At 37.8% G+C, this 260,635-nt stretch overlaps 10 protein-coding genes across 20 annotated transcripts; 5 read left to right on the forward strand and 5 right to left on the reverse strand.

Moving 5' to 3' along the window:
• Window positions 1–2,153: 2,153 nt before the first annotated feature.
• On the reverse strand, window positions 2,154–49,190 carry erc2 (ELKS/RAB6-interacting/CAST family member 2; the record flags this gene model as incomplete). Its single annotated transcript, XM_081357697.1, has 17 exons — window positions 2,154–3,543; window positions 3,980–4,170; window positions 4,276–4,334; window positions 5,683–6,402; window positions 8,982–9,129; window positions 9,248–9,408; window positions 9,519–9,639; window positions 16,368–16,570; window positions 19,640–19,780; window positions 19,877–20,017; window positions 20,952–21,089; window positions 23,017–23,184; window positions 24,079–24,246; window positions 25,810–25,965; window positions 27,733–27,807; window positions 28,703–29,149; window positions 48,537–49,190. The coding sequence occupies 15 exons, from the start codon at window positions 49,188–49,190 to the stop codon at window positions 4,308–4,310; spliced, it is 3,468 nt and encodes a 1,155-aa protein (XP_081213823.1). The 3' UTR covers window positions 2,154–3,543; window positions 3,980–4,170; window positions 4,276–4,307.
• Window positions 49,191–59,086: 9,896 nt separating this feature from the next.
• On the reverse strand, window positions 59,087–143,612 carry bsnb (bassoon (presynaptic cytomatrix protein) b; the record flags this gene model as incomplete). Its single annotated transcript, XM_081357626.1, has 12 exons — window positions 59,087–59,598; window positions 61,379–61,481; window positions 61,696–61,751; window positions 63,171–63,296; window positions 63,424–63,553; window positions 63,737–64,590; window positions 64,987–67,027; window positions 68,136–74,420; window positions 74,956–75,372; window positions 111,344–112,237; window positions 129,693–130,068; window positions 143,434–143,612. The coding sequence occupies 10 exons, from the start codon at window positions 143,610–143,612 to the stop codon at window positions 61,711–61,713; spliced, it is 11,343 nt and encodes a 3,780-aa protein (XP_081213752.1). The 3' UTR covers window positions 59,087–59,598; window positions 61,379–61,481; window positions 61,696–61,710.
• An 8,054-nt stretch (window positions 143,613–151,666) lies between these two features.
• hp1bp3 (heterochromatin protein 1, binding protein 3) lies at window positions 151,667–158,380 on the forward strand. Its single transcript, XM_081357176.1, has 12 exons — window positions 151,667–151,764; window positions 152,413–152,491; window positions 152,764–153,007; window positions 153,103–153,238; window positions 153,830–153,976; window positions 154,065–154,106; window positions 154,269–154,417; window positions 154,914–155,004; window positions 155,079–155,238; window positions 155,483–155,594; window positions 156,730–156,894; window positions 157,142–158,380. The coding sequence occupies exons 2-12, from the start codon at window positions 152,422–152,424 to the stop codon at window positions 157,521–157,523; spliced, it is 1,698 nt and encodes a 565-aa protein (XP_081213302.1). The 5' UTR covers window positions 151,667–151,764; window positions 152,413–152,421; the 3' UTR covers window positions 157,524–158,380.
• Window positions 158,381–159,400: 1,020 nt separating this feature from the next.
• On the forward strand, window positions 159,401–166,084 carry sh2d5 (SH2 domain containing 5). Its single transcript, XM_081357470.1, has 10 exons — window positions 159,401–159,688; window positions 160,039–160,116; window positions 160,287–160,367; window positions 161,509–161,583; window positions 161,662–161,808; window positions 162,053–162,253; window positions 162,999–163,179; window positions 163,933–164,038; window positions 164,912–165,068; window positions 165,168–166,084. The coding sequence occupies exons 2-10, from the start codon at window positions 160,066–160,068 to the stop codon at window positions 165,357–165,359; spliced, it is 1,191 nt and encodes a 396-aa protein (XP_081213596.1). The 5' UTR covers window positions 159,401–159,688; window positions 160,039–160,065; the 3' UTR covers window positions 165,360–166,084.
• Window positions 166,085–166,777: 693 nt separating this feature from the next.
• Window positions 166,778–173,910, forward strand: kif17 (kinesin family member 17; the record flags this gene model as incomplete). Its single annotated transcript, XM_081357698.1, has 14 exons — window positions 166,778–167,008; window positions 167,562–167,708; window positions 167,934–168,035; window positions 168,118–168,307; window positions 168,393–168,845; window positions 168,930–169,018; window positions 169,301–169,457; window positions 169,544–169,635; window positions 170,268–170,386; window positions 170,887–171,115; window positions 172,109–172,367; window positions 172,743–172,822; window positions 173,489–173,615; window positions 173,723–173,910. 14 exons carry the CDS (start codon window positions 166,778–166,780, stop codon window positions 173,908–173,910), a joined length of 2,463 nt encoding a protein of 820 aa, XP_081213824.1.
• A 1,227-nt stretch (window positions 173,911–175,137) lies between these two features.
• Window positions 175,138–178,103, reverse strand: LOC308685362 (uncharacterized protein; the record flags this gene model as incomplete). Its single annotated transcript, XM_081357065.1, has 3 exons — window positions 175,138–177,298; window positions 177,381–177,582; window positions 177,999–178,103. The coding sequence occupies 3 exons, from the start codon at window positions 178,101–178,103 to the stop codon at window positions 176,148–176,150; spliced, it is 1,458 nt and encodes a 485-aa protein (XP_081213191.1). The 3' UTR covers window positions 175,138–176,147.
• A 2,750-nt stretch (window positions 178,104–180,853) lies between these two features.
• yod1 (YOD1 deubiquitinase) lies at window positions 180,854–184,767 on the reverse strand. 4 transcript variants are annotated; one of them, XM_081357424.1, is made up of 4 exons: window positions 184,353–184,767; window positions 183,777–183,832; window positions 183,472–183,696; window positions 180,854–183,381 (listed from the first exon to the last, which is right to left on the reverse strand). In XM_081357424.1, the coding sequence occupies exons 3-4, from the start codon at window positions 183,677–183,679 to the stop codon at window positions 182,684–182,686; spliced, it is 906 nt and encodes a 301-aa protein (XP_081213550.1). In that variant the 5' UTR covers window positions 183,680–183,696; window positions 183,777–183,832; window positions 184,353–184,767; the 3' UTR covers window positions 180,854–182,683. The 4 variants fall into 4 exon arrangements, with proteins under 4 accessions (XP_081213550.1, XP_081213553.1, XP_081213551.1 ...); XM_081357427.1 differs by having other exon boundaries at window positions 183,472–183,686; window positions 184,353–184,390; XM_081357425.1 differs by lacking the exon at window positions 183,777–183,832 and having other exon boundaries at window positions 184,353–184,401.
• Window positions 184,517–187,918, forward strand: snrpe (small nuclear ribonucleoprotein polypeptide E). The gene is made up of 5 exons (XM_081357428.1): window positions 184,517–185,008; window positions 185,300–185,326; window positions 185,783–185,845; window positions 187,517–187,595; window positions 187,704–187,918. Exons 1-5 carry the CDS (start codon window positions 184,955–184,957, stop codon window positions 187,757–187,759), a joined length of 279 nt encoding a protein of 92 aa, XP_081213554.1. The 5' UTR covers window positions 184,517–184,954; the 3' UTR covers window positions 187,760–187,918.
• A 13,008-nt stretch (window positions 187,919–200,926) lies between these two features.
• Window positions 200,927–231,386, forward strand: sox13 (SRY-box transcription factor 13). Of its 7 annotated transcripts, none has more exons than XM_081358022.1 (14): window positions 200,927–201,347; window positions 218,014–218,194; window positions 218,353–218,461; window positions 219,175–219,261; window positions 219,443–219,615; window positions 219,750–219,818; window positions 220,176–220,287; window positions 221,468–221,535; window positions 221,629–221,764; window positions 223,147–223,268; window positions 224,467–224,542; window positions 225,178–225,345; window positions 229,070–229,286; window positions 229,382–231,386. In XM_081358022.1, the coding sequence occupies exons 2-14, from the start codon at window positions 218,015–218,017 to the stop codon at window positions 229,626–229,628; spliced, it is 1,764 nt and encodes a 587-aa protein (XP_081214148.1). In that variant the 5' UTR covers window positions 200,927–201,347; window position 218,014; the 3' UTR covers window positions 229,629–231,386. The 7 variants fall into 7 exon arrangements, with proteins under 7 accessions (XP_081214148.1, XP_081214146.1, XP_081214149.1 ...); XM_081358020.1 differs by having other exon boundaries at window positions 201,054–201,347; window positions 220,173–220,287; window positions 229,382–231,385; XM_081358023.1 differs by lacking the exon at window positions 200,927–201,347 and adding an exon at window positions 204,939–205,032.
• Window positions 231,387–237,852: 6,466 nt separating this feature from the next.
• On the reverse strand, window positions 237,853–253,251 carry etnk2 (ethanolamine kinase 2). Of its 2 annotated transcripts, none has more exons than XM_081357193.1 (8): window positions 252,894–253,251; window positions 244,883–245,142; window positions 243,662–243,802; window positions 241,157–241,299; window positions 240,146–240,229; window positions 239,955–240,053; window positions 239,621–239,694; window positions 237,853–238,190 (listed from the first exon to the last, which is right to left on the reverse strand). In XM_081357193.1, the coding sequence occupies exons 1-7, from the start codon at window positions 253,071–253,073 to the stop codon at window positions 239,630–239,632; spliced, it is 972 nt and encodes a 323-aa protein (XP_081213319.1). In that variant the 5' UTR covers window positions 253,074–253,251; the 3' UTR covers window positions 237,853–238,190; window positions 239,621–239,629. The 2 variants fall into 2 exon arrangements, with proteins under 2 accessions (XP_081213319.1, XP_081213318.1); XM_081357192.1 differs by having other exon boundaries at window positions 239,893–240,053.
• Window positions 253,252–260,635: the final 7,384 nt, after the last annotated feature.

The raw sequence follows: 260,635 nt of genomic DNA on the forward strand, positions 1-260,635 counted from the left end.
ACACCCTGTAACAATCTTATTTGCATACACGGACACAATCATGCAAGCATATCCCACACTCTTTTAGCGTCTCAGATCTGCACCCCGAAAACATGCGAACGCTTTTGTTTTGTTGCACGGGCAATCCACTGGCAGTGGGCGGGAAGATGTGGGTGAGGACACACCATTCTCAAACACATTACACCATCATGATGCCTATGCGTCTCATCCGTGACGACTGATGCACCATGGGAAAATGAACCCCACGTTCACACGGTATCATTCAGCATGCTGACACTCACATTGGACTTGTTTGCACTGCTGTACAGAAAAAGAAAAGTAAACTAATTTCATGTACAAATCTTACAGTTCCAAACTGACATATGTAAAAAAAAAAAAAAAAAAAAAAAAAAGCATGAACCATAAAAAAAACATAACATAAATAAATATCTTAAAAAAGTAAAAACAATGTCTCTTAGATTTACTATTTCTTTTCTGGCATTTGTCACAGTGGTTTGTATTATCCAGAGGTTTGCATTTTTTGACATCATGAAATAAAAGAAACAATGCAACTGGCACACAACAAATATAAATATAGAGAGAAATCTTCATTTTTGTTCTCTTTATTTTGGACCTTTTCTCTAACCAGAGGCCCTTTGTTATATACGTCTTGAGCCTACAGGGCTGAAACTTCTTTCTTTTGATATTTATTTCTGCGTATAGAGATCTATTAGACCTGTCTTCACCACAGCCCAGAGTTGGCACATAATGTACATAATCATGCATCATCACCACATGAGTCAACATTTCTCTTTTTTACTTTGTTCTGTATAATATATCTCTTCCCAAGGCAGGAGATCACCCCCCTACTTCAAGTATTCAGTAGTAAAAGGTCCTGAAGGTGGAGGACTGCAATATGTCTCCATGAAGGTAAAGTCTGATGTCTTTTTATTTTTTGTCCTCTTGCTTTGCCTAATAGTACAATTATAGACTTGCACAACAGACAGACAGTTAGACGCACATAAATATTACAATATCAGATCAAACACTTTTCTGGTGTTTGAAACTGGACTCAGAAACATCCAAGACGGAGTAGTATTCACATGGTGGACATATTATGGATCTGTGTTCTTCAACCACAATAGTTAAATGTTCAAGAGAGCAACGTAGGAATATTCTAGAGCCAAGCGACAATGATGCGTTCACATCATGACAGAATTACCGGGAAGTTTCTGAATAGCTCATTGTGACGTGTTCATCGCGACCTCAAAAAGCTTACCATTAAACTACATATAGTTTCATGTCATTTTAAGTTGCACAATGAACTTTCTTTGTTCCTCTAGATTTGAGCATTGCCATTAAAATGAATTCCTGAGCCTAAATAATCTCAGAATATTTTAATTGCGGTAATTCCGGCAGAATGTGAACGCAGATTAAGGATGTTGTTACGGAACGTTCCAGAACAGAGACACGTAAGGATCTGGAACTAACGTGAAGGCGTCTGAAAATTGAGTATGTTAAACGCAACATGGAAACACAAACAGGTCATTTTAACAGTCAGATCTTGGCTATAATTTGGGCTTCGCCAAAGTCCTAATGTAAACTCCACAACTACAGACAATAGCAGTGAAATGACACACAAGACAATGCAAAACAACTGTTCACATATCTCAGCCATCTTAAAACAATCTTCCACTTGAATATGTTGATGTTTCTTAAAGAAAAAGTTCACCCCAAAATAAAAATTGTGTCATCATTTACTCACCCGCATGTCATTCCAAACCTGTATGACTTTCTTCCTTATCTGGAACACAAAATACATTTTGAACTTGAAGATTGTTGGTAACCAAACATTTTGGTTCCCATTGACTTCCATTATATATTTTGACCATACTGTACAATGGAAGTCAATGGGAACCGAAACTGTTCAGTTTTGTGTTCCACTGAGGAAAGTCATAGAGGTTTGGAACAACATGAGGGTGAGTAAATGATGACAGAATTTGTATTTTTGGGTGAGCTATCCCTTTAAGGTGCCTTCACACTGACAGAGATAAAATTCGCCAAATAAAAGACTGCTGTTTGCTTTCAGCATGAATGCAGCTTTACCCTCAAGTGCGCTTGAGCTGAGTTTTTTTCAAGAACTCATTGCCGTTTATTTTTTTTTTGTTCTTTTTGTGAGGTGCAACATATTCTATACAACACTTTGTCTAGCTGAAGATCAAGAAACTAGATTCGGCAAACGTTCAGCAAAAGACCTTTTTGTTGCACAGACTCCAGTGCCGAGATCTTGTAACAAGAGCAGTGCGAGGGCCAAACAGACAACGATAACACACACAACTCAAACACACCGGAAAAGAAGTTTCCTTTGATTTCTGACACAATAGTCTGACCACAGTAGACCCACTTTATTTAGCTAGTATATCTCTATCTATATATCTACTATCTATTTATAAATAGGCACTCGCCACCATGTTGAGACGTTACGTAAAATCTGCGGTAGCTCCGCCAGTACCTGGTGGGACGGTTCATTAAAGGAGGAAGGTCATTCCCTTTATGGGACACTCAGGTTGGACTGGCCTTGTCAACGGACATCTTGACAAAATTCATTTTGTGGGACAAACAACTACAACCTGTAGTAGCAGTTTCTTGGGAAACCATCTCAATTATCTTCCGAAGAACTCGTATGATGGCGCCATGGATGTAGTGTTACAGATCAGTTGATGTCCGAAATGATTGTAGCCATGGATGTCTCCATCTCTTTTGGGCCTGAGCACCAGTTAAAGCACCATAAGAAACGTTCCCTGTTGTAAGGGGTGGAGGTGCATAGGTGCATGAGAGCTAACACGCAAACCGGGCTTGGGGTTTGGAGTGGAGCACAAGCAAAAAGAAAGGGCAAATTCTGGTTAGCATGGTGTATGTTATGTGCGTTATAATTGGTGAGAGAACGAAATATGAACTCTGCATAGAGTAGACTACCTCTGAGGGTCAACTGAGGTAACTCTAAAGACGTGACAGATACCACCTCTATAAGGTCCAATATTCACTAAAGAACCAACAATGGAGGCTGAACGTGGCACAGAGAAATTACATGCATATTCAAACCTAAGTTCATATATGTATAGCACATATAATAAAACTTAAACAATTGAAGGCAGGCAACAGTTGCCCTTTTAAGATTTCAACTGCAAATGCAGATGTGATAGTAAAAAAAAAAGGTTAAAAATTAAGTTAATAAGATGGTATTATTTTACATTGGATTTTCACATAAAAAGCAGAGAAATGACTGACAAGAGTCAAGGCTTGAATGAGTGCAAGCTGACTTGTTGCCTCATTGAAGAGGTGGAGCTAGATCCGAGTGGGCGGGGCAATGTGGAGAAGGGGAGGGGCCAGCTGGATTCATGCACTGGTCGCATGTGGAAACCAGACAACAAGGAGCAGCTGCAGTGTCTCGTTTTGATTTGAGCATTGATAGTCTTCAAGGCAAATGTCTTTAGAAAAAGGGCTGCACCAGGAAGTGACTGTGTTTGTTCAGTCCAGACTTCCATTTATACTTTTTTTAATCATCTGAAATAAAAACAACAAAATGGAATAATTATCTTTAAGATAATGTCTCTTATGCTCACCAAGGATGCATTTATTTGATTAAATAATACAGTAAAAGCTAACAAAACAGTAATATTGCGAAATATTCTTATTTATTAATTCATATATTTTAAAATGTAATGTTTCCTGTGATGTAAAACTGAATTTTCAGCATCATTACTCCAGTCTTCAGTGTCACATGATCCTTCAGAAATCATTCTATAATATGCTGATTTTCTGCTCAAGAAACATTTATTATTATAAATGTTTGAAACATTTGTGCTGTCTTTTTTAATCAACTGAATGTGCCCTTGGCTGAATGGAAATATTAATTATAAAAAAAATGTATATGAAATTTGTAAATGAAATGATTTTATTTCAGACAGACACAGTTAGAAGTTCTGTTGATAGTATTTACCTGCTCAGGTGGTCTTCTCCAGCGTTGGCCCTCCCACTCACACTAATGCTCCGCCTCTTTCCTTAATGCATGGAAATAAATGGCCCCATCTAAAAGAGTGAATCTATGTGTAGATAAAGACTGGCCAAGTGAACAATGTAGAATTTCATCTGTATGGCATGGCTGTGCTCCTCCATTAGTGACTGAATTGTCTGAGAACATAAGGAGGAACATAATAAGAAAAAACATCACAAATCACTTTATCCACAAAAACTCACTTTAAACCAGAAAACTGACATCAATCATCAATATCTCACCCCCAAAAAACATCATCATAGCTTTGGTATGGTTATGCCCAAATTCCTTCTTCATCATCCTTTGAGCCCAACATATATCCAGAGGTCAGCATGAAATGAGGAGAATTAGATGAGTTAAAGGTGAAAGAGCAGGTTGTACATTTCTTGAATGTTTTACAGTGAGTGACTTGTACAGTTGATTATATAGAGATCCATCGCCTACTGAAAAGACCAACTTAATCTAGGTCTGTGATGATACTATCATATATTGTGATTTGATTTTGTTATTTTTTTATTCTCTCATTAGAGTATTAGGCTACTATTAGTCAGCTTTTGGGATTGACAACCTCATTTTACTCACAGGTGTGAGTCTCAAAAATGTCCCGTTCAAACAGCAACTTACAGTAGCGTCTCGAATACTGTCTGTACATGTATGACCGTGCAATGGGAGTCAAGCCCGTATTCTCTTATTAGTAAACAAAGCGACAATGACAAAAGTAATATCAAAGATGGCGACATCCATAAAACTAAAAAAAGTTTTATCACTTTTGTCACGACAAGAGTCCAATCGAGCCACGAGTTCATCTGTCAAATCTTCACCGTATTCTGCTACTGTGTGAACGTGGCCTTAGTAGACTGTTAGGTGTTAGGGTTAGTAAGTTGACACGTACTTGCAAAGTTACTTACAGTCAGTAAAATGTCAAAATAAAGTGTTAGCAGATATTAAGCAGACAGTCTGCTAATACTCTAATGACTGAGTTGGCATGGTAGTTGTAAAGTTACTTATAGTACAATGTCTAAAGTGAACTATGGAAGACTAGCCTAGAAATCTAGACGCACCCTAGCGGCAGCAAAATTTATTTTGCAGCCAGTGTAGTCTAGCAACTCTCCGTTGACTTTCGAGCTGGAAAAACCAAACTCTAGTCATGCCAATCAAATCGTGTATAGAGTCGGTGGGCGGGCTTTACATAATGATGACAGAGTTGTGACGGTTCCGCGTGAATTCCCTGCAACTTGAAAGCAAAGAAGCGCTGCTGCTGGCGAACAGCGGTCTTTCAAATCGGCTTTGGCCACGACTCTGGAGGACCTGGAGTTAAGCTTTTCTTTGAGAAAAGAACAAAGAACGGCACTTAAGTCATTCTTAAAACAGGAAGATGTGTTCATAGTTTAATCTATCAACTAGCTCCGCTGTTGGGAAAACGCTCTGGTTGGTTGTAGCGCTATCCTATTGCATGCAGAGCGAATTTGAAAGACAGCTGTTTATCCCGCCCCTGGGATTGAGCCCTGACAATGGTGAGTTGCCAGACCTAACATCTTGATGCTAATGGGAGACATTACCGCATAACAAAATGACCAAAACATACAACATACACTAATATTAAAATAGAAACAAAATCATTTCAATATAAAGATAGATGAGTTACCGACCTGGTCTGGGGCGGGTCGGTGTCCGGGATGAGGCGGTCCACGGCCTGGACCCCGATGGTGTGGCGGAGGGTGTCGAGGGTGTGGGCCCTGTTGGCCGGGGTGTTGGGGGTGATGGGGGTGCTGCTGTGGGTGTGGGATGGGTTGAGGGTGGGGGCCCTGCTGAGGCGGTGGTCCGTGAGGGTGCTGGGGGTGTGGATGCTGCTGCTGTGGAGGGACCCCGGGATGAGGGTGTTGAGGGTGGGGCGGTTGAGGTCTGGGCTGGTGCGGGTGTGGGCCAGGTGGTTGTGGGTGCTGGGGGTGTTGCGGGTGAGGGTATTGAGGCTGGGGGGGCTGCTGCGGGTGTTGTTGGTGGTGGGGAGGAGGCTGCGGGTGTTGGGGATGGGGCGCATGTGGGTAAGGAGGCTGGTGCGGGTGCTGGGCCTGTGGGTGCTGGGCCTGTGGATGCGGGTGCTGGGTCTGTGGGTGTGGGTGTTGGGTCTGTGGGTGCTGGGCCTGTGGGTGCGGGTGCTGGGCCTGTTGGTGCTGGGCCTGTGGGTGTGGGTGCTGGGCCTGTGGGTGCGGGTGCTGGGCCTGTGTGTGCGGGTGCTGGGCCTGTGGGTACGGAGGCTGGGGTTGGGGTTGAGGATGAAGGGGTTGAGGCTGCATGTGGGGAGGTGGAGCGTGAGGGTGGTAATGATCATCCTCGTAGTTGTCGGTAATCAGTTTCATCCTGCTCTGTGTCTAAAATGGATAGAGAAAAGAGAGTAAGACACAAACAGCATATACCCATTAACTGATCATGGAATGGAAAAAAAACATCTCTAAACAGCTTGTCCAAATGTAATCGGTTTGCTTTGACACAATTTCCAGGAGTCAATAATGCCTTCTAAGGAAGAACAGAAGATATTCTAATTATTTCTTTCATCCATTCCCAACCAGCAAAGTTGGTATGGCCACAATTAATGTTGGCAGAACATCCCTCTAAAAGTGTACATGTACATAAGTATTCACAACCTTTGCCATGACACTCAAAATTGTGACCCTGGACCACAAAACCAGTCACATGGGTCAATTTGAGATTTATACATCAATAAGCTGGGTAAAAAAGCTTTCCATTGATGCATGGTTTGTTATGATAGGATAGGATATTTGGCCAAGATACAACTATTTGAAAATCTAGAATATGAGGCTGCAAAAAAATTTAAACATTGAGAAAATCGCCTTTAAAGTTGTCCATTTATGTTCGCCAGTGCTGAATTCACTCACAAAAATAAATGTTTTATATATTTACGGTAGGAAATTTTCAAAATATCTTCATGGAACATGATCTTTACTTAATATCCTAATGATTTTTAAAAGAAAAATCGATAATTTTGTCCCATACAATGTATTGTTGGCTATTGCCACAAATATACCAGTGCTACTTGTGACTGACTGGTTTTATGATCCAGGGTCACAATTGAGCTCAGGTGCATCCTGTTTCCACTGATCATCCTGTTTCTACAACTTGATTGGAGTCCACCTGTGGTAAATTCAGTGGTCACTCTGACTCTGGGATGGTCACTCTGACAGAGCTCCAGCGTTTCTCTGTGGAGAGAGGAGAAACTTCCAGAAGAACAACCATCTCTGCAGCACTCCACCAATCAGGCCTGTATGGTAGAGTGGCCAGACGGAAGCCACCCCTCAATAAAAGGCACATGACACGCCGCCTGGAGTTTGCCAAAAGGCACCTGAAGGACTCTCAGACTATGAGAAACAAAATTCTCTGGTCTGATGAAACAAAGATTGAACTATTTGGCCTGAATGGCAAGCGTCATGTCTGGAGGAAACTAGGCACTGCTCATCACCTGGCCAATACCATCCCTACAGTGAAGCCTGGTGGTGGCAGCATCATGCCGTGGGGATGTTTTTCAGCAGCAGGAACTGGGAGACTAGTCAGGATCGAGGGAAAGTTTAATCATCCTTGATGAAAACTTGATCCAGAGCACTCTGGACCTCAGACTGGGGCGACGGTTCATCTTCCAAAAGGACAACAACCCTAAGCACACAGCCAAGATAACAAAGGAGAGGCTACGGGACAACTCTGTGAATGTCCTTGAGTGGCCCAGCCAGAGCCCAGACTTGAACCCGATTGAACATCTCTGGAGAGATCTGAAAATGACTGCGCACCGACACTCCCCATCCAACCTGATGGAGTTTGAGAGGTTCTGCAAAGAAGAATGGGAGAAACTGCCACGAAATAGATGTGCCAAGCTTGTGGCGTCATACTCAAAAGACTTGAGGCTGTAATTGGTGCCGAAGTATTGACTTAATTTTGAGTGTCATGGCAAAGGCTGTGAATACTTATGTACATGTGATATTTTCGTCTTTTATTTTTAATAAATTGGCAAAGATTTTGAACAACTTCTTTCACATTGTCATTATGGGGTATTGTTTGTAGAATTGAGGAAAATGAATTTAATCCATTTTGGAATAAGGCTGTAACATAACAATGTGGGAAAAGTGAAGCGCTGTGAATACTTTCTGATGCACTGTATATTATATGTTAAAGCTGCATAATATTGGGTTAAAAAACCTGACATTGTGATATTTTGTTTTTCTGCAATATATATTGTAATATAAAAAAATACAGGAACGTCAGGGCATATATTTATTTAATTGGTAACACTTTACAATAAGGTCTCATTTGTTAACATTAACCTATGAACTAACAATGAGCAATACATTTGTTACTGTATTTATTAATTTATGTTAGTTAATTAAAAATACAGATGTTCACTGTTTGTTCATGTTAGTTCACAGTGCATTAATCTGTTGACAAATACAACTTTTGATTTTAATGTTTTAGTAAATGTTGAAATTAACATTAACTAAGATTAATAAATAGAGTAAATTATTGTTCATTCATATTTCATGTTAGTTAACTAATGTCAACAAATGAAACCTTATTGTAAAGTGTTACCATTTAATTAAATCACAATCCTTGCAATATGCATTAATCTTGATATCTCAATATATTGTAGAAGATTTCAAAATGAATATTCATTTCCCATACAATACAATTTAATGGTGTGATGCCTAAATTCACTTGTAACATGCACAATATTAATTTTTATTGGGTAAAAACAAACACAGTACATTATAGTTCTATAATATCACCCATTTAACATTTATTGGCCATAAAATGAAAATAATTATCCACTTGTCAGCATCAGACAGGATTTCAATATCCGTGCAGCTCTATGATAAATTGATGATCTCCAAACTGTCTTAATACTATGTGTTATTAAAAGGGCATTTGCGTGCATAAATTCACTGACCTGTTGTTTGAGCTGATGCATCAGTCTGTCCTTCTCTCTTTTCAGGGCCAGCACTTCCTCTTGTGTCTTCTTCTTATTGGAGGAGGACAGCTCCAGCAAAGCAATGTTAGCATCCTTCTCACTGATAGCAGCGAGCAAAGCCTGTTGTCTGAGAGGAACAGACAGTCTGAGATATGTATGCATGTACACTAAAGGACATTTTAGGCATCAAATATTTAAGATCTTGTTGTTAGAAGAAACAAGAGTCTGATCGCAAGGATTCCTACTTCATCTCCAAGATCTCCTCGAGCTGTTTTCTGCGCTCCTGTCGGAGGTTGGTCAGATGGCCGTCTCTCTCAGAAAGAGACTGTTGGGTGGAGGACAGACGCTGCTTGGTGGCATCCAACTCCTGCCTCGTCTTCTCCAAAACATTCATCAGCTCCTCCATCTGTGAAATGAAGAAAAAACGTGAGCAGGAAAATGATGAGAAAACCTTTTGTTTTTCTAAGGAAATATAAAGGCATCATCCATTCACACAGGTATAAATCTCACACACACCTTTGGGTTGTCCATTGGATTATCCTTGCGCTGGTCTTGCAAGATGTTACCAGGGCCTTTCTTGTCCATCTGAGGGCCAAGCTTGATGCCTGGGCCTTTTTTATTTTGATCCTTGGTTTGCCTTAAAAAGCATACAGTGTGTCACCTGAATAGTTTAATTTTATAGCAATCACAAATCACCATTTAACCAATAAAGATACAATGATCTCAATGAATTATCATATTGAGAAGATGTTAACAATTCTGACACGTTGGCCTGAAAAAAGTAAAAAAATATTTTCTTACTCAGTATTTTTGTCTTGTTTTCCAGTAAAAGTCAAGATACATTTACTTGAGAAGCAAAATAACTTAAGAAATTAAAGGGATAGTTCACCCAAAAATAAAAATTCTGTCAATATTTACTCACCCTCATGTCCTTCCAAACCTGTATTTCTTTTGCAGAATACAAAAAAAAAAGAAAAAAGAAGAAGAAAAAAATAAAGATATTTTGAAGAATGTTGGTAACCAAACAGTTTCGGTAGCCATTGAATTATTTTTTTTTTATACTGAAACTGTTTGGTTACCAACATTCTTCAAAATATTGTTCTTTTGTGTTCCACAGAAGAAAGTCTTACAGGTTTGGAATGACATGAAGATGAGTAAATGATGACAGAAGAATTTTTATTTTTTAGACTTAATTTTTTATTAGAAAAAAATAGCTGCAAGTGGTGTAATAAAAAAATTAAGTCTCTTAATTTTAATTTTGTAATTAATAAAAAATTAATAAACTTAATTTTGATACTTTTTTCAGATAAATGTATTTATTACTTATGTCATTTTGCTTCTCAAGTAATGAATCTTGATTTAAGAATGTTTTCATATTTATATTGGGGGGAAAAAGAGAGCTCTACTTGAGCTCCGCTTAACAGTCATTACTTTTTTGCAAATGCCATTTGGTTTGATACTTAATTATGTAACATTCAGACTTTTTAAAGTGCGTCTTAAGTGTCTAAACACATAATCATGACAACAACACACTATATGCAACTGCGAGAAACACGATTCAGTTATTATCACATGAACGAAACACGCTTGGTTATTGCTCAGAAGGGAGGGTGGACACCTGAGGAACACCCAACTTACCTGGGAGCAAGACTGGTGGTGGAGGAAGAAGAGGGAGGAAGGATGCAGGAAGGGCAGGAACAGGAAGGAAGAGAAGCCACAACACAGCAAACAGGAAGGAAAGGATAAATACAACTTTAGAATTCTATGAAACGAAGCAGAAAACAGCTGGAAAGAGTCAAGTGAGAAACTAAGGGTGGTTTAAAAGGGCTCCTATAAGATCAACAAGACAGGATGCAAGACACTATCATCTCAAACCATCACTGTCAGTGGTTAACCACTGAGTCCAGATCTGCAGGGGCCCGTGAGAGTGCCAACATGCAGCAGCTCAACCAGCCGAGCCGCAGTGAGGGATCGCGGGGGGGGGGGGCAAACGGGGCAAGAGCGCTCAGGCATGAGGGTGCAAACCTACTTGAGGAACACCAGACCCTACCTAAGGTACCCAGCTCATTCACAGAGCACAACAGGGCCTGCAATGCCGGCCAACGTCTCATGCAGGACAGTGAGACGGCCGGTTTGGGGGGAATTTGGCAGGCTGAGGAGGGTGGATCATTCAGAAGAGTGAGAGCGAAGGGAGGAGAGATGATGTTAGGAAGCAGAAAGAGGAGAAGGGATGCAGATCAGCGTGTGAAATGGGGGTTCAAGGGTCAGGAAACGGGGCTCCGCTCCTTGCCAAAGCCCTCGTATGCCAGCAACACCAAGCAGCAAGCACAGAGATCACAGAAGCGTGTGTGTGCAAAATAGAGTAACAAATGCAGAACATATTAACATGTCACATAAGCAGGGTGGAATAAAATACACCAAGATAAAAGATAAAACACTTTTGAAGTCTAATTTCAAGAATAGTTAACCTACAAATAAAAAAAATACTGTCATTTACTCACTTTCATGTACAATTTCATGTACTTTTCGTGTACAATATAGCTTCATCATTAATTTTCAGTAAATAATGACTCAAATTGAATTTATTTCTTACACAAATCCACTTCAAAAGACCCCCCCCCCCCCTTTTGTCACTGTAAAGTTGCTTTTAAACAATATTGTATAAAGCGCTATATAAATAAAGGTGACTTGACTTGACTTGATATGTGTAAACAACTTCTCCTTCAGCTTGATGACATGAGGGTGAGTAAATTTTTTTATAATTTTTTTAGGTGAACCATCCCTTTAATCTTGGTGCATTTTCAAAGTATGACTACACATTAACTTGTTGCCATGCCAACATCAACACCACAGATATATCAAGTGTGCAGTTATCACACATCTGACACAATGTGAAAAAAAAAAAGTTTTGTGCTGCTGAAACAGAGGAACCATTTTGATTAAAACTGTGAGATATTGCAAATTCTATATCCACTGCACAAAAACACATTATAGAACAGATATAATGATAAAAAGGAAAACGTGCACTCTGGTTGATGTACACATAAGCTCTGTTCCAAAGCCGAGTGAGATGCCTACCTAGGCAACATATTTTAGGCAGTATAGGTGTGCTCATAACATGTTCCAAAAAAACTGTAGACAGCAATATATATATATATATATATATATATATATATATATATATATATATATATATATATATATATATATATATATATATATATATATATATATATATATATATATATATATATATATGTAATAAGGTATGTCATTTTGGCCAAAATCTAAGGAAGCATTAAATGTATCCTTTATTCAAAAGTTTGGGGTTGGTAAGATTTTTTGGAAAAGTCTCTTACGCTCACCAAGACTAAATTTATTTGATAAAAAATACAGTAAAAACTGTAATATTATGAAATATTATTACTATTTAAAATAATTGTTTTCTATGTTAATATTTTTTTAAATATAATTTATTCCTGTGATGCAAAGCTGAATTTTCAGCATCATTACTGCAGTCTTCTGTGTCACATGATGCTTCAGAAATCGTTCTATGCTGATTTGCTGCTCAAGAAACATTTCTTATTTTCACTGCTGAAAACAATTGTGCTACTTAACATTTTTGTGGAAACCATGATCCATTTTTTTTCAGGATTCTATGATGAATAAAGTTTAAAAGAACAGAATTGATTTGAAAAATAAATCTTTTGTTACACAATCAAATGTCTTTACTGTCATTTTGATCAATGTAATGGGTCCTTGCTGAATAAAAACGATGAATTTCTTTAAAAAAAAAAAAAAAAAATCTTACTGACCACAAACTTTTGACCAGTCCCAGAATACACTGTGACGAGATCAAGATGGCAATTGTGAGCAACTTACTTAGGATGCTGCCTACGTATACAGTGAGGCATCTCACTAGAGTTTAGAAGAGAGCCCAATACATGCACAAGAAATGGCATACACAACCACAAAACACATTATACACACATCTTATTTTCGGAGCTGTCTCAGTCCACTGATTTTTACATCAATGCAATCTGGCACATATTTACAACATTATAAGGAATAAAACCATCCTTTCCTTTGATAGAAAAACCAGTGAATGAGAGACAGCTGTGCAACAGGGACATCAAGGTGTCAAACAGCCACACAGATAAATGCAGCCGAGCCGTGGTGCCAGGACAGAGCACTCACTTTCCCAGGAAGTCCCACATCATGCCCCCAATCTGCTGGGGGGCAGCGGACACAGAGGGGGGAGGCTCAGAGGGGGCTCTGCCACCAGGGCGGGGCGAGGGGCGGGCAGCGGGGGGAGGGGGGCTGGGCCAGAGTCAAGGACGTATGAGTTATGAGGTTATGGATGGAGGTAACATGAATGAAGAAGGAAGAATGATAGAACGACAGACAGACGGACGGACAGATAGATAGATAGAACGACAGACAGACGGACAGATAGATAGATAGATAGATAGATAGATAGATAGATAGATAGATAGATAGATAGATAGATAGATAGATAGATAGATAGATAGATAGATAGATAGATAGATAGATAGATAGATAGATAGATAGATGACAAGAAATGAGTGTTTTATGACAGAAGACGAAGGATAATGGAGGAACAGGAGGAAGAGAAGGAGGTCGGAAAAAGAGAAAGACCGAAAGACAGAACAGAGAAAGAGAAAGAGTTGGCGAGACGGTAAAAAAAAAAAAAAAAAAGAAAAAAAAGAAACACACATGGTTAATCAAACCACATTAAAACTCGAGCATGAGCGTCAACTGAGAAAAAGCAACAAGACTTTGAGCCAGAGCTGAAGAACCTATGAGGAACTGAACTTACTGTCTGATGGCCAAAACTATTATAAAGGCTGTTCACACTGACAGTGATTTTTATTGCTTTTTAATAATGAAAAAAAGTTTGTATATCGATTGCAGCACTGCATAATTTATAGGCTATTGTAAACAAGATCATTAAAAGTGCATCTATATATATATATATATATATATATATATATATATATATATTCAAACATTAATTAAATATTATATTAGAAAATATGAAGTAATTTTTTGTTATTTTATATATTTTTTTATATTTTTTACATATTTTAATACATATTTCAATACATATTTTATTGTTATATATTTATGCGTAAAATATCACTTTCACTGGTAGTCAGCACATTGTATTACTGCTTGCTTATTTGCATGAAATGTAACCTTACTCAACTTTGTTGTGTCAATGATTTATGGCCATTTTCAAATTGCTGCTAGTGTGAACGGCCATTTAGGATGATGTACAACCTGAACACACAGGAGTAGCATGGACCTGATGTCTTAAATGAACTACTCAACTAAATTGAATAATTTAAAAGAAGAGATACGGAGGCAGTTGTACATGAACATGCCAAAACACACATAGATTTGTCGGGAATAGCAGTCGTCACAGCGTATGAAGAGAGGCAATTCACAACCACTAAACAAGCTCGATATCAATATTCAGAACATGTCAGAAACGCAAAGAATGCTGATGACCTCATGAATGCATGATTCCAGGAAACAGCATAAATATTTGCAATCATCATCATATTTCCCCTGTAGGAGCTGCATTATTGACGGCAGCTCTGAGAGTACAGCGCGGTTTGTACCGCATCAGTAACAAAACAGCCTTTGACATCAGCATTTTGATGTCATATCCCTGCAGAATTGTATATTTAGCAGCATCAACTGATGCTGTCAAGGCCCGAGATAACGGCAAAACGAGAGATCAGTCCTGATGCTGCTTTATGAAACTTGTGCAAACTTCATAAATATGTTTCAGCGTGTTAAATCTTATATTTACATTACCAGGGAAACGTTAAAACACATTTATTCATTGTTTATTTTTTACTACTTTCAACATTTTAGAATAAGAGTAAAATCATTAAAGGCAGGGTAGGTGATTTGTTGCAGAATTTTTTTCACATCCTGCTAGCAATCACTAAGCTAAGTAGTCTAAATTTATTGTCTGTGGAATGTTAAAGGACCAAAAAATGTTCATCCAATCATTGCATTTGGTCCGAATGCAATGATACATTGTTCTACCTGCCTGACAGTGTACGTATTTTCATATTTCCAGGCAGACATCTCACGTCATCAAAACGTCAGTTTCATACTATTAGTTTGACAGGCGTCAGTCACTGAGCACTGCAACAGTAACAGCAGCCGCCTGTTACAGTTCCTCCTGAACCAAGACAACAAGCTTATGCTGCGTTCACGCACTACTGTAATTTGGAAGAGATGGAAACCTCTGACATTATACTTGGAGTCGCAGCGGTTCATGACTCAAATTTATGCATTTCAATGGCAACACTATCAACGCTGAAATTAATCTGCAGCAGTCACGTGGTACAGGTCAGTGTTCTTTAAGTTGTTTATGTTCATTATTATAGTAATGTTATGTGCTTTGAGACGTGAGGTAGTCATGACGCTTTTGTTTGCTCCCTTGCCGTTCATGTATTTTGAAGGAGGCGTGGCTTTGTAGACGCTCTGAAATGATGGTGGGATCTTATGCTTTCAAAGCTAGCTTGCTATTGCTAGCCGCTCCGAAAATTGCCTACCCTACCTTTAAGAGTCTGAAACTATGGAAAAACACAAATTGAAGTACAGTATGTGAGTTATGTAGTGACTATTAAAGTGACCATGAAATCAAAATTGCAGATTCTTATTCGTTTTTATGGAATTTTGTAGTATTTATTATAAATTGATTTATCCGTGCACATCATTTTTTTAATTCATGTGTTCTCGTAATCTTTAATCAAAATAACGTTTCCTCCCTCTTGCAGCGACATCTCTTCTCTTATGATGTGTTTACTGCCGTGAGGGCGGGGCAACCTGTCACTCACATGAGATCCACCAATAGCAAACCACAACCATCCAATCAATTCCCAAACGACAAAATCAAGTCCAGCCCTACATTTTTTCATTCAACTGGATATACATCACATTAGGGAATAAAAGACTGTTGCAACTTTAAACAAAGCAAATATCTTATATTTCATATTATATCTCAAATTTCTTCTTTGTCTGATTTCCAGCTCTTCACGGGAGGTGCATCTTGGGATGCAGTTTAAACCGTATTGGAAGACACTTTTGTGAAAAATAAAAACTTTAATTAAAATGTTAATAGAGTTAAGAAATGCATGCATATTTTACTATCCGGTCAACTCATTTATTTTAAATATGTATAAGTATTTAGATCAAAATGTTTTTAAGATCATAAGAATGCAAAAGCAAATTCAGTCAAGTGTGTCCAAATGTTTGATGTGACTTAAATGTTCAACCTCACCCTTCCAAAAGCATTGGGAAGTAAAAAAGGGTCCTCACCTCTCCAGTTCTGCAATCTTCTTATCCTTGTCATTTTTCTCCGTCTCCACCTCTCTCAGAATCTCCAGTAACCTCTCGACCTCATTCTGGGCTTTGCCGGACTCCTCTTTGTAGTAGGACACCTCCTTCTCCAGAAGTTTGACCCGGTCCACATACTCTGGGTTCCCACGTGAGCTTTGCTGCACCTCCACCTCGTGGGCCTTCTGTATGCGGATCATGGGAAGGCATCGCCATAGAAACCAGTTAAAAAAACACAGCCTCAGCCAATCAAAATCAATGCATGAAGAAACATTCCCAATTCTGAATGCCAACACGTAAGCCAGACTAGAGGCGTCTTAGGGCTTCACAAAGCAGATACAGCCAAGCTTTAAATGCAAAAACTCCAAAGATTAAATGTGCTTATTTGGCTTGTCGCAGTCAAACTGTAGTTAAAAACTATAGAACCGACAAAGTTGCAATTATGCATAATTTCCTTTGCAATATTTAAACGCAGCCTTGCTTAGTTTGTAAAACACTACAAGCAATCTAAAACACAGTTTACATCAGCATGTTTAAAATGAAGGCACAATGGATCACATAGAGTGTTGGGTAAGTTACTCTAAAAAAAGTAATTAATTACTAGCTACTAATTACATCTTCAACAGAGTAATTAGATTACTGTACTCATTACTTTCTCTAAAAAGTATTGGATTACTTATTACTAATCACTTTCTAAATCCCATATCAACCTTGAGTTGAACAATACAGGGACAGACACGGAACTGCACTTTCGATTCTTTCAAATAAACACTATACAATTGCATCAATTATTTTAGAACTAACCAAATTGTGTAAAGGAAGAAGGTTACATTAAAAGCATAAATTTTACCATTAAATGTTGATGTTAAATCCACTATTGTTTTACATAGAATTGTTTGATACAGTATTTAATGCAATTACATCAGAAGTAACTGTTATTAAATTACAGAAAAATTAAGAGTAACACCTTACTTTATTTTTTCAAGGGAAAAGTAATTCAATTACAGTAATTAGATTAGTAATTAATTACACCCAACACTGATCGCATAAAAAACTAAATTAAAGAAAGCGACAGCATATACAGTATAATCCAAGATAATGTGGCCATAAAACCAAAAGTTGTCACAAAGGCAGTAAATCAAAGCTGACACTCCAGATTCTTAAAATGATCACATGACATGAGAGGAATTAAACACACAAGACAGAGGAACATGCAAAGCAACATGCAAATGTGGATTTTAGCTCCATGGTTCAGTGGTAAGATTCTTTGCAATGTGTTTATGCGTGTTCAAGTATCTGAGTATTAACTACAAGGAAACAGATTAGTAAATACTGGAAGCATGAGGAAACAATACAGTTTTTAAACATTCTGAACATGTTTCACAGAATGCCTTAGAATTCTGTTTCATCCCGTTGATTCGGTCTCCATATGATAAAAACACTAAATGAACATATATATATCTACATATATATATATATATCTATATGCTTAATCCTGCAGGCCTCTATTGGTACTACAACAACAAAAACCTCCAAAAATGGCTGTTTATATTATACATATTTGTTCCTGTATCACAGGATGAACCTTAAAGTTCATCAGATCATAAATTACAACTACTGCTCTCTAAGCCAGCAGGGTTGAATTCCTTCTAGACCTTTAGAAGTTAAATTTGAAGTTAAAGAAACTAAGTGTGTAGTGTCCTCATGCTTTCAACATGTCCTAGTACAGATCCAGAGAGACACTTACGGGATTGTTCATTTGACTGAACAGCTGCTCTGCTTGCTACATTGCAAAGGAGGGAATCATGGGAAATGAGGAGGAGGAGGAGTATGAAGGGACCCAGTAAAACAGCACAAGCTTTATCATTAGCTCTTCTTTCAGGTTAATGATAATGTTCTACACAGGAGAATATAAGTAACCAGAGAGCAACATAAGAACAAAAAGAAGCCAGCTGAGTCTCAAATCGGAGTGAACTGCCGACCTAGACAGCGGTTCTGATCATCAGTGACATTCTAAACATTTTAACTCTGTTAACCCAAAAATGCCATTTAGGCTTGCGGTTCGCTAGGTTTTGAGACACAGCTGCTGTCAGATAGGAGAAATCAGACAAAGACAGCAACATCTTATCAATACTTCAATAAAGTTCCCATGATGCCCTCTAAAATGAGTGACCATTAAGCTGATGCAGAAAACACATTCAATGAAACAACTGGCTAATTCATTGAACGTAATTCCAGTGGTATAGTGATTAGTGGTTGACTGATATGGATCTTTAAAAAGTAGATGCTCCTAGAGCAGGATGGAGAATATAATGCCAGAATAGAGAGACCACATTGAAAATCTAGGATTCATTTAAAATACAACTTTAGAATAAACTTCTGGGATTTCTAAAACAAATAAATGTTATCATGTCACATATTATGTTAAATTCTGGACTTTCAATAATCAAATGGAATTTTTGACATTCGTCATGTGAACTGCTGAAAATCACTTTTCAGTAAGATTGTTATACTGATTAAATATGCAGTACCGTTCAAACGTGTGAGATTGGAAAGAATTTCAAATGTTTTTGAAAGAAGTCTCTTATGCTCACCATTTGATCAAAAATACAGAAAAATAGTCATATTTTGAAATATTATTACAATATGAAATACATTTTTATATTTTAATATATTACAAAAAATGTAAATAAAGTTAAATAAAATTGTGTCACATGATCCTTCAGAAATCATTCTAATATGCTGATTCGCTGCTCAAGAAACATTTCTTGTTATTATCAATGTTGAAAACAATTGTGTTGCTTAATATTTTTATTGAAATGTGATACATTTTTTCAGGGTTCTTTAATAAAAAGAAAGTTCAAACCAGCGATTTAACAATGTAAAAGTCAGTTGGATCAAATTAATGTATCCTTGCTGAATAAAAGTATTACTTTCTTTAAAAAAAATCTACAGACCCCAAACTTTCGAAAGGTAGTAAAATATATTGTGCTAAATTTAAACACCCAAAACATATTTGTTTTCTTATTTTAAATCATATTTATTCACTTCAAATATTTGGAAACTAAAATGTGCATTATCTATTGACAAAGTTGTCGGTTGATTCTGGAGTCGACACGATTCTGGAGTCGATTCGGGAACAATCACTTTTATTGAAGTGATTAAAGGCCATCGGCAGTTAACGGCCGATGCTGACAGATAATCTTAAAATATGCAAATATCAAATTATCAAGATGTCAGAAGGAAAATCATACCTTTTGTAACTGTGTCTCCAGTTTATTGCATTCCTCTTTCTTCTGCTCGATTGCGATCTCAAGAGACTTGAGTTTGGAGTCTTTCTTAAGACCTGATGAGGCCAGCGAGGAGGCGTGTTCTTTTAAATCTATGAGACTTGACTGGAGGAAGAGGAAAGACGAGACCAGAGCTGACAGTCTGACCAAAATCTCAAAGAAACACAACACTAACAGTCATGCATGCATTCTCTGACGTACCTCTTTCTCCGTTAACTCCAGCTGTAAGGTGTTCACCTTCTCTTTCAGGTCTTTATTCTCTTTTTTATATGAGTCCACCTCGTCTAGTCTCTCTCGGTCTTCCCTCTCTCTTTGCTCTTTCAGGCGCTCAATAATTCGCTCCTGTGACAGAAACACATTGCACCTGCACTCACGGATAATTCAGCATGCTAAAACTATTTATACTACCCTAACACTCATGGTTTATCAATAAATGTCTGTATATGTCTTCATTCTTCTCAGATTAGGGGACAAATTCGCTAAAACTTGCTGTGAAGTAGGGGCTGCACAGACTAGTCGACTTTAATGCTCTGCCAAGCTTGACGTCGACTTGTCGCTGATCATGGCTTACTGTTTTGCATACACACTAACATATTTAGTTTCTTAGTAACTAAAACCCACAGCTTCACTAAAAGTAGAGAGATGCTGCCCGGCAGAATTAATTCACAGGCAATCGCTCTCTCTCACACTAATGCATTCATATAAATGTAATCTTTATTGTGCTACTTTATCTTCATCTGATTTAGAACGATCAGAAATCTGTGAGAAATATAAAGACCCACTGACAAAAGAACTGATAAAAATAAGCTGTTATGTAGGAGCGCTGTGTAATATGCAAAAGCTGTGCACAAGGCAACCCGCGTTCGAGTCTCAGCTCGAGGTTCAGGCTTATTTGTTCATTAATGACGTCATCAGCAACTAGTCGACGTCGATTCGACTTCAATCAGATAAATGTCGACAGATAAAAAAATCTGAAGTTGTTCAACCCCTACTGTAAAGTTGAAGCAATGCTGCACAGTCCCAGAAAAGTATACCAGATTGTGGCATCCTTTACAATCGAGCACTCAAATCTGACCTGAATGCGGAGGAATTGTGCTATACTAAATAGACTTTTTGACTATGTTTTTATTTTATTTTTCCTGATTTGCATAATTTGCATAATTTTGGAGAGATTTCCAAAAGGGCTCTTCAAAAAACTAAAATCAGCATACTTGAGGCAGCTCTGATTTTATGTGGTTCTGGTCTACATTTTCATTTCCAGCCGTGTTTTTGGTACCTTCTCAGACAGAGCTTCCTCTAGCGTGGCGAGGGCAGTATCAGTGTTGCTGGAGTCCGTCTGGAGAGACTTCACTCTGTCCTTTAGATTCCCGAGCTGTTTATCTTTATCCCTCAGCTGCTCCTGAAGGTTTTCAATCTAAGAGAGAGGAAGAAGATAAAACGGGTGTGGATATAGCAAACCTCTAACTGTTTATCCAGAGTTTGGAGTTCTCTTTTGATTGAACTCATGATTGATCTGAACCATCTCATGTAATGTGTGCTGGCGATCAGTTATTCACAAATAAAACATCTAGTTATTTGTAGCAGCAGTGGCACTTTTAAAACATTTTGTCAGGGGTCAACAAACATTGTCAAAACAACAACGGAAAATGTCAAATGACAACAGATTGCACTGTGACAATGAGGAACATTTATAAGCCAGCATTCCCTGACATGGATGGATGTATACTTCATATTGCTGTGTGTGGCGAGCTTCACAAAGAGTCTTATAAACTGTGCTGCCATTCAGAAACCGGGTGCACTCAAGGCCATCTTACAAAGATGGATAACCTGGTCTGATGTAACCGGAAAATTATCTGGACATCTGAGCAAGTCATATGGTCTGTTGGTTCATCTTTCACCTTGTTTTCCATTTGAACGGGTTTGTGTTAAAGGAAGCCTGAGGATAGTTCAACCCACAATGTCTATTGCTGACTGTGAAACATGGTGGTTGGTTTCTAATGGTACAGGCAGCATCTCAAGGGAATATTTATGCCTAATGATGTTCTGTATGGTCAGATAATGGGCTAGATTTCACTTCCTTCATCCTTCCCAAGAACTGGATGCTTTTCTTTTTGATGAATGGTGCAATATCCCATTACCCACAATTATGAAGCTGTATGAATGGGATTCAAGAGCAAATTAAGCTGTTTTAAGCACAAAAGGAACTACTGGGTGTTTCTTTGTGTAAATATGTAAGCAATACAGTAGGTTGTTGGTGATGTGACTTAAAATATCAGATAAAAAGAGATCGAACCAGCACAGAGAGCAAGAGATCAGAAGTTAAATATGGTTTGAAGCCTTTTTTGACACCTGAGATATTTCCTGTGTGGCTGAATAACATGAAAAAGGTTAAAGAACCCAGCAAAGCATGCGGTGAGACGGTAAAGAGAGGGCAAAGATGAAAAAGGAGTTGAAAGAAGATACAGTGGAGAAATGTGCAAATGCTCTGTGGCTCTGTTCCTTGGAGATTGTTAAATGCATTTGAGGATTGCCTTATCTATGAAGAGTGGAAGCAATTCTTCTTCCATTTTCAGTCAAAATCCAGCTCACTGGGTATTAGAAAAGAGCTTTAAGTGCATTTCTAATGCTGACTGTAACTAATGAAAAATAAATTCTCCTCTTTTCACATCTAGAAGGGAACATTCTCAGAAGGATCTCTTAAAGTTATGAACAAACGTTCGTCAAGTAACGTGAATAGAATGTTCGTTTTAAAATTTTAAATACCTATCTTTTGTGTGTCCATCAGTGGTCAACTTTGACATAGTTATGACAGTGTAATGTAATGACAAAATATAAGCAAACGTCCTTTGATTTACCACAGAATCTGAGGTCTCACACCATCAAGCAAAAAAAAAAAAACATGGCATTGGACTTACTTGAACAAAAACATTGATAGTACATTGTTCAAGGAAGGTTTTTTCTGAAATGTTTTAGTTACATTTTATAAATGTTATAACTTGTTTTAGAATGTTAAGTGAACATTCAAAAGTAACGTTTTCATAACCAAAAAAAGTTTTTTCAAATATTTAAAAAACTGGACAATATGAACACAAGCAAAACGTTCTTAAAACATATAATTGTTAGCAGTACAGTACAAACCGTTTTTAACAAATCTGACCAAAACCACTAAATAGGCAATATAAAATGCTATATAAATTTGTTACATCTCTTTTCAAACCCAGTTGCTTATATCACACTCTTCCTGAGGAACTACGGCTTGCCAACATCGACCCCAAACATTACTAAATGGCCATGAAAACAGTCTGACCTAATCTCTGACCTTTAATTCCTGAGTGATTTACCTTCTTCTGCAGGACGTTGATCTTTCGTTCTTTGACTTCCAGCATGTCTTTAATGTCTCTGATCTCCCCAGCCAGTGTTCCCTTCTCCTCAGTCAAGTCTTGCAATTGCTTCGTCTTCTTATTAAGAAACGATTCCTTCTCCTCCAGACGCAATCGGAGAGCGTCCACCTAACCAACACACGAGCATCAGAGTTCATGCAAAGCTGATGAGATATGCCTTCAAGTGCCAATATGGCAATAAGTCATAAGTCAAATATTATGTTAACAAGTGAGAACAGAACATAATTTCGTTAAAATGAAATAAGATAAAAAAAGAAAAGAAAGGCTGTCAAAAGATTAATCGCGATTAATCTCATCCAAAATAAAAGTTTGTGTTTAAATAATATATGTGTGTGTACTGTGTATAATTAAATTTGTATATATAAATACACACACATGCTTGTATATATTTAAGAAAAATGTGTAATTTATATATAAAAAAATTATATTTATATATAATATAAATTATATATAAATATATACAGTATATGTATGCAAATATTTCTTAAATATATACATGCATGTGCGTGTACTTATATATACAAGATAATTATACACAGTACACACACATATATTATGTAAACACAAACTTTTATTTTGGATGCGATTAATCGCGATTAATCTTTTGACAGCCCTAATATATATATATATATATATATATATATATATATATATATGAAGACTTCAGATGCAAAAGCCTCTAAGTGCCATCTGAAATTTTCTTCTAAAATGAGCATTTTTATCAAGCTCGTATATTTGGGTTCAGTAATTTCACTTTAATGACAATTAATAGGTCATTTTCATTGACATTAAAGTAAAATAACTGAATATAAACATACAAGCTTGATAAAAATGATCATTTTAGAAGAAAATTTCAGATGGCACTTAGAGGCTTTTGCATCTGAAGTCTTCATATATACTTATTTAAAGTAATACACAAACAATGGGAGTCTATGGAGCAGGGCTTTGCACAAGAGTAAATTTGAATATAAAAAGTAAATAAAATAAAATCATTTTTGTAACCTCTGTTTGTAGGATGGCAGCGCGTTGCTCTTTGGCAGTGAGGGACTCTTTGAGCACTTCAATATGCTGTTTGCAGTCTGAATTCTGATTATTCAGAGTTTCCAGTTTTGTTTGCAGACCTAAAAGCTCGGATTCTTTTTTCGAGAGCTCCTGCTTGAGCTGGTCAATCTAAAAGACATTGAGAAAGAAAGAAGGCATAGAGAAAGATCATTTTCTCTTATTTATGAAATTATTTAGCATATAAAATGTTACAAAACATCTAGACAAATAATTTTTAATGAGTTATGTCATAAAACATGTTAATCTTTTATAATAGAAAAGCTGAATGAGTATGGGAGTTTTCTTCTCTATTCTGTACCCTCCTCACATAAAAGATAGATTTCAGAACGCAATCCCCATTTAATATACATCAGCCATATCAATTATTGATGAAATGAGTTCTATAAATATCACAACAAAACCCCCAGCTGATTCACGAGCATGTTAGATACAGCAAAGACATCACCAGTGATAATACCCACGCACATGTGCACAAAAATCCACCTCTTCTAACCAATGACAGATAGAGAAAATCATCTTTTACAAGCCAAATTGTAAAATTGGGCGGTGTAAATCAAACAAACCAATCAGAACTCAGCAGCAGAATATCATTACATCATTGCATTAAAGGCCAATTCACACTGCACCGACAGATGGAAGTGTTTTGACAAGAAACACTGTCAGGACTGTCGTGAGAAATATTTACACAGATCCTACAGATCCTATCTGAATACTGCTGCTTCTAGCATTACTCAGCAAACCTATCATTACAATTCCACCAGACATCTGTGAGGAGTTTCTCTGCTACTTCCCGTGACACTTGAAACCCATCACTACAATTTGTGAAAAAGACACATTTCTTTATAAAAAAAACTCAAAGATATTTTTCATCTGAGGATGCACTGATAGTAGAATTTTGGCTAACAACAGTATAATAATTACAATTATTTTTAATGTTAACCGATATTATAAATTTTAACATATTTACACAGATATTGTAAATCTTTACTGCTTTATCTGCTTTTAAAGTGAACATAAAACAGTGTTCACAATCCATCTCACTTAAGTAATATGAAACAAATAAAGACAAAAATCTATGACGGGACTTTTATCCATTGAGAATTGATTGGATCGTGTCTGTCTGTATGTGGGCGATTGGAGGGGAGGGGTTGGTGATGTCAATCTGAGCAGGACAGTGGTTTCAGTGACAAAGCAAGTTTTCATATTTCGCAAGATTACAAAGACAAAACTTTCTTAACAAAAAATCTTTGGAAACATTCACTAATGAAAATCAGGTGCCAAAATATACATCTTCAGGCTGCTACCAATAACTAAACGAATAGCTCACCCACACCAAAAACTGAAAATCTTGTCAGTATTTTCTCAAATCTGATCTAAATTTCAGTTTGCTTCTCATGCAAACCGCATGGCTTCCAGAAGATTGTGTGTGGAAGTTGTGTGATTTTAATTGATAGTTGTGATCAGTGTGAACTTTTTCGTCCTACTTTTGTGTCCAACAAACTAAATAACAACATATCGGTTTACAACGACAGGAGAGTAAATAATGACAGAATTTTCATTTTTGAGCACAGAAATATTGTGCATTTCGCTTTATCAGTTACCAACATAAACTGATCCATTTTTTTGTCAATGGCTGCTTACAGTTTAAAGCTCCCTAAAGAAGTTGTTTACCTTGGACTTCATGAACTTGGAGTGGTTTTTGTACACCTCCATCTGTTTGATCTCCTCTTCGCGATCCTCCGTGTTCAGCAATCCATTCGCCTTCAACATCTGTATCTCATCCTCCAGGTCCCGAATGTTGCGTTCCAAGGATGCGATTTTTGTGTCCTGGACAAACAATTTAGTTGAAAAATTAGCGATGTTGTGATCCATCATCTTAAGCTAGTATGACAACTTTTGTGCGATTCTACGGATCGAAGCATGCCAAACCCAATTCCCAACAGACAGGCGTGATCACAACACGAGGAAGACAGGGATATGCGAAACTCTAACGTCTTGCAGCATCGCCAGTGAGTAGCTGCAGTACTGCTGCAAAGCCCAAGCAGAATCGGTCTCTCTCATGCTAATGGATCAGCATGTAATCACCATTTGGTAGTACTGAGCGCACATCCAGCCCGGGCGGAGAGACGCTCTGGGAAAGAGAGAGGCGTGCGTGTGCCTCTTTGGACTGTGAGAACGAGAGTTGCAGCGTTGCAGCTCCTTCGGCTTTTTAAATAAATAATGCAACGTCTTTGGCATTAGCTATGGTCCATCTCCCATTCAGACATAAGAGAACATTTGCCGTTCCTTCTCACAAGCTCTCTCCGGTAACCCGCCCATCTCTCTCTCTCTCTCTCTCTCTCTCTCTCTCTCTCTCTCTCTCTCTCTCTCTCTCTTGTCTTTTTGTTTTCACGGACATCAATAGGCACCATTTTCACACGAGGCCTTTGAAAACCAATATCCCATTTCCCATATACTGTACACACAGAGTCCATTCCCTAGACAAATCACAGCTAGGCTTCTCGTCAATGTTTTTAAGGCATAGCCTATTTAAATGTGCAATAGTTCTATTTGTTTTTAGCATATGGATGTAACGCTATACCTCGTGGCTCTATGAAAGATAATATCCATCTTCAGAGCATAAGCAAACAGATCACAGTGCTCTCTTTTCTGTCATCCTCTCCCACGCCTGCATTCATGCTCTCTGTGTTGTAAACAACTCCACCTGTTCCCATGGCACCAGAATCAGCATCCCGGCTCAGCCAATAGGGCGAGAGAACGCTACCGGTGATGCTAAAGGTTAAAAGAGCAATGGAAACCAGTACAGGTGGAGCAGCTTTTGCAGTTTTTGGTTGAGGGAAAATGCATAAATCGAATTAGGGAAGTTGCACTTTGAATAGGAGTGTATCATCAATGCTTACATGTCACATGGATGCAGGGGTGAACTCTGGGTAATATTTAGCTCCAATCAGAGTGGACCCGAGGGGTGTGTGCGTGCCTTGCATGAGGTCATGCTTTATTTTTAGAGCGGTATGTAATGCTTCTGTTGGCAGGAGTTGCTCTGTCTGTGAACGCACAAACTCACTTACTGTTTCATTCAGCCATTAACCACCATGCTGCAGTGGATCTGCCATCAGACATTTCTCGTCTGGTTTATTCTGTTCATATTCTGTTTGCTTTTTCAGTCTATTGTTCTTCAAGAACAGTCAGAACATGCCATATATAATGCACTTTATACTATAATGACAGTACACAAGTCTTTTATACTCACCAAGGGTACATTTATTTAATCAAAAATATATTAAAAACAGCAATATTGTAAAAAAAAAATATTTATTTATTTATATATATTTTTAAATGTAATTTATAAAGTTGTGCTGCTTAATATTCAAAACGATGATACATCATTTTCAGGATTCTTTAGTGAATAGAAAGTTCAAAAGACCAGCATTTATTTAAAATAGAAATCTTTTGTAACACTAGAAATGTCTTTCCTCTCACTTTTGATTCATTAACACCCTTTTTTATGCACCCTTGATGAATAAAAGTCTTTTTTTTTCTTACTGGACCCAAACTTCTGAAAAGCAGTGTATAAAAGCATTGGCGGATCTTTACCTTCATCTCTATGATAGTCTGAAGAGCTTTCGTTTTTCCAGGGTCTTGGTGAAGCTGGTTTCTGCGATGAAGCTCCTGAGAAAAAAACTGAACATTATATTAAATATAATTGCAAACACAAAACACAAAAATGGAAATACCAAAGCTATCACCCTTTATAAAAATAAATATAGTGTGAGGTTAAAATCCATTATTTACTGTCGCCCTAACTCTATCCCTAACCCTGACCCAACCCAATGTCAGTGTCAATGTCAATCCAGGAACATCTGATGATCACATTGTGTTATTGTCTTATTCACTTTTTCATAGTTTCATCCTATTCACACTTTTCAGTCACGTGAGTGGCGCAGAGACCTGGAGGGCAAAGCATCCATAGACCTGCATCAAAGGGATATTTCGCTATTCCATCTCAAAAAAAGAACAAAATATGTGAACAAAATGCAAGTTTAAGCAGCACCTGCTGTGGTATTTCAATCACTAAAAAACACCGGGGACATACTATGCATCATCAATAATGTGTATACTGAATTTGGTTGTTTAATATCAATGTCTTACTATAGTATTTAGTACAAACATGATTAAAATGACTGGTGGGCAATGGGGGGAAAGCCTTGTTTTGCCCTCCAGGTGGGCATTTCTATAAGCGTGTACATCATGTGAAAACTATGAATTCTCTTTGAGCACATAGTGAATGATGTGCATTATCTGTGTGGTTGCAACAGTTCTGGCATGGATCTCCTCACGTTTTTCTCTAGGGTCCAGATGACTCAAGTGACCATATGCTGTTATTGTCTAAGTTGCATCTGACTATCTCTCTGCTTATTACAATGGCAAACCACTTAACCTCAGATTGCTCCATGGAGACTGTCTCTATTGAAATATAGTCTCTGCTTAGAAAATGCTTTGAAACTGTTACATCCACTAAAATCCACTTTCAACCCCCCAAGAAAGTATGAGTAGAACCTGATACCTCTCTCAGATGGATGTTTTCCTTCTCTTTCTGGTCTAATATCACCTCTAGGTGTCCCAGCTGAGCTTCTGCTTCTGCTATACGCCTGGCTCGCTCTTGTTCCTCCTCATCTGATGCTCTTCCTGAGGCTGAGGCAAGCCCTTTACTCTGCAACATCTCCAAAAGCTTCTTTATGGACTCGTCTCTGGCTCCCAGTGTCTGCTTCTGCGTCTCGATCCTCAGCTCCATCTCTTCCAGTGTCTTCCTCAGGAGGAAGAGCTCTTTGGCCTGACGGTCGTGTTCGGCTTGGAGTCGACGGAAGTTCTCTTCGGTCAGCTCGATGGTGGTGAAGTGATCGCCCCCGCTGCCCCCGCTGCCCCGCGAGCCGCTCTCCTGCTGGAGAAGATGGTTGAGGTCGCGTTGAGTCCTCAGCTCGTCCTGCAAGGCCTGAATGGTCAACTGGAGGTGCTGGAGAAGAAAACGAAAGCAGGAATGAACTTGACATGCTTTGGGATCTTTGGGATTTAGACAATAATCAGAGGGTATCCTCAACCAGACCCATGTTTTGAGATCGAAAACATCAGGTTAGATTTTGAAATAAAGGTTATAAAGACCTCACTGTGATGTATAATCATATCACACTGCATCTTAAGGCCCGTTCACATTAAGAACGATAACTATAAAGATAACTATATTGGCGTCCACACCAATGCACAATATCAATCAGCTGCCACATTAAATGCTTGATCTCTTTAAAGCAGGATTAATTCTGATTCTGACTGTCAATGATTTTATTGTTCATCGATTAAAAAACTGGTTCTGAAAGTGATTCCAATGATATCATCCCTCTTTGTCATTATCGTTGTGGTGTAGTTAAATCTAAAACTGAAAACTATTAAACATTTAAATTAAAACTGATATGAAATATAAATGTTAACAATTAATTAAAAAATAAAAATGAGAAATGTTGCCTTGGCAAGTGAAATACATGTTTAAGTTGATGTACTAAAAGTACTAAAAATACAAATTAAAGGTATTTAGATATATTTAGAAAAACGAATAAATATGTAAAAAGTGCATGAAAAAATAAAAGCTAACTACAAATATTTATGAATACTACAATAGTATATAAAAAGTGATCAGTTCACTTCCTTAAAAAAAGTGAGGCAACCCCTTGCCTTGAAATTATTAAGTTAATAAACTTCATGTAACTTGACAGTTCCACATAACTTAATTCTTTCAATTATGCATGAAGTTTATATACTTAACAATTTTAAGGCAATGGGTTTCCTCACTTTTTCTTAAGTTAAGTCAACTGATCACTTTTTACAGTGTAAAATAAGACCTTTGGACCAATAAGATTTCTCTATGGGCGGGGCTAGAACTGATTGATGAATAATGGACCTATTGGATTGCAGCATTGTACCTGGTTTGCATACAGATTTCTTAAATTATCTGGTTAATTTTTGAATTCATAATGACTTTTTTTTTATTGCTAATCATGAATGCAGTAATGCTGATTGCTGAATAGCCAAACTGCCAAATGTATCAATATCTAGAGTATATATATATATATCAACGCTATCTCACGACCAATTTGTACGATTTGTCTAAACCCACGTGATGGGTAGGTTTAGGGGCGGGGTCAGGGGTAGGTCATTCGTATGAATTCATACGAATTGGCCAATTCGTAAAATATGTACGATTTTGCAAAAAACGTACTAATTCATACGAGTCAGGTCGTATGAATTCGTACGAATAAGCCACCTCGTAGAATTTGTACGTTTTCCCGTGAGATCGGGCTCATATATATATATATATATATCTATATATATCTAAAGGAAACCAAATGAATGATATGGCAGGAAAACCACAGTGTAGTCTATTCTAGGAGAGGAAACAGGAAAAGATTAGGTTTCTCCTGAGAAAACACTAACTAATAACTCGTTAAATAAGGTTAATGACAAAAAACTGTGCTAGAAATAGTCACAAAATAATGGGGTTCTCTAGTCTATGTGGCTCATGTGGTGCCTTCGGCAGAATAGAGAGTATATGGGCCCAGAACTGGATCAGATTGTCTCAGGAAATTTAGATCAACACACACCCTGGCTTGCACTATCACAAACAGAACACACAATTCTGACAGAAGAACCGGTTCAATCGAGTATCACAGGCATGCTTTTGGTCAGGATTTTAGGAAAGAATCAGCTATTTAAGGCCTGAGTACCCCGTCTTAGCTTATCTTGGAGGAACATGGAGGAGCAGATAAGGGAACATTTGCCTTTTTGAGGTTGTCCTTATATAAAGATCTGATCCATTTAAAGATAAAGATAATAATTAAAATGGCAATTGTGGTCTCAGATCAGCAGCTAGTAGGGATGCACTGATATACTTTTTTTTTTTTTGCTGTTGTTATGCTGAAAGTATGCTTGCCAATGTAATCTAGAATGTTTTGCCTTTTTGATTTTTTTCTAGTTAAGTTACTCTTGATTTTTTAATACATGTACATGCTTTATCACATCAAAAACATACCATAGAAAATGGTAATTGAAATTTGGCAAAATACATGAAATAAAATAAAATAAATCTGCTTCCTACAGTATATGAAAGCTTGTTTTTGCTATTTAATAAATAAAATAGGTAATTACGACTTTTTATTTCATAATCCTGACTTTTTTCCTCACGATTGCGATTACGATCTAAAAGTCAGAATTGTGAGGTATAAACTCACAACTGCAAGAGAAAAAAATCCAGAATTGTGAGTTATAAAGTCTGAATTGTGAGATATAATCCTTCAATTGCGAGTTATAAAGTCAGAATTGTGAGATATAAAAATTCCCGGTTACCTTTTTTTATTCAGTGGCGAAAATTCAGTTTTATTCAGTTCCATAGTTTCCAATATCGGCCTAATCAGACCAAAGCAATAATTAAAAATGCAAATATGGTTTATACTGATATGATCACCATTACTGTGCATCCCTAGTAGATAAGAGAACAACACTCAAAGAAACCTGTGAGATCTGAATCCAGGGATCAGGTTCAGGGTACAGTCTGGTTTTGATTAAAGATCGGGACAGGATCAGGTCCCATGTTCTGCGCACGCTAGCGGTGGCGAACATGACAACAAACCTTTGTCCTCCTGGCGTCCATCAGGTGCTGCATGATTGTGGAGTGCAACAAAACAGAAAAAAATGAAACAGCAGAGTGAGTGCAGAAGGAGATGGACTAAGCAATGATACAAGAAAAAAAAACTGATAACATTATTCAAAGGATTCAATTACAAAGAATAATGAGGCATTTTACATTCAGGACACTGTATACAAACACATTGTTAATGGAAGCATAACAGAATGGAAAATACAATTAAAGACCACATAGGAAGTCATAAAGTTAATGTGAATGATCATTCTGGAAAGAGATTAGATATTAATGGGATAAATGCACTGTGATTTATATCTCGGTGTCATGGCGTTGTAATGCCTGCCTTTGACCAGCAGAGGGAAGGGAAGAGCTGTTTCTGAGACGCACGAGTGAACTGTGAGCTGGCTTGTGCCAGCCTTTCTTAGTTCCAGATCAACGGGCACTCAGTCTTATGTAAGAAATGCCGTTTTGGGCTGGTACACTTCTGCCATTAAACATTCTCCTCATACAGAGACAGACACACACTACAAACACATAGCGGACGCATGAAAACAAACGCATGCAAACAAAAAATAAAATAAAAAAAAACACGTATTTGATATTCAAAAGCCACAATGATAATGCATAATGTCCAGGTCACATTTCACCCTAAAATCTAAATGAAAATAATGAGAATGTATATATATATATATACGTATATATATACATATATATATATATATATACAGTACGTATATATATATATATATATATATACAGTACGTATACATATATACACACACACACACACACACACACACATACACACACTCAAACATATGGCTAATAGTTTTGATTTTTTTTTTCCTCATTGTTCTCAAAGGATTTAAACATATGTACAAGTATTAAGCTATCAGCATAATGTATGATACCATAATATACTCTCTCTCTCTCTCTATATATATATATATATATATATATATATATACAGTTACACACACACACACACACACACACACACACAGAAAGAGAGAGAGAGAGTTACGGATTTCCAACAACTCAAGTCAAAACAAATACACTCGCAAGTAACACACACACATATACAGTATACAGTATACATATATATATATATATATATATATATATATATATATATATATATATATATATATATATATATATATTTTTTTTTTTTTTTTATCAAAAGGAAAATGAGAAAATATATTTTCATTACATTTTGTATGGAAAATTAGGCACAATTTGCTCCAAAATTTTCAAAAGCATAATTTTTAGTTTTGAGATTTTCCCATTATTCTCAAAGGATCCATACAATGATTTTTTTTTTTTTTTTTATCAGCGATGCGCTTTATTGATATCAAAATAATAATCTCAGTTATCTTAAAAGTAGCCCGACTGCATTTACGCTAAATAAAATTTCTTATTCCTTTATTTTAATTCAAGGGTGAGCTATGACATGTTCTTGACAGGTTTTGTGAGATTCACTCATCCTTATAATGCAACTACCAATCTAAATGACTAATTGGTCTTTTTGACTCGCTGCTGATAGTCTGCGCTCGTTCCCTCTTAAAGAATCCAATGCAGCTGTAAGGAGTCTTGTGTGTTTACCGCAGGCACATTAGCAAATTAATTCAGACTCCTTAAATAGACACACACGTTCACGACTGCAAACGCACACAGAATCAAACACGCTCTCAGTTTATCACAGATAAACGTTACGGATCCAGCTTAGATATGCACGACACACACAAAAACAGAGGAGATGGCTAATTAAATTTGTCGACCGAACAAACTCTCTATTTCTACATCTCTATTTCTGTTGTTTTCACTCTTCCCAGATTGTGTTTCCTTCAGGTTCAGGACGTTTGAGGACACAAGGCCCTTCTGTCTACCCGTCTCCTTCCCAATTCCTTATCCTCTCCTCGTCCTCTTTCCGTCTCCAATCAATAATCTGTCTTGGCTGGCAAAGAATTTGAGGAAACGGTCCAATTATTCCATTTGCATAATTACAACAGTTTGCAAGGAACCACAATCCCCTGGGTTGCAAAATGCTGGCCAGAATAAACTCCATTGGGAGATTTATGGTCTCATGCATTTAAAGGGACCATGTTCACCTTTGGAAAAGTGACAGACTTTTCATTTTTGGGTGAACCGTCCCTTTAAGAGCATGAGGTTTGAGTAGAGATAGCTGAGTCATTCGAAGTGTTCAACTTTCATGTTGTGTGTGTGTGGGCAGCTCTCAGATGCACTGAAGCATAGGCAGGCATGAATATGTATCCCATACGGCAGCGAGTGATAAAGGGAGAGCTGGCAGCCGGCAGGAATATTCCACAGCATCCCGAGGCATCCCACATCACTTCCTCTCCTTCTCATTACTCATTACCCCCCACTATTATCACATATTGTATCTCTATATACTCTGTGTTTAAAACGAGAGGAAAATGTTTTTAAAAATGTTGACTGGAGTAATGATGCTGAAAATCACTGGAGTAAATTACATTTTAAAATATGTTAAAATAAAAATATTATTTTAAATTCTAATAATATTTCACAGTATTATTGTTTTGACCATACATTTCCAAAAACATTTTCAAAAATCGTATTGGCCCCAAACTTTTGAAAAGTAGTGTAAATAAAAATATAATAAACATGTTGTGTTTTCATGTTTTATGGGGACTTTCCATTTTTTTAAACTGTATAAACTGTATATTCTATACAACCCCTTACACTAACCTACCCATCACAGAAAGCTTTCTGCATTTTTACATTTTCAAAAAACATCACTTAGTATGATTTATAAGCTGTTTACCTCATGGGGACCAAAAAATGTCCCCACAAGGACAAGGATTTCGGATATTGCCATTTTTGTGGGGTATAACCATAATGTAGGGTTTACCGGGACCACACACACACACACACTCACACACGCACGCACGCATGACAGACGCTTCATCTTTCTGCACAACATCCATCAGCTCATTCCAAATGTGTAAAAATATTTTCCTCTGGCTGTCAACCTCAAACTGAATGATTACACAGAAAGCAAAAACAACCGGAACATAAAAAATAGCATTAAAGTTATCAATTTTGTAGCATTCCAACCCCATCATTCAACATAATGGGATAAGTTGCTGAATACTGGCTATGAAAATGTGGGTGCATTGTTATCGCAACTATATTGTGACAATTAAACAACATTTTTGAATTTTAAAATGCACTAAATAATTCAGAATACGACCAGTATTGTGCATAAAGAAATTAAAATGATCCATTTTAAATTGCATGTTCATTCTAAAACTTAATTATCTAGATCAGGGGTTTTCGAAGTGGGGTCCGTGGAAATGTTTAGTGTAACGTAAAAAAAAAGAAAAAAAAAAAGAATATTATAATATGATATTTTAGACATATTTATGATATTAATTGTTCACAGAATAATTTGGGTTTTTTATACAAGAATCTAAAAGATGCCTTTGAAATCTTAGGAAGTGTGTGTGTTGGTCCTTGGCATTTAAATGACTGAAACCCTCCGATCATTTGTGACTGGACAACAATGACTAAGTTTACATGTGCATTAATAATGTGATTCTTTCCAATAATCAGAGTAAGGACTTAATCGCAGTAAGATGTTTACATGACAAGCAAACATCTTCTCTCTTGTTTACATGCAATTTTTATTGTTCTGATTATACTTTAAGAATTACTTTCACTGTCTATATTCACATAACCCATGCACAAATGTTATTGGCCAAGCTCTTCCACATATTTGCTTGCCGGTCCTTTGGTATCTGGCCTCTGTCCTTTTTCCGGAGACAAGCCTAAAATGCCTCCATTTCAATATTTTCAACCATTCAGTATATTGCACTATGTTCATGTCGCGCAACGTGAACACACATGCATTTTGGTCAGAGTTGAATGTGTGATTAAAGTGTGTAAATGACTGCTTATTGTGATTAAAATCAGCATATGCCAAGTTTTTATGAGCTTAATCTCATCAATTTGATTAAAGCATTGTGTTTACATGAGGTAAAGTTTAATTGCAATATTGCCTTAAATCTCCTTATGATTGCATTATGAGGATGCATGTTTATAAACGTAGTCATTGAAAAGAGAATGATAAAGAAAAAGAGAATATTTCATACGTGGACAGCCAAAGCCACTAAACATCTCAGGGATTATCATTGCTGCATGCTAGGACACAACAAACACTCACACACACACACACACACACGCATACACACAAGATCAATAACCACAATCTGTGCTGAGCAACTGTAGTTAATGTTCTTCTCCATCACCCACCGCACACACACATATTTATAGTCTTGTTATTCACAAAAACAGTGTCTAGAAAACGGCATTTCATCTCTCTTTCAATTCTTCACTTGTCGATCACAGAACGCTGTTTTGCTAATCTGTCTTCTAATTCCCTCCGGCCACTATTTCCCCTCGCAAATGTGCTTTTCACCCATCCATCCCAGTCGCTCTAGACTGGTAATCACGATGAATGCATGAGAAAAATCTCTGATTAAAGAATCAGTGTCTGCGCCTCGCATTTAGTTATCAGCAATTTGTTCAAACAGGGAAAGAATGCGATCGAAGATCATTACTTTGTTAGCCGTGACAGGAAATGGAGGCGTTGTTACTACCCATAATTCCCTTCTTTTGGTTAGTCATGCAAGAAACAGTGCAAGGAGACGGATTGAAAAAAGGGAGAAAATGCAAATATGCTGCTTTAGGAATGGAAGACGTGCCTTTCCGGTAAAAGAGCTAATCGCCTTGTTAATAGAGGCATCTTTTTGCATAATTTGAGATCAAATTATGACATCATTGTTTTATTGCTGGTATATGTTAATGAAACATAATTTTGATAATCAATTAATTCATCTTTCCCCATTAAAGACAGGAGCTGTACTAGCATCACCAGAAGCACTGCTAAGATGGCCTCGACTTTTGTCATTCACAAGCAGAACTGAAGATTGTGATGATGTTCCTCTGCGAATGTAGACAGAGATTGACCTATATTCACCTGTTTATGCTAGAAGAATCAGCTTTACTCTACAATTTACTGTACGTGTAGTCTGGAAGGTAAATCTCATGTTTTCCTGCATAAAAGTAACACTGTACCAACAGTGATTGAACTTTAAAAATCTGAAATTAAAACCTAAAACACTATGATTTTGGGGATTTTAAACACTACTAAACACTTACTGTTTAAAAAAAAGTCTCATTAGTGAAACTGTGAAATATTATTGCAGTTTAAAATGACTGTTCTGTTTTATTATATTTTATTTGATATTCCTGTGATGCAAAGCTGAATTTTCAGCATCATTACTCCAGTCTTCAGTGTCACATGATCCTTCAGAAATCATTATATGCTGATTTTTCTGCTCAAGAAACATTTCTGATTATTATCAATGTTGAAAACAGTTGTGCTGCTTAATATTTTTGTGAAAACTGATGCAGTTTTTTTTCCAGAAGGTTCAAAAGAACAGCATTTATTTAAAAAAGAACACTTTTGTAATAATATAAATGTCTTTACCATAACATTTGATCAATTTAATGTGGCCTTGCTGAATAAAAGTATTATTTTTTTGAAAAAAGAAGGGGAACCCCAGAAGGAATAACCCCAACATTTGGAACGGTAGTGTAGGTTACATCATTTCATAATGACAATACAATAAAACCAGATAAAAGGTCTTCTGTATCCTTACCAGAGAAACACATTTAAAAAAACAGATGTCACATGTTTTGTTAGAAACACGCTCACAAGATCAAGTAGTGAGACGGACTGAGCCACTTTGCTCTGATTTAGCTCATATGTGTTGACTGGATGGTTGAGTTTGGAAAGCTATTGCATGTTAAGCTTCCACAGACCTCTGGATCAGATGCCAAACCGGCTCGGCAAAGAGTCATGTCTCAATTACAGCACATGCCCACGCTAGCACTGGATGAAATGAGCATGCTCATTTAAATGCTAATAGTCTGGTTGTATGGCATTAGTTTACACCCTAGATGATTTAAAATACCATGAAATGCCATATTAGATTACAATTAAAACAGAACAGACTAGATTGAACAAGATACACTTCCTACCATGGTACTCTTGTTGCACAGTGATGGAAAAACATTATTATTTAAAGGGATAGTTCACCTAAAAAGTTTAATTCTGTCATTAATTACTCACCCCAGGCCCGGAGTGGGTAATCGGGAGAATCGGGCGAATTCCCGGTGGGCCGCTTCACTTTTGGGCCGGGCGAGGAATTTTTATTTTTTATTTTTATTTATTTTTTTTTTTTCACATTTCAATGTCACGTTAGTTACATAGGCTACACACGTTTCGCATTCTGACACCGCAGCTCTCCAGCGCGCAGCCTCTGCATGGGTTGTACCATGTGAGGGAGTTCTCCCCTCCCCTCCTATAGAGTTGGTTGGGTCCGTAGTCCGTCTTTTCCAAAACGTTTTCTCAGGTAGGCTACCGCGGCACCGCCGGCGCCTACCGATAGCTGGGCCGGCCCTGCAGTAACGCGTCAGGGAGGATGGATGGGAGGAAGAGGCCAGGAGGTTTGGAAGCTTCGTTTCCGCCACAGAATAAAACATTTTAAAAGATAATTGCAACTTTTTATCTCACAATTGCGAGTTTACACCTCGGAATTGTGACTATTTCTCAGAATTGCGACATATGAAGTCAAAATTGCGTGAAATAAAGTCGCAATTGCGTGTTATAAAGTCAGAATTGCGAGATATAAAGTCAGAATTGCGTGATATAAAGTCGCAATTGTGTGTTATAAAGTCAGAATTGCAAGATATAAAGTCAGAACTGCGTGAAATAAAGTCGCAATTGCTTATAAAGTCAGAACTGCAAGATATATAGTCAGAATTGTGTGAAATAAAGTCGCAATTGTGTGTTATAAAGTCAGAATTGCGAGATATAAAGTCAGAATTGTGTGAAATAAAGTCGCAATTGCTTCTTATAAAGTCAGAATTGCGAGATATAAAGTCAGAATTGTGTGAAATAAAGTCGCAATTGCTTCTTATAAAGTCAGAACTGCGTGAAATAAAGTTGCAGTTGCTTATAAAGTCACAACTGCAAGATATAAAGTCAGAATTGTGATATAAAGTCGCGTTATAAAGTCAGAATTGTGTGAAAAAGTCGCAATTGCTTCTTATAAAGTCTAAGTGAATTATTATTTAACGTTTACATTATTTGTTAACCCATGGTATTAATACAAACTACACAACAGTAAGAGCTGAACTGTTGCTTCATTTATCCAATTTAGAAAAAGTGCTAATTTGGAATTCCACCATGGAAAAAGTGGGCCGGTCTTGGGCCTGAAACTCCCGGGCTGAAAAGTGGCCCCACTCCGGCCCTGACTCACCCTCATGTCTTTACAAACCTGTAAGACTCTCGTTCATCTCCAGAACACAAATGAAGATCTTTTTGATTAAATCTGAGAGCTTTCTTTGACAGCTACGCAACTACAACTTTGACACTTCAAAAAGTTCATAAAGAGATCGTAAAACTAATCCATATGAATTGAGCGGTTTAGTCCAAACTTTCTGAAGACACTCGATCGCTTTATATGATGAACAGATTTTTTCTTAGCGTCATTTTAACTTAAGTGAAACGAGGGTGAGTAATTAATGACATCATTTTCATTTTTGGATGAACTATCCCTTTAAGCCATTTTGTTTGCGATGCTATAGCGGCAACAGAAAAGTGGTGACTGAAAAGTCAAAACAGCGAATTAATTTTAGCCATTAAATGCGCAATCGAAATCTGGCCTTTCAATTAGCTTTCTCAGTCATGCTGAAACGTGCTGTGTGGATCATTATTCTCCTTGATACCATCACGTTTAAACACAGACCATCAAATCTTGTTACTGTACAAATCAAAAACAAGTCAGCCCCCACTAATCCTTTTTGCATTGGCTTTCTTTCCGGCACCCGAGGGGCTGAGCAATTGAGAGAGCAGGAAAAAAGGAGTCAGAGAAACGGAGGAGGCGACAGAGAGAGAGAGGGAGGGAGGGAAAATGAAAAAGACCTCAAAAACAACCAACCACACTTGAGCTAAACTAGCCCACAGCGCCTGAGGACATTCTCACTCATGCGTTCACCTCACCTCTGAGTCTTGAGCTACAAAAGAGCCATTAGCACCAAGCACAACCCACCCAACAGATGCACCCCGATCATCATTCATCAAAGCCGGACTGTTAACATCAAGGGAAACCATCAATCCAAGGGGAGAGGATCGTTTTAGAAGAACTAGACTAAGATCAAGAGGTTGCACAGACTATTTAGATCAATACCACTTTTTCTCGACCCCGTGATCGAAAGGATTTACCAGACTTAACAGGAAGGTCACAAGCAACATTATTACAACCCTTTTCAGATGTATTTTATTCATGCAAAGTTCAAATTATTCCTAAAGGGAATAGACTCTTTAAAAAAGCATCAAGTGTAATAATGTGATAGCATTTCCCGCACTAACATTTCCCGTATTTATACTGCTAACTAACTTTCTATTCATTAAAGAATCGATCAAAGTTTTATTTTGGCTGGTTTAAGCTGCTTTTTCAGCAGGGTAAACTTTTTTGTAACTAGTATGTGAAACAGTACACAGTATGCAAAATAAAAGTTCCAATCATCTGCTGCACCCCACTTTGATGCATGCTTAATCTATGAAATAATTACAATTTATATCCAATTCTGTTTAAATACTGTATATTTTACATTGGAAATGAAAAAGTCAAGTACTGGGCAAAGTATACCGATACATATTTAAAAATGGCAGGTCATATGGCATTCTGAACCTCCCGAGTGATACCCTGTGACGAAGGATCTCTGATCCCCATCACTGCAGCCCTCCTCCAGACTCACAGCAGGAACATGTGGCCACGAGGAGGGGTGTGAATATAGAGAAATGCTAACAGCATGTGATGACGTGCTTCTTATACTAATCGAGTCTGGTCACCACAGCTATAAACCCAGCATGACGTGTCTCCTTCGTGGAGCCGGTATCTTCAGCACATGCACAGTACAACAAGTGTCCTTGAGGTCCAGACGTGGTGGAGGACATTTATGGGCTTCAACTAAAGCCTAGTGCTCACTATAAGACAGGATATGGTCAGCAAATACTACTAAGGGAAGGCTTGTAATGATCTTTGCACTGATTTGCACAGAATCAATAAATATATTTGATGTTTTTTGGACCACACTTCCCATTGCAATTGCACTTTCTTAAGATATTTCATCTTGCAATATCATTGGCTATTGCTCACTGCTGCTCTCTTGCTTGTCAGAAATAGGGTAGATGGATTTCAAATAAGTTTAATATTTATTGCAGCATCCAGAATGCACAAAGCATATCTCACAAGTGTACACAATACCCATACAGCAAATAAACATTTAGCATATTTTTCAAATTTAAGTGTTTTGTTTAAACCTTCAAATGCCAAAATATACTAAAATATGTACTTCAAGGGGTAAAAAACATTTCAGTTTTATGCTAAATATATGCTGAAAAAACTGTGTTGGATAAGGAAATATACCTTTCAAATTGAAAATATGTTTTGTTTAAACCGTCAAAATATATTATATACTTAAATGGGCAAGAAAATGCATTTTCAGTCTTAAAATACATTTTAGGTAAATGCATTTTTTTTAACATTTATGAAGAAAAATAAAAGTTTAAAAATATTTTAACATTTATTTTATAATATAAAATAATATGAAACTTATTTTAGTGATATCTGTCATATAGCAGGGACATTTTATTCTTACAGTTAAGCTGATGTGAGCCAACCTCCTTTTTATGGAACTTTCCAAGCACAACACCTTTTTGTTTGCATATTTTGTTCATAAAAGCCTCTATGAAAAATGTCACCATAAGTCATTTTACATTTACATGAATGCACTTGGAAGAGGCTTTTTTATATAAAACGACTTACATTATATTAAAATGCACATTTTATTAGTGATATGCACTATTTCAATTAAAACAAACAAATGCATAATAAAATGAATGTCTGGTGGTGTAACCTAAACTCCACAAAGGCTTCATAAGAAACCCCTAGCTTGTCTAATCTTGTTACTTTCTACCACAGGGCACTAACCGTGTCACGGTAGCACTGTCACTGGATAAGTACCTACAGCTCTGCTAATGTCCTTTCCCATTTTCAGGGCGCTGCACGGACACACACACATACACACACGCACGCACAGGTGTTGCTGGGAGCTGTGGTGACACCATCCTGATTTAACCTTGAAGACTCAAATGAAGGGACAGCATCACGGAAAGGAGAAATGAGACACACACTCTTTCACAGCATAAGCCTGCCTAACTTGCATATCCAATCTCATTTGTGTTTTTCAGTATCCCTGTTCCAGTCTCTCCTGTAACATCTGCGCCTCAATAGCGAGCTTGCATTAATTTTATATTTATGCAAAGTAAATGCAAGTTCATTTTCTTATTTAAAGGGGACCTTTTTTTTTGGTGGGGGGGGGGGGCTATTCTAGTAAACCCTACTAGAATAGGGTTTCATGCTAGAATGTTCAAAAACACATGATTTTGATGTATTTTACATTGTTACAGCACCTCTCTTCCTAGAGCCCTGTCCCAAATAGCACACTTCATGCGCACTTGTGGACTTACAATCGTGTGTGTGTCCGTTAAGTCCACAAGACCATAGGGCAGGGGTGTCAAACTCAGTTCCTGGAAGGTCACTGTCCAGCAGAGTTTAGCTTCAACCCTAATTTAGCACACCTGAACTAGATAATCAAGGTATTCAGGTTTCCTAGAAACTTCCAGGCGAGGGTTTTGGAGGTGTTTTGGGGCTGGTTGGAGCTACACTCTGCAGGACAGTGGCGAGCTCTATAGCAGACTTCTACCTAACTCAAAGCAGAATTACATCATGAAAGTGTAGACTCAAAGGAAGACTGAAAGGGCTTATGGTTGTATAATTCTCTGTTTAGTTGAAACCCCTCCTTCCGAAAGTTGGAATGTGCTCTGATTGGTCAGCTGGTCCAGTGTGTTGTGATTGGTCAACCCTTCTCGCGTGTTTTGGAAATATCAGGCTCCTTACAATAACCGCGAGATTTACCAAACCAGGTCTTCCCCCTTTATTTTGTGCATGCCTTGGGTGGAAATTATTTTAATGAGGGATATTGTGCCATGTTTGTTCCTAGAAGAAAACTGAAGACTACAATTAATGCATTTGCAGGGAGTTCAGAAACAGTGCTTACTGATGTAGAGAATAACTCCCTGCACGTCCTGATTTTGCCGAACATATTTTGTTGATCCTGGAACAACCTTCCTGTCTGAAAAATGAATCATAACCATATCCTTACCCCTAAATCTAACCCTAACCATGTTATCCCTAAAATCGGAGGGAAATGATAGGTGAATAACACTAGAAGGTTGTAAACCTAAACTTGACATAAACTCTAAACTCAAATCTGATTGGTTGATTGGAATGTTGTTCCAGGATCAACAAAGATGTTGAACATGTTGCACATGGTGAAATCGGGTTCTGCGAGTTTTTGCTTTCTAACTTTGCATACCTTTTTTCATGTTTAAACAGCAACACTAAAGAAAAGTGAAAATGTGAACAAAAGCATAATACAGAGCTATGAAATAATCAGAACCTCTCAATGTAGCTACTCTTGCTTATTACATTTTTTTCTTGAGAAAAACACCCTAATCTCACATTTGACTCCTCTAGAGGTTCAGAATACCAGTCTGGAGTGGACACCAGTCTAATTAGTTTCTGTTTTTAAGAGTCTTCAGTCAAACGTGAGAACTCCATTAAATCTCCTGAGCAACCAGATATATTTGCTCCAGGTCATTCAGGTTATTTGGAGTGCACTTGTTCACAGCAATTTTCAAATAAGCTATCTGACAGGACTTTTATTATACCACACCGATATTAATTTGGCCCTGTGTGTAGGAACTGACCTGTTGATAATGGACTACCTCACAAGCTTCAGTTTCTAGCCACCTCCTGCAATACAACACTGTATTTTGCATCATCCCTTCTTTCTTCACTTTTAATAAGAATCTATTTCCACCCCACGTCTGCTAATTTATGCATTTGTTTTACTTTAGATCTTTGGAATTATAACTTCTTTAGTCTTCATCTCCACAAATGCCCTTCACTTACAACCAGAATACTTCAACTGCAGGGTTTTTATCCAGAAAATGTGATAGTAATTTAAATCAAGTCATTTGCAAGGAAATGATGTCCCCGCTAGGGTCATTGTTATTTATTCAAATAAACTTCTGCAGCCCAGAAACTGAATATTTAAGCAAATGGCATATTTCAGCATTTCATTTTTGTTAAAAATCTCTTTTACAAAACAGTCACATTGCAATGTGACTGTTTTGCAATACATTATGAGACATAGGAAGGAAAGTACTGTGCCCACATAATGCAATTTATTTTATTTGCATGCATTATCTCTGTTGTTTTGGTGCATAATTCTCTAAAGGAATTATGCAAATCTGGTAAATGCACAAAACAATTGTGCATAATGCAATTTGCAAGATCCAGACACCTGAACTGGCTCTTGAAAATGCAGAATGAGCATTCGGTTGCACGGTAAATCAGGAGATGACGTTCTTCACTATTTGATGAATAACTGCCAAAATGTCTCTATTAAATAAACACACACTTTTAATTGCAGTAGGCAATTTTTTGTGTAAATACAGTGCAATCTATAGCAAGCCTATAAAAAGAGACATATTTGTGTTTAAATGAATGGCATTGACTTAATTTAAATACACATGGCACCAGATTAAACTCTACTAAGGATGGTGAATAAAACGAAGCTGAAATTCCATACAATTGTGGATTTGCCCACCAGCGCATAGTAATAAAATGTCACTTAATTCCAATGTGAAATGCAGTTCAGTCAAATTAGTGAACTGGTAAAAGGCCTGAAAGCTTTTCGAGACATGGTGTTTCCAATATACAGGATCCATATGTCATCCAAAATATGTGAGAAAATGCCATATGGTGCCTTAGAGGATGGGTGGATAGAGTAACGGAGAACAAGATGGATGGGAAGGACACAGGACGAGCAAGAGAGAGGAAGAAGCACAGAGTGAGGATGTGTGACAGGAAAGGAGCCAAAGAGAGAGCTGGTTGACAGAGAGAATGAGAATAATGGACAGCGGTAGAGTGAAATGGTGGCAGAGAAGACAAGGAATCAGATGGAGGGAAGCAAAGTCTCTCAGACAAGCATTTGTCCTTGACATTCCTTCTTCTTCTGGCCTCGTGCAGCGTGCTGACGGAGTGTGATTTAACTAGGCCAATGCTCCACTCTCAGACAGAAACACAGATAGACAGGAAGAGGTGAGACCGTGAGAAAACAAATGCCTCCAGTCCTCAACTGTTGAATACATGAAACTGATCTTGAACCATCACCCTTTTTTTTGAAGGTTTTTAATCAAAAAGGAACGAGAGGTTGTGCTACACTGTGTATACAGTCAAACTAAACACAAAAGAGCTGTACAGTATTAAGCACAAGTCCCTTTCAGGAAAGTCAGCTCACTTGGCGGCCATATTGGTAACACTCATGCAAGTAAAGTGTATGTTTACTGAAAAGACCGAAATCTCAAAAACTGGTTTTCAAGAGTATGTTCCAATAAACCAGGAATAAAATCTGATATCAGAAAGAATGCATCTAATTGATCAAACATGTCAGTAAAGACATTTACGATGTCACAAAAGATTTCTGTTTTTAATAAATGCTGTTTTGAACTTTCTACTCATCAAAGAATCCTGAAAAAACGGCACCACAGTTTCCACAAAAATATGACCCAACACAGCTGTTTTCATTGATAATAATCAGAAATGTTTCTTGAGCAGCAAATCAGCATATTCGAATAATTTCTGAAGGATCATGTGACACTGAAGACTGGAGTAATGATGCTGAAAATTCAGCTTTGCATCACAGGAATAAATTACATTTTAAAATTCAAATAGAAAACAGTTTAAATTGTAATAATATTCCTATTTTTACTGTATTTTTTATCAAAGAAATGCAGCCTTTGTAAGCAGAAAAGACGACTTTAAAGGCACACTATGTAAGATATGTACCTTAATATAACAGCTTCGAAGTCATTTCGATGGTAAACGAACTCGTAATAGGGCGAATCATCCCGATAGCAAAGCAGGGGTGGACGCCGCTGGCAAAACCACCAATGCAGGTTTGAGAGGTGGCGCCCTGCCAAATCTCGCGAGAATCACGACTTGCTTTACGGCAAGTCTGTCTGTGGCTGTTCGATGTCTGACACTTCCATCCTACTGAACAGGTACCAGTATACAGGGGGGAGGGGATCAGGCTGTGAGTGCAGAGACGGCTCTGCGTGAGTGGTATTTACGACAGTAACGTTAAATACAAGTACTCCACAGCGACTCTAGGGGTCGCTGTTTGACAAAAACAGAAACTGCATAGTATGCCTTTAAAAAACATTAAAAAATCTGACCGACTACAAGCTTTAGAACAGTAGTGTAAATATATATATATATACATTTAATTATTTTTTAAGAGGGTTTACCAGTACCGATTCTTTTTAGAGGGTCTTAAAAGAGTAATTTTTTTGTAATATAGCAGCTTGGCAGAATAAAAATAGAATTCAACTGATGTGCGTTCACAATATAAGATATTCTACAATGGCTTTGGATGTGGCTCATCTACTTAAATTTTAGAGCCAGAACCGTCTAAAATGTGTTCCAGTATTTGTGGCTTTGGCCTGTCCATTGACAGACTGCCACATCCGATTAAATTATGAAATATTAATGATTATAAGAGCCTCTTTCCAGAAGTGCCACATAAAAGACAGACAACCCAAAAAAGAAATCAGTTGTGAAGAGACTTAAAGAGCATGAGAGTGGGTGGTGAAAAAAAAAGAGTGAGGGTGTGATTACACAGTTGAATGAGACACAGAACGGAGGAGAAGAAAGGAGCACAGCCCACAGATGACACTAAAACTGGAGGCAGAAAGAGCAACCTTGGGAACACAAGAATTCACGGACAAGGCGTTTCCCTCAAGAAGGGAACTTTTACTGATAGCCAGCTAATAGACTAGTCTTAAAGGGAATCACCATGTCGTTTCAAACCTGTATGACTTTCTGTGTGCCGTGGAAAAGGAACTTTCAGTGTACACATTGCTTGTAAATTTTAAGAATACACATTTTCCGTTCTACATATTGAGCATTTTGTGTTCCACAGATGAAAGTAACACGGATTTGACCAACATGAGGGTGAGTAAAGAAATGGCAGTTTTCATTTTTGGGTTAACAATTTTTTTTTTTTTAATGCAGTAATTACCGTTCAAAAGTTTAGGGTTGGTTTGGTTTTTAAAATGTTTTTGAAATAAGTTTCTTCTGCTCACCAATGCTACTCATTTATTTGATTAAAAATACAGTAAAAACAGTATAATTGCATTACAATTTAATATAAATGTTTTCTATTTTAATGTATTTTAAAATGTATTTATTTCTGTAATGGCAAAGCTGACTTTTCAGAAATCATTCTAACATGCTGACTTGCTGATCAAGAAACATTTCTTATTATTATCAATGTTGAAAACAGTTGTGCTGCTTAATATTTTGTATTTTTTTCAGGATTCTCTGATGAATAAAAAGTTCAAAAGAACAAAATTTGAAATAGAAATATTTTATAACCTCATAAGTGTCTTTATTGTCATTTTTTGATCAATTTAATGCGTCCTTGCTGAATAAGGGGTCATTCACACAGAACATGTTTTTCCTTTTCCATTGTTTTCCATGTAAACACTCACTAGACGGACGTGTATAACCGTTGCACTCGCGCCTTGCGTCTTTTGCAGCGTCTCGCGCATGACACAGCGTTCTAAAAACGCGGCACTCACGTTAAAATCAATTTCCTTTAAGTCGGTTACGTTCAACGAACGTAGACGTCTCCGTTCCCTCCTACAGGGAATGAGGGTTGCATACGAAACCAAGACGTTCCCTTTCAGTCGTCACGCTCGACGTATGTTGACTTAAAGACGAATTGGCGCTATCCCAATTCGTCGGTATGTCCACGTACGTATACGTTCCCTCCTTCAGGGAACGAAGGTTACATACGTAACCGAGAGGTTCAACTTTTAAAGAATGCATTTCGAGACCTTGCGTTTTTTCCCTATTCCACTGCCCGAGTCTTGCGTTTTTGCTTTGCATTTGTTCTGTGTAAACGAGCCCTAAGAGTGTTTAAAAAAAAAAATACTGACCCCAAACGCTTGAACGGTAGTGTACATCAAACTCTACTTGCTAAGCTTATCAAAAGTATTGAGAAGACAATACATCTTCTATAAATGCCATAATCTATTGTTTTTACATCTTAGCAAAATTCATTGTTAAAAATAAAGGTTCCTAAAAGGGTTTTGTAGTACAACCTGACATAATTTGAGAACCTTTTTCATTTCTATGGTTCTTTAGAAAGTTCTACATATTGGTGGTACAAAGAAGAAGAAAAGGATGATATCTAGAACCGATGTACTAATTTGAAAAACATATAATGTATGTAACATCAAGAACTTTTCTCCAAAGAACTAAACATACATCTCAAGAACCCTAGAAAATGGGCCTTAATTGGAAGAAGTCCTGCAAACAACCTCTGAAGAACCTTTATTTTAAAATGAGCAAGGGTATTTTTAGAGTCTATTCATGTCAGGTAAGGTAACCATCCTTACCTGATTCTCCTCATGGGTCACCCGCATCTGTTCTTTGAGGATAGAAGTGCGCGCTGCCTCCTCTTTCCTCATTATACGTTCTTTCTTCAACTCGGGGCTCCAGAAGCTCTTGATGCTGTTGGCGGAGGAGCCCAGCTTGCTGTCCTTCAGGTCCAGCTCCCTCCGAAGGAGATCGTTTTCTCTCTGCATGTCCCGTAGCTGTGCCTGGAGCTCCAAAAGTTCCCCGCCTCCTCCCCTGACCGCCTGCCGCAGAAGAGCAGACGGCGTCCCCTGGTGGTGGAGCATCGACAGCGAGCCCAGGTCACCGTAAGACAGCAGGTCGGCGTGAGGGATTCCTGCCGTGTGGATGTTAGGGGTGCTGCCCATAGCCGTGGCCCGAGCGCCGTACATCGCTCGACTCGTGGCCCGACCCAGCGTCATGGTGCCTTTGGGGTAGGTAGCCGTGGATCCAACGGCTTCGTGGTCGCTCAGGTACATTGGGCCAGACGTGGCGTAGGCAGCATTGAGGGACTGGATGTTCTCCATGGATAAGGTCTTGCCACCCGAGCTTCCGCTGTTAGCCCGACGGTGTCCCAACCGAGGAGAGCGGGGCAGCCGCGGGGAGCGAGCGGGGCTGCCCTCCATGTGGCCGACGGCCCGCGCGCTGCCATACATCTCACAAGCTTCTGTAACACGGAGAGCCTGGCGTCCGTAAGAAAAGCCCCTCGCAGATTGACAAGGGTGTTTAGCGCATCCTAGAAAAGAGAACACACTTCAAAATGCAGTCGAAGACTTCAAAATCGCCAACTATTGTCTGGAACAAGACATTTATTGTCAGTGCATATTTAAACTGAGAAATCAGTTCAACACAAGTCAATCATTTCTACATGGATATAACACACGTTTTCTCCCACAGAACTTATCCTGATATCTAACTCAAGTCAATCACCACAAATTGAAGCAGATTATTGGCATATGTAATGCATTTAACTCATTCAACTCTAAACCAACTGGAGCTGAATAACAACACTATTATCTTCTTTAGAGCCGTTTATAGCTGATTCAAAATCATTTCATAATTGATAAACTGAATCGACTCTAAACTAACTGGAGCTGAATAACAACACTATTGTCTTCTGTAGAGCTGTTTATAGCTGATTTGAAATCATTTCATAATTGATCAACTAAAGAGCTGCTTTACAGCAGAATTTGAATTTGTCTCATATTTGAAGTGGTTCGCATCATTGTTTCTGTTACTTTCCTGTTTATCACTGTGAAGCTTCTTTGAAACAATCTGTATTGTATAAGGTGACATGACTTGACAAATGCTGAAAGTACTGAAAGTACACTTAATTAGTTTAACCTTAAAACCTTTTTCAGTGCTACTGGACAAAAATATCGCACAGACAAATATAGATTTCTAGCCAATTAATATTTTAGAGCTGTGCATATCTCTCTTTCATTCATAACAGCCTAGAGTTAAGAAAAATGCAAAGATGTAAGTTCCTGAGAAACGTTTTGTTCCTTTTCATTTTGAAGAAAACATAACTTCCTTCAATTTCGTTCAGTGTCTATTCTTCAGAAAGATGAGTCAAAATAAAAAGTGCCCTGCAGATTTTCTCAGAGGTGGGGACCACTTGCTGCTCGCTGGGGTGACGCTGATGCTGTGGAGAGGGTTGCTATGGCAACAGTGACTGAGATGATGAAGGAGAGAGCACCTGTTTTCACTCGTATGAAAAGTGGGGATGTGTGGGCATTCATGGGCGTGTGAGGGAGAGAGAGTGAGAAATGTACATTTATGCTGAAACGAAACGAAGCCGGAATGCAGATGGCCTGGTCATCTGTGCACTTCCATGCCAGAGAAAGGACATGTCCGGCCCTCATTTTTCCAGCCAGAGACCATATATAGCATGCCATACTGGACAAACGAACAAAAAAGGAAAGAAGGACTGCACCCAAATGCCAAGATTTTAAAACAATTCTGCCACTTGGCGTGCCTGTCTGTTTTCTGGGTGGTTGCTTACCACGAGTCAAAAGAACCCTTCAACAAGTCGCTCCAAAAATATCCTGTTAAATTGTCGGTAAAAAGGCAACTGCAATTGAATACGCTGACAATGTTTACAGTATTATTGGATTATATATTGGTGCCTGCATTTTTTACAACTTGAACTACCAAAATCGGCTTTTTACCTTAAACTGTACTGATAACCATAATACCGGTGGTAAAAGAGAAAGCCACATGAGGAATCAGACTCCATTGTAAGTCTCCTGTCCATAAAACAACACCAACATGACACTAACATAATGCAATAAACACTAACTAAATAACAGAAAATGAGACACAAAACATCCCAATGTTCATTTACTGATAACAAATATGAGAAGAAACAAAACTATTTATAGTCCATAAAATGTTATGTTTTTACAGTAAAATATACAGTTTTTAATTGCCTTTACTTGCGAAATTCATCAGTTTGACAGTATTTTAATGTAAAATGAGAGATAATGCCATGTTAAGTTGTGTGTTCACACTTGTAGTTCTGTTCTCTTGGTTCTTTTGGTCCAGACCAAAAAGGAAAATTATATATTTAATCCTGGTTCGCTTAGGTGTTCAGTGTTCACACTGTCATTTTTAAGTCTGAACCTAAAGATTTAAAGAATTAAAACCTAAAGAATTAAAATTATGAAGTATATTTTGCAACGTAACATACCCAACATTCAAAACAATGCTGTTTTCTGGGCTAAACGCGCTCATTGTAGGTCTGTACATCATGGTATTTTTACCAGCTTTGGAACTTGTGAACAGCTTATAAAATGTGTAACTGAGTCAAAACAGTGTTACACACAAACAAAGATCTGCTGCAAGGAGATGGCATTTCCGAGGCCTGTACTGGACTGTAATGGGCAACTTAACTCCTATGATGAGAAAAAACAGGTACGCTTGAGCATTCCGTTGTTTTTAGGGTTGTATCTTGTGACATCACGTCCCGTTTTTGGTTTGTTTGATATCTTTGGTCCGTGTTGTGTTCATATTTCATTAGAACCGCACCAGAGTTCATTTGGAAGCGGACAGAGACCCATCTTTTCAGCGTCTCGGTCCGCTTGTTTGGTGGCACCAGGGTTCAGATGTCAGAGTTCACATTGATTCAAATGAACCACACTAACTGAGAAATCGCACAAGGGTTCATTTTAATTAAAAAAAACAAACATGCCAAGTGTGAACACACCCTAAATCACCCTAAGTATCTGCCAACAGCATAATTTAGACAAGCAAATGTCACTTTTTGGTCTCAATGGACATAGGTAACAGAGACTGAGCTGGTTAATATCAACAGAGAACCCTAAACTCTCCTCAATGAGAACTGAATGACAGAAAGAGCTTTTTCTGGTCAATAATATATAGAAGCCAGCTGCTCTCCAGCATAAATGGCTTAATCAAGGTAGTAGGGTACATATCATGAACTATACTGACTCTCTCTCTGACACTTGAAACAGTGTGTTCATAGAGGCACAACGGGCAAATCATTCAGACTTCAATAACACGACATGTTAAAGGTGGAACTGGCCAATCGATATTTGTTGATGTTCAGTGTATGGCTTGAACCCACAATTTAATTCAACTCAAGTGAAAAAAAGACGATTTTTTTACCCTGGTAAAATAGGCCTATCTTATTCACTAAAAGTCTATCACCACAAATCGGAGCAGATCACTTGTTGGCAGATGTAGCCTAATAAAAGAAAAGCACATGCTGAAACTATTCCTCAAAAGTGAATTAACTTAACCTTAAAAACCTAATAAGCATTTCTCTCGTCTTTTACTAGTGAATATCAATCTGTATCTTATATTTACTGGATTTAAAACATTTTTTATCAACATATTTTAAAGCCATGTATATCTAAAAATGTATTTACTATAGAAATTCCCATAACATTTCCAGAGATTTTCAGGTATAAAACACGGTGATATGTTTCTCTTCTCAATTATATCTTAATAATAATAATGCTAAATAAAATAATTTGGAAGCAATGCTGACCGTTCACACACTATACAAAACCGTCGCTTACAGATGCCAGTAGGTCACGTTGTGGAAAAAAATATCCCATAAAGTGCCTTGTAATCAAGGGTCGCCAGAGACACTATTCAAAAACCAATAAATTATTGGATCTTTTGAAGATCAGACAGAAGTCGCACGTGAAAGCCCTCCCTCATCATTCAGCCACTGGCTGCACGGATAACATCTGCTTTCTGATTGGCTTTCAGCATTGTCAATCATCCCCCCAAATCACTCCTAGAGGCTGACAAGTCACACAAGCCCATGTTTTTTCCTAAATGAGAAGATTTATTTGAGAAAACCACAGAGTGCAATATATATTTGAAGATGTAATACACCTAAATTGACAATGAATGATAGGAGTAATCAACATTATTAAGCTTAATAAATGTCATTTCTAACATCGAATTATTCTCATTTAGACCGCACACAGAAACATCCATAGAGAATATATCAACCGTTTATTATGAAGATAGACTAGCAATAATATAATTTTTAATTTCGAGTAGGCTATATATGAATCCTAAAGCAAATGCATTTGAAACAGCATCGATCGACGCTTCATCTCGTTCATACTACAGCGGATTTAAGCCCATTTTCCATCATTCAAAATGAATATAATTAGCTCAGATCGATAAATCCATTCTAATTTCGATCATTTAATATAAACTCTCTCTAAACGGGGTGAATGAAAGCCAGTGTGTCGTTAGATCCCGTTTCGTTACCTTTTCAGTGTCGTCGCCGCTCCATCACTGTGCGGGTCCCCCAGCATCAGCATCAGCGTCCCGTGTCCTGCATCCACTCCAGCATCAACATCCCGCGCTCTGATTGGACACACGTACACAACTCGGCCCCCGAACGGATAAATGAGCTTCAGATTTAAAGGGCCAGCGCATAAAAGTGCGAGAGGAGAAGCGTCGACCACGAGGCGTTGTCATTCGTGTAGCCTATCTTGTATGGCACTGTATTACCAATTGATATGCTCAATTTGAAGTCAGTGTCGTCTATAAATACTGTTAACACAAAGGTTAAAATAAGGTTAAGCTATGACGACCAAAAGCACACATAGGACAATCCTTCAAATTAACTATAATATATAATTGTGTGTGTGTGTGTGTATATATATATATATATATATATATATATATATATATATATATATATATATATAGCCTATAATCTGTATAATCTGTATGCAGTAGGCTATATTTATTTGTATATAGCCTACAGTACATTTATTTGTGTATATTTGTACAGCCTACTAGCCTACACACACAAACAGGGCCGTACCCATCATTAAGGTCCCCGAAGTATATAATGAAAGTTGTGAAATAATTGCCTAATATTAACCCTAATTTGATTCGCACATCGCGACGATAACCGACCTCCTCATCTGAGCTGCTTCAACACTCAAACACCGCTCGTCGTCAATGTCAAAATGTTTGAAATGACCGATCAAATCACACGGTTTTTAAGTTCACAGAAGCGCGAGCCGAGCGCGAATTGAAGCTCGACGCTTCAGTTAACGGTCATACAGAGCGAGATAAGATGCAAGTAGCTAAATTAAACAGCTGTTTTACGATTTAAACGGCCGACAGAAATAATCAGTTTGCAAAGACTGTAGGCTATCAATGGGAAGGGAAGATATAGCCTACGTCAAGATAAAGAGACTGAGCGAAGAGAAGGTGATGGAGATGAGAGAGGAAGAGCAGGTATTGCATACTTTGCCCAGAATGAGATTAACATTATTACTGGATTCAACACAGGTATAGGCTACTGTATGTTATTTGGCAATGACAGTGGAAACTATAAGCTAAATTTAACAACACAAGCACCTATTGAATATATTGCCATTATTATTGTAAATATATATTTGTATAGCCTACCTCGAATGTGTTCGAATATTTCACCAGTATCAGCACTGGGAATTTTCACTGTTTGTATCACTCCGCTTGACTGTGTTTGTGCAACTTGCATCAGTTATAATTGTTATATATAATATATAACAGTTATAAACCACCAGTAGGTGGCGACAAGTGACTGTCTTTATGAGTGAACAATTGAACCATTAATACAACAGATAGGCTAGATTGATCAAAAACATTGATTAATTTAGTAAAGAAACAAGTAGCTGAAACTGATCTTGGACGCTCATACCAATTGCTCATTATGCCTCTGGACACAGAAGGATTGCATTGGCATTTGATTTTAATGTAAAACATCTATGCAAAATAATCCTTGAATCATTTCTTATTTAAGGCCATTCCCGTTTCGAATATGCTATTTGTTTATTGTCAAGAATAAGCATCAACATTCTGCATTTCCATTTTGTAGTACATGGATCATTCATTGCAACATTTAAAGTGATTCTCATGTTTAAGAGTCTGTTATCTGCTTGACAAATAAGTTGCTACTGCCTACTGACATGCTTTTAAAGCTACTGTTATCCTTTTTTTTTTTTGGCCTTCAAACACCTTAACATGCATATGTGTAGATCAGGAAAATCAAATATATGTATGCATTATTTATGTGTTTGTGTGTGCATATATATATATTTTTTTTTTTTTGAATTTTTTTTTTTAAACCAATGAAATGTGAAAAGTTAATTTAGTACTACTTACTGCTTTTCTCATTATGAATTCTGTGAAGGTCACATCTAAGAAGTTTGCATTGAAGTTGACGTGAGCTAACCACTGTCTGCGGCCATGCCAATCATATGCAGCCAAGTGTGGTCATGTGACAACTGCTGTAATTGTCTTTGATGCCTCCGGTGCTCTGTGATTGGCTGCCTGTCACACAATTCCCCTCCAGCATCTGACTCCAGACCAGATGCTTAAGGTTGGAGACAGTCAGAGGTCTGTCAGTTTCTGAAGACAACAGATACATTATAAGAAGATTGTGACCACAGATATATTGCGGTTGTTTAAGGAGTGCAAGGTAATTTTGGGCTGTTAAATTTAGCCTGCGGGAAATATTATAATAATAAGACATTAAATCAATTTAATGTTCATAATGAATAAACTGCAAGGTATGAGTAAAAACATGTTGTCTTTAGGATCTGTTGTCTTTTTTAGCAGCTTTAACTTGGTTTCTGCTTAAAATGAAATGTTGATTTCAATGTGATATGTAAGTTTACAGCAAATGACTTAATTAGCCTGTGCATGACTCAACCTTACCAACCAGTCCCTAGGTGGTGTGAATAATGTCTGATCACAGCGCTTTTACATGCTACAAGCCGCCCTTGTGCTGAGGGATTTTAGCAAATGTTGACGCTGAGCGTGTGTGACAGTGGGTGGACAAGAAAACACGTACACAGTTACACAAACACACGTCATCTGCATCAAGTTCCATTAACAGAAGGCCGGGACCTGTTTTAGTTTATCACTTTAACTCAATGTTGAACAAATGTTCCATTGACCTTTACATAAAGGCACAACTGCGATAAAGTACAGTATTTAATTGCACAGAAAACTAAGAGAGGAAAATGTTTGCAAAATCTCTGCATGTTGTTCCGACAACATCATTATTGTTCTCATCCTCTTTCACTGGGGACGCTGATTGCCAAACAAAATCAATTGTTGTCCTTGTTTGTGGCCTTTGGGAAAAGAATTTAATTATCAGAGCACAAAATATTGATTATTCAGTGAGGGAGCGTTTGCTATTTTTGATTTCATTTTGAGTTCATTTCAAAATGCAAAATGATTCCACATTTCATGTTACATAGCATAGCTCACATTGAGACGAATGGTCCTCTGATGACACCTAGAGGTCATGTCAAAAATTGCAGATTTGCATCTTCAAACAGTGAATTTGTGTGGATTTTATCAATGCATATGCAGTTCCTAAATTACATACGTTGCGATGTGGACCAGCTCTACTGATGTTGAATCAATTCTATCAAAAACATGAAGTATGATTTGATGTAGGACATGTATTCATGTGTGTCTATGTAGCACAAATGGTGCAAGATGAATTACACAACCAAACTTTGTTACTTAAGTTTAGGCATTTCAAATTGAAGTATGGGATAAGAAAGAGAGGTTGACGTACCTTTTCTCCAAAATGTCATTTTCCTGCAATGAGTGACAGACACCAATACAAGAGACCACGTCAATTTTAGATTTTTGTCTTTATTCTTCTCCAGTCTGGAAACAAATTGCAGGTTCATTATTTTCATAATCACATTACATGACATGATGCACCAAAATTTATCTTTTAACAGGAATACATTGAAAAGAACACAATATTTCACAATGAATACTGGACTCACATTTAGCCCATTGCACTTACAACAGTGAGTGAATCTTCATTCGTGAGAGAATTTTTCACTTTTTTCCTCGTGTTGTTTTACCCTATTCCCAGTTGAATTTATAATACATCTGTTTATTCACTCTGAACCCTCTTTTCTGGCACGGTCATGATGGAAGCCACTTACATATTTTTCCATTGTATTTAGATTTAACAAACACAATAGTATAGAAACCCTACACAGACCAAATGTTTTCGGATTGTTTTTTTTTTTTTTTCACTGTAGTCAACAGTCATTGAGAGCCAGCAACATATATACTATGATATTTTTTTTTTCTCATAATAATAACAATAATCATCATTATTCTTTTATACACAAAAGCACAAAAGGTTGGCAGCAAGGCCGGCGTGAAGTTGCACAAGACGGCCATCATTTTACTCATGATATTTAAACACTGTACAAAATAACCAAAGTCAGTATTTACAGCGACAGTTAGTCTATGTGTGTGTGTGTGTATGTGTTTGTGTGTTTACATGCCTGTTTGTGTAGATGTGTCCGTGTTTGCGTATTTCTATCTATCACTGTGGCCGGCTTTTGTGGTGGCAACTTTGGCTCATGCACTTGTTATTGAATATCTCCATGGTAACAGTGATGTAGAAGAGTTATTATTCTTCATCATAGAGTCTTGATTGCCTAAACAACATTCCAGTATCAAAAAGGACAAGATTCACCTCTAATCAACGCACCTCGCAAACTCAAATGGTGATGTTTGTGCTTTCAATGTGCATGCCCTGATTTTCATATGAATGGCATGGAGGTGAATTCATGCTACATACTGTACAGTGATCACGTTTACAGCTAGTCGCCTTTGAATCTTCTCCAAAGCATAGTTTTGACTGTGATGACATTATCAATTGTACGTATCCACGTGCCTTTAAGATCACGTAATTTTCTGCTATCATAATAATGGTATTTATTTTCCATCTCTCGGTGGTAATCAGATATGTATTGCACAAAGACCTGTGTGTAAATTCAGTGTGGACACGACAACATTCGCAACCGAACGTTTCCCTGTTGGAGGAGATGAAATAACGAGTGCATAAGCTGTGTGCCCGACTTGTCGCCTGATCAAACTGCAGACACGAAGAGCGAATGACAGCATTACAAAGAGCCAAAGAGAGCTGAGCAGAATCATGCTGCAAGCAACAGAGATGGTGGATGTCCAAGACCAACAGTCCACACAGTTAACCCTTTGGCAACAGATTCCCTGAAAACTAGGGAAGACGAGGGCTTTCATAAACATGCCACTAAAATAATAAGAAAGAAATCTAGTAGTTCGATATTTTCATACATACAAGGTAAATACAAACATGTCCCTAGTCATATTTGAACATATCGTAATGCAGTATCGGTGAGGGATGTCGCAGTGGGAAAAGGTTTTACATGGATTATTGCATAGAACATTTGAAATTAGTTCAAACCCTTTTTCTAGGTGGATCTACATATCAGCAAATGTGTTTTTTTGGAACATCTGGATGGGCGAGATGGTGATGGTGTAGTTTATTGGGGTTTGTAGAAACTTATTTTACCTGTCTATGTATGACAATCACATCTGCGACGAGGAACTTGAATGCAAAATTATTGTGCTCTGTACGGAATAGCATGCTATTGCTTCGGGTGGGGGGTGGGGGGACATAAAAAAACAGTTTAGATTATCAATAATGACGAGGAAAAAAAATGTAAAGGTATAAATAATAATAATAATAATAATACCAAACATTAAACAAAGAAATACCCGAAATATAAATACATAAACACACAAATAATTATCTTACAATAGCAGTGTGTTAACGAGAGATATGTACATGTTCAGCAGTATACACTTGTGCAAAATAAATCAAGTAAGGATGATATGGAACTTTAAAAAAATGTGTGAGGTATACAAGTAAAAAATATTAGTAAGGCTCTTAATTTAAAAGGAAATTAGGCGAAACTGATAAGAAGCTAACACACACAAAAAAAAGGAAATTTAGGGAATTCTGGGATAGGGTAGCGATGGCTTAATGGTTGATAAAAGAGGGACATGACTATGCTAACATTCTGATATTACTGACCTCTGCACTTGACTGATAGTTTTACGTTAAATAACCAGCTTTTTATACAAGGTGCACATGGCTTCACCCTTAGAGACTCTGAAAAGTTGTCTAGATATGGATTCATATATATATATATATATATCTCATATATGTATACATTTTTTTTTTTTTTTTGTGCGTGCATTCCATGTACACGGTTTACACATTTGCATTCATTACACACGTGACAAAAAGGTTAGGGAAGAACAAAAACATTCATAGAGAGGGTCAATCATCGCCATATTGGAATGTCAAGATCTTAGAAATCGAGCGTACATTTTTTAAACAGTTTGTTTTAAGCCTTTGTAAGGTAGTTATTCTCCTTCACTGCTACGGTCTCTTTGAGTCTGGGCAGAGAAGTCTTCATTAGGACTGCAAAAAGCTAAGAACTGCAGCTGCTTGACATCTTCATCATTTTGGAATAGGGAGGGTCACCTGAGCACAGATTATGTCATATAAGGGAAGACATAATTGGAAAAACCTCAAAAAGAACAGGCAGTTTGGCATTTTGGGAACTGTAATTGCTTCAATAGCAACTATGGAAACACTTTGGAAGAAAGATTTAGCCTCCGCTTTTGGTTGCTATGTAGATATCATTGGATAGACCGGGCCTGTGAATTTCATCCTAATGTTTTCATTGGAAACATCTGGAGAAGAGATAAAAGAAAGAAATATTAACATTTTTGGTATTTTCCCAGCATAGTCAGAGTGCAGAGTTGGTCAAATGCTCATGGAATAAATGTTATTAGAAGAATGTTTTGGGTTCAATGCAAATTAAGCTCTACTGACAGAATTTATGACAATGTCCATTACCACAGAAAAATAATAATAACTGCCTCAACGCTCAGGTTAAAAAGCAATTACAGTGGAAGTTCAAAGGTCCAGGCAAGAAATATTAAAATAACCCTAACTGTTTCTAAAGTATATGCTTTTATACATGTTGGCAGGAGATAGAATCACAAGTGAAAAACACACATTACAACACAAATGGGATTTAACAGAATAATTAATGTAAGTGATTTAACAAAAACACAAGCTTCATATGCCCAGTTTACTTTCATTTTTGACGGTTATAAAATGTAGTATTCTTCTTAAACACTAGAGGGCAGAAGAGGCTGAATTTCTCACACCAACATCTTTTTAACAGTATTAAACATTTGTGTGCACCATGTGTAAACGAGCTTAACAAAGTTGTAAACAGAGTTGACATTGTCACCACACATTTGAATAAATGGCATAAATTACAGTCAGAAAAGATGGAAAGCTTGACTTAAAATGTATGGCATGATGTTTGACAATACTACTGCATTTACATGCACTACTAGCCTTAACAAATCTTAAAAAAAAAAAAAAAATCTACGTTTTTGAGGTTGCATGAGGAGACCAGTATATTACTTTTAATGTGATTATAGTGACTAGAATGACACTCACACCTTCCACTGTGATTGCATAAGTAAACCACGCTGATGTATGGAGCAGGATTTTGATTGGATAGCCGAGAGTTGAATCGGATTAGCCGTGGTTTAAGGAGCCCCTAAACCTGTTTTATCCCAGATCCTTTCTTTGGATCTACACATGCAACTCACCCGCTGACAGTAAAATACCACAACAGTCACCATGATACAATACCAGCGACAGTATGAGGAGGAAGAGACAGATTAAGGAATGGAAGAAATATGACTACTGCAGGAAAGGCTATGTTAAGCAGAGAATGAGATGTTCAATAGGACATGAGATTTTATGGCCACATTTCACAGTACAGTTGGTGAATACAAAACTAATCCATGTACAGAACTTTAAAAAACAAAACTTTTCCCTTACCGTTTAAGTTTAATTTCTGGTACAACTCTTTGAAATGGTACACTGAGCAATTTTGATTGCGTCTTGATTAATGTGACTCATCAGAATATTGTCAGCACAAAGATGACTGAGCTTTGCACGGATGCTAATGCTAATCCAAGCCCACTGATCTGCCTGCTAATTATAGCTCACTTTGACTGACCCAATTCACCCACGCTGAATAGTGAAAGGTTAGATTTCAGTGGCCTCGGATCAGGGTCAGCTAATCTGAACTCTAACCTTCGACAGAGCAAGTGGCAGAGGACATAGTTGCACAATTGCCCTGCCTCAAGTACAGATCACAAAACAAAATCACTCTGAGAAGAAATGCTCTGTCCTTCAGCATTAAACAGCTAGTCATTACCTTTTTCACAGCCCTAGCTGCATACATGTGTAGTCAATGTATTTGCATTCTGATTTTCACACACATGGTTTATCTCCCACAATGCAACGAGACTGTACACTGACAACGAAGTTAAACGGGTAATTCGTCATAATGACATAGATTAGACAGAATTCAATTTGGCATTTAAATTGCCTGGAGTAGAATTATTCAACTTGTTCTGAGTTGCAGAATAAAATACTCACCAGTGTCCTCAGGTGTACCCCGCCCTCAGGCTAAAGATGTTAAATGGCAGCAATAAATTCATAGGTTTTTCCAGTTCTAACTCCACGTCACCCCAACTTATGCCTGAGGAACAATTGAGCAAAACAAAAAAATTCCAATGGGTTTTAAAAGCTCATATGTAGTTCATAATCAAGTAATGCAACACTACTCTTACTACTTTTTTAACTAGCTTAACCAGCATGGCTACCAATCTAGCGCTAACTACTGTAGTATAAACCACATTCAACAAAATTCATGCTGATCTTTTTCAGAAGGTTAATGCACAGTGTTTTCTCACCTTCTTATCAGCAGATCACCAAAATGAAGTAAACTTCTTCCCGAGAGCAGATACAGCTGTATAAAAGATGAGCAAAACAAAAACACATTTTAGGTGCCATATCTTAAAACATCTTGGGCCATATTAACAATGAATTTTATCTTACCACTAGGAGTCCTCCTAAGGGTTCTTAGCTAGGAGTTTTAGCTTAAAACCTATTCACAAAACTCATAAGAGAAAGTTTTACTAAGGAACTCTTAATATAAGAGCAAGGCTGGGTTGAACTCATTGCTATGGATGATGTCACCTTCTTATGAGCGCGCTCTTTTAAATCACACACAGTGGTTGGTAGAGAAGTATAGAAGGCAGACAGCTTATGGCCACTTGACCATAAGCATTGTTTGGTGGCAAGGAATAGACACCACTGAATCAAGTCTCTTGAGCTGATGTTGCTATTGGAACGGAAGGATTACTGATAACTTCATAGTTTGTGGGTAGCCTCTGTTCTAGATCAGCAAGCGAGGTGTGCCTTGGCCTTTGATGGGCAGAAAGCATGTCTGTTTGGGTTTGGAAGGACATGCTCTGTGCAGGATAAGGTAGGGTCTGCCCTGTTAAAGGTGCAGTTGGTTGAAATCCCTGGTGACTGGGCTGCTGCAAACCAAGATCAGACTCATAAGTAGGCTGACCGTAGCTATGAGTCTGGTATGGCCCTGGGGTCTGATAGGATGAAGGTTGAGGAGGATGAGGTTGGAAGGTTCCAGGCTGGGAATGTGAGGAGGTTGGGTTGAACTCATTGCTATGGATGATGTCACCTTCTTATGAGCACGCTCTTTTAAATCACACACAGGGGTTGGTAGAGAAGTATAGCAGGCAGACAGCAGGAAGTAGAAATATATAACGTGAATGTGATTTTGGTTAATATAAATAATAATCGAGCTGTAAATTTGAGGATCCTCTGGAGTTACAAGGTTTAGTCTTAGTATACAGTTCTATTCAAGTTCTTGTATAAAGTATAGGGCAAAAATAAAGAGTTTTAAAAAATAACGTTATTACCCTGGTATTTTTTTCTAATCACACTGTTTTCGTAACGGTAATGTTACAGAAGGAATGCATGAACAGAAACGTTAAAATACTGATTCTCCTCGGAGTGAACCCATTAATTTTTTATTTGTCCATTTTTAAGCCCTGATTAGGAGCAACTTTTAGCCTTAAGATTTTTTGTGAATACGGCCCCAGGGCTGCAAACAAAGGCTGTAGATTCAATCCCAAGTAGAAGTAACTACTTGGTCAGGCCTCAGCCATTTTTCACTTAAACCCAGGATACCCTTGGGTGCTATCCCTGAAATTACTGTAGTGAACGCTGTTCTGGAAGAAAAGCATCTGCTAAATGGCAACTAATTACTATCCTAAGTCAAGACATGCCACATATTCTCCATAACATCTGTCTCTATCCCTGTTGCCAAAATTTTGATTGCTTATGTTTCATAGTTCCATACCATCTCCTAATTTTCCAGCTTGCTCCGCTGCTCCTCCCTGCAGGATCTTTGTAAGAACATTATCTCCTTCTGCAGGCGGTTGTGCAGCGCTGCCTATACCCCCTGGCCGGGGTACTGCCTTTGAACCTGAAAAGACAAAAGGCACATAATCTTGTGCTTAGATCATACACCAGTAATGAAATATGTTTCCCTACCTTGTTGAAAATCTAAATTATACTAGTTACTCTGAACTAGCTGAGTTATTTCCACTTACCGATTCCTGTAGCAGGGATCTGGGGGAGTTTTGCAGCCTGAGGTACAGCTTTTGATCCAATAGCAACTGCAGGAGTTGGTGCAGGTGCAGGAGCAGGTGCAGGTGCAGGTGCAGCAGGCTCAGATTTTACCTGCACAACCAATGAGGGGCAACGTTAATGAAACCATTAACTAATTGAAAATAAATTAAATATTTGTCAATCACGCTTTCAAGGGCAAGTTCATGTATAAAACTTAAAACATGCCTCATATAACCAAATGTGAAATGTGGTTTTACAGTAAATGTATCTTAAGCAAGATTTATGGAAACTCACCATAGCAGCAGCTGGCTGGGCGGTGGGGGGTCCTCCTGGCTGTTGTCTTGCCTGTGCAGGAGCCTGACCTGGCTTAGATTGCTGCTGAGTTATACCTGTTCCCATGCCAGCAGCTGTGGTTGTGGGCTGAGTTGCTCCCATTGTGTTTGCTGGCTGTTGCCCAGGTTGCTGTGGTGGCTGCTGCTGTGTACGGGTTGTTTGTCCCAATTGGTGTTGTCCTTGCTGCCCTGTCTCAGGTGGCTGAGACCCTGTCTGCTTGGCAGATGCTTGCTGGCCAGATGTGGATCGCTGCTGTCCTTGCTGTGGTTGTGGTTGCTGCTCTCCAAGACCTTGCTGCGGCCTAGAACCTGAAGGGGGCTCCTGCCTCCTGGAAGAGCCTGGTTGCCTCTGCCCCCGTTGTCCACTTGAGCCATGGTGGTGGCCTGATGGATCACGGGAGTAGTCTCCTGAGTCTCTGTGGCCAGCAGATCGTGGATCTGAGGATCTTTTCTGTGTGGAGGATGTTGTGGCACGGCCGTCTGAGCGGGTGGAAGGATCTTTTGGATGTGATCTTGAAGAACGAGACGACCGGGGATCTTCTGAAGAATGACGGGAAGAGGAGTGTCTTCCTGAGCTGCTGCCATGGTGACGGTGTTCCCGAGATGAGGTGGAAGAAGAATGCCGTTGATGTCCATACTCGTCTTGAGGCCACAGGTCTTCCTCAGGGGGCTCATCATAATCATGGTAAGTGTGCTTAACATTGCCCCTCCTGCTAGAGGATGAGTGACTTCCACTCCCATGGTGTCTAGAGCGATCTGACCGAGCTTCACGTGGTTTTTCAAACCAGTCTGTCTCCTCCTGACCCAAATGATAGGCTTTTCGGGAAATGAAGGAAGAAAGTCAATACTTTGTGCTATAGGAAATGCCAATGGCAAAGAACAGTATCTGAACTCACTGAAGCCATGCAACGCTCAAATCCCAAAGATAACAGCCAAAGAAAAAGAAAAGGAAGCCAACAAAAACAGCCATCAACGAGAAAAACCAAAAGACAGATTGTACAGACATTTGAATCACAATCTCAAAAAGATAAAAGATTACACCATGCAGTTCATGCAAAAAAAGGCATATATGGTTTCATGCATTTATTAAAGCATTCACAATAATAGTCCAAACTTTTGTTCTCTCTGCCTTCAAGGCAAGATCATTGGCATGCAAGTTTTTAATTGTTGGATGCATTTTAACAGGCAGTTTTTAAATTCAGCACCAGTTACCTTCACTGTCTGAAACAGCACAGTGCATGTCATCTGCAAGGTAAGGGTCATCTGGCTTGTATACATGACTCTTAGGTATATCCCTTATATGGTGGTCCTGTACATCTGGTAAGGAATGGCTGGAGCCATACTGATTTCGTACATCATGAGGATCTGGCACAGAGCCACGACCAATTCCCATGGGCTTTCCAACGGGACTCAGAGGACTCTCTTCCTCAGAGTTCTGTGTACGCATAGAAGGACGGCCACTGCGACCATGGGTGCCCCTCTGTGATCGCTCCATGGCGTCCCTCTCATAAGATTTACTTCGGTAGCCACTTGAGTCTCTGGAAGAAATTTTATCCATGCCATAACCTGTGGACCTTGATCGTCCAGAGCCATAAAGACGATCATCCTCTTCTAATGCCTCTCTTGATCCATAGTACTTCTGTTGATCATAGCTCTTTTTCACGCCAGTCCTGGACACTACAGTGCAGCTACCACCTGTTGATGTTGTCATGGTGTAGGAGGCTAGATCAGACTCTACATCTCGAGCTTCTTCAATTGGAGAAAACTTGGAGATTTTTTGCTCCATACCTTGCTTCCTATGTTTGCTACGTTTGGATGAAACAGCAGGTGCCAAATTTTTGGATGAGTGTTTCTGGCTGCCCATTCCCCCACTGCTGCGTGAAGGGTGCTTATAGTCATCATAATAATAACTAGAACCACTTACAGTGGTACTTGGATGTCCATGGCTGTCTACTCCACTTTGATAGGTGTTTGAAGTTCTTCCATATAAATTCTCAGAGCCATCGCCATAAGTTGTTCCACGCGGGCCATTCTCACTTCCATAACCTACCCGTGACATGTCAGAGGACCCCATATTTTCTTTTGTGAGTTCACTGATATCATCAATCATTACATAATTTCTTGGTATATTTTGTTCTAGATTTGTGGCATAGACACCATCTGTTACATATCCTGATGATGGACTTGGAATACGTTCAGCCAAAGGTTGGTCAGAGGGACGATACTGACCATAAGCATTGTTTAGTGGCGAGGAATAGACACCACTGAATCCAGTCTCTTGAGCTGATGTTGCTATTGGAACGGAAGGATTACTGATAACTTCATAGTTTGTGGGTAGCTTCTGTTCTAAATCAGCAAGCGAGGTTTGCCTTGGCCTTTGATGGGCAGAAAGCATGTCTGCTTGGGGTTGGAAGGACATGCTCTGTGCAGGATAAGGTAGGGTCTGCCCTGGTAGAGGTGCAGCTGGTTGAAATCCCTGGTGACTGGGCTGCTGCAAACCAAGATCAGACTCATAAGTAGGTTGACCGTAGCTATGAGTCTGGTATGGCCCTGGGGTCTGATAGGATGAAGGTTGAGGAGGATGAGGTTGGAAGGTTCCAGGCTGGGGATGTGAGGAGGTTGGGTACGGTGTTGGCTGAAACCCAATCTGCTGATAGGTGGCAGTGGGTGGTTGTGTGGGTGTGGGCTGGGCCTGTGGATATTGATATGGAACATATGAGGAGGTGGGAGGGTACTGAGATGCATTCAAATCAGAAGTAAACTGGTTGAGAGGAGCTGTACTTGGGCGTGACAACATTCCATTTTCTTCATAGGTGCCTGGTGCTACCCCAGCTAAGCGCAAATTATTCAGCTCACTATCTGACATGTAGTCACGTGCATCCCCAATGCATCGCAGGTATGCCAACTCTCTCCTCTCTCTCTCTTTAACCCTGGTTTCCTTGCGCTGGGTGATGCCCATTTCCAAGTATCGTAGCTTAGCATCAATCTCCTTCTCCTCTTCCTCTAACTCAGCCTGCTGTTTACGTAATTTGGTGGATTCTTGCTCTACGGCTTTCAGTTCACTCAGCAAGCCTGCCTTCATTGCACCCTGTGAAGTACGAGGCAAAACCCTCTGGGATGCTCCAGGGGAACTGTATATATGGGGAATTGCTGGTGTTACAATCGGTACAGGGGTCTCATCTGGTGGGGGACTAGGCAGAGTTCTCTTCACCTTTCTCATCATTGCATTCTGCTGCTGCTGCAAGGCAGACATCTGGAGAGCAGAGATTTTAGAGACTGATTAATATTACAGCAGCCAAAAACAATTTTGAGAGAAACACTTTTTCCTTAATACTTAAAAAAGCACACGGATTAAACAGTTAACATGCAAAATTATATAAATATGTTAAATATTGCATATACTGTATACAGACACAGTTGTATCGCAGTGTATCATTTTGTATTTCAGTATTTATCTATTTCTAAATAAAACCATCCAAACCAAAAATTTTAAATCCAAAAACATTACAATGTATTGCAATTATACATATATAGCCATGAAACTATATTCTATCAATGGTTAGTGCTTTTAGAATCAATCAGGCAATGCATTATACATAGATGAAAATGGTTACAATCCTATTTAATTGTAATGACTTTGTGTACTTAATAGTTTAGTGTTAACAATAAATAAATACATTTTTAGTTTACAAGAAATACATAGTAAAACATAATATAATAAATAAAAACATCTGCATACCTACAGTAATGTGGAGTTAGAGAATCCATTAAAGAAATTCCGTTAAACCACACATTTGATGAAGTGACAGAAAAAATAGCCTCCTTTTAGCTGGTGTGCAGTTCTCTGAATGCACAAGCCAGAACATTCCTTCGACAGGAATTAAATGGAGAATGAAAGACTCAGACCTCTCTGACCAGCTGCTGACAAGCCGGAAGACAGCAGGGCAGACCCAGTATGCCTACTGTACACATTGAGCCACCCCCTAGCATTTCAGAGACTTTGCCAGATAAAGCAGTTTTTCTCTGTGTGTGTGTGTGTGTGTGTGTGTGTGTGTGTGTGTGTGTGTGTGTGTGTGTGTGTGTGTGTGTGTATGAGGTAAAGAGAGCGGGGAATGAATAGTAAATAAAAAAATAAACAGAGAACTACAGTAATTGAAAAAATATGATAAAATAAATTAGTTGTCCAACCCCAAATGTTTTTACCAGGAGTATTAGCCTATACTATTATTGGGCCCTACAGTGTATAAATGGTACAAATGGGGATTTAATTGTCTCCAATTACTATCTACAAGCTGTGGTTTTGTAGTCAACAACAGAAAACTGTAAAGTAAACAAATATTGGCAATGAAATGGTTCCATACCTGGCTCGCTGAGCTGGTTTGACTTTGGTATAAAGAGAATTTGGTCTTGGTTGGGTCCTCTGATGTTGGACTGAGAGGCTTAGGATCTGACATGGACCGTTGAACACTCTTTATGGGTCTCGGAATAGTCTGATGTCTCTGTGGTGATTCTGCAGTGAAGGCTTTTTGTTGGGGAGTCACATGTGCTTTATTAAGTTTCTCACTGGAAGGAAAGGTAGTCTCCAACATACGATGGGGGGACAACGGAGACACTGGAGAGTACAGCACTTGTGGAGATTTGGGTGGCTGACGGGAAGGAGATTCATTTTGCTGCTGAGCTTGTTGGTATCCAATTTCTAATGGGTCTGGCTTTCTCCTTTCAAACTTGGTTGGCATGGCACCAACTAATTGCAAACTAGTAGAATAGGGGCTAACAGTAGTGGGAACACTGAGCTGAGGAGCAACCACTCCGTGGAATTGTGCCTCTGGATCAGTTTGACAGGCTAAACTCTCTCCTTTTTGGGTCCTTTCTGGAGCAGATATGTAGTGAAGGAGTTCAACCTTTGATGTTTCAGCCATGGTAATGTGTATGGCTGGAGATATTCTACCCAACTGGTCTGACTCAGTCTGACATGAGGAGTCATTGGTGGTCTGAATGGCAATGCTGGATTTAGATGCATCACTCTTAGTCTCTGAAGTTGTTTCAGAATGTTTGGAGTATCGTGAACGCCTGCGGCGTATTGGCTGAGTGTCCCACTCACCCTGGTCTTCTTCATCAGTCTGAACGCTGCAGTCAGCTATACGTCTAGTTCTACGACGACGAGACATGAGTTTGTCCTCCGTGTCTTCGTCATCAGTTTGGACACTGCAATCTGCAATTCTCTTTACAGACTCATCCTCTGATCCATTCCTCAAACGGGGCATAGAGTTTTGTTTCTTCATAATCCGACCATCTCCATGATCTTCACTATTCTTAAGGGACATCTCTGAAGAAGAGCTAGGCAAAGGCCTAGTGGACACTACTGCCTGGACCACCTGTCCATCAGCACATGGCAAGATCTGCACACTCTGGCCTTCTTGTGGAATAATTCTACCATTTTGATCATAGATAATTGAGATGGTTTGAGGTGTAGTTCCACCAACCATCACACCTTGAACGGCACCTTGAGCTGTTGTAGCTACTGCTGCAGCAGCTGCTGAAGCAGCCGCCGCCTCTGCTGCAGCTGCTACTGCAGCTGCTTCTATGGCTGCTGTTTTCTGCCGCTTTTGTTCTTCAAGCTGCTGCTGGAGCTGCTGTTGCAGAGACTGAATGTGGTCTAGCTGCATCCTTTGTTGTGCCAGCTGCTCTCTTTGCATCACTAGCTGGGTTTCCCTTTCAGCCTGTTGCTGGTGAATAACCTGCTGCTTGATGGTCTGCAGTTCTTGAATCTCCCGCTGCATGAGAAGATGTTCTTTCTCTCTGTGCCTCTGGAGCTCTAAACGGTCCCTCTCCAACTCCTCTTGTAGACGTAGCTGACGCAATTTCTCCAACTCAACACGTTCTCGTTCCAGCTGCAAGATTTGCTCCTGTTGTTGTCGCAATCGTTCCTCTTCTTTTTCCTTCTCAATATTAGCAGATGTGGTTATAGTGGTACTTGAAGATGTATCTGGAAAGACTCGGGTAAATGCCTGGGTCTGCTTTTGTGGCACTGTTAATATTTGAGGTTGTGTCTGAGGCTGGCTTTGAGCTTGAGATTGTTCCTGACCTTTGACCAAAGACTGTGGTTGGGTTTGGGGCTGTGTTTGGAGTTGTGTTGTAGTACCTTCTACTGAAATATGAGCCAAGGGAGCCTGTTCATTTACAACTGATTGAACTGGCACTGTACTAGTATGTGCTGGTTGTACACTTTGCATACCCAAATTAGAAACAGGTTGACCAGTTTTAGGTGCTGCAGGTGTTGACATACTGCCAGGTGCTGTAGACTTTCCGAGGTAAACTGGAGCTTCCTGGGAAGTACTAGAAGGTGGGACACGTCCTGATGAAGTATCTGGAGCGCTTACTGCAAATCGATTTGGAGGAGGATATCTGTAAGGTCCCTGTGCATTAAGAGGCATTCTTGGGGTGACTTGAGGCAACCTGGTGAGGTTAGCAAGAGGTACAGCTGTTACATTGCCTGAAGGGCAAGGTCCATATACTCCTTTTAACATGGGATTAAGAACAGGGGCAGGCTGGGTGGTGATTGGCAGGGTGGAGGCAATTGGGGTGTTGATAGTAGAATATATCATGCCATCAGCTGTCCTCACAGCAGGGGGATATAAAGACCTTAGGCTAGCTTGTCTAGCATTGATTAAATTTGTAAGTGTTTGACCATGTACTGTTGGTCTGCCATCTGGACCATACAACAGGTTGGCTCTAATAGATGCTAGGCCTTGTTGAAGGTTAAGTCTGCCAGCAGGGCCTCCTCTCCCGGCACCATACTGCAGAAGCTCAGGATTACTGGTGTAACGACTACCAAACTGCTCCATGGAGTTAAGAGCAGCACACATTCTGCTAATCTCTCTAGCAGTAGTGGCACTGTACTGTGCAAGATTGGATTCTTGAAAACCACCTAGGTCACGTGAAGGATAACTATACTCTGCATTTATATTGGACAATGAGCCATACCTTCGCAAAGGTAACGGTGGAGCTGTATCACCTCCTTGATGGCGTAGATCGGTGTAAGATCCATATTGGGCACCCATTCCAAGATATCCTGCTTCATAAGCCTGCTTCATGGTGCTTAAATCCACTGCTAGGTCCCCAGGGTCAGTCCTTTGATAATATTGGAGACTTGAACCTGCTAGATTATTGTCTGACATAGATGGCTGAAGTCGTCCTGGAGGAGGCAAGGTAAAAGATTTGCGTTCATCTGCAGCCATTTGTATATTTGCTGTTTGGTAGCCATCTTTTCCAGGTTGGTTTTGCTGTCCGGGAGCTTGAGATGGCTCTGCAGATGGCTCTGATTGTGTTGTTGTACCTCTCTGAGCAAAAGGGCCTGAGCAACTACCTGCAAATGGCAACTTGTAGACAACATCACAGCAAGCTAACTGATTATCTGGTTTAATCTGTCCTGTGAGATCTAGAACCTCTACTGGAGGAGGCGGCTCCTCTCTTTTAACAAGCTGGGTCACTGTAGCCCCCTGAGTGCTATTTTCATCCAACTGCACCATCATTACCTGGGGCTTCACTGAAGAGAGATTCATCACAGCAGGCTTGTTTTTTAGCTCCAAAGCCACACCACCATATATGTCATGACCAAGTGTAGGTGTGGTAGATGTAGAGCATGATAATGGTGGTGGAGGTAGCGGAGATATCTTGGGAATGGAAGTAACTGCTGTTTGTGTGCCTCCACCAGTGTTTTGGCTTACCACCAAGTCCTTCTTTAACAATATCGGTTGCACTTGATTAGCTAAGTTGTACCGGGCAAAAGATGCATTATGTTGATGTTGCTGGAGCTGTTGCTCAAGGAGCTCTTGTTGTTGCTGAAGTTTCTGTTGCTGTTTCTGAAGTTGCTGCTGTTGAATGCCTAGATTTTCCAGACATGCATCAATTTTTGGAATGGATGGATCTGCAATTATTGGCCTGGTCTGGGTCAGACAGACTGCAGATCCAACTCCTTGACCGAAGTCGACTCTATTTTGCAAAGGATCTCCATACACGACTGGTTGCTTTGGCTGTGATATGAACATGGATGCTGCCACAGTCACACTTACTGTTGTTGGTGTAGTTGTTGTCACCTGAGGTTGTGCCTGTGCATTTAGATTCATAATAAGAGGTTGTACAGCAGTATGACGACTTGGGGGTGTTTCTGCTTCAAGAGAGTATCGTCGTGTATCAGAAGCTAGAGATGTTAGGTCCATACCCTGGTCTGTCATAATGATTGGGGCAGGCTTCATTGGTGCTCTAAGATCCACTATATTATTACCAGGGGCAATTGTGCCTTGCTCTACAACTCTTGAGGTACCAGGTACTGTGGAGATTCTACACAAGGATATGTTTCCTACAGGAAGAGATCCACTACTTTGGGAACCAGCAGAGGTGGCAGTGCTCACAGCCACACTAACTCGCTCTGATATCTGTGTCCTTTGCAAGCTATGTTGAGGTGATGGGTGAGCTGGATATTTCTGTGGTGATGTGGGTGACTTCATTGTTGTATATTGAGTTTGATAACTTGTCTGTTGGCTGTCTTTTGTTGGTGATGATAAAGGTGAGGTCGAGGAATTTACAGTCACTGGTTTGGTTTGACTGCTAGTTCCTGATCCCAATGTAATCACCATAACTGGGGAATCTTGGGAGGACTGTTGTCTTGCAAGACGTGGTGCCCCTGCTCTATGAGCGATCTGAGAGGTTTGAGTAGGTACCACTGTAGAAGTAGTACAAGGTGCAGGGGCACGCGTTGGACTGTGTGAGGGGGAAGTAGAAGGGGATGTGGAAGGGCTTGACCCTTTAAAATATGAGAACATCTTTGATGATAAGGAGGATGATCCAGGATCAGGCACTTGGCCCTGTACTGTCCCTTGTGGTCTTCCTTGAGACTGTGTGGGAGCAGGCTGCCTAACTTGAGACTGTGGAGAACCAGTAGAATGGCCTCCCTTAGCGGTTTGGCTGCTCATTCTAACTTGACTTTGTTGTGAATGACTCTGTGTAGAATGTACCCTTTGTGTCCCTCTTCCTGAAGGATCATTTCCAGAGAATGAGACTGGAGCTGAGATCTGTGTAGGACTTGTACCTGGACTCAGATTAGTTGTTCCAGAATCTAAATGGTGTTTTCTGTCTGTTTGAAGGACTCTTTCCTGGTTTTGTTGTCCTTGTCTTCCTGGTGCCCGTTGCTGCTGCTTTTGCATCATCTCTGCTTTTCGCATCATTTCCTCATAAACCTCTTCAGCGCTTTTTAAAGATTTATCTCCCGTGGAGGGAGAGACAGCAGAGGTTTTCTCTGTTGGAGAGTACAAAGACATAAATGTAGGTAGATTATATTCACTGCCAGATTTGTACAGCTTTGAACCCATTTCAAATCCTTCAGCTTCTGAATCCATGGAGGGAGAGTACTCTGAGCAGGACGATCTGTGGAGTTCTTCCATTTCTGCAGCTTGTCTGAGCTCCTCTGTTGGGGATGCATCTTCAATAGGTGAAAGGTTACTAGGAGGTGTCTTTGACCTCTCTCTGCGTCTCTGCGCCCTCAGTTCCTCTTTGTCCCTTTTAGTTTTTCTGGCTGTACTGCGAATCCTCTGCTGCTCTAAGTCTCTCATCTTCTCCTGCTCTCTCAGAAGTTCCTCTTCTTCTCGCAATTCATCTTCTTCTGAGGAGTCCTCAATGGTGGGCAGCAGTGGACCATGGGATCGATGCCTTGCTTTCCTTTGTTGCTTTGCTTCCTCAAGCCTTTGTCGTCTGCTAGGACTGCTATCACTGTCATCTTCCATTGATGACACAGAGGTTGGAGAAGTTCCAGAGGTATAACTTGGTGTGGTGGCAGGAAGGGTTGAAGAGTATTCTCCCCTTGACCTTTCTTCAGGTGACCCAGTAAGGCTTTCCATCTCAAGCTCAGGCTCCCTGAGGTCATGATCTGTGCTGAGTTCCATGTCACGATTGAAGCTATTTGTATTATTCAATTCTATAGTTTTAAATCGTCTCAGACCACCTTGTGAGGCCATCATGTCATCTGCTTCACCTGATTTGTAGTTATCAGTGCTTTTAGAGTCTTCTTCAAAACTGCTAGATTGCTGTGTTAGACGACGTCTCTCTTTTCCTAGATCTCCACTGTGTTTATGGCTTCTTTTTGTCTTTACCTGGCCCTCAACATCTGCTGTCTCTTCCTCATCTGCACTCATCTCCAGAATCTGTCTCCTCATGAACTCCTCATCTGTTAGTTCTTTCTGTGACTTCTTCTGTCGGGGTGGTAATGGAGAAAGGCCACTTTCACTGCTGTCTTCCACATAATCATGTCTTAATTTACAGCTTAGATCATCCGATGCTTCTTCATCAGACTCAAATTCCTGATCTTGTGATATAGACAGAGATCGAGGTCTCTGCTGTTCTGCGGTGTCCCTTCCATCACGATGCTGTCCTTGGTCAGTGACTGTACGTGACTCCAACAGAGGTCGCATTGAGCTTTCCAGTTTTGTTAGTTCAGATGGACTTGGGGGGCTGCGTTGTTCAGAGATCCCCCTCTCATTGAGCTTTATAGAGTCCTCTTGGATCAAGCCTGTAATCTCACTCTGGGAGCTGGATATACCATCTGAGGAGTAGCCTGTATCACTCAGGCTCTGTGTGCTAGACTTGTTGGAATCCTGTAAATACAGAGGATAATGCATTAGGTGCATTAGCTATGCATTAGATATATGTCATAAATCATTTAAATTAAACGGAAAATTTTACAATATCAACATTTAAAACATTCATAACACAGTTTATCAAATACAATTAACAAAACATGCAAATGGCACATATTAGACAAGCATGCAAAACAGAATGGATGATCATCAAAAGTGAATCTATATAGTGATGAAGTTGTAAATAATAATACTAGTTAATGATGTTGATAAAAATGGCATGCTTATATTAACAAATGATAACTTAGTGTATGTCACATTAAATTGGGCTATTTGTGACATCAGTTCTTAATGGATAATTTAAAAAAAGAGTTTACAAATGATGTTGACTCATCACTGTGTAACCATCAGGCACTGGAAATAGTAATTAGCCCCAGAGATTGTTAACTTTAAACTGGTGTTGAGAACATGGAACATTCACTTCAAAGAATGTTGAAGTGATCTGTTATGAAAGACAAATACAGTGGTGATGAGGACACAGAGGGCCACTCACGTCATCTTGTTTAGATTTCTGCATGCCACTACTTTTCTTCTCATCTTTTTTATCCGATGTTCCCTTTTTAGTCGACGTTTCTGTTTTGGACATAGCTTGTTTCTTGTTAATGCCTTGATCTTGTTTTTTTGTCTCAGCCTTAGTTGCAGGTAATTGTTGAGAGGGGCCCTTGCACTGTGGCACCCCTTGTTTTACCGGAGAGAAAGGACCACTTACTTGGGCACCAGGTGGCTTTTGCTGCTGAGGGCCGACAGGTCTCAGCGTAGCTTGCTGACTGGGCCCTCGCTGCTGTTGTTGATTGGCTGGGCCTGGTAGTCTGGGAGATCCAACGGATGGTGGCACAGGAGGAGAAATATCCCCTAAGCTCCCTGACATTGCTCTCTGGGTCTGGCATGTCAAACACAGCCATTCTTTTTTCTGAAATTGAAAGGCAAACATGAAATTAGTATCATGAAACAATTAAGATATAAAGGAGAAAAAAAACTCTAGACAAGGTCGAAGGGTCAATAGACATAATACATGTGATTTATTGCATCACTTGCCTTCACTGGCATTCTCTCTTCTCTCTCTGCCTTTGTCACACAACTATTGTAATTCAAAAGGGATTTGGTCAAGTCGAGCAAGCAAGCATAATTGGGTTCTGGCCAAGACTGCGACCTTTTCTCAAAGGCCTTGCTGACTCTTTTCAAAGCCACTATGTTTAACACACACAATTATGTAGCCTCTGGTAAGTCCAGTAAGACACACAAGCTCAGAATGATGGCTGATTCCACCCACAGCAGGAGGCTCATGTGCGTTGAAAATCACAAAGCATTTCATTAAACAAGGAGTGTAAGACTATAAACGTATGATCATCATAAAAGCATTTTACTTCAGAATGTGGATCAAGAGCTCACAAAACTTGCACACCAGATTCTCATTTCTAGCACAATGCTCAGAAATACATGTTGCAAACACTGACTGTGCAGTACATGCACAACCCTATTTAATTAACCTTTATTTAACCAGGCAAGTCACTTAAGAACAAGTTCTTATTTTCAACGACAGCCTGGCAGGAGAATTAAGATCTCCTGAAGGACATACTAACATATTACAATCCACACACACATATATACATTCATTTAAAACATTCACAAGCTGTGATAAAAACACTCCCTAATAGTTTTTTAAATGCAGAGATTGAAATAAATGACTCCAATTTCATTGACTTTTGTAGCACATTCCAATCATTTGGAGCAGCGAAAAAAAAAAAAAAAGCAGAGCAACCATAAACAGTTTTTTCTAGGGATAATCAAACGAATATGATTAGATGATTGGGTTGAATATGTACTAACATGTGGTTGCAACAGCTCTTGCAAATATTTGGGTAATAGACCTAACAGGACTTTATAAATAAAAATACACCTGTGTATTTACCATCTACCATGTAATGACGTGCAATTTAAAAGGGGATACAGTTCACAGTGATGCATTCTGTAGGGTGCATTAGTATACTATATACTATACCTATAATTGCTATACACATGAAACACCCAAAAAAGACAAACGGAATATATAAAAACTGACATCTAGGACACCTAGGAGTGATATGCAAAAAGATTATAGATCTTATCAAACAGTTAAACATTAAAATGTTTGCAGTTTTTATAGGAGAACTCACTACAGCAGTGAGGCAATTATTCCCTCTTCTGCAACATCATTGAAAATATTCAGCAGAAATATAGCAGCAAATAATACACACACAAAAAAAAACCCATCTGTACTGAATGTTATTGTCTTTAAAAACCATGGGTCTACAGATAATTATAAAATCATAAAATGTTTTATGTCCACAGTCTTAAAGAACACTAAAACCATTCAGATATACTGTAGGAGATTGCAAAAGTCCTCGCTAAGTTTAATGAGTCGCATAGGTACAGCAATAAACAGCAAAATTACTCCTAGTCCTAAATATAAAAGAGAGTGCATTTTCAAATTCCTGTGCCCCTCTGTCTTTTCTCGATTTTCTTGTCAGACTCATATACTTTCACAATACCTGGCAGAGGGCTTGCCAATATGGTAGTGTTGGAATGTTTGCTTACTGGGTTTGACGAGTGAGGTTTGTTGATTCAGGTTGATAAACAAGCAGTACACTGCATGGGGTTCTGTTCGGATCTACACTGATGCAACTGCTCGTACATCTCTGGTACACACAAGCATTCACAAACTACCATAACCTGCATCAGATATTGCTCACTAATGTACTGTAAACTTGGTTAAATAGAAGTTATCATCCAAAGACATTGTGGCTGGTTGCCAAGATTTTGCTATGCAGTTGTGATGGTGTTCTGACCGGGTATTAGCATGTTGCATGTTTAGTATGGATGGTTGCTTACTGGCAAAAGACAAAGAACCCACCACCATTTTCTATGATGTTCTGGTCCCTAAATATAACTTGGATCAATGAAAATCTATGGAATTGTACAGAGTCATATGCTGAAGTTTAATACAAAGGTTTAAAGATTTTAAAAAGAGCAATTTTAATCTAATTTAATAAAATTTAATCAATTTTAATCGAATTTAATACATCCTAAAAATGAAACTAAACTTGTGACTTCATACAAATGATCCCATGAAAATCTCCAAAACCAGGCTGTTAAGAAGAGAAAGAAGCTTTCTGCAGTAAGTAAACAGCTATTCTAGTAACAAAATTCTGACAAAATGTATGTGCACAGCTTTGCTTGACTGCTAGAGCGGGTCAGGATGAATTCTGGGGAGAGGCTGAGGAAAGGAAAGGTTTTGCCATGCGAGACAGATGCCTTTTCTTTTTGATTCTACTCCCCCCAAGTGCTCCACACTGAAGCTAAATATAAACAGGTGCAGCGTTCACTCAATACTTGTGCAAAGCTCACAAAATGCTCTGCCATCTGTGCCTTTCTGCTTTTTATATTCTGTGTTGAAGCGAGATGGACGTTGTGTGAGCGTAGACATTTGTGAGGTGTGCTTTTAGCATAATGAAGGAAGCAGAGGTAATGCAGTGTGTCTGTGAAGAAAGCCCAAGAAAAATTGTAAATTCATTCTCATTTCAAGAAAATGATCTGTGAAAGCTGCAACTCAGTTGGACAGGCCAAATTTACATGAATGCTTGATTTCTGCCAAATCTAAAACAATCTTTTTGTTATGTTTATTTTTTGCATTCAAAGCCAATTGGCTCAAAAATCTGAAGCTTAAACCAGTAGGCTATGACACCTTTGTCTGTAGAGGTTATCGGAAGTGGTCCAATAATAATCGGAAAAGCGCACAAAGTAGAACAAAATAAATAAATAATATTAACAATGTAGTATGTTGTGTTCATGTGAGTTTTGGAAAGCATGGAAACCACAGATGCAGTGTCAGCTGTTACTGGACATGGGACAATCAGACAAACTCCTACTGGCATAATGGTTGCCAAAGAACAACATTAGCATGGTTAAACTTTGAATATACCACACCAATACACCATCCAAATGTTTAGAAATAATAGAAAATTAGTGGATTAATGGGACCCAAAGCCATAACAGTTCATTTGTAAAATTATATTCAATACAGCTAGCTAACTACACTACTGTGAACAACATTAAATGTTTGCTAACATTATTTAGCTAATCCACAGGACCTGAATTAGCTAGTTGCATACCTGTGTTGCTGTCTGTGTGTTTGTGATTTTTGCTCCCATTTCGTGGTGTCTTTTGATGTTACCATCAAACAGGTGCAGACATGACTGTTTTGCATGTTGGGATAACCTTTGAATTCAACAGATTTCAAATGTGTTACATAAACCACTTTTCGAACAAATAGCTGCATGCATCTGAAAGAGCAGCAGAAGTCTCCAAAGTTTGCCAAGTCAAACCAAAAGCCTGCATGTATACACAACTGATAATGCTTTTCAGTCTGTCTACACTGGAAGCATCGAAGCAGCACGTCATTTCACAATGGTGAAAGTTATAGCATTCAAGTTATAGCACACATATGGCTTTTCTAAGTAACTCATTTTAAAACCGATGCGGAAAATAAAGCTCTGCAAGACCACATGGACACTTCCAGTGTAAATCGCTTCATTGCCTATAATGGTAACGGCTTGAAATTTCACACACCACTTGTGTTCGGTGTTGACACAGTACATACCTCTCAGATGGAAATTTCTCTGCTTCCCTATAAAAATATGTTCATGTAAATGCATATGATCACCTTTAATGATTAGCAAATAGATAAGTTCTTTTCTAAAGCATCTTTCCCTCTCTTACAAAAACATGCCAAATTCTAAGGGGTAGGCTATTTAAAAAAACAGGTTATGTGAAATACCCATGCATTCACACGGGGCGTCTGCGTCAACGCTTAATGGAGGGCACGTCTGAAGCTTGGTGCTGACGCAACAGTGATAGTGACAACAGCCAATCTTGGACAAACTTCCAGCTTGGACTGCAACGCTCTGACGATCTGCATTGGCACTTGAAAAGTTGAACATTTTTCAACTTCTTCCACAAGAACCCACAATTCAGTTCTACCAGAAAGACTCGGGAGAATAAATACTGTAACAATTATACATTTATTAACAGCCCAGCAAGCAATAAAGTTCTTTGGCGTAGGCCCCGTCCGTAGCTCGCAATCTGAGGGTCCGGACTCTGCATATCTTGCCTGAAGACAAAGGCAGGGGCGCAGCCGACCCCCTGTGATGAATGGGAAGGGACCATCCTGGTGGTGGTGGTGGGGAGGATGGAGGGAAGGAACCGTCTTGGAGGTGGTGGGGAGGATGGAGGTGAATGGAAGCGTCAGCATCTGCGAACTCAAACGTGTGTAAGTATCTTTTATAGAGAAACGTTAACGCCGATGCCCTGTGCGAATGCACCGTAAGTAAGCGGGTAACCTCAACTTTCGGTTCCAAAAACGGAGGTAACTTTCAGAGTATGTAAGTAGCCATAGCAACTTCCTCTCTTAAGAGAACCTGCTCTGGAGCACGTTCTGTTCCAGGGTTAGTTTACTTAAGAGGTGTTCAGCGCATGCATGCCCTATTTATGAGGCTCAGTGGGCGTGACATATTGTGCACAATATTATATCTATATCGATATATAAAGCACTATTAAAACAAGGTAATGTTTATTTTAATCTAAGAAAAAAATTCTAATCTCACACATCGTTGATCTGCATTCAGATTAATTTCTTTTTTTGTAACAGGATGTTTTCTATGCTATTGTTAATGTATTTCTATAATAAAAAAAGTGCAAGCACAGACTATTATTTAGTTTAATCAGTCTTTTTTTTATTATTATAATGGGTTGGCTAAACTTACTTCTGGAAAGCATTTTTGGAACCAGCATACCTTTAGTAGGCAAGGTTTGAGTTAAATAAATCGAGAGTTCAGGATATGTTTGATGGTAAGATAACCTTGCTATCCCTGGTCCCCTATTCACAAACCATTACATGCAGCTAAGCAAATAAAAAGACAGAGGTGGAAAATTGAAAACAAGAGAGATGTCAGAGTGTTAACAGATCAGTTTATAGTCATTTAAACTCTGTAGTGAAGGGCAGAGGTGCAGAGCTCTTAAAAAAATTCACTAAGAGATTGTGGGTGTGAGGCCTTAGCCTTCGAAGCGCTTTACATGAAGCTCATGCAGCTGAACGCCCAATGGGATAAACACACAGGCCACGAAATCAATCACCCTGAGATCGAGGGGGCAGGAAGAGAAAGGAGTTGTGAGAGCTTGTATGTTCAATGTGTGCAAGCAGGATTTATCACAATTAAGCAGGTTTATTAGAATTGATCATACGGATTATGAAGCAAGTATCACATTGAAGGTTTTAAATTGACTGCAGATTGATTTATATGGAGGAACATTTTAGGAATGTATGATTCACTACAAATATTAACAACAATTAAATGAGAAAAATCTCCACAGATGGTGTTGCTTGTCCCTCTGTTTTATATCGACGTCCAAGAAAAACTCACCATTTTCCTCCACACTCTGCGAGAAAATACTTTTATCCAAAGTGGCTTTACAAATAATGAATACAACATTTGTTTGAATTAGGAAATACCTCAAGGAAGTTTCAAACATTGCCTAGGATATACAGGATAGCTGTTCTGTTTAGGTAAATTAAGCTAAAAAACTGCATATTTCCCCTTTAATGAAAAAAAAAGTTTTTACACAATTCCCCTTTAATGGACACTTCTAAATGCAACTAGTCTCAAAAAGTAATGCATCAGTGAATGTTCTCATCTTAATTTTGTTAAGGGACTGCACAGGTCAAACTACTAAAGAGAAGCTAAATTTAGAGATTTTGAGATTCAAATTTTGAAGTTTGACATTTAAATATTAGAATCCCAGAGGTTTAACCTTTCATGTCTGAGCTTTTCAGTCAAATGCAGTGATTCATGCATTTATTTTAGACAAACAGAGCCATCTACAGTCCAGCAAATTAAATTAGCCCATCTCTGTGGATATAAGATTTACATAAGACAATCACTTACATAATATGATGGCTGCATTGCTTTCTGCTTTCTATATCAGAAATGTAGACAGTGGTTATGACCAGAATCCTCAAAATTACGAGAAGGCTCCAGAGTGTCTTAAAGACTGAAACAGAATTTGATCTAGTATCAGGGATTTCTATAGTACAGTACATTCAAATAAGATTACAAACTTTTTTTTATATAAGAGTCATCTGATTAAATTGCTATGAAACATGCCAGATTGCTTGAAAGAATCACAATAAATTTCATTAGTGGTCACTATTATTATTGCTTAAAAGGTTACTGTTTCATACAAATCCAATATTTACCCTTGAGTATTAAACTTAGGTGCATAACTCATCTGACATTATTTGTGGACATGAATGATACCTCAAATGGGTCCTTTTGAATTAGGCCTGTACGAAACCACCAAGCAACCACCCACAACACCCTAGCAACTGCTTAGAAACATGCCAATCATCACACAGAACACCATAGCAACTGCATAATAATCTAGCAACCAGTAACATTAGGGGTCAGTATGATGGCTCTCAAAACCTTTCTAAAAGTTGAACATGTGGTTTCCATAAAGCATATAATATATATAAACAAGTTATATGAACAATCAGAGACGTCTCTCCACAGGCTACAGGAAAGAAAAGGGTCAGCTGGATTGATCCACACAGTGAAGCTGTGACACCTGCAGTTCAGCCTGAGCTGAGCAGTGTGTTTGCGGGTTTGCACGGACATTCACAGGAACAATGGTGGTACATGTGACATGTCATATCTCTGACCGTGTCTAAACATGTGAACATTACATTTTCTGGCCAATATGAACAGTATGGTCATATCCGGTCTTGAACTTAAACTCTGCATGTCTGTGTCTTTGCTTTAGTAAAAGTTTACATAATACTGTATTTTATAATATAATGTAGTGTAATATAATATGATATATAATATATTAAAATGTAAAAATATTTGAACCTCTCATCACTTTTAGGAGACCTGACATTATGTAGGAGAGAAGCTTAAAACAGTCTTCAGTCTTGGAAAGTGAACTTATACAACATTATGAAAGGAAATTCAACCTCTGACAAGCTGTTATTCCCCGGTTCCCCCTGAGGAGGGCACCAGAGAGAGCACAAACCAACACGTTTAATCATCTCCACATTGGGGCACAGGTGCAACCACATGCTCGTACTCGCCGTCCACACACTCTCTCTGCTCTGTCAGAATTCCCATTCGCCTGTTGACAAACAGCCACATGCTTGCAACTCATGTCTCGGCAGGCCGCTATATCCCTGCTGGGCACAGGTACTCATGTTAGAAGACATGAACCCATCAGAATTCACACAAGCACAATCAGTGCTTCCATAAGCAGAATAATCAGAGACGTATCTCAACAGGCTACAGGAAAGAAAAGGGTCAGCTGGATTGATCCACACAGTGAAGCTGTGACACCTGCAGTTCAGCCTGGGCTGTGGTTGCATGACAGAGCAGGTGTATGTTTGCGGGTTTGCACAGACATTCACAGGAACAATGGCGGTACATGTGACATGTCATATCTCTGACCGTGTCTAAACATGTGAACATTACGTTTTCTGGCCGATATGAACAGTGTGGTCTTATCCGGTCTTGAACTTAAACTTAATACAAGTCTGTGTCTATGCTTTAGTTAAGGTTGACATAATATTGTATTTTATAATATAATGTAATGTAATATAATATGATATATAATGTATAAGAATATAAAAATATTTGAACCTCTCATCACTTTTAGGAGATCAGCCATTATGTAGGAGAGAACATTAAATTAAAAAGCATAAAACAGTCTTCAGTCTTGGAAAGTGAACTTTTACAACATTATAAAAGGAAATCCAACCTCTGACAAGCTGCGATTACCCGTTTCCCCTGAGGAGGGCACCAGCGAGAGCACAACACGTTTAATCCATAGACTGTAAAAAAAAAGATGGGCGACGCCCCTTCATTCTCTTCCATTGGGGAAAACTGAAGCCGCCAAAGTCCTAATATGGCGCTGACATCTTGTGCAGATTTGGGACCTGCTTCTGCGCAGTAGTGAGCGCGGGACCCGAGTCTGCGCAGTAGTGAGCAGGAAGAGCCGCGATATCAAGGTCCCGCCCTCACTATCGCAGAAACCGTTAGTAGGCTACAGTTAACTGCAGAACAGCTCATTATGTCAGTGTGAAATAAACAGTTATGGACATGTACAAATTAAAGCTGATGCTCCAATCTCCTCCCGAAAATCCCCCCAAAAAGTCAGTTGGTGCCTAAGTGACTACTTCGTTTAGAGAAGCTGTCAATCACAGCTGTCAATCATGACATCACATTCCAGTTTTTATAGCATCAAATAACTAACTTAGACCAAACTTATTTAAAAAAAAACAAAAAACACTTAAATATACATCAGCGTGAAAAAAACTACCTAAAATGACAGAAAACATTTTTGGAAAAAATTCATTTGAAGTGTAATTTGATTGTTTAGTTTCATTAGACTTCATGGGGAGGCGGGCTTTATGACCTATACTGGGACCAGCCACCGGGGGGCGATCGAGACACTTTGGCTTCACTTTTTAGGACTTGTGCGGCACGCTTTGTTTAATCACCTCCACATTAGGGCACAGGTGCAACCACATGCTCGTATTCGCCGTCCACACACTCTCTCTGCTCTGTCAGAATACCCATTCGCCTGTTGACAAACAGCCACATGCTTGCCACTCATGTCTCGGCAGGACGCTTCATCCCTGCTGACAGCACACTGGGCACAGGTACTCATGCTGGGACAGGAAATGTCAGTGCTCGTTAACAGCCAAGACACACCCACTCATCCTCACTCCATGTCACATATCTGACCCTGACTGATGGATTCCCATCAGCCTGTGTGCTGGATACCAGTCAGTTTATGCATTAAAACAAACTTTTTTTCTTCATCAATCAGCTCTGACATTTGAATTGTCTTATGTGGCATCTGTCTGAAGCTTTTGGATGGATGGATGGATGGATGGATGGATGGATGGATGGATGGATGGATGGATGGATGGATGGATGGATGGATGGATGGATGGATGGATGGATGGATGGATGGATGGATGGATAGATAGATAGATAGATAGATAGATAGATAGATAGATAGATAGATAGATAGATAGATAGATAGATAGATAGATAGATAGATAGATAGATAGATAGATAGATGACAGAATGAGAGATAGAATGAGGCAGGCAGAATGAGACAACAATACATAGAATGATCTAAAGACAGACAGATACAAAGCTATATTGTCAGACAGAACGATAGATAGAATGATAGACGGAATGATTGAATGATCAACAGACATAAAGACAGACAGATTGATAGAACGATAGAATAAAAGCAAGAGATGGCACGACAGAGTGATCGACTGACAGGCATACAGACAGAATGATAGAACACTAGATGGAATGACAGTCTGAGACATAGAACGATAGATAGAACCTGAGATAGAGTCCCCGTTTTTTAATGTGGTCTCACACATCTGTGCTGTATAAAACAGGCTTTCTCAGCAACTCCAGCAGTGATTTACCAATGTTTCTCACATGCATGTGCATTCATCTGTCATGCTGTGTGATTATGTGCGCATGCGTGTGCATGTGTGTGTCAGGGCAGTTTTACAGGACAAGTCAAGAGATATGTGGGTTAATCCTGTGGGACTCCTTCAATGGGCCACGTGGGACTGCACACACACACAGAGAGAGAGAGAGAGAAAGAGAGAGAGAGAGATCCTCCGGGCCTGCTGCCCTGAGTCTGAGCCTGCACCGGATTACTGAGAGTAGGAAATGAAAGATCATCCAGCATAAAGGCACTCAAAGAGCACCCATTCAAACTCCATCAGAGAGTGGGGGTGGGGGGGTGGGGGGGGGGGCAGAAAGAGATGGAAAAAGAGGGGACCATCTGCATGTGCACTCGCATCCACCTGAGCTAAAGCACTGTAACACATATGTTACAGTAATTTGCTCCTGTACAGCCTCACAATCCATTAATAGCACCAGTATTCATTCGCCGCAACATAACAGTGTGAGAATGGGATGGCATTCTTTGCTTGTTGCACGCAGTATGTCGTTACTGAAGCTCCTGCAGCACCTGAGGCTAAGAAAAGATTTGGAATCATTTGGGTAATTGATTTTGCTGTGTATTATTAGCAGTAGAGAGGCAGCACCAGTGTTTTTACACAACGCAAAAGAACAGAGAGGAGGAACTGAGAGAGCAGTCAGTCAGGGTGCTTTCCACAATAAGGTGAAGAGATAGTTATTCTCCCAATTACAATTAATATAATAAATATTTGATTTTACATTAAAGGAATATTTACCTAAAAATGAAAATTCTGTCAATTTACTCACTATTATGTCGACTTTTCTTTCTTCTGTGGAGCCCAAAATTTACACAGAATGACGGGTTCAGTCGTCATTCACTTTCATTGAGTATAGGGAAAAAAGATGCAATAAAAGTGAATGGTGACGAAGGCTCACAGTCTAAAATATTTTGCCTAAAATTTCCTTTTGTGTTCCACAGGTTGGAGCAATATGTACAGTAGGAGAATAAATGATGACAGATATGCCATTTCATGAATTTAGCGGTTTAGCCACATTTTCTGAAGAGACTCTATCGCTTTATATGATGAACAGATTGAATTTAGGCTTTTATTCACATATAAACATTCATCAACTCACTAATCAGTTGTGGTAAACAGAAGCTCAAGCATGATTGCTTGATGTGCGATAACCAATGAGGTTCATTCTCGTGTTACGCATCACGTTTGAGGTTCTGTAAGAACCAATGAGGTTCATTCTCGTGTTACGCATCACGTTTGATGATCTCTTTATGAACTTTTTGAAGCGTCAAAGTGGTAGTTGTGTAACTGTCAATGGAGGGACAGAATGCTATCCGATTTCTTCAAAAAGATTTTCATTTGTTTTCCGAAGATGAATGAAAGTCTTTCACAGAATCTTCATTTTTGGGCAAACTTTCCCTTTAACTAACTAGACTTTCAAACTTCTGAAGAAAATTTGAGTGGTGCTTGTTTATGTGATTGACAGGGTTGTTTCTAGTTGGTTGTTCACAGGCTCAAGTCCAGTCAACCCAGTTAAGATACATTCCAAATCCATTCAATGAACCTGATCCCGCACAAGGAATCGGAGAGACTATCGACATTAATCAAACTTCCTTTGTGGTCAGAGAGGTGCTGGAAAACACACACAAGGACACTGTAAGATGTCTGTCTGGACAGCTTTGTAATGAATGCTATCTATCTTTGTCTTGTCTTGTGTGTGCTAGAGGCTACACAGTCTTAACTGTGCATTTGTTTAGTTTTAACGACTAAAGGAATAACCTAGTGTTGTGAGAGTACAAACACTGAAATGTGTTAAGCAGTAAAGATTCTGCTATAGCATTTACAATATACCAAATAAGAGTGACAAAGAAACATGGAGTAATGTTAAATAATAATGTGAAAATACAGAGCAAATGAGATGGCGTACCATTACCACATGGTTATTTCAATATACACATGGTTATTTCAAATACAACCAAGTAAGCATTGGTAAGCATTACAATATAAGAAAATAAATACATTGTAATCTATACCATAACTGTTATATAAATGACCATTCAAAAGTTAAGGTGGGTAAGATTTTTTCATGTTTTTTAAATAAGTATCTTATAGTCAACAAGGCTCCATTAATTTTATCACAAATACAGTAAAACATAATATTGTGAACTATTAAAATGCAAGATCTTTCATATTTTAATGTATTTTAACATTTACCTAATTGGTAACACTTTACATTACGGTTCCCTTTGTAACGGGTTTATAAAGGTGTTTGTTAATGATTAACAAGTCATTTACAAATGCATTATAAATCGTTAATAAGCAGTTATAACTACATAAATAAAAAGGCCGACTTTAAAGCAATGCCTGCCAAATAGTGAGCCATTTATAACTCACATATTAATGCTTTATAAATGTATTTATTCACTTGTTTTACTCAAACCCAGATTCCTTATTTCATGATGCAGCAAAAATTGACTATCTGAAGGCTGAAGACTGTTGTATTTGTGGTTTTCTCGTTAATATCTCATGACTTGTGTCAGTTTTCTTACTATGTTGCTTACCAGACATTTTACCCATGATGATACTCTGCAAAAAGATCATGATGCCTATCCAAAAATATTTTTTTCAGGATTCTTTGATGAATAGAAAGTTCAAAAGAACAGCATCAATTTGAAATAGAAATATTTTCCAACATTATAAATGTCTTTGCTTTAACTTTAGTTACATTTAATGTGTCATTGCTGAACAAAAGTAGTAATTTCTTTCCTTCAAAAAAAAATAAAAAATCTTACTGGCCCCAAACTCTTGAATGGTAATGTAAAATGACTTATACCATGATATTCGTTCATACTGCCACCTCTACTTTAGTAACAATGTACAAAGTAAAGTAACGAAGTAACAATGAAGCCATTTCACAGACGTGAGTGGGCCAGAATACCACTCTCGTGTGTCGCTGCAGGATAACAGGCTGTCATCGGCGATTAAGCCTGCGTGAGGACGCGCTGTTAGTCCCTCTCAGGGCCGGAGCAGGGCAGGGTCATGTTTTCGCGCTCTTTATTTACGGCTTGTGTCGCTGTGCATCAGTCGCTTGAAAATGAAATCTCACAGACGCTCGGTGACAGACAGAGTGTAACGGTAATAACAACACACACACACACACACACACACACACCGTAGACCGTATCAGATGTTATCTGTAATGAAGTGCGTGCCGTGTGAAGACTGTTGCTCTGTACATCATCTTCCTGCGGCCCATGATGCTCTCTGATTACCTGAGTGGAAGGCTAGATCTCTTGACTACACCTTGGAGCATTTGACTCTCAACCCAAACATATTTTACTCCAGACAGCCAGAGAAAGTCTAATATCCAGGCGCTGATGCTGAATGGTTAGCCTATACTCATTGGGTCATTTGTCATTTAGCAGACACTTCTATCCAAAGCAAATTAAAGTACATTTTCTACAGCCACCTGTGGGTAAGTACCAGGGCATACAACAGTGAAGCTAAAACATTTAGATTACATCCCAGATGATTAACCACTACACCACCACCACTACAGGATGGTCTCTCAATGTCATACTATTAAAGTCCCAGTGAACCGGAAGTTGCAACCGACTTTACTCCAGTGTTGTGATGTATTTCCAAGTGAAATTTTGAATCGAGGGCGGGTTTTGCTTTAGCACACCTCCTCTCCATCACTCGCTCATAGCAGACTGATGGTTGGAGGGAGTGGTTAAGCATATTCAACCCAAGCGTCATCAGAGAACGAACGCCATTCCAGAGCGGAAGCAAATTTTTAGATTTTGATTAAAGATTACCACGACAGTTAACCTGCACAGATTAATTGGTCGCTATAAGATTGGCAATGTGCGCTAACAAAGTTAATAGGGTCAATTCGGATTTCATTAACCATGCAAATGAGTTTCCACAACTAACTGATTAACTCATCAAGTGAGTTTCGATATCTAGCCATGTCAATACTGTGCAAAATAAAATAAAGTAACATTTTTATAAAATTCTCAGGAAATGCATGTATACCATGAAATGCAATGTAAGTTGCTTTGGATAAAAGCATCTGCCAAATGCATTCATGTAAATAGCCTAAATGTTGCTTTCTCATCATTATGCCACGAGGCACTAAAGTTAGCATTAGCAAAAATAAATAAATCACTGAATATGTTTATTGCTAGCTACCTGAATAATAACACATCAGCACATGAAGGTATGCAAAGTCCCTTTCCAGGAAAGATTGTTCACTCAGCAGCCATCTTTGCAATAAGCTAGGCATTTAAGTCCTATATGCTTGAATGAGGAAATCCTAAAAGCTCAAAAACGGCTTGACATACTCACATTTAAATAACATTTTAATAAGCAACAACATCTGACATGAACTGTCCCATAAATGTTATTTATTATGCTCAAATAGTGTTCAGGCTGGAATAGCCAATGAACATTTGCAGCCCTAAGTCCGCGTCTCAGAACCCTGACTTTACCAATTGGCAATTTGCTCTTTTATTTAGAAGTTGGGACTTTTCCCTTTTCACTTTTTCCCATTCATAGTAATATGAGTGCACTGTCTTGGTATATCTAATCTAACTCACTAGGATACTTAAGGTTTCTTACCATCACAACACTGCATAAACACACAAAGTACAGTGTGTACAACGTGCTTTGGTGAAGCGATTACGTCTGCTTCCATAGAGCATGTTCCCTGCACAAAAAGGCAGTGGGAAATCTCCTGAGACATCCCGTCGAGGACAAGGACAGGTGTGAAAAGTGTAAGATCAGGGCCTGTGTGTATTAAGTGTCTAAGGGGAAGATTACTGTTGTAGGAGCAGTTATTCACTGTCAATTTAACTGCTTTTGTAAAGGCATAACAGGCAAAAGACTGATCCACTGGATTTTTTGTCTTGGTGTGAGATCTCTTCACCAAAAATTCACCATGGTAACCATAATTTTCATCATTCCAGTTCTCTGTGATATAAATAAATAATCAAATTAAGTTATAGGAGTTATAAATACTGGCAATTCGGTGCTGGAGTTTGTTATTTTTAAAGCCAAGTGGTCATTGCTGTTGTTATCAGTCATGGCAAGTGACAACAGTAATGTATTCACTACTGCACAGCTGACCTACAAAATCCTAGGACTGATGGCGGCAGATGGAATGAATTTGTCAAATTAAATGTCACAAGTTCATTTAAGCACTTAAATTGTTCTGCAAGAATGATTGCATCCTCAGATTACTGTATAACAAGAACTCAGTTTTATGTACACAAAGCAAATCAATGTGCTGGTGAAATAGTTATTTAAAAGACTTCTAATGCAACGCTAATTTGTACATGTCAGTTACAGCAAATATTCTGCTATAGATCTGATCTCTGGATTAATACAGCACATAGACTATAAAAACCGTAGAATAAATGAAATTATTTGTGCAATAACTAATTAATATTAATGAATTAAACCAGAACATCTGAATCCTCCTACTCATCCAAATGTTCCCTTTATAAAACAAAGTGAGGCAAATAGTAGTAACCAATAACTATGACAGATACTCTAAAATACAGATTTCCCTCAACTATTCTGGCCAAACCTGAAGAGTGCGGAGTCATGAGCTTAGATTTCTGCAGATATCCCATTTCCTCACTTGGCACATCTCATTTTCCTCTCCTCCCATTTCTTCATCCCTCACTATCATCTCATCATGTCTCAGCATCCATCTCTCATTTCTTCCTTCACTGCTCTCCAGGCCTGATGAGGAGATATGCAGGGCTGGCTGGGAGATGGGAGCCAATGTGACTGGGGGCTATTTTGAAATGACCAATCACATTCGAGTAGATTTACATCAGCCAATCAGCTCAGGCAAAACTTAATTCAGGAAGACATTATGAGTCAGAAGAGCATTAATTTGACTGTTCATCTGAATATATTGACGCAGCACTGTGTCTATGTGTGTCTCTGAGCTAAAAGTGGAGACACTTTTTAATTAATGGGTTTGGCTAGACTCCTTAATCAAGTGAAGACAAATCTTTTTGCAACACCGTACAAAGACATTCAAGAGAACAGTTTGGATTTTTTCCTCCATGATGGCAATGTCCCTGTGCCTAAAGTGAGTTCCATATTTGAACTTATACCAAGGGGCTGTTGAATGCTTGAATCTGATTGGTTGAAGAACATTCTAAGGTGTGCAATTATTTTCAAGGAAACGCACGGCTAAAGTAGTTCCAGGCAGTTCTTGACCGCATTACAGTTCCATATCCAGTTACAGTTCCACTTCACCAAATGATTTCAATTATTTCAAAGGTCCTTACAGCCTATAACAGCAAAAGAACCAAAACCCTCAATGACACTTACGAAGCAAAAATAAAAATAGTAAACAATAGGATAAAAACGACAAATTATTCGCCACAAAATTACTGTATTATTATTAAATACAAATAGAACTGTAAGTTAAAGTTGCAGTAAGCGATTTCTGAGAAACGCTGTTGAAAGTGGATCAGACCGAGCACCAAAACGCACTTGTAGCCAATCGGCAGTAAGGGTATGCACTCATTAGGGGGAAGGTGCCTGTGTTACATAGCGTGTTTGTGAATTTGGGGGTGGAGCTATCAAGATAAGGGTGTGATCCTTTTGGGTAGGGGCGTGTTTGTTTTGGTGATTTCAAATATCAACTGCGTTTCTCAGAAATCGCTTACTGCCCCTTTAATATATAGTAATAGTTAATGGCCGAAAAATAAGGGCTTTTGTGGCTCATTCACAGTGTAAAGACAGATAGGCAAGTCTAGGAGTCTAGGAAAAAAGATAAATTAACTTGGCTAGATCATAAAGTGTCCAACATTAGCTGACTTTTAAAGACGAAGTGCCCTGGCCTACATGATTAAGGCTATAAAAGAAGAACAATGCCGTCATTTAATTATGAACCTTCCTGTCCACTGAGTCACATCTTTTCTAGCACCTGTGAGAGGAGACCAATTAAATCAATCAATCAATGCAGGCCAGCCAATCAGGGCTATCGCACACAGGAAGGAGGCCGGACGAGCAGGAAATTCTGTGGTCAGATTCATCTGTGTAAAACGTATCCAGTCTGAGACAGGCATCGACCCCTTCAGAAGCATTACTCTGATGAATAGAGCCGTCTGCATAACACAATAGCAATCTAGTCCGGAGACAAATGGTTTTTGACCTCTGCCAACACTCACGGATTCAGAACTCAAAAAACCTCAGAGGCCATGTTTGCTAGTTTTAGCATATCATGCTAACGGCGTTCAAAATAAAGAGAATTTAAATAATTCCTGTGTCATTTTAGCTCAAAACTAAAACCAGGTGAACGGTGTGACTTTTACTGTGCGAGAGACAATTTGGGAATCGTAAAGATTTGGTTATACTTTACAACAAGGTTAATGTTAATTTACAAATATACTATTGTTCTGTTAACTCATGTTTTTTCATTATACATTAATGTTAATAAATTAATTAATAAATGTCTATTTTTAACTCACACTGAAAAAAAATGTAAATAATATATGCAGTTCCTATTTATTTAAACAAACATATATGTACCAAAACTGGATTTTTATTCAATCAAAAATACAGTAAAAACAGTAATAGCCTACTGTGAAATATTATTACAATAATATATATTTAAAATGTAATTTATTCCTGTGATCACAGCTGAATTTTCAGCATCATTACTCCATTCTTCCGTGTCACATGATAACATGTCTATAAAAGCTACTAAAATGTCCTATTTTAACTAAGGTCTAATCCTGGCTTAATCTAAGCACTGTCTGTGAAACCAGGCCTAAAACTTGGATTTCTAAGCTTCCAGGACTGTTTAACGCAACACTGGTGCCACAGAATTCCCAGAATAACTCAGCAGAAAGAACAAAAGGGAAGACGGTAATCTGAAGTGACACATCCCGCCTCCATTCGGGAGAAATTGGGTGACTTGATCAAGGATCTCATATCGAAAGCAGTGATAAACTCGTTAAATGTTAACGATTTAGGGACGAGCGCCGCTGAACCTCCCTATCAATATTTTATAGGCCTGCCTTGCAGAATCAAGCTCTTTAATCACAAAGCGGAGGTGGGGTTCTTTCTTGCCAAAAGCACATTCACAAATTTGCAGTCCGCAGCAAGACTCCAGCAGACACAATCACTCGGCTTGAGCTCCAAATACCATCAGTTTCAAGAACCCCTGGTTTTGCAGCGATCAAATTCCAGACTTGATTTTACGGTGACCTCAACATCTATTTTTCACTGTACAAAGTTATTGTTCCCTTTACAGTATGTCCAGTGTATATTTACTTCATTGCCTTCTGCCTTTCAGTTGGCCTCACTTATTCACATTTTGTGAAGCAGTGCTACTCCAATAAACAACCTTTAGACAGGCTGTTACTCTACCAGCCCACGAAATCACAGCGCTTCTGACAGGAGGCCTGAAATGCTTCAAATAATTGAGTCGCCACAGTGACTGAAAAGGCGAATATAGAGAAATGTAACTGCAAATGAGATTACACAGCAAAAACCCGATGGTCAGTAAGGATGCCGTCACGTGTGAATGTGCGAGTGGTGTACTTGCTAAACGAATCTCTGTGTGCCCATAAATAAATAAGGGAATCTTAGAGTTAGCATGAAATGGCATTTGCAACCAATGTTATTTTAGAAATGTGACATTTCAGATTAAAACATACGGGGAAAAAAAAATTGTAGGCTAAATCGTGCGCATGATTTACTAATTCTTTCTCTTGATTTACTAAATTGTGCGCACGATTTACTATTTTGTTCCCTAAATTTATAAATCGTGTGCATGATTTACTATTTTGTTTCCTCGATTTGCTAAATCGTGCTAACGATTTACTAATTTGTTCCATTTATAAATCATGCGCACGATATAGCAAATCAAGGGAATGAAATAGTAAATCGTGCACACGATTTATACATTTAGGGAACGAAATATATCGTGCGCACGATTTAGCCAACTATTTTTTTCCTGCATGTCATGAGTGGGGCTCCGTACAAACAGGATATTCTAACGCTATCTCACGACCAATTCGTACAAATTCGTACAATCTTTCTAAACCCCAGTGATGTGTATGGTTTAGGGGCGGGGTCAGGGGTAGGTCATTCGTACAAATTCAAACAAATAGGGCAACTCGTAAAATATGTATGATTTAGCAAAAATCTTACGAATTCGTACGGATGGGTCGTATGAATTCGTACAAATTATAGCCACCTCGTAAAATACGTACGAATTGCCGTGAGATCGGGTAGGATATTCAACTAGACGGAAAAAAATGTAGGGTGGAGATTAATTTTAACTAAGGATGTATGATCATAATTTTTCATGGACGATTCAGTTTCTCCATTTTTTACAAATGGGCCGATTCCGATACCAGTGGCCGATTTTTTTTTTTCTTTGATTAAGCAAATTTATTTGTTGTTTATTTGCCCTATTGGTACAATATTTCCTCTGCTGGCACGTCTGTACTCTGCTCTTCTCTTTATGTTCATATTCAGCGTTTCCAGTCTCTGGACTGTGTTAACGTCTTGTTTACAGACTTTGTAATATTTCCACACAAAATAAACTTTTGTAAATTATTGGAATGCAGTTTGTTGTCAAGTCTGGAAAAGAGATTGGCCAAAAACTAACAAACAAACAAACAAAAAAACGGCCGATCGCCGATCTTGTGTTTGAAGCAACACATCGAAAGCGGTCGACTGGTACAACTCTAATTTGATCAATTAATCTGAATTATTCAAAACTTTTGACCGTTAGTGTATGTGTATTTTTTTATATCCATGGCTTATATGAAAAGTTCTTGAAAAACAGCTGAAAGCATCATCACAGCAACATTCATGTTAGTGCGTGTATGTGTTGTTCTGTGGGCATTCGCGGGGGAAAGCATGGCTGCTGTGGATCTGACAGAATCGTAGTGAAGATAAACCAGGATTGCAGAGGTTTAGAAGCAGTCTTAGCACTAACCCACACATCATGCTCCTTGAATGGGAATTGGGAACAACAGAGCTTGATGAAACGTGTTAGCATGATTTGCTAACAGTGATGTAACGTAAAGATACGATAAACCAGTGCTGTCTCTAATAGACTCCCTGTTGTTTCACTGATCTACGGCTATCCTAAATCAAGCTATTTAAGCTAGTTTATAGGCCTATGTGTATGCATTTAAAAAAGTTTTCCTCTGTAACCATTTACAAATTCGGCACGTGTATGATGCCTAAAGTTGTAAAATCTGTTCAGATTTGTATAAATGTAGTAAACATTAAAAATATTTTTAAATAAAATACAAAGTAATAAAGTATAAATAAAGTCTAGTTTATAGCCAAACACAGAAAATCTTCAAGAATTTAGGCAATAGTCCTGTTGGTTCTAACAATGTTTTTTTTATTTTCTTTTATTAATACTTCTTCATACTTTTATTTAGAAAGGATGCATCAAATTGACCAAAAGTAACAGTACTGCTGAACTATCTATTCATCAATTATTGTTTCTTGAGCAGCAAATCAGCATATTAGAATGGTTTCTGAAGGATCATGTGTGACTGAAGCCTGGAGTAATGATGCTTTGCCATCACAGGAATACATTTTAATCAAATGCAAAATGGTTATTGTAATAATATTTCACAATATTACTGTTTTTACTGTATTATTTTTATCAAGAGATGTCTTTCAAACATAAAAAAAAGAAACTCACTGACCTCAAACTTTTGAACTCTAATGTAATTTCTTAATTTAAAAATAAATGGCATGCTCAAAACAATAAAGCAAAAGTGCAGAAAAGAAAGTGGAGAACGAAAATGGTTCCAATTTCATACAGGTAAAAATCCAGTGTGTAATGGCCTGAAAATTGTGTCCACTCGTCTGCTGTTGGAAGCTCTGGCAAAAAGTTAATTTTCGACCCTAGGGCGCGCACACACACACACACACACACACACACACACACACACACACACACACACACACACACACACACACACACACACACACACACACACACACACACAAAGACACACACACACACACACACACACACACACACACACACACACACACACACACACACACACACACACACACACACACACACACACACACACCAGCCGGCCATGATTAGCACTGAAAGAGCAGCCACACAGGTGCGGGGCCAGTGCAGTGCCGAAACATCATCTCGACCCGCTCTGCCAAGAGTTGTTACCAATTCAATCAACATGTCAACAAACAAGTAGCCTCCCAGTAGAAAGAGAGTGACAGAGAGAGAGCCAGACACTGGGGCAGAAGGATACTGTCAAGTAGGAAGAGTGCAGCACACAAAATGGAAAATGAAAAAACATTTTGACAGAGACGGCGAAGAGAATCTGTAGGTTAATCAGCTAAAATAATCACAAGATGCCAAAACTTGAGTCAAAATGCAAATGCCACTTTTCCAGCTATTCTGAAACCTCAACACACAATCACCCCAGTTTTACTGTGAGGCTTCCATGGTTTCTGCTCATACCTCGTTCTCATTATGCAATCGCCCACCTGACAGATGCAACATCTTGTTAGAGTCACTGAAAATTTTGATCACTCAGTATGTGGGTTTATGCATTTCCATGTTTTGGCCTTTAACAGTCATCTGTTTATTATTTTGATGAATACATCTAATCCGTTGCACTTATTTAACGGATTTGCTCACTATTAGAACATATGCCTGCATAAATGTTGATTATAATTACATTTAATTAAACTTTGCAAATGGATCCATGTCAAATCCAACAGCCAGACTTGACATATTAATCATAGATTGGGTAGCACTTCATAACTCATATATTATATAATGCTTGACTGACCAGCAGTTCTTGTGAAATCGTGACTTTTAGTTATCTCTGCATATTAAGCTGGGACAGGAAAAAATTTTATATTGAAAAGAATGACATACATCACCTAACTAATATAACGTGACTGAATTATATTGCTTGCAAGGTAGAAAAATAATAGTTTTAAAGTTTGAGGTAAAATGATAGTTAGGAAATTTATAGATGGAGAGGAAAAATGGATAGAAAGTGATAGAGAGGTCCACACAGAATCTGCAGGCTTTCTTTGAATTTTCTGCACTTTACTTTTAAGTAAGCTTGGCTGAGAGTACTACAGTATATTCATCATATTCTGGCTGAAATAAAATGAAACTAGCCAAAATATTTCAAAAGTGCTCCAATTCTGAGGAAATCTGGCCAGCTTTCTGAGTTCTGCAGAAAAAGGGATACCAAAGATCATCAATCATAATTAAATATGCAAATATATGCAAAAAAAAGAACCAATTGCAATCAAGTATGTAAATATTGTTAGCTTTGACCATCAAGCATTCTAACAATGTAAGTAAAAGGAAGATTTCTAAGCCTACGCTTATAAAGACTGAAAATAGCGTGAATGACATATTTTTGTTGGCCAAAACCTGGAAACGAGTTAGCATTTTAGCACTTCTGGTTCCATCGTCTCGAAGTCAATGGGTTTTTTGAATGGGGTTTTTGGTTAAATACCTGAAAAAGTCTGCGGTGAACACAAGCTCGAGATATTTTCACATTTTACTCTACAACATAAAATACATCAGTAATGTGATTTTATTAAAGCTTTTACTTGTCTTGAAAAAGGCAGTCGCTAACAAGTGGCTAAATGGGACTAGAGAGGCTGTCAGGGACATTAAACCTCATCAGCCGAATGGGGAAACTCATCAGAATCATGAACTTTTGTTGGTCACAGAGCTTATTTTCTGCAATAATCCGAAGCCAATGGAAAAATCCTATTGGGTTTTTGTCGAGGGAACCAGGGTGAGGCGAACTTACGGGCTGGCCTACAAAAATACATCATCACTGCAGCACTCTATATGGTTGCGTAAGAAAATTCTGAAGAAGAAAAATAAGATGAATTTATTTAAATTCCTGCATTTATGCTGCCTTCCAACCATTCTTGTTTAATCATAAAACTTATTACAAAGTGCTCCTACTGACAAAAATAAATGGAACGCAGGAAGTTATCAAGCTACCATCCAGTCAACAAGTCAAATCAATGTGAGCAGTGACACTACAAATCACCATTCTATTCAATTCTCTTCTCTTGTGTTGTACTCAGCTAATCCTATTGGATCCCCTGAGGTCACTTATCAAGTTTGCAGGCCCCGAGGGCCGATCCAATCACGCTGCGTACTTTCATCCTCTTGCTTACAAAAGGGTATCAGAAAACGGACACAAATCTCTCCGGCTACAAACAGGTGTGTATAAATATGTGCAGGTCTGTGAGTATATTTGTAATGTGTATTACGTATGTCTGGTGTTGCACCCTGTGATATTTTGCCTGGCTTACGCTTGCACAGGGGCCATCTGGTCCGAGTTGGCTCTCCTGCAATGCAACAACTGATCCATGCCAAATGGGAGCGTCATGGCTTGTAAGGACGCCATAGACCAGTATGGCACAGTACGCTGAAACATACACATACATGCATGCATTGTCCCTGAGTCTGCTATCATGCCAAAGGACAGTTTTGAGGGACCAAAAGCAACAAATTAGCAGCTACAAAAACTGTCATGTAGCTAAAAGCTATCATGCTTACAAGCATACTAAAATACCACTTGCACTACCTTTGCTCAAACTACACAGCAATACCTGAAGAGCAATTCACAGAAACAGGCCAATGCACACACAAACCTCTCCCTCATTTGTCCATATAGATGTTAACACAGGCACAACCCTGCAGGGTAAATGAAGATGTTTTTTTTAAAGCCTGGTTAAGGGGCAGACATGACGTAATGAGGCCTGTATATGTAAAACAGCAAGGGTGAGAGAGACTTCAGCTCTACGCCTCTCTACATGCATGCTGGAGTGGCAGATTTGGCCTCCGGTGTTGCAGACTCATGTTCACAGGGAGCCTTATAATATTGCTGCAATTAACTTAAAGGGCCAACCTTAGACAACATGTTTGCACCAAAGTGGTTCAAATTTAGTTTTTCATGATTATTTTCCACCCCCTCTCTTTCTCTGAACATTATGATTAAACGTACAGTTCCAAATGATGTCTGTTTTGATTGGTTAACTTTTTGCATGTGAAATGCATAATACCATCCCGGCCAAGTTGCTGAAAACTGAATATGCACAGGGTCATATTTTAATGAGCTCAGGGTTTGTGACATCCTAATCATAAAGATTTCTAATTTGCATTAAATGTGTCTCCAACATGATTAGACAGAGATCTGAGAGAACTCATCTGTTCTTATGAGCGCATTTATCTAATAAGCACATTCAGTGGAACACAAAAGATTGTATTTTCAAGACTGTTTTAACTGTTTTTATCCATAAAATGAATTTCAATGGGCTCCAAATCAGCATTGGACCATATTGACCTATTACAAAGCAAAGCAAAGCAAAGATCCCTGCTGTTTGAACGTAAACAACATCAGCTAAGTTACGACTCTCAAAGTTCAAAGCAAAGGGAGATATTTTCTTTTAAAGAAATTGCTTTTTAAGGACTACAACAAATGGCTGGTAGGGACTACACAACATTCCTCCCGGGTTAGTGACATCACGAAACCTACAATTTACATAAACCCCGCCCCCGGAACACTACTCTTGATTTATAGATTATCAAGACAGAATATGCTAATCAATGACTAGAAGATAACTACACATAAGCTACATAAATTCACCAACTAACCATTCAGAAATGTTGTCTACTGTACATGCTGTCACTTCTTCTTGAGTCTCTCCATCTTTCTGACTTCGGTTTGAACATAAAAGGCTAAAAGTTTTTGAAATTTTCAGTGCATGTGTGTTTGAGGTAAAAGGACACAAGCTGTTGAAACTCCGCCCTCTGTGACGGGAGCAGCAGCTCATTTGCATTTAAAGGGACAGGCACAAACTCACCCTCAAAAAGTGACAACTTTAACATGCTATAATATCTGTGGGGTATTTTGAGCTAAAACTTCAAATACACACTCTGGGGACATCAGAGATTTATTTTACATCTTGTGAAAAGGGCATTATACCACCCCTTTAAAAAACCTTCATGGTTATGTCACATGATGACCACATATTTACATATATTTACGTTACATAGCACTTTTTTCATCAACTTGACACAGGGAGGATTGTACACTATGGTATTATAAGAGTTTGTCCAAAGATGCCATTTAAATAAAGAATTCTTTAAGGTAAAGCAACAAAAACAGCCTGTTTAATAAGGGGCACAGAGAGATTGGAAAAAATAGTAATGTAAAATAAAAGTACAATTGTAATGAGAAAAGAGCCAGTGAAAAGAGCTAGGGAATTCCATTAAATGGCACTTTTAAAGCACAAAAGAGTTTCCCTTAGACATCTAGAAAACATTGAAATGCCTTCTTTTTTTTAAAGCAAATGATCCAGTTCAAGTGTATTTTGCTGACTGAGCACTTAAGACACTCTGGTTTTATTATCACCAGCTGTTAGATACCATTCATCTTTAGATATACTAGAGTGATCAGAATCATTTTAGATTAAAAGACCTGCCATTTTGTGTGCTTAGCTACGATACTGCAAAACGAGAGAAGCACAGCAACCAGGCGTCCTTCTTGAGAATGTTAGGCTCAAAATATCCGGGGCGTCATGAGAGTCACGATTCCCTGAGGGAGTCGACTCCATGAGGTGCAAATTGGTGTGAAATCTCTGGCGGTTATCATACGAGAGATTATGACTGCACATCTCATGATGTCACATCATTGCGGGGTTTAAATGATGGGGATTCCGCCACTCAAGTACAACAAGTCCAGTTGCTTTGGATTAGGATTAAATTCAACCAGACTCATTAATATGCGCTGCACATGACGATCTGTCTGTCAGAGTTTCACACACTAGCTAAGCTCTTCTGAGGGAGATTTACTGCGGAAACACAGCAGATGAGAGAAGAAGAAGGTTTTGGGGGATATTTTATTGATCTACACTTTATTTAAAGGTCAAGCATGTCACTTTTTGATGTTAAAATACTTTCTCAGATGAGTCCTAGCCAAGTTTATTGTACAGAGACTTACTAGCAGTCCGACATGTCAAATTCTGGCTCAACCAATGGGGGGCAGGACTGCTGTTCTGTGAATAATGGAAGACAGAAGGTTCACATCTTTAACTTAATGTTCCAAATTTGGGCTGGTAATCAAAGGTTGCAGCAGGTTTGAACTCACAAATATTGATCCATACGCTATCGGCATATATATGCGCTCAAGCAACTAAACCAGGGGATTGTCAACGTAATAAGCTGACGTAAGAAGCTTTAAATTATTTAAATGCATCTGCTAAATTACTACTTATACAATTATAATATCTTAAATCTATCTTTCTGACAGCTTCAATCTATGAATTTAGCTCTGAGTCTGGACATATTATAGAATCATATTTTTCTGGTGCAATTCTTGGTGCAATGTCGGACGAAATCTTCACTGTCTATCTGTAAAACACTCTCAGGACGACAAGCTCATATTTGCACACTGACATCTCACTTAAAGCCACTGGGAAAACATATAAATCTATTTTGCTGAATGGCTTCTTGTGCTGGATTTGTTTTTAGAAAGTATATAAAAATACATGTTGTTAGTTTTCTAAACAGCAGCCATTATTTTCTGTGAACAATGTAACCTTGATTCTTATACTGGGCCATATATCATATGCACTCCACTAATGTGACATGCTTAAAAAAAGCAACACATCTAATCTGATGACACTGGCCATGTGTTTTAAATGAAAATCCCTGACATAGGTGAAACATCATATCCCCTGGATGCAAGCACACAGACACACACACACACACACACACACACACACACACACACACACACACACACACACACACACACACACACACACACACACACACACACACACACACACACACACACACACACACACACACACACACACACACACACACACACAAGCTGACTCTCTCACAGGCCTTGTTTGACACATGGATTCAAACTTTCTCTCTGCCTCTCATATCATGCACTATTTATAATGTGCTCTCCCTTTCTGAATTATTGATAGGCCATACCTTTTTTTTTTACTCAGTAGTTCACTCACACTTTGACATATACACACACACATACATATAGAAGATGAAGGTCTTTAGGATGGTGTAATCAGATATATGAGTATACACAGTCACACAATGCAAGAGCTCAATGTTTTCTTATACAATTCTTTTTTATAAAAGCATGCCTGGGCCATATTTCTCTGCATGTCAAAGAAAAATATAGAAATTATATTTTGCATAACAAAAAACAAAAGCCATTTTGGTGCATTAAGAATTTTTGCAATTGCGTGTCATTATTTACATAACTATTAAACATTTCCCACCAAGATTTTCATTAATCCCCCCAAAATAACATACTTACGTAAGTAAGTAATTTTTGGGGGTATATATATATATATATATATATATATATATATATATATATATATATATATATATATATATATATATATATATATATATATATATATATATATATATATATGAAGAGTTCAGATGCAAAAACCTCTAAGTGCCATCTGAAATTTTCTTCTAGAATGATAATTTTTATGAAGCTCGTATATTTAAGTTCAATAATTTCACTTAAATGGCAATTAATAGGTAATTTTTAAAGCCATTTAAGTGAAATTACTGAACTTAAATATACGAGCTTCATAAAAATGATCATTCTAGGAGGAAATTTCAGATGGCATTTAGAGGTTTTTGCATCTGAACTCTTCATATATATATATATATATATATATATATATATAAAATAAATTGCTAAATACAATTTCTTCATTTTGTCAGATGAAATTTGACTCAGATATGTTTATTAATATGAAACACTTCTGAATGACAACCCTCTCAATAAAGGCTTCTAACAAAACCTGTTTAACATACACAGCATGTACAAGTCCAGCCACTCAATGTAATACAAAGATCTAAATCCAAACCTTTCATACTGTAAGCTTCTTGAGGATTTACTAAGAGAAAGAGCTTTAACTTTATGTGGATAAAGATCACATTCCTTTTGGTATTCATATGAGCATGAGGATATGCAGAAAGCTAATACTGAAATGTACATCAGGTCTATAGAAATATGAAAATACAGATAGTCACAAATGTTATTAATCTTACATTTGATGTGCTAAGATTTCAATTTTAAGACTTTTAAGACTCAAAACAAAATGATATAACCAAAACAGGTTTTATGCCAAAATATTAATATTAATATAGTGAACATTGTATATGCAAACACAATTCTTTCAGACACCATTTTCCCCACACTTCAAACACTGAGCACAGTGTAAAATAAATGATAACATCCTCCCAAAATGACATGAGCTTCACTTTCCTCCCTCCTTCATCATGAGTAAGAACTCAAACTCACAGCAAGCTGATGAATCACAACAACTAGCCATTTTTATCATTACTACTACTACTACTACAACACCCACCCACCAGCACATCTTATTTAAACTGGAAATAGACACAATCCTTCACTGCATTGTCTTTTAGAGCTACTATACCCATCATTGTTGCAGTGCAGCATCCGGAGCGCTTATATGCAGCTGTTCAGATCAGTGTCGTATGAATTTATGAGCAGCTAAAAGCTCAGACTGACTCATGGTTTCTCCGAATAATCGAGTGATCTCATACTGCCGGCACAGACGGTATCCGCAGAGCGCAGTGAAAAGCCACTTGATGTTTCAGACCACAAAATTCCTGAAGTAAAGCACTACAGGCTGGAATTGGTAATAATGGAGAGATGTTAGCGTCATGTTTGAAGGAAAGGTCTGGAATGAGAATTTCAGAACACAAGTGAAGCGAAACATGGCTATCACAATCAAAACGCTGATGAGAAACGATCTCTCTCTCACACACACACATACCCACACAAACACATTCAGCTCTAGAAGAAATAAAGGACACTGACAACAGGCTATCAAATCAACAAGAGATAGGCTAAGGGTACCAATCTTATTCTACGATATACAGAAAGAAAAAAATATATGGAAATTGAGCTTTTGGGTCACAAAAACATGTCACATTTCACTTCAGAATAAAGAAGAAAATAAATAATATTTTGCATAAAATAAGCTTCATTCTCTACATGAAGATTAAAAAAGGTCATGACATGGATTTTTTTATTTAATTTTAATATTCCTTGAGATGCACACATGCACACACATACACACACACACACACACACACACACACAAACAACAACTACAACAACAAATATATTTGGAAAACTATTATTTTCAACCTTCATTCTGACCCTCCGTCTGAAATTATCTGTTTTTAAGGGGCGGCTCCTTTAAGGCTTGTCGGTATGCGGCCATTATACATATAAAACCGCCATTTACAGACAAAGCATTATGACATCATTTACTTATGGTTTGTGTCCAATACATCTTTCAACAAAAGTTTATTTGTGAACTCCATTACACTGTGCCTCTTTTACAAAACAAAATGCTCCAAACTGGGGATGTTAACCGATGACCGTTTGACCGATGGTTGACCGTATCAACGTTAACCGATCAAAGTTGTCGGTAGTCGGTTAAAAAAAAAAAAGTGATCTCTAAATTAGGCTATTATAGACAGTGGACTAAACGCTACTACAGTTAGCCATCTCATTCCAAGATCTTTTTGTTTGAAGTGAACAAATCCCTCACACTCAATTTTTCATAACTCGACTTTTTGTACTTAATAAACCAATAAACCAACAGCGTTTGGGTTCGCGCGCTCACAAGTTTTGCGAAAAGTAAAGGCTACAGGCTAAAACACTCGAGGTTAAAGCGGTGTCTCTTCGGAGCTGTCATTTTCTTAAATGAGCTTCTAACGATAGAGAAATATCTTTATTTTCAACGCGATCACCTTGTACCCAAACCATTTCCAAATTAAGGAGCCATTTGTCCTCCGATTACATACAAGTTCCTCGGCGCCGCGTTTGCGGGACTCATGTTTCGCGCTGTAGGGGATTTTAAAAAAGTGACGAGAGTGTGTGTGTGAGAGCGCCGGGAGGCAGAGCGGCAGAGAGATGCGACGCGACAGACTTGCGAAATTGCAGGTGCGGCTCAAAATGGCTGTTATTACAAATAGCGTAGCATATTTTAAACTAATCGGTTAACCGGTTTCAACCGGCTAATGAGGCTCGGTGGTCGGTCAAGAAATCTTTTAGTTTTCGCCATCCCTACTCCAAACAAACATATAATCCTCTGACGCGATCCGGGACGCCATTAAAATAAACCATCCACTTGTTTCTGACATTCCTTCACTCTTCCATTTGTCCTGTTGTCGGCAGACTCAAGTGTGTGGAGTACGTCAGAAACTGAACACGCATCTGTATACTGTATCCAGTGTAGACAGCGTCACTGATTATAATGGGTTCTAATTGCTTTTGATGCAATGCTACACTTACATCCAGTGCAGCAAATGTCAGCTGTTGAGCGACTCAGTGCTAGTGGGCGGGGCCTATGGTGTGATGATGTGAAACTATTCGTCGATGTCTTGCTCTGGAGGCAGTCATATGCAAATATATTGGCAAGTGTGACGTCACAGATGCCACTAGGGCTGGGCGATAATTCGATCTCGATACGGGATCGCGATAATATTCTGAACGATTTCGATAATATGCTTGGGACATATTATTCGATATCATATCACATGAAAACTAAGCGCAACAGTATCTGCCGCCTGCCGGCTGCCGGTAGGACACGCCCACTTCTCAGCGAGCAGCGTGGCTACTACAGTAAACAGAAGGAGACTGAGAGAGAGGGAAAAAAGTTGTAAAAAGGATAAAAAAATTAGCGAAACTGAAGTTGAGGACAGCGAAAATAATGCCGACCGTGAAGGCGACATCACTACATAACTCGAGACCGAAGACATTGTTGAAAAAAAAGGTAACACGACGTCAATTGTGTGGACGTGGTTTGGATATGGCAGACAGCTGACAAGCTGAGCCATATCGCATTAATTATCACAGGCGATCCGTGATAATTAATGCGATATGGCTCAGCTTGCCAGTTAACTACGTCTCTGTGTTGTAAATGCCACTCCATCTGAAAGCAGGTGATGGCGATTTACTTCTAATCAAGGAACCGGCTTTACTGACGAGATGTGCCTATAAACAATGTCATGTGATATATCGCCCAGCCCTTGGTTTACTATGTTTACATATTTGTGCAATTTTGGCTCAGATTTCATTCTACTTATAAAACAATTCTAGAGATCTACCTTAATCTTTCAGGTAGTATTTGTGCCAGGGCCATGTTTACTCTTTTTGTACTTGAGATGTTCACTGTCCAGCCAAAGCAATTTGATGTTATAGTTGTCACAGCTGTTAGTTTATATACAATGTTTCAATAAGTAAAAGTTTGTATTATTGTATAAAGGGAGATGACTCATGATGTTTGCAATTACAAATGATGTGCACAACCTTTTATTTTTGCATTTTTCAATACCTCCAAATACGCTGCTCTCTTGACCAATAGAAAGATTCATACAATGTGGGAGTGTAATGTGAATCCTTTGGCTGCATGAAGACCTTAACAAAAATATTTTGTGCTCATTATTGAAAGGCATATTGTTTAATTTTTTATGTTATTAATCTTTATTCTAAAGTTTCAGTGAATATCTTGTTTCTTCAAGCTTCAGGATGTCCCTTACACTGGCAGAATCTGCAAAAACTACATATCGTGATAAGAATCGAGATCGATCAATATGGAAAAACATATCGTGATAAAAAAAAAATCCATATCGCCCAGCCCTAGATGCCACAATATCAAAACTATCTGTTTTTAGAGCTAGTTTAAATAAATGCATTGTTTGTAATGAGGAGGACATTTTAGCTATGAAATTTGCAGGATGTTTTAATTGTACAAAGACTTCTTATATGTCAGGACAAATTAGATTCCTTCATGCCATGACACATTTAAAGATTTTTTTTGCAATGTGAAATTTTCATGAACATCTTTAAAAAATTACTTTTATATGTAATATTGTTTAATATTATATTCAATATTTATAATATGTTTATCATATATTTAAAATAATTTATTTTTATATAAATATTTTATTTTTAATAATTAGCTATTTTTCCACATTACAACAATAGTGATTCGGGGAATAATATACTTAATTGTCATGAAAATAATGGTTCAGAAAAAAAAAGCCTTACAGTATTACAATTCTAAAGTATTAAATTGTATTTCTTTTGGTATTTTTGGTAAATCACCTTTTGGGAGTGAAATATGACATGTTCTTGGCAGGCTTTGTAACATTGATTCAACCTTTTATTTCTGACAGAATACAGAATGCCGCCCAAAAAAATGTACAAACTGCAGTAGAATTTCACGATTCATGGAACAAGTATATCTGCTTTCTTTCTCTTGTCTCCACATGATAGCACATCCAAACAAACAAGCATACGTGCACAGTCACACATCTTAAAACGGCATCTCAACCAAATGAATATGGAGCAGGGTCTACGGCGTGAGGATAAATTATGCATTATGAATATCTAGGTCTGTGATTTAAAAATACACAACACTTTTCCCCATGCAGTTGTTTTGCTCTGAAGATGCCTGCGAAATGGCAATCTAAGCTCAAACTCATCGGATCGCAAAAAAAATCTGCCAATTGCCACTTATGGATAAAAGAGGATTATAATATGTATCTGGCATGGAGAGCCCATAAGAGTCATTTTACCAAATACTGTAAATTTGTTCAAAAGATGATTCAATGACTCATTTGAGTAATCATTGCTGTGTTCCATGTTCTTTCTTCATACTGCAAAGTTTACACTGCATGCTTACAATTGTTTTTTTAAAGTATGTGAAAGTATGCAACACAGAACAATAAATCTTTTAAACGGTAGCTGGCTAATGTTGCCACATGAGCTCATCGTGCATGTTTAATTCAGTGAGGTGACGTCATCTCAGATATAAATTAGTAAAAATATATTTTTGGCAGTACTACACAAATCTGAATCACGGCAAAGATAATAAAAGTGCAGCAGATTTTATGCCAGTTTATTACGCTTTAAAATAAGTTATATGCCAATTATGGTGTTTTATTTAGGGTATATTTGTTGTGTTGCAGTTGCAAGTGTCTGTCACCCTAATTGTGTTTCTGCCATCTAGGCCACATGCTGTTCCTATATTATTCAGACCTAGTTTTAGCTGGCTGATATAAATAAATATGTGGCAAATATGACGAGGGTTTTGCGAGGGGCCTCTAGAGGCTTCATCACACGTGTTTGAAGAGCTATTTCAAAAATCGCTGTTTATTTGTTACTCTCTAGTCTATATACAGTACAAAAAGATCCTTAACTAGCAAAAAAAGTGGTATTTTAAACAAATGTATGCAGTCTTACTTAAAATTATTAGCTCATTAGCTCATGTTTCACCTAATATTTGTGTATTCTAACTTAAAATGAGCTTTTTATCTACATCTGCCATCTTGGATGGCATTTAAATGCCTTGGATTTCAGTATTTTTGTCCCTTTTCCAAGTACTAAACAAGTCTTATCTAATGTTGTTTTGTTTCTCAAGTCAATTGATCTTGTTTTAGGGATGTTTAGGTGTTTTTTGCTAAAGAACTAGACGAAAATATTGATTTAAACAATGATTTATTCTGTGTGCCTACTATTTGGCACAGCCTTCACATCAGAATAGATCTATCCCTTAAAATGTTTTCTGTGTAGGCAGCTCACTATGTTTCAGACTAGAGGTATTCATTTTATAAATGTAGCATCAGTCTAGATTCCATGTGTGTGTGTGTGTGTGGGGGGGGGGGGCTCTTAAACAAGCCTAATAAAAATATCTATGAACATCTAAAAATGTAAAAATCAAGATAAACGTTCTTGAGCAAAATGACAAAGATTAAGTCTTGTTTTCTGAAAAATCAATCTTCAAACAAGAATAAAACTGTCAGTGGTGTAAGAAGATTTTTTTTTTACCCATTGGCAGATATTTTTTCTTGTTTTAAGCATAAATGCACTTATTTTTTACACTTTTTATATATTTTTTAGAAAACCAGACATGTTCATTTTCATTTTCATTGTATTCTGATTAAAAAAAAAAAAAAGATATTTGTAATGTTAAACAAGACAAAAACTTTAAGTAAGAAAATTATTATTTTTTGCTGACCCTGGTCTGTTTGGGTGATTTTTGAGAAGTTTCAGGCATGTTTAAGATGGAAAACAAGCTGGTTGACCAACTAGACCACCTAAAAACAAGCTTGGCCCAGGCTAAGAGACCTGGAAAAGGCTGGTTTAAGCAGTGTTTTTCAGCATGGCAGGAATATGTTCAAAGATATAGCTCCACGATCCATGAATACAAGAACGTAGAACATAAAAGGACAGAGTAACATCAGGTAAACCTCTAATATTAGCCTTAATACGAGCATCAATGCCACAAGGGGTCAAACTAGTCAGCAGAAAAGGTCAGATGAGACACAAACTAAGACAAACAACAAGAAACTGCTGCCAACATCCTTTAACGTCAACAGTAAATCCAAACTGTAAAGTAAAATAGGTTGCACATGCCCTTTCATGTTAAATGTAACCATTTATTTCCTCTTAAAATCATGAGAAAGACAACCGATGGTATTCTCTTAAGATTATCCATTAGCAATGACTTCACAGCTGTGTCTATGTAAAGACTGAGTGAGCTCATAAAACAATGCAACACTTCCCTGAAAGCTTGTTATTACTGCCATCATTCAATCAGGCCTGATTTGCATATTTATCCTTATGCTGTCTAGGTGAAAAACACTCCCAGCTTTCCTTTCTGTCATGACAGAACTTTCCAGCACAGCTAACAGGGCAGGGTCAACTTAGCTGGCCTCTGAATTAAGTAGCCTAAAAGCGATCAATGAGAACAATTTGCATGAGGATCGTTACTTTATTGGAAGGAAATGAAACCATCTGTGCTGCTCACGGTCTGTTGACCTGAGGGGCAGTGAGCCATTTGATGGCTTTTAGCTCGACAGTAATGAACGACTTCAAAGATATCAGGACAGGTGATACAAATGTGAAAGAGTTTTCAGAAATACTGGGAGTAAGGTCGCTCCTCACAGACTGAAAGAGAAAAGAAAACAGATGAAGGTCTGGAAAGACTCTCTCAATATGATGTACTGTATATCCTCATACAGATATCAATAATGTAATGAAAAATATCTGCCTTCAATTTTCAGAGCTGCATCGCCGTTGTTGCGAACAACCTTTGCAACAATCAGCATCTGAGGAAATTATATCAGTAAACCTCAGTGGAGGCACAGCTCAAAAATATAAACTTATAATTTCATTATGTAATAAAAAAATACATTGCATATAGCTGAAATCCTTAAAATATGAATACATCATATACTCTGACCAGAATCTCTGCATTCAAATGCAAAATGCCATTTGTGATAATTTATTGATTCCCATTCAATCAAGAAGGCTTGCATAAAAAAGAAAACGTTTTTGTCTATCGACTCACTTCAACAGTTCTTTGGTAGCTTAAAGGTTAAGACATTTTTCTAAATCTGGCTACTTTTCTTTTAAAACGGCCACTAAGGCTCACTTTTCCTAAGAACAGATTACTGCTCCGAATTGACCACAAGTGAACATGTCTAACATGTCAAAGTGTCAAACATGTCTATAAAATATTATCTATAGTTAGACCTTTTTTTGTAAAAATCAATATGCAACGTTACAGATAAAAGCTACCCCTTCAAATAACATATTACCATATTAATATGACGCTATGTACAATATCATATTATGCAATCAATGATCTTTGAAAACTGAAAACCGTATCATAATACGCCTCCATATCATTTTCTAAACTAACCCTTGGCCACACAATATCTGTAAATTGATTAGTCTCAAAAAAGAAAACCCTATTATACAGCAGCAGGAACTAAAGACTAGTCTGACCCCGATAAAACCCCACAAAGCTGTCATATACACTTTCCAAAAACCATTCAACATGACAAAAAAGTTCCTACATCCCTCAGAATGTTCACTATGTGATGAAATTTAGCCTAAGGTAAAGAGTTATCTTGGTTATTCATAGTAGGAGTGTCATTGTGGACTTCAATAATACTATAACCGGTCAGACAAAAATCTGCCAAAGAACAACTCTGGACACCTATCAAACAACAATTATTGAGAAAACAAATGAAACTAAACTGATGCAACAACGTCATCAAATACTTGGATGCTGCTTTGATACCAAGGACCTAAAATTTTAAACCTTACAAAAGTACACAATCGCCCAGATAAAAAAAAAAAGCTCATCTTACCTCGGTCAGGTGAGGCGTGGGGTTGAAGCCGCACATGTTGCAGACTTGGGTGTGGCACTGGGTGCAGACGTTGTAGTTCGGGGTCTTGGCTGGATCTCCAATGTTTAGCTCAGTCTTACACAGTGGACAGGACACTTTGGGCTTTGGAGAAACTTCCTGCCGTGATGGAACTGGCTGGGCTGCAGGTTTAACACCTGCTGCAGGACCTGGACCAGGCCCAGGCCCGGGGGGTCCCGGCTGCTTCTGCGGGGGCTTGGGGGAGGAAGGTGGTTGGGCCGGCGGTGTGGTTTGCACCGGATCCACTGATATCAAACTACTGGCCTGGTTCAAAAGCGAAGCGCCGAAACCGAAGAGTTTCCCGAAGGGCTGTTCTGGTGGAGGAGGTTGGCGGGATGGGGAACTTCCGGCGCTGCGAGTTTGGTCCTGTCGCGGTGCCTGAGGCTGGAATCCGGGCCCTGACCGGGAGAGGTCAGGCTGGGATGGGGCTTTGGCCATGCCTGGTAGAGGAACAGCGCCAGGAGCAGGAGGTTTGCTTTGAGGGGTAGCTTGAGGAAAGGTCAATTTCTTAGCTTCTGAGGGAGGCTGGGACTGAGGTTGAGGTTGAGGTTGGTGTTGGGGTTGGTGTTGGGGTTGGTGTTGGGGTTGGTGTTGGGGTTGAGGTTGAGGTTGGGGTTGAGGTTGAGGTTGAGATTGAGGTTGAGGTTGGGGTTGAGGTTGAGGTTGGGGTTGGGGCTGGGTCTGTGGGGGTGCCGTGGGCTGGGATACAGGTTGGGGTAGAGGTTTGCTGGGCTGGGACGGTGAGTGGATCTGCTGCTGGCTTTTCGACCGTGGCGTCTCCATATCCATACCCAACGCCCTCTGCATTTGACAGTTCAGACACAACCACTCTTGCACCTGGGAAAGACAATGAACCAATTACTGACTATGTAATTATATCAGAAGATCTGGACATTAATTTACATAATGAAGAATGTCAAGGTGAACTAGAAGACAAGACATAACAGCAGGTTGCTTGCAATACTGAGAAGGATGTGAACAAATTACTAATTCCAAGTATTTCACTTTTGTACTTACATGTAACTTATGTTACTGCTTATAAATGAGGTGTGGTGTGCTATTACTTTTCTCAGTGATCACACTTACGATTTCAACATGTGTCCAATAAAATAGAGGAGGGGAAATCCCATAGATTTACTTTGAAGGAGTAAGATCTGGGGTGCCCAATCTTGCTCCCAGAGACCCACCTTACAGAGTCTATCTACAGTATAACCTTCTCCAATAAATCTACCTGGAAGTTTCAAGTAACCCTGAAGTCCTTGATTAGCTTGTTTAGCCTCCTGAAGAGCCACGTTTCAGAGTCTAAATCCAAAGTTCTTCAATAAACCTTACTGGATGTTTTGAGTAACCCTGAAGATATTGACTAGCTGGTTCAGGCATGTTTAATTAGAGTTGGAGTTAAAATCTCCAGGAAGGTGGACCTCCAAGGGCAGGATTTGATACTCTTGGACAAGATCTGTATCTAGTGGCCAGAATATCATAGATACTGTGATCCAAACAGCACAAGGCATGTCTTCGCCGGGCACTGGAAAGGGAAAATAATAATGATAGACATGCCTTTCAACCCTCAGGAACTCAGTAAAGTCTTTGAAAGAAACAGTGCACAGAGATGACCACTACAGAATGGAACACACCCAGGACCTTGGGGTGTGCTAATTTGAGTTAGCAACCACGTTCCAACACCACAGTAACCACATAGAAACATGCTACAAAACACTCAGAATAAGAAGTTTAGCAAAAAATACGCAAAATCGGCTTGTACTACTTAATAGGTACGTATAATACTAATACTGCAATTAGAAGTAGTAGCAGATTTTATAATATCATCAGCTCATTTGACCACTGTAACAGGAAATGAGACAGCATCAGCAGCACTAACTACCTAACTGACACAGCTAGCACAATTGCTTCATAATCTACGACAGAGATGACACGCTGCCACGGATAAATAGGATTCAGTAATAGGATCAAAAGGCGCAACTGATGTCCGGTCAGGACATTTGACTTCATGAATGGATTATAACCATATGAGGGGTTTGATGTTGAGTATATTAGCCTGTCTAGTGTCCCTCCGTTGATGCGTTATTTGGAAATGACATGTTGAGACACGACATGGCGGATTTAATATAACTGTCCGTCATATCATATCAAACTAAACTGTAACATCTGACAGCTCGACTGACACGATATGACACTGGTTACTCTGTGGGAGTTTCTGTTTAGAGCTGGTAGAGGAAACGGACAAGTGTGTGCTAAACTGCCTTCTACTGAAGATTAGACGCCAATGATTGTGATTGCTGCAGATAGAAGACTATCATATTTATGCAAAATTGTGCCACAGGTGGAGTCAAGTAATAAACAAAAGGGCAATAAAAACTCAACACTTAAGGATGTTGACACCTCAAGCTGAAAGAAATAAATTTGTTTAAGAACAAGTTTAGCGTGATTTCTGTGCAATGACAATTAGACATTTGTTAGCATGACTTAAAAGCAGGGTAGGTGATTTTTCCAGATACATCCTGGTTATCCTGGTTGAAAGTCTCTTCACATCCTAAAAGCAATCATTATGTTAAGTGGTCTAAATGTATTTATATGTATATATCTAGTCTGTGGAAAGCCTAAGAGCATAAAATGTTTGTCCAATCATTGAATTTGGTCTGAATGCAATGATACAATTTCCTACCTGCCTGACAGCGTATGTACTTTCATATCTCCACGCACCTGCTCACACAGACATCTCACGTCATCAGGACGTTTCATGCTATGAGTCAGACAGACGTAAGTCACTGAGCACCGCAACCGAAACAGCAGTCGCCTGTTCCTCCTGAACCAAAACAATGACCTTACACCATAACTACAGTAATCTGGAATTTATGCATTTCAATTGCCGAAATGAATCTTCAGTAGTCAGGTGGTACAGATCAGTGCTCTTTAAGTTGTTTATGTTCATTATTATTAGCTTTGAGACGTGAGGTTGTCATGACGCTTTTGTTTGCTCCCTGCCGTATTTGTTCATGTGTTTTGGAGGAGGCGTGGCTTTGTAGATGCTCTGAAAGGAGGGTGGGATCTTGTGCTTTCAAAGCTAACTTGATATTGTTAGCCTTTCCTAAAATTACCTACACTACCTTTAAGGCTCCAACATTGTCTAGTTCTATATTTTATGTTTAGTATATTTTATGTTTAGTAAAAGTTATGTTGAACGTGATTTTGGATCATTGAGGGTGGTGATAACCAGCACGATGCCACAAAATAGAGATCTAGAGACAGACAAAATTGACATGGTTATTTGACTTGTCATGGCTAAGTTGCAAAAAAAAAAAAACATACTGTGCATACAAAGATCTTCTATTAATTGTTGCCAAATCATGTAACCACCTAGTTAGGACTCTGAAATTCTAAATTCTAAATGTATTTTTATCTCTCTTTCTCTGGATAGTAAAAAAAAAAAAGCATCCCCCTCTGGTCAAGGTGAATGTGTGTGACAGACACACACCTCTCTCAGGTTAAGATTAGATAGCTGTCACATTGGCTCAGGTGTGATAACTGATGCCTATATCAATGTCACATCAGTGCTTATGTAACATCTACTGACATCATGACAGTGTGTGTCTCATCATTATTGACCATACTCACACCAGGCGAACATCCGTCATTTACAGCTCATCCCCACATTTTCAATAACTCATTGAAATCATCACAGTACTTTTCATTTTTTCAGCATGAATCCAATTAACAAAACTAATAACAACTACTGAAATATAAAGACTTAATGACTGTTCCAGAAATTACGTTTGTGAGTAAATGTTCTCGCTTGCATGAGCTTCTGGGTTATGAAAAAAAATAATGAGCAGATTTCTCATTGCCAGACCTGTCACAGGTGAATATTTTTCATACAGTTATTAACTGCAAACATTCTAGAGGGATTGAACTCAAACACAGTCATTCATAACCTTTAATTTAATAATGGTAAATATTTAAAAAGGCCTGAAAAATTATCTGTGACCTTTTGATGCCTGGCTCATCAATTTGTGAATTTAACCAGCTGTTTGGGTATTTAGTGATTATTTGCTGAGGTTTTGTAGTGTAAATGTCAGCAAGGGTTTGTGTGATGGTCATCAGGTCAAACTTTGAGCCTGTGTGTGTTAGTTGGTGATAATGTCTCTAGAAATGTTTGTCAATCATATTGAAGGACAGGGCAGTAGTCAGAGTCCAATTTGAGTGGCAGAGACAGAGCAGACCGTGTGTGTGTGTGTGTGTGTGTGTGTGTGTGTGTGTGTGTGTGTGTGTGTGTGTGTGTGTGTGTGTGTGTGTGTGTGTGTGTCATGTCTGCACTTGTCACTCAAACACACAGCAGATAAACACTCTATACCCATTGGGTGATGGGTAATTACAGAAAGACAACAGGATTGGGTCACCAGTGCCAATCTACGCTCTTTTTCTAACCGTCATTTCCCACTTTCTTATGCTGTCTTGCTTCATATAATCATCATCTTTGTCTCTGTGTCCTTGGTTGTTGAATTCTGTCATTATTTACTCGCCCTCATGTCATTCCGAATCTGTTTGCTGTTATTTTTTCTGCAGAGCCCTTTTCTGTACAACAGCAGCTCTTAGTGATCCCATGTCTCAGCCTCCAAAAAATTACCATAAAAATACTATTAAAGTGATTTGAATGACCACATACAATAGCTTTGTCCTCAGAGAAGACCAATGACATTTTGATGTCAAATCTGGAGTGACATATCAAGGAGCCATTTCTGAATAGATTGCGAAAAACTTTAGAGATTCTGCGGAAGGGAAGATTATCATAATATACTTGACAAAACTACACCAGTTATATTGAATACTTTTATGGTGTTTTGGGGTCATTTTTGGAGCTTGAGCGACATGGTCACATCGAGCTGTCTTTGTATGGAAAAAAGGTTCGGAACAACATGAGAGTGAAAAAACTGACTCCACCCATAATGTGTCAATAAGACTCCGCCTACCCCAAGTCCCACCCCATTCTCCATATATGGAGTCATGTTCCAATTGAAGCTGGGCCTATTGATTCAAACTGCCCTGTATAAATTCTGACCATTAGCGAACTAACTATCTGATAGCTGACCAGAAAGAACAAAATCATGACATTGGCTGTCTTTTAAAACCTAGCGAGCAACCTACATAGACAGCATTTTTGGACACCATATAGGTTCATTTTAACAGGCATGACATTTAAATATTCAAAAACTAACATTCAGTGTCTACGATGCATAAAGAATGCAGTGTAGGAAGTAATCTTCCAGGAATTGAGAAACAGCCATTCCTAAGAAATATATATGCATCATACATTATGAAACAGATTTCCATAGCATCAAACAAACATCTAAGAAGATAGATACTGATTAACATTTACACTGTTAGTCTTGCAACCTAACAATATACTGCATTCAACTGGGAATTGCGTAAGGACGTGCAGGACTTGTGCATATTTAAACAAGCAACTTTTTGCGTATGTGTGCTTATGCATGTGCGCAAAGATTTTATGTGATATATGAGAAACTAAATGTGTACAGGTTTATGCTAATATCACACACACTGATTTACACCCAAATGATGGTGCAGCACCCGAGGTATTGATTAGTCAGCTGGTGTGAGAGAGAGAATCCACAAGAAGCGGAGAATCTCTCAAAGACACTGAGCTGAATACTAACACTCACACACACGCCGCAGAACATACTGCACCCTTACAGTGCTCAGTTAATAAAATATATTTACTGTACACATCTCACGGTCACATTTAAAGGAAAAGTTCACATAGAACTGATATTGTTGGTTTACTGACGATAATGTCATTCCAAACTAGAGGTGTCGCAGTGACTTTTATATGTGATCTCTTCTCACATATAAATAACAGACTGAAATTTAGATCATTTTTCACTTGTTTAATGATAATGTTCCCATCCAACAAGTTACCTTGAGAAATTATGTGACTAAATCACTGAGACAGTGTATCGGAAAATGAATTGTTATTTTAAGTCAACAGGCAAATTCGATTCACAAACCCAACTGGATGATTTATTCAACACACTGACTCAACGATCAAGTCATAGCAGTTATTGAATTAACAGCTGACTGGAAAAATACATTACATTTCAGTCTGTTCCTCTCACATATCTATTGTATGACTTGAGAAGACTTTGAATATAGCGCACGAGTTTCACTCTTAAAAATAAAGTTTTTTATTAGCGTCTATGGTTCAATTGAGCCTTTCATTTTTACAAAATGTTGTTTATATTAATAAAATGTACTTCATAATGAGAAAAACATGATTTTCTTTTAAGAACTTTTCAATATTTTTTTTGGGGGGGGAACCCAAAAATGTTTTAGAACCTTAGAACCTTTATTTTTAAGCGTATTAAGGGTGTTATTTATTTGCCGTGATTCCTGTGAAATATCATTGTACTAAAAAAGAACAGTATTAAGATTCTTAAAGCATCTTATTTTTTTGTTTCCATTGAGGAAAGAAAGTCTTTCAGGTTTGTATGGAAGCTTGTTTCCGCCACAAAAAAAAAAAAAAAAAAAGATAATTGCGACTTTTTATCTCACAATTGCGAGTTTACATCTCGCAATTCTGACTTTATTTCTCAGAATTGCGAGATATAAAGTCAGAATTGCGTGTTTTAAAGTCGCAATTGCGTGTTATAAAGTCAGAATTCTGAGATATAAAGTCAGAATTGCGAGATATAAAGTCAGAATTGCGTGAAATAAAGTCACAATTGCGTGTTATAAAAAAAAAAGTCTCTTTTTTTTCCCCTTAGAATTGGACTTTATATCTCACAATTCTGAGAAAAGATGTCAGAATTGCGAGATATAAACTCGCAATTATGTGTTATAAAGTCGCAATTGCGAGAAAAAAAGTCAGAATTCTGACTTTATAAGACGCAATTGCGACTTTATATCTCGCAATTCTGACTTTATATCTCAGAATTCTGACTTTATATCTCAGAATTCTGACTTTATATGACGCAATTCTGACTTTATATCTCGCAATTCTGACTTTATATCTCAGAATTCTGACTTTATATCACGCAATTCTGACTTTATATCTCAGAATTCTGACTTTATTTCACGCAATTCTGACTTTATATCTCGCAATTCTGAGAAATAAAGTCAGAATTGCGAGATGTAAACTCGCAATTGTGAGATAAAAAGTCGCAATTATCTTTTATTTTTTTTATTTTGTGGCGGAAACAAGCTTCCATAGGGTTTGGAACAAAATTAAGGTGAGTACAGTAAATAATTGAGTGAATTATACATAGAGGTGAATTCAGGGTGATTGGAACACTTTTTGCCATTGAGATGGCTTAGGAAAAGTGTCCCAAACAACCTGAATTCACCCTATATCTTGCTGTCTTCTATCTGTGCATGCTGTCCTTAGTATATACTTAGTTTTGAAAAAGAATGTTTACTTGATTTAAACCCGGAACAGAACGCAGCGGGTGAGACAGACAGAACTAGAGGACACAATGATATGGATATTGAGAACAGGTGAAAGGCAAACAGACAAACAGATGGAGTCACAATCAAAGAGTCTTGTAGACAAATAGAGACACACCAGCTGTAGAGACAGTCTGTGGCATAAGAGCAGAGAGACAGATCGAGGAGGCGAACCGCTGCCTGTTTCCAGACTAAAGTGGTTGAGAGACAGACTGAATGCTGCAGTTTCCTAACAACAATCCACAGTAGCAAAGTGCAGAGCCGAAACTGGGACGAGACACATCAAAAGAGCATTCTGAGGGCCCCCAAATACTGTGAATATCTCTATAAACACCACACAAGAACACAACACAGCTTCACTCCAGTCTCCACGGGCACCAGATTCATAAACTAATTCTTCTCTGCGTGCATTAGACCAAACTGACAGCTTATCAGAGCATATGAAGCACAAATAAAGCTGATTAATGGAAATATGCCGGTGAGGAGATTTAAAGGTACAGAACCCTTTTTTTGCCGAGCACCACAGTGTACACTTGATGTGTAGCTTGTAATTGAGGTGTTTAAAGATGATTAAAAACTACATCAGTTTGCTGTAATGAATGTGACATGTTTCTGTGCGTAATAATGATCACAATAACAAAGTAATGAGAAAACTGAACTCCATTAATGAGGAAATCAAAACGCTAAGCTATAGCTGCACTTACGTCATGTCAGAGTCACCATAATTATGAGTTTGTGGCTGTGAGGTTTTTACAGCTTGGTTGGATGCGTAATTGTATGTTGGAAACATTAAATATTATGACAGCTCCAGTGTTAGGAACATATATATTATGTGGTCAAAGCAAAAGCATTTTTTTTTTACATTGTTTCAATGTAATAAAATCAGTAGTTTCATAATAATATCAATAATAATAAATAAATTGTTTATTAATCTGTACATTGTTTTAGTATAATACAATCAGTAGTTTGGTTTTACTACTTATTGTCATTATTGTTATTATGGTTATTATAAAATCATTTATGTTAGATCATTATTTAAACAAAATAATTTATGGATTGTTCACATTGCTTCAGTATAATACAATCAATAATAATAATTATTATTATTATTATTGTTGTTATTATTTAAAAAATGTTATGCATTCATTTTTATAACACTTCCATATAATATATTCAGTAGGTTGATGATAGTAATATAATAATAATAAAAGTTTTTAAACTTGATCATAGGTACTGACGGCGGCAGGTGCAACGTTAATTTATACAGTAAAAGCTGGCTCACTCTCACTCACAGATTTCAAGTAATTTCAAGTTCATTTAGATTCAGACGTGACCAAACTGATTTATTATTTCTTTAATTTCTAATTTTGCCTGTCCATTGCTTGTCTATTTTCACCAGTTTAACAAGCTGCAGCGTTAAAAGTTACAGATGGGTTGGTAGCTAACACATATTTCTGTTTGATATTTGCAGTCATTTAATAAGACTTAATAATAATAAAACAAACCATGGTTAACTGTTAGTAAAGCTAGCACAAAACAGTTGGCTAGCTACCCACGTAATGATCTCTTATTCAGTGTTACAACCATCACCATAGAAACAAATGAATTCAGAAACCAAGGATGTAAACAGCTCTGAGTAAACTCTACGAGTTGTCAACTTGTAATTATGGTAATTTACGACATGTTGCGAATGCAGAATAGACGGAATAGCCCACAATATTCCACAAGGTCCAGGTGTGACCTTCAGGTAAAAAAAACGTTAGCAAAGACATCTGCGCTATGCAAAACACAAGGTGTTTTCCTATTATAAAACTCACAGAATCTATTGGAGAATTTATTGGAGAAAACATCCTGTTTCTCAGAAACTATTTCTATTACAAAACATTTTTTCACATGAATGCATATTTTGTTTATTAGCGCCAAAAGTGGTGTGTCAGTCTCTTTAACGCATGACAGATTCTATTGTCTCGGAGAGGCAGCGAGACACTGTGCCATTTAGAAAAAGCACAGTACTCTATTGTTTGATTAATCATGTTTGCGTGGTGAGCGATGCATTCTTACTCAGCCCTCAGAGACCGGCAGCCATTTCACACATCAGTTCAATATCAACTCAAGCCCTTCTGATCCAATTTTACCATGTGCTGTTTGATATGACCGTGCTAAAAGGGGAAATAAAAGGATAGCCACAGGTGATTAAAATATACAGCCGAGATTTATCATATGTCCGCAGATAACACGTTAACACATTTAGTTCCTTTAAGTGAATTTGTGCGATGACACTCATAGTGTAAATTTATGCACAAGGCTCTTAAAGGTGCAGTAAGCGATTTCTGAGAAACACTGTTGACATTTGAAATCAACCCAAACAAACAGCTCCTCCCTTCATCGCTCCGCCCCCAAAATCTCTTTATCATAGCTGAGGTGAAGCAAAATAATGCTAAGCGAAGATGATGAACAAACCGACAAGGAAGAACAAAAAATTAACATACACAAGAGCATATACAAGCAAGAGTTGGTTGTTAGTCACCAGCAGCCCATCAGCTCCAGACAATGACACTCAAAACTGTCCTGTTACTAGAGCTAATATTACAACAACAGCATATCTTGGTGCTGTGAAACAGCAAAACCAGTATTACTCATGTATGGAGCAGAAACAATGCAACCTAGGCGTCTCTACAGCACAGGAACGCTTTTCTAATATTAACGTGGATCCTAAAGCTCTAGTCTCAGCCTCAGACGTCACGCCCACGGAACGTTGGCTAAAAGTCTGATGCATATGGTACACTTAACTGGAAACACTTCAGGAATGTCGAAGTCGTCATCTGATTGGTTGAATTTTATCGGATTTCCGGGGGGCGCGAGTGTCTCGTTTATTTTCGGTCCGCCGGGAAACAAAGCGCAGACGTGTGATTGCGGAAGAAAAACTGTTGTGTTTACATGGAGTGACTATGATTTGATCAGATGTGGTAATGCAGACGCCATTGTTGTTATACGTGCACGAACAGATCAATGACTTACTGCTTGTTTTCTTCTCCTTCTTTGATTTTCTATGCTGACTGACTTGTTGCACGCCGGTCTGTTGTTGTGGGGACATTTCCACGCTCCGAAACGTGACGCTGAACGAAACGAACTGTAATTGGTTGTTTGACATGTCGGTCAAACGGCCTTATGGGCGGGCCTTGGCCAAAGAAAGCTGCTATGAATTCCAGACCTTCAGCCGTCAGTCTGAAGGTCTGGCTACGCGAGACTACTAAAGCTCTTGCCTGATCATAGCCCTTCTTTTTCCAGGGATATTCCTCTGACCTTCTCTCTTTTGTATTGTCTGTTGGCCATCTCTCTTTCTAGTCTTTCTTCAAATCTCCATCTTGCTCACTCTCTCTCTTCCCCCATCATAAGTGGACACGCCTCCTACTTCTGATTGGCTACAAGTGTGATGTGGTGCTCAGCCCGATCTACTATCAACAGTGTTTTTCAGAAATTGGTTTCTGCACCTGTAACTCATCTCGCTCGCATCTACTTCGCTCGCATCTACTTCACCTCAAATAACAAACACAATTAGCCTTTACAAACACTACTAAATATCCATGATTTCTTTTTGGACATCTAGGGCCAGATTTACTAAACAGGGCAAATTAGCGTGAAAGCGCAATTCCAAAAAAACGCTTGCCTGGATGCCAGCCGAACTTAGCCCCGCCCACAACATTTGAGGTCGGGAAGTTCGGTCTGGACTTGATCCGTTGTGGAGCAGCTATGCTCGAACCAGAGCTGTTCGGACCAATCAAATTGTCAGGGCGGGTTTTATACGATGATGGACAGATGATCAACAGTAACGTAATCATCCACGTCACCAAAGAGCGCTTGAGTTGACGCCATCGCGTCTGTTATAGAAGATATCAACAGCGCATTAATTTTAAAAGAGAAACAGAGAAACGCGATCAAGGCATTTGTCGATCAGAAAGATGAATGAAGAACATACGTCACTTACTCCGATGCTCTGATTGGTTGTAGGTCTATCCAGTTGAGTGCAAAGGCATTTTCTTTCCTGGTTCGGTTGAAACACGCCCCATAATCACAGCCTAATGGAGCAGTATCAGAGCATGTCGTCATACTCAGATTCTAGTCAGAATATGAGTATGACGACGTCAGGCTATAAAACCGCCAATGGCAGTGTAAAGTTTCTTTAATGACCATCGCAATCTACCAACAGCAGCACAAATTAGCGTCTGGTTTAAGACATGCTTTTTTGTGTGGTAAATAATGGTGCAAACCTTAGTAAATCACCTTGCATGATTCATTTAAATACTCTCCTTCTATAAATTTTGCATCTGATGGTAAACTCCCACAAATGCATATGCAATAAGGTCAGCCGCAAAAATGACCCTGTCCATGCCTTTTCAGCACTAATTTTTCACTGCGTCTCTTTAGAAAGTCCTGACAGTAGTTTTTAACGCCAAAAGAGGGTTTGCGTTGGCACAAGCTGTTAGTAAATCTGACCTCTTTTAACATAGTAGGATGTCCTGATACTTTATACTCTATAGTAAAAGACCTGGGTGTTATATTAGACTGCAACCTGTCTTTTGAAAATCATATTTCATATGTTACAAGAACAGCCTTTTTCCACCTTAGAAACATTGCTAAGCTACGTAATATGCTATCTGTTTCTGATGCAGAAAAGTTAGTTCATGCATTCATGACCTCGAGACTAGATTACTGTAATGCTTTATTAGCTGGTTGTCCTGCATCCTCAATAAACAAGCAACAGTTAGTCCAAAATGCAGTCGCTAGAGTTCTTACTAGATCAAGAAAATATGATCATATAACACCGATTTTATCATCACTACATTGGTTACCTATAAAGTTCTGTATTAATTACAAGGTATTGCTACTGACTTATAAAGCCCTAAACGGCTTAGCTCCAGTCTATTTAACGGATCTTCTATCGCCCTATAATCCATCTCGCTCTTTAAGATCACTAAATTCGAGGCTTCTGGTCATACCTAGGATATCCAGATCCACCAAAGAAGGGAGAGCATTTTCACATTTAGCTCCAAAACTCTGGAATAGTCTTCCTGATACTGTTCGTTGCTCAGACTCGCTCTCCCAGTTTAAAACTAGATTAAAGACGCATCTCTTCAGCCAGGCATTCATATAATACTTTTAATCTTACAGTTAAATCCAACCTCAAGTTCATAAACGCTAGAGGAGAACTGGCCCCCAACTGAGCCTGGGTTCTCCCAAGGTTTTTTTTTTTCTCCATTAGGTCACCTGATGGAGTTTTTCGGTTCCTTGCCACTGTTGCCTTTGGCTTGCTCAGTTGGGGATATTTGGGGATATTTAATTTAATTAATCAATTAACAATACTATTGATCAGCATTACCAAACGTGGACGTTTTCCACTAGAAACAAACATTGATGTATTATTTTAATTTAATACTGTGAAGCTGCTTTGATACAATCTGTATTGTGAAAAGCGCTATATAAATAAACTTGACTTGACTTGACCTCTAAATGTCTAATATAACAATGTCAGAAAATTAACAATAAGACACCATTCATGCACTTGAAAATACATACGGTGTGTATATTTAGCATTACATATGGTGAGCAAATAACACACAAATGCTGCCTGCATGGGCAGATTTGTGTAATGGTGGAAAAATAGCATGGAATCTCTAGGGTCGTGGCAGTGTGTGTGTGCATGTATTCTTTGTGTTTGTGCTGGGATGTGTGTGTTGTAGCCCAGATGGCCCTACACTCAGTTTCCGCTGTCAGTCTCATGACGGATCCACTAGATAGCGTGAAAACCACAAGACAGGAGACATTCAGAGCCAGCATGCAAAACCGATCTATTAACTTTCACGTTCCCGTTAAGTCACAGATTTCGTCACGTACTTCCGAAGAACTTGTGGAGTGAGAATAATTCATGATGTTCATATTCTACCATCATTACCCCAGAGCTTTCAGAGCGAACAGTGTTTATGAGCCAAACAGGCACAACTATTTTTAGCTTAAAGTCAGCATGAAATGGAAGTTGTGATTTTTCTTCCCTATTGTGAAGTATATCCGAGCGAAACGGCTTCTCAAACAAGAAAAAATGTAGGGCGGGACTTGATTTTGTCAGGGGAATTGATTGAATGGTTGTGATTTGCTATTGGTGGATCTCATGTGAGAGACAGGTTGCCCCGCCCTCGCGCTAGTGAACACATCATCAGAGATGAGATGTCACTGGAAGGGAGGGGAAGTTATTTTGATTAAAGATTACGAGGGAATATGAATTTTTTTTTAAAGATGTGCACAGATAAATCATTTATAATAAATATTGCAATAAAAAAAATCTCAATATTGATTCCATGCTGCCTGATCAATTTGTACCCTTTCGTTTTCTGCATTTCTACACCACCATTGCTCTCTCCGTCCCATTCTCGCCTCTGATCCTCCACACTCTCTGGCATCATTGTAGAGACACAGCAGGATCTATAAATAGAGGATCAGCCAATGGCAGAGTGGGAACGCCTCCTGTATGCTGGTGGGTGACTACTGGAGTGTGTCAGCACCACTTTCTCTTTCCTTCTATCATTCCATCCCCCTTCCCCACTCTGCTATTTCTCTGTCCGTATATCCCTGGTTCCCGCATCCCACTCAGTGTTGTCACCATCATGTCATGCCTCTCTCTCTCTCTCTCTCTCTCTCTCTCTCTCTCTCTCTCTCTCTCTCTCTCTCCAGGTGTCTGTTGCATAGAGATCAGATCGCCCCTCATTTTCCTCTTCACCAGCTGTTCTTGCTTCTTGTCTCATGTTCTCAATGCTTTGTTCACAAAGAGACATTTAGAGTTCAACTTTAACATGATATCTTTACACTTCAGTGCAACACCTGGGACAAAACATCAGTACCGGAGCATTCTGACAAACACAAAATATAGTAACAACTCGATATTTCCTTCATACAGTCAGCTTCCTTCCTTCTAAGCCTTATCCTAACTGAAGTCATCAATTAATAACGCTCTATATATGCATCATACAAACGGCATGTGAAGTGCAGAGGAAATTTAGCGTACAAGGGTAGTACAGAGATTGATGTTGAAATGTTGCTAATCTATGAAAGCAAACTGTGAACAAGCATACAAATATTTCACATACATTTGGGCATTGGGTAAAATTATTAATATTGCACTATTTTTAATTGATATTATTCAGTGTTAAATGAAGATAAATTACTAGATAAATGCGCTATTAATTCTTTACCAATTCCTGAGATAATTTCCTCAGTCTGAACGCTTCTGTCTAGATGTTTGCCATATGGCTATACAGCTGATTTAATAGCCTGTTTGTTTTGCCAAAGAACTGACAGCAGTGTCAATTCCACATCACATAGAATGCACCTTATTCCTAACAAGTTCTTCCTCATCTTCTCTTTGAAAGCAAAGTGTTTGGAAAAGCCAGTTTATCATTTCAACCAGTATATCGCCCACCCCTACTCTACATACAACTGATTTAGAGTATCACGATGTATCCTGTTTCACTGAAATGTACGCTAATGCTTAGTTCATGCTGGATGCATACAAATTATAATTCAAACAAATTTGAATACAGGCCCAATATTGCTGTATTTCTATTTTGCAGAGATCTCTAGTAATTCAAACCATACGCTCATAAAACATCTGCTCTTGAACCCTGAAATTACACGCCAGATGACATATTTCCCATCATTTTGTCACATGTAGCTGAACTGACAGCAGGGCTGTTAAAAACGCTGAGTTAGTGCTGTATGCTATGTGCTGTAACGTCAATATAAATCAAGACAGTCTCAGAACCGCTTTGTAGTGTCCACTGTTCACTGCGGCTCAATTAATTCAATCCTGTCTTTATAAAGCACAGCAGGGCCCAAAAGCTTCCCCAATTGAATTTCTAAAGATGAAGCCTTCTGTGAAAAATGTAATAGTCAAAAGCTGAAACATGATATATCAGCTGTCTGATTATAATGCCTGAATGTTATTATTATGTATCATTTAGTAGAAACATTTTAGCTTTTAGAAAAACTTTCACAATTTTAATTTATTAAATGCCATATTTTACACTTAACACACAAATCCCTGAAGTCCATTTATAGCATAAGTGAAGTCACAATTTTCCACATCCCACACTTTCCGCGACGTACACTAACTTTTAAAAGTTTAGGGTTTGTAATTTTTTTTTAAGAAATGTATAAATGTATTCAGAAATGACTCAAATTGATCAATAGTTACAGTGAAAACACTGACATTGTTAAAAAAAAATACATTTCAAATAAATGCTGCTTTTGAACTTTTTATTCATAACAGGATCCTGAAAAAAAGCATCATGTTTTCCACAAAAATAATAGGAAGCATAACTGTTTTTAACATGGATAATAATAAGAAATGTTCAGCAAATCAGCATATTAGAATGAATTCTGATAGCCTGTGTTTCCCCAGGCGATTTTATTCACGCCGCTAGGCAGCCTGGATTCCATGGACCAGATTTTCGCCTCAGCGAGGGAACCAATCACAGAACGGGGAGGGAGCAGCAAGACGATGACGATGTCTCACACTGAAGTAGTTTGTTTATATCTATGGATCCAGCATGGCAGCAGACGCGAAGTTACCTTTCGATGCAGCCTTAGATAGAGTTCTAAGTAGTTTAGAACGCAAGTTTATTTCGTCTTCTTCCTCGTCGAATTTCTGTCGCTCTACATACGTCATCTGGTATAATTGAAACGATTGGCTATACGTACAGGCGCATTTGATAGACATTCGTAACGCCCAATAAACGGCTCTGGGCATTCGTAAACCACGCCTCAAATACGAGAAAATGAACATGTGGTTCCCAGACCACGTCTCAATGAGAAAGAGGTCTGACGTTAGCCAGGCTAGATTTCTGAAGGATCATGTGACAATAGATTTGCATCACAGAAACAAATTGCATTTTAAAATGCAAATATTTCACAATATTACTTTATTTCGAAACAAGTAAATGCAGCCCTGGTGAGCATAAGAGACCACAACCTTTTGAATGGTAGTGTATGTTAGCCATCTTGATGGTCTGAATTAAGACCATCCCTTCAACCACACGATCTTTCTCCAAACACCCACCTTCAAAGACATATCAGCCAACCCTAGCATGCAAAATTACCAACAGAGAGGCTCTTTTCTGATTGGCTAATGCGCATAGGCTGCATTCACATCTTTTTTTTACCACGTAAAGAGCCGAGAGCTGTCATGGAAACAAATGTCATGTGTGATTTCAGGACAGCTATTTCAGTGAAATCTGCCAGGTAGTAGAGGCATTTTAATAAGCGGTATTCCAAAAATATAAATGCTTACAGCAGCTTTTACAGCAGGCTGTTTCTGGTTTATTACCTTTAAACTAGGGCTGTCAAATCGATTAATCGCAATTAATCACACCTAGTTTGCGTTTGAATATTATATGTGTGTACATACTGTATATGTGTGTGTGTTATTATATAAACACAAACTTTTAGGTTAGATGTGAGCTTTCTATAGAGAACATTTACATGACACAGCTTTTTGTTATATGTAATTCTATGTCTGAACTGTTCTTCAACCCTTCTAAGATTTCCCTCGGCTACTGACTAGGGGACTGATTTGCATTTCCCGTCTTGATGGCTTTGCTGGAGTTCAGAGCCAAGAGACCAGATGCCTGAAAAATCACTTTAGAGCCCCTTCCACGCTGATCCTTCAGCGACCATGAGCTGTCAACATCCCCTCTTCTCCATCCTCTTGTCCATTGTCTAACTTACACTTGCAGGATTTTAAAGCACCACCAGCCATTTGCAACTTCGAGCAACATCCTCGAACATGCTGAAACAATCTCACCCTCACACGCTCAGCCGCGCGCCCTCTCGCTTTCCCACACACGCATCTCTGAACATTGGCTCGGTCTTTCCAATGCATCCTACACGCAGAAACAGAGCAAACACACGCACACATTCCCATACGCCCCGGAGGACTCTCTTCTGAGCAGTTCCAGGTTGAGTGCAGTGTGTGTCCTGGGTTCGTGCCAGATGGAGGCTGAGACCAAGCGTAGGATTCATTACCCAGAGCTTTTTGTTTAACACATCTCTCTCTCTCCTCCAGAAATCTATCGTTAACAGTAAAATTCTAATCGAAAATAATCATTTGGACTGCAATGGGTTTTTATTTGTTATATCACACAGTTGCTTTCTGATGGCGAGTATTCAAGCTCAGACTAGTCTGTAATAGTTCTCTCGGAGGACTTATGATATACCCTTCAGAAGTTTGGGGTCAGTTATATTTTTAATGCTTTTGAAAAGAAGTCTCTCGTGCTCACCAAGGCTGCATTAATGTGATCAAATTCACATTAAAACTGAGACAAACAGTTTTCTATTTAAATATATTTTAAAATGTAATTTATTCCTGTGATCAAAGCTGAATTTTCAGCATCATTCCTCCAGTCTTCAGTGTCACATGATCCTTCAGAAATCATTATATTATGCTGATTTGCTGCTCAAGAAACATTTCTGATTAATATCAATGTTGAAAACAGTTGGGCTGCTTAATGTTTTTGTGGAAACCATGAGACATTTTTTTATTTGAAATAGTAATCTTTTGTAACATTATAAATGTTTTACTGTCACTTTTGATCAGTTTTATTGAAGCTTATTCCTGCCACAGAAATTAAAAACAACAACGGCTTTTTCAGAATTGTGAGATAAATGGTCAAAATTACTTTTATTTTTTTATTCCGTGACAGAAACAAGCTTTCATAATGAAATGCATCCATACAGAAGAAGAAAAAATACATTGCATTGTGCTGCTTACCTCAGTGAGGTGAGGGTTGGGGTTGAATCCGCATTGGTTGCACACCATGGAGTGGCACTGTGTGCATTTATTGCAGTTTGGCTGGCCGTCTGTGGTGCCCGTCAGATCTGCACTCTTGCACACCGGACACAGCTTGCTGCTGGGCATGGGTGCGATCTGGGGCAAAGAATAGGGCGAGGAGGGAGCGCTGCCCCCGGGCGAGACAGGGTGCCCGCCTTTACTGCTCCCCACGTCCACCTGGAGGTTCTTCCGTGCAGCTTGACCCTGACCGGGGCCCTGAGGCTGTGTCTGGGCTCCAGGACCGGGTCCTGTACCTGGCGGACCCCCAGGTTTAGGTCCCATGCTCGGGTCTGTCTGATTTGGTTTGCCTTGGATACTGTGGGACGGGAAAAAAAAAGACATTGGTGGATGAATTAAAGCAGGGGGGTGTGGCATATGTTTGAAATCAGCGATAGCTGAACACTTTGTTGAATCCATCTGCCCACGGGATTCACAGGAGGAGATTTAAAGAGCTTTGTGCCGCAGCTTCCCGAGCAGTTTGAATGAAAATAGAAAGATAAATCAATACAGCAGGGCAAAATCTGGGGGACGGACGCAAACAGATTGACAAGGACTTTCAATGATTCTCCAAAAGAATATGAAAACGTTATTTGGGGTGACAAAAAGGTTTCCTCTTTAGTTAAGCATATTTACTTGTCTGAAATGGTCATTCTTGAACTTTGACATAGAACAGAAGCCGCTTTGTGGCAAAGTTACAAAATCACAGATTTGAGGTTAATAAAAAACAGATTATGGTTATGAATTATCATTACTGGTGCCCATTAAGGCAAGCATCACTGCTATTGCTCATACTTATGGTTAGAGATTTTCAAAGCAACCTGTAATAACAACAATAAAATCAATATGTACTGTAATTATAATCGTTATTATAATAACACAATATAATATATAATAGCACAATATATATAATATCATTTATAACACAATATAATAAACAACTATTATTATATTATTAACAATATAGAAAGAAGCTCTCAGATTTCTTCAAAAAGATCTTCATTTGTGTTCTGAAGATGAACGAAAGTCTTAAGGATTCTGAATGACATGAAGGTGGGTGAGTAATTAAAGACAAATTTCATTTTGGGGTGAACTATCCTTTTAAAATAATCTGTATTGGTATTGAATAGGTTTTTATTGTGAAATATCAGATAACAGACAGACAGAAAGTGGAAAAATTTGAAGGAGAACTCACAGGTGATTGAAAGCTTTATTCAAAGAAATCCTTTCAATGGAACCATTTTAATGGAACTGCTGTTTACTTCAAACACAAACTCACACACACATTCCAGCACAAGAATCTTAAAAATCTGCCAGTGGCCATTTTATCACATCGTCGCCGCACTACATCATGCTGTAAGTTCGTTTGTGAGCGATTTTCTCTTGACACTTTTGGAGAAGCCGGAAAGAATAAGAGCTGTGAACGTACTTAAGCATTTAATCAATATCCTCTAATGAGCTATTTAATGTCGTTTCACTCAAAATAACTGTCAATGGTGATCAATAACCATTATGGAAATCCCAGAGCTGACATAACTGAACCTATAATTCCGAAGCCTTTAGAAAACAACATTATTACCCAAGAAAGAGATGTTGAATGTGTGTCCTGTTTAAAGATGAACTGCTTTAGTACGAATGTGAGTCATGGAGTGTGTCATAAAGAAACTTTTGATCATTGCATGACTGTTTCTGTCTACTTGTATGTTTTATTCATGATCAAATTTACATGTGAATGAGGTATTGTGGTTTGTTATACTGAGCTTACTTAATATCCACATTTTCGTTCAATTACATATTTACGAGTCCTATGCTCTCTCACATTTACAGCTGCTTGCTTTCTAACTATCACTTAAGCTTTTGTTGAACCCTTTCTTGGCCTCTTTTTCTGTTTTTTTTTTGTCCCTAAGTTGCCTATAAAGGCATGAGAGGGTTAGTGCAGACTTTCTGCTACTCTGAGGTCGTTTATCACATGTCAACAGCAGTAATGATTTTCTCTTCTTCCTTCTTCCACAGGCTGGTGCTGGGATTAGTGAGCAATTAGAATGGATTCTCAGCTTTCTCTATGGTCATAACAACGTCTCCGGAGAGCCCGGCTAACACACCAGCGCACGGGTACACACAGAGAGCCTCGAATGTACACACAAGACACTTCAAAAGCTTACACTTCCTCTGTCAGATTCTGAGAAACGAGAAAAGCGTGTGAGAACTAAAATAGCAGGTTTCACAGTAACAGTGAGTCAGGCTGAGAAGTGTGTGTGTGTGTGTGTGTGTGTGTGTGTGTGTGTGTGTGTGTGTGTGTGTGTGTGTGTGTGTGTGTGTGTGTGTGTGTGTGTGTGTGTGTGTGTCTTGCTCTGTTGTCTGTCCAGGAACATTTCCAGCACCTGGTCCCTCATTATATGCTGCCCTAAAACTTCAAGTGAAACTTCAACGCCAGAAAATCAGGCCGTCTTTCCCATCCTGCTTCATCTAAAGCCATTATTACCAAGGTCTGAATCAACCGAGACGCGCCAAAGAGGGAGAAAAGCTCATTATTTCAGTGTCAGCTTTGTATTCTGCAAAGAAATTTAATCTCAGTCCAACTAGGGATCCAAAGTTCCTTCCCAACATTCAATTTAGACACTATATTGACTTCGAAACAGTTCGACTCAGAGGGAAAGGCTTACAGGTACTATTTCCAATGGTACATTAATGATCTTTCAGCATATTTCAAGGTAAAGGGCATCAATTTTAAACGTTAAAAGTCTTTCTCAACCCCAGGTCAAAATGTTGTGAAAAACAAATGTCAACTCCACCCTTACATTTCCCACTGGTGTGACTCAGTGCCAATTGCTAACACTTGACTAGCTTTGTTTCAGTCATTGCAGATCAAGCCTTGAGCCATTTAAAAAATGTAGGGCTGGAACGATACATAAATGTAATCAATTACAAAAATTGATTTGATTTAAAAAAAAAAAAAAAGATTTTGCATTTGTGTAGGATGCACTTGATCTGCGAAATGTTTAATTGTAATATTGAATTGTGTCGCTTAAAAAGCGGACATGAATTGACCTGAAAGCACTAGTTTTAATGGTAAGTAGTTATCAATTTGCTATTATTTATGGACTGCATATTGATTTACCGTTTCATATTAGGTAAAATGAAGTCCAAATATAGGCAAAATAGCCTACAGTATATAATGCCTCTGAGAAACTCTCTGCATGTCCCTGAGAGAAGCAAATGCATGCTCTTTAATATATGAGCATATGAAACAACTGTTGGCATGCAGGTTATTTGTTTTAGGAAGAATTTGATGAAAAATGTTTGTGGTCATATTGAGATTTCTGACTTCAGACTGCATACTGCAGGTATCTTGGCAAATCAGAGCACAGTTTGAGACATTCTTGAGATCTTTTCTGAAACTATACCAGGAGACCTGTGAGGCCTTTTCTCAAGAGTAAAATATGAGAAGCCTATTTAAAGTTCATTTGAGATTAAAGTTCATTTAATTTCACTGAAGTCTAGAATAATCAATGCGACAGCAGTTTTAAATAACATACAACATATACAAATGCTTTAGGATATATTCTCTGTGGCAGAAATAAACTCACTGACAAATTCATCACACTTTTCATCACATGGCTGATAGATTTCTGCTGAGGGCATTTCATAATATCTTTATTAAAATAAGAAGAACTATGCACCCAATGCACTCTGAGATATTGCTCATATCAATATGCATTGAATTTATCCTTACTGAAATCCTGGAGCCTGGGCAGGGGAGAGAAAGATTCAATAGAGAGTGAATTAACAGTAAAGAGAACAGCTAGAGGGTAAACGCACTCGATGCTAAATCAAGCTTCCTGTAATGTCCATGCTCAAAAGTCAGAACAATGACAGGACAGCTAAATAATATTTTAAAAGGTCTAACTCCTCACAACCTGAATATTAAAGAGCTCGTATTATGCCATTTTCTTGATTTTGTTTTTGGGTTCTACTAGAAAAAGGTTTTCATGCTTGAATGTTCAAAAAACACATTATTTTTCACATATTAGACATTGTTGCAGCACCTCTCTTTCCAATCTGTCAGTAACGCTCTGTTTAATTCCTGTCTCCATGAAACCTCTCCTTGTGAAAATTGGGATGTGCTCTGATTGGTTGGCTGGACAAGTGTGTTGTGATTGGCCAACCGCTTCAAGCTTGTTTGGGAAATGTCACGCCTCATTCCATTACCATGAGTTTCTGCTTCTCAGGTGTAAAAACTAACACTTGGACATGGCAAAAACACACTACTTATAACTCAACCAGGCCTCTTCCCTTTTTTTGTGTACGTCTTGGGCAAGACATTTTTAAATAAGGAAAATTGTGACGTTCGTTTCCGGAAGAAAACTCAAGACTACAATTGAATCATTTCAGAGAGTTCAGAAACAGTGCGCACTGATATAGAGAAGAAGTCCCTTTGAAATTACTTTGTGCTTTGAAGCTTTCCAAACAAAACTGACAAAGTCAAAGTCAAACAGCAAAATAAAATAAAAAAAGAAGCATAATATGCCATCTTTAAAAGTACCATCTGCAACAGGACGGCTGTTCAAGACTCAGAAAAGGTTACAGTCATTTGTGAAAAGATTTGAATTCCTGGCTGGTTTGGGGCGTCAGTTAAACACTACAAACAAAATCAAATAATCAAAAATGTGTTAAAACTTGTGTGCTTCCTTTTCGTTCGTTTGTCATCTTCACTTTATTTTTCGTGAAGCATTATTTTGCTGCTACTATGATAAAGAGACATCCACTCTTGCATTGCATGTTCGTGCATTTCGGGGGCGGAGCAATGAAGGGAGGGGCGTGTTTGTTTGGGTTGATTTCAAACATCAACAGTGTTCAACAACGATTCTCGGAAATCACATACTGCACCTTTAAGCAGCAAATTAGCATAGAATGATTTAATGATGCTGAAATTTTAGATTTGCCATCACAGGAATAAATTACCTTTCAATTGTAATAATATTTCCCAATGTTGCTGTTTTTACTGTATATTTGATCAAATACATGCAGCCTTAGTGAGCATAAGAGACTTCTCTTTCAGACCCCATGTTAGTGTATATAAAGCCTAGGACAGAGACTATACACACAGGGATGCAGTCTGTAACATTGTTTGCTGACATACCCTTGAGTCACGTCTGTCACCAGTGCTTTACAGATTTAAACTTTAAATGTTAGTGAGTAAAACAAGCAGGGCCATGGTTATTGACAGGGTGATTCGATACAACATAACTTGTATTTAATCAAGAACTTATTGTGTCTGCTATGATTGATTGTGTCATTAACTGAAGCATGTACTCCTTATAATTGTCTAGTGCTCAGGTAATTATCTACGAATGCAGAAATAATAAAAAACATAATGGATCACTGATTAACAATTTCTACTCTGTGTCTCAATGCAGGTAATCATTGTACTTTCAGTGGTCATTCTATTTAAAATGCATGGCAAATTGAGATATTATGACATTTCACTCTCAGACAACTCACAAGACCATCTATGTGCTCGAATAGAAATATAGATATAAAGAAACAATACGGACGTGTACATGCTTGACTCTCCAAATAAGGACATAGCATAGACATTTATTGTTTTTTTTTTATATAAACCTAATTATAATTACTACTATGGACTTATTATTAATAATGATATTAATTTAATAAAGAGGTTTCCTCAGGTGTGTAGAAATTTCCATCACAACGAACAATTTTGGCATTAATAAATTTTTTCAAAAGTTACCAGCTTAAGAAAACTTTTGCATTAATATAAAGATGATTTAATAAAACAAAATTGCATATGCAGAAAAAATGCACACAGTTACACAAATGTACATTATTTTCAAAAATTATTTTTGTCTTTTTTTTCCCTTTATCATTACTATTAATTTAAAGAAAGAAATATTTTTATTCTTCCTTATTTATTCTTTATTTTTTTGTTATTTATGTTTTTCAAATTGAGGACAATCCTAGAGGTTCCCAAAGGACGGTTTTATCAGATTTGGCTTAGTTCTGAGCGTAATTTTGTCCCCAAATGATAGTGTATAAGTAAATTCACGTGTTTTGCCATGTCCATTATTATATGTGTGGGCTTACGGACGGATGGTTGAATGGTTGGATGGATGGATGGATGGATGGATGGATGGATGGATGGATGGATGGATGGATGGATGGAATAATGGACGGACTGATGGATGGACGAACGGAGGATGGATGGACGGACGAATGGACAGACTTTTAATTACCTTCATATAAAAACAGAAGTCTACGGTATATTCTCATGTGGAACCTATGCACCACATGACCAGCTCACTTTGACATGTTTCCCTCTGAACGCAGCTTTACATTGATCAAATCTGTATGCAGCATGACAATACTTTAATCCTACCACTCTACATAAAACCCTAAATTGGGCACAATCGCATGTAAAAAGGGGCTTAAGTGTTTCCCCGAGCAGGCGCGAACAGTAACTGTGATTCTCTCTTCTCTCTGCAGTCCATAAAGGGGCAAACAGCAGCCTTAGACAGCCATGTCTGCTGGATCAGATTCATTTGGATCCGTAGTGCTGAGCAGTCCCCTTCACTCCTCTCTCTACTGTGTTAACACCTCTGATGAGTCACAGAGTGACAGAAGGAGAGTACAGAACCAGTGGGAGTCAGCTCCACATGAGAAGAACAGACATGGGTGAAGCCTGACAAATTCAATTCGTGTCTCCTCTCGCTCGAGATACAGTCCTACGAGGACTCGTGTGAAAAGAGCTATACTATATACTTCTGTGTGGAGTCCTATACTCCTGTAGTGCAGTACAAGACAAGTCATCGTCATTTGTGGCATAAAGCTGATTACCACACAATTAATGTCAACTTATGCCTTCTACTCTTTTAAAAAGGCAAAAATCTGGGTTACAGTGAGGCACTTACAATGGAAGTCAATGAGGCCAATACGTTACAATACTCATTCTCGTTCAATAGTGCAGAAACAAATACTGTATAAACAATGTTTTTGTAAGTGCCTCACCATAACCATGACGGGTTAAGTTGAAATGACTTTTTGTGGTAATCAACATTATGCCACATTTGCTGTCAATTGAGATGAACTTGTACTGAACCCAGAATATTCAGGGTGTATAGAACTAAACTCTTAGAGTACTTTACTCTAGTGTGGCGCACTATACTTTAGTGTGGAGCTCCTGACTGTAAAATTTAGGTAGGGCAGATTCTGGGTTTTAGAGCTAGTTTATGATGAACATTTTGTAAGCTTTATATTGTAAATCACTGAACACATGCAGACACACTTTTGGGAGAGATCTAATGTCGTTATTCAGCCTGAGGGTGGCACTCTAATTTTGATTGACAGGCTTTAAAGGTTTAGTTCACCCAAATATGAAAATTATCCCATAATTTACTCACCCTCAAGCCATCCTAGGTGTATATGACTTTCTTCTTTCAGCCAAACACAATCTTATATAAGAAACAGTTATATAAAAAAATATATCCTGGCTCTTCCCAGCTTTATAATGGGAGTGAAAGGTACCTTCGATTTTTAAGCCCAAAAAGTGCATCTATCCATCATCAAAGTAATCCATACGGCTCCAGGGAGTTAATAAATGCCTTCTGAAGCCAAGCGATGCATTTTTATAAGAAAAATATCTGTGAGGTAACGTGAAAATAAGCGGGCCGGTCTCAAATCTGCCTCAATAGACCTTATTTAGAGCAGCGCCATGACAGGTATGAAAGCGAGGCTGTGAGGGATAGACTTAAAAAAACTGTATAAAGCTCCTAGATCACTTATAACTTTCACAGCTCATGTTGTCTAGAGTTTTTTGCCTACTGAAATTTCTAGGAAAGAAATTTTGGCAGCGTTTTTATAAGCAGAACAATCCAAAACCACTCAAGAGATGTATGTCTATCCCTCACAGCCTTGCTTTCATTCCCGTTAAAGGTCCCCTGAAATATTTATATATTTTTTTAGCTTTTAGTATGAATATGTTAGCCGTAAGGTTATGAATAAGCTAGTGTGTTCCAAACCAATAACAAAATCCACATTTAGGAGATATAAGCAGTCAAAACTTACAGTCTCACACTTCGCTAAAATGGATCACGGATGTTTATGACATCACCGCAGACTTCAGCTTCTCATCACATCTTCTGTCCAATCAGATGCTCTCTAGAATCTAAAGCTCCGCCCCTATTCTATAAACACCACCTTGCAAAAGCAACCGTTGACACGTCACAGAGCAATATGGGTTGCAGATGTGTGTTCAGTTGCTTCAGTTTTATTCCGTTTTCCAACTGTACATTGGTTTAGAGTGAAATGGCTAGAATTTATTCAGATCTCTACTATTCACCGCAGATTTACATTGGACTATTGTGGGGCGCCGTAGACCAGGGGAAGACTCAGGCACCCTAGGACCCGCTTAGAATCACAATACATGCCTGCCAAAGCCATGCTCAATTTTAATATATCCCACCCACTTTATGACTTAAAATAGTCAAGAAAATCAAATAAAAATTGTTGGAGAAAGCTGAATACATTTACAATTTATAATGGATTCAGTTTACATGGAGATCTATGTTGGATGAATATTTGGGTGTTAATATTTTGGCTGGTGTGGGGAGTACTATATGCCTATACTATACTATACTATACTATACTATACTATACTATACTATACTATACTGCAATACAGACCACCATTACTATGCTGACACACAATGAAGATGTCATGCTGGTACAGTAAGGTTTGAAGGCCGGGGAACCGTGAATAACTAAAGATTAAGTGTCATTTGATGGAAGAGGTCTGAAATGGGAAGATGTGGCATTAACCTTTTTAAAATTGGCCTTTCGACATGTGGGCCGGCGTGCATCACTATATTGTATCTGTTTTCTTCCAAGGCTTAATAAATGGGGAGGTTTAAAGACTCTGAGCGGGAGCGTAAAGAGAAAGCTAAAAGAATGCCGCAGGCTCACGGAGAACATTTATTCGATTTCTGTGTCATTACACTTCAGGTCCCTTTTATGGGGGTGATGTTTGGCGGCTAAGACAGCAATGTTCCTATCCCATCTGCTGGGAAATAAAGCGTCGGATCCTCTTCTGTCTCTCCATCCATCTCCCTCATTCCTCCTGTCTTTCTCTTCGTCCGTGTTTCACTAATAGCACAAACAACACCTACACACTCCTCTTAAAAGTCCATACAAACACACTAATAGCTTCTGCTTCCTCATTTTGGCCGTCAATCAAAAGGAAACATTCTGAGTTTGTGCCATGAAAATGTTCAAACATGTCGATTTTGAAACTGACTGCTTCCCCAAGTGATTAGATTCATGCAACTGTATAGCTACATAATGCAATCTTAATGATTTATTTTAAAGCTTGAATATGATATGGAAACACAAGACTGTTTGTAATACTGGAAAGATTGCTAGGAAAGATTTGAAACTAGACTAGTAATTCAAGCAGTCAAACTATACTTTAGTAGTAAACTTCACTACAAGCTGAAAACAAAGAATAATGAATTATAGTTAATATACTCAAATTAAAACTAAATATATTACATAAAACTAAATATCACCATTATTTACTCTACTGTTTAAAAGTTTGGGAAAAGTAAAATTTGTTTGGAAAGAAATGAATACTTTTATTCAGCAATTCATTACATTGTCAAAAGTAATTAAAGCTACACTGTGTAGGATTTTCTCCCATCTAGCGGTGAAATTGTTTATGACTACCAACTGAAAATTACTTTCTAGCCCCTCCCATTCCGAGGGCGTTTTAACTCCTACGGTGGCCGTATTAATTCAAATCTGCCGGCAGTCGCGAGTAATCTCCCCTCGCATTCGTCACGGTGCCACTGAGTGTAAAAACGCGAAAGGCGAAGCTTGAATTTTCAGGTATGTCCCTCTTTGGCTAATGTATTTTCAAGATGGAGGCGCAACATGGCTGCCGCCATTCGAACGACTCGCTCGTATGTATTCTAAATGGCAGACTCTACGCTTACGAGAATACTTGATTAGTTGGTAGAAGTAATTACACATTAATGAGCACATATCATTTTGAAAGAACAAAGTGTTTTTTGCTAAGAATCAACTTAAAAAATTACACAGTGTAGCTTTAAGTAAATGTATTTATAATGTTACAAAAGATTGAAATTTAAAAATAAATGCTGTTCTTTTGAACTTTCTATACAGCAAAGAATCCTGAAAACAATCAATAGTTTCTCAAAAATATTAATGAAATCAGCATAATATAATGATTTCTGAAGGATCATGTGACACTGAAGACTGAAGTAATGATGCTGAAAATTCAGATTTGATCACAGGAATAAATTACATTTTTAAAATATAAGCAAATAGAAAACAAATTGCAATACTATTTAACAATATTAGTGTTTTTACTGTATATTTGATATAATAAATAAGGCCTTGGCAAGCATAAGAGACTTATTTCAAAAACATTTTAAAAAACAGCCTCAAACTTTTGAACAGTACTTATCCACAACATTTAACTAGATATTTATTTCACTGCAAAATTAAGTTGGGAAAAAAGTAAGACTGAGTACAACTGAGTCATTCAAGTAAATCCAGTTCATTGAAATAACCCAAATAAAATGACTCACGAAATTGATTCAGGCTTCACCAGGCAGTTCGCGAGAGCATGTGATTAGCTTGTTACTAGAAATGTACATTATACTTGAAAAAAGCTCAGTTACAGAAAAATGTAGTTATTATTATGACTTAAGTATACAGTGTTACCAAGCCGACCGCAATGCTGTGAAATTATTTTAAAGACCTGCTTCAGCAAACTTTAAAACTCGTTTTAAAAGATTTCAGAGCGAAAGAAACCCATGAGGAGATTAGCACAAGGTCTCGCCTCATCTGTAGGCATCACACACACTTTACCAGTGAATGATGAAGTGGCTTGATATGCTACATAAGACATTACATCAGTCAGAGATGCAGCCTTTCACACACTATGTGTGTGTGTATGACGGGATGACATTGTACAGAAAAATCAGGGCTTTTCAGCACATCAATAAAAACATGAGACGGACGATGCAAGAGTCTCGGAACGGCCTATGAGAAAAACAAATGTTTCCCCTGCCCGTGTTGTAATATCCTCGGTGGGTTTGTTTCTCCCTCAAACACTCACGCAAGGCTACCACTGCGACTACACACCCGTTCAGGAGTTTTAATGATGCCGGTCAGACACAGACAGACAGTCGGTACGTGCAGCAGGAACATTATGCCCTACAAATGCATCTGTACTTTTCTCACACGTCCAAACTGATTCAACTTTAGCTTTTGAACGAACCAATCAGGCCATCGAGAAACGCTGACATCAAGAATATAGTCTTACTGCGAGAGGCCTGACTATAAACAAACCGACAGCTAGGTCACCCTCCTGCAACAAAAATATTTCATTTGCATCATTGCATTGTAAATCGATGTTTCAGGTTGGCTACACGGTGTATCTTCACTTCAAAACACTTGATACGAAGTTGTGCAAGATGCAAAACATGCCTTACTTAGGACGTCTAGCATTTTATCCAGTATATAACAATGATTCTCAACCAGTGGGTTGCACTGCTGAAAGCAATTAATAAAATGCAACTAACTGTATAATTGAGAAAATTTAGAACAGGAAAATAAATAGGCTTGTCAACTTTTACAACAGAAAAGAAAATGATCCCAAATGTTTTGATGTTGAAGTCCAGGGTTGTGCATCAAATCAAACTTTACAATATTTCGGCACAAATTCATCTGTGACCAAACGCAAGTCAGATTATAATATTATCCAATTTATAACAGTGATTCTAAACCAGTGGGTTTGCAAATAACTGTTTAACTGTGCACATTTTGGGTTTTCGTAGTGATGCAATGGAAGAAGAACCATTTTAGGTTCCCCAAAGAACCTTGTGAACTGTTCTTAAAGAACATTTTACAAATCTAAAAACTTTTTTCCACTATAAAGAACCTTTTGTGCAATGGAAAGGTTCGGACGTTAAAGCTTCTTCGTGGAAACGTAGATGCCAGAAAAAATTACCTTTTTAAAGAGAGTATTTAGACACAAATCTGTTACTGTAGAGGCAAGACATATTATAATATTATCCAAATTATAACAGTGATTCTCAAACAGTGGGTTGCAGGGAAACATAATACTAAAAGCATTTAATAAGATGCAACTAAACATATAATTGTGCATATTTAGAATAGGAAAATAAATAGGCTTATCAACTTTGAAAATAGAAGGAGAACACTTATATGTTTTGTTGTTAAAGGTCATGTCTCCATACTTTTTATTATTTTGGCACAAATTCATCTGTTACTGTAAACGCAAGTCTCATGACCTGCCCTCATCCAAAAACCACAAAGAAAACTTCACAATGTAAACGCAGACAACAATAAAAATGGGTCCAACCAGTTTGTGCCAATCATAATGCGTATTGTGCTATGAATTATTGGCTGCCAAGAGCACGAAACTATTGAAATCCAAGAGATGTTTTTGTACAATAACCAATTTTGGTACTGTGCTGGGTCGCCACTTCATATCCAATGTAAAATCTGTGTCCTGAAGCAAAACCACTTGAGAACCACTGTGATACTATCGACCCTGAGAGAGCATGAATTGCAATACAAAGTTTGAATAATTCTAAATCTGCAAGGAAAATTCACACATTGCATTATTTAAAGATTGTAAAGAGAGACAAAACAGGAGATGAGAGAGGGGTGGGGAAGAATAGAGAGAGGTAGTGAAAGATGTTCGCTTGCACGTGTAACAGATGAGTCACGTGCATCCTCGTCAAAATTTGATCAATTTTTAATGCTATAATAACATTTCATCATGCTTGCACTCTCAGAACCCTCAAGTGTCTTTTACAGTGAGATTTCAGTACCAGTGCATTTTGATTTCAGCGCTGTTAGGCGTGGTTGACAAAGCAAATAATTTCACTTCATTTAACAGCCCTGACTATCATCCCAAAGCAAACTGGGGTTTATATTATTAAATAAGAGTGTGACACACCTCAAATTATCTCAGAACATGACTCGCTTCTATAGCCTACACCATCGGACACCAGATTTACACAAGTATTTATTGACTAAATACAGATGAATGCATGTGAAAATCTCTGCTTGCTTAATATGCATCTTGCAATATCATCAATCATGCATTCAGACCATTAAAGCTCAGAAACTAACATAGGTGGCTTGGTTCTGGACAGAGCAAGGCTAACAGCGCAGACTGTCTGTAATGAATGGAAATATACACTAAATAAAACATGCAAAACCAAAACATCCTCATATGGCTGCTTATGTACATATGCATGCTCATATGTAAATAGATCTATGCATCAAGTATACCAGAGATCAAATAACCCCATGAGTGCAGCATATGTTAGTTGATTGCTGATCTCATGCACATATAGAGGTTTTTAGCTGACAACTGGCTTGCTTAGTTTTAGGTAATGCATATCACTGGGTGTAAATCATCGGGTGTGATGTGCAAGGCTGTTAAAAACATAATTATCGATTCTGAATATGGCTAAAAGTAATATGGCATTTTAAATGTAAAAGCACAAGATTAGACCGCACAGACTCATATCGTGTAGCACAAAGCATTGCATTGAAATCACAAAAATATACATGTGCCGGAAGCTTTTGAAATGATTCGGGATACCTGTTCATTCCCGGGCCGTGTCCGGTGCCCATTCCCCCGGCAGGCGCTCCGTTGCTCGGCTTGTGGAGCTGTCCACTGCCCGCTGGTGCTGAAATGGAAGCCGGGGCTCCAGCCGTGGGGACAGCGCCTCCCGGTTGCCCCGGCTGGCCCTCTCCTTCGAGGCTCGCTTCATTCCCCATAGTCCCTCTGAGTGAGACGGAGGACAAAGACGAGATCTGCTGACTAGCGTCTGATAGGGGTGTATTTCAAACAACTGGGAGAAAACTCAGCGCAGCTCCTCTTCCGCCATCATCACCTACAATCCAGCATCCTGGGCGGAGCGCGCACGCGTGCGCCCAGCGGAAGGGCTCGACCGAGCACGCGCAGAGCCGGGAGCGTGCAAGAGAACAGAGGCAGGGCGGAGGAGCGGCGTGAACGCGCTTGTGTCCTAGATCTAAAGCCTTGGAGAAATGCATAGATTACTGATGTCTTGAAATAATGAAAAAAGTTACCTTTTAATGTCATTTTATTTATTTTTCAGTGGAGATCCCAACGTTTGGATTTTTAGTGTTCTAAGAATAAGCGACTCTGCATTAAATTAACCCAAATACATTAGCATTATTATTTAACATTATGTAAATATTTAATGAGCAAGCTAAAGGTGACAGTAAGGAAAAATAACATAATAATAATTATAATACAGGTTCATTTCAATTTGGGACAAAACGTTAATTTTAAGAAAGAGAAAGTGTGAGCTCAGTGAATAAAGAAAGGCAAAGTGCTCTTTCAAAGTCACCAGACCTCTTCCAGATGGCAAAATTGTAATTTCACACCCAAGCAGAGCTGCTCAAATCAATCAAATTCAATCAATACTAATTTCGACTCTATCCCAAGCTGTGCACAGACACTGCTGTGGCACTAATAGATGGCTGCTATATATCCTATAGCAAAAAATCTCATTTTCACCTGCATGAAAAATAGAATAAGGGAGAATGAAAGAGAGAAAAACACAGAGATTTGCTTGCATTGCAAACTGACTGACAGTACTTTGATGCCTTTTCCTCAAGCTCTTCTAGTTCAAGAGTTTGGAGTAAGTTTTATTCATCAAGGATGCATTTAATTGATCAAAGGTGACATTAAAGACATTTATAATGTTACATAAGTTTTGATTTTCAAAAAATGCTGAAATGTTATTCATCAAAGAATCCTGAACATAAATGTATCATGGTTTCCACAAAAATATTAAGCAGCAGAACTGTTTTCAACATTGACAATAAGAAATGTTTCATGAGCACTAAATCAGCATATTAGAATTACTTGTGAACAGTTTTGGGGAAAGTTGTAATGTGTTACAATGTTGCGATACTCGCTAACAAAGTAACTAATTGTGTTTCTTAGTTACTTTTTATGGAAAGTAATGAATTATGTTACACAATGTGATAATATTGCTTATTTGCATGGTTGAATTGGTTCATCGAGGGTCAGCAGTAAAGACATTGGTTAATAAAGTGAGATTAAATACATAAAGTACTTGTATTTAACATATACTTAAATATTATTACTATATTCCTTGTTGTATTTGTATATGTGCACTGGAAGCTTCAGTACCAAGAAAAATTCCTTGTGTATTCAAGCACACTTGGCAATAAAGCTCTTTCTGATTCTGATCTGTTTTTGAGCAAGTAAATGCATGCTCACATTTAGTCTAGAACGAAAATAACCATCATGTTCACACAGCCCACACAAATGCCTCAAATTTCTCTCAACATGACCGGTGAGGTGTCAGTCAATAAATAGGAAAACAGCCTAACTTGCGTTACTTATTTGAAAAAGTAACTCAGATATTTTGTTGTAAATTTAAAAGTAATGCATAACTTTACTCGTTACTTGAAAAAAAGAAGTAACCTGATTATGTAACTCACGTTACTCACCCCAACACCGCTTGTAAAGGATCATGTGACACTGAAGACTGGAGTAATAATGCTGAAAATTCAGCTTTGATCACAGGAATAAATTACATTTTAAAATATATTCAAATAGAAAAATTATAGGTTAGAATAGAAAAGTTATACTTTTAATCAAATAAATGCAGCCTTAGTGAGCATAAGAGACTGGTAGTATAGATGGGACTAGTGGTATCGGCATTGGTCAGGAGAGATTAAGGGTTCATGCAAGTTCTTCAAGGCAAGCCTAGTCTAAAACCCTGAATGTGGAGGTCAGGTCCTCAGAATGAATGAGTTTTAAAGGGGTGGTATAATGCCCTTTTCCCAAGATGTAAAATAAGTGTTTGATGTGTGTATGTGAAGTTTTAGCTCTAAATACCCCACAGATATTTTTATATAGCATGTTAAAATTGTCACTTTTTGAGGGTGAGCAAAAATGCACCCTTTGTGTCTGTTCCTTTAAATGCAAATGAGCTGCTGCTCCCGGCACAGAGGGCGGAGCTTCAACAGTTTGTGTCCTTTTACCTCACACACACATGCACTGAAAATTTAAAAAACTTTTCGCCTTTTATGTTCAAACCGAAGTCAGACAATGATGCATGGAGAGACTCAAGAAGAAGTGACAACATGTAGACAACATTTCTGAATGGTTAGTTGGTGAATTTATGTAGCTTATGTGTAGTTATCTTCTAGTCATTGATTAGCATATTCTGTCTTGATAATCTATAAATGGTGTTCCGGGGGCGGAGTTTATGTAAATTCTAGGGTTTGTGATGTCACTAACCCGGGAGGAATGTCGTGTAGTCCCTACCAGCCGTTTGTTGTAGTCCTTTAACAGGAATTTCTTTAAAAGCAAATATCTCCCGTTGCTTTGAACTTTGCAGATGTTGTTTATGCTCAAACAGCAACATCACACACTAACTAAAGTTAGAAAAGTGAAATCATAATCAACCACCCCTTTAAGAGAAGTAACAGCACAACTCTGCTCAACAAACCACATGAGGTATGCCAAAAATCAATACTTTAATCCATATTGTTTAACGTACAAGGAAAACGTAATAGGATGCACAGCTAATTATAGCAATTATCACATTTTTTACAATTATAAGGACTTAGTCTTGAGTTAGACCTTGGATGGTGAAGGCCTATGAGGACGCGATAATCTAACAAAGTAGTGCAGCCCACAATCGTGTTTAATCTGTGCTGGTAAAATCATCCTGAAAAGACTGAAGTGTTTACTTTAGCCTATGTTCATAGGCAAAGTGAAAGTGCGTATTTGCAGAGTTGGTCCTCCCTGGCCTGTATTAGATTAACTCATTTTGAGACCTAATTGAAACGGAGCTGACTGACTGGCACTGAGTCTTGGCATGGTGGCACACTCACTACAGCTGAGTCCTCTCGCAGGCGGCTCCTGATCACACAGCTGGTCCGCTTTTATCTCTGCTTGCATGGGACGGAGACGAGCAAATACGAGGCACGTCGGCCGCAGAGATATCAGCTGTGGTGCAACCTAAGTTCATAGCGTTTTGTATTAAGATACATTTTGCTATGAAAGTGCACGAAACTAAAGTTTTTACAACATTACGTTTTCAGAGGAAGGTCTTTAGAGTCAGAGTCAAGCACATCGCCTATAGTCATTGGTTCTGCTAAAGCTGATTGATGTAGTTAATAATTTCAAAAGTAATGACTGTTAGTCTGCCCGGTGTATGCCATCAGCCAAATCTCAGAAGTATTTGATTGAAGAAAACCACAAAGGTGACTAGCAATGCCAAACGAACAAGAAGAAAGACTTTAATCACATCTCAGCTAGAGTTGTGAAAGCTACAACAATTTGGAGGAGGTATTTAAGTTCTAATGGGACCAAAACTAAGCTTTTGAACCTCAACGAAAAGCCCTATCTTTGACGCAAACACCATTGTAACACTGATGCACGGTAAAGAACTGAAGCACAAACAAAAATCAGACAATAGGTTATTTTTGTCTGAACAGCCTTTTTGTTAGGGTGGAATTGAGGGCAGCACCATTGGGATGTTCTTCATAATGGATGATTGGTCTTGGACATCCTCTGGTATACTGGCAAGCCACCAATAACTCATTATCAATGAAGTGGAAATGAACAAAAGAAATAAGAAACTAAAGATGAACTAAACAGCAACATTGACAGACTAGGACAATATACACCCAAACTTATGACAGTTCACACTATGAATGACTCTGACTGTATCAAAACTACAGAGCTGAGTCTAACAGTCGATTGTACAGAGCCAAACAAAGGTGGCACGCTGAACAGGAGCTGTCAATATAAAGAGAGAGCAAGCCACTTCAATGGCGACATCTAGCGGTCAAGAGTGAGAGTTGGCAGACATTAGTTATTGGCTGACACTGACATACACCTCCCGACCTATGGACACTTATCTTACAATAATTCATAATTACATTTTATAAAACAGTAAAAAATAGTCAATATTTGCATATGTTTTTTATTTACATTTATGCACGTTTGCGTAAATTCTTCCATGTCTTAGCAAAAAAATCTTTACGAATATTTTCTTGCCACTGCAGCCTCTAGCTTGTTCAGTATTGTGTGTGTATGTGGGTAAATACAAAACATTTAAAATAAAAACATTTATTATATATATATATATATATATATATATATATATATATATATATATATATATATATATATATATATATATGTGTGTGTGTGTGTATAGTAATCAATTAAATTATATATAATGAACTCAAACATTATCCATCATAGTGCTAAGAAAAACCGTAATGATAGCAGCTTCTAAAAGTGAATAATGACATTAGGCCTAAAAATAAATACAAACCTAAACCCAAGTTAAACAGGATCAGTCTTCTGAATGGAGGTTTCCTCATATGTCCCAGCTGAGGAAGGATCGCTCAAATATGGGGTGAACCAGGAAGAACCAAAGAGTGCTGAAATGACAAAATTGTTGTAATTAGTGCAATTAGACTTCTGGATTTAAAATGGCAGGCAAATAAGCATTTCAGTGATTGCTGGTTTCTTCATGCTCACAATTACACAAGGAGGACTACCCTAATAACAAAACCATCTCATTATTCCTTTTGACTTTCGTTCAGTCCAGCCTTGTGGTCTTCTCTATGTAGAAACACTATGGCAGTCCTTCAACTGAGGTGTTTATCAGAGAAAGAATCTTTTTTTTTTTTAACTAGGCAAGGCCAGTTTTTCACCACGTGTTCACTTAAACCCAGTTTATTACCAGTATAAATAGCATAATGGTTATGAATATCTACTGTGTAAAAGGAATGATCAATTTAATCTTGTTAGAAAGTTTAACGTTCATTTCATTTCCATTTAAACTAAAAAAAAAGAAAAAAAAAGAAACGGGGGTAGTATCACCAAATGGTCAATAGATGCATTGCTATTCAAATCATATAGGCTAAGCAATCAAATGTATATTCATGAATGTTTGTTTACTTCTTGATTGATATACATGTTATCGTATAACAGTGTTTCAAATATTATTTACAGAAAAAAATGGTTAAGTATATTGGGTAAAACTGTTTCCCTTCCGCCATGCCTCATATTCAAATTTGGCGCATTGACGTCACTAGCAAGAACCAATGACGTTTGTGCCCCCTTCCTCAGCCCCGCCTTCTTGTCCTTCTTGGCGTCAAACGCTCTTATTACGTTTTAAAAGTCTTATATTGCGTTTTTTTTTTAATCTGTTATTACGTTTTTTAAAAATGTATATTGTTTAGTGTGAAATTAAACTTAGATTGTTTATAATATCTAATATAAAAATTATTTTTCATGAAAAGTAATATAATAAAAATACATTTTTAATTATAGAAATGTTTCTCTACTATAAACAAGCTGACTACAAGTTCTGTAATATTAGAATTATATAGAAATATATAGAATTAGTTTAGTGCTTAATTTACAACCTGTTACTTGTAACTTTGTTACTATATATTTATTTGTTAATTTATTTGAACTTTTAAAAATTGCAAACCTAAATACAAAAGAAATAAAATAACAATAACTTTAAAATAAAAAATATAAAATGGCTTATATTATTAAAAACCTAAGAATAAACAATAGTTTTGAAGGTTGAACTCCTCCTTTCAAACAACAAACTTGTAATCCAAGGCATAGATTAAATATAAATGAAAAAGCTTTTACAATATCATGATGATCATGGACAACAAATTTAGATCCTTCTCTTCTCCAATAGACTAGTTGCACGTGGCCGCCATTTTGGATTTCGTGCACGGAGTGAATTTCTTCTCCAAAGAACACCAGTATTAAATATTTTGTATTAAGTACTTCATTTCATGTTCAACTCACACATCAGTTGTGGTAAACGGAAGCTCAAGCATGTTCGCTTGACGTACGAGAACCAATGAGGTTCAATCTCATGTTATGCAGCATGTTCGAACTTTGCAAGAACCAATGAGGTTCAATCTCTTGTTACACAGCACGTCTGAGCTTCCTCAAGACCCAATGTGGTTCATTCTTGAAAAAAAGAAGAAAAAAAGGTTTACTTTGAAAGGGTTTCAGTGTTAAACCTAATGAAGCTCACACTGCTGCTCCAGAAACAATGTTGATGAAATCTCTAGTTCAGGATCCTTCTGCTTCCTTGAAAGCAACTGAAACAGATGCAACTTAGTCCAAGAAGAAAACATTGAGATATAAATGATGCCAAAAGAGCATTATTACCCCTGATGCAATTAGATCTAATACAGAAATTGTACACCAATTTCTGTGGACGTTAGTCTCCAAGGCAACAGTGGGCTATCTCTCTAAAAAAGATAAAGGTTTGGGTTGGCATGGTAACCACATAGTAATCTCACTGATTTTATGGAGCCAGGCACCAAACACAAATGCTGAAAGAAAAACAAGATTAATATATCATGCAGAGAGACCAGATGTGTTTAGAAACCCAAAAGAAAAGTCATTTAGATGGAAAAGCTTCATATCTTGCACTTTTTCAGCAGCAGGTTTTGCAGGATGATTGTGGGACGCCACATGCTGGACTTTAAAACACAGAGAGTGTGTGGGTGTTCAATACTGTGTGAAACCCCACAGGTTGTGTTCTGCACCGTCTCCTCATAGTCTCCTTTTGTGCACCAGGGAAAAAACATGTCTTTATTCTGCATTATCTTATAAACAACTGTATTTGGTGGTAGCTATAGGTATGACAGTGATAATACCATAGTATTTTTGACATATGAGTGGTTGATGTGACATTTCAAGCAGTGTCCTGCCGTTTAATATGCTAAACTCAATTTTAAATTATTTTAAATGAATGATTGTATTCTTTTATATGCAGTTTAAATGACCTAAAATATAAGCGAGAGATCTGGAACATTTTTAAAAATTCATTTGTCACACTGCAGGACTATTAAGGCTAAATTAACTACTAAAATAAAAAAGCTGATTCAAAATAGTTGTCAACCATATTAATGTAGCATGATATTTACATGAAACTTAAAGTTGCAGTTTAGCGATTTCTGAAAAATGCTGTTGCCCCTACAAACAAACATGCCCCTACAAGGATCACACCCTTATCTTGATAGCTCTTTACATCTGAACTGAATCAAGACTGAACAATGACACTGGTTTCTTTTTAGAGCTGCTGTAAAGAACTATTTCATCATTGAATTGCTTTCCTGTTATAACCGAACTGCTTTGAAACAATCTGTTTTGCATAAAGCGTTATATAAGTAAAAGTGGCTAAGGCTTGAATTGACTTGACTAAAATATCTGTTCATATTTTTTTACAGTCTATGGTTCATATCCACACCATTGTATTATCGCCCCAAAACATGGAAATAATGTCATATATTTTTTCAATATGTTTGTTTTATTGTATAAAAAGTAGTAGGCTTCTACTTTTGAGCTCTTGATAATACTTTTAAAAAGTTTCAGTCAATGCATCAGAAAATACTGCCATCTTGTGGTAAAATCTAAATGTTTTAATTTGCAAATAACAAAGAAGCCATACACGAAACAGACATTTTATTTATTAGTTTGTTTTTATATACATACATTTTTATATGACTATAAATATTACGTATATAGGCCTAAATAATACCCATTTTTGCCCATGTTACACAAAATGTGTAACCATAAAGTACATATAATTGTAAACAAGTAATTCTGTAATATCTTTCATGAAATAGAAACATAATAATGTTTAGGTTTAAATACAAAAAATAAAAATAAAGTAAGGTCACCTCGCTGCTGTAGCTCACAATCATCACAATGGACAAACGGAACTGGTATTGGCACGCGCACGCATGCGTCGACACGTACGTGCCTATGCGTACGCAAGAGGGGGAGGGTCGCGTAAACAGTGAATTCCAAAAAGGAAGGGAGTGTTTCTTTCAACTGATAAACCAGTACATCAAGGTATGCATTAAAAAGCTCATTCTGAAATTGTGCATTCTCCGTTTACAGACTAATTTACACGTTCTGCAGGCGCGTATGTTTTATTTATTCTTTTGAATCTGCAGCCTCGTGCATTTACCATTTTCAGCTCAACGCAGCGCCATTACTGTACAAGGCAAAATGGACAAAATGGCCATTTTCGATTATATTGTGTTTTACATGCAATTCAGTTCCTGTGCAGTGGTAAAATGTGTGCAGGTGTGACTACATGTACGTTATTCGCTACATATATCAATAAAGACTATAAATGGAGCAAATAAACAATGGGATTGTTGCTCCTTTGTTTTTAATTTGCTGTGCCTTAATGGCCAGAGCGTTTGTCGGGGTGCTTTTCTTTGCACGAACTTCCCTTTGCTGAGAAGAGGTCATGGACACACATCTAAGGTGTTCAAAACAGTGCATAAAATTCCTGTAATGTTGTAAATAAATCTTTGCAATCTACACAATGAAATGCATTACAACGTATTAAACAATGCAACATGTTTTTATTGAATTCCCAGTTCAGATGCATTATATATATATATATATATATATATATATATATATATATATATATATATACACACACACACACACACATATACATATTAATAAAGTATTTATTGGCAGGTTTGAATCATGCCCATTCGCCGATCAGCTGCAGCTCCACCCAAAGAGGATGCCACCCCAGCAAATGCCCCTGAGGGAGGTACGTACTGCCCCTTGCATGGTACATCAGTCATTGAGAAGAAATATTGACTGTCCACAATAGACAGAACCACATATGGAATAATTCACCCAGGAATGAAAACTTTGTTCGTATACACTGGAATAATCCTAAAAGAAGCTACTAGGCACTGAAAATCCTCCCCTCTTCATGCAAAGTTAACATATGACTTCAAACAAGTTTATAAAATAATGCACGAGTGGTATGGCTTTATAAAGCATCTTTGACTGAACATTGTGTTTTATATCCCACAGATGCTCCCGCTGAAGGGTCTGCACCTGTAGGAGAGAAGGAGAAAGAGAAGGATTCGGCGACCACTGAACCTGCAGCCACGGAGGACAAGAAAGAAGAAGGTGATGGGGAGGATGCGACGGCTGATGGTGAGAAACCTGTCAAAGATGAAGGAGAGACTCCTGATGAAGGAGAGAAAACTGAAGAAGCAGCTGCTGAACAAGGGAAGAGCAAGAAGAAAAAAGTCAAGGATGTTGTAGCCAAAATGTAAGTCTGGCTGTTGTACACAAAAAAAAAGTCTGATAAAAAAAATAAAAGTGGCTTATCAAGCATTTTATGTATTGTTTGTTCATATGTTACAGTGATAAGGAAGGAGATGACAAAGGGAAAAAGGTGAAAAAGAAGATTCCTGCTTGGGCGACCATTTCTGCCAACAAACTGGCTTCATCTTCTCTTTCCCAGCCCAAAGTTGAAGAAATCATCTTAGAAGCCATTGAGGTCTGGTTCAGAATTTAACGGGAACTGTTCAGTTACCTTCTAGAGAGTGTTTGATTGTCATTTGGCACTTTAAAGTATGTTTTACCCACTGTTTCTTTTTAGAATTACTGGATACTTGTACCAAATATTTTAGTTGTTAAAATGTGTATGGTGCTGCATGTAAGTTCGCATCACCCTGGTTCCCTCGACAAAAAGCCAATAGGATTTTTCCATTGGCTTTTGGACTCTGTCACCAACAAAAGTTTATGATTCTCACACATTTTGTTCATCATGATAATCTTCACAAATTAATACAACTTTTATGAATTTTGAAGCCTAAATACAATTGGTATTTAGGTTTTTCATTTAGAATATTTCGCAAAAGCACAATTATAAACACAGTGAGGTCGTAAAGCGGACTAGTGAGAAACAATGCAGCATTTTTTAACCATCTTTTGGTTAAAGTCTCGTTAAAGTTTGGTTAAAAAAATGCTGAATCGTTTCTAACTCGGGTTTAGGACTCATTCCTGCAGCACTATATTCTTTGGAAATCTAAGACAAAGATGAAAAAAATTGTTATCTCATATGTGCATCTTTACAATCTACCCACAGAGTTGCAAAGAACGGAGTGGTGCCTCTTCCATTACCATTATGAAATATGTCATGAAGAAGTATCCGTCTGTGGAAATGGACAAAAAGACCAAAAACCTCTACAAGAGGGCCCTGAAGCGATTGGTTGAGAAAGGCTCTGTCAAACAGGTGATTTGCAATTTAACACATACATATTTCTTGTTTTATTAATACAGTAAGTCAAAAGCCATCCTTGTCTTGTCTTCTTTACCCACAGCTGAAGGGCAAAGGCTTCTCTGGAAGTTTCGCCATTGGAAAGGTATCCAAACGCAGTTTGTTTATTGTCTTTTCATTGATGTAAGCCTGTTTTAAATGTGTTAATTAGTTGAACTTTGTTGAGATGCATGATGTTGGGTATTTTTTTGATGGTTTGTTATAATTATTAAATCGCTCATTTTGTCACTGTCATGTTGTTGTGTAGAAGTCGGCTGCGTCTGCAGGGACGAAGGAGACGCTGGGAGAGTCTCTGCCTCTGATCATCACCCGCCTCTGTGAACCCAAGGAGGCTTCCTACATCCTAATCAAGAAGTACCTGGAACAATACTTCCCTCAACTCAATGTGGAGAACAGGTCATTTTTGACTTAACATCCTATGACTAGACTGCAGTTTGAACCTGAAAGAATTTACTTAACATTTGGGAAAATTGGGAATGGAATAATAGCAATTTTTTTGTTTTTTATTTAATTTACTTTAAAATGTAATTTATTACTGTGATGCAAAGCTGCATTTTCAGCATACTGCGCAAGAAACATTTCTTATTATCAATGTTGAAAACGGTTGTGCTGCTTAATCTTTTTGTAGAAACCGTGATAAAAAAAAATCAGGATTCTTTGATGAATAAAAAGTTCAAAAGAACAGCATTTATTTGAAATAGAAAAGCTCTGTAACATTATAAATGTCTTTACTGTCACTTTTGAGTAGTTTTATGCATCACTTCTGAATAAAAGTGTTATTCCATTTCCATACACTCAGAGTATGTATACCATTAGGAGTTAATTACACATTGAAATTGTGTACATACATTTTGCCTGAAGATTTATTAAAGTTCTTCTGTAAATCTCTTAGGCCTGACGTGTTGAAGAACTGCCTGCAGAGATCTGTGGAAAAGGGCTACTTGGAGCAAATCACTGGCAAGGGAGCCTCTGGAACATTCCAGGTTAGTTACCCTTCTGAATCGCTCGACTTCTTCAACAAGCAGGTTTGATGAGAATCTGCATTTGTGTTTGACAGTTGAAGAAAGCTGGGAATAAGGTGCTCATGGGTGGCGGACTGCTGGAAGATGCTGTAGTGGCCGCCATCACGGCCATGAATGAGCCCAAGACCTGCAGCATCACCATACTGCGCAAATTCCTCATGGAGAAACAGGACCAGAAGAGCGTCTCTTTAGTTGGTAAGGTACACTCACTCCTCACTTATCGCAGCCTAAGGCACGTTTGCTCTCTGAGGACTGAATTTAGTTTGCTTTTGTTTTGGCATGCTTCTAACTTATTCTCAAAGGAGTTGTTCACAAGAACGCTATGTACAGAAATAGTTTTCTTCAGTTTAGATTACAGCCACCCTTCATATATCTCTGTATTTGCTGTAACTTAATATGTTATGCAGATTTTTATAAAAGTATTCTTTCTGATTGCCAGTTCCAAACTTGAAGAGAACTTTGCTGAAGTGTAAAATGATGGGATGGATGGAGCAGATTTCTGGTCATGGACTCAGTGGGTCGTACCAGCTAAGCTATCCATTTTACCCAAGGTAAGTTCAGCTCACCATAAACCAGTGTTGTTATTGTTTATTAAATCTAAAACTATCAAATTGGAGCTTGAGATTGAAATTAAACTGAAATAAAACAAACTATAAATATTTTGTGAAACATTTTAAACTTGCACGTAAATTAAAAATGTTTTCTTGGCAACTAACAATGAAATAATAATAAAATTACTACAAATATTAAAATGAAAATGAGTTAAAGCTGAATAAAAATAAACTAATATGCCAAAAATATAAAAATAAAAGCTAATACTATAATAGTATTTAAATGATACTTTAATACTGCTGTAGCATAGTGCACATTTTAATATTCTAAAATTTGCTTTTGGGCTTTTTACACTTGAAATCCTTAATGCAGGGGCATTTTAAAAGGTTAGTTCACCCAAAAATGAAAATTATCCCATAATTTACTCGCCCTCAAGCCATCCTATGGTATATGACTTTCTTCTTTCAGCCAAACACAATGGAGTTATATTAAAAAATATCCTGGCTCTTCCCAGTGAATGGTACCTTAGATTTTGAAGCCCAAAAAAGCACATCCATCCAGGCGGTTAATAAAGGTCACTCTTCCGCCAGAACTAGACTCGCGTATGGCTATTCCCGGAAGCCAGTTATTATAGTTTATAAAGTTATAAATATGGATTTTTTTCTTACAAAAACGCATCACTTCACTTCAGAAGGCCTTTATTAACTCCTGGAGCTGTATGGATTACTTTTATGATGGATGGATGCACTTTTTTGGGCTTCAAAATCTAAGGTACCATTCACTCCCAATATAATGCTGGGAAGAGCTAGGATATTTTTTATGTAACTCCAATTGTGTTTGGCTGAAAGAAAAAAAGTCATATACACCTAGGATTGCTTGAGGGTGAGTAAATTATTTTAATTGGATCATTTACATTTTTGGGTGAAAAACTAACCCTTTAACTGCAAATTTTAGTTCTTAGCTCTTACGATTGTTTTAGATGAAACTTGGTGAATTGACTAGGTGCAAATCAATATTTTTTTATTTTGTCATAAAAATATTAGAAAGGTGAAACTTAAGGCATTGTACAAAATGAAGATTAAATGTGATGGGACTACTTGAATTGACCAATTGTCTGTCGCTCCTCCTTTTTAGCCCAGCGGTTCTGTTTCCAGAAATGATGGAAAAACTCAAACAAAAGGAGGAACAAAAGCTCAAACGCAAGAGAAGTGACGATTCTGATGAAGAATCCGAAGAGGAGTCGGAGGAAGAATCTGGAGAGGAAGAATCGGACGAGGATGAGCCTCCCCAAAGAAAGAGGTGAAGTACATCACAATGTCCAAATATCAATTATTAGTGCCAAAGCCATTTGCTATTTTATACGTGGCTTTAGGGATTTGAACAAATCATTAACCCTGAGTAATAAACCATGTTGTGTTGTCTGGCTTCCACTTGTCGGATGATAAAATGGGCAAACAAATCCCAAATCATAGACCAGAATGTCATTGAGACATTTATCTTGGGCTGTGTCTTTGCAAGGCTAAACATGCTTTTTATTTGTCCACAGGACCCAGCGTGCAAAACGTACTCCTGCGCCTAAAGCTCGTCAAAATAAAAGGCCTAAAACAGTCAGCCGAAAACCTCCTGCCTCAAAAAGATCAGTTGCGCCTGCCAAGAAAGCCCCTCCACCAGCCAAGAAACCCGTCGCTGCGAGCAAAGCAGCGTCTAAAAAGGCGCCGGCGCCCCCGCCCGTTAAAGCCACACCAGTCAAGAAAGCCACACCAGTCAAGAAAGCCGCCCCAACCAGCAAACCTAAAACACCCATAGCCAAAAAGATGACAAGCAGGGGGTCCAAACGGCCGTCGCCCAAGGCAGCTAAGAAGGAGGCGACTGAATCTGCTGTGAAGGCTAAACCTGCCGCACGCAAGTCGCTCCGATCCCGGAAATGAATCCCACGCTTGCAGACAGCTGAAAAGATCAACTGTAGCTCTGTAGACTGCAGTGATGGCTATTTTCTCCTCTTATTTTTGTAGAAACTTCCAAGTTTTCCTTGTCTTGGGGCCTCTGATGAACATAGGACCTCTTCAAAATTATTCTGCCATTCAGATACAGGCATATTATGTTCAGTATTCTTAAATTACAGGTAAAGATGTAGAGTAGAAATGCTACTGTTTATGTTGTTTAAGACGCTTGTTCAGGTCACCATTATGAGAGTCTGAAGAAGCAGCTGTTGCTTCATCTCAGTTGTGCTTCAGCAAAAAAAAAATCAAATATTTAAAGTTCTTGTAGTCAGTCTTTCTGTAGAGGCAAGCATTTCAGTTATTCAGTCTCCCCTTTCTCATCAGTGTTCAAAAAACCTTTCTTTGTAAGTTTTATTTCAATTGTTTTTGCTCATGTTTTGTGAAGTTAGGTCTTTAGCTACTATTGTTATCAAAAAAGAGTTTTGTTGATGTTGGTTCCTTCGTGTAAGTCAAAGAAAAGAACGATTATTGATGCCTAACTTTCAGTTGAACAGTTTACCTGAATGCAAAATTGGATTTATTAAGATGCATTAAAGAAATGTTGGTATCCATATCCATGACTGTTGTTTTGTTCTGTATAGTCTATGAAGGAGAATATACATTGAAAAGATTTTCCAAGCAGATGTTTAAAACATAATATACACTATTAACGGGTCATACTCTTGTGTGTTAGTTTATCAGGGGGGTTAGATGTAATTTTATGAGCATTGCTTACTTTACCCTGCATGCATGTAACTGATATACTTTTCTGTAGTCCTTAATAAAGTGACTATATTTGTACTTCATTATTTGACCATTGTTTTATTTGGGTGGTTTGATTTGATACCCAATGATAAACCTCTATTTAGAGGTGTTTAAAAGGGGTTACCAAATGATTCAAGCTCTGAAACGCATGGTTTGTGTCATCACAGCTGTCTCTGTTGATGTAAAATTCACAGTGGCAAATTCTTCTCCTTGTTCTAACATGCACAGTATTTGGGAAGAAAAGGCATGCTTTAATTCAGTTATACTAAGCACTGACATTTATGTTTACATAAAACATATCATGCCCTGACTTGTCTTAAAGTATTAACATTCACAAACATCAAAGGGTTTTACAGACTCGGGTACTCCCTGTATATATATATATATATATATATATATATAAATTCTCCATAACTTTTTATGATGACTTGTATTAAAAATATTAACAAACATTACTACATAACATAGGCCTAACACTTAACATGTTTGTTAGAAAATTAAAAGTGTTATTTAGAAATGTTAAAAATTCAAGAGCTATATGTTATATTACAAATATGTTTTCACAGATACAGAAACAACAATTTACAGAAGGTTATCTGGTCATGTTTGATTCGCTTAGCCAAATCATTCTGCTCGGACGACCAAAGATTCTGCACTATATTCATCGTTTCCCAAAAACGAGTCGTCGCTGCAGCATATTTTCTTGAATATTTCAAACGCACTGATTGAATCAACAGTTTCGAAATGTTGAATCATTGGAAAAGATTCAGCGATTCCTTTTGGGTCACTTAAAGGGATAGTTCACCCAAAAATAAATATGGTCATACCTATTTTTTTACAGTCTATGGGTCATACTCACCCTCATGTTGTTCCAAAGCTTTGTGAATTTCTTTCTTCTGTTAAACACGAAAGAAGATATTTTTGAGGAACCAATTTATTGACTTCCATATTTATTTTCTTACAATGGAAGTCATACTGTCAGCGTCAACTGTTTGATTACCAACATTCTTCAAAATATCTTCTTTTGAGTACAAGGAAAGAAACTCATGCAGGTTTGGAACAACATGAGAGTGAGTAAATCATGACAAAATGTTTGGTTGAACTATCCCTTTAAAAGAGTCAGGATAAACCCGTCTTTAAGTGAATCAGTTTGATGAATCAGTCACCAATTACCTGTGCATCCATGCATGTGTGGTGTAGGCGGATCTTGTGAAATCATTCCCAATGGATCCAGTCTGGCTCTGAATAGGCGGGATTTAGGGAATTAAGGTGAGTCAGGAATGGATTGCAAAACCCCTGGAGGATAATAATCGACCCACCCTTCCAGGTTCAGTCGTGTGGGCTAATTTGTGAGTATCTGTCTCCTCTGGCTTTTCTTGCTTCATTACAACTAAGTTAGTTTATGGATTCCCGATACAGCAATTTCTTTCGCTTTCGTGAAAAAGTTGGCTGTGTCTCAAAACATACTTTTATTTTGACCATTATTGGCACGTTTAGTGTGTGAACCGTTCTGAATAGCTTCTGCACAAATGTGTTTATTTATCTCTGAGCAATGTCGAGGATTTACTTTCACTATTTGTGCTGTGCTGTTATTCGTGAAGTTAAACCGTTGAAGGAGTTTGTAATGCAGTTCTGACTTGTTCTGGCAAACGCTGACCTCTGTTTTGTCATTTTTATTACTTATTATTTTGAACAATAGATAAAGCCAACAACAGCAGGCTTGGATATGGGTGAGACAGCGGGCAGGGAACATGGGATTGTTACAAGATCTGCTGAGGTGATAATTATTGAAATATTTTAATGCTGTAGGTCTGTACGTCTGGTTTTGCAACTAAGTTTTGAAATTGCATCTGTGGTTTTATTGTATAGTTTCCTCCCATACATTGGGATGATTGTATCATGAACTCATAGTTTTGCTTTTACTGAGTTAACCCTCTGTTTGTCTAGTATATTGGCTCATTTCCTGTGGATGACAGTTGTTTGGATGATCAGATTCAGCAGCTGCACACTCAGCTGAAGTCTCTCAAGGTAATGTGTGTGTGCTGTGAAGTGAATCTCAAGAGTATGTTTACTTTTTTATGTGTTTTCTATGTTGAAGTTTGGACACTTGACTGAATTTGTTTTTAATGGTCTTAAAAGCCTTTTGCTCAAGGCGTATGTGCTTGTAATCAGTTTTGTACGCACATATATTATGCACATGCGTCCGTTTGGGTATTTAATCATTTTAATGACCGTTATTGTAAAATGTGGAAAATTATTCAGAACAATATTAAGAACATTACTACACTACATACAGTGTTGGGTAGATTACTTACAAATTGTAGTCTATTACTGATTCCAAATTGCATGAACAAGTTGTAGTTAGTACCGTAATCCATTACATTACACATTTAAGGTAATATACAGTAATCTGACTACGTTTAGATTACTCTTAACCTTGTTTATCTCATTGATTTGTTGAACAGTATAAGCTTGTACCATATTGGTATAAAAATACAAAGGGAAAGAAAATGTATTTAGTTCTTTATCAACAACATGAAGTGCATTAAATATTAAATTTTACGTCCGGGTTTTCCAGACTGGGGGTTTGTGACTGAACTGCAGAGGGTCTGTGAGTTTAATGAAAAGCTATTAAAAATAATTATAATAAAAAAAACAATCAAAATAAAACAATACATTTTATTAGTTTACCTGCATGTAATGTGACCATTAACCGACATCAGAAAACCATGGACTTAATTGTATCTATTATTGTTATTATTATTATTATTATTATTATTGACTTAATTTTATTATTGACCTAACTTCTAACTTTAATCTCAGGGGGTACTTCAAGTAAATATATTAGGTCAAAGATGTTCAGCTTTTCCATGACATTTCTAACTATATTGTAAATAGTTTTCTACAGACCTTTGTTGAAAATACAGATTTTGATGAACCTCATAATACAATGATTAAAGCAATTCCTGAAATATGAAACATCGATTTTTAAAGGGTTACCTAGTTATGCTTTCAATCTGTTCCTTTTAGTGATTCAGTTGAGCGGAATTGCTAAGATCAAATCTAATTAATAAAAAAAGAAATTACTTTGCTATTATTGTACAATGTGGAAAAAAGTAATACTTTTTGACTGGTTATGTAGTTTACTAATGAACATCTGTATTTGCAGAACTGCAAGAGCAAGCGAACCGTCTCATTGAAATTCTCTGTCAAAGGAGTCAAAGTTTATGATGAAGATGAAAAGGTAAGATCATCTTGGGATTTCTGACGTTTCTCTTTGCGTATGTCAGATGGTTTAACTCTTTGGTGTGTATCTCATCAGACGCTCCTCATGGCTCACGCCATGTGTCGAGTCTCGCTGTCCACCGCCTGTCCGACAGATGCCCAGTTTGCCTTCGTCTCCCATAATCCTGGAAATTCTGATGCCCAGCTCTATTGCCACCTCTTCAGAGCCAGACATGCCCGAGCTGTAAGCCTCAACACGACAAAGCATCCTATTTAATTGTTTGTAATACTGCACATCTGTTCTAGAATCAAGAATGTGGTTTTAGGTTTCTCAAGTGTGATCTTTTGAAGTGGCAAATTAAATGATGTGCTTGGACAGTAACATTGCACACTAAAGAATGTTGAAAATGTAAAAATGCACAATAGTTAGAAATAAGAATAAATGCTCAACCGCTGCAAGAATTTGAGGGTGTTTCTCCCAAATAAAGGCCCAGTTCCTGAACCTGCTGCTTTGCCGCTGTTTTCAACTGTATTTTCTGGAGAAGCACCAAGAGGAAGCTCAGGATGAGTGTTCGGGGAACAAACCAACTCAAACGCCATCACTGCTAAATCAAGGATTCCCTCTCAGTGTCAGCGCCTTGGTGTCTTTCCGCAGGGCCCCAACTCAAGGCCTGTTACCTGGGGCAAAGGTTTGTTCTCACCGTATCTAGCATAAAGAGCTTTTTGAAGTTTATTATAACCTTGATAAACTTTCAAATGAAATTTGTGCAAGTGGCTTAGAAAACATTTGATACATTTGATTATTGATTCAATATTATTGAATGAAGCCCAAAAAGAAATTGCTGAATATTTTTTGGAGATTCAGTGATTCTTTTCAGGCCTCTTAAAGTCAGCCTGTTCTCTTACTGGTTCTTTTACCATGAAAAAAATATTTTGAATTGTCCCTCTATTATTATTATTATTATTATTATTATTAATAATAATTAATTTAAAAAATAATAAAAAAAATATAAATATATAAATTTTCAACTTGTGCTTTTTTTTACGCACTTACAAAAAAGTAGTTTGTCTTAATCTAGTCTAAATCATTTGATTAATTTTATATACAATAGCCTCTATTTAAAAAAAATATATTTTATATAAATAGAATCAGGTTTGCTGTTATCTGTTACAACACTGAGGAAGTGCATTAAAAAATTTTGTATTTGCATTTGGCTTCTAAATAGTGTTTTTTGTAAGAAATCTAATATTGGGTGTTGCGAACTTCTCTTGTTGAACTTTTATTTATTTTATTTAAAAAATATATATATTGATGGCATCATGCTGTCAATGGAGCTCAAGTTGTCAACAACCCTCAATATTCCTTTAAAACTGCCTAATTCTTCAGTTTTTCCAATAATTGGAACACTGTACTATGTCGATTTCCCTGTACAGGTGTTCTCACAACAGAGCATGGAGCAAGTGAGCAGTCCTGAAGAGGGTCCCACTTCCTCTCCCACTATAGTTCGCAAAATGGCGATCCGGACCAAAGAGCTGCGCTCCGGAGCATATCGCTCTTTTACATGTACTCCCCTCAAACAGCGCCACCTGCAGGATAAACTGAGTGCACCACAAGGTGGGATAAGTGTTCATAGGACACTTTCGAGAGTGAGAGAGTTCTTTAGGTAATGCACACATCTGGTTAAAGTGGCTGGCCTAATTAAAACACAATGGGTTAATTTATTATACTGATCATTGAGTCAAAAAAGGTGGTGGGGATTTCCACATTGTTGTTTCTGCCAGTGACCACAAAATATGTAATTATTATTTTTTTTTTTATGTGTGTGGTGTGTATATTTATATATTATTTATTTATTGTGGGAAATGCCAGTGTGTTCATTTGTCTTTGCATGGTTACGCCACGTCTGTAAACTGAAGGAAGACCCGGCTATATGGTGTGTGCTGAGGATGTAGTTGCTTAGAAAAGACTTTACCTCTTGTTGGTTTCATATGGTTTACATAATCGGAGATTGAATATTTGTTTTCAATTTGAATCAGCAGATGGCACATCCCAAAAAAAATAACTCCACTAGTAACCTGCAATTATGTTTTAAACCGAGATGGCCATAGAGAGGCAAAAGATCTGTACTGCAGCTTGAAAATAATAATAATAATAATAATAATAATAATAATAATAATAAAAAGTTTATTTAGATAAAGTCAGTAAAAAATGTGTGCTACTCAGAATATTTGAACTTGTGGTCAGTCCAAACTAAGAACGCTGCAGTGTTTTCTTTTGCCAAAGAAAACAAACACGGACATAATTTGTGAAACCAATGAGAACTTGATTCCTCTGGGAATCTGAAGAATCTTTTCTTTTGTGAAACAGAAAAGGAACAGGCCAGTGCAAACGCATGCTTGTCTCGAGCTCCCAGTTTGGCCGAGACAGAAGAAGCTCTGGCTCACGCAGTGTGGTGCTGGGCTGGCGTGTCTAGGTCAGTATTGGTGCACAATGGCACTGCTGTCTGGTCTGGTAAACTTAAAGGGATAGTTTGCCCAAAAATTAAAATTGTCATCATTTACTCACCCTTAAGTTGTTCCAAACCTGTATGAGTTTCTTTCTTCTGCTGAACACAAACAGGATATTTTGAAGAATGTTGGAAATCAAACAGTTGACACTAGCCATTGACTTTCATAGTTTTTTGTTTTTCCATACTATGGAAGTCAATGGGGTCCATCAACTGTTTGATTACCCATATTCTTCAAATTATCTTCCTTTATGTTCAACAGAAGAAAGAATTTCACACAGGTTTTGAACAACACGAGCATGAGTAAATGAGATTTTTGGGTGAACTATCACCTATAAAAGTTACAATCACAAAATGCTTTTTTTTTTTTTTTTTTTTTAAGCAGTACCTCTTAATATTAATTTTGCATGTTTCCCCAGACATGCATAATTCTTGCATGCATATTTAATTGTCATTTAGGCTAAAATAGAATCTGCTGTTCTTCACTGCATTTTCTTTCTTTCTTTTTTCTGAGCTGATTTTGGGGAATTTATATCTTCACAACATAGAAAAATAAGCAAGGAAGTACATCAATGCCCGGTTTCACGGACAATGCTTAAGCCGAGTCCCAGATTAAAATGCATGTTTGAGCTGTTTAACTGAAAGCAACTTGCACTGACATCTCTTAAAATATGTCAGTGCCATTGATTTGTCTCAAGATTCACACCAGTAATGTTATTTTTCCTAATTTAACTAAGGCCCAAGGTGAAACCAGGCCCAAAGAGATTAATTTACATGGCTTTTAATCTGGTACATGTATTGTTCAGTAGTTTAGTGTTGAGTATTTGGTTTCCATTACAGCACCTGTAGTTCCTCACTCCTGGCAGATGATGTCTTGGGTTCCTTCCTCCTTTGTCCTCATCCCAAAAAGCCCAACCGTTGGTCTCTTACAGTCCGCTTTCCATCGGGACTGGTAACTCATTCTGTTAAGAATTCCAAGGGGAAGTTCCACCTTGAGGTGAGCAAAGATGAAACCTGTTTTTTTTTTTCTCCTTTCTCTACTATATAACTACTTGTCAGAAGTCAAATGTAGCAAATGTTTCATCTTCATTTACAGAAGTGCCACATTGAATTTGAAAGCCTTGCTGCTTTGATCGAGCACTACACAGAGTTCAGTGAGGAGCTGGAATGTTTCCTGAGCTGTGCCCGTGTCAACCACAGTTACGATTGGGAAGAGATGGTCAAAAAGAGTTTACGTACACCACAGGACAAAAAAAAAGGCACATTTAAAAACCAAAGTTGGGTTTGAATCCTGTCTTTCATGCTCTGATTATTATTATTTTTTTATATATAACCTTTTTTTTTTTAAATGTATACTACATATTTTACTTGGTTTTAACAGTTACAGAGATACTGACATGAGTAAACCTTCCTAACCAGGATCTTAAGTCATTGGCACATTATTATTTTTTTGTTGTTGATATTTTGAATGGACACTTTATTTTTGCCTGTTGGCAATAACCTAAACCCTTCTAAAGCACTCACTTTGTTGGTTTTTTGGTTTAAATGTATTTTTCTAGGGAAACAAGCACTCATGTTTTTCATGTAAATGTCAAATTTAAATGTATACTCAACAACTTTTGCAAAGATGCATACCTATGCATGTACCCTGTATTATGTCTTTGAATTCTGTGTTGTATGCGTGTACATTGATTGCCTTTTTCACTCTCTTGGTTGTATATTATCACTAGTTTTAGATAACTTTTTTGTGATTACCTCAAACCCTGAAAATATCCACTTCCCAGTTAATGTTTTTTTTCCTGCTTTAATATTGTTTACCTCTTGCACATTTCACCTCTTAAATGCACACTTTTCTGTTATCAGCTTTTCATCAATGTAAATGTCTTGCCTCTTTGCATAAACTGATTTTACTGTCATTTTGTCTCCTTTTGTTCAAAAACTAGTAGAATACTGCCATCTAACCAGATATGTTACAAAAAGAAATATGTGTGTGTGTGTGTGTGCGTGTGCGTGTGCGTGTGCGCGTGCGTGCGTGCGTGCGTGTGTGTGTGTGCGCGTGTTTGCGTGTGTGTGTGCGTGCGCACACACTCTTAGTGTGGTTAAAAATGTTTTGTTTTTGTTTTTTTTCATTGACATACTAATTAGTGCAAAGCCTATAATAACGTGTAAAGTTGTATGATAATAGCCTATTAGTTAATTAATGACATTTTGTATTTTATGGTTTTAGTTTTAATGTGGGGGAAATGTTCCGACGGAATGGTTCTTACGGATATGTTAAAGTAGCCTATCCTACTGCGAATTTTGTGCTTAATTTTTTATGAAAATAAGGGCCTTACTGGTTTAAAAACATTTATTTTATGCACAAAATACATGACCATATTTCCTGATACATGCTGGCTTTATTTATTACACTTTATGAAAATAATAAACAATATTCAGTACGCATGTCATTGGGGGCGCTCTGAAGTTTGGAGTTGCTAGGCAACGCCGAAAGCCTCAGCAAGAGAAACACGCTGCTTTATTTAATGTCACGAACCGCAGCCTGACCTCAAACGGGTCTTGACGGAACCTGGACCGGATGACAGTGTTCGTAAGCGTCTTTCCTAATAACAGAAGAGTTGTTTGTCTTCATGAGATGACCATGACACCCTGCAGTCTGATCTTTAGAGAGAAATGTCCATTTCTGTTCAGCAGATAAGCGTCCAGATGGCATCTGAATCCGTGAAGGTTGTGGTCAGATGTCGACCACTGAACGACAGAGAGAAGGCGCTGAACTGTAAGATGGTGGTTTCCATTGACAGCAGTCACTGTCAGTGTTTCATTGAGAAACCTGGAGCGTCGGAAGAGCCGCCCAAACAATTCACTTTTGATGGGGCTTATTATACGAACCACTCCACTGAGCAGATCTACAACGAGATCGCATATCCTCTGGTGGAGGTAATATTGATTTGTGTGTGTGTGTGTGTGTGTGTGTGTGTGATTGGTGGTCAGTGTGACAGCTAGATCTTCTACTAGGGCCAATTACTTTCCAGTGTTCATGCCCATATTCTGTATATGGGTTATCTGAAACCTGTTGTCCCTTATCTGAAACAGAACACCATAGAGTTTAAATTAGTCACGGAAGTAAACTACAACCCTTCCTATAATTGGTTATTTACTAGATGCACGTGTAAGTTGGGCGATTTAGACTCTAAATATGAATATCTTATCTATCTATCTATCTATCTATCTATCTATCTATCTATCTATCTATCTATCTATCTATCTATCTATCTATCTATCTATCATCTCTCTGTATGTCTATCTATCTATCTATCTATCTATCTATCTATCTATCTATCTATCTATCTATCTATCTATCTCTGACTATCATCTGTCTGTCTCTCTGTTTGTCTGTCTGTCTATCTATCATCTATCTATCTTGTCTGTCTGTCTTTGTTTTTGCATTATGTACTAATCAGTGTGAAATATATCGTTATTTTATAAACAGGGTGTAACTGAGGGCTACAATGGGACAATTTTTGCTTATGGACAAACAGGGAGTGGCAAGTCGTTCACTATGCAAGGTGTTCTAGATCCTCTTTCCCAGAGGGGAATCATCCCTAGATCTTTTGAGCACATCTTTGAGACAATCCAGGTAACCAATTTACATATCATGTGATTTTATATAGATAGGATGCCATCATAGTATAAAACCTAATATTCACTGACATATAATATTCAATATGAATGGCAAAGTAAAATATTATAAATACACTAACATTCAAAAGTTTGTGGTCAGTAAAATGTTTAGAGCCGAAATACTATATATTCATCGTCCTAAAGGTTTTAAGTGACATTTAACCTGAACTTTTCTATTAAGTGTGCAGAGAACACAAAATTCCTTGTACGGGCCTCTTACCTGGAAATATACAAGGAGGAAATCAGAGATCTTTTGGCAAAAGACACCAAACAGAAGATGGAAGTACGTCTCTCCACTGATCACACAAAGCCCATTGTATATTAGCTAAAATGGGCTGAATGTCTCAATGCTGTGTGTGTTTTAGCTGAAGGAGCACCCTGAGCGTGGTGTGTATGTACGGGATCTGTCCATGCACACGGTGCACAGCGTTGGGGAATGTGAGCGGATCATGGATCAGGGCTGGAGGAATCGCTCTGTGGGATTCACACTCATGAACAAAGATTCATCTCGTTCACACTCCATATTCACCATTCACATGGAGACCTGCAACACAGGTTTGTGTCTCAGTCACACATTTTTACTGAGTTCTGCCTGAATAAATCTATATGCAACATCTCTGTAATCTTCATATGAGTTTAGATGCTGCAGGTGAAGAACATCTGCGTGCTGGAAAGCTCAATCTCGTGGACCTTGCAGGGAGTGAACGACAGTCGAAAACCGGTGCTACTGGAGATCGCCTTCAAGAAGCCACCAAGATCAACTTGTCTCTTTCAGCCCTTGGCAATGTTATATCTGCGTTGGTGGACGGTCGTTCCAAGCACATCCCGTTTCGTGATTCCAAGCTCACTCGTTTGCTTCAAGACTCTCTGGGTGGAAACACACGTACCCTCATGGTAGCCTGTCTCTCACCTGCCGACAACAATTACGAAGAGAGCATCAGTACTCTACGCTACGCCAACCGCGCCAAGAGCATCCAAAACCGCCCGGTCATCAACGAGGACCCAAAAGATGCCCTCCTGCGCGAGTATCAGGAGGAAATCAAGAAGTTGCGGGCGTTAATCTCTGGGCAGCTGGGGTCTTCCAACCTCAGTTGTAAGAAACACAACATTTGTGTAAATTTTAAGCTCTTTCAATAATGAAAGAGCTCAATTTCGACTTATTTTTGTCTTTTAACAGCACTTTTGGCTGGTCAGAATTCAAGAGATCCTCCAGCTGTTCTGTCGCGACCCCAGAGCAACACATCAGAGAGCGACAGTATAAAAGAGGTGTGTACTGATATAAAGTCAATGGAAGAGGATGTGGCCTTCATCTCGAAAGATCTTGAAGAATTTTTGAGGAAACTTTCTATTTTAATGTGTTGTTTGTTTTTTATCATTGTCAATAGAAATACTTAAGAACTAACTCATGCATTATTTGCTATTTTTTTCCTTTATAGCATAGCATGGTGCTAGCATTGCAAAGGTCATGGGTTCAATTCCCACAGAAAGCAAGTTGCTTTGGATAAGTGTCTGCCAAATTCATAAATACACATGTAAATGTAAATTTAGGAATATGAGAAGAAACTAGCGAGGCTGCAGGCCGAGTATGATGCTGAACAAGAGTCCAAAGTCAAACTCCAGGAGGACATTGCTGCCTTGAGAACATCATACGAGACCAGACTCTCTTCTCTGGAGAGGTCCAGAACTAGTCGAACACACACCACTGGTAATGTTGAAACTAGTTTTCTTTCAGTACAGCTTTAGGTTCTATATCGTCTTGATCTGGTCGAATTGTCTTGGTACCTTTCCTAGGTGGCCCTTGTGTGGACCATCCTAAAGAAGAGCCCATCACTGCACCTGTGGCCACAAAAGAACAGGCTAATGTTGACCACGATGTACCCGAGGTGCTTTGATTTTGCCTAAAACAAGTCAAAGTCAAGTCAAATTTATTTATATGGCGTTTTTCACAATACACACTGTTTCAAAGCAGCTTCACAGAAAATCATGATGTTAATGCTTAGAATATCCTAATATCTAGTCACATTTAGCAGATTAGAGATGGGCGATAATATAGTTAACATTTTGCGACAATACTAACAATCAAGCAGTTAAGATATGTCTAGTACATGGGTGTGCAAACTCGGTCCTGTAGAGTTTAGCTCCTGGCCTCAACACACCTGCCTGGAAGTTTCTAGTATGCCAAGTAAGACCTTGAGTAGCTGGTTCAGGTGTGCTTCATTTCGGTTGGAGCGGTATACTATATGTATGCGGATAAAGTCATACTTATACTTTATATAAAGAGCTGGGTGATAATACAGTTACATTTTGCAACGAAATAAAAAATCAGGCAATTTGCTCTATAGTATATATCACTATATGTGAGTGTATGTATATATGTAGATAAAGTTCGAGATAATATAACCTTATATATAGAGCTGTTTGAAAATACAATTTACATTTTTGTGACAGTATAAACAATAATTCAGCCAAGTGAGTTTTTGAATCTCACAAATCTAAACGACTCTTGTTTGTGTAGGAGAGTTCGTCTTCTGCTGCTGCCAGTGTTAAAGGAGCTCCCAGTGGCGAGAGTTCGGTTTTAGCTACGGTTGTGGTCGCCACACCAGATCAACTGGACCAGAAGCATGTTTTAGAAAGGTGAGATGCTCAGATAGCCATTTGGGGTCAAGAATTGGAGCAAATGCTGTGGTGCATCCCTATTAATTTAGTGCACAAAGGCACCAAAAATATTTGAACACTTAAAAATATATGAATGTCATTGCATTAGATAACAAAAAAATCTGTGCTATCTGCAGACAAATGATATTAGGTCTTTTCTCAGAACTAACATCAGCCAATTTTGCAATGACTGACTTTGAAATCTTTGAAATAAATGTAATTTGGTTGCATGTTTTTTTTTTCTGGATGTAATACAGTGATACTCAAATAGAGTTAAGGCCTGTTCACATAAGGAATGATAACTATAAAGATAACTATATTAGCGTCCACACCAAAGCCGACACATGAATTTGAGTGAATTCTTGAGGGGCTCAAAATGAAACAAATGGAAACTGAGCAGGCACATATCGCCTTATGGCATTTAGCTTGGTCCAAAATGAACTTAAATGCTGCCTCTGTTATATTTTGTTGGCCTAAAGGCTGCAGCAGCTGGAGCAGGAGTTTGTGGGTGGAGAGCAGGTGAGGAACGAGGAACTGAAGCAGAGACTCAGACAGAGGAAGACTCTGGCTGACCAGAGGAAGAAGCAGCTAATCGAAGCTCTGAGCCAGAGCAGTGAGGACAGCGACAGCGTTCTGCTGAACGTATACGATTCCATCCAGGAGGAAGTTCATGCCAAGAGCAGACACCTGGAGAACACACAGAAGAAGGTTAGAGCTTTTAGTACTCGGATAGTGTTTAGTATTCACTCAAAATTCCACTGTTACTTAACATGTCGTTGTTCAGAAATTATCTCACATGAAAGTTGTGGAAACAAATTAGCAATTGCATATTGATTTGTATTATTTACAGTATATATAATTTTTTTATATATATACTGTAAATAATTAGTGCTGGGCAACGATTAATCGCGATTAATCGCATCCAAAATAAAAGTTTGTGTTTACATAATATATGTGTGTGTACTGTGTAGAATTATTTTGTATATATACACACACATGCATGTATATATTTAAGAAAACTGTTATTTATACATAAAATATTTATATTTGAATATAATATAAATGATATATAAATATATATATACAGTATATACATGTAAATATTTTTAAAATAAATACATCTGTGTATTTTTATATTCAAAATAATTATACACAGTACACACACATATATTATGTAAACACAAACTTTTATTTTGGATGCGATTAATCGCGATTAATCGTTGCCCAGCACTAAAAAAAATCAAATCAAAATGAAATCACCTTTATTGTCACACTACCAAAACACAGAAGTGTAGTGATAGGTGAAAGTCTTTGGTACATGCTCCGAACAGTACACTTACAAGGCATGCATTACATAAATAGACAAAAATAGACAAAACAAATATACAAATATACACACAATACAGAATGTATACTATATAAATATACAAATATACACACAGTATTTATGCAGTACAATATACACAGAAGTAGAGTTCTGTATATATATATATATATATATATACTAAATGTACAGGACTAAATATTGTGTTTTGAAATAGTAAATGTACAGGATCTATGATCTACAATTTTAAAAAAAAAAGCATATAAAAAGCTTATTGTTTTTGTCTTAACTTCTAGATTATATTTCTAGTTTTGCTATTGAGAAGAAACTTTAGAACCAATCTCAAATGTCCAACCATATGTTTATGTAATGAACAGTTGAAAGCTGCCAAGTTGGAGATCAGGGATCTTCAGGCAGAGTTTGAGATGGAGAGAGATGATTTTCTGGCCACCATCCGGCGTCTAGAGCGGGAAGGCCAGCTCCTTCAAGGAATCTTGGAGCGCATGGCGCCCCTGGTGCGAAGGGACTGTAACTACAGCAACCTGGACCGGCTGCGGAAGGAAGCGGTGTGGGATGAAGAGGGAGGGACCTGGAGACTGCCAGAGGTTGTGGTGCAGAAAACCACCTTACCTGCAGGTGAAGTGCTGGAAAGAAAAAGGCTGCAGTGTGAAATTCCTGAGAATCTTGATGATCTTGGTTTAATCGATTTTAAAAATTAGATACTATACTTTTATATACTAGTTTCTAATGGGATTGTAGAAGGTTAAAAAAAGAGCTTGTTCTGCACCAAAATTGATTCAAAACAAATCATTAGTCACCAGTAACTCAGAATCTACAAACTAAATCTATTTTTTTAACAATAATAATGAATCATGGAGAACAGGCTTTTAAATTGTGCATGTCCAAAAAGAAATGTGCAGGTGCACAAAAAAAAGCAAATGTTTCAGTCAGTTGCTTGTGTGATTTAAAGGTATATATTCTATATATTCTCTCTCTCTTCTTGCTCTGCAGTGCCTCCTTCAGGTGCCATTGCCCCTGGCAGACTCTCAGCACGCAGGAATTCAGCCTCAGACCTGGTCGACCCTTTTGTGGTATTCAGACAGTGAATTAACACTATTCAAACATGACTTCTGACATTTACACACAGATACACTACAAATGAATCAGATATACCAATACTAGATTCATGTACCACGTTCAATATTTGTGTTTTTACACTTGAACTTGCTAGCTGATGAAACCTGGAATAAAGCAATCCTGTGTTACCTTAATTATTTGCATATTTATGAGGTGCATGCATATATATATATACATAATATTGCTTTTTCATTACTCCAGTATGTTTGCTTTGGCCATTTGAAATGTTTCGCTGAAACTTGTTAAAAGTTTATGTAACAAATACAAAGCACATGCATATTTAATGAGGCAAGCATTGTTTAGTTTATGATTTGTTACCATTCTAGCCCTAATGCAGTTCACACTGTATAACTCTGGAATTACAATACAGAGTTGGCACTGTAAAAGCGCTAAAGCGTATGCTAGGGTTAAAAAGTGGCCTTAACCCACATAAAAAAAATGTCAAAATATGTTTGAAATGTTCTTAATCTTAACCCAGGGTTAAAAGCAGACTGGGTTTAAAAAAGATGTTAACCCTGGGTACGTGTAGTGTGAAAAGTGTTTAATATTTCTAGAACCTTACTTATGAATATGAAAAACATCCATAGCTTTGACTCATGTCCAACTGACTCTCTTTTTAGCAAGAAGTGGAGGAGGATCGCTACAAGGAAATGTTGAAACGCAGTGATAGCCAACATATCGCCACTAACTACTTCAAGCCAAAACGGACCAGTCAGCTGTTGGCCGGCGACTCTATTAAAAACACAAGTAAGAAATTGATGTAATATTAACTTTACAGATTCATGTTAATTTGTTTCTCTCATGCAACTGCTGTATGCTTTTAAATGTTGTTAATTCTAATCATTTTGTCTCAGTGAATTATTCTGGTTCAGTCGGTAATGGTTCAGCCCACCAGACCTCCAGTGGGTCCAGTTTGTCTCCTCTAACCGTGGAATCTCTCCCTCCGCGGCCTTTCCGTTTGGAGTCCCTTGGAGTCCCACCTGCACACGGCAAAGTAAAACGCAAGAAGAGCAAGTCACTCATCCCAACTGAGGGCAACTGACAGGATATGGCTTTACAAAGCCTTTGATTTTATTTCATATGTACATATATAAAGACATATTTTATTGTATTAGTGCTTAATGGCATACAGGGTAATTTTGTGACCTAACTTCTTTTAATTCTAAATGTCACATAATGGAATGTAAGCACTGTCTAAAACATAGGAATTTTAACTAATACTACCTGAAGTAGAAATAATACCTTTTGCTGCAGTGTTTTTATTTTACACTGAAAACCCATGCTGCTGTCTATATTATTAAATAAGTATTTTTGTCCTGAAAAACTGATCTTTTTAAGAGTTATCCCACAAACAAAAGTGTCTAATAACTAGAGATGTTTCTGAGATAGTATTTCTATGTACTTTTTCTAAGCCACTTATATAGAAGTGACTTTTTAATGGATAAAATTAAGTCTTGTTCCTATGGGCCGATATTAACATGCATCTCATTAGCAATATAAAATGGGTTGCAAATCTTGCTTTGTGTTGTTTAAATTCCTTCTTTTGGTGATTCATTTCTTGTAGCCAGACTCAAAACAAGTAGGTATGATAAATCCTAAAAATATGAACATAATTGCTTTACATATATGTAAATGAATCATTCTTTCTGACATTAAGTAGATGCAACCTTGATTAAAACACAATAGTGATAGTGACCTGTGCCCAGCAGACAGTAATCACTGTAATTAAACCACTCAGTGAAAAGCACTATCAATCAGACTGAAGCCAAGCGGAGGACCATTTAATACACTAATAGGTTTTTCAACAGCCTACTCACAAAGTTCACAATGTACAAAACAATGCATTTAACAGTAGGGTTGTACTTTATGTTACAGTCCTGTTCTGTTCCCCATGTACATACCATGTACTTATTATAGTAATTACAATAACTAGGTACTAACCCCGAACCTACTCCTAAACCTAACCTTAACCCAAGTAGTTACCTTATATTACCCAGTACTTTCTTAGGTAAGTGCACGTTCTGTAAAGTGAAGTGCAACCAACCGTACTGTATTTTCCATGTATTTTTATTGATCTATTTGCACTGGTATTGAACTAGTTATATTTTTCACTATGGTTTCGCTATCAACCCCAAGCATATCACCTGGAAAGGTTAAAATGGTTGGTTATGCAAAGCACATTGTTGGGATATGGATATAGTTTAGGCATAATATCTGATCATAGAGCACAGCAACCAGACACTGAAACCAAGTGAGACATTTTATGCTGAAATTATTGCTTTATTCTCATGTGTTCAGTGGTTAAACATTGTCATAATTTATTGCTGCTTTCCGTGTGCATTATGGTGTGTATTCGATTAGACAAGCAACCGTGAAAGGGCAACTGTTAACTGAGTCAATACAAACAGAAGGAACCATTCTCAGTGTAAGTCATGAACTAGGTCACATTCCGAGATAAAGAACTTTAATGACAGATGAATCTGAGAGGCCAGGTAACATGAACACCAGTCTGTTAATGCACTAATCCACCGAAGTGCTGTGTCAGATCTCACTGGCCGGCGTGTAAAATGAGGAGTTTGACTGATAGCTGATCTTTGGGAGACAGGGTTCCTCGTGTTCAAGAGTCTCTGATGCAGGAGACACACTGCATTTTATTTGTAAAACAGGCTTATTCATAGACAGATTTTCTGAAAGCATGCTTTCAATAGCAAGATCAAAGAGTAATTTAAGGCTTGTCTACTTTCAGCCAGTTCGAAATGAAATATGCTTAAGTTCACCTGGAAAAGTAAACATACATTGAAAACTATTGACAAAAGACAATGGACCTTTTTTGCCCACGAGATCTCGATGAAATTTCGCTAACGTGACTGCACCTTTCGTCATTATTTAGATTCAGTAAATAATCAACTAAAATTAATTAAAATTGAAAAAAGTGAACAGTGCAATTTCTGTGCCAATAGTGCTACCAAACAGAATTGCAAAAATAAGGACCGTTTTTCCATCAAATGCCGAAACTTGCGACATTGGTTGAGCTGATGCTGCTATTTTGGTCGGGATGTTCAAACAATGTTTTAAAAGCACCTGTCAAACATGAGATCGCTGCAATAGCAAACCACAATGATCCAATCAATTCCCAATGGACAAAATCAAGTCCCACCCAACATTTTTTCTTGGTTAAGCCGTTTCACTCACAATAGACAAGAAAAGACAATCGCCACTTCTGTTTCATGACCATTTCATGCTGTCTTTAAAAACCGGAGAGCATACAGACTACTAATCTCATTTTTTCAGTAATCCAAGCTTTCGTAATGCCTCTCTCCGATCCCTTCCGATGCTGGGAACCGGCACGTTTAGGCTTTTGGAATGAGATGATGATACGTGCAACACATCTTTTCTGGGTATCAATTCATTAGCATCTATTTGAGTGTCTTTAAGGTGGTTCTTGGTCCCTGCTTCAGAGGAACATGACTTTTGATTCTTAGAAACCTGATTTATGACTGTGATGTTAGAACCTGACAGTCCCATCCCAGGGAGTTCCAGTGTGGCAGATTTCCCGGTTGAAGTCATATCAGCATGTTGCGGAGGTGAAGAAGCTGTGGCAAGATCGCTCACGGACTTCTGGTGGAGAGGATTGCAACTTTGTATTGGCTGGTTTATTCGTCCTCCAGATCTTGCAGGGATACTAGGATCAAGACGTTCACTTGTGGTCTGGTTTTGCTTCAAGTTTGCTGGGGATTGGGAATGCTTTAGTTGTTGACAGACTGGGTTCTGTGTGTCCTCCTTGAGGAGACCTAACTTGCTAAGAGCCTCCACTCTTACTTTCTCTGGGTTCATTAATTTATCTACTGTCAATACCCCAGAGCAAGGCATGGTTGAGTCAATCTTAGTGTTGGAGGCTTCTTCCTGGTTCATTGGGACTTTGTGTGTGGTTTTCATTTTAGGTTTAGGGGCCACAGGTGGAGGAGTGGGCTTGGAGCCTCTACTTGTCACAGAGTTGTCTCCCACTAGATCGTTATTTGTAGAAACCTGCTGTCCTTCGGTTTTGGCTTCAGTTTCATTGGTTTTCCGCATCGATGCACTCTTGCGCAGCTTCACCAGAGCCTCATACGAAAGGGGTCCTCTACGTGCCACATTCTCTGGCTGCTCATTATTCTGGTGTTCTTCCACTGTATCTTTGCTGCCTTTGATTTTATACGGAGGTGGTATCACAGCCACACTGACCTCTTCTTGAGCTTCTTGATGGAGCTGGGCACTTCCAGAAGCCACTTTAGGTGCCGTCTTTTTCTGGGATGCAGCTAATCCAGGTCTGGTTTGAATTTGCGAGTTATGGTTCGCAAGGACAAATGGAGTAGGGACCATAAAATTCAGAATTTCATTTTGCACCAAGCTGCTAGATGACAGTGGACCTTCATATTGGCTTTTGGGCACATCTACAATCAAGAAATGTATTTAAGTGTATTATCAGAAATAGTTAGGAGTTATAAATACTAAAAGAACTATTGTTTAATGCACCTTGACTAGGGACCTTGTTGAGTCCTATTGACGCAGAGAGGTGGGCCGCTTTGTTAGCCACGTTTCCTCGAGCTGGCAGCTGCTCAGACTCGTCATTGGACAGGCCGCTGTCATCCTCCGTATCCAGTGACTGAATGGTCTCCTCTAGGTACATGAGACAAGCCTTCTCCTCAGCAGAGAGATACTCCAGACTTTCATCACTCTGAAACAAAAATTGCTCACATGAAATTTGTGACTGGGTCATAATATTTGTTGTGAGTTTAATATGTGATGAGAAAAAGGATAGTTCACCCAAAATGGAAATTATTCACTGTCATGCCATCCCAAACCTGTATTTCATCTGTGACTGTTTTTGTCCAAACAATTAAAGTCAATGGTGTCCAAAAATAACACTGAACCCCTTTGACTTTCATTGCATGGACAGAAAAAACTTCCCCAGTTTGTAAAAAAAATATTCTTTTGTGTTCCCCAGACAAAAAAGAGAGTACATTTTCATTTTTGGGTCAACTATCTCTTTAGCAATGTTTCATCCACAACTTCTATACACATCAAAACAACATATCTAATAACTATATATACAGTATGTCTTCAAATTCATAAAATAAAAGTATGTCTTACAAAGCATGAGTTGAAGCTGACCACGCTGTCACAGCTGCCATTACTGTCAATCTCGCCCACTGTGTCAAGGACATTGCCATCTTGCGACATGTCACGTATCGGCATTGCAAATTACGAAAAGTTCATTAAAAGTGTTGATGAAACTGCATTGCACCTAAAAATAGAATTAAAAAAAATTGCAACTTTAGTGTCTGGATATGCATCCTTTGGAAAAGTTTGGTAGAGCAATTGTAGAACAATCAATTAAAAACAATCATATACCAAAAAGGTCATGAATTTAAAAGAGCCAGCAGCAATTATTTCTGTGTACAGTATATTAAATGATCAGATGATGTTGAATGAGATTACAGCAGACGTTACACTGAGCTTCTTTAGTTGGATCAAGTCCGGCATGAATGGAAGACAACGAATCATCGGTTTGTTTAAAGATAAAGATAAAAAAGAAATTCATCTCATCATGTTTAATTCTTTAACATTTAGCAGAAATGGTTTCATTTATTCCAGCTTATAAAAAAAGATCAGAAAGAACTATGTCGATACACTTTGCTTTATTAGTTGTTACGTAAAACGCTCTCACTGTTGTAAATTTGAATATGACGTGGATGATGATAAAGCATTTTATTCTTTCAGTGATGGTGTATATTGTGTGATATCATGCAAAATTAAAAAGAATATAAAGAATAAAGCTATCATCAGTATTGTAGGACATACTTGTTTTCAGATCCCACAAATTAACATTATATTTAAGAGCTGTAATAATTTAACTGTAATCAGTGAACCATATCTCAATGGCTGTAAAAGCAAGGTCCATTTTTACCGGCATAATAAACCCACTAGCCTTTTTCTAATGTGGTTGTTAATCGGATGCTTGGTTCTTTTTGTAATTGTAACACAAATATGCACTTTGACACAACATAATGTCTTTTATGTAGCTCTAGAGAATTCATATCTATGATCATAACACTAATAAATTTCATGACTTTATTATGCATACAGGGTATATGGCCTGTATTACACAATACAGCACACAATGTTATCTGGTCTAAGGGTGTGTGAAACTCTCACTGTAAGAGACTACACTAGAAATAAATTCACAGTGTTTCAACACTTGGGTAAGAAAAGAAAAAAAGAAAACACTTGGGTAAGACATTATACAAAAATGTAAATTCTATCATCATTTACTCACCCTTATTCTGTTCCTAAACCTGTATGAGTTTCTCTCTTCAACTGAACACAAAAGAAGATATTTTAAAGAATGTCGGTAACCAACCAGTTGATGGACCCCATTAACTTCCATAGTATTTGTTGTACCTACTATGGAAGTCAATGGGGTCCATCAACTGTCTGGTTACCGACATTCTTTAAAATATCTTTTGTGTTAAGCAGAAGAAAGAAATTCACACAGGTTTGAAACAGCTTGAGTGTGAGTAAATGATGACAGAATTTACATTTTTGTGTGAACTATCCCTTTAAGTTAATAATCAATATTGCTGAACAACTTGAAAAAATAAGAGCAAATGCTATAAATTAAATTCTATTTTAACTGATACATTTCAGTACATTATTTTACAATTGCAAAATTAATTTACTATTCTTCTCTGCTTAAAATTCCTTATTTGCCAACCCCTTTAATTAAAATCTTAAGAATACTCATACACAGAAATAAATATATGAAGCATGAAACATGGCTTAATAATAAAAGCTTACCTTTAGTGCAGAAACGAGTTAGATAGCAGCTCAGCAGGTTCACGTGCTTCTACAGTGTCAGTGTCACTGTCAGTACTGTACATAGGGAAATCTTCGACCAATCATTTTCGTTTTCTCTTACAGCAGCCAATTAGAGAACAGACCGGTGAGCGTAGACAATAAAACCAACGTTCGTCTCAAAATCAAAATCTTTAGATACGGCGGGGGGAAAAGATGCGTCAATACACACTTATTTACCTATACGACTTCTCTGCACACGTCTGTAGTGACAAACACATGATGACTGAAAGTGTCAAGAGGATCACCTGCAAATCCTAGTTAATCGCGTTATTAGGGGTTTCTTAAAATAACATTAATTTAATCCCCGTCAACTGGAACTGATTTGATCCTGTTTCTCTGACTGAGATTCATTATGTTTTCACACCATCTATATACAGACTATTGAGAGGTTTTAACATTTATTTCTTTATCTATTATCTATGCTCCTGGTCCAATCGTGACTAGTAATACTACTTATTCCAGTAGTGACTAAAATATATTAAATTACTCACTATTTACTCACTAAGGAATAATTACTACCTAATGAACGAGATACAGGATCACGGTCACATAGTTAGAGTGTATGGCAAGCCGTTTTAGCCTAAAATGTTCTCGTCGTAATTGCATTTTTACTAGTAAGAATTAAATTAAAGAGCTCTACAATTCAATTCTTACTAGTAACAATTTGTAGAGCTCTCTAATAATTTCTAGTTATATAAAATACTAGTTTAAGGAATAAAGGTTAAAAGGCACATGCAAACCAGATTTCTACAGAATATCGGGTGGTAGCCTATGCGCCTGCGCAAAACTTGGCGCCATAATGCAGTAGGTTGGCTGACCACAATGGTTGATTAACCAGACGATGCGACTGTTTAATTTACATGTTGCTAGGTGGTTGTGAGGCCATTCAAGACCTTGTGAGGTCAGCATTGGGTTTCCTGTTTCAATAGGAATTATGAACTGCTTGGCAAAATAAAATAATTACGGTTAGGTTTGTACAAATCAGTGTTGGCAACTGTAGCCTATTAGTGATGCTTTCCTTAGTAAACACCACTAATTAGTTAAGATTTAGGCACAAAAAAAAAAAAAACGTACAGCTGACAACCACAGAATATTTATATAGATCAATTCAAGTTTATTTATCATTAACCCAGTATAACCAGTGATTTTGTAGCAATGAGTGTTGGACATGCAGTTTCTCACTCAAAGTTACCTTAGAGTAGGTAAAACACTGATCACGGCCATTTAGAAAAACCACTGCAAAATAAAAAAGTCATTTGGCCTTACAATGGCACCATTTCTTCTTCAAAAAAAGGCTGCAAACAAGTAAACAACAGTGTGAATAGTACCTGACTGAAAAATACTGAGAAGGTACATCGTGAACAGGCCTTACAAGATGTCTTCTCTCTAAAGTTCATAAACACTCTCTAATATTAAGATGCTTTGCTACACTAAATGTGTTTCTAAACCTCTGATATCATCCCTGTGAGAAGGAAAAAGTTCAATATGACATATTTCTCAACTTAAAATGCAAAACGAAAGTCACTACAATCACTCAATCCAAACAATATGTCAGTCACTTGAGAGAGAATAAACACATTTGCATAAAACTATCTTGTGTGGTCATTTCAAGAAATTACACAAGAGCCCAAAATCTACAGATTCACAAAATAGTTCAGTAAAATCCACTCTTTCCAGCGAACTAGCTTACTCAAAATGTGTAAAACCATACTGAGGATTCAGGAACACAGTTGATCTGTGACTATTTCAAGTAACAGGTACAATGGAGCCAGTGAACATAAGACTTAATGTAGTGCCATCGATTGTTCAGAAGCTGTGCGTATGACCTTAAAAAGACAGATAATATAAATACAGTAATGCCATGTTTAAATTATCATGAAAGGCATATCTTTAGCTGTGTTCCATAGTTTTGAAATACTATCCAGAAGCACTTTATGTCTGGAAATATTAACATATATGATTCATTAGTTAAAAAAGGAACAATTGTTATGCCTTATACAATAACCCATTAAAAGTTTCATTAGTTGTTAGATACTACTAAGAGTTTAGCTAGCATTGTCAAACGGTTGTTACTCACACATCTCTTCAGGACATCTTTGAGCTGCAGACAACAGAAAAGTGTTAACATGAGGTCATGGGTGAATCTCACGAAAACATGTCTAGGTCACATTTGACAGCAAAATTAAAAGATGTAGTTATGTTTAGTTATATTTACCATAAAGAAAACGATTTTACGACCATTCAAAAAATAATTGCATTATTTTCATGACGTTAAATGTAATACAATAATTTTAAGTTTACATTAAAATTACAGTAATTATATAAATTTAATCAGCGTGAATGCAAAGCAGTACAATCAATACTATGATATATAAATAATTTAAAATATAAATAATATCAAATTAGAATTTAGTGGGGTAATGTACCTAGCTGTCATAAAAATTAAATCACAATGCAATTTTTTTTTAAATATTAATGGTGGTGAATGGTGTTATAAGATATATTTGTGTGTATATACACAATAAAAACATGTCTTGGAAAGAAATATGACCTGGATGCGTTTCGCGAGATTCACACTAATACTAGTATTATAATCATTGTAAATCAGTTTAATCAGTGGAGAATCCCTGTAAAATTTGGTTTGAAGAGACGCTTTGTCATCATATCAGGCAACAGACTCAAAAGCACGAGCACAATTTAACACTTCAACCTCAAGAGTAAACCAAAGCTGAAAGAATACTGAATTCTCAGGATCAAAACTCGTCACATAAAAGTCTCTTGAAGCCGCTAGACAATGTGAGGTAGAGGACTGAACCAAGCTGGAACAGGCAGCAGTGAAAGAGCGGGTACCATGTCAGGTGGCGTGGCAGTGACGCGGCCAAGGTGGGGGTGATTTCAAGGATGGAGCGAAGAGAGCGTCACACCTCCCCAAAGTTGGTGTGCCCGGTCTCCTTCGCATGCTCCCTTGCTTCTTTCTGCCCCACCAGGCCAGTCTGGCACACCATGCAGCGCAGAGCGAAGCGGTTGACGTCCGTGAACTGACGTTTCCTCCGCGCCTCGTCCGCGAGCTCCAGCGCCTGGGCCAAAATGATGTCATCGGTGGTGGAGAACACAGTCTGTGCGGGAACATCTGAACTGGGCATCACCTTTTGGAGAGGGTCATAATGAATACCATCATAAATAAGCAGCACTCGTTTAGTGTAACCCACATCCTCGCCGAAGCGGTCCACGCGCACAGTCTGAGTGTCGACGACGCAAATCTCACACTGGAAGAACTTAGAGAGGATTGAAACCTCAATGGCACCTCCCCACGTGTCATCTCGACGGATCCAGGCACAATAGTCCTCGTTAGTCTTGCCCAATACCGCCTCCGAGTACGCAGTGGGGTCACTGGCTACTATTTGTGCGATGAGCCCACGCATTTCCGGCGCACAGGCTGGGTCGTACACACCCCCTTCCATTACGAAGTGCACACTGGTAAACAGACAAGAGTTGTCGGCAGGGACGACGCGGCGCTCTAGAACAGGAGCCAGGTCAAAACTGGGACCTTTGGTGACAGTGGCTTGCACTTGGGGTTTGGGTTTGTTCTTCTCCTCCTCTACAATCAACGTGTCTCCTGGAACAGTAAACATATCAATGACCAACACTGAAAACTAAGTATGAACAAATGTGCATGATAGGATTTATAAACAAGGACAAGTCAAACCTGATTTGATAGGGTAGTCTTTGAGGTGGGCTTCCCCATCGCGTAGATCCAGACTGGATGGTGGATAGCCTACCATGATCTTCTGTACATCACATGGTATTCCTGTTAGCTCCTCAATCTTATCTTTAAGCTCCTGAACGCAAGATTGGTGTGTAAGGCCCTGCATCAGATGGGTCCCGTTTTTGGCTTTGCACCGCAGACGTAGCATCCTGTACCTATTCAGTTCTGAACACAGAACAGTTTCATGAACCAAAATCATATGAAGTTAATAATAATAATTACATATGAAGCCTAATAATACTGACCATATGCAACAATAATTATCAGGGGAGGAAAAGCACACAATTATCCAGTTTATTTTCTGAAAAATATTCAAACATTTTAATGATTTATACAGTTCATGAATACATAATACATAAATACATACATGGATAAATGAAAAATATATTAAAGGCATTACAAATATATTCCAATATCACTAGAGATCATGGACAATCCATGATCTCTAGTGATACTGGAATATATTTGTAATGCCTTTAATATATTTTTCATTCATTCATGTATGTATACTTGAGTTACTTAAACAAAAACAAAAGAATAAAAACAATATATATAATTACTAATTTAATTTCACCTAAGCAAAAGTATAATGAGTTTTAAAAATATAAATGTCAATGTTTACAACAATCTAAGCTAGGCTAACGTTAATTGTTAGCCAGGCTACAGATACCGTGACAAAACCTTAGCTGATATATCTTATAAGGAAATCACCTTAAATTTCAATATAAAGGGAATTCTTTCACTATAAATACGTACTCTAAATATAAATAGGAAAATGGTCTTATATAGAAAAGTCACGGGTGGCTCGATGCAAAACTCACCATTCACCACTGAGCGCCTTTTAAAACAACAACAATTGACACAGTGACCGAGCGGAAATACGTGTAAAACGTCACATACTCTTGTGTACTACGTCCTGAAAACGACACAAAATGCATACGTCAAAATGTATGTTTATATATTTGTAACTGTTAACATTACATTTCAAGCAGTATCAACAGAGTCTTGATATATTAAGATGTTACATGAAATAGGTGTACTTTAGTTAATGTAAAAATGTATATGTCGCAACGTAGAGACATTTCAAATGAACCATTGAACGCAAAATCAGATTTAAAATGGTGAAAATCGTGTATTATTGCACAACCGAATATATTTGTGTGTATGTGTTTTTAAATAATTATTATTGTAATGTATTTGAATGATAGATTTGAAAACACCGATCTGTAATGTCTCTCCCGGCCACAAGCAGCGTTACATATAACCAACGACTCAATTTGTGTGCGTCATTCCGTTTCCGGAAGTGCGCCGCCATTGAAACACCAGCAACCAACGTGAGATTTTCGTTGCCGCGCCAAAAAACATTATATTTAATTGTACATTGATTACCTCTTCTAATTATATCTGAATATTATTGGGAAGAATGGCGTACAGAGGACAAGGACAGAAGGTTCAGAAGGTTATGGTGCAGCCCATTGTATCCTTTCAGACCGCACAACTGCATCGGCTTCTTTCCTTTGTAGATATATTTTGATTTTAAAATATTGATAATTGTATATTGAATTAAGTATTATATAACTATATCTGGCTTTAAGAATGCAGAATATTTGATCAATATATGAGATGTTTGCATTAGTTTTGTGTTGGTCCTGTTGATCGGCTAAGTTACAAATGAATGAATGCTTTTAAAATTATTAGATTCATATTTTGGATGACAGTATAATGTTAGTATGCTTATATTTGGTTGTTTCCTTAATGGCACCATCAGAACCTCATTTTCAGGTATCTACAGAATGTAAGTTTAAATTTAATTTTACCTTTCCCTATGTACATTTAAAATCTCTCTCTCTCTCTCTCTATGTGTGTGTGTGTGTATATATATATATATAGCATTTACACTTTTGTTTTGTTTGGATAACAATACCTGCAGCGATATTTTTAAATCCACGTCATATGATGGATTGACTATAATTATAATTGTTTTGTTTTTTGGAAATAGTGTCTTTCATACAGAAACTTGTTTACGCCACATAATTATAAAATAATAAAGATAATTGTGAGTTTTTTTTCCCTTGCAATTTTGAATTGCGAGATAAAAAGTTGCTAATTAATTTTTTTATTGTGTGGCATAAACATACAGAGCCCCTGGAGGGACCTTTGCAAAAAAAAAAAAAAAATTATATATATACACATGATACTCCAGGAAGACGAAATGTAAATGAGTTACTAATAGGTTTTCCCTTCCCTGCAGCGTTCTCGAATCCAGGTGTGGCTCTACGAACAGGTCAACATGCGGATAGAGGGGTGCATCATTGTGAGTAAAAACAACACGTCTCAAATTTACTGTTAAAGGGACAGTTTGCCCAAAAATGAAAATTCTGTCATTACCATGGCTTACTCACCCTACACAAATGAAGATCTTTTTAATGAAATCTGAGAGTTTTGAAGCACTTTGTCGCTTCAAAAAGTTCATAAGGAAATTGTAAAACTAAATCCATATGAATTGAGCGGTTTAGTAAAAAAAATCTGAAGAGACTTGAACGCTTTATATGATGAACAGATTTAATTTAGGCTTTTATTCATATGAAAACATTGATCAGCGAACAAACAGAAGCTCAACCAAACCTGCTTGAACTGCGTAATAGGGATGGGTGATATGGACTTAAAAATATATCACGATATTTTCTGGTATTTATTGCAATAACAATATCAATGACGATATAAATTATAGTACCATCTACCACTGTTTTCGGCTACAAGTGAAGGCTGCATACATTGAGAGCCTCAGAAACACAAACATTGATCAAATCTAAAGTATAACGTACCCATCATCAAATAGGCTCCTATTATTATATAGTAAAAATCCAAACACCAGCCTTTTAACAACGTTTCTTCTGTAAAAGTGCAGATAATGTCCTGAAGAACATCACACAATAATAATTCAAATCAATTACAAGTTTGAAATGTAAAAAACTAGCAATAATACCGTACTACTACGAATTCTAATGCTAATAACAATTTAAACCGCACTAAGGATTGATGAGCTGCTGGGTTCGTGAATATTAATCACGTCTGCATTTGAGCATTATCTTCTGCTTGCTCAAAGGCTGAATAATTCCACATGAACTCTATTATTTTTAGAGGAAAATATAACAAATAATATCGTTTACATGTAGCACGTCAATTCTGCTTGGTAAGTCAGACTCTCTCGCTCTCTCTTCGAGTGTGTGAGAAACACAGCAAAGCGACGGCGAGTCGGGCGCCTCACACTAGTGTTTACTGTGCGTCAAATACACTGCATTCGTTTAGATGAACTGTAATAGTGCGCTTAATGGATCATTTGACGGAGAGCGAACTCTCAAGTGCTCTCATATATATGTGTGTGTGTACCAGTTCCAGATTGTAGAGGTAGTTCCTCGTTTAGCAATAAACTCCGCCTCAGATGAGCTGCGAATTGGTCCCATCATCAACTAGGCTTTATCGTTATTATTGCGGGAATACTAATTCTTATCGTGAGGAGAATTTTTACCGGTATATCGCAAACGATAATATCGCCCATCCCTACTGCGTAACACAGGAATGAACCTCATTGGTTCTCGCACGTCATGTGAACATGCTTTAGCTTCGGTTTACCACAACTGATGTGTGAGTTGATCAATGTTTATATGTGAATAAGCCTAAATTCAATCTGTTCATCATATAAAACAATCGAGTCTCTTCAGAAAATCTAAACCGCTTTATCCAGATGTAAATGGAGGGATAGAAAGCGCTCAATTTCATCAAAAAGATCTTTATTTGTGTTCTGAAGATGAACGAAAGTCTTATGGGTTTGAAACGTCATGAAGGCGAACTATCCTTTTAACACATCTCATTCTCTCCACTCAGCTCATTTTAATCTGTTACTGATGAACTTGTGAAACCATATCTTGCAGGTATGGTCTATGTAAATAAAAGAACTCTTAGATGTTTTCTTTTATGTTTCAAGGGATTCGATGAGTACATGAACTTGGTTTTGGATGATGCAGAGGAGGTTCACATGAAGACCAAGAACAGGAAGCCCCTGGGTAAGTGTGAATTTTGCGACGGTGGCGAGTTGTGCTTTTCAGAGAAATAAAGTTCGCTTGAAGTAAATAAGATAAGATTTGAAAAAAGCATTTTTTTCTCTCCAATAGGACGGGTTATGTTGAAAGGAGACAACATCACATTGCTACAGAGTGTGGCCATTTGATCGTCTGTTAGGAGTTCATCTGGATATCACTTGTTTGCTGTTAGATTGTTGGTTTTACTTTGTTTTCATTTGTCAATATTTGGATTGTTGACCCATGCTTAAAATTGTGGAAATATTTGTTTTTCTAATTTTCCCAAATTAAACCTTTTCTTTTCTCTATTTCAGACTACTTTTTTATGAAGCGTGGGCTAAGTGTTGAAATTAAAATATATTTATAATATTGAGGTTTGGTCTACCATATAAAATCAAGTTTCTCTCTGAAAATTCTTAGAATATGCTATTTTGACCATTAGGTTGAAAATGATTCCTTTCAAAAGTAAAAATTATATTTTTAAAGTCTCTTATGCTCACCAAGGCTGTATTGATTTGATCAGAAATACAGTAAAAAAAAACAAAAAAAAACTTTTTTTTATTACTGTGATGCAAAGCTGAATTTTCAGCATCATTACTCCAGTCTTCAGTGTCACATTTGATGAATAAAGTTCAAAACAACAGCATTTATTTTAAATAGAAAAGTTTTGTAACACAAACATCACTTTTTTTCAGTTTAATGCACGCTTGCTAAAAAATAAATAAAAAATTATATATATTTTTTTAAACATCTGAGACCCCAGACATTTGAACTGTAGTGTTTTTGTGCACTCAAGCAGGACTGCTCATGGACATGGTTCTATGTTGCTTATATTATTTAAAAATACATCCATTTTAATAGTTGGAAGTAATATTTGTTGCTTTTAAAAAAAGTGCAAAGTCCAGTTTACCACGTAACCACTAGAGGGCATTACTTCAGTTCGTCTCGACTGATTTTTAATGGCTAGAATTGTCTATGTAAGATGTTATGTATGGCATTTTATACACCTTTTTAAAAATGAAGAATTTTTATTGTACTTTTTTGTTGCTTTTTATAGTAGGCTACTTTAGATACGTTTAGTGTTTATGTTCAAATGTCGAGGTGAGCACAGTATTGTAAGTGCATGTTACTCGCACAGCCCAATGATAGCCTACAAACTGCAATTCCTGACCTTTCAAACTCAAAAGTTCATTTTGGTCACAAACGTTACGTGTGGGATTAAATGGGTTAACAGGCTTTTAACCAAAACAGCTAGCTGTTAAAAGTACACAGCAGGTAATTTATTAGAGAAAAGCTGTTTCCGCCACTGAGTAAAAAATAAAAAAGGTAACTGACACCTGTATCTCGCAATTCTGTCTTTTTGTAAGATATGAAGTCCGACAAAAAAAGTGAGATAAAGCCTCTGTTACCTTTTGTAAAAATAAAAGAGAAAATTTAATTCTGAGGCCGAAATAAGTTCCAAAGATAACTTGCTGAGAAGTTTGAAACTTGTTGGTCCTTTTATTTGTGGCTAAACAATTTATTTAATACAATATTCCTTTTCAAGATTCTAAACAACTAGAGTAGACTATACAAAATAAATGAAATAAAAAAAGCAATGTTTAAAAAATTACAACACAGTTGCAGTTATAAAGTCGTAGGCTATGATATGTGCAGCAAAGCCATGTTTAATCTAATGATTGTTCAATACATTTGCATAGTTCTTTATCTGAGCGCTGTTGTTTTGCAGTAGGCTATGTGGTATAGTTTCAAATCCCCCGTTTTGTGTTTGCCTCCCTCGAAAAATACAATAGCTAATTTTAAGCTTATACAGCTTTAGATTTCAATAACGGTTTTCTTCCTCAAGGGGAAGTTTGATAAAAATCTGGAAATATGAAAACAGCATCAAGTCAGCAGTGCTGAGATAGGTTTGCCAGAGAGCAGGAAAGCTGTACTTTGAAATCTGAGGCAGTGGTTGGTGAGTAGCTACTATAGATAGGGACTCACTGCCAAACCTGTGGAGGAAGCGGTATCTAAATCACGAGTAAGAGCTTTGCGTGTCTCAGAGCCGGAGAACCAGATGCAGCCGTGAGGCTCATCGGGAGGAAGTCAGTTGCTGACTCCAGAGAGTTTAAGCTCACTTCATAACTGCGACCACACGCGTTTAGTCGTTCACTGTGGGTTCAACCACAGTAATGTTGCATAAAGTCAGTCCCCTTGTGAATATATCGGTGCATCTTCTTCGCTGGGGGCTTTTAAAGGTATAGGCCTACATGGCATGCTCAAAATTGCTCGAGCTGAGGTATTTTGCTTTCTTTTTCATATGAAAATGAAAGTGTCCAGAATTCCCAAAACTGCGCAAAATCTTAAAGGGTTAGTTAACCAAAAAAAAAAAAAAAAGAACATTCTGTCATGATTTAGCCTCACTCTCATGTCGTTCCAAACCCGTAAGAATTTCGTTCATCTTCGGAACACAAAAGATCTTTTTGATGAAACCTGAGAGATTTCTGCCCCTCCATTGACAGCTACGCAACTACCACTTTGAAAAGTTTATAAAGAGATCATAAAACTAGTCCATATGAAGTGAGCGGTTTAGCCCAAATTTATTGAAGAGACACGATCGCTTTAGCTCACAGATTTCATCAAAAAGTTCTTCATTTGTGTTCCGAAGATGAACGAAAGTCTTGCAGGTTTGGAACGACATGAGGGTGAATGAATGATTTATTTTTTATTTTTGGGTGAACTATCTCTTTATACACACTCATGGTCTTATTGTAAACGATTCATTGTTGCGCATTATTCTAACAAAACTCTTTGATTTTGCTCATTAAAATAATAACTTGTTTTTATTGAATGACTTTCCTTTTCAGCTCATGTCTTAGGTCTTTTCACAATCAAATCCCAATGGATAAAAATACAACCCTACTATTTGTTCTTGTTTGGAATTGCATAGGCCTACTCTTAATTTATCTGCAGTATAGTGTGTGTGTAGTGTGCACAGTTTGTGAATTTTTTGGTGTATATGAAAAAAAAAATGAAACAAATTTTTTAAAAGCCTGTTACCAAGGCAACATTTCTCTATTTCTTTTAACTTGTTAAACTTGACATACTAAAATAATTAATTTTTAAAACTATATAGATATTTAAAAGTCAAAATGACTTGGATTTTATATATATATATATATATATATACTAATTCAAACTCATGAAGTATTAATAAAAATATAACAGTATATCTAAAATAACAAAGGTACAATACAAAAACGCCAACATGGCAAAGAATACTATATCCCGCAATCCAGTGTGCTAGACATATAAAATAATTACAAATAATTAGTAATTTTAGATCTCTAGAGGTGATGTGGCCACTGTGGTTTTCCGGTCATACTCTTCCAAGCACACTTCTACACTTAATGACTCACAGTTTCCTTATATTATGCAAATCCCATCCTACATAGGGACTTCCTTTCCTCTCACCCCAGGCAAAAAACCAAATAGACAGTCCGTTTCTGCCGTGACCATCCGGCTATGGGAAACCAAGCAAAAGGCTTTGCAGGCAGGTCGACCCTTGCTGGGTTTAGCCGTCGGAAACACTGCCCAGGTCAGATTGGCATCCTGGAGCTCCCGAGGGGCCTTCCTGTTCCAGCAGGAGTGATTGTTGTGAGCGTGTCCTTTGTTCTCCCTTCCCCCGATCTGACCTGTCTCCTACCTCGGCTCCGTCCAGACAGGTTCAGACTGAATGCTTTCATTGCCCTCAACATCCATCGCCATCATCCCTGATGTCTAGTTCACTCACATGTTTGTGCACTGATGTTGTTTTTGTTCACTGTAAGGATAGTGTCTGTGTGCGTATCCAAACAGGAGTTGCTTTCACATTAAAAAGTGATTTTAAAAAGACTTTGGGTAATTTATCTGACTGCCATCCTCTCTGTCTAGAAAGAGTGATGACCTGTTTGTTTTCATTGTTCTGAACCGAGGATGAAAATACTTCATGTAAAGACTCAAATAGCTCAAACAAGAATCGTAAACCTGGGAAAGTGACTTTTCTGTAAATACATTTTTTGTAATTCAAAAAAACAAAAAAAGATGTATGAGAAAAGGCACTTATATTTCTGAAAAACCAGTCTGTTTCCGTTTCAAGATAATGATTTGATAAGGCCGGAGATCAGTTATTGAAATAATTAAGTGAATTAATGAACTTGTTTTATTGACAGTATTATTTTATATATATATATATATATATATATATATATATATATATATATATATAGACAAAAAATATAACTAATAATACTTAAAAAATGTCTAAACTAAATGTTTTACTAAATGTTAAACTACATATATATATATATATATATATATATATTAAACTGAAAATGATATAATGATATATATATATATATATATATATATATATATATTAAACTGAAAATGATATAATGTAAACCCCCAGAAATATGTCAAGGTCAGTAAGTCTCTTAAAAATATTAGACAATTTTTTACTTCATACTAAGTAAAGACATATTTTATTACTTTAAATTAATCAAAACATTTGTTGAAAATTAGAAAAATTTAACTTTAATAACTTCATATATTATTTTAAAACATATTTCATAATCCTATTTATCAAAGACTTGTAGGTTGTTGATGTATAACCTTCATAACTAAAAAAAAAAAAAATAACTACCTTCCTCGTTATATGGGCAAAAAAAAAAAAAAAAAAAACCCGCTGCAAATGCTGTTTACACGAAGGTGACACTCCACCAAAGCATTCTCTGAGCGCACAGGCAGTGACCTGTGAACATGTTGCTTATCTTGTTTTAACAGTCTGGTCGTAATGCATAATGCCTCCATTTTTCTCCTATTAACACATACAATAATATGCAAGTCCGATAAGGGCTTTTGTTTCTCATTTTCATCCAAGGAAACATTTGTAGCATTTTTCATTGTGACTCACTTTGCCTGAAATGAATGTGGCACCGTTGGGCAAAGGTCCAGACTTTGAGTGTAAGAGAAAAAGGGTCCAAATCAGGCTAGGCTTTGTGCAAATAAATAATGAACAAGATTTGGATGTATTTCGATGTATCATCATCATCAGATCATCAGTGATGATAGAGGGCATCAAGGGACGGCTGGTGAATGGGTGAAGTTTGCAGTGAACTGTTCTATGTAATCTTTTCAGCAAGTGTAAAACAGATAACATGAAAGCAATAGCATGTCCTTAGCAGTAATTGTGATTCAAAGAAAAAGGTTCCTTTCCATTGCGAAAAGATGATTTTTAAACATTCTGAGATACATAATGTTTTCAATTACATTTTAATCTCAATTTTTTTAAAAAATCTAAGAGGTAATCAAAATGCAAAGTGAGTTATTTAAGTAAAAAAAAAAAAAAAATAGTTATATAAATATATAGGCCTATATGTTTGGGACATGATACTTGCTTTTATTTCTGTATATTCCAGTTTTTAGTTCAAATCCTTATTAGGAAAAGAAATGCAAAACAAACAAACAGGAGGGAAAAAAGGGATTTTTTGATGATGCCCTCTGACACATAGTGAAACTTGGCATCAGCTAGCCATTGTTAAAGTCATCATTCGCACATATGTTAATGAGGGACCCGACAGACACCAGTTTTAAAATGACTCTAAACAAACACAGTACAAAGTGACACTTGTGTAATTTAGTGCATATTTGGAATATAATTTGTTGCTGCACTTTCTGTAGTAAACAACTAACTCTCACTCTCTAAACTTTTCACTTATGTTTGCTAAAATTGGTCACTTTTCCCCTTTCATGGCAGTTTTTTTTTTAATCAAAGACTTTTGCACACACACACACACACACACACACACACACACACACACACACACACACACACACACAGTGTGTTGGCAATTCAATATGAAGTGCCTAAATGTACCGAACAAAAGACCTGCAGGGGAGCAAAAGGAGATGTGGAACAAAAAACAAACGAGTAATGAAATTATAACAATACAGAGAGAGAGAGTGAGGGGTGCGGGTGCCACAATGGCAGGGAACAATCGCGCCGCGTCAATGGAAAAAAAAGTGTGTGCGGAGAAGGAGGGGGGGTAGGCTTTGGACAATAGGCCGGTGACAGCGACACAATGGCGGCACTGTTTTCAATTAGACATTATCTCATAGACAGAGTGGCAGGTTTCATTGTGCTAGGGGGCTATTTTCAGGGCCGCCTTTGTGTGCGGCACTGCCAATATTCCCTTCAGCCCCTGCCGTGAGCCGGCCCTTTATTCTCGCTACTGTTTGTTTTTTTTTGCACAAGCGCTAAAGTAGAAATGTGGGTGGTTTTGGAGCAGACAGGCCTCTGAGCGGAGGAAAGGGGGGAGTGGGGCATAACTTGTGCCTTGTCACCTGGGTTTACCACGGCAAATTGGAAATGGCCAGAGCTGGAATCTCTTGGCAGACTTGAATGCGATGCCAATTAGACATGCATTACGTGTGTGTGTGTGTGCTTGCCACTAGTGCAGTTTGCGGGCCTGGTGGGCATCATGCGGTGCGCTCCAATTTACAGGTTCCCTATGCAGTGTTCACTGCCCCCTACTCCCTGAACATGGGATTTACGTTGAAGCGAACTGACATTTGGAGCACCATGCTGCAACGTCATCAAAGAAAAGCAACGACGGGGTCACGCTGATTATGATATAACATAAATAGACATCATAATTTACTTTCATATACAAAACACAGTATGTAGGCCGCAATGACAGTCCCACTTCCTGTGAAGTGATGTATCGATGTTCCCTTATCCCCTATGCCATTTGCTGTGCCCTTCGAAATTAAAATGTTCACTCCCCTCGGATTGGAATCTCACTTAAGATTGTGAAAGGCCCTGTGAAGTCCACTTAGCAGTGGAATGGAACACACCTACGGCCTTGATCTAGGCTTGCATTGTGGTTTAAAATGCAATTTTGTTCCAAACCAATTTTTTATTTATTTTTTATGACAGAAGCAAGGAGTTTATAAAGAATCTCATGGGTCATGGGTTTCATGGGTTCAATACCCAGGGAATGCATGCACTGAAAAAATAAACACTTAAATGCAATTTTTGTGTGTGTGTGTGTGTGTGTGTGTGTGTGTGTGTGTGTGTGTGTGTGTGTGTGTGTGTGTGTGTGTGTGTGTGTGTGTGTGTGTGTGTGTGTGTGTGTGTGTGTGTGTGTGTGTGTGTGTGTGTGTGTGTGTGGATAAAAGCATGTCTGTCAAGCTCCAAAAATATCTAAATACATCATAAAAGTTGTGCAAAAACAGTCCATGCATCTTGTGCGCTACATCTCACATCTTCTGAAGCCCTATTGTAAGTGGAAAAGTTTGAAGCACCATAGCAAGTGTGATATCACTGATTCCGGATACTAGCAAGCCAATTTAAAAGATTGGTTTCAGCCCATTATCTGTCCTGCATGAAGCTCAAACGGTAGAGCATATGCCAAGGCCATGGGTTCGATTCCTTGGAAGAAAAAGAAATGCTTGAATGTATTGTCATTTGATTTGGATAGTGCATCTACGAAATGCATAAACGCAAATGTCTGTCAAGCTCCAAAAATTACAATAAAAACACTATAAAAGAATAGCATTAAAATAGTCTATATGACTTGTGCACTACATCTCAAATCTTTTGAAACCATATTGATTTGTGAGGAAAACAGATACAATTTGAAGCACCATAGTAAGTTTGATATAACTGATTGCCAAGCACACAAGTTTAAAAGATTGTTTTTAGCTCACATTAGCTCAAATAGTAAAGCATGGTGCGAATGACGACAAGGTTCTGGGCAGGGAATGCAAAAAAATCCTTGAATGTAATGTCAGTTGCTTTCGATAAAAGTGTCTACCAAATGCATTAATGTAAAATGTCTGTAAAGCTCCAAAAATTATATATATATATCGTTTTATTTTAAATCTCACAGAAAAAATGACAGAATACAGGTTTGCAACAGCATGAGGGTGAATAAATAATAACAGGATTCTCACTGGTACATGAACTATTCTAAAAAAAATGTAAATGCAAAGTATTTTGTCAACAGCCGCTTTGCAGCTTGTTTGCATTATGGGTAGAGGAGATGGCGATATTTACATGTGCAATATCTTTTCTGTCATACATACTGTACTCCTTTTTGTAATTAATTGTGTATTTTGCCTTAGTGCTCTAGCAGGGCTGTGATGCTCATTTCTGTAGAGTTTTTCATTGTACAATGTGAGATCCAAACAAGCAGACATGAAACAGGCGAGGTTAATGCCCTTCGCCCATATCCTCCAGTTTGGAGAGAGAATTCTGGCACATCGAAATGCCGAAAGCCTGAAAGCACCATCAGATAAACTTGTTTGGTGCCTCTCAGCCCATTTTGTTCAGGTGCGAGATATTTGATGAAAGCCAAGTTGCACAAAAAGCTGGTAATTGGCCTGAAAATAAACAAGGCCTAACTTGCCACTCAAATATTTTGGTTCTCAAACCACCTGCTGCTTTTTTGCTATTGCTTTTACCTCAATTAGGTTGTGCAGACCTGATTCTTGTGATTTCACAGAGCGTTTGCGGTCAAAAAGGAATGTTTTGCAGCCTGTTTCACACAAACAAACACGTTTGTTGCCTGATATCAACGAAAAAGAAATCGGAATGGGTTGCGGCTTTCCGATAATTCTCAGAAATAATACGCTTGACCTTATCGCATATGTGTTTTTAGACGAGTATCTGTCATGTTTGCTGTTCTATATCACCATGGTTCCCTCCCATGCGGTCTGATTGACTATCTGGCTCAGTATTATTTCCCCATCAACATTTTGTGCACTTTTTTTTATGAGGACACATTGGTTTTTGCGAAGTGCATACATAGACAAAATGCCATTTTGGTTGGAGAGTAAATGGCGCATTTAGCAGTTGCAAAGGAAAATAATCATTTCATGGTGGTTTATGTCGTTCTCCCACAATTCCACACTCCCGCCACATTGAACAAGCACGATTGGTTTGGTGGCCTAGATAATCCATAAAATGTCAAAGGTTCAAAAGTAAATCACTCATTAGGAACCTAAATTAGTCAAGTCTCATTTACAAAGCATTTTTTTGCCATGAACAAAATATGCATTCTGAATGTTCCCGACATCCACCTGATAACATTACTGAAATACTGTGGTAAAACAGTGTACTGCCGAAATCAGCATCTTCTAATCAGTTCATCATTCACATGTAGTAAAATCAAGCACAAAAAAACATGTTTGTATCTTAAACAAAATCTCTACATAGATAATCGGGTCTGTTCAGTGCATGGAAAACAAAGAAAATTAATCAAATTTTTAATAATGCTTTAAATGAGACACACTTGCATGTGTTGATGAAGATAAAGATCTTCAATAGGCGAGTTGGGGGGGTAAAACAGCACAGCAAGCACAAGCAAACAGGAAGACAGAAAACAGGCATATCCGCTCCCAAAGTTCTTTTTATAATATATGCCATTTTTGCAACCACAATGTGAGATTATTCTTATTAGTCACAATGATTGCCTAATTGCCATAGTGTGTAGCGCGGAGAATACCAAGTGATTCTTACAGGCCTGACAGGCAGGCTGTGTTATAATGAAGACAAGGGGTCTAAAGAACGTTTGGTCGTGTTCCAAAAGACTGAATTAACGTCTTCATTCTATGGAGTCATTTGCATTTGTAAATGCCACGATTTTGCAGAAATGCTTGTTTGCGTTCGCCAATCTTTTGATGCACAAAGGCCTGTCCTGACATTGGGAGCTCATAGGGATCGTTCCAACAACGTCCAGAAACATACTCTGTGCGAGTACACAAGTAAACCATTCATAGGTTGATTCCTTAAAAAAAACACTGAAACATTGCTGTGTTTGTTTGAGCATCCCAGTCTGTATGGGAAACCTGTCTTACTTTACTTCATTTTATATTTTATTTGGTGATGCTAATGGCGCAGAAATTACACACTTTTATTGTCACGTTACTGTGGCTGAAATAAACATCATGGGGGGGCAACAGAGATACTAAATTATTATGTCATTAAACTCGAGTTTTACGCTCAAGTACTTTCTTAGAGTATTTTTTTTCTGTCCTAAAGGTTGTGCAACTGTTAGAAACAAACGTTCTTAAAAGAATAATTATGGAAAATCTTTATGTCGGCATAACAGTGAAAACTAATTCCATGTTTTCTTATAATATTTACAAGTGGCAGCATATATATTGAAAATAACAGAGGGCCTAACACGGATCCTTGTGGCACTCGGTAATTTACTGACGGTATCTTAGATTTTTCCCCGTTTAAATAGACAAACTGGTACTGATAGGTACGATATAAACCACCTTAATGCCTGTCCCTGAACACCATCATTTTGTAGTCGATCTAAGAGTATGTTATGATCTATAGTGTCATTAAACTCAAGTTTTTCATTCAAGTACTTTCTTAGAGTATGAGCTACTGTTTGAAACAAACATTCTTAAAAGAATATTCACTTTAAAAAGTGTTCAGTTGACTTAACTTTAAAAAAGCGAGGAAACCTGTTGCCTTAAAATTAAAGGAGAACTCCGGTCAATTTTAACATTGAGCTCATTTTTTTTGTACATTTGGAGTGCTGTCAGTACAGAGAACAACGACAAAAATCGGTGTTGCCTACACCGAGTTATTCTATTTTTAAGATTTGCACCCTGTTGACTTCAATGGGGCAAGTACTAAACCTGCTTTTAGCCTCTTAACATCCTTGATGTGTCATTACAAGTGCACAGAAAATGTGAGTGATTCCTTCTGAGTGAACACGAGTGAATCTGACTGCAGTAGATGTGAAAGATATGTATAAAAATGATGTTATTTAAGCCAGCGCAAATACCTGTGTTTACATCCTGTTTTCGGTTGAAGTCCAAAGTAGTCGATTGCCGAGTTCACGCGCATAGGTTTAGTTACCTATGATCACGCGCGTGAACTCGGCAATCGATTACTTTGGACTTCAACCGAAAACAGGATGTAAACACAGGTATTTGCGCTGGCTTAAATAACATCATTTTTATTCATATCTTTCACATCTACTGCAGTCAGATTCACTCGTGTTCACTCAGAAGGAATCACTCACATTTTCTGTGCACTTGTAATGACACATCAAGGATGTTAAGAGGCTAAAAGCAGGTTTAGTACTTGCCCCATTGAAGTCAACAGGGTGCAAATTTTAAAAATAGAATAACTCGGTGTTTTTAATTACGCATTAAGTTTATTTACCTAATTTTAAGACGAGTTTATTCAATTTTTTAAGTTCTCAACTGATCACTTTTTACAGAGTTTGTGGAAAACCTTTATGATCTTTTATTAAAATTCTCACGTTCTTAGCGCAACATTGCTTGAACGTTTTAAACATTAGGGGCCTTATGCATAAAACTCGAGCAGAATTAATTTCTTTGTAAACTGTTTTAAAAAATTCAATTTAAATTCTGAATGATAAATAGAATGTTTTTGAACGATTTAGCAGAAATTTGTTCTGATTCATAAATGGAACGTTTCAGGAACGTTTTTGGAATCCTACCGTTCCCACACCGAAAATGGAATCTTTGTAACACGTTTTTAGAACCAAAAAAACTCTTTATCTTTGATAAACAACAGCATGAATCACTAATAAACACTATGGACTCCAGGACAAAGGGTGTGGGGTCCATGCTGAAACGTACAGTGCCCAGATGGACAATAAAGACTTCTTTTTCATGAACCCTTTTCACAAGGGCTAGAACACTGAGGCGGCGTTCATCAGCTCAGGTCTTTCTCAACCCCGTACAAAGCCTCATTCTGGGTAATCCTTTGGACAAATGAAGAAAATGGGAGAGAGTAATGAAAAAAAAAATAAAAAATCGCCACCTTCACCTCAGCCCAGCGGGGGACACAAAGGTAGAAGACCTGAAAAGCTCCGAGCAGAACAAAGGTGCGAGCGTTCGTCTAAAGCCCCCAGAGTTACTTAGTGACAAGAGAGTGACATGGAAATAAAGAAAGAGAGGTGGATATAAAAGGCAGAGGAAGAAAAGAAGGATGGAGAGGGTTAAAGAAAGACGGAGTGGAAAAAAACACTGAAGAAGTGGTGGTGTTGCGGAGGGGGGGTAAGGTTCTGTAATCCTGGAATAGTGGTAGTCAAGCATCTCCATGGAAACAGGCACAAAGGCCTGTGGTTTCCTATTGATGGCTAATTGTATTCTTCACAGCTCTTTTGTTAATTGTTGTCTGCCCAGCTCCTACTTCCTGCTGGGCCACTACACAAAGGCAGGAACAGAGGGGATTAGAAATGGCACATCGGCTTTGCGCTCTCACCCCTGCGCTGCGATGGCTAGTTGTGCGTGCGCTGGGGGGAAAAAGAGACAGAAAGAGACATAAAAACGCAGGTCTGGAGCGCTTTGAAGAACTCAGATTGGCTAACGGGCCCCCGTGCAAATGTCACAAGTGGGGTGACTGTGATGGAGCCCCTCGTTACAGAGAACTTTACTACAATGACGCTGCTGTTGGAAAGGTCTTAATTGAAGGTTTGCTCAAAATGTTTAAGTATTATGTGTCAGGATTTACAGCTTTGGCAAGCATGGATATGGCACACCACTATTTTTCTGTCACAACACATTGCACACTTGTTTTAATAGATAAATAATTAAAAATTGTACATTATTTGCTACATAATATTAAAGCTTTTTTGGAATTTCAGAATTAATTATTTGAACTAATTCAATGTTTTCCCCTCAATTCTTTAGATGACACACAACATCAATACATTTAGCATGATTCACCCCAAAAATGACCAATTACTCATTTTCATGTCGTTGCAAATCATCAAAACTAGTTACTTTTGGCTTTTTTTAAAAAAAGCACTAAAGTTCCAGATCATTTACATCCGTATTATGGTTTTGTGTCATAATAATACATTTCACACTTGTTTTAAAAAATAAATGTAGATGTATTTTTTTAATCCACATAATATATATTATTTTTCTTCTCAGAATTAAATATTTGGACTAATGAAATGTTTTCCCCTCAATTATTTAGATGACACTCGCAACATAAATCAATAAATTCAGCATTTAAAGTGTCGATTCACTCCAAAAATGTCCAATTACTCACTCTCATGCCATTGCAAACCATCAAAACGGGTTACTTTGGCTTGGAAACTGACCCCCCCCAAAAAAGCACTAAAGCCATATTGTGGTTTTCTGACTGAAATAAAAAGTTTAATTAAAAAAAGAAGCATATTATCATGTGTTTTCCCCCCAAAATGGATTTTTTCGTTATTGTGTGCATTTCTGGGGATTTTTTCGTCATTGTGTGCCTTTAAGATACGTTTGCAAAGGATAAAATCACATTAAAGCTGAACTTGAAACAGCAGGTACTTATGGACTGAGCATCTCCCTTTCCCCCTTCAAGGAATCCAGCATTTTTTCTTCTACCAAGGGAAACCCAGAGAGAAGAGCTTTCCCTTTAAGAGGGAGGTGAATGACAGGCAGCAGGACCGAGAATGTTGGAAACTGAACACCAGAAAGTCAGTGTGGAGTGAAGGGAGGCTGGATCGGAGAGAGTGCGACGTATTCATCAGCTGTACGCTTGGAGTCTCAGGTTTTGCTGTGAGCCGTTGATAGACAGAGGCGTATTATTCATTGACACGAGGGGAAACCACATTTTGCATGCGGCGTTATCGATTCCGCGGGCCCAGAGACTACGGAAAGACTGGAGGAATAAAGTTTGGGGAGCGCAACGCGCAGCGCACAGTTCTTTCGGAGTTGGTAAGTGGGGCAAATGGCGCTTTGTTTGAAACTTTACGCACGAGTGTTTGACACGTTTTAGTCTGTTTGTAGTGAGGTATGCAAAAACCATCAGAAGTAGTTCATTTGGACGAGAATTGTGACGCTATCATCTACTTGAATTACCTTGGCCAGAGTTTTACGCATCCGTCAGGTCAAAATGTCCCAGAACCCGCAGAGTAAACAAATCTCACTTTAACTCATTTTTCTGCATCAAACGAACTCGTTTCTCCACCTGCAACTGTCCTGTGGTGTGTCAGGACAGCATGTTTGTGCATACGGTTGGATGGGAAATGACAACCTGCTTTCCGTGCGTACTCAGTGAATAATTAAAGGGATAGTCCACCCAAAAATGAAATTTTGTCATAATTTTCTCACCCTCAAGTTGTTCCAAACCGGTATAAGTTTATTTTTTCTGTTGAACACAAAAGAAGATATTTTGACGCTGTGGTAATTACTATGGAATTCAATGGCTTGTCTGGTTATCAACATTCTTCAAAATATCTTCTTTTGTGTTCAGCAGAAGATAGAAACTCATACAGGTTTGGAACAACTTGAGGGTGAATAAATGATGACAGTATTTTCATTTTTGGGCGAACAATCCTTTTAATGTGAGCTGAAAATGGCATTACAGCAAATTATTATATGTTAAGAAGCAGTTCATAGTTGTTTTGTTTCATTGAAGTTCCTGCTCAATTTGACATTAACTTTTACATGTATGGTTTAATAGGAAATTGAATTGTTTTTTAATGCATTTCCTATGCACATGTTCCCAATTATGTTTATAGTTTCTATCTCATTTTGAGATGAGCTCACACTATAACTTTTTTTTATTTTTTTTATTGTGTTTTACTCTTCTTAAAGTGACCTGTAAATAGTGAATCGTAAGTCTAACAGGGATTCATGTGCTTAAAAGTGCAGAAACGATTAACCAAGAACGTGTAGGTGCTTTTTAGCCCCTAATAAAGGAAATAAAATAAATTTGCAGCTCACATTATTAGTGGTTGACTGATATGGGCCTTTCAGTGGTAGATGTCGATTTCAAAATAGCAGTAGGCAGATGTTATTATACAATTTTACAGCTTAATGACAGCAAATAAGATGCACGAAAAATATGAACTTAAACGAACACATATCTTACACTCTCTCTCTCTATATATATTATATATATATAATATTATACATAATATATATATATATTATATATATATATATATATATATATAATATTTTATATATGTTTAATTTTGCATTTGCTTATTTTTATATTAATAAAAATAAGCTGATAATTGGCCTAACCAATATATCAGTCTATCACTGTACATCAGATGAAGACGGTTTAATTTTGCATTTGCTTATTTTTATATTAATAAAAATAAGCTGATAATTGGCCTAACCAATATATCAGTCTATCACTGTACATCAGATGAAGACGACTGTATCTGCTTTCAACGGATTTTAATCAACTTTTTTCTTTGTTTCTATGTTCTTTGTTTTTTTATTGTATTGCCACCTGCTAAGAGTTGCTATTCAGGCAGCCGACAGGTCTGACAGATTTTCTGTTGATCTCTATGTTGAAGAATATCAGCCTTCCGGAATAACCAGAAAGCAAAGCTCCTCAGGGCAGACCGATTGTGGCGCAATCGCTGAATAGGTGTAAAACTTTGATAATGAGTTCTAAGTAGACATTTATTGCCCCTGTTGTGTGTGTGTGTGTGTGTGTGTGTGTGTGTGTGTGCAAGTGTGCAAGGTTAAATAAGCCTGTCGTGCGAGTGCAGACAAGAACAAGAACGTCCAGAACCTGAGTTGTGCACCTCCATTGGGACGGGCATGTCGACAGATCATTAAAGGGGAAGTTGGCGAAGTGGTCTCGAGTGTTTGGCTTCACAGTGGCCGACTGCGCACAATGCTGCCTGTCAGCAGGGAGTCTCTGACCTTTTGCTTTTCCCCTCATTTCTAGCCATCTTATGTTTACGCTATGCCTTATTTTCCTTCTTTGCGTCCCTCTCTGTTTCACCTCCATTCTTATCCATCTCTTTGTATATTTGTATTCCGTTTGAGAGGTCAGGAAACCAGTGGTGGTTCTCTTTAGCTGTCAGCGGGTCTATACATCCGGATCACTTCACAAGCTGATTTATACCAACTCTGTTGTGTTCTTATCTGACTGTCAAGGCTGAAATTTACATTGCAGCACTTTGGATGGCAAGCACACTGAAAATGCAATGCTTTTTTGAGCCCTCTTAGTGGTTGACTGATAGGGGCTTTCCATTGACCAATACCTAAATCGCAGTATGGTTGTTATTGTTACACATTTTTGATGGGAAAAGTTGAAAAGACAAGAATACAAACACTTATTTTACTTGTGATTCATTAAATGAGTCCAAAGTTGTTTATCCATTGACAAAGCTGTTGAACTTTCCAATTGATGCAATTATTGTTAGATATTAGTGCCCAAATATTGTCCTTTTCCAATTAATTGGCTAGGCCAATATATATAAAAAAAATGTATCTCGAGGCTGACACAACTGTTTTGTCTTTATAAAGCTCTAAATATACACTTACCATAGTATTTCTTTGTCATCTCATATTTTCAGCTGGAGGATTCCATTAAAAGTAACCTCTGCCGATGCCACGTTTGTCAGCGTTGAGCCAAAGGCAGCCAGTCACACGATGCAGACTGAAGTTGAGAAGTATAAATTCAGGAACAGTTTGAAAAGTTGTCCTGAGAACTTCTGCTGAATCCTTTGCATTACTGATGGACGGACAACCTCGTGACATTATTTCCCATAGGGTAGAGAGTTTAGCTAGGACAGGAGAATGAACAAAAGTCTATTCTTTCTGTTAGTCAAACTTTGACCTCTTCTGTTCGGGTCTGCATTGTTTCATGTGTCCTATTGAGCCGGGGTTTGATGAGAGAGAGACGACAATAGCTTGTTTAGAGAGTTTTTCAGGGCTCGCCACAACATCAATGAAATCAAACAGAGCAGGCCAAAGAAGCTCGCGCTGATAAATGCGTTCGATCATTGCGGCTGTCCATCAAATCATCTTCACGCTTTGACTCTTTGAGTGCAGCTCTCTGTTCAGACGCTTGTGCTCACTGTATATGGAACGTAGTTTTGTCTGTACAACTTTGTTAGATTTGTAAATTCCAACTGGCTTTTGTTGATGCAAAATGATGGAACGTCGAAGACCTGCTGTCTTGTTATCTTGTCCAAAATGGTTTCCTTTTTATTTACAAAACTTTGATTTGAAAGTTTTCAATCACTGTTTCTAAGCAATGCGAATGTTGGAAGTTTCTTAAATGTTTACTACATTTAAGTCTTAGCACTTGAGAACATAGAAAGCTTCTATAAATAATCCCTAATGGCACATTGTCTTGTCCGAAATGGTAAAATCGCTTTCCGCACGTGAGAGGTGTCAACTGGAAAGTGCCATGAGACTTTCACTCTTCGCCTACGTGTTCCCAAAAAACCTCCAGATTTTGTTCCACCTACCCTCTCTCTTTACCATGAGCTGAGCTCAGACCCACAGCGGAAATTAACCAGGCCTCCATTAGAAGATTAGAACAGAGAACATTTCAGCAATCTGACAATCTGACAGCCGCCCATCAAAACGAGCATCACTCTCTGGCTTTTGTCATAACGGTGAACTCAGCCAGCCACTTTAGGTAAGACTTGCTATGCAACTTTGCTTTTTTTGCGTTCAGTTGTTTTGCATTAAGTTTTGCATGCTTTTACACGTTTTTAGTTTTTTTTTATCGCGCTTTAGCGCTTTTAGTTTATAAACAATATTTTAATAATGGTAAAACAATATTTTTCTTTGCATCTATATTTCATTTTGGGGGCACATTTATGTTGCAGCATTGCTTTGTGGCAAATACAAGTTTTAAATGTATTTAGTTAATAATGTCAACTTTAATTTAACTGTATAAGATAATATAATATAATACATATTACTTTTTTTTTTTTTACTACCAAACAGGTTTGATCCCTTAGGCTGTTGCTGGACTTTTGTTCTGCACCAATTTCTAAAGGTTTATTAAAAAGTTACAAACTGTGAACTTTTTTGTGATGCAAGCTTGAACATGACTTTGATTTAGACTGAATATGCTGGTTTGGGTGTGATCTTAAACAAAAGGTTTCACATAAAAGCTTGAGGGGCAAATTGCAGGGTGGATTTATTGCCCTGGATGTATAATTGTTTAAATTAGGGGAAGAATTATGTTGAATGAAATGAAAATTGAAAGGAGACGAGGAAAAGCAAACATGCATGCGCTGTTCAGATCTTGTTCAGGTAATAGAAAGATTCCCATGGCTTCAGATTGTAGTTTCTAGGATTTGGACAATATTGTAAAAATGCCATTCAAAAAACATTTTCTGGTAATGTAGAAGTAATGCACCACCAAATCATGAGTTTTCATTTATTTGTTTTCCTTTAAATTACATACAGCTGTATAATTAATTTCTGAACGTTTTTATTTCCTTCAGATTACTTTTAATATATCTAATTCAAATGCACATTGATTGTCTTTACACTATAAATAAGCCAAACTAAATATAACATATGCTATTCAGTTTAATCATTTACATTTATCTGAATAATAACGTCAGTGCAAATATTGTCAACAGATTTGTGTGGGCTTCATTTGTTTGTTTGTCATGTGTAAAACACAAATGTCTGGCTATGCTCTATCTCTCAGTTGGATAAACTGTCATTCTAATACAGTAAGGGCGCTTTCAGTCGTAATGAATGTGACCAGGAAATAATCCCGCAGTTATTTGCATGAACTGCACCGGTTTCTGCTGTGAACTTTGAAAACACAGTGCAGTGTTCCTGCGGGTTGATAATTTAATAAACTACCGTAGCCTCATGATTTGCTTCTTTACAAATTAATCAAGGATTGTTATTTATTAATTCATTCTCAAACAAACAGCCCACAGATTACACTGGGTAACTTGAATGAGCGACTGGTTCAAATCTTATGTGGTGTTATTTGTAGTGTGAGAGACTCAGTTAAGTTAGAAATCCAGTTCTCTTCATGACCCTTTAATAAAATAATGAGTTCAGATTATAGACCGTTTCGCATTTCAGAAAACGACTATATTTGTGGGGTCTCTGAGACCCTGGGATTATTTTTACCATGCTTTTTCTGCGTGCGCATAAGTTGTGATAAACGGAGAGTTATAACAAATATCTTTTGATTGGTTCAGAATAACTTATTAAAGAGTTGAAAGGGGAAATAAGAGATGAAACCACTTTGTATAATTCCTTTTACACGTTTATTTTTTTCATTGCTATAAGATCCCAAACATAAAAACTTTAGTGATGACGATGAAATATTGCCTTTGCTAATTACTATCCTGTCAGATTCCTAGACAAATATTTTTAATCATGTTGTCTGACACCTGAGCTTTTCAGTGAAAAGAGAAAAACATTTTTAGTTCCTCTTCAGATCCCCAGTTGACTCATCACTAACGTAGAATCACAGAAATGTATCATTTACGACTTGCAGAGACAACAATTTAATATAGTGGAAGCGTGGGGGAGAGCGCCTTTGCCAGAAATCTGTCAACTTGTGTCACTGTACGTACGAGCTGACAAATATCAGCTTTCAGTTGAACCACATTTTTTACAGGTTCAGTGTTAAAGGTAAAAGTTGAACACTTTCTTGAAAGTTTGTGTTTGGAAGAGCGACTAGAGATCGTCGGGGTAATATCAGGCTGAAATATTGAATCTCACTAGAGAAAAGTTTAATTTTACTGTGGACTTAAATTATGTGATTATATTAAAGTTCGCACATGCAGTGTTCAAAAATAAAGGTAGGTTTGTGCAGTGGTTGTGTGTGTATGTAAGTGGGTGTGTGTATTTCACGCCTCTGCTTGTGCAAGACATTAGAGAAGCATCTCTGAGATGTTATCACAGTGTGATACTGCATACAGATGTGGCTTTTAAATACAAGCTCAACATTTGTTAGCAGAGACACTTTTTCCAGTCGCTCCTTCCCGTGTTGCATTTGCTCTGCCGTTTGATTTCATGATTGGAAAGTAACGGAACCATTTTTTGCCTGTTATTTCAGGTTCGTTGAGAACATGCAACACATGCTTTTAGAGTTGATTCAAAGCAATAGTTAACCAAAAATGAAACTTTGTCTTCACTCCAAACTCATATGGTGAATGTTTGAAGAATCAATACAAACAACAGTTTGTAACGTCACATCCGTCAAGCTCCAAAACTGCAGAAAAAGCACGACGAGCATGAGAAAATAAAGATAAAATGTTAATTTTAGGGTGAACTTATCTCATAGAGAGGCTCAAAGAGACAACTTCTCAAAAGCTGAAGTTAACTTGATGTTCACCCTGTTCAAGGAGGTTGAACTCATCTATTGGCATAATTTTGGGTTTTGCTTTCTCAAATCCTTCTGCAATTCCATTATATGTTTCTGGTCTTCCTCCGTCACGCCTCCTTCTCCCATCCTTGTTTCTGTTTCTCAGCCGTGTGGTGAGTGTGTATCCTGTTTTTGACAGCAGGGTCCCACGTGCTCCGTCCTGCGCCGGTGAAGTGGCCGGCGGGGGGGAGCGGGGTGTGGGGTTTTGAGGCACGGATGTCCTGAGAGGTGAAGGTTTCGTCTTCCTTTCGTGTCTGGGTCCTCACGTTGAGCGAGGGAGCTCTGCTATCTGCCCCATCTGAATGTACCGCCTGGTGCCAGATTCTGCCTTGTTTCAGATTGATTTGTTCTACGCTGTAAAAAAAACAAAACATTGGTGTAGGATTTGAAACTATTTTCACTCACAATTAATTTCACAAATAATTAAAAAGAAACCGCATATCACTAAAACATGAAATTCTGTAGTAGAAAGACTGAAACAAACTCCAATAATCTTACCAAACCCTTGAACAAATTTTTTTTACAGTATAATTTTGTTTGTGCAAAAACAAAGCTTCTTTCATTATTTAGGCTATTCACCCTCATAGTTTTTTTTGTGAGGAACATTTTAAAGGAATAGTTATCCCATAGTTTACTCACCCTCAAGCCATCCTAGGTGTATCTAGGTGCATTGCTTTGCTTCAGAAGGCCTTTAAAGGAGAATTCCGGTCAATTTTAACATTGAGCTCATTTTTTTGTACATTTGGAGTGCTGTCAATACAGAGAACAACGACAAAAATCGGTGTTGCCTACACCGAGTTATTCTATTTTTAAAATTTGCACCCTGTTGACTTCAATGGGGCAAGTACTAAACCTGCTTTTAGCCTCTTAACATCCTTAATGTGTCATTACAAGTGCACAGAAAATGTGAGTGATTCCTTCTGAGTGAACACGAGTGAATCTGACTGCAGTAGATGTGAAAGATATGTATAAAAATGATGTTATTTAAGCCAGCGCAAATACCTGTGTTTACATCCTGTTTTTCGGTTGAAGTCCAAAGTAGTCGATTGCCGAGTTCACGCGCATAGGTTTAGTTACTTATGATCACGCGCGTGAACTCGGCAATCGATTACTTTGGACTTCAACCGAAAAACAGGATGTAAACAGGTATTTGCGCTGGCTTAAATAACATCATTTTTATACATATCTTTCACATCTACTGCAGTCAGATTCACTCGTGTTCACTCAGAAGGAATCACTCACATTTTCTGTGCACTTGTAATGACACATCAAGGATGGCTAAAAGCAGGTTTAGTACTTGCCCCATTGAAGTCAACAGGGTGCAAATTTTAAAAATAGAATAACTCGGTGTAGGCAACACCGATTTTTGACGTTGTTCTCTGTATTGACAGCACTCCAAATGTACAAAAAAAATGAGCTCAATGTTAAAATTGACCGGAGTTCTCCTTTAATTACCCTTGGAGCTGTATGGATTACTTTTATGATGGATGGATGCGTTTAGGCTTCAAAAGCTCAGGCACTATTCACTACCATTTTTGGGCGAACTAACACTTCAAGTAGCTAGATCGGACAGTTAGGCAGATTACTTTTTTACAAATAATGACTAAGATTTCAGTCTGTTTCTCACACTGGAAAAATAAACGTAATGTGATTTACATTGAAACATTTTTCACTCAGAAATTGCCTGTAAATTTCCTAAATAGTGCAAGTAACACACTGAATTAACCGTGAAGTTTTGAAGGAGAAAGACTGAAATAGTATTTTTACTCTATATAATACTTTGTTATATTTACAAATCGAAATAAATCATAAGGACTACTTTTATGGTGCTTTTTTGTCTTTTTTTGGGGGACTTTGACAGCTTGAACATTGTGCAAAATGTCTCCTTTTGTGTTCCGCAGGTTTAAAATGACATGAGGGTGAGTAGATTATGGATGAGCTGTCCTTTTAAGATGTTGTTTTGGAATAGCGAAGTGTCCTAAATCATTCCGATTGTGGTTTTTAAGTAGGTTTTAGACACTACGAGGTTATCCTTCAATGCCCGCTGCTTCCCAACAGATCTTCACTTCGGCCTCGAGACCGAGACCTGCGGTTGCTCAGAATTACCTGTTGTGTTCCTCATAGCGCGAAACGGCCTGATCTGGTCGCCATGACAACCCCACAGATGCACTGTCTTTTCTCAAAAGATCCCTAACTCCTTTCAAAGACCCATAGACGTTCAAGGACGTGCCGGCAAGACCCAGTGCCTTCTGGAGCTGGTGACGTTATGATCCGTACCTTTGGATAACAACGTCTAATGCATCGCGCACGAACCTCTGCACGGACACACACTCATAAGCTTATATAAAACAAAATGAAATGGTCCATTTGAATCAAGATTGAACATAAAAGTGTGCCGGGCTTAGAAAACAGCACATTTTAATGTCTTTCGCCTTTGTCTTTCTTTGCCTGAAGGGGGTGGCGGAAGGTTTTTGTGCAGCTTTTTTTGCAAAAGGGGCCCTTCACTAACATCTTTTATTCCCTTTCTCTTGTTATATTTCTTTATTCCAAGTGTGTTTTGTGCTCGGCCTCCTTTCATTGCCCCCTCCTCTTGTCTCTCAGATAAATGCCACACTAGCCTTTCACTTGGCGCCACAATAACCGGACTGTTTTAGGCCCAGAGAGGCACAATGAAAGAGGCTGCTTTTTAACCTGCGCTTCTCAAAAGCACAAGGAGGAAAAAAACGGCGGCGACCCACTCTCCTTTCTTTCTCCTCTCCCTCTCTTTTGTGTCCAGAGCGTGGTCGTACCATCATCCCATTTATACGTCTTATTTAGAAGGTCTCAAAAGAACATGAGTCCAAAATTCTGATCTTTAGAGCTGCTTTTGTTGAAAGTCGACTGGAGAAAGTCGCAGACGATGCATGTTTTGACGTATCCTGCTGATTTATGGGAAATATGTTAGGGTGCTTCTTCAGCAATAGCCACTTTTGTCCTGGTGGACTTTTGGAAAATTGGCTTTTAGTACATTTTTCACACACATACTAGTTTTTATCTGTTTGTCTATTAACAACGCCAGTGGATTTCCATGCATCACATGGAAAGGTTTGAACTTTATGTCATTTCTACTCTAGATTACTTGCAGATTGTAGTTGGTTACTGCATGAGTAACCTAATCCATTACATTACAAATTAAAGTAATATAATCGGACTACTTTTTGATTACTTTTTACCCAACTCGTTTATCACATTGATTTGAAAAGGATAATTATGCATCATATTGATATAAAAATACAAATAGAAAGAAAATATATTTAATTCTTTGTTATCAACAACATGAAGTTTGGGTTTCTCAAACTAGGGTTTGTGACGGAAGACCTTCTGAACGTATATATAAGGAATATTTAAAAGATAAAAAAGTAGTAGTAGTAGGGAGAATCAATGAATTATGAATAATTTACTGCCACTGTAAGAATAACATGAATAACAATAATCAATAAAAAATGAACTGTAGTCTGATTATAAGTATTTTCAAATGTAATGTATTCTAATTACAAGTTCTTAATTTTTGGAGTCTAATTACATAATCCAGATTACATGTTATCAGTTATTACCCAGCACTGTTTCCATCTTAAATTATGTGTATTATGTTTAAAAGCATTCTGTGATGGAAATTATAGTGATGGGACTTATTTTAAACTGTTTTAAATATTTGATTGATGACCGTTTTAAATATTTAATTGAAAAAACTTTTATATAATTATGCAAATCGTATTTGTCTCTAGGAATATATATATATATATATATATATATATATATATATATATATATATATATATATATATATATATATATATATATATATATATATATATATATATATATATATATATATATATATATATATATATATATATATATATATATATATATATATATATATATATTTCAAATATTATCCTAAAAACATATACGATTTGCATAATTATATAAAATGACAGCTTGATTGGAAACTACACCCAATGGAAATATTCTGTGAAGTGAATATTTTATTCACTTTTAAGTACACTAACTTTTGATAAAACTTATTTGCTAGTTTTTTTTAGACATGTTCATCATGTCCAGAAACTAAGTTTTTATCAAGTAGTTAAAAGAGAAAAAAACCCCATTATAATCTACTATTTAAAAAAATATATATATAATTATATATAAAAAATTAAAATTATAAAATAAAATAAAAATACCCCCCTGGTGCTTAAAAATGTCTGTAGGTGAAGAATCACCAGTAATTTAATAATCTTCCTTTTTTTTTTTTGGCTTCTAATTTCCAGAAAGATTTAACAAAAGTTGAATAGCTTTAGCAATATCTTTATTCAAATCAAACATGTGTACGAGTCACAACAATTTCGGCTCCAAACGCAAACAATCTAAAGCAAACATCAAACGGTGCAAATAACCTTAACAAATGAACCTTTATCTCCTTATCGAGATTTCCGTTGGCCAGACATTTATTCATCTTTTTTTAATTGTTTAAATATTGGTGTCCGGGACACTGTGAGTCTATAAAAGCTTAGCTTAAAGGTGTGCTATAAATGAATAGTGCTCATGAATGACTTTTGAAATAGAGTAGAGGCTTGGACCCGGAAACAATGTACAGTAAGTCCTTGTGTTTCCTAAACTTGTGTGTAAACCCTGTTGATTTGCATTGTTTTTTTTTTCCCTTCCTGCATTCAAAACATCAAGACCGGTGAGTTTAGGCGGGGACTGTCAGGGACTGTCCCCTGCACGGAAGAGGAAAGTCCATCAAAAAAGAGCTGTTATTGCGCATTCCTCAAAATTAATGAAAAATACATTTACATGTCTTTCATGTTCGAGTCTGCAATGTATGTCGTGGGCAAGTGGTTTTGACTACTAAGTTTAATACCATCGTTGTTTTTGTTTTTTTTAGACGCTCAGCTTGTTTGCAAGCTACCGTTTCATGTTATTTCTCGGAAAATGCTACGATTCGTATTACATTGGTTTGTTTGTGGACTAAGTGGCATCGTAATTTGCAAAGTTGCATTATAATATGTCCTATGACGTAAATGTCAAATGATTGTTGTATGTACTATAATTCTGTGTATTTCCACTCTTCTTTCTTTCTTCCTCCTCTCCCTCTCTTTTGTGTCCAGAGCGTGGTCTTACCATCATCTTATTTAGAAGGTCTCAAAAGACCATGAGCCCAAAATTCTGATCTTTAGAGCTGCTTTTGTTGAAAGTCGACTGGAGAAAGTCGCAGACGATGCATTTTTTGACGTATCCTGCTGATTTATTTTAGTCTTGGTGGACTTTTGGAAAATAAGCTTTTAATACATTTTTCACACAGTTTTTCGTGTGTCTATTAATAATGCCAGTGGATTTACATGCAAAGTTATGAACTTTATATGTAATTTCTACTCTAGATTACTTGCAAATTGTAGTCGGTCACTCATTCAAAATCGACGACTGTCAGGGATTGTCCCCTTCACGGAAGAGGAAAGTCCATCAAAAAAGAGTTGTTTATGCGCAAAACTCAGTCCTCAAAATTAGTGAAAATACATTTGCATGTCTTTCATGTTCGATCCCGTGAATGTCGTGGCCAAGTGGTTTTGACTACTGTCTCACCACAAGTTTACTACTGTCGTTGTTTTGGATTTTTAGACACTCCGCTTTTGCACGCTACCGTTTCATGTTATTTCGGAAAATGCAACGATTCACATTATGTTTGTTTGTTTGTTTGTGAACTAAGTGGCATCGTAAAAGTTGCATTATATGTCCAATGACTTGAATGCTGAATGAATGTATTATTTACTGAAATTACTACGTGATTAGTTTTAAGGCGTTTCTTTTAGAGTTTGTAAAGCTTGTTTTTGAACAATTGTTACAGGCATTGTATAACACACCTTACAAGTAATTTTTTGTTAAGAACAATTAATTGATATTATTGTTCTTCCAGGAAAGGTTTTGCCTGTTACGCAGTTTTTACTCATTTGTTCGTCTTGTGTTCATCCAAATGAGAGCATTGTTTGATAATTGAATTATTATTTCCTGTATCTATATTTAGTCTTATAAAAATAAACTAGTGGATCTGTGTTTTTTTTATTTGTTTTTTTGACAAACGTAAATGTCATCAGCAGTCAACTCGAAACACAAACAAAATGTTCTTTCTATATCTGTCCGATTTTGTTTTCTGCCATGTTTATTCCTGGATACCCCTCTCCAATTTCACTTTTACAATGTTATCAAATCCCTATCTGTGTAAAGTACTCAGAGGAAAGCTATAACAGAGGCAAACGTCATGCAAATGCTACTGTTTGCCTTGGCTATAGGGCATCATTTCGTGACCGCAGTTTTGCGCATCCGGCATCAAGACTGAGAGAAGCCAGCTCTCCTCTCAATTCCTGGGACGTCACTGGGCAGTTTTACTAAAGAGGTGTCCACCGTCTTCCACACAACAACATGAGTTGCTTCTCCAGGTTTCCACACTGGCAAGTGAAACGCTTTCCAAGAGACGACCCGAAGACGATGAAAACTGACCACATGCTCTTGAGGTTGGTAGACCGTTTGCGTAGGTCAAGGCTTTGTATCTTTGCTAAGAGTACAGTTACTGGCAGGTGGGTTTAGAAGTTCCTGTTGCTGGATTTCAACAGCTGATTGGACTTCGCGTCGCTTGCTGATGGGCTCAAAGCTTACAAACACTTCTGCTTTTAGCTGAAGACCCAAAAGTGTTCACCTGTCTGGTCTTAGGGGAAACCTACCATCATCCAGTGCAGTTTGCCGCATTCTCACGTTGTGTCAAGTGCTGGTTTACAACAGGTGCTTGTAAAGTTAGAACGTGTTTAATTGTTACATGCCTGATTGGCAAGTGCAATGATTTAGGGTGTTAAAAAGCCTTTAGACTTTAAGTTCAAACTGGTGTTCTGCCACTACGGGTCTTCTGTTCCTTTTAATGATCGCTTAGATTTCAGTAAAACAAAGTCTTTGCACGCACAGGCTTGTTTTTGGCACTTCTGACAGTTTTATTTGTTGTTTTTGACAATGTTTAGAAGCTTGACTTGTCACAATGCGGAAATTAACCACTTCAGTACCGTCATAAGGGAAGGGAGAGTTAGAAACAACAAAGAAAACTCGTATTTGCATCAGAGGAGAGGAGTGCGGGACAGAATGTGAGGCCGCAACACGTTACGACTTGTAAGGCAACTTAGGCTTTTGTCTCGCGCACTCCGGACCGTGGGAAGTATTTCATTTCAGAGGTGTTTTAGCTCAAACGCAAAGAACCTGGAGGCTGATATTATCTTAGACCACAAAAGACTGTCAGAGCTCTTTGGAAATACGTCTTATGGCTCCACATCCGAAAAACAGGTAAGAACAAACTCGAAACTTGTAGTCTTGTAAGACCCACTGGCAGTTACCATCAATCATACTGTTAAGTCTTTCTGGCTTGTTTTGCATGTGCTGACATAAGAGCTTGTCATAAATATTTCTTATCGCAATTACCAAGTTATGACACATTCACCTTTTAAATGGGATTAGGAACAATACTGTCAGTGCTGTCCTTTTGTATTCTTTTCTTTTCTTCAAAACTAATGACATATTCTTGGAAGCCTGTTTTACTTTAATTATATTTACAAAAAGATTGTTGAAATTATGAGACATAACATTGCAGTTGTGAGTGAGAAAAACACAATTAAGAGAAATTATTACCTTTTTATTTACTATACTCTAAAGTTCAAATTGGCTTCCATAAAATATTAAAGATTTGCATTCAGTTACATATTGACATTACAAAAAGATCACTATGCTACATACAAAATGTGCAGTAAGGATGTACTTTTGCGTGAATTCTCAGCTTTGCTGGTTAAGGATTTACCCTTCCAACTGTTGCTTTTTTTTTTTTTTTTTTTTTTTACAATGCAACATTCTTTAACACTTGTGCGTGACAAGCGCGAAGAAGCTTCGCTTTAGCATTAATCTTCACGAGTCCGTTTGGAGCTTGAGGCTGTGCCATTTTTTGACAGTCAAATCCCTCCAAGCAAATAGCTGGAATATCTCGAGAACTACAAGTGCACTTTGGAAGGAGCTGACAAATTCACACTTCCTGCACCTGGTTTGTGGATCAGTGCTTCTCAACTGGGGGAACAGGAATAATTTTAGCCTCGTCACAATAGGAACTTTAATAGTGTAGACTTCTTGCAAGTGTTTATTTATAATGCACCAATGGTGGTGGGTTATTTTACAAGGATCTTTCTTGAGTGCACTTGGTTCCCAGGGAAAGGAGGGGGTCTTGTCCTTGGTATCTAAATCTGATTTGGGAAGACCGTATCAAGTTTGCGGTTCACAACTGACAGTGATTCGTAGCAAGAGGTCGACCTTAACTGAGTGCACTGACTACCAATAGCTATGTTTCCATAGCTGTTGGTAGTCCATATTTCCATTCCAAATTTTGCAAGTTGAACAAAATTGGAATATTGCATAAAATATTTCCGTCCAGTGAGCCGAAGAATATAAAATCGTCCTGTTAAACTGGTTCTAAATATAACTAGGAAGAATGGAAGTTGCTGCAGCAGGAGAAGCCACTGTATGTAAAAATTTCCTATATAATAAATTGCTTGCGCCTCAGAGCGTGCAGACGAAACGCAATAAAGTTATCTTGCTTTAGGAGGCAGATGCTTCTGTTTGGGAACACAGTCGTGTTTGACAGTTTTGGGAGGTAATTATGCCAGACCACTTTGACGACAGACTTTGCTCAGGCATTTCAGAACAACCAAAACCGCGTTTCAGATGCTGTGCACCGAGATCGGTCCGCTGGTTAGTCCAGTCCCATAGCAAAGTCACATCTTTTATTTTTTTATGCACATCAAGGAATTTATACTGTAAAGGTGTTTCCATCGCATGTTTTCTTATCGGATAAAAAGTTCATCCAACTTAATTGAGCTCATAAGGTTTTTTACTTTCACACACAAACTTTTGTTTGCTTTGCGGTCAGGCAAATACACGAACAGAAAACTACGCCCTTTTGCCCAAACCTTCCAAGCCTTGGCCAGTTTCCTCCATGGTACATTTGCAAATCACTACTTCAAAAGAACAGATTGGTCCATTGAATTATTTTCAATTCAACCAAGTTGCTCAGCTTAACAGAAAACGTTTGAGCTAAGCATTCAACCTCTCTCTTGCGCCTTAATGTAAACGTACAAGCTGCTTTTGTGTTTTCAGTGTGGATGAAAAAATACAGGAGGAACTGGAATCGGCCCAGTGACTGTTCCACTTTTTTTTTTTTTCTCTGTCACGGACCATCGGCACATTCCGTTTGTATTGTTACCCTGCTGTGTTTCCTGCAGCCTATTGCTTTTGTCCATGTCATGCCCATTGTTTAAACTTCCTTTGTTCTTTCTCTGTAACAATGGGCATTATATATATATATATATATATATTTGCAGAGGGCTAGAGAGTGAAAAAGAAGGGAGAGATGCATTTTCCCTTGTGTTTGTTTTCTTTGGACTGTCTTGTGTTTCTTTTGTCGTGCAGAGCGGAGGTGGAGGAGAGGTGTTTATAGACCGCGGCTAATTTTGAAATTGCCTTCTCTCTCTTTCTTTCTTTCCTTCACTCTCTCCGTCTCTCTCCTCCTCTTGTCCTTCATTGCAAAGGGGTTTGGTGTGCTACTTGAGATGGCCAGATACTTGATGGGCACAGTAGTCTGGCATCTGTTTTCTGACTGTATGTTGACAGATTTGAACAACTCGGACGTGCACACACAACACAAACGCGCACAAATATCCTCTCCCGACACAGAGTGGCTCCTGAGCCCTGGAGACCCCGAAGAAGTGGCTTCGGTGAAAGAGTTTGAATGGGGCGGCCTGTGTCTGGGCTCCACAAAAACCCTTCTGTTCCTTATGCAAAGCAGTCAGCTGTTTTTTTCCCCCCGTGGTCTCTCTGTTCTTCCCAGACAGTAGCTGTACAAAACCGGAATACCCTTGTTAGCAATGCAGTCTGACGTGGTTTCCAAATTCTTGCTGAAATGTGAATTGCATCCATGCACTGCATTTTACTTCTGTAACGTGACGTATTGTTCATTGAGTGAAACAGAATATTTAATGGGAAAACGTAGGGCAGGACTAGTTTTTATCCATCAGGAGGTGATCTGATACTCCAAAGTGAGACAGGTGGTTGAAAATAAGAGGGCTTGATGACATCAGCTGAGGCAGAGCAAACTTTTTCTTTCTTTTGAATGACATGCTCTGATAAATTGTATTTTTTTTGTTTTTGCAGAATGTGTGAGCCCAGTCCACCTGCTCTGCATCCCCATGCCAAGAGCAATGTGACCATGGTGGGTGTTGGTATCAAGCTTGAAGACGACGAATTGGGAGGCAGAGTTGTCAACCGGGAATCCTCTCCGATCTGTGATTGGTCAGTTGAGAAGTCGGCGCCACCTAACGCACAATCTTCCTTGGTATGACCTGAAGTTTGATGATGTGTTCATGAATTTTTAGTCTTGTTTTATAAATTAAAGTAATTTGATATCAAGACAATGGACTTTTTCCCCATGTATGTTTTTCCATGATAAGATATGAGGTTTCTGTAGTGAGGATTTGTTCCTGTGTTCTTCAGGAGAGTTCTCCTCCCAGTAAAGAACTGCTACGTTCACACACACCTGCCAGTCAAGATGGAGGCAGCAGAGCCCACGACAAGACTGACAGCAAACCTAACGTCAGTGAGGGTAAGGGCAACGGTTCCTTTACAAAAATAAGGTCTTCATGGAGGGCTAATTAGCCTATTCGCACTCGGTCCATGGTGTTCATTGTGTTCCAATGTTTCAAGGCCGTTTTTCTAGAGCAAAGGAGGATTATGAAAGCAGTTTTGAGCTTTTAATTTTGATTAAGTGGTTTGTGCATGTATCTGTCAGCAATTAGGAGCTGATTGCTATTAATGCAGTCTACATTGAGATTATCCTCCTAATTCCTCTTTTGTTTCAAGCTCTATGAAGCTTTTCAGTGATTTCATTTGTATGATATATTTCACAGCCCCTGGGAAATACTTATTGGTTATTAAAGAGTCCTCAAGTGTTTTCTTAAATAGCTTTGCTTTTATTTTCACCCATTCCCTAGAATTGTTTCACTTTCTATTTTTCCTTTGTTATAACTGGGGTTTTAAGCTCATATATATATATATATATATATATATATATATATATATATATATATATATATATATATATATATATATATATATATATATATATAGATATATAGATATATAGATTGATATAGATTGATATTGATATATATTGATATATATTGAACTATAATAAAATTGTATCTACGTTTTAATAGAAATATTACATTTAAATGCTTTCAGACATATTTTGTCCAGGGGTTCATTTTAAATTATTAAAAGTTCAAATATTTAATTGTTTTTTGTTGTTGTTTTTAGTGATGCCCACAATTGAAAAGCTTCTGAATACAGACTGGAAAGAAAAGTTCCTTGGGAAGGGTCTTCAGGCCAATGTCAACTTAAAAGGTGAATTTATCTGTTTATACTGCACACACAGTACATACACTTTGTCATGCAAATCATTTAGTGGAGTAACCATATAGCATTGTGTGTGTGTGTGTTTTTTCAATTGTGATTGGATCATCTCACATTTGTTTTTCACTGACACCTTTTGTCTGACCATCAGCTTGTGCGTATGTGTTTACAGGAACCCCAGAGAGTCTGGCAGAGAAGGAGTTTCAGTTGTTGTTGATGATAAACCAGCTCTCTGGTCTGCGAGAGCAGCTGCTAGGAGCTCATTCAGAGCAGAGGAATATGGCCGCTCTGCTGCTGGAGAAACAGCAGCAACAGATGGAATTGGCAAGACAGCAGCAAGAACAGGTGTGGAGACACTTTTAGTTGAACAAGTGACAAGGAAAAAGATGGAGCATTTGAAGAGGAACTGCAAAAAAGCAGTGTCAGGAAAAGCAATATATGAATTAGTTTGGTTTCTGAATGCCGATTTTCTGTTTTAGATTGCCAAGCAGCAGCAGCAGCTGATACAGCAGCAACATAAAATCAATTTACTGCAGCAGCAAATTCAGGTGAGGTTGATGATTCAAAACCTTGCAGTTTACTTCATTGTATGAACCACTAGAGACTGGGGAGAATCTTATGATCTTGATCAATGAAAAGGTTAACGTTTTTTATTAAAGATTACGAGTGCACAAAGAATAATGATGTGCAACGCATTTATAATAAACACTGTAACGTTCTGTCCAAAATATCAATGATTTCATGGTGACTTTAAGGAAGAAATAAATTGAAATGAGGTCATTACACGACAGTGAGTAAATAGAACTTACCTGTTTGGGTGAATTGTTCCATTAAGATTATTTGGACAGAGTGGAAATACAATATTAGGTGACTTAAGGTGTTCTCTGTGACATTTGAACCAGCAGGTAAACATGCCGTATGTTATGATCCCCGCCTTTCACCCCAACGCCCAGCCGTTGCCAGTCACCTCTGAGGCCCAGATGGGTTTACCTCTGCAGCCCATTCCCTGCAAACCAGGTAAGGCCGCACCAAACCCTCAAGAAAACTTCCTCAACTTCCGTCCCTTCGGCGAATGGAGTGAATTGTTCGCACGTCCGGATATAGGCATAGAAGACCTACCTATTTGCATATTGAGCAACTGTTAGCTTTTACAATAAGAGTCTGTTAGGACACAGGATTCAGCCATCTGTTATCTTCAGATGGATCAAATAGCATCTGTCAAAAATCTCTAAATAATTGACTTCAAATATTACCCTTTGTTGGTTATTTGAAAAACTTGTTTGCTCTTGCGCCTTTCAGCGCAAGCTTATCAGCCGTGGCTTGTAGTTTCAGTTAATATGTAGCGTAGTGCAAGCTGAATTGAAAGAGTTAATATGCTATTCTATGCTAAAGGGAAATAAAAAAACTTTTTATTCTAAGAACTTTTCTTAATGCATGTTCGTCTAAAGGTCTGTTCTGTAATACAAGTAGTTATTGCATGAATTGATGGTTTTGCTCATGTCTTTGGTCCACTCCATAAAGAAAGACTCATTGAAAGGTCTGCCCGAGTGATTTCCTTGCACATTCATTGAAGAACGGCTCAGGGCTGTCCATTGAATTAGAGAGCATATTGATCAAGTACAATCCAGAGCAGGCTCTTTGCATTGACGTCTGTAATCTATGGAACTGTGCCCTCGCTCAGTTAAAAGACTCTTGTAAACGCACAACTTTGATGTCTGTATGCATGTACTCCATTCGCTTAGTAGATGAAGGATAGAAGGAAAGAACAGGGAACAATAGGACAAGTGTATGAGCTAGTCGGCTAACAGCATGCCTGACACAATCAAGCTGGCATTGTAAAGAAACTTGGAATTGATGGCCAAGGACTCAAGCAAATCTGAGCTCAAAGAGTTTATCCAGCTGCTAAATTAGAGAAGTTCTTAGGCGATAAACACTTAGCAGTTTGCAATGCTACATGTCTTAGAAGTCATTAAGGATACAGAGCATTTGGGCTGATAGTAACTAGGAAAGATTTAGATGCTTTGCGTTGAACCTGTGAAACAGAAACATTGACCTGAACCTGACTTGAAACCTGATAGTTGGCCATGTCCTGTTGTGCTCAGATTTGGTTGCAGATCTCTTGCATGCCCACTGACCATTTATGTTTGTAAATCCTTACGTTTCAGGCTTTTAAATGTACTTGTTTATTTGTTTTTAGTGGAATATCCCATGCAGTTGCTGCCCAATCCACACTCCAAAAGGTCCAGTGGTACAGTCTTTCGCCAGGTACACCATCTAGCGCTGATCTGCAGGTCATCTTTCACTTTGTTTTATTTTTAGTAATTTATTAACGACTCTCACTCTGACTTTCTGCTCAAGGACACCAGTCAACCTCTCAACCTCACGGCTAAACCCAAGACCCCAAGCCCCCAGGCACTGGAACTGGCCCACTTGCAGTCAGGGTACCGACCCAGAGATATGCCCCATAGCCCTCCTCGATCTGCCCTCAGCCTAAGTATGTGACACTTCACCACACCAACACATCCAGTCTCCAAAATTACAATGTGCTTGTGAGTTTGAAGCAGTGCTATGTGTTTTAAGCTGATTTGAAAGATTGTTTTGTTACAATTGATCTTGCAATTTCCTCTCAACCCTTAATAGTAGATTAAGACTGTGAATTTCTTTATTACAGCTGCACAACAAATTGCTTAGTATTTATGTTGTGCTGTCAGATGTGTCCAAAAATATCTGTACCTCTTTATGACCCTGTTTACACCTGGTATTAGATGTGTCTTGGTCGATTGATCACAAGTGGATGACGCTAAATACAGGTGTAAACGGGGTCTAAAACTTTTTGAGCTTGTCCACTTTCGACCACTTCCAGAGGTAGTCGAAAACGCATTTGACCAGATTGCTTTCGTAGTGTAAACGCTCATTTGGTCGAATGTGTTCGAGCAACCACAAAAGACTCCTACTCTCCGCCTACTGACCTGATGTGTAAACAGAGAAAAAAAAAAAGAGCGCCAGCCAGACAGGATTTATACTTTTGTTGGCTAAAGACCCAAGTCTGGTTTGAAGACAAAAAACATACCAAGCACAATGTTCTCTCACCATTCCTGGTTTCTAACTCACTCGCAAATTCATGTAAATTGCGTGAGCTTTTTTATATAATAATAATAATAATAATAATAATAATAATAATAATAATATATATATATATATATATATATATATATATATATATATATATATATATATATATATATATATATATATATATATATATATATATATATATATATATATATATATATATATATATATATATATAAAGCCCATACATTTACCACCTATAGACCCTCCCCTCAAAGAAATTAGGACAGAAGTGGTTGAAAGTGTACAAAATGGACCGATTAAAATACCAGGTGACTCCCTCGTCTACTACTACAAAACGCATCTTAATACCAGGTGTAAAAAGGGCCTATGAGTCAGACATGTCCACTGTGGTTTTCCTGCTGTACTCTCATGGCATTGTTTGAGAGGGCAGTCCTTGAGGTTCACATTCAGTAAAAATTACTCTCTGCACCCTGTTAGAAAGGACCCATCTTAGGGTTCCCACTGCCAACATACCTCTATCCCAAGTATTAACGACAGTTGTCAGCAGTTCAGAAAACCTGTTCCCCCTTCAAACCAGCCCCTGAGAATGTGTCAGCACCTCAGACGTGACTGTTTGTCTTAAGCCTTTGGACTCAAGACTGGGGTCTTGTCCTGGATCGGATCATATACTTGAGTCCGAGCCAAGGGCTTTATTTGTGCATCACAAGACAGAGAGGGATAAATGTATCTCTCTTGACCTTGTCTAAAGTTTCCTTTCTCTCTCGCCCTTTCACTCTTCAGGCTTCTTGGGAGAGGGTGATGTTGTGACACAAGCCATTCATGATGCCCAGCAGCTGTTGCGTGGAGGACAAGGCCCGACGGGCAGAGAGAGGGACCGTGAGAGGGACAACAACACAAGGCTGGTGAGTCAACGTCTTAGCACACACACACAAACACGCTCTCACATACTCCACACCCCAGTTCTCCAAGGTTCCTCGGGCGGCACCTGGGGCCCGCTGTTTGTCACCATTGGTCATGCTTCAAGGTTGAAACATCGGGGCAAGTATCCATTAATGGCCCGCACTTGAAACAGCCCTCTTTCAGAACACCCACTGTGTTACAGGAGAAGAGGGACGGTCAGGGTCAGCGATGGATATTGGTTTACAGAGGTTCATGATATCGGTTAAACAAGGGGTACATTCCCATTTCAGCCAAGAACAGCTGCTATTAGAGTCCTACCACAACTTGTATGTTCACTTGTTTGTGTTCGTGGCAATTGTGAAATGGCCTCAAGTCTCCGTAGACACCTGTTTCGACAACCACTTTGTTTCTGCTTTTGAGTTCAGTTTAACCGCAGGGAGATCTGACAGTGATTTCGCCTTTGTTGTCAACTGTGTTTTGAATCATTCCACTTAAACCTGTTTTTACAGCTTGACACTTGTACAACTGTCTTGCATACTCTTGAATATCTTGGTAGACATTGACAACAATGCCAAGCCATTTGAAAGGGAGAAGAATATAGCTTCAAAATTGTATTTGACAACCACAAATTTCGCTAGGGCCCTTTGTATCTTATGCTCTCTACACATTGTACGATTTTGGACTGTCCCAGACGAAAGATGACCAATCGTGGCGATTTCTGTGGTCGTGGCTCCTAAACGGTGGTCCTAGTCTTACAGTGAGAGAGGTTCACAGACGGCCGTTGTCATGGTCTTGTCGCACGGTCAAAATGCGATTAATTTTCTGACAAAAAATTAGCATGATCATCTCACAGTGTGTTTTCTGCTATGATTGGCGTCTACTGACTAGCCAATAAAAATGCAACATGAAGTGGCGTATTGATCACTGCAACATGGCGCTAAAACTTAAAACTGCTCCATTTGCAAGATTGGCATACCATGTCCATATTTTCCTCTTTCGCTTCCTGCTCTTTTTTTAGCGCACATTAAAAACCACAACTGCCAAAGTGCGATTCATCTTGCCTACACTACCATCGCACAGTACCCACATTTATTAGATCCATGTCTCACAGTGTGATTTGTAATGACTTAGGATTGCTGAAATCATACAGTCTGTAGCAGGCATTACATTTTCTGTCTTTTCATTTTGATTGATTATAAGGAGTCGTCTCGAGACCGGATGGATGAAGGACAGTGCCTGAGGACGAATGAGGACCACCTCAGCAGTGACTCTGAGGGTACGTATGGGCCATCATTGTCAACTTCAATTTTCTTCTTTTTTTTTCTTTTCTCTGTGGTACATTAATTAGTATGCTGCCTGATTGTTATGCTTTAGCTGTTGGTTAGTTTGCATGGGACAGTGTTTTTTAAATTAATTTCCTTTCCTGATACAGCCATACACATTCAACATGATGTCTTTGGCTATTGTGTTGCATCTTGCTAAAGTAATACTGTGTCAACTTAAAAAATTGATCCCTGCATTCTCTTGCAAACTGTGTTGGTCTTTTGTAAACACATGTCCATTTCGAGATCACCTCATCCCGATCTAATTATGCATGGCTAGCAGGTAAGACAGGTTAGCTGACTAGTCGTTCAGGAAACCCTCAGAATAGTTGGATAGTTTTGCATGTCACTAGTACGTGCACAAAATTTGAATCAAGAAATTTCAGTCGATCATGCAATTTTCTGATCAAATAAACAAATGGTGAATTTATGACTATTTCTCATACAATAAAAACCTCTTTGGCATGCAGCAAACACAGATGCCACCTGCCTGTGTAATTGCACTTGGCTGCAGGGCGTGTAGTCAAACAAAAGGAAGTTTTGTGTGTCTAGACTGATTGTTTTTTTTTAATCTTGTTGTTCCCAACAGGACAGATGGCAATCTCTGGTGTGGGAAGCTATGGTGAATCCCGGACTCCCTCCTCTGGCCACATCAAACGTCCCATGAACGCCTTCATGGTGTGGGCTAAAGACGAAAGGCGACGTATCCTGCAGGCGTTCCCTGACATGCACAACTCCAGTATCAGCAAGATCCTTGGTAAGATTTGTTTTGACAAGACATTTTGAATTAGATTTTAGTGATAGTCTAATGATTTTTACCAAACTTTAGATAGTTTACTAGTAGTAATATTATCAGAATATTGCTATATTTGAACATTCTCATGTTGCGTGCACATAAATGACTGATACGAAAAAAAGAAAAAAAAACTTTATTTGCAAATTGTAATTGTTGTACTTGGTCTTTTGCTCTGCCCAATGACCACAGATCATCAGTTCATGTTATATTAATGTCTTTATTTGTTAATTGTAATATAAGCAAACTGTGTTAGCTTTGTCCACCAAATGATGTTTTATTAACAAAGTTCGGGAGGAGCACAGAATTGAACCTAATTAACACAAGAGGAGCGCATTCAGTTAATCAACTCAATTAACAAGCTAAGAGGTATATATACAGCTGATTTACCTCTGTTCCATGACAGTTTTCCAGCATCCCTCCACCACCCCATCCCCTCACTTCTAACTATTCCTATCCCAACCTGGGATGGGGGGAGTACTCTGGGTTCAGGCCAAATTCTGAGCATGGAGCCATCCCCTCGGACATCAAGCCAAATACGCATAACCTTTACTCTATTTAATTATATGCAAGTGTGAACTTGTGAAAGTTCAAACTTTTTGGACGTCTTGTCAAAGAAAAATGTCATCAACGAAAGGAATGCTCTAGTGACTGTACTGTCTCTAATCCTTTCTCTTTGTGGATTCTGAAGCACCTGTTCTGACAACATTGTCCTCATTGTTGTATTATTATTTCATCTCTTTTTACTCCTTTATCTTTCTCTTGAGATCAGTTGTTTATTGTTGGGTTGGGGGCTGGGGGGTTATGGGAACTGTGGGTTCTTTATGCTCACAGCTAATCCTACTGTCAGCAGTTTAAGTGTTACTGTGTAAAACACATCTATATTTTCGAACATGTAACTTGCTGTGGCCCCCTGGAATGGAGAGGAGGACAGAAGGTCTTAGGGGGATAGAAAGGGGGTCACACCAGGGCACAAACAGCCACCTGGCTCCTGGGGTGACAGGAAAACAACACCCAGAACTTCAGCCCCCTCATCCCTTGCTGCACCTCTGCCTTCCTCAGTGCTTTCCTTTCACAAAACACTTGCATTCCATTCCATTGTGGCGCTACCGAGACCCTCCTGATTCAAGCTTTTTTTCTCCTCCCAAACATGGCCTGAAGCTCTTTCTGGTACACACCTAAGTTTCTGTCAGTTTCCTACCCTTTTAGCCCGCAGCACATTGTCATTTAAGCCAGCGTTGCACGCATGCAGTCAATAAACCGAATTCTTACAAAGTCAAACATTCCCAACGTGTAGCGAATTAGGTCAGTGAATTCTTCAGGTCGCTGATTGTTTTTTTCCCCCCTTTGCACTCCTTTGTACTTTCCCTCTGAATTATCTCTCTTCCTTGTCGTTGTGGAATCTCAAAAATACCACTGAAAAACCTGCTCCAAGCCAAAAGTACATTGACACTTCCTTCTAATAAACTGGTTTGACTATTTTAGCTTCATTCATTACTAACAGGTGCATAAATTCAAATATACAGGCATACAATCTCCTTAGGCAAATTCTTTTAGTGGATTAGTGTCCATAATATATAAGCAGATGAGCTCTACAATAACACTCCGCATGAGTACACTACCAATACGTCAACAACGTACCATCATTTGCCACTAACAAACAAACCCCAATTACCCCATTAAATGTTACGACTTCAAGCTTTGGTCTAGGGTTGGAAGAGGTAACATTGAGATTGTGATAAATATTTGGTGTGTTGAAGATGGCAAGAGACCATGTAAATGCTGTAAATGTGAGATTTTACTAGCAAATTTTTTAGTCATCCACTAGAGTGGGCAATTTAACTACTCTCCCAGCTAATCGTTTGCTATGGTTACGGCATATTTGGCGCAACTGAATTTGAGCAAAAACAACTAAAATGGATGGGTGGCTTGTCAAAATCCTAAATACCAGAGATGGTATAAACTGAATGAAAAATAAGCTACGCCATCACACAAAATTCTATATGCTGTTGATAATTTTTTTTATGATTATTTATTTATTTATTCCAAGGTTGAACATGTGCGACCACAAATAACTATGTACAAGACCAGGGTTTGCTTGTAAAAAAAACAAAAAAAAAACAAAAAAAAGTACAAAATAAATAAATAAATAAATAATTATAATAGATAAATGAATAAATTAGGGGGTGGATTAACAACACCAGCACAGCTCCAGGACTTCCACTGCTACTCCTTGATAACGTTCAGAAGCAAGCTGTTGATATTTTGAATGTTTCAGTTTAACTAATACCCTGTTTACCCCGGACGCGACACGATGCAACACACTAAATCCCGACAGTAAACGGATGCCTACTAGTACTGTTTCTGATGTTCTCCAAAGTGTGCATGCGCTACTTTGACATGAAAAACAAATGGATTTGCAATGGTCGCTTTGTCGTTTCCAGCGTAGACATCCTTAAGCTGTTACAGCAAGGTGTAGACACAGTTTTGCACACTATATGCAGCATATTAAGTAATATAGCAATGATGTTCGAACGCATCAAGTAATATAGCAATGATGTTTGCGTAGGGGGCGCAAACCAAACGGTAACCAAACGACTGATGGACCCCATTGACTTCCATAGTAGGAAAAAAAAATACTATGGATGTCAATGGGGACCAGCAACTGTTTAAAGGGGGGGTGAAATGCTATTTCATGCATACTGAGTTTTTTACACTGGTAAAGAGTTGGATTCCCATGCTAAACATGGACAAAGTTTCAAAAACTAAGTTGTACGTTTGAAGGAGTATTTTTGTTCCAAAAATACTCCTTCCGGTTTGTCACAAGTTTCGGAAAGTTTTTTTCGAGTATGGCTCTGTCTTACGTAAGATAGAGCGGAATTTCCTTATATGGGTCCTAAGGGCACTTCTCCGGTAAGATCGCGGGCGCGCGCGCACCCGTAGACTAGAGCAAGAGAGTGAAAGCAGTTCGCCATCAAAGCACCCTGCCCGGCTTTTGGGAAGTCAATGTCACCAAAGAAGTGTGTTTTTGGTTGCCAGGGCAAGACAACCCTGCACAGATTCCCAAAGAACCCAGCGTTAAGGAACCCGTGGATGGAGTTTGTTTTCCTGAGCATAAACGGAGTTGTGTAGACTGTTGTTCCCTGCATTTCGACGATGATTGTTTTATAAACAAAGATCGACGGATTTGCAGATCGTCTAATGCTCAAGGATCGAGCAGTCACAATGCTTAAGGATCGAGCAGTCACAATGATAAAGGTTCGCGGTCGTGCGTTGGAACGGTGAGTAAAACTGTTGAACAAATGTCTCTGTGTGTTGTTAGCTCGGCGCGTTAGCACAGCTTTAGCTTCGCCCACACGGCCCGCCCCCAGCCGCTCGTTTTTTTCCGGAAAGACTCGGTACAGCCAATCTTTCAATTAAAAATATAATAAAACAAAAGACTTTTTGGAGATATGAAGGATGCAATATTACTCTATAGGTACTCAAGATTAACAGGAGATTGAGTGAAAATGAGCATTTCACCCCCCCTTTAATTACCAACCTTCTTTAAAATATCTTCTTTTGTGTTTAGTAGAAGAAAGGAAATCATACAGGTTTGGAACAACTTGAGGGAGAGTAAATGATGACAGAATTTTCATTTTTGGGTGAATTATCCCTTTAATTTCATGCCTGCTTGTTGCCTCCTCAGGTTCCCGTTGGAAGTCCATGTCCAATCAGGAGAAGCAGCCGTACTATGAAGAGCAGGCCAGATTGAGTCGGCAGCACCTGGAACGTTACCCAGACTACAAATACAAACCCCGGCCAAAGCGCACCTGTATTGTAGAGGGAAGACGACTGCGGGTGGGAGAGTACAAGGCCATGATGAAGAGTCGACGACAGGAGCAACGAGTAACGTACCCTCCGAGGTGAAGCCCGCAGACACACTCAACATGTCAGTCGTCTGAATAACCTAATGATGGTTCCCGATTCGCCCTCTTACAGTCAACATTTCTTCCCACAGCCAATCAGAGCAGCAGCTACCGTACCCCTCCAGTGAGGTACAGTACCCGACCACACCTGTGTCCATGACCACCTTGCCCTTGCACCCTGCCCTCCTGGAGCACTACCTGCCCCGAGCTCTGGAGCCCCCGCAGGTCCGAGGCGACGAGACGCAGGAGGCCGCACGGCCCCGACAGCCCTACAGCGAAGGGGAGGAGAGTGACGCGGGCGAACGCAGTGAGGGAGAGCTGGTTGTCCTCACCGACTGAGGAAAGCGAGGAAAGGATGGGAGGACAGAGAGGGTGGAAAACGCAAGAGGGGGAATGAGATGGAGAAAATAATCGGGACAACATGATGGTGTCCAAAAAATGGTATAGGTCAGTGTTTTCCAGTCCAGTTTTGAGGATGTCCTTGCAAACTGGTTTCAAACCTGCCAGATCGGTCACATGGTCCTCTAGGGTTGGTTAGGGAGGCAGCAGACATGATGACAAGTAGTTAAACAAAGGATAGATATTCATATTTCAGATTTTTCCAGTGGTGTAGGCCAGGCATACAGGATAGGTCTAACACACTGACCAAAGCCTGGAAAAAGCAAGACTTTTTCAGTCTACAATATTCGCTGTTAGACTGCAGATCTTGAGTCGTTTGAAGGCACTGTGGAGCTGGTGTTGCAAAAATTGTCTACTGCACATTTTATGAAGTAAATGTTATCTTAAAGTGCATAAGAAAATGCTAGGGAATCGACTCTTCTAGAAGGGGTATAGATAAGAATATTCACGATTGACTTGTTTGAAAAAGTTCCACAGATTATACAGTGTCAAATTATAGAATGCATAAGAAGGAACGGTTCACCCAAAAATGAAAATGAGATTAGAGCGAGTAAACAGTGACAAAAATATAATTTTTGGATGAACTATTTCTTGAAATAGCCAATAGATGGAGAGCTCTGAATGATTAGCCATAAAAAAAAACTAAAGCCTGTGTGCTTTATAATGCTTATTGATGTCACCAGGGGTTTCCTGCAAAAGTTCCTGTTAAGACTGTGCCAAGGTACTTTCCAGAGCTCAAGGGCTGAGCAAAAAAGAAAACAAGTGGACTTGGAAAAAGGAAGGAACATTCCCGAACTCCTTGTCCAGTTTATTATATTTAGTTATCAGATGACGATTATAGGCTGTTCTGTTACAGAGATTTAAGTAGCCTGCCCCTTTAAGACTCTGTCTGAGGGCAGTGAAGGACTGCAGGCTTTCTTCAGGTTGGTGGCGTCCTCTGCTGTTTGAATCTGGGTACTGCACTTAAAATATTACCCTAGGTCAAAATCTTTTTTTTTTTTTTTTTGTGCAGAATAATCACTTGAAATGCACTTTTCCCATCTAATATATTTTTTTCATACCCTCATGACTCATAATAGAACAATTTTTTTTTCAGAGTAGAATTTTGCACTTGTGTATATATATGCAAATAATTTCTACTATTCATTTTGTGAAAGTACATGTGAATAATACCCCTTAAAATTACTCCCATTTTTAAAATTTGGTTTACTTTTCTATTTTAGTGTGTGTATATAGAGTGAGTTTGTGCTGAAGAAAATACCCGAGTTACCATTCCCGCAGATCTCTTGACTGGGCCTGTATTATTGGGCCGCTCGTCGATTTACAGTTGAGCTGAAATGTAAACATTTTGTGAAAAAAGAAAAGAAAAAAAAAAACTTTATATTTTAAAGAGGAGCTTTTAGAAAGGATTTGCCACTGAATGGATTGCTATGCTAAACCTTATATGTTAAAGAAATGATGTATAAAACTGGATACAGAAATACAGTTTGTATTTTGTCTGTAGAGGCAAAACTGGAAAAATTGCAATCCAGACACGTTGCAAAACCAGCGGATGTAAAATATAGATATAGACTTTATTTTGTTTATAAAAGTGTATAATTTAAAGGTGTACATGTTTTTTTTTTCTTCTGTATGTTGCATTTTTCCAAGCAAGTTTTGTGGTTTGTTTTTGAAGCATAAATAAAAATGTTATGTTTACTTTTGTGGTTCTACATTTTTTTTATATTTTTGGAGATATGTTTCAGTATGATTAAGCAATCAGTGAATGATTAGTGAAGTGTTCATGATTAAACTAAGTCACAAACATGCAAGTAGGTGATAATATACAGTTAGATGGACATTATCGCATAAATATCATCCAGTTTTTATTTAAAGGTAGGGTAGGCAATTTCGGAGTGGCTAGCAATAGCAAGTCTACAAAGCCACGCCTCCTTCAAAACGCATCAAAGTTTGCAAAGAGTCATGAGACGAGAGAAGGCGTTAAATTACCTCATGTCTCAAAGCACATAACATTACAATAATAATGAACGTAAACAACTTACAAAGCTCTAGTAGTACCAATCCTAGTCTGAGGATGTGAACAGCTCTGGGTAGAATGACACGGGTTACCATCTCGTAATTATGGTTATGACATGGCGTGAACGCAGCACAAGCTTGTGTTTTGGTTCAGAAGAAACTGTAGGCCTAAAAGATGACTGCTGTTTTCGTCTACAACGCACTGATGACGTGTGATGTCTGTGCGAGCAGGTGCGTGGAGGTATGCAAATACATTTGTTGACAGGCAGGTAAGACATAGTAACATAGAGCTGGTAAGTCCCGCCCCTTCCGTAAAACCCCGCTGGACCTCAAAGTTGAAAAACCGTCAATGCAAGTGAATGGGAGAAAATAAATTATTTTCTGATCCCGTTTGAATTGTGCCATGAATTGAACATATGTTGTCTGAATTTTTTATATAACTTTAGTTTTCATGTTACGAGTTTGACAGTATATGGTATGATTCTTCGGCTAGCAGTTGTGGAAAAGACATAACGAAAAAGACTACATGTTGCCTATGTGACGTCACCCCATAAAGTTGACTTACCCCGTGGTCTTCACCAACCTCAACGATTTTGTTCTCTCCCTGAAAGAAGGCGCAGAAGTGCATCAAAGACACATCCATGTTTAGCGGGATCCGTGAGCTAGTGTCCGTGTGCTAGTGGTGTTGACGTTTCAAACGCGTCGAAAGCAGCGAGGAGTTGTAGTCCACAAAGTGCTCTCACACAAAGTCTAACCGTATCAAACTTCTACCCGCTACATTCTAGCATTCTTTACACGAAAAGTTATATAAAAAAATCCACAGACAACATATGTTCACATTCATGGCACAATTCAAACGGGACCAGAAAATAATTATTTTCTCACATTCACTTGCATTGACGATTTTTCAACCTAGAGGTCCAGCGGGGTTAGCGGAAGGGGCGGGACTTACCAGCTCTATAGAGCTGGATGGACATATTTTGTTCATGAGACTTCCACAGTAGACTATTTCTATTATTGATTGCAATTAGGATATGTTTCAACCAGTATAACAGTGCTCATAAAACAAATTACCTACCCTACCTTTAAAAGTTCAGTAGTCAATAGTTCAGACAACCCTCAAGGAACTATAGGATTTAGTGACTTTAGATCATACATAGATGTCCTCCATCTTGATTCCATCAAATATTTCACAGACAAACATAACTCTAGCAACAAATCAGAAGATAGGCCTACATTAGCGCTGCTATTTGACTGACCAGAACTTGCGAATCATTGCCTGTCCTCTTTATTTACTAAAATGCATCTTGTGTTTCAGCTATTCATTGTAGAGAATATTACATTTAATTACTTCAGTAGTAATATTACTGTAATATTGATGCTAGGCTGATTGTTTAGAAGGTTGTATTTTTTCTTTGCGGAAGCTGTTTTTTTTTTTCTTCTCTCTCTCCATATACGCTTTTAGCTCATTCGTACAATTGAGACTTGCAGAAAACGAGTCCCTCCACATTAGCGGGGGGGATGTTTCCCTGCACGTGTGTAACTGCATTGTGCTTGTTTGATTCAGGATATCCTCAATATAGTAGTCTTCCTGTGCTTACCGGGACAAAATGCAGGTCGACGTCCACAGGAGACAGGCAAAAGTTCAAGGAGGAAACTGAAGTGTTTGACCGGGTGTTGTGCAAAAGACTCGCAATTCACTTTGGGTTACCAGAGGCAAATTTGGCATTTTTAATGCACAGTACAGATTATTCTAGCATATCAAAGAAAAAAGGAAAAAGCAACTTTTTTTTATACAAAGGCAAATGCACACAAACAGATCTGACAACTCTGACATTTTAATGGGAATTTTTGGAATAATTATTAAATTATCCTCCCACAGTTGAATAGAAGCGAAAACATTATACAGTGTTTTTTCACAATATTTCACAGTATTTACAAACTCCTTATCAGTGCCGAAAGCATCGCTGCACTACAGTAGCGCCCCCTGCTGGTCTCCAGCAAACACATACTTGGGTCCATGCCAACCTAATAACCCAATACACTCCCAGTTCAGTTAAATATACAAAACAAGTAGAAATATTAAAGATATAAGGATAAATGAAACATTATCTGTACATTGTTTCAGTACATTCACAAAAGAACTGATCTCAAATAAAGCGCAAGCTGTGAAACCGATTTGTTTGGTATCATATAATAAAAATCCCGACACAGATGCTTCCTGTAAACATCCCTTTTAAGAGAAGAGGTTTAAAAAGGGACATTCACAAGGTCATTTCAAATCATAGAGAAAATAACTTTGTGTGTGTGTATGTATATATATATATATATATATATATATATATATATATATATATATATAGACACACACACACACACACACACACACAGAGGTGGTGCTATGAAATGTCTAGGATGTTCAAATTTACTTTGTTGCACCATAAGTCTTAATTCCAAAGGGAATAAACAGTTGTGGCCACACTGAAATTTTCATTAAAGTGGAAAAATATAATCTCGCTTCAACAAAATTAAACTTTCCAAAAAACATAAATGGTGCTTGTAAACATTTCCCCCCTTCACATTAGAAATGTCCTTCACATAAAAAAAAAGAAAGAAAACTGAACAGAAGTGGTTTTCTTGGTGGACACATTCACATATGTACATCTACACAGATATCTTGCCATTGCACTCCTGTTATATGAACATGTTGTTCAAATTCATAACATTCTTAATGCATGTATGGAATATGCAGCTTATATAAATATGTTTCACTTTTTTCAGTCATCATGGACCACAAAGTGACAAAGATCTAAAAATACATTAACTGATCTTAAATATTGAATCTTATGGAAACTTGTCAAGAGCATGTCCGGGTCATATCTCAAATCAAGAAATATGACATTAGCATATTTGATTCATTATGACAATTTATCCCAGTAGCTTAATATAATGAGAAAAAAAATGCATTCATTACTGTAATGTACATACTATTATTTAAATTGTATAGTACATTTGTAAAGTACATTTACAGTATTTTTTATTAATTTATTAAATTTTTTCACATAACAGCATTTGAAATTTTAGGAGAATCTTTATGGTAAATTTATTTGTACGCAATTGTTTTTTATTTTGTGGTGAAATATGACCTGGAAATGTTTTCACAAGATTCACCTTAAAATCGCAGATCAAGTTTTAGATCCAAGCAGTGACCAGAACCAAAACAAAGTATATTAGCACAGAGCTATCAGGCTGTTCCAAGTCATTAGAGAAACACTGGCTACAAAATTATTCATGGTTTTGTTGAAGGGCCTCTTGCTTTCAGTCGTCGCCCTCGGCTCAAACCGTTTTATTATTAACCTGCAACTGACACAGAGCCAGAGACACCTCCGGGATTTCACTGTGACCCCACCGCTCAAACACAACGCCTAGCTTCGGTTTCAAGACGTTCTGAAAATGACTGCTGTACTAACTGATCAGCGACTGATCTGGTTGGTCAGTAAAAGGACACTTGGGTTCAAGAAGCTGCCAGAGAGATAATGATTCCAGTTATACAGATACCGACTTCTATAAAGTGGTACATGTATGACGTCAGAACCCAGAAGTCTGGTTCCTTCAAGGTTTTATAATGGGGGTTTTCATTTATGAGTAAAATAAAGCCTGTGTTAAACATAACTTGACAATACTTTGACGTTTTGTTCTGCAATGCACACGACACACACACACACACACACACACACAACCCCCCCACCCCCCCACCCCCAAACTGTCTTATCTAGTTACTTATGAAAAACGCATTTTTTCAAAAATGAACATAACTGCTTCAAAATTCACGGTTTCGCTATGGGTGTGTAATTTACGTAGTAGGACAAAACGTCATATTGTCAAGTTGTGTTTACCACAGGCTTTACAATCAAAAACCCCACAGGAAAATCTCGAAGGAACCTGCGGCGAATTAGTCTTCCGGGTTCTGATGTCATACCTCCACAACTCTATAGAGAGGGATCTCACAAAAACATTACAGATCACTTTTCACCAGAAAATTAAAAGGGAAAAAATAAGAAATTAAATTTTGCATAAAAAAAGAAAATAGAGCCTGTTTTGGGACCATTAAGATCTCTTGCAGTCTGACATTTTCCCTCCCCAAATTCTTACCACTTTAATGTCTTCACTCTTTTATTTACTTTTTCCCCCTCATTGAATTCCATTGGATTCTCATTCATTCAATACAGTAATTTGAAATGTACATGCTAATTGTCATGAAAATAATATTATCTTAATAGTCATAGAAAGGCTTCATTTCTCTTTGCAAAATATCATGTATTTTTTTTATTTTGGGGATATGACCTGGCATGTTCTTGACGGACCCTCCCAACTATCCCTCCTCTAAGTTTACAGTACAATGAGTGACTAAAATGGTGCAATTCTTGGCATTTTCGATATGCATGATACAAATAAAAAGATTGAAAAGATTTCGTGCTTTTTGTGGGGCTCAGGCAAGTTTCTACTGGAATGTTTTACTCGGATAAAAATGGGCTGTTGGATCATTTGATGGATCATCAAAAATGGATCATTTTACGGCAAAAGCTTGACAAAGAAATAAAATGCAATTTAAATAAAGCAATTTTAGAAGACACTGGGAGTCGTGAAGTGTTCTTCTATCTTGAAGGCGAGAGAATTTTAGATGCACAGTATTGAAACTAGATGAAGTTCTAAACATTTGGAAAGGTGACACTTTAAAACCACAAACAACCAGAAAGTCCAGGTATTTAAAGGGATAGCCCTTTATTTTCAGATTGATTCAGGTCACCATCTGTGAGGACCAAATAAGATTATTTAAATTCAGAATATTAAATGCAGACAAACTTGCCATTTCACTGGAGAAAGTCCTTTAAGGGTTAGTTCACCCAAAAAATGTTAATTCTGTCATTAATTACTCACCCTCATGTTGATTCAGACCTGTAAGACTTTCGTTCACCTTCAGAACACAAATGAAGCTCTTTTTTTCTCAGATTTCATCAAAAATATTTTAATCTGTGTTTCGAAGATGAACAAAGGCTTACATGCTTGGGACGACATGAGGGCGAGTAATTAATGACCACATTTTAGAGAACTAACCCTTTAAGGACTTTCTCCAGTGAAATGAATTCAGAATTTAATATTGTGAACTTAAATAATCTTGTCCATTTCGCTCCAGGACATTGAATCCTCCTCACAGATGGTGACCTGAATCAAACTACACAACACTGTTACATAAATATTGCCCCCTTTTCCAGTTTTGGAAAACCATTAGATTGACATTTTAGGGGACATTAGGAATGAGATTAGTGATCATTGAGCAGATAATGACTTTCAAATCTCAGTTTGAGCTTTGCCAGGTGATGCAGACGCATTTAGGGCCGAGAGCGAGAAAAGGAGGGGGAAGCAGGCTGTAATATTCCACAGCCTCTGACAAGTGGAAAATTCAACAGAACTTGTCACAACCATAAAAACTAAATAGGTGGAAACATGGTCCTACAGACGCTGAGGTTTCTCGCAGCCCTGACTTCTTAGGAATGTCTGAAGTGAGGTCAGATTGACTTCATTCATTGGTTACTTGGTTACTTGCCTTTTAGCTGACGCCGTTCATCCAAAGTGACTTACGGGGGACTAATTGCAGGGGTTAAGTAATTTGCTCAAGTGCTTAATAGTGCAGGACAGGGCAGGCTTTTTGACCTCAGTAACTATCTAGTTCCTGAGTCACCCCTGATTGGCCCTAAACCGGAAACCTTTGTATTAGCAACCCAGATTTGTACCCATTACCCCAATTTCTTCTCATTAATACAGCGCTGTGAGATAAATCTGAAAGCATTAGCACATTTTTGGGTCTTTGCACATTTGTCATTGCAAGAGTGGGCCATATCTGTTAGGCATTATGAAGCCGCGGGCTAAGATGATTCTTGTTAATCATCGCCTGCAGTATCAACACATATCCTCGCTAAACATCACTACAGGCCTCCTTCACAGCAAATCATTCTGCATATGTGTGCAATGGCTCTCACACTGCAAAACCCTTAACAAGAAGTTCCAAAGCAAAGTCGGCTCCAAGAATGGAAGGATTACTTTGGTGAAAAACAAGTGCTCTATAACAATTAATAAATAAATTGTATTTAAAACATAAATATGCACTCATTTTATTGGAAACTTGATCAACTAGATGTGGAGTCCCAAAGAGAACATGGTTGTTGAAAAAGGAATCAAGAATTTGTGGAACTAAGAGTTGGCAGACAAGCTGTCAACCAATCTTAAGAGGTCCCAGTGCTCACCCCTGCTGTACCTCATACCCTCCCCCTGACTGAAAAGGCCTCTGATTCAATGGTCAAACCGTCAACGATGAGGCCAACAGACACCAGCGCTGTCCCCTCAGTCTTGACGTCTCATTTGGGGATCTCCAGGGCCGTTACTGCAGGTTTGGTCTTGAAGTACTGATTGAAACGTAGCACGGCATACCTAGAAAAAGAGTGTGACAAAATCAGATCTGAAAGTCAAAATTAAGATTGGGATTGAATTAATTGAATCAGAAATTTATCTCCAATAATTGATATATAATATTTTTTTAACAAAAATAAAAATCCTCCATTTGTCAAATACTTAAACTGAATATAGTTTTGACCAATTATGGCTGTTATCTATAAATTCAACACGATTTTTTTAAATCTATTTATGTATTAAGTATTATGTTAGTAATATGTTATGCATTACGTTTGTAGCACTTTGAGTAAGCTATAATATAAAACGCAAAGAAATGCATTATTAAATATAACTATAACTGCAAAAAATACATTAACTTTTTTTATGGTTCCTATGAAATACATCAAATATAAGAAAACAAAAAAGTTTTTACAGGGGTATTTTGTCAATTTCAGTGACACCGAAGTTAAAATACATTTACATAATAATTTTTATCCTTTTTTTACATGCAAAGAGGCAGATTTTTTAAACAGGCTGTGAGACCCCTCCTGATCTCATATGCGCAGGCAGTGATTTGTTGTTAAAAGGTGCAGCTTGAGAGGAACCACGACCTGTTGCTTGGAAACTGGCGATGTAGGAAGTTTACAGAATATATTACTTGAGCCAGTTTAATAAAAGTGAGCCACGACACCAACAAAAATATCCTCAGCCTACGGATGACATAACTCACCCCCTCCGAAAAACCAAGTCGAGAATAACTTAAGTAAAGTTTCATTGTGCTACAGAGCACAGATACACAACACTGTCGAAGATTTCGAGAGTGGTTTAGGTGGAGTGCCAAAGTCACAGAGGGTGGCAGGCCGCAATTCACTTTAAAATCTGCTTTTCACCACTTGAAAACAAACACCATTGACAGGTTTCTATGGGCAATAGAACTAACAGTCCGCACCCATTCATGCACAGTATGTGGGAGACCTTCATCTAAGACCTTTACCTCCAACCGAAGCATTCATACACAGATTCAGGTCTAAAGTATTTTTAAGTTTCAAAGACAATGGACAATGTTTTAGGACTGTTTAGCCATGATCCCAAGAGATCTAACCTTCAATTCAGGTCTCATGTGTTTCTGTAAGGTGAATGGTTAAGGTGTTAACTTTGGTTTGAGGCCATTTCTGGTCAATGAATTACTTGGAAACTGAACTTTGGCCAAATGATATTTTGACTTGCATATCATTTTAGTCATAAACAAATGGAAATCAGAGTATATATATTTTTTTTTTTCCCCGAATAGAATTTTACATTAGGTTACAAAAGTGGATTAGCTGGTTATTGGCTGCATTAGTTGCCGCTACTTTCTGCCACTTACACTGTACACTCTTTATCTGCCTTTAACCCCCATTTATCTTGTTGATGATCTTTATGCCTGTAAAAAAATCCTCCCCCATCACAAGAGATGAAAGGCTGCTTACCCGAGGAAGTCAAACTCGATGGAGGAATACTTGGCTTGGATCAGGGCCCAGAAACCCCAGAAGAAATGTGAGGCCTGCCAAAGCGGAAGAACAAGAACTTTAGGGGAAAGCCTTCCAGCTCAGTCCACACACAGATGTAACACTGACAGCAATCATCATGCAACAAACTTGTAATCCAATACCTTTGAATAAACAACCATAAATCAATTTCATAAATCCTGCATTATCAAAACATGTTCTCCTCTAATGTCCTCTGCACATGCAAAACTTACCAGAGCAAATTTGTTGACTTGTACGTAGAGCGTCTCCAGTTCACTCTGGCTCACCTCCTCACCTTTCTTGGTGAAGAGCTTGTAGGCCTGCAGGTAAGTATGCAACCAGTCCAACTGCATCTCTCGACTGGGATAAAGGTTATAGTCGGGTTCACTCATGCCTGATGAACACACACACACACAGAAGGGTAATGCAAATCAGTTCCCAGAGCATCATTTTTTATGAATGATTTTTTTTTTTAATGCTGCTCACCTGCAAATTCATTGAAATGATTTCCAATGTCAAATGCTTGATAGTTGTAACTTGAATATTCATAATCGATGAACCGAACATGACCTGGAAAAAAAAAGCAAGAGGGTTTGATTCATAGTAAACAAGACAAAATATTAGTCTTAAGTGCCTTTTCAAACAAAAGCCCTGAATTTAATGCCATAGGTGAAAATTGTAACACTATATTGGTGTCAATATTGCTTTGTTTGTTTGAGCGGCTCGACATGTCAAATTCTGGCTCAACCAAATGCAGGGCGTCATGTTTGCCTAAACAATAAAACACGGGAGGTAGGATGGAAGAGGCGGCAGTTGTGTTTGAGAAACCTGGAACCAGTCAAAATGTTTGACATTTTGTTGCACAGAATGCACACTGCGGCTTTTTTAACTTGAGTGCTAAGACATAAGACATAACACTTTTATTCAACCAGAACACATTAAATTGATCAAAGGTGACATTGGAGACATTTATAATGTTACAAAAGATGTCAATTTCAAATAAATGCTTTCTAATCATCAAATAATCCTGAAAAGTATTGTTTTTATCATTGATAATAATGCAGTAAATCAGCATATTAGAATGATTTCTGAAGGATTATGTGACACTGAATACTGGAGTAATGATGATGAAAATTCAGCTTTACATTTAAACAAAAAACTGACATTTTTAATTGTAATCAAATTTCACACTTACTAGTTTTACTGCATTTTCTATCAAATAAATGCAGCCTTGGTGAGCATTAAAGACTAATAAAACACTAAAAATTGTACAGACTCTTGGGATTTGAATGTATCATGAACATTGGGCAACAAAATTACTAATATTATTTTTCTCACCCATATGACTTTGGTTACACCAGCAGAACAGAAAAGCAGAGGCAGAGAAATTTAGTGCAGTTTGATAAAGTGTTTATGATTAAAGCATTTATTATAATATATTATAGTAAATATGGTCAATTAGATTCTATATTGTCATGATGCTGACATATCACCCACCTTCCTTTACGTTGTGAATGATGTTCTTGCAGAGCAGGTCATTGTGACAGAGCACTACAGGAGAGCCCAGCTGCGACAGGTGTTCCTTCATCCAGATCATTTCCTGTTCAAGCACTTCCTGACTGGGCACTTCCTGCTGAATTCTAAATAATAATAAAAAACACGGAAAGAGATCAGTGATTCAAGCAAATGGCAGAGTGTTTGACAACATAATAATGCCACAAATTAGATTTTTGGAAATTAAAGTTTGCTTACAACTGATGTTCGTTTGGTAAAATAATTGGTAACACTTTACAATAAGGTTTCATTTGTTAGCATTAGCTAACAAGAACTAACAATAAACGACACTTCTACAGCATTCATAAATCTTCTCTAATGTTAATCTCAACATTTACTAATAAAGATCAAAAGGTGTATCTGTTAACATTAGTTAATGCGCTGGGAACTAACTTTAACAATGAGCAATACATTTGTTGCAGTGTTTATTCATCTTTGATTACGCCAAACGAAATTAGTTAATGTTAGCTCAGATCCATTAAATAATATTTACTTTTACTTTTAATACTGTATTATTATATGTTGAAATAAATATAGCATAGTTTGTTAAGTAATTCAAATGTAAAAAATGTTAACAACTGGAACCTTATTGTAAAGTATTACCAACAATTTAAAAATGCTTCATCAGTCTTTATCTTAAGGATGGATTAACAAAAGAGAAATTAAGACAGTGATAATGTGGTCCAGTCCCACCAATGAGAAAGCCCGTCTGAGTGACCACTCTCCCCTTATAATGGGCTTAAGGAGCTATTTCTAGAACCTCCTTTTGCCATGCAGCGGCTCACACAAAACCCAGCAGCCTCTCTGACTGATCTGTGATTTGTCGCATGCTTTTTTTTGCATAAGTATGACTTGTTTTATTAGGAAACTACCGAGTAAAATCGTCCTGTTAGACATTGGGGAGTAATAATAAAATCTCTACCGGAAAAACTCTGATGACACTAATGCTTTAATGACTGATGACGTAAATGACTTTGAATGTGCATGATCTCTGGCTACCGATAAACGTCAGCTTTTAAGAGCCAGCATGTTTGTAAGGATGACAATTGAGATGATTAATATGTGACATAACAGCTCTGAGCATGAGATTGGACAAATACAATCTGGATTCCCATGAAACACCTGTCTGAGCAAAATCTAAATTCAAATGTGCATTTCTGAGCTGTGATGAGTTATAAAAAACGAGTTTTCATCAACATTTTTATGAGATAATTGAAGTTTTAAAGAGGACCTATTATGATTTGTTACATTTTTATCTTTCTTTAGTGTGTAATGTTGCTGTTTGAGCATGAAAAAGGTCTGAAAAGTTACAAAGTCATTTCAAAGGGCCTTAAAGGGATAGTTCACTTTGAAATTAAATTTTGGTATGTTTTAGCTTACCTCAAGGGCATCCAAGATGTAGGTGTCTTTTTTTCCGCAGTAGTTTCAATTTTGATATTTTTAGGTCAAACCGTTTTTGTCTGTTAGTCATATAATGCAGGTCTATGGTCACTGTCTCAAAGAGCATGCACAGAGTCGAAATTAAAACAATTCCCCATCGTCCAAATTAAACAATTCCCCATCGTAAGTACACATTGATGGCCTAAGACACGAAACGAGCGGTTTGTGTGAGAAAACGAACAGTATTTATATCGTTTTTAGCTCTTATACACAGCCACATCCAAGTGATCTGAGGGCGCGCGCGCATCCTGGTGTGTGATGTGTACGCAGACTAGTGCATAGATATATACACTAGATGTCGCCTTGTCTACGGCAGTTCATTGGAACGAATGTCTTTAAGGCGACATCTAGTGTATATATCTATGCACCAGTCTGCGTACACGTCACACACCAGGATGCGCGCGCGCTCAGATCACTTGGACGTGGCTGTGTATAAGAGCTAAAAACGATATAAATACTGTTTGTTTTCTCACACAAACCGCTCGTTTCGTGTCTTAGGCCATCAATGTGTACTAACGATGGGGAATTGTTTAATTTGGACGATGGGGAATTGTTTTAATTTCGACTCTGTGCATGCTCTTTGAGACAGTGACCATAGACCTGCATTAAATGACTGACAGACAAGAACGGTTTGACCTAAAAATATCAAAATTGAAACTACTGCGGAAAAAAAGACACCTACATCTTGGATGCCCTTGAGGTAAGCTAAAACATACCAAAATTTAATTTCAAAGTGAACTATCCCTTTAAGGCCCATGTATCCTTCATTTTCACTTGTCTTGCACAGCTTTCAAAGCATACTCAACCGAGGATGAGCACGGAAGGACAATTGCATTTCTATACAAGTTCTCTACAAAACGTCAGTCACAGAGTTGTGTCATTTACAGGATATTTGCTCAGAAGGAAAAAAGAAGAAAAGATCCGCCATTGCATGTAAACTTTAGAACAAGAACCAAGACAAAAACGATGAAGAATGATACGCTGCTTTGTTTACTCCCTGAGGGTTACCTGACGTTAGAGGCTTGGTCAGTGAACTCCGTGGCCACTAGCGAGAAGTACTTGCGCATTTTGATCCACAGGTTGGGTTTGGGGATGCAGCCATTGTGTGCGTGGATGGCGTGAATTCGGGCCATTTCACGGGCGATCAGTCTGCCAATAAAAACAAAGGAAGACATTGGTCAAAACTGCAAAGCTCAGTTTCAGCCTAAACACAATGCCTGGAAAAAGCCGTTTATGTGGAAAAATGGATATTAGTCCAAGGTCACCTGTGTAATTTGCAATACGGTTCACTGTATGCCTGGAAGGAGATATGTGACCCTCATGAATGGAATGAACACTTCAGTCTCGACTGCACAAGAACTTCACTCCAAATTTGCAGATAGCTTAGACTATATGAAGAGCGTTTCACAAGCCATTCTTCAATATTTAAAGACATGTTTCAAAGGGTGCCTATTATATGCTGTACATTTGATCATTATATACATTATACTTCTATTCAGCAAAGATGCATTCAATTTATCAAAAGTGACAGTAAAGACTTTTACATTGTTACACAATATTTCTATTTCTATAAATAAATATAAAGCAGCACAACTGTTTTCAACACTGATAATAATTAGGAAGGTTCACATCTGCATATGAGAATGATTTCTGAAGGATCATGTGACACTGAAGACTGGAGTAATGATGCTGAAATATCAGTTTTGCATCACTGGAATAAATTACATTTTAAAATATATTCAAATAGAAAACAGTTCTTTTACATTGTAATAATATTTAACAATATTACTGTTTTTACTTAATTTTTGATCAAATAAATGGAGCCTATCAAAAGCAATAAAGAAAACTTACCAACCCCAAACTTTTGAATGGTATTATAAATTGATTTTAGTATGTAAGAAAAATATTTTAATAATAGTAATAATAATTTAATCATTTTAACTCATCACATTGCATTCTGTTATTTGCGAATACATGTGAATACATGTGATACTGTCTTAGCATCTGGTCAAAAGAGGTATAATTATGTAATTAGTATAATATATAAATAGTACAAGGTTCTGGCCTAAGCTGAGGTCAGTTTTAATGACTTCACTATTATAGTTACAAAAGAGAAAAAATATTCCAAAAAATAGGCCAAAAACTAAGATCATTGTGTTCAATTCAACGTGTTATTTTTAGACCGAACACCCACACTTCCATTTTGTGCCGTGTGCAGAACGGACCCACCTGAGTAACACAGGATCCCTGACGTCTTGAGTATCCAGAGCGCGTCCTTGCATGAACTCGTAGCAGATGCCATTCTGGAAGGTGCAGTAAAGTCGGGGTGCGCAACCGTTGGCGTGTAGAACTTGGAAGCTCTTCAGTTCATTGTCTCGGTCCACGATCAGCTCCGTCTTGTTGCCGTACACCCTCACCAGCACCACATCCTCGTCGCAGTCCTCCAAATAACACCCCACCAGTTTGTTAGTTGTGCCATCTGTGAAAAGCTGAGGGGACAAAAAAAAAGGAACATAAGGCTCTCATGATCAAACATATCAAGTGCAATCACAGCTACTTTTTTTGCAAGATGCATAGACAGACTGCAAAAATATGCGTTCTTTTAAAGAGGTCACGCAGTGACGAATCGATCTTCTACTGGTCACACGTCGTCACGTGATGCGAATTCACAGGTCAGAGTTCACCATACTTGAACTTGAGCGTTTCCGGTCTGATGCATTTATATGTGTATGAATGGAATTCAATGGAACGAAATGCACAGTGTGACCGCCCCTTAACTCATTGCCTATTTTTGGTATAGCCACTAAATAAAATCTCTCAGGAACCTCCATTTTAGTGATACCAACTTCAAATTTGGAACACAACTTGATTAGACATATGGCTTTGATTTTCTAGCAATTTTAGACTCCAGATTATTTCGTAAAATATATATTTTTTGTCTAAAATATAACATGTTTAGTACGGTAAATTTGATTAACATTAAACACGTTTTTAAACGTTCTTCTTTAAAACCAACCTCAGGCCTGTATTCCAAAGCATTAATTAATTGCACTATTTAACTTCAGATTTTCATGTTTATGCTTAATAAGGGATGTGAAAGAATAAAATAAGCCATTTTCAATTATTCAAATGTCAATCATGATAGAGCATATGATAAATTGGCAAGACTTTAAATGCTTTGTCCTTGTGGCAATGTATCCCACAATTCATTGCACTGGCCCAGCCACCCACCAATGCATTTCTGAGATTCCTGAAATGACTAAAGTACAAACAGCGGCAGTGGTTGACATACAGAGGACGAATTCATCTCGGAGCAGGTGCTGTTTAGACAACAGTTCAACAGTTTTGTCGAAAGGTTACAACACTTAGAACTTGCGTCTCAATAGTAAATGGGATTAAAATACACTGCTGAAAGCAAATATACCACAACTATCTGAACAAACTTTGACATTAACAACCAGAAAGTGATATGTAGGATGGTTTGAACCTCTAAAAATAGTTTGAATGGTCAGTGTTTATAGTTGAGTGTAGGCCAGGTGGTTATCATCAACAAACACAACACAATAACAAGCCCCTTTTGCCAGTGTCACATGACCACGTGGCTCTTCTAAACGGCTGGAACGCCGGAGCTCATCTGATGAATGGCATCAAAATGCCACGTGCCAACAGAGGAGCTTTATTTTGAACATTTTGGCTTCATTCAAAGGAGTGTACCAAAGCAGCTGTGAACAATAAGTTTGGGCACAATGCATGTTTTTCATTGATGAAAACTATGCTGGCTATCTGTAAACAGTGCTATTAGGTGTGTAACAATATATCGTGTCACAATATATCGCAATACAAAAATGCAACAGTATGTATCGTGGATGGTGACAATATACATTGTGTATAGTTCATCCAAAATAGAAAAAAATTCAAGTTTCCAGAGTTTTAGCGTCAGTACTACATTAAACTACTATATATAAATGTTGAATATAATGTATAATAATGCAATAGTGGAATATTTGTGGGTCCTGATAATGCCAAATGTCTTGTTACCAGTAAAAAGTAGCCTAGATTATTTTAAATACATCTAGTCAGTGACAGAGGGCAAGCATGTTCGTCTAAAATAATTCTGTATTTTCAGTTTCAGAATCATGAATATTTTTATTCTGGTGTCTCTATAGTCCTGTGCATTTGGGTTATCAGCACCAAGTCCATGCCTATTCATGTACACCCACAATGTAATACTAAATTTACCATTTTAATCAACAGTACATTTTTTGTTAACCTTTTACCATGTCTTGGAGTATCGCAACAATATTGATTTGTAAGTTCAGTATCGTGATATGTATCGAATCGTCACATGTGGGTATCGTTACACCCCTAGTCTATCTGTGTGGTAGAACGGGGTTCATTCAGCCTGGCTTCAAACCAGTGGCAAACACAACTAATGTTGTGGCCCAAGAGTATAGAGGTGAATCTCTAAAATACATGTCTGGGCCATAGGTCACCCTAAAATCATAAGAATGAAAAGAATGAATTTTTTAAGACCAGGACCAAGGATAGGCCAGTGGAAGAGTTTTGGGCCAATCCTTGAACATGTGCATGTGTTTTTGTCTCATGCAAATTTAGATGCATTGAATATCGCTGTTGTGTATTCTGCTGATTTAAATGTCACCTAGGTAACATTATCTAGCTGGCTGACATAGTTGAGGTTTTGTTGAAATAGCAGCAAGGACTTGATAAAGGAATGGGTTGAAAATCATAAATGAATCAGTAAGGTTTTCATCATATGCAGCCATTTTCCTGGAAAAGTGTGGTGTGGATCTATAATGTGTATTTAAAGGCACAGTATGAAAGTTTCGCCGCGAATAAGGTCACTTATTCAAAAGAAATAACAAAGGCGTAGGCGTGAATGAACGTGGAATCATGGGAATTGTCGTCTTCACCTCCAAAGCCAGCCGATGGATTTGATCAGTGAGTTGCATTTGATCACTTAAATTCACATTGTTTTATTTAATTCTAATGAAACAGCCGCAATGCTAAAATACTACTCATACTGGTCACTTTATTTGATGAATTAAAATTGGGGGGTAACACAGTGCTGTTTTACTTGGTCAAAACAATCATACTAAAATACATTTGAGCGTTTTGAGAGTTATGTTATAACCAGGGCTTGACATGAACACCCACCGACCTACACTAGTCACTTTGGCAGGTTGAATTTTATATATAATATATATATACCTTTTTCAGTTGTAGTCTTTTAAAAAGGCATCTGAAATAATAAACTAAGTGTAATGTAGTGTTGTCAAAAATATAGATTTTTCAATATATATTTCAATATCTGAAACTTTTCCAATACTCATTTGCAGAATCCACGATACCATCAGCGTTTTCTCTCTCTCTATCTCATCTCTTTGACAGCGAGTGACACACGAACCCGCCTCTCCTCACTCACTCGTTTCTAGGGCTGACTTCTAATAGTCGAGGATTCGACGATTCGATTCGGAGAGGTCTGATTCGACTATGAACCTCATAGTCGAATACATGGGCGTCAGTTTGGTTTGAAGTGTGCTGGGGACAGAGACGCATTCGCATTTTCAGAAGGGCTGGGTACCATTTTTATTTTATTTTTTCAGGTCATGTTTTAAAAGACGATGTCCTGTAGCTTACTAATGTAAATAAATAAAAATGTATTCAAAAATCTGCTTCACATTTTCAGCAGGGCTGCGGAGCGGCTGTGAGTTGACTCCACACGGTTCTCATGTGCGTTAAAAGCTTTACATGGTTTAATGTACCTAAACAATGATTACCAAATTCCCCTCTCATGTTGCTCCACATAACCACTTAAAATGATAAAAAAAATCGAACCCAGAGTCCAATTATTATGGACGTTATCTGATATTAAGCGTTTCTGCTTCACATTTTCAGCAGGGCTGCGGAGCGGCTGTGAGTTGACTCCACACGGTTCTCATGTGCGTTAAAAAGCTTTACGTTGTTTAATGTACCTAAACAACGATTACCAAATTTCCCTCTCATATTGCTCCTCATAACCACTGAAAATGGTCAAAAAATCGAACCCAGAGTCCAATTATTATGGACGTTATCTGATATTAAGCGTTTCTGCTTCACATTTTCAGCAGGGCAGCGGAGCGGCTGTGAGTTGACTCCACGCGGTTCTCATGGGCGTGAAAAAGCTTTACGTGATTTAATGTACCTAAACAACCATCACCAAATTTCTCTCTCATATTGCTCCTCATGTTTATGAAATGTTATGATATATGTGTGATATGTGTTTTTTTAGCTCTTTTGTTTGAAATGGAAAAAATCTAGCTGCTATCTAAAAAAAAAAAGGTTTGACTATCAGTCGACTATGGCAAAATCTAACGAATCAGATTCGACTATGAAAATCCTTAGTCGAAAACAGCCCTACTCGTTTCATTTGCTCGGGATGAAAATAGTTGGTGTTACAGCTTGAATTTCGGCGTGGGATTGCGCGTATTGTGCATAATTTTACTCATTCCCGCAGATTTTGTGCTAACACACAAAGTGCGTGCACATAAATCCGCCTCTCAGTACTAAATTGAGTTCTTTTTCGCTGATTATTGCTCTTAAACAGTCAAATACACACAAAACAGTCTTGGTGTGTAATCGTGTATTCAGGTAAACACAGTCAGTAAGTAAAACAAGAAATCGAGGGTAACGCGGATATGACGTCATTGACAGCTGACACAATGAATTGGGATGTTACACTGGTTAAAATAGCTGATTTCTCTGGATTTAAACATTGTTGGAAACATTTGGGTTAATGTAAGTAAACAAGTCAACAAAACATATAACATTGTTCTAGTGGTTTTTGAACATTTTAATCCAAAAATCTTACACATTGTGCCTTTAATTGAAATTATAATCACAAAAATGTGTATGAATATAGCTAAAAAACAGCTAAAATGCTGTATTATTTAAAAATGTTTTGAGAGGACTATACATTCCTATTTCTATTACTGATTTTCACTTCATTCAAAGGCTAATTTTAAGGAAAATCATGTTAAAATGTAAATATCAAATATGATCCATCAGACTTTTGAGGAATGTTTATTTGCACATCTCTCAATCATCATTGCATTATATGTTTTGTCCCAACAATTAAAACTACAGAGCTTTTTATCATAAAACTAAGCATTTCAAACTGACATCATCTTACCAAGGCACATTACTGGGAGATATAGAGCTACAAATTATATTTATATGCATTTTATGCAAGTAGTCTGATTTATTGTTTATTACGACCTCAATGATTTACATTTACATCAGAATTTCATTATTGGCCATATAAATATCAGTAAATCCACCAAATTGCATATTCTTGCTCAGTTTGGGCCTGTGAATAAATTTGAGGTGTTTTTTTCCTCCTCGAATATGAACTCCATATTCGCACTATATCATACTATATGAGCCATAATATATGATACTCAACAAAAAACACATATGCAAGCTAATACACATATTGCTTTACAGTGCTAATATTATAAAAAATAATAGTAATAGTAATAATAGTAAATATCTACTACTGCATATAAAAAAGCTATTGTTTTTAACAAAAATCCCTTTACATTCAAGGAAAGAATTATTGGAAAAAAATCTCTATAAATATAAAAATACAGCTGCTAAAAATGAAATAAAATAATGCATTACAGTAATGAGAATTTGGGAGGAAAATGTGCTTAATATCACGATAAAAAAAAATTAATCAATGCTTCATTTTCTTTAAGTACACAATATGTTTATGCCTTTCCCTTGCTTTTAGGTTGAAATATGACTCGAACATGTTCTTGAGCGTTTTCATGAGATTCATTAGTGACGTGGACTGGGACACGCCGTCTCTGCTTAAAGACAAACAAACAATAATAACACTGTTCATTAGTAACCTTCATTTCCCATCACACTAAATGATAACACTCAAACAGATATGACAGATGAAGCACGTGAGGCTGATCATCAGTGCAATAATGCAACGTTTATAGCTGTGCTACTAAACGTGTAGCATATGTGGCGTTGGACCGAGACGTCAGGCCAGCCAGTAAGTGTGAGTCACAGAGTTTAATCAGGTTATTTAAACAGCTGCATTAGGATGAACTCAAGGCAGCATTATGGGAGGCTTGCTTTATTACTATTAATAACTGTTATTAACTGTTTGAATATTGTGAGCCTCCTAAATGAATAAACAAATGATATTTTCCATTGAAGTCGTGAGACATTGATCTGATTATGCAAATACAATAGGCTAATCACTTTTGGATAAAATGTGGTTTTGGGTCGAGTCAATCTAATCAGATCCACTAGTTTCAAATCAGAACGCACGCCAGGTGGGAGCTGCTCTATCTGTGAGATAACCTGTTATTCAGAGATGATAAGTAACAGCTGACCTGTGTCAAGAACAAAAGAAGAAAAATGTGTGTGTATGTATATATATATATATATATATATATATATATATATATATATATATATATATATATATAAATATATATAAAAAAGTGTGTGCGTGTGTGTGTGTGTATACACAGAACAACAACATGACTTGCAACAAAATGCATTGACACCACCTGTAACCCAAAGAACCTTGTTGAGGTATATTTATATCAGAATATATTATATATTTATGCACCAGCAAGTGCATTTACATGATGGCAAAACATGCACCTAACTAAGCAAACTCATTTCACTGAATTTAAACATTTATTGAGGTGTCAACATGTGATAGAACTAGGATATGCAAACACAACTCTGTGTGTATACATATATGTGTCATTGACAAATAAAGCTTAAAAAAAGTGGGGGTTTTTTCAATCTTTTCAAAACTGATATAATGCATAGTTTTGAGTCATGAGCAATGTGTTTAAACAGGTTTCAGTTGTTAAAGCAATAGTTAACTTAAAAATGAAAATTCTGTCATCATTTACTCACTCTCAAGTTGTTTCAAACCAGTATGATTTTCTTTCTTCTGCTGAACACAAAGGAAGATATTTTGAAGAATGTCGATAACCAGGCAGTTGATGAACCCCACTGACTTCCATGGTCTTTTTTTTTCCTACTATAGAAGTCAAAGGTGCCCATCAACTGTCTGATTATCAACATTCTTCAAAATATCTTCCTTTGAGTTCAGCAAATAGTTTTATGCACGTATACTGTAGTTGTACCACCTGACATGAAAAGTGTACCAATCTACCCATACTTGAAATTAACAGTTTTTGCCAGTATTTGATAGAGATCAATAAACATTTTCACTCTGCTACAAGGATGAGTTGGTCGGGCTCCTCTGAATGATGCGTTATGTTTACTGGTATTACCTTGTCAATTCATAATAAAAGAGCCATATTTGCAGTTGCGCCACCCTGACATTTGGGAATCTACAAATTGCTGGACAAAAGTTTTTCAACTTCTAAACTACTGATATGTATAAAAATGTGTTTATATGAAAGGGTTCAACCCTGAAATGATGCCATAGTATTTAATTATTTTTATTTTATTTAGACACCTTTTTAAATAGTTTTCTTAGTCTGTTCATTTGTTTGGACAGTTGCACCACCTGACAGTTTGGGGGTTTAAGATAACAAAACAAAATAATATGTATTATTCAAATGTAGCCTACTAAAAATGAATTCAAACTAAATAGGTTTTATAGAACAAAGCGATATGTCATGAATTTATCAAATTATTTTAAAAGGAAATAATGCACTTGGACACAAAAATATGCACGTCATGTCATTGACCCATATATACAATCATAAAATACTAAACTGAAGGTTTCTTTTAATCTTGATTTTAAGGTTTTTAGTTATATAGCAAAGAAGTCACTGCCAGCTGGCCAGTGACGTATACAGGACGTATACGCACCTCACTCACGTCAAAGATTGATAACCTATCTTATCTGGCGCAAATTGTTAAAATAGTTATTTATACGCGTTTTATTACATAATATGTGTTGTTAGATGTGGTTAAACTGGGTGTAATGTCCAGCAGCTGGCTAAGTTAGCCAGGCTAGTTTCCAACGTCACTCATACGGTCATAGAAAATAATATGACGTGATAACGCACAAAACCTTCAACGTCATTTAAGCTTTATTAAAATATATATTCTTCAATGAAAATGAAAAACGCCACACCTTAAAAAAAAAAAAAAAAAAAGAGAGAGAGAAAGAAAGGCCCTAAATACGCCGGGAGTGGATTAGCTCAAGCTACACAGTCACACCTACCTTAGTACGGATCAGGTTCGGGTCCCAGCCTGGTCTGAGCTCTTTAATAAGCTTCATCGCCCCTTCCGTAACATTATGTTCGTCCACGAATATCGGGAATTTTCTGATCGTCGGTGACCCAACCGGCACGTGGATCTCCGTCTCCATCATATGATTTAACTGTCTATTAATGCCCGACATAGTATTAAATAGGTATTTTCAGTGTTTAGGGGGTCTAAAGGTTTTTATTTGAACATGCACAGAAGGTCCAGCCCGGTTTAGAATATGCAGGAGACAAGAGGAGCGACTCAAAAAATGCCGGTACCGTTGGTTTCTGTCATCACGGCAGGAAAAAACGGCGCTTCTTCCTTCTGTAGGCACCGCCCACAAAAAATCATCCGATGACGGAGCCTAGCTCATGAATATTAATGAGGTCAGGCTGACGGGACTTCAGAACCTTCCAATGGCGAACGACTGACTTATTAATATTGATTAGGTAAAATTACGTTGCTTGGTCGTCCATGGTAAAGGCTTGGCTCATGAAATCGTAAGATTCGTAAATAACCTGGCTTTATGTGTCTCTCAATAAACATATGCTCATTATTTAGTCTTTTTTTTCTCTTTCTTTTGATATATATTGTTTTATGTAGCATGGTACATTATATACCATACGTTATATATCATATAATGTGAAAAAAGGAAGTCAAAGTTTAACCTGGGGAAATGTAAACAATCTGAATATTTAGCCAAATCAAATGACTAGCATAAAGGACTGCGTTGTCTAAACTAATCTCAGGTTTACTGTAATCATGTGTCATTATTGCATGTAATGCTATCTATGAATCAGGCCACTAGGAGTCTCTCACAAACGCACAGCGGACCCAAATCATACATTTTTATAACATGAGCTAAAGGGACCTCTGGTGGATAAGGTTCTCCTACTACAAACCACAAAATATTTTGATGATAATGAATGATGATGTGAAAAATAAGCAAATATTAGATTTTTATTCTAAAATAGGTAAATCATTGTTAATAATATAAAAGCTGCAATTTAGCAGAAAAACAAACCTTATATAGCTATATTACTATTTTAATTAGTTTTTATATTTCCAATTTTCATTTTCATTTCATTTTCATTTTACTTGCATTACTTACATTTAACTTTTAGTATTTTAGTTTTTAATTTTAGTTTTTTTTTTGGTCATATTGTTATTATTATTATTATTATCTAGCTTATTTAAAATATGTCGATATTGTTTTTGTTATTCTTTATTTTACATAAAATTAAACTAAATGATAAATGTTAAAATAAATGATTTTTTTTATTATTTGTTAATAATATATATATATATATATATATATATATATATATATATATATATATATATATATATATATATATATATATATATATATATAGGCTTTGAGTGTATATATATATATATATATATATATTTTATATATATATAAAAAAAAATTATATATATATATATATATATATATATATATATATATATATATATATATATATATATATATATATATATATATATATATACACTCAAAGCCTATATATATATATATATATATATATATAATTTTTTTTTTTTTTTTTTTTTTTACCAAAACCTCTGGTTGACAGCAACATTCAGCCACTAGATGTCCCCGCAAGACATTCAGCCATTAGATGTTGGACTGGCATACTGGCTGGCTTCGTCCGAAAGCTAGGCAGCTGACTTGTTGCCTCGCTGACTTATCAGGCAGGACTTTGTGTGAAAGTAGGGTGACCATACGTATCGAAAAATTCGGGACAGTCCCGAAATCTAAGATGTTGTCCCGAATCCCGAGTCCGGCCCTAATTATACTAAAGCAAAATCTTGAGTAGCTAATTATTGTCTGATAAAACACTAAAAACTGTCCGTGGAGGGTGAGTCGTCCTGCAGCCAGCCCCCGCCGGCTGCTCATTGGCTGCAGCATCTTTTTTTTCTTTTTTGAAGTTCTACAAAGATACCGGTTCGCGAATTTGCATGCATTGATAAGCGAGCGCAAGTTGCAATAGCCGCGAGGACAGTGAATGCGTGCAGACAGCCAGAGTGACTGATTGGTCAAAAAAAAAAAATACCTCGGCCTAATGGCTGATGTCGGGTTATACAAAGCAAATCATCTTCACAATTATTTAGTTTTCTTATTTAATGACTGACAATTTAGTTGCAATAATAATTTTGGCATAAGGCTTATTCTGAAAGGTCTGATTTACGCACTGTTACAACTGTCATTGTTCTGTTTTTTTCACAATGACATTTGAGTTCATGCTTTTAATGTTTTTTTTTTTTTTTTGTGGCAGACTATAAAGACCAATGACAGACTGTTGATCTTTGAATAAAAATATGTTTGGTTCAGGTTTGAAATTCATTATCTTTGACTTTTATTATGTAGTCTAATATCATAGTAGGCCTACCCCAACGACTACACAACGCAGAATCTTGCTGTTGCAACTCAATGGTTACATTTGCAGGCAGCGTTTGCTCATGACGGTATACCTCACAAAACTGATTCCGAACAGACTTCTGAGGCAGCATAATCTTGATTGACACTAGCCCTTAAAATGGCCGACTCCCTGATCAGTGCCCTGAATACTGAACTAGGGAGCTGAATGTGAAGCAAACTACATCTATGCTGCCTTAAAAAATCGATCAGATGAAGATAACTCATCATGAGACAGGATGGAAGTGAAGGTAACGTCCTCCGAACTTCCGAAGGCAGCATTTTAAAGCTTTCAGACACAGCCACTTATTATTACAACATAGGCCTACTTATAGGCTACTGTCTGTGTATTAGCCAATAGACATTATTCAGAGCAGCGCCATGACAGGTATGAAAGTGAGGCTGTGATGGATAGACTTGATGTGTTTTGAATGGCATCCGCTGGAACTTTCCACAGCTCATGTTGATGGAGTTTTCTTTGTCTACTGACATTTCTCGGAAAGATATTTTTGCAGTGTTTCATCTGAAGAACAATCCAAAAACTCAGTAAATAACAGTACAACCACTGAAGAGATGTAGGCTGTCTATCCCAACCCGTCACAGCCCCGCTTTCATTCCAGTTAAAAATCAAAGATGCACTGCCGTGAATAAGGTCTATGCGGCAGGCAAAAATAAGCACTGCACATTAAACTTTTGTACTCCTAGTCATTTCAACTGGAAATATGTTATTTGAAAAGGACGTCCTTACGCCACTGATTGACTGATTCGATTTTTCAATTTTAAACACTTTGTAGAAGTCCAATAAAATGATATGGATGGAAAAATGGTATAAATTCAATGTTTTTTTTTATCACAAGAAAAAAATCCTTTTAAAAAACAGATTTATAATATGTTCTCACTTGTTGTTCTGTAAAATATTCTATATCAATATTAACTTGTCATGTCTAACAGGAAACAATCCCTCTCAGGCATAGGTTTTCTTTTTCAGGGAGCATAAATGAATGGGCCACTGCACACACTGATGTCATGCTTTCACACTTGCAGATACACGTCTCTGTCAACCGTTTCCGTCTTTAGTCAGGGATTCTCAATTGTTCTTGAGGACTGGAATGTTGTGTGATTTTTCTGAGGGGGTTGGTTGCTTGTCAATGTATCCTGGAAACTCTGAACTTGTGTCTGCAGAAGCACCGCTAGAGCGGCTCATGCGATACCAAAGACTTCAGAAATATTTGCTCTCCAAATGAACACACGGTGACTAACCTGTTCGCTGTTTTATAAAGGGTTATTCTTTCTGGGTGACCCAAAGATCTCCACACCCAAGACAAATTCCCCTTTCAAAGTTCATGTTGACACTTCTTGTGCAGTAAAGATTGTACTGGATTCCTGTTTTCACGTGCAAATATGCATGCACACATATGCACTTTACATTTAGGCCGTATTCTTTCATGTTAACACACACCCACACACACACACACACACACACGCACACGCGCACACACACACACACACACACACACACACACACACACACACACACACACACACACACACACACACACACACACACACACACACACACACACACACACACACACATGAAAATCCTCTCTGTAAATAATTACCTGCACATGCACAATACTAAATACAGATGCCTGCTTGCTGGATAATTTAACAAAAAGGAGACAGATGGGTTCCCAAACATATTCATGACCGCCGTAAAACTGACACTTCGAAAGTCACTTCTTTACAGATGCATGTTTGTCTCACAAAAAGTGGGAAACATGCATGTAATGTTTTACATATGAACAATTTACATAATAACTGTATATGGATAATTCTACTATTATATTTTACTTGAAGTGCACTTTGTTTGAAATTTAGCACAGTGAACGTGATTTCACCCTACAACATTTACCTGGATCAACATCTTCTTTGTTGATCCTCGAACAACATTCCAATCAACCAATCAATCAGATTTGAGAGACTTTTTACAGAGTTTACAGTTTATGTCAAGTGGGTTTACAACAAGTGTTGCTTCTACATCAGTGTTATTTACTTTTTATTTCCCTTTGATTTTATAACTTATAGGGTTATGTTGTTCCTGGATCAACAAAATATGTTGAACAAGGAACATTGTCTTACTTGGCCGATAGTTAACTTAGCTCTGAGAACTGACTTAAAACACCATAGCAACGCCCTAGCAACCACCCACACATTGTTGTTATTGTTAACTAAAGCTAAAAATAAACTATTAAAACTTATAGGCCTACATGAAAAATGTAAAAAAACAAATATATATATTGCCTTGGCATCTAACTGAAAAAAAAGTTTAAGCTGAAATACTAAAATTACTAAAACTAAAATTGAAATCTATATAAAGCAAAGCTAAAAAAAAAAGACAAAAGCACAAAACAAAATGACTAAAATAAAACAAGCACCAATCTAAAACATAAAAATGTAGGGTTTTTTAAATAAAATATCTGGGATTTATTGTTTTTCTTCTATGTATTGTTTGTTGCATTTAATTGAACACAAAGTAAACAATTCAAGGTCCTTTAGGACATTTTCACCCACAATATTTTTTTTCTTCAATATTTTAACATTGTTAATATCATGTAGCCGTGCTCCATTCCTGTAGGCATAGCTGACACAGTAGAACTAGCAACACCAAGGTCATGAGTTTAATTCCCAGGGGAAATGTACTGTAAATTACTTTGGATAAAAGTTTCTGCCAAATGAATAAATGTAATCTAAACGTCCATAATTCACACTTGAAGTTTTCCCATGTTTATTTCACTAAAGCTCAGTTCCATAAAAAATGACAGAAGTGACATCATTAAAGCCCCATTCCGTTCCTGGACTGTGGAAGCAAAGGTCCGTCGGCCATCTGCACTGCTGTCAGAGTTTTTATGTCTTCCTTTATGTGTCTCACTCATCCTCCTCCTCTACACAGACGAGCCCTGATGATTTTAACCTCCTCTAGTGAGCGTCGGGCCACACACAACACGTCCCGCTTTAAACGGCCCTCCGGGTCTCTTGTAAACCCGCCAGAGCTGCTGCGGCTTCATTCTCCTGCAGGTCTTTACAGCAGGAACAATACTTGATTTAAGGGCTGGGGAATTTACTGTTTCTGCTTCAGCTATTTTGTGTGTGGCATCTGTTATGCGCAAAGCTAAAGGTAGACAATTGCATTGAAGAGTGTTAAAGAGAAGCTGGTTCATTTGGAAGGAAGAGAAGGAGAGGCTCACTAAACAGGTGACGGAAACACATACACCATGAATAATGAAAGAAAGATTAGCGCTTCAATAGATTGTTTGCTTTAAAGTTTTTTTTTTTTTTTTGGCCTCCATTCAGAGTGAAAAGTCACAATGAAAATGAGTGGAATGAGTTTTAAAAATAGCACAACAACAAACAGAGAAAGAGCCTGCAGGGTGTTGGACTAGATGTGCTTATGAGAGTAAATTAAGTTTCATAACAAAGTTTTATTCATCAAGTGCACAAAAAGTAAATGCCAAGTTGTACATTGAAATGCATGTATTGAGCATGTATATATACTTAGTGTATATTGCATACACACTACCGTTCAAAAGTTTGGGTCAGTGAGATTTCATGAACCGCTCCGAGTATAACATTTCCATCTCTTACCAATTACAGTAGTTCTGCCGTGTAAGTTTATTGTTTTGGTTCTGGAGGAACTGTAAAAGGCGGCTGCTGTTTCTGTTGCAGTGCTCAGTGACTGACGTCTGTCTAATTCATAGCATGAAACGCAATGATGACGTGAGATGTCTGCGTGAGCAAGTGTGTGGAGATATGAAAATACATTCACTGTCAGGCAGGTAGAACCTCGTATCATAGCATTCGGACAAAATGCAATGATTGGACGAACATTTTATGGTCCTACACCTTCCACAGGCAATATATAAATACATTTAGACCACTTAACTTATTGATTGCTATCAGGATGTGAAGAGACGTTCAATCAGCATAACAAAAATTGTTTCTGGAACAAATCGCCTACCCTGCCTGATAAATGGCTATACATCACAAAAAAACATTTTGATGGAAAAATGTCAAATTGTAATGAAGGCAATGCCACAAGTCTTTATAAATAGCTTTTTCATTTGATTTGGGGGTGAAATATGACCCTGATGTGTTCTTGACAGGCATTACTCATCCATATTACAGCTTTGACTGGCATTCTCGTACCAATAACACACCATAATCTAAAAAAAATGCCATTCAGGTTCAGAAACTGAAGTCTATATTTATTGCAGAAGAAGTAACACTGTGTACCCCAGCAAAGTCTATACTATGGTGGAACACAAACATCAATTTAGTGTTTTATAGGCTGTTGTAAACGTTGGTGTGATAAGGAATTGTGTGGAGGACTGTATGAATTACATTTCAGTCCTTCCAGACAAATCACACCGCAGTGGAATGCCATATGCTTAAGTGCTTCTGAAATCAAAAATATTTGATATCTAAATCTGAGACAAATGTTATCAGCTAAATGAGCAACTGAGATCTCTTCTCAAATGTTTAGACAGCGATGAGATTAAATAGCTTCTGCTGGGAAAAGGACTCGTCTAGTTTCAGAAGAGAGTCTGAGATCCTTAAGACGAAGTGGGATATGTTCTCGGAGACCGAATCTAGGTCAAGGAAGGGTTTGATAAGGTGTTGCATGTGCACGTTTGTGTTTGTCTTTACCTGCTCATACACTTGCATTGAGTTTGAGCCACAGAAGCACATATGGACTGAACAAAAGCCAAGATCCCAAACCCAGAGCAATTACCTTCCAGAAACATGGTCTGTATCTTCTCCCTGTGGCCCTTTGACCCCTGACACCTCTCCCCTTATTATGACAATGCCGTGAGCTCCAAAAAAACCTTTCAGTTTCAAATAAGCTCCTTTCAACCAAAGTAAACAAGCTTTAGAAGAGCAGCTGCCGGTTTGGATGTTAATGGCTCAGTGTGATTCTCTATTGATCCGGGGGGGAGTTTCATTTTCCACGCACAGCATTACAATCCCATTTGGCTCTGAAAATTAAAGTAATCTGAAAAAGATTACAGAGAATAATCTGTCAAATGAAATGACACCGATTTCATGCATCATTAGGAATCCTATTGAGAGTATAAATTCTGAGAGTGTCTCTTGAGCCCTGGTTATTAAAGCACTCTCATCACTCATTCAGTCTGGCTTCTGGGACTGTTTTGTTTTGCTTATCCTGACAATTTCTTTCTATATAAAGTGTGGCATGTGACAAATGTTTCCTCAAG

Source organism: Scardinius erythrophthalmus (genome assembly GCF_964197995.2).
Source record: "Scardinius erythrophthalmus genome assembly, chromosome: 25".
Taxonomy (NCBI): domain Eukaryota; kingdom Metazoa; phylum Chordata; class Actinopteri; order Cypriniformes; family Leuciscidae; genus Scardinius; species Scardinius erythrophthalmus.

Coding starts and splice junctions, on each gene's coding strand:
- hp1bp3 (XM_081357176.1), top strand. CDS start 152,422: ATGCCCATTCGCCGATCAGCTGCAGCTCCACCCAAAGAGGATGCCACC. Junction 153,977..154,064: donor AGAAAGGCTCTGTCAAACAG/GTGATTTGCAAT, acceptor CTTTACCCACAG/CTGAAGGGCAAAGGCTTCTC. Junction 155,239..155,482: donor GAAGAGCGTCTCTTTAGTTG/GTAAGGTACACT, acceptor TCTGATTGCCAG/TTCCAAACTTGAAGAGAACT.
- sh2d5 (XM_081357470.1), top strand. CDS start 160,066: ATGGGTGAGACAGCGGGCAGGGAACATGGGATTGTTACAAGATCTGCT. Junction 163,180..163,932: donor TAAACTGAGTGCACCACAAG/GTGGGATAAGTG, acceptor TTTGTGAAACAG/AAAAGGAACAGGCCAGTGCA. Junction 164,039..164,911: donor TGCTGGGCTGGCGTGTCTAG/GTCAGTATTGGT, acceptor TTTCCATTACAG/CACCTGTAGTTCCTCACTCC.
- etnk2 (XM_081357192.1), bottom strand. CDS start 253,073: ATGTCGGGCATTAATAGACAGTTAAATCATATGATGGAGACGGAGATC. Junction 243,803..244,882: donor AGGGATCCTGTGTTACTCAG/GTGGGTCCGTTC, acceptor TTTTATTGGCAG/ACTGATCGCCCGTGAAATGG. Junction 238,191..239,620: donor ATCGAGTTTGACTTCCTCGG/GTAAGCAGCCTT, acceptor CTCTTTTTCTAG/GTATGCCGTGCTACGTTTCA.
- yod1 (XM_081357427.1), bottom strand. Junction 183,687..183,776: donor GATAATTATTGTTGCATATG/GTCAGTATTATT, acceptor AGAACTGAATAG/GTACAGGATGCTACGTCTGC. Junction 183,382..183,471: donor AGACTACCCTATCAAATCAG/GTTTGACTTGTC, acceptor TTACTGTTCCAG/GAGACACGTTGATTGTAGAG.
- snrpe (XM_081357428.1), top strand. CDS start 184,955: ATGGCGTACAGAGGACAAGGACAGAAGGTTCAGAAGGTTATGGTGCAG. Junction 185,009..185,299: donor AGGTTATGGTGCAGCCCATT/GTATCCTTTCAG, acceptor TGGCACCATCAG/AACCTCATTTTCAGGTATCT. Junction 185,327..185,782: donor TTTTCAGGTATCTACAGAAT/GTAAGTTTAAAT, acceptor CCTTCCCTGCAG/CGTTCTCGAATCCAGGTGTG.
- sox13 (XM_081358017.1), top strand. CDS start 214,207: ATGAGTTGCTTCTCCAGGTTTCCACACTGGCAAGTGAAACGCTTTCCA. Junction 219,819..220,172: donor TACTGCAGCAGCAAATTCAG/GTGAGGTTGATG, acceptor CATTTGAACCAG/CAGGTAAACATGCCGTATGT. Junction 221,536..221,628: donor GTGGTACAGTCTTTCGCCAG/GTACACCATCTA, acceptor TTTCTGCTCAAG/GACACCAGTCAACCTCTCAA.